At 32.7% G+C, this 288,358-nt stretch overlaps 5 protein-coding genes across 7 annotated transcripts; 3 read left to right on the top strand and 2 right to left on the bottom strand.

Annotated features, from left to right (window-relative positions):
• Nucleotides 1–78,536: 78,536 nt before the first annotated feature.
• On the bottom strand, nt 78,537–220,599 carry LOC127719564 (F-box/WD repeat-containing protein 7-like). Of its 2 annotated transcripts, none has more exons than XM_052225783.1 (12): nt 220,464–220,599; nt 215,240–215,517; nt 213,725–213,924; nt 212,437–212,575; nt 211,809–211,930; nt 209,868–209,957; nt 201,981–202,067; nt 193,365–193,453; nt 190,632–190,851; nt 175,838–175,960; nt 174,397–174,550; nt 78,537–79,511 (listed from the first exon to the last, which is right to left on the bottom strand). In XM_052225783.1, exons 1-12 carry the CDS (start codon nt 220,578–220,580, stop codon nt 79,316–79,318), a joined length of 1,815 nt encoding a protein of 604 aa, XP_052081743.1. In that variant the 5' UTR covers nt 220,581–220,599; the 3' UTR covers nt 78,537–79,315. The 2 variants fall into 2 exon arrangements, with proteins under 2 accessions (XP_052081743.1, XP_052081745.1); XM_052225785.1 differs by lacking the exon at nt 78,537–79,511 and adding an exon at nt 132,112–132,478.
• LOC127719568 (uncharacterized) lies at nt 136,486–138,211 on the top strand. Its single transcript, XM_052225790.1, has one exon. The coding sequence runs from the start codon at nt 136,686–136,688 to the stop codon at nt 137,925–137,927; it is 1,242 nt and encodes a 413-aa protein (XP_052081750.1). The 5' UTR covers nt 136,486–136,685; the 3' UTR covers nt 137,928–138,211.
• Nucleotides 143,093–145,168, top strand: LOC127719567 (uncharacterized). Its single transcript, XM_052225789.1, has one exon. The coding sequence runs from the start codon at nt 143,757–143,759 to the stop codon at nt 144,996–144,998; it is 1,242 nt and encodes a 413-aa protein (XP_052081749.1). The 5' UTR covers nt 143,093–143,756; the 3' UTR covers nt 144,999–145,168.
• Nucleotides 220,600–220,671: 72 nt separating the features above from the next.
• LOC127719558 (uncharacterized) lies at nt 220,672–263,593 on the top strand. Of its 2 annotated transcripts, XM_052225775.1 has the most exons (17): nt 220,672–220,819; nt 228,531–228,651; nt 229,310–229,388; nt 230,063–230,113; nt 230,620–230,715; nt 231,880–231,959; nt 237,669–237,739; nt 238,064–238,192; nt 241,293–242,600; nt 243,917–244,062; nt 245,150–245,206; nt 247,832–247,934; nt 257,460–257,582; nt 258,799–258,911; nt 259,737–259,868; nt 262,220–262,390; nt 263,424–263,593. In XM_052225775.1, the coding sequence occupies exons 1-17, from the start codon at nt 220,786–220,788 to the stop codon at nt 263,571–263,573; spliced, it is 2,964 nt and encodes a 987-aa protein (XP_052081735.1). In that variant the 5' UTR covers nt 220,672–220,785; the 3' UTR covers nt 263,574–263,593. The 2 variants fall into 2 exon arrangements, with proteins under 2 accessions (XP_052081735.1, XP_052081736.1); XM_052225776.1 differs by lacking the exon at nt 245,150–245,206 and having other exon boundaries at nt 220,678–220,819.
• Nucleotides 263,594–274,734: 11,141 nt separating this feature from the next.
• LOC127720958 (complement C1q-like protein 2) lies at nt 274,735–279,824 on the bottom strand. Its single transcript, XM_052227685.1, has 2 exons — nt 279,466–279,824; nt 274,735–275,177 (listed from the first exon to the last, which is right to left on the bottom strand). The coding sequence occupies exons 1-2, from the start codon at nt 279,815–279,817 to the stop codon at nt 274,783–274,785; spliced, it is 747 nt and encodes a 248-aa protein (XP_052083645.1). The 5' UTR covers nt 279,818–279,824; the 3' UTR covers nt 274,735–274,782.
• Between the last annotated feature and the right edge of the window lie 8,534 nt (nt 279,825–288,358).

Here is a 288,358-nt window from a genome sequence, read left to right as displayed (position 1 = left end):
TAGAGAAAATTAGAAATAGTTCCTATTATTGTGTCAAATATTGATTTTATATATTGTACTAGCCATGGTCAACTCCACTGCAATTTGAACGGAAAGGTCGATTCTGTTTTTTTGTTTTTTTGTGTGTATATTATGCTAGTCTAGACCTCTACGTGAATGCTAGACTGAAAAAATGTCTTTATTTGATTTGTTTGGCTTACATTTATTTTTATTAACATACAGTGACCGCGTCAAAATTTCAATAAGACAAAAAATAAAAATAACACTTGATAAATTTGGCGAAACGCTTTTCTAGATTTACCTTCATGAGAATCGCCAAACATCTGAAAGCCAAGGATGTATAAATAAGTTAAAATCATTAAGGGCTATGTATGTGACCAAAAGCCACCTACAAGGTATAACCAAATCCACCTAAGGTTAACTTTGGCCCTTAGATTGTGAGTAATTTCTTAGTTTATCAACATATAATTTTATTTAGAAAATTATGTTATAAATCATGTCAGTACCGGAATACTGACTACTGATCTGATGATACCATCGGGGGACTAACAGTCCACCAGCAGCTGTATCGACCCAGTGTTAGCCAAGACAACTGACAATTTTTAAATTTCGTGCGTCTTGTGACCTTAATCCATTTAATTTTCACATTTAACACTATATCAACACCTTCATATAAACACTTAATTAACATATTAAAATGTTTATCATTTACGCTAGTGTTAATATTTATCAAGGATGTTCGCACCTCTTGTTTTTGATTTTTTGCTACGTAGATATTCGGAATTCTATGGTTTTATCCATGTAGTGCCATTAAAAATTTTGCCCGCTAACCCCTTTTTTCTTTTCATAATTTTTTTACATATAGTTGAAAAAGCCATATTTGAAAATCTTATAAAATCCTTGTTAGTTTTTCATTGTTTTTGAAAGAAAAAAGGTGCCAATTTTAAAAGTATCTAGAGAGAATCATTTCCCGCCCAATTTTCAATGACTTATATCTCGAAAACAAGCACACGGACCCTTCATTTTTTTTTCTGCTGTTTTAGTTCCATCGTTTATATACTATCAATTTATAACAGTTTTTTAAAAAGCTTGTTATTTTGAAACAGAGTAGCAAACATCCTTAACATGTTAAATATGATAATTCTATTATCGCATTACACCTGGTTCTTCCTAGCTGGAAACACTCAATTCGCACTTTACATGTTTATCCCGATAAATGTCTTATATCTGTGACATTTATTACCTGACAACGAAACTGGTGTTAAAGAACGACCATATCACAAAAGGTCCGTCAGCTGTACTTGTACATAAAAAGACCTATCTTTTTCCTCGTTTTGAACTTAATCAGTTGAATTTTTGCATCCTCCTTTGACAAGAGCAAACATGGCGGTGTTCCATCGATATGTTTCCTTTTATGAAATTAAGGAATTTTTCTCATATATTTTCCGGAATATGCAAGAAATATTTGTCACTGGACATCAATCAGGCTAACACAAATCAATTAAATTTGTCTCATGTTCATCTACCTTATACTTTTAAATCATGATATATAATACTAGTTTCACAGCGAAAATCAGACATTGCTACTGAGAAAATAAGACATTCAAATTTAGATGAAATTTTATTAAAACATTAAATTATTTTATTAACATTTATTTCTGGATATGTTGACACAAAATTCGGTTGCTAGATTTTAAATTTGTAAGTCTCTAACAACCAACAGCTGTAGAATTGCAAAGTTTTGAGCATGAATTGTTAACTAGTCCGGATCAAATACACATAATAAACCACCAGTCTAAGAAATGAAGAAATCAAAATCACCAATTGAATACGAGCACAAAATCTTCTCTCTTGATTAAAAAAAAACACTGAATAAGGGTTCTTCTTAGCAGGTCTCCAAATGCATCCCCGTAGCAAAATTAACGATCGCGCTTTCTGAAAGTAATATGCACACATGATAAAATTTCCCTGTCTCAATATCGAATATATAGATAAATTAGTTAAACCTCGTCTGTTTTAACACATCTTTACAAATGCATATTCGCAAATTACTATTAGTGTAAATCGTTATGTGGCTCTAGTTATGTTCCAAATGTCAGTGCAATATATTACTAGGAGTTTGTGCTACTTTTTGTTTAAAATCTTTTCATGAATTAAATCCACTACAGGTGCCTAACTAATGTTCCTGGTTCATCATTCAAGATATTTATATTAGTATAACTAACCGAGGGTCTTATAATATAAGAACTGATATTTTCAACAGACGCCACAACAATAGTTTTAACAAGACAATATGGACAAGTGTTGGATCGTAAAAAAGATAACATTCGCCCTACGGACTCAATGTATCTTTTTAACGAACCAATGCTTATTCACTATAATATCTCCTTTAGGAATACTGAGCAGAACAAATTCTTATCAAGGCGTATCGGAAAAGGGAATGACTTGGCAATAGGCACTTTCATATGTACCAAGGCATAGCAGAACCCGGAATGACTGGACAATGCGGACTCGTACACGAGCCAATGCGTAGCATAACAGGGAATGACTGGGCAATGCGGACTCTTACATGAACCAATGCGTAGCATAACAGGGGATGACTGGGCATTGCGGACTCTTACATGAACCAATGCGTAGCATAACAGGGGATGACTGGGCAATGCGGACTCGTACACGAGCCAATGCGTAGTAGAACAAGGAATAACTGGGAAATGGGAACTGTTACATGTTCCAAGACTTAGCAGAACAGTAAGTGACTGGCCAATACTATTAGATAACTCTTACATGAACCAAAGCGTATCAGAGCAAGGAATTATAACTAGACAATATACGAACTATTACATATAGCATGACTCATCGAAACAGGGAATGACTGCATGGGCAATACAAACCTTTACAATGTACAAAGCCGTGGCATAACAGGGAATGACTGCATGGGTAATACAAACTTTACAATTTACAAAGCCGTGGAAAAACAGGGAATGACCGAGCAAGTAATACGAACTTATATCAAAAAAGGTAGTAATATCATTTGCTTTGGAAAAGGCGAGGATATTCTGTTCGGAAGGGTCGTGAATATTCTGTTTGAAAGGAGGGGTACATTTGTCGATACTATATATTGTCCATTACCGAGGGCATCATCCGCACTGTATCAGGCATTGACAGTTATTGATATGACGTACATAATTACTATAAATGTTCAGCCATTAATTTTCAAAAACTATAAGGCGTTAACTTATATACGGCTATTCTTCTTTAGTTCTCATAAAAATCATGGGAATACTACCAAAATCAATCTGCAAATGAAAAATTCTGAATGGCCTGAAAATTTAACATTGTTATTAATAACTAATTGTTTTATGACGCGATTAGAATAAATGTTTGCTCATATATTTTAATTATTTAAGTAATCCGAATCATGTTCCTGTGATTTCTCAATGATCCTTCCTACAATTTAAATTATTAATATTTTTAACCAATATCCGGTTTATTGTTTTATGTAAACTATAATTGATTCCTAATTGATTCTTCTAGGCTCCAATTACATGGACAAATATTTCGACTTCAGAAATACTTCAAGGTGGCGTTTCTTTTAAGTATGATAACAAATGTATGCCAGAAAAAACTAAAACGAATATTTTTTCCAATAAACAATTTATCTGATTCAAGGTCATTTAAAGCATGTAAACATAACCCTGTTTGTTAGTCCAAGGTTATACCCATTGAGTGTAAACACAAATGACGTAGGATTAGTCTATTATGGAATGGCTATTATTCGAAATTACCGTCAAGTGGTTATCGTCTTTCGATTTAATTTTGCAGTTGTTCAAAACAATTAGATACCTTTTTAGTAGATAAAATTATATTTAAAAGTTTATTTTGGTTTAAAATCCATTAAAAATAAATAATCATACATGCATTCACAAATTGGAGATAAAGGTGTCATAAATATGTTCAATTATTTATATTAAAAAAAATAGATGTGTCTAAGAAGATATTTTTTTTCATCATCTTGGATTGTAAAATAGCAAAACCAAATCGGTCTACAACTTTGTAAATTTTACCTTTCAACAGGCTCAGACAAAAGGCCACCGACGGCCCCTCAAAGTGTTGTTGCAATGGTTCTTAACGTGCAGAAGACCAAAGTAACCATATTTCTAGTCCCACTTCACCATTGGGTGCATTTTATATTTACTAGAAAAAAACACGCGCGAGCGCGGCTTGAAGACTACTTGAAATGTTTATGTAGATACACAGCTTGGGTTCGTGTTTCTCAAACTGTTTTTATGCACTGATGCATTATGTTGATAGTTTTTATCAGTTTGTCGGTTCTTCTTCCATAGGAGTTTGAATGTCCAATTAGTAGCTTCTGTCTCGGTGTTACACAGATGCCCCTAGAACGGAGGAAATAACTTACAGAAGAAGAAGACAACCTAGAACACAGATGATTAAAACATTTCTCAGTGGTGCTAGTTTGTAGTATTTTTTTTTCGAAAGGTGCAAGTCAAGTTCTGTCTCTGAATGATACGGGTGCGTGCTCCAAGAACGAAGGAAATAACTCAGAGAAGAAGAAGACAATCTAGAACTCTCTGATGATTTAAAACATTTCTTCAGTGGTGCGAGTTTGTTTTTTGTTTTTTTTTTGAGTGGTGCGAGTTCTGTCTCTGTGTGACACGGGTGCTCCGAGAAAGGAGGAATGCACTAAGAGAAGATGAAATAAATCTAATGATTTAACACATTTCTTGGAGTTTGTTCTATTTTTTTTTTGAGTGGTCCGAGTCTGATAAAAATAGTTAGAGTGTTTGAGTAGTGCGAGTTGGCTGTGGGCCGAGTTGTCGGACAGTACGTCGTCTGAGCATGCGCGAAAACGTATAAGACACGGATCGATAACGGTATCCGAATTTGAATATTTTCTCAAAAATTGACATTTTCTGTGGAAAAAAGATTGTTTCAAAGACAAATTTAGGAAGTAAAAAACACTACATTTATACTTCATATTACAAATATAAACGACTTTGTATGGTTTCAGAGGAGTTGCGGCTCAATGAAATCGGTCTCTTCCTTTAGGAGTATAAAGAACAGGTAATGCAATTTATCAAGGTAGGTTGGTAGACATATATTAGTGGGATATCTTTACTCAAACAGCACATAGAATGATAGAGACGCGGACCTCATGTCTTTCGTGACTAAAACACGTGTATCAATCTAACTGTAGTGAACATTTTGTCAAACTAAATATACTTTGTAAAGTTTTGTCGAATTATTGACATGGAGATACGCAGCTGTATATCTCTCCCAAAGCAGAGAATTAAGAAAGTTAAGGCTCCAAGTAGGCTTTCATGCTTACACGACTGTAACTTGTAAGTGTGATGCTTGGTTCAGTATACAGAATTATTTCAATATAGAAGAACGTCAGTTTAGTTTTTCTTTATGCAACAATGTTTGTACTTAATTGAAGAGTGATTTTTTTATTTTTAAAGTTAATTCCTTGAACTCTTAAGACTGGGAAAACTGGTTAACCAAATAGAAGTTTTTGAAGTTTGGCGCGTTCTCCATTAGGAATCTGTTTTGAGTATACGAGTTCACAACAACTAAACAACGTGCTGGCAAATAGCAATAATGAAAACAGATACATTCCTGTGTCAATTTCAAGAGAAGTGGTGTGGGGTGCTAGAGTTATTTTCATGTCACATGTTTACTTGTGCTGTTCAAAAGACAGCCGATAAGTTGTGTTTTTAAAGAGGCAACAAAGAACACGAATGAAAATAATTATATGCAGAAAAAAGGTTTGTTGTTTTATGAATATGCAATTATAAATGTTATCGCTTATGTAAACAGTACATGTATGCGCATGGCTATTTGTACATGATTGGTATGTATTTGCTTGTCTAATGTCCAGTGTCAAATGTTTCATGACTATTCAATACAACTTCATCCAGAAAGCACATTTCTTCCGTTTTTAGCGAAGTTTCAACCTCAATATTAAAAGTCTTTTATATCGAAATAATTATCACCGATTGACAACTTTACTATCGATGTTACAAACAAACTTTTAGACTCTCAAATTTTCGAGTATATTGTCAATTAACAATTCGACAGCTCTCAGTTTTGAAAGTTTTCGATCTTTAAGTTCGTGTATAGTGTAGATGAATGGAAATAATAATGCTGGCAAATAATAGTCATTGTTTATGGTAAAATGGCACTTTTTTTCAGTTTGGACAGTTTCCGAGACTAAATCACGTGAACATTATCCTTTACACTGAGAGACTGCACTGCTGATGACTGATCTTTACATTTCCTTTTTAGTAGAATTTGTTCCCATATAGAACACACCTTGTATTAGTTAACCAAAATTTGCAAGGTTCTCGATTGCTTTATATGCATATGGTCATGGTATATCTTTAATACCAGATGCGTGGTATGTTATTATCTGTTTCTGTAATATACTTATAAGAAAGAGTAGTGCAAATACCACGTCAACAACGATTCTATGAAGTAGATTTTCTATTACGACAGTAATTAACCTTTGTCGGACTATTGGGGCGTGGGACTAATGGGGTGTCGGACCAGTGGGGTGTCGGACCAATGGGGTGTCGGACTAATGGGGTGTCGGAATATCGGGGCGACTCCCGTGCTTAATACACGAAATAAATGATGACGATATAAATAAAGGGCTATTTTATAATTATATCCAACCTTGTAGTGGGTGGGACAAACATTTTAAAACTGTTGCTACGGTAAAATATTTGCATTACTGTAGCAACCGTTAAAAAGTTGAAACAACAATTTTACAACTGACAAAACTCTTCAAATGGTGTAGCAAACATTTTAAGACTGGTCAACATTTTAAAAGTTGACACAAATAATTTTAAACTGTTCCAACTATTGAAAGGTTGGGACAATCATAATACAACTGCTACAACTTTTATAGAAAGACTGTGACAACGATTTGATTGTTGCAACGCCATACATCACTGCAACAGTCCTTAAATGACTGTGGGTAGCAATTTTTGTTTCTTATAACCGTTAAAGGTGTTGAGACAGACATAAACTAACTGTTACAACAAAATAAGTCAAATGCCACAACCCTTACAGTTATTTTCACAAAAAATAAGATGTATGATTGGCAATGAGACAACTATAGGTCACCGTACGGCCTTCAACAATGTGCAAAGCCCACGCCGCATAATCAGCTATAAAAGGCCCCGAAATGGCAAATGTAAAACAATTCAAACGAGGAAACTAATGGCCTAATTTATGTACGTACAAAATAATGAACAAATATGTTACACAGCAATAAACGACAACCAATGAATAACAGGCTTCTGACTTGGGACATGCATATGCAGAATGTGGCGGGGTTAAACTAGTTTGTTGGCGCCAAACCTTCCCCATAAACTGGGACAGTGGTGTAACGGCACATCATAAGAACAAACTATGCAAAACAATAAACGAAAAACAAACATGAGAAACAGCAAAAAAAAAAAAAAAACAACCACTCAATTACAGGCTCCTGACTTAGGACAAGGCACCTATAGAATGTGTTGGGGTTAAACTAGTTTGAAGGCGCCAAGCTCCCTCTAACCTGGTACAGTACAACATAAGAACAAACTAAAAATCAGTTGAAAAAAGGCTTAACTCATCAGATATATACAAATAGAAATACATCTAACAAAAACACAGAGTTGACGTGGCAGGGTACTTATACATCCCCACAACAAAAATACACTAAGCACAGATCTGGTCAGTTTATTTGGCAGACATTATCAGTCCTCTAGAGACGAAGACAGTCAGATATGACTATTACTGGTATAGACAGTCGCATTTTCGTGACGTATATATACGTAGAGCAGGATCTTATTACCCTTTCGGGGCACATGAGATCAACCCGTTTTTTGGTAGGGTTCGTGTTGCTAAGTCTTTATAGTTTGCTATGTTGTGGTTCGTAGGCTGTTGTAATCTTTTAGTCATTTTTTATTCTTTGCCATGGCGTTGTCAGTTTGTCTTCGACTTGTGAGTTTGAATATCGCTTTGGTAACTTTCTCGTCTCTTCTATAACAAATCAATGACCACTTACATAATATAAGTCAAACACTGAGAGGTGATTTTCTCGGGAAGAAGACAAAACCCAGTACCTTACCAACAACGGTGATAACCTTGAATGTTAGACAATCGATGAGAAAAAATGAAAAGATTGATCGCAAGGCTCCATAACGTAATGGGATCGGGAAAATGAAATATGGAAGTCATGTAATTATGTGTGTGTTGTTACATAATTCACTAAGAATGAAGTCTGCATGGAGTCAAGGCTGTAATCCAAGGTTTGGGAACAAGTGTATAGTAATTACAGTTAATTACATCAGTAAGTACATGTATGACGCACGGTACGTACGTACAGGAATTTACTATTGTATGGATAACTGCCAGGGATAATGTATTTATCAAAGTTCACAATAAGTATGTTCGCAGATAACCAAAGTGCAGTATAATAATTAACTTATTTTGTATAAACAAAAATTATGGTTATTAAGTTTGATGCCATCAATCAATGTGTAATTGTAATTTGCTTTCTTAAAGTACATTCTCAGAGAATGTTGAACCAACAAATTATCATTGATGCTTTAAAAAACTTGTAATGAACAATTTTTCAAAGTATGTTAAATCTAACAGCATATATCTATCATATAACGTGATGTTCTTTTTTCTTTTTCTTTTAAGTTTAATATGTTATTTCATTTTATTTTGTTTATGTAATTAATTTTTATTTATCCATTTATTTATTTTATTATTATTTATTTGTTGTTCCTGTTTCTTTGGGGATAACTATTTACACAATTCAATTATAAAAGACACTAAGATTCCAACTCCCTCAAAGTTGACCTTTAACAAATTAGGTTATTGTTCGTCAGGCTTGTAACTTGAATTTGAGCGTTCTTGATGAAGGTAAATTCAGTAACGTACTTTAAGTCAAGAGCCTGTAATTCAGTTGTTGTCGTTTGTTGCTGTGTATCATATTTGTTTTTAGTTCATTGTTTTGTACATAAATCAGGCCGTTAGTTTTCTCGTTTGAATTGTTTTACATAAAGTCATTTCGAGGCCTTTTAAAGCTGACTATGCGGTATGGGTTTTACTAACTGTTGAAGGCCTTACGGTGGCCTAAAGTTGTTAATTTCTTTGTCATTTGGTCTCTTGTTGAGAGTTGTCTCATTGGCAATCATACCACATCTTCTTATTTTTATGAAAATAACTGTAAGGGTTGTGTCTAACAGTTAATTTATGTCTGTCTCATAAATTTTATGTCAATATTTTTATATTCTAATGCACCTAAATTATAAAGTGGTATTTTCATCATCAAACAGTACATTCACATCGAAAATTGTGTCATCGTTTGTTTGTGGCTAGACAAATACTGTGTTATCAAGCTTCAAGGTGAAAAACTGTTATAACGGTCATAGCAAGATATGCGAAAGAAATTATTTTAATCATTGTCTAATATGCGAAAGAACATTTTTTTTAATTTTAATCAGAGACAGATATGCGAAAGAACTTATTTTGTTCCACGTCGGATATGCGAAAGAATATATTTTAATCAATCAGTTAGTATGTCTGATATGAGAAAGAACTCATGTTAATCAGAGTCAGATATGCGAAAAACACGTTATTTTGATCAATGTACAATATGCGAAAGCACTTTTATTTTGGTCCAAGTCGGATATGAGAAAGAACTTATTTTGATCGAAGTCGGATATGCGAAAGAACATATATTATTCAATCATTATGTCGGATATGCGAAAGAACACATGTTAATCAGAGTCAGATATACGAAAATCACTACAATATGCGGAATAACTTATTTTGGTCCAAGTCGGATATGAGAAAGAACTTATTTTGATCGAAAGTCGGATATGTGAAAGAACTTATTTGAATCAAAGTTACAAACGGAAAAGAACTTATTTAAATTAATGTCAGAAATGTGCGAAAGAACTTATTTTAATCAAAGAGAGATTTGCTAAAGAACTTTGTCAAGTCAATGTCAGATATGCTAAAGCAAATTCAGATTGGCAAAGAATTTATTTTAATCAAAGAGAGATTTGCGAAAGAACTTTTTTTAAATCTATGTTAGATGTGCGAAAATCAATTTAGGTATTCGAACGGAACGTCAAATATGCTTAACCTAAGTCAGATATGCATGCGAACAAGTCAGATATGCGAAAACAAAGTCATATATGCGAAACAACTTGTTTTAATCAATGACAGATATGTAAAAGAACTTATTTTAATCAAAGTTTGATATGCAAATGAACTTAGATAGATATAAGAAGATGTGGTATGAGTGCCAATGAGACAACTCTCCATCAAAGTTACAATTTGTAAAAGTAAACCATTTTAGGTCAAAGTACGGCCTTCAACACGGAGCCTTGGCTCACACCGTACAGCAAGCTATAAAGGGCCCCCAAAATGACTAGTGTAAAACCATTCAAATAGGAAAACTAACGGTCTAATCTATACAATAAACGAGAAAAAAGAAATGTTTTAATCAATGTCGGATATGCGAATGGACTTGTTTTAATCAATGTCGGATATGCGAATGAACTTGTTTTAATCAATGTAGGATATACGAATGAACTTGTTTTAATCAATGTCGGATATGCTTTCTTATTTTGCCTCCCTAAAGTTACGCCTACGATATGAATAAAAGAATATGAACATATCCGTCAATGAGACAGCAACCCAAATTAAATCAAGTACAGTCCCTTTAAAGTTTTATTGAACTCTACATTTCTACGCTAACTTCTCTTTTCCTACTTTTGGTTTTCAATTTCAATGAAAGTTAATTAGGAAAGAACTATGAAGTTAATAAACTTTCTGTGTAACCAGATTTTGCACAAAGTTCAAGAAAGTATCATATTTTTTCTTAAATTCGCAAACAGATTTTTCTCTTTGTATTCTTTCGGTCATTATTAGTTTTGGCATTTGTATTTAGTTGAAAATGTACATTTGCAGAATGTATAGTTTTCGATTTTACACATACGGGCACATTACATACTGTGGCGGGGTGAAACATATTTTCTGGTGCCAAACCTTCCCCTTACCTGGGCCAGTGGTGCAACAGCACAACATGCCTTTACGTAAATTCATTAAAAAAAGAGACTTATAGTTGAATTACCTTAAATTCGGTTGATCATATTAATATGTTAAATGGAATCCGATTTGATCCTGTTGTTGTTGTTTACAAACGCACACTATTATTCTTTTTAATTCTAATTGAAATAATTAGGAATAAATTTAAATCGGATATTTACGACTAATAAATGTCAGTATTAAAATCTCAAACTTTTGTTTTGTCTATTTTTCGATAATTTTAACGACACGTGTATCATAGAAAAGATGACATTAATAACTTTATTTGTCAATTTTGCAGCTAAGAGAACAAAAATATATTGTTGCCTTTCGGTCTGGTGGTTCCAACTGTTTACGAGGAAATATTGTGAAATGATGTATAGCAACATAAAAGGTATGAACTGTAAAGAATAGTCTCTGTCCTTGATTTTTTCCTTCTCAACAGATAAACAAATCTGATTTTATAATGATCAATTCAACATGTTACATGACGATGTGGATGCCGTCTGAATCCTGAACTAATATATTAAGTACAAGCGTACTGGGTTATTTCCAACTTGGTGTTTAATGAATTGAAACTGTATATTGTGTTTTTATCCTTCTCAATTCTGAAATAAGGTCAAATTTCTCAAAGACACCCTTCTAAATGATTGAAAGCTTACGATGATATATATAATGTTTATTTATAAATCAGATATATCCCATTGGTTTAACGCCCCCTGAGGATTTATTTTAAATACAGATTTTTACCATAGAAAATAGCCATTATACGTATGGTTTGTTAATGTTATCTTTATTTAAATATTTATTTGATAAATTTAAAATAAACTGAAAATAGATTAATATGAACATTACAAAGACTTTATAAAGAAAACATTCTTTATAAGGCTCTTCAACTTCCTGTTTGATTTGGACATCCAACTGTTTTGATACGAGCGCCATTGATGAGTCCTATATATAGATAAAACGCGCGTCTGGCGTACCAACTTATAAGCCTGGTACTTTGATGAGTTCATATACAATTGAAGTTTCTTCAGTAATCCGGTTTGTTTACTTCATTGGTGGATTGGGATGTGATATTTTCCTTTCTGCACACCAAAAACAGAGGCTGATACTGAATTTACAGGAACGATATCACACTCAAACAAAATGTCACATGTATGGATAGCTAATTTTTCCTTTCCTTATTAAGAATAGAAAATGAAAGGATATGGAGTAAATGTACATGGGACAAAATCGCACACAATACATAGAAAACATAGAAAATTATCAATGAACAGGGCTTTTATTCCTGTTCTTCATCTTGACACTTGATGTAGGGTCTTCAACAATGAACGAAACATTCATACCCTACAGCAAGGTCAAGACGGCCCCTAGCGTCGACTTTATCGGTACTATTGATAAAAATAAACCACAGAACACCATTTACCGCTTCAAAATTGCAAACATGAGAACGTCGACGTCATGGTTGTGTTGTAAATTACACTTTTAATTCCGCTGAAAGGATATATTTCAATTTTTAGAGATAATTTTCGTTTTTGATGAAGTAAAATTCACAAAAATGGTTTCATTTAAATATATAAAAAAAATGTTAGTTGTATCTATCACACGACAGGTTTTGTACTGTGTATAACAAAAAAGTGTAATACATAAAAAGAATGATGATAACACAAATTACAAAAATATTGAACATAACAATAGACCATCACAACAACTAACACTACGAAAAACATCAACTACAAAGATTTTGACGCGTCAGAAACAGGACGAGTGCATTTGTGGAGCTGGAACTACTTCGCCTTTGGACTGTTGTCGCCATGATGATTTCTATCTTTTGTTATTTTTTTACAGTAGACGTACAATGTAGATGCTGCAACTCCCTCAGGAGTATATCGATATGACCTTGGTAGGCGGTTTTTGGATGTACTGTTCAGGCGCCTGTTTTTTATATTCTGTTTAATATGGTCCTTTGTTTTGGTTTTTATTTTTGTTCTTTTTTGTGTGGTCTATGACGTTTAATATCTTTAGTTTTCAAAACATGAGGTCTCGAGTGAAGGTTATTTCAGAGTGTCGTGTTGTGTTCACGGAAATTGTAGTATATATACCTTTTATCTATAAGGTATGATCTGGGTTAATTACAACTCTTAATACATGCAGTAGTATGAATGTGGCCTTTTATTGTCGTTGAAGGTCGTGTTATTTGATCTTTTTATCTATAAGCTAAGCTCTGGGTAATATACAATTCGTTAACCTAGTATAAATGTGGCCTTTGATTGTCATTGAAGATTTGACCTCAGAATGTCCTGTGTTGTTGGATTCCTGTCCTACTGATATTCTTCTTGACAGATATTTGTGGGTAGAATAAAGAATATCGACCAAAAAAAGAATAGGGAAAAATGCACCAAAAAAATAAATTGTAGCGCTCGGAGTAAAGAGAACCATTTCAGCACCACAGGCCCTCATACATGTACATGTATTCAAATAATTATCGAATATCCACGTGTATACGTATAACGAAGTAACGCAGTATTGGTCCTACCACTTCATGTCAACAATTGAATCGATATTGTGATAGCAGGATTGGTCTGTAAAAACAATTCTTCGAAAACCAGCCTACAGTCAACGATCTGCACTTCAGAATGCATAAAAACAAATTACATTGTTGTTTTTAGCAACAAGTACGTCTGACCTTCACTGACCTTCACGCTTGTACGGAATCATTAACTTGTTTTCATCAATAATTATCCAATATTTGGTCGGAATGTGTGGGAGGATTTAACATGTTTGTAAAAGTCATATTTTGTAAGCCTGTAATGTATCGTTTATTAGATATCGTATGACAAATTGACTTTATATCTGAAAATATATTCAGAAAAGTACAACATATGTATTTTTAAGTTGTTGTCAATAAATGTGGGAGCATATTGCATCAATCTATGTCATTCACACTTGTGACGGCTGTAAATAAGTTTATAGAAATTTATATGAATGTACCTATATTTAATCGAATAAAAGCTTCTCATTTGGTATTATATAAGATAATATTACATTTATTTCCAATAGAGGACCCGTGACGGGCTAAATCAGTACAACGTACAATTTTCATAGAACCAATTTAGCTCAAATCTGAAAACCAGCATGACTTTATGATAAAACATATATATATTGCTTATAATATGTGAACAACGACGGACGTATTTGGGATTGCCATCAATATTTTTTTTGTTTATCATAAACTTAACAAAAATGAATTACTTTCCTTGTGTTATAAAACAAAACAACTTGAATTTGAAATACAGTAGTATTTTTTTATTGTTGACAACGGGTTCAGTTCATAAATCAACCAATCAGAATGAAATAGAAGTATGATATATATTATTAGTTTGTTTATAAGTGACACATCAAAACTTTTTAAACTCTTTTGAACTTGGGCTTTCCTCAAGGGTATACACGTTTACCAATTCATACTAATATATATATATATATATATATATATATATATATATATATATATATATATATATATATATATATATATAAGTGCCTATAAATAGCAGCACATGACATACAAATCTATGGGAGTGTGGATTAATCAGTACAGAGATTAATTCAATTACACAAATAAAATTATAGATTGCCTAACAATGTAATTTTAACACACTATTTAGTATGTAAATATAAGAATGTTTAAAATATTTACAAAATGATGAAAATAAACGCAATATTTCGCTAGACTAACTAGCTTTATCAAGTGTGCATCTATCCAGGTGAAATCGGATGTAGATGATAAGAAACTTTTGCAGCTCAATGTATATGTTGCATTTGAATTTAGCTGCCTTGAAAATAATACATAATTTGGATGAAGTTCAAGATTTTTACAAAATTGGTAGTTGAAGTTAGCAACGTCCATTGGCCAATATTACAGGATAAAAAGGACGATGCTGTGTACTAAATTATTCTTTATCTTCTTTATCTTATTCTAAAAAATTATTCTTTAGAATAAAATAAAGAAGATAAAGAATAATTTAGTACACAGCATCGTCCTTTTTATCCTGTAATATTGGCCAATGGACGTTGCTAACTTCAACTACCAATTTTGTAAAAATCTTGAACTTCATCCAAATTATGTATTATTTTCAAGGCAGCTAAATTCAAATGCAACATATACATTGAGCTGCAAAAGTTTCTTATCATCTACATCCGATTTCACCTGGATAGATGCACGCTTGATAAAGCTAGTTAGTCTAGCGAAATATTGCGTTTATTTTCATCATTTTGTAAATATTTTAAACATTCTTATATTTACATACTAAATAGTGTGTTAAAATTACATTGTTAGGCAATCTCTATATATATATATATATTACCCTTTTTTTATTGTATAGAATTCAAGATTGCTATAGTTTATAATCAGAATAGATTTATCTGATTCATTTTACATCGTGCTCATACTGATGAAGGATATCTGTTATCCGAAATATTTATAGTTACATTTGTTCGTTTATTGTCATTATTTGGTGATGTTGTACCCTTTTAGACTGGTTATATATTATATTTTGTAGTGTACTGTATCATATTTATATGATCCATCGCCCCGTAAGATTTATCGTTGGCTATTATATATATATAAGTTAGAAAATTTGTTATAAAGCCATAGAGTATAATACACAATGAAAACGAGTTGAGTAGAGTACAGTAAGCGTCAAGTTTTTCCAGCAGATTGTTAAAATGCTTTCAATGATAAGAAAATATAAAAAAAAATCTTATACTTAAACATTGAAATGAACTGTAAATTAACTTATTTTCTCGGATGCTTTTTCTTTTAACCGACTTTTTTTTTGTTTTGCGAGAACTTATTTTGTTGTATACATAATATGATGATGAAAAGAAAGACATTCGTGACGATTAATACTGGCTTTATTTTTCTAATGAGAATGTAGAGTAAATAAATCGTTCACAAAATCTCTATTGGTTTACGGAATACATATTTAGGTACACAATATAGTAGGATACGTGATTTAACAAGTAAAACTATGATGTCATTGAATGATTTTGGAAATGAACTGTGAAAGTGCGGTTAAAGGGAAAAAAAGATTACAAATTGACGTAAAAGACCAGGCGTTTACGACAGACCACATTTAAAAATTGTTTATTTAAACTTCAGCTACAAGTATGCGTGGGATACAAAAATGTGGTTAGAAAATAGAATGGTAAGGGCAAAAATTCGATCCATGACATATCAATGATTCTCATGATAAATTTATGTGATGTAGACACGAATTGTTGAATTTCCCCCTTTAAGGTAGTATGGGGTATAAAAACTAAACAACAACATTTTGAAATAAAATATGAGAAGATAGGCTCATTTTTGTTTCACCATTGGATCTCCATGTTTTATTTTTTTTTTTAGAAAAATTGGATCATCGCACTTTTTTCTTGTTATAATGCAAAATCAAGAAAATATTGTGCATTCCTGTATATAGTTGAATTATCTGAGATATCTCCCCATTTTGATTAAAAGTTTGTGTTTGTGAAAAATAAAAATAAAACAATAGTAGTAAAAATATAAAGTGTCAGTATTTCCATCATCTAAATGAAATGTCTTGCAAATGAATTACATTCCTGTTCATACTATGGATATTTCATTTCTTCGGGCCAGATGAGCTTTTCTCATCACTTGGCGTCCGTCGTCCGTCGTCGTCGTCGTCGTCAACTTTTTACATTTTGAACTTCTTCTAGTGAACCACTGAATGGAATGAAACCAAACATGGCATGAATGCTCCTTATGAGGTGCTGACCAAGTGTTGTTACTTTGTAGCCGATCCATCATCCGAGAAGGCCGCCAAGCGGGGGACTTCATTTAACATAGGACCCTGTGGACAATACATACAAATGTCTTCTTTTAGAAAACCACTACATGGCATGAAACCAAACATGGCATGAATGTTCCTTATGAGGTGTTGACCAAGTGTTGTTACTTTAAAGCCAATCCGTCATCCAAGATGGCCGCCAGAGAGGGACTTAGTTTAACATAGGATCCTATGGGAAATACATACAAATGTCTTCCTTTAGAGAACCACTGAAAGGAATGAAATAAAACATGGCATGAATGCTCCTTATGAGGTACTGACCAAGTGTTGTACCTTTGTAGCCGATCCATCATCCCAGATCGTCGCCAGCGGGGGAATTCGTTTAAGATAGGACCCTATGGACAATACATACAAATGTCTTCTTTTAGAGAACCATTGAATGAAACGAAACCAAACATGGCATGAATGTTCCTTATGAGGTGCTGACCAAGTTTTGTTACTTTGTAGCAAATCCATCATCCAAGATGGCCGCCAGAGAGGGACTTAGTTTAACATTGGACCCTATGGGAAATACATACAAATGTCTTCTTTTAGAGAACCACTGAAAGGAATGAAATAAAAAAATGACATAAATGTTCCTTATGAGGTGCTGACCAAGTGTGGTAACTTTGTAGGTGATCCATCATCCAAGATGGCCTTCAGCGGTGAACTTGGTTTAACGTAGGACCCTATGGGAAATACATACAAATGATTTCTTTTAGAGAATTACTGAATGGAATGAAACCAAACATGGCATGAATGTTCCTAATGAGGTGCCGGCCAAGGGTTGTTACCTTGTAGCCAATCAATCAACCAAGATGGCTGCCAACGGGGGACTTAGCTTAACAAAAGACCCTATGGGAAATATATACAAATGTCTTCTTCTAGAAAACCGCTTAATGGATTGAAACCAAACATGGTATGGATGTTCCTTATGAGGTGCTGACCAAGTGTTGTTACTTTGTAGCTGATTTGTCATCCAAGATGGCTGCCAGCAGGGGGAATAAGTTTAACATAGGACACTATGGGAAATACATACACATGTTTTCTTCTAGAGAACCACTGAATAGAATGAAACCAAACATGGCATGAATGTTCAAAATGAAGTGCTGACCAAGTGCTGTTACTTTGTAGCTGAACCATCATCCAAGTTGGCCGCCAGCAGGGGACTTAGTTTAACATAAGACCCTATGGTTAATACATACAAATGCTTCTTCTAGAGGAGCACTGAATGGAATATAACCAAACATGGCATAAATGTTCCTTATGAGGTGCTGATGAAGACCTTAATACATGTATCTTTATAGATTGAGATCTACTGTAAACTGCAAAAATATAAAGAAAAGAAGATCTACACATAAGTCAACATGAGCAAAATTGTCAATTGACATCTTGTTGGAGTAATTTTCCTTATAAAGTAATTTTCCTTATAAAGTAATTTTCTACAATTTCAATGAATTTATTGGTAATTTCTGTAAACTTTACAAAAGTCTCCTGTTTTTGATTAAATTACGGGGCCAATATTAAACCAAATTTGGCCTCAAATTATTAGGGTATCTGATCTGTTATGATTTTTATCTATTTTTACATGATTTCCAAAACCAAAGTAGAATCAGGTGAGCAACACAGGCTCTTGAGAGCCTCTAGTTTAGAAATCCAAATCATCCTTTTATGAAGAAACATGTTTGTATAGAATACAGTCAGGAAGTTCATAATATATAAGACATCAGACATGGGAATGTGATATCATAATTGAATACCAAAGACGTTTTTCCTTAAGTTTTTGTTTCAAATTAGAATATATAAGGTTGTGCTTAGAGGATAATGATCTGTTATTTATTGGTTAATTTATTCAGTTAACTCCCCATTATAGACAAGTATAATGAAGATAGTTTACCTGTTTTGTTCTTATACAGTAAATATGTAATATAAAACCAGTCAATTACCACGGATGATGTCCTTTAATAAATATATTAGCTCCATATTTACAATGGGATATTGAACCGGAATAGATATTATGTAACGGAAATTGCCAAATGAATGGATATTCATTAAACTTTCATCAATTTTTTGGTCAATCTGAAACATTTTATTATGGTAGAAGATTATTAAGGTAAATTGTCCAAATGCATTTTTTTAAGTAACCAGGAAATGATTTCAAAACATGGCCCTATTCATACTCAAAACAGTATCCTTTTCAAGAATTCTCCCAGAAATCATGAAGGGAACTGCATGTATGAAAAAGGAATTGAAACTTGACAGTCAAATAAAGGAAATAAAAAATCTATACTTCTATTTTGGTAAAATTGCATTAAACTAAATGGGGGAAAATAACTGTCCTTCTGTCCCATATCATCAGTTCGTGAGCGTCAACTTCCGTTTATTTGCAAACTTCTGGTAAAAAGAAGGTAAATAAACTGGCTGACACTGTTCTTCATGACAAGAATACAATGCATGGTCCGGAAGGAGAACAGTTAGGAGGAAGGTAAAGTACAGGGTCTTGAAGGATAGCAGTCAGGAGGAGAGTAAAGCATGGATCCTGAGGGAGAACAATCTTGAGAAAGTAAGGTATATCGTCATGAAGGAGAACAGTCTTGAAGAAGGCAAAGTATAGGGTCCTGAAGGAGAAAGGTAAAGTATATAGGATCATGAAAGGGAACAGTCTTGAGAAAGGTAAAGTATAGGATCCTGAATGAGAACAATCTTGTGAAAAGTAAAGTTCAGGATCCTGAAGGAGAACAGTCAAGAACAAGGTAAAGTAATGTGTCCTGAAAGAGAACAGCCAAGAGGAAAGTAGTGTATAGGGTCCTGAAGGAGAAAAGTAAACAAAGGAGGTTAATTACAGGATCCTAAAGGAGCCAGGCGAAGGTAGTCTAACAGTATGGAGGATGATACAGTAAAGGGTCTTGAAAGAGGACAGTTTGGGAGAAAGCAAATAATAGGTTTCCAAAGGAAAACAATCTGGAGGAAGAAAAAGTATAGTTTCCGTAGGAGAATTGTCTATAGGAAGATAAATTATTGGTCATAAAGGAGAACAGTCAGAAGGAAGGAGAAGTATGGGATTAAGAAGACAGTTAGCGGGTAGGTACAAATAGAATCCTGCAGTCGGGGAAGGTAATTTAAAGTACAAGGTACCGAAGGAAAGAAGCCAAGAGAGAAAAAAAGTACAGGAACCTGAAAGATAACAGTATGGAGAAAGGTAAAGTTAAGGGTCCCAAAGGAGAACAGTCAACAGGGAAATGGAATAAAGGGTCCTGAAGGAAACCAGTCGGGATGATAATTAAGTACAGATTCCTGAAGTAGAACAGTCAAGATGCAGGTAAAGTATAGGGTACTGACGGAGAAAAGTCAGGACGAAGGTATAGTATAGGACCTTCACAGAGAGCAGTTAGGAGAAATGTAAAGTACAGGGTGCTGAAGGACAACCGTCAGAAAGAAGGCAAGTACACAGGGCCCCGGAGAAGAGCGACCAGGAGGAAAGTGAGGTATAGGATCATGGAGGAGACTAATTTAGAGGAAGGTAAATTATAGGATTCTAAAGGATAACAGTCTGGAGAGGCTAAAAGTAAAGGATAAAGGAGAACAGTCAGGAGAAAAGTAAAGTAGAGAATCAATAAAGAAAGCGGTCGTGAGAAAATTAATTATTGGTTTTTAATGAGGACATTCTGGTGGAAGGTAAAGTATAGGGTCCTGAAAGAGCAGTCAATATAAATGATAAGTATAGGACCCTTTTGGAGAACAGCCAGTAGGAACGTTAGGTGTGGATCCTGAATGAGAACATTAAAAAGGAAAGTAAGGTACAGGGTCCTAAAAGTAAGGAGTAAAGTATAGGGCCCTGAAAGAGAACAGTTTAGAGGAAGTAAGGTTCAGGGTTCTAAAAGTGAAGAGAAAAGTATATGGTCCTAAAGGAAAAGTATAGGGTTTCACAGTAGAATAGTCTATAGGAAGATGAATTGTAGGATCATAAAAGAGAACAGTCAGAAGAATGTTAAAGAATAGGATCATGAAGGAGGACAGTCAAGATAAAGATACAATATAGAACAGTCGTAAGTAAGGTAAAGTAAAAAGTCATGCAGGAAAATATATAGAAGGAAAAAAAGTATAGGATTCTGATAGAGAAGAGTCGTGGGGAAGATGAATACTGAAGGATAATAGTTGTGAAGAAGGTAAACGATAGGGTGAAGGAGAACAGCAAACAAGTAATTAGGAATTCACAAAAGTCTTAATAAACATGCATCATTGATAACTGTAGCTTGGATTTTCAACTATAAAATTATTATCAGTCAGCACTCACAGTATTTGTTGTCTTCGTATTTCATTTCTTTAAATATCATTGTGTTCATAATATCTCTCTTTTAGAGTTTATTATCGCATATTCAGGACGATTGAATTAAATGAATATTAGGTTTAGGTCAATGAGACAATAACCCAATGATACAAATAAACAAAAGACATCACTAGGGCAACATACTTCACCAAAAACTATATAATTTCAAGCTCTTAATCGTGCCGCGTCTAAACATAAGTTGTAGATGTAAAGTTAAGTAGATTCTAGAATGATCAGCACAAATTTCTCTTTTTTACAATACCAAAAAAAAAAGAAAATCAAAAATAATACACAAAAAAAAAAAATAAAAAATAAAAAAATAATAAAATCAAACAAACATGAATTAAACAACCACTGACGGAAGGCTAAACAATAACCCAAGAGTACTAGTATGTATAAAATACAATGTCATATCCAATGATCCTTCGTAATATGTATATCTGTTGTTGCATTGCTATCATTATAGATCATTATAATTGCTTGAAATCTTCCCTCTCATCTTTATAGAGCAAACTATATGTTTTAAGTTATTTCAACAGTTAATTAATTATGTTATATATTCATTGAGCTTTTCTACACTACTTTTTTGCAAACTTTGACCTTTTGTATATTTTAACATCATAGAAAATCTATTTTAGACTGACATTTAGCTTCTGATTGATTTTCATCTCGACAAAATACATAAAACACCTTCATTAAAATAATACACAAAGGAATTTCGATCGTATTTTTATGTTCGATTGCGTCCAACTACTTTAACATTAGTATGAAATCTTTATATATTTTCCAATATATAAATGTTTATGGCGTATTTTATGTATGACAAAACACAAGGATAAGTTCACAAACGTCAGAACAACAGTGCAACCATGTCAAGGTTAATGTGTTAACTTAGTACAGAATGCTAAATAAACGTTAATAGTCTTGATGTTAATGTAGAAAACTGCAATTCCTTCAAGGGATGCAACCCTTTTATACCCTTGCTGCTGGTTTAAGGTCTACATCTTTGAGACAAAATCTATATCAACATTCACAGTATGCCTGAAAATGCTGGATATCACTAATACGTTAGGCGCGGAAATTCGGTTACTGAAAAGAAAGAATCTCATCGTAAAGAAAAAAGGTCATCTATGTTCTTTGAAGGGCAAACAGGTTATTTCAGGTTATAATCAGAAGTGAAGTGCAATACAACGATAGTTAAAATTAGAATATTTTATTGCCACTTCAAGGACACATATGTTAAATACGTCATATAGCAAAAAGTCATAATAAGAACACAAAAACGAAACATATGACAAACATCAAATAAACAATGAAAATAGAAATAGGCGCAAAATTAAAATGTACTAACAACATTGTTTGTTTGGGAATGGTGAAATGTCCTGGCCACAACATTTAAACTGTGTTCAAGTTAACATTATTCAGATTTAGTGCGCCATTGGTTCTAATTTGATGAAGCTATGTTTAGTTTTACATTTACTAGAAAACACCCGCGACATCGCGGATCCGTGACTTAATGAAAGTACTTAGGAAAATGCGCCTTATTTTAAGCCTGGATTTTTGGTATTCGTATTGTCATCTGATAAAGTCGTGCTGATTATAGAAGACTGAGAAGAAGAAGATGAAGAAGAAGAAGAAGATGTTTTATTTCCATTAAATGGACTCACAAGGAGCATAGTACAATATAATACATTAATAAGACAATAACAAAATGAAACAACAATAGTCTAGACTAAGTATACATACAAAGAAAAGAAAAGGCAGTTTGAACATCATTAACTACACACATATATAAATATATATAAATATAGTTACGTTCAAAAGGGTTTCCCTCCTTCTTAGGTACACCCCAACATGAAATATTCCTAAAATAAATTGGCAATGTATTGGATATTTAATTAACAGCAAAAGCCACCAAGGGACGGTGCTGCATGGCAAGGTGGGAGATAGACTCACATGGTATACATGAATGTAAAAAGAGATAATTTGGTTGTGATATTATGAGCAGATGCACAAACCTGGTATGTCATCCTCGTGCCTGATGCAGAAGGGGTTGATACATATAAGGTGATTATAAGGTGCATAGTTTTCTCTGCTATCAAAATCTTTCTGTTTGAACCCGTCCTGGAAAACCGGAAAATTCGTGTGACAAAGATTGTATTTAGTAGTATTAATCCCTGTACGAAGTTCATGACCTCGTTATTTTAGTATTATAGATTTCGCGGGCAGTACGTCGACTGCGCGACACGGATCGATAAAACGGTCTCCGAATTTGGATATTTTCTTAAAAATTGGCGTTTTCTGTGGAAAAAAGATTGTTTCAAAGACAAATTTAGGAAGTACAAAACACTACATTTATACGTTATATCACAAATATTAACGACTTTGTCTGGTTTCAGAGGAGTTGCGGCTCAATGAAATCGGTCTCTTCCTTTAGTAGTATAGATTTCATCTGCACTATACGATGTATATATGGTGTTGCCACGATGCCACAGAAGCAAGGCTTCGAATCCCGCTGAGGGAAGAACAAAAATTTGCTAATGCAAATTTGAAGATCTAACATTGTTGGACTAAATTTGAGACGAATTATGTATATATTATGGTGTTAGCCCTGTATAACCACGTGTTATCCGATTGAGAATGTCTGTCATAAAGTTTTCACATGTTTAGACGTGTATATAAAAATTATATATATATGAATAAAAATATAGTCTTCAAACCTTAATGTACATTTTGTCAAACTAATGTTATTCTGTTACTTTCTCTTGAAAGATATCTTACATCTCCTATCAGTTATGCTGCATACTAATATAATGCTCTTTGGTTTGTTTAACCTACAACTTTGTCTCGCATAGTCCGCTACATTTTATATCGGACCAATAGAATTGGTGGTTTAAAGCTGTTAAAATGTAAGGTACAAAATCATACATAAAGCGTTTAAGATTTATTAGCTAAATATACATTTCCAATTGTCTCAAACTAAAAATCTGCTTAAAAAAGGTAAGACTGTCGATCAGATGATACATATGTACAGCAAGAATAAAAACCGAGAACTGTTCTTCACAACTGCGCGATACTTTGAAAATATGCATCACACTATTGAAACCGGCTTTCCATCGAAACTGGAATCCAAGCATTTTATAATAAATATACTTCTCTAGTCTTAGACGATTTATCCTTTTCCTGACCTGCTGATTATTTTTATTTAATCAACGTGTTGTTCGTTACATCTCAGTTCTTCATTTGTCAAAATTCGATTATGACGTCAAATTTTCTTGCTTTCCTCTGAATTTCCTATTGTGACGTCATGAAAAAAATTGACCATGCCTGATGTCGTCAAATGAAAAGAACACATCTTTTTGCAGATCATTCGAAAAGAAGGATTAAGAATGTGTGCATATCGTCTGAAAATCATTTGAGAAACAGATTCTACCACCACATCTCATGCTATACGATATTTATCAACTCTCGACAGTTAAATTTTAAATATTTAACTGTCTCGAGTGGGTAAATATCGTATCACACTCGATGCAGTGGTTGAATCTATATGTACAATCCCGGTTATACTTTTAATTAAATATACATGTAAGTACAATCCCGGCTATTCTTTACATGTATGTACAATCCCGGCTATTCTTTACATGTATGTACAATCCCGGCTATTCTTTACATGTATGTACAATCCCGGTTATTCTTTACATGTATGTACAATCCCGGTTATTCTTTACATGTATGTACAATCCCGGTTATTCTTTACATGTATGTACAATCCCGGCTATTCTTTACATGTATGTACAATCCCGGCTATTCTTTACATGTATGTACAATCCCGGTTATTCTTTACATGTATGTACAATCCCGGTTATTCTTTACATATATGTACAATCCCGGTAATTCTTTACATGTATGTACAATCCCGGCTATTCTTTACATGTATGTACAATCCCGGCTATTCTTTACATGTATGTACAATCCCGGCTATTCTTTACATGTATGTACAATCCCGGTTATTCTTTACATGTATGTACACTGATCCCGGTTATTCTTTACATGTATGTACACTGATCCCGGTTATTCTTTACATGTATGTACAATCCCGGTTATTCTTTACATGTATGTACAATCCCGGCTATTCTTTACATGTATGTACAATCCCGGCTATTCTTTACATGTATGTACAATCCCGGTTATTCTTTACATGTATGTACACTGATCCCGGTTATTCTTTACATGTATGTACACTGATCCCGGTTATTCTTTACATGTATGTACAATCCCGGTTATTCTTTACATGTATGTACAATCCCGGTTATTCTTTACATGTATGTACAATCCCGGCTATTCTTTACATGTATGTACAATCCCAATCCCATGTACCCATCCAATACCAGGGGTGAACTCAGGTACTTCGAAAGGGACAAAGACCTATCCAATATCATGGGTGAACTCAGGTACTCCGGAAGGGACAAAGACCCATCCAATACCTTGAGTCAACTCAGGTTCTTCGGAAGGGACAAAGACCCATCTAATACCTTGGGTCAACTCAGGTTCTCAGGAAGGACTCAGGTACTCCGGAAGAGACAAAGACCCATTCAATACCATGGGTGAACTCAGGTACTCCGGAAGGGACAAAGACCGATCATTGGTGAACTCAGGTGCTCATAGAGGGATATTGACCCCATCCAATACCCTGGGTCAACTCAGGTACTCCGGAAGGGACAAAGACCCATCCAATACCTTGGGTAAACTCGGGTGCTCCGGAAGGGACAAAGACCCATCCAATACCATAGGTGAAATCAGGAACTCCGAAAGGGACAAAGACCCCATCCAATACCATGGGTCAACTCAGGTAATCCGGAAGGGACAAAGACCCATCCACTCCATGGGTGAAATCAGGAACTCCTGAAGGGACAAAGATCCATCCAATACCATGGGTGAACACAGGTACTCCGGAAGGGACTACCATTGGAATTTCAATTGTAAAACAACGATTAAGATAAAAGGCAACTGCATTCCAGGCCACTTCGAATGTGTATCCACGTCAGTTTAGAAAGGAATAAATCCAAAATCGGATACAACAATATAAAATATAATAATGGATGAATTTAATTCCAAGATTAGAAAGAAAAAATAATGAAAACATTTTCTACAAAAAAAAAGAAATCAGGATAAACAAGCTAAAACCAAACATAAACACACCAACACAATTCGTTCATATATATAACAATACTTTTACCTATGTGTCATGTAAATGATATTTGATTCGTTTACAGCAAATGAAATAAATTTTCTTACGTAAACGTATATAATATTTCCCCAAAATAAATGACATTGCATAGTTTTCTATATACTAGTGTATTGTATTATGTTATGAATTGTATAAACATGTTTATTTGTCCACAAACATATCAAACCAAACCGGATGTTAATGTCCTTTAGTCCATAAAAAACGGTCACGAAATCTGAAAATAAACAAGTTGATTAAATTGAACAATACAATTATGGTGGTATTAACTACAGTTTTATAAGCCATTGTACATGGTATTTATTTTTGCCAAGGTTATCGCTCAATATAGTCATTAACCTTTGGAATCACAATTAATTGTATGTGAATACACGCAGTATTGGTATAAAAAATAAAAATAAATGATTCATGGAATGGAAAAGTCAGTGCTGCACTGCAGATAATTTTTAAGTATTTACAACGCTGTAAAATAAATATAATATGGGTTCGATCGCTTAAAAAACAACAACATAAAAATACTTATCATGAATAGTGACGAATTATTTTTTATGGACAAAAAGGCTGTATTTACACCTCAAAAAACTACTCTGAGTACAGACTAACATGTGTAGTTGGAAAAATTTTAAGGCCAGCAAAGAGAACAATGGGTAAACTAAATAAAGTATACAAAAAAATGGTCTATAAAAAATTAAGGATCTCCCCTCCCCCCCCCCCCCCCCCCCCCCCCCCCCCCACACACACACACACACACTAAATCCAGACCTTCATAACTGCATTTAATTTTAGATAAACTTTTAATTATTAATTCAACAGATTAAAACATCAAAATAGAATTTTAAAAGACATGAATACGAATGGTTCTTAGCATGATAACAGTATATTCTCCATGCACCATATACCATTTCAAGTTGCCATAACACAAGACACCATACACGAACGAGTAAATGGGAAGTTTGCGCCTTTTATGGGCTCTACGGCGATTCTGAAATTATGTGTGTCTTGTGGACCTACATTATAATTTATAGACTTTTATCAAAAATGATCACATCAAACACATTAAAAACTAAAAAAAAGACAATTTTATAACCACAGTTGAAAGTAAAGATCATTCAACGATTAACGATTTTATTCGCCGAGAAAGAGTGAAAACTGTTGAAATTATTTATATGTTATTCCATTTATGGGAGTATGGGTGGTCGCTTACTCTCTATATGGTTTAAGTTACAGGAGTCTAGCTGGCCGATAACTCTCTATGGTTAAAGTTACAGGAGTCTAGCTGGAGGATAACTCTTTCTATGTTTAAAGTCACTGGGTCTAGCTGGCAGATAATTCTCTGTACAGTTAAATGCTTGGGAGTCTAGATGGCCGAGAACTCTCGGTATGGTTAAAGTCGCGAGAGCCTAGGTAGCCGAAAAATCTCTGTATGTTTTAAGTCAAAAACTCTTCGTATCCGAGAAATCTCTTTATGGTTAAAGTCACGGATGTCTAAGTGGCCGAAAACTCTCTGTATATGGTTAAAGTTACGGAAACCGTGGTAGCCGAGAACTCTGCATGGTTTGGATCACGGGAATCTGTGTGGCTGAGGACTCTCTGTATGAGTCGGAGAATTCGTTATGCTTTAAGTTATGTGACTTCTCAGATCGATCACTCCATCTTTCCTAGCTCCATTTTAGAAGGGAATCGATTCTTGGTCTGGATATTTACAAACGTACCCCGGTGCGTCACTTTCAACAAAACAATATAAATGAAGGAAATATGGAGTTAGTAATGTATCGGTGAGGTTGAAACCCAACAATGCAAAACATAAATCTTAGGAAAACCTTAAACATATGCAAGTGCATTTAATTGCACTAAATCTAGAAACGTTCTAAATGTTATCAACCTTTTATCCATCGAATGGATCCGCGCTTTTATGGATTGACTTTCACCAGGGAAGCTCAAAACAAACAACAAAAAATAATCCGGGGATGGATAAATACTTGAGGAGCTATTTGTCCAAAAGGAAACGAAAAAGGATAACCAAAACCATTTAAGGTATTTTTTTTGCTTGAGGATTTAGAGCTTTAGGTTCTTAATAATTTATATAGATTGATTAATGCTTTAGCAGACGACCAGATGCCCAACTGTAATACGAAACTGGATAAAACTATTTTGCATGACGAAGGGTTCCAGAAAGGACCCACACAATCTATAATTGCTTGCATCCACTTCATTTGAACTCTGGTGGGTAGCTGTCTCATTGGCAATCATACCACATCTCCTTATTTATATATTGACAATGCCATGGCAAAACATTGAAAAACTATCAAAAGACAAACAACAGTATATAAACCACAACAAAGAAAACTTGACTGAGCAATACGAAAATGCCTGAATTTTTTTAAGGCATTTTACAAAATGCCTGCAAGTACAAAACAGATTAAAATGTCCGTAAAAATATTGTTTTTATCGTACTTATATTGAATTTTATGAATTTAAACATTTATTATAACTAAACTATTATAAATTTCAAAGTTCAAAGTTCTTTATTTCCAATGAAGGGCCCCATGGCGGGACATAATGACAACAATTAACAATACATTTTCATTCATAACACATAAACATATTAATATACAAATTTATGAAAACTTATGGTCCTACAGCCTGTCGATATTTTGTACTTATATTTTGGCGATGCACAATTTCATGCTTCTCTCAGAATGTTTATGATGTTTTAACATTAAATTTGTTGGATGTATACTAATTGATACATAATTCTGGGAGAACATGATTTATTTATTAGATGTTATTGGCTTTGAACTAGCTTCCAGTGACTGCAAGTACTCTTAGAGATCGGTACTTTGTGTTTTTTGTCTTTACGTTTTTTGTGTGCATCGTGTCGATCTGATGAGTCAATCCAATTTAAGGTGGTACGTAACACTACAGGGAGATAACTCTGTGAAAATCAGCTGAACGTTTTAATCACTTTCTAGTGTTAAGGAAATATTAAGCTTCTCAATGATCAAAATTAGTGTTTTGTCAAACTGCTATATATCCAATGAAAGTTTTCCGATAAAGTAAATATTTTGTCAAAATTTTATGAAAATTAAACGAGCCAAATTAATTTTAGTCAAGGTGTTTGGTACCACCTTAACTGATTTTTACTGTTTTTCTTCTGTTGAGCTGTAACACCACTGTCCCACTGCTTTAATTGCATAACCCTATTAGAGAGTTGTCCCATTGGCAATCCTACCACATCTCCTTATTGTATATTGTTAACATATTTGTAGTGCTTATTAAGACGGTAATATACTTTTTATTTTGGGATAAGCTTTAAAGTTCCGTTCCTAACAGTCAGTGTATTTGGTTACAGTTTTACAAAAAAAGTTGATATAAGGAAAGGGCATTTTGAAATTCTTTTGGAAGAAGATTTTTTTTTCTAAAACAAAACTATGGCTGTTTTTGCTTATCAAATCGGTCGTCACTATTTTACTATGGTATAGGTATTACTCGATATTTTATAAGTGCAATCTGAGTGTTATTTGAAAATGTCCTCTGTGGAATAAACCAAATTAATCAGTTGCACTAAGCCAAGATTAATCAGTCGCACTATTAACGTATTAATATAAGAACATACAACAACGATAGTTACTTTGGTTCGTTCCTTTAGAATTGTCATCCCAGACAGTTGAACAATTGTCGATTTGAAGGCTAATATCAAAGTGTACTGACCATATTAACCGATATAATCAACTTTATTATTCCCAGGTTATCCTGGTACAATATAAAAACTAGGCTAAATCGATCGTCCTGCTTATATTAATGTTACTATTATGGTGTGATGTCTGTGTCTGCAGAGATTACAAACAGATTTTTTTTTCTGGAATAAAAATCTATATTCTGTAAATCAGACAGACAGGACAATCTGTGATAGGTCACGTACTTTAAAATTGTTATATGTTTTTTATTTTGAAATGTTCATATTGGTGAACTATCCATTCATATGCTCTCATATTTTCATTCAATATTTAATTGGTTACACCCTCCTTCACTAGCTAATACAGAACTCGTCCACTCCATGGCCATTTTTATATATAGTCGGTATGCGACCCTTTTCGGTTCTATTGCGTCCATAGGTTTCATTGCAATTGGCATTTTAGACTCTGACTCTGAGTTTTAATACATTTATAAGTCGAACATCGGTTACTAGACTATAAATTGGTTTACATTTCCTACCGATATAACATGTTACTTTTATTATTCTTCCCTTAGTTTATTTATTTTGTATTTGCATTGTATCATAGGTCAAATTTATTTGTTCATTGTATGTTCATTGGTGTTAATATGTCCTTTGATTGAGTTAAGCTATTTCAGTTGATATTTTATAGTGTTTCTTTCTATGTTGTGATGTTACACTATTGTTTCAGAAAAAGGGTGAAGGTTTGGTACCATTAAAACGTTTAAACCAGCTGCATTTGTTTGCACCTGTCCTAAGTCAGGAATCTGATGTTCAGTAGTTGTCGTTTGTTGATGTGGTTCATAAGTGTTTCTCGTTTTTTATATAGATTAGACCGTTGGTTTTCCCGTTTGAATGGTTTTACACTAGTATTTTTTGTGGCCCTTTATAGCTTACTGTTCGGTGTGAGCCAAGGCTCCGTGTTGGAGACCGTACTTTGACCTATAATGGTTTACTTTTTTAAATTTTGACTTGGATGGAGAGTTGTCTCATTGGCAATAATACCACATCTTCTTATATCTATTTATTTTATTAGTCGATATCTACGAATAACTTGTTTCCCAACTAAGTATATATGAATTAAATGAGATATTGGTTAGTGGTTAAGGCAACAACCCCGACCCCCCAACCCTTACCCCAAAAAAACCCAAACATAATAACAAACGACCATTAGAGGTCAACATACGGTCTTATTAGACAGGTGGTATAACAATATGTCAGGGATTGAATTGAGTTTTGGTAATTAAGAAAATTGGCAAGATGAACCCGGTCCGATGATATCTATAAAGAAATTGTTTGCGAGGTACACGCGAACAGGTGATATTTGCATTGTAAAGAGACTGTAGGCAAGGTACAGTCGATCTGATGATAATTATAAACAGACTGCAGGGGCGGATCTAGCCATTTTAAAAAGGGTGGGGGGGGGGGGGGGGGGGTCCGACTTAGGATAAAGGGGGGTTCCAACCATATGTCCCCACCCAAAAGCATTGTTGGTAAAAAAAAAAGTGGGGGTTCGATTAGACCGCTGGTTTTCCCGTTTGAATGGTTTTAATTTTTACACTTGTAATTTTTGGGGCCCTTTATAGCTTGCTGTTCGGTGTGAGCCAAGGCTCCTCCGTGTTGAAGGCCGTACCTTGACCTATAATGGTTTATTTTTATAAATTGTTACTTGGATGGAGAGTTGTCTCATTGGCACTCATACCACATCTTCCTATATCTATATAATACAGTCGATCTGGTGATTGTTGTAAAGAGACTGTTGACAGGGTACTATCGCTTTGATAATATTTGTAAAGAGACTGTTGTCATGATTCAGTCGATCTGATGATATTTGTAAACAGAATGTTGGCATAATACAGTCGATCTGGTGATACTAGTACATGTAGTTGCAAAGAGACTGTTGGCATGGTACACTCGTTTTAATGATACTCGTAAAGAGACTGCTGGCATGGTTCAGTCGATCTGATGATATATTTGTAAAGAGACTGTTGGCAGTGTTCAGTCGATCTGATGTGTATTAGAAGACTGTTATCAAGGTACCGTCGACCTGATGATATTTGTAAAGAGACTGTTGACAAGGTACCGTCGATCTGATGATATTTGTAAAGAGACTGTTGACAAGGTACCGTCGATCTGATGATATTTGTAAAGAGACTGTTGACAAGGTACCGTCGATCTTATGATATTTGTAAAGAGACTGTTGACAAGGTACCGTCGATCTGATGATATTTGTAAAGAAACTGTTGACAAGGTACCGTCGATCTGATGATATTTGTAAAGAGATCTGATATGTCACACACACAGTCTATTTAGAGACTGTTATCAAGGTACCGTCGACCTGATGATATTTGTAAAGTGACTGTTTAGTAAGGTACACTCACATTTATATATGGTACGTTCTCAGAGCTTCGTAAATATATAATGGCTTCTCGGATGTATCTAAACATGACAGGTCCAAGAATAATTCAGCCACTTGTTATCACTGCGGTTTTTGGTTTTACAAATATAGCATATTTGGTTTTCAACCAGGTGGCATATTTTGTCTATTATATTAAAAAGATACGTGGATTAGAAGAGTTGCTTTATGGAGCTAATATTCTACCATGAGTTCTGGAATCCAGAACAAGGCCAATTATAGATAAACCTGTATTTAGAATTCAATGTTATATAATTGTAAGGTTGTGTAACAACAAAAATATTAACTCAAACAGTTTTCCCCGTATTTCCTAATCCTCACAGATCAAAGAAATAAGTCTTATTTAATTACACTCAACTTTCTTTATTTTTATCAGATCTTGTTTCATTTTCTGATGCATCCCTCCGGTTATTGATTGTATCCCAACACGGAAGTGCAAGAACTCATTTGATTGGATGGTCTATTAATCTACGTCATTATTGACTTTACAAAAGTATAAAAAGTTGAAGGTTAATTAGGACGCATTTCCCAACAGAAATCAATTAGGGGAAAATTTCAAAGATCCAACATTAACAGACAGAGAAAATGTCAGTTTGTTTTACATTGCAGGTTTCGCAAAGAATACCGCTAAGCAAGCTTCAAATTTGTTCTAGCTGAACATTAGATTCAGGTAGAAAAATACTGAAAGTACTGAAAGTGCCAGGTTGTCGGCTATTGGGGTCAGTCAACTGTATTTGCTTTCGTATAATTTCAGTACCGCAACCTTTTCATAACAGAAAAAACGCAATGCCCCGGGGAAACCACCAACCTTTGGTGAGTAACTGCCGACCGATAAATCGAGTACATCGATACGTGTACTGTAAATTCATAAATTATTGTGATGTTTATATAAATGCGAAAAATGGGACAGTATCAAGTTTGCAATAATAAAATCTCGCATTCATGGTTTCAGTAGTGATTTTCTTTCACAAAATTTGTACAATCGCATTAATTAGACCTCGCAATTATGCCAGTGGTCAAGATATCGCAATAATAAATGCACGCTTTTATTTCTGAATTTACAGAACTTATCACACGAGTGCTGGTCCAAATGATCGCTCTGTAACGTTTCTAATTAACATAAGTCTGGCTTTATTTTAATTAATGATATTGCTACCTATGTATTTGTAGATTTTCCCCTAAAATCATTCCCAAATCATTAATATGACAATTAAATTTGTATTTGAAACAACATTCCATAGTACTGAATCCAGACCATGAAGAGTCAATGGTTAGCTGCTATTTATCACTGTCATTTGGATTATATATGTTTAAGACCTCTTAAATGTGATAATTCTAGATCATCAGTAACTATGATATTATATCGGGCATTGATTTGTACCAATTGTTAAATTACCCAAACCAACTTGACCTTGTTTATTCTACTTTCGGCTGGTGTTTTTTTTTAATTGAGAAGCTGGAATGAAAAAGCGAAGGTAAAATTGCATCTTTTACATAATTGTGTTATACAAGGATTGTTTTATTGAGTAATCCCTGTATGAAATTTGTTTTTACGTTACAAAACCTTTAGGAAATGAATTTTCTAATTTTACTTAAAAAAAGTTCGTTTTCCCTTATGCTCTCTTCAAACAAGGACACAGCTTGCCTGACAAGGGACCAGATCACAAAATACAGTTTTAGACGACGGATATGTTCCTACAGTCGAAACCACATCACGCCCTCTTATCTTCGAATAGGGTTTACCGAATTTGACCTATCACCGAGTTTGTACTTACATGAGTAACACGACGGGTGCCACATGTGGAGCAGGATCTACTTACCTTTCCGGAACACCTGAGATCAACACCTGTTTTTGGTTGGGTTTTTGTTACTCGGTCTTTAGTTTTCTTTGTTGTGTTTTATGAACTGTTGTTTGTCTTTTCGTCGTTTTTCGTTTTTTGCCATGTCATTGTCAGTTTGTTTTTGATTCATGAGTTTGAATATCCCTTTGTTATCTTGCGTCTCTCTTTTAGAATTACAGGCGGTTTATGACATCTATCAATTGTAACTTTGAGATGAGTTGTTATTTTAATCAACTGTTTTTTGTATTCTTGTTTGTTTATCTTACTTTAACAAAGAATCCAAGACTCAAACAGATTAATATGAAATATGTAAATCTCTATACATGTTTTTTATTGAACCCTTCAGAAATACATAATAATATTTTTAGTAGATTTTTTCATATTCCTTTGTTCAATTTCTTGTCGTAGGTAAGAATATCAAAAGTCTGGTATACTGTCGACAGTTATGATAACCGTATAATGATCCCGGAATAAACTTGCCTATAAACATTCCTTTAAAAATCCAATACATTTTTATTTGCGATAATCTATATAGTTATGTTTGTCGGTTTTCAGCTATTAATTAATTTCATTTTATCTATTGTTCATTTAATCTTTTGTCATTTCTTCGGTTTTTTATTGGCTCGGGCTTAACACAATACAATACCTATCCATCACTTGTATAAAGTGCATATGCATCTATTTCAGAAAATGTACATTTTAAAATTATCAACTGCAGTAAAACATACCATCAAACATTATATCAATATATATCATTTTAATTCAATTGCACTTTACAAAACTTTCAATTAGATGCATTTTAAAATCCCCGTCTGAGTTGAGTAAAAGACAAGACACATTACGAATTTCTCGTTCATCGATTACAGAGGGTCCGGATGGGGGTCCTCAGTTTCTGTATTCTTTAAATTTTTAGAACATTTTTCTTTATCTTTAAAAATAAAGCTTATTCTGTAACATTCTCTTTTTACCATTATTTTATTCAGCAATTATATTTTTCTTTATTCTGTATATTCTTCATTTCTGTAATCAGTATCGTATTACTTAGGGAGCTACCATTTGATTTTTAAAGGGGGGGGGGGGGTAGGATGAAAAATTTTGTCCTGCATTTTTTTTTAGTTGTAATCTCTGTCCTGCCTTTTTATTTTTCACTCTGTTCGGTCCTGCCTTTTTTTTTAAAGTTTATCCTGACTTTTCTTTACCTAAATTGTCATCCTGACTTTTTTTTTGCAAGTGTCTCAACCTGCCTTTTTTTTACTCAAAACTCCTGTCCTGCCTATTTTTTTCAAATTTCATCCTAGCCCCCCCCCCCCCCCCCCCCCCCATAAAAATCAAATGGTAGCTCCCTTAATTCTTTTATTTTCAACAGTTATTCTTTATACTAATTTTTGAATCCTATTATTCTCTATTCTATAATTTTTTGCAAATTTTTCTCTTTTCTATAATTATTTGCAAATTTTTCTCTATTCGTTATATTTTTGGCCATTATTCTCTATTCTATAAACCTCATCCAGATACTCATTACAATTTGGGCACAGACATAATAGAAACAGTATTGTTTCTGTCTTATAGAACTATCAAGTTTCTTATTTACATGGTCGTTTTTGTCTTCGGGATAACAGTACATACGTTAATAAATGAAACAATTGATTCAGTTTTAAAGTACATCAAATCACTGCCCTCTATTGATTAAAAATAAAAAATGATTTCTAATTACATCCGGGTCCCGCTTAGCATTACTAGTATTAGACTGAAGAGTTGTGAAACTCGAACGTCTTTACAACTTCTTGAAGTCTGAATCCAGAGTACATCGAACGTCATTTCAACAATATGTTACAGTAGTCCAAATCTAGAGCAAGTTTTCTTTATATGGTAATTTTGCAAATGTTTGGCTCTTGAGAGTTTACTTGATTTACTTGGTATGGTAATTTCGTCAACGTTATGCTCTTGAAAGTTTTACTCTACATGGTAATTAAATTATTTAGTCAATGTTTGGCTCTTGAAAGTTTACTTAATATGGTAACTTCGTCAATGTTGGGCTCTTTAAAGATTACTTTGATATTGTCATTTCGCCATTGTTTGGCCCTCCAACATTACAGACTTTATATGGTAATTCCGTCAATGTTTGGCTCTTGAAAGTTTACTTTAATAAAATATGGTAATTTCGTCAATGTTGGACTCTTTAAAGATTACTTGATACTAATTTCGCCATTGTTTGGCCCTCCAACATTACAGACTTTATCTGGTCCTCCAACATTTAGTTCATATGGTCATTTTGCCAGTGTTTGGCCCTCCAGTATTTACTTCATATGGTCATTTTCCCAATGTTTGGCCCTCCGAAATTTTTCTTGATATTGTAATGTTGCAAATGTTTGGCTCTTGGAAGTTTACTTGATATGGCAATTTCGTCAATTTTTTTACCTCAAATATCAATTTAACTTAAAATGACATAGTTCGTCAATATTTGACCGTCGAATATTTATCTAATATGGTATTTCGTCAATATTTGATTCCCTACAAGCTTGTTAATTCTGATTGATACACTAATGCGTCAATGTTCGGTGCTGGTGTACTTAGTTGATATAGTACTCTCTCCTTTTACTCGATCAATTGCTTTCTTTTTTTATGCAAACACCTTCTTTGTTTGAATTTTTATCATCATAACAACTTAAAATGTCAAAAGCAGAAAAAAAGAACAATAATAGAGGATAATGAGTATGAACCGATTGAATTATGGCCAATTTTGTCAGAGGCGTTTAAACTTTAGAAAATGCGAACAGTGACTTATCTGCCCTTTGATTTATTTGTGGCAGCTGATCAGATATACACGAAAGTGAATAACTCGCCAGTGCATAAGTGGAGCTTGGAGCTCAGGAAATCCTAAACCCATCAAATTTGTTAAAGCAGAAAATATATAGACAAAGAAAATAATAATAAACGAGACCATCCTCTCATCTGTTCAGCCATGATAGACACTTTAATGGACGACACATCTGCAATCAATTTGCTTCTGTAGTTTTCAGGAACAATTCCAACATTTTCATTTTACGCCTTTAATCACGCAATAGCATGAATGAGAGAACTTCTTGAGACGTGCGTCAATTCATGATTATATAATATTATCCACGATGTCTAAAATTAACTTCCAAAAGTTATTTTTGATACATCATACACACTCTCTGACTTTCAGATAAAATGTGTTACTATTTATAAAAGAACATTGATCAACTACATGTACTTCAAAGCGACCAGGTGAATAGCTGAATAGGTTGTAATAGATATACTATAAGTTCTATCATACAGAGGTCGCTTTTCGAGAGTATCGGCCTACATTTGGAAGTAAGTTAAGCTAAGTAGTAGGTTATCATTCATCACTTATTAAGCTATTTGGGAATCGATGTTACTATATATTGCCCTCTAAATGCTCGATTTGCTTGTGTCGTTGGGATGCTGTCTTTTCAACCGTTACGTATACCCAACATATTCATTTCATATCTCTTTGTATCCAAAGGCTAATCAATAATGCTGATAGCTGGTCAGTGATCCTGATTGCTGGTCAATGATAGTGAGAGCCGGTCAGTAGTCATGGGAGTTTGTTGTTGATGATGAAAGCCGTTCAGTGGTCCTCGGATTGGTCAATGATGGTGGCAGCTGGTCAGTCATTCTAGGAGCTGGTCGATGATGGTGATAGCCAGTCAGTCATTTTAGGAGCTGGTCAATTAAATGCGACAGCTGTTCGGTGATTATAAGAACTGGTTAGTGATGGTCATCGTTAGTGCGACCTGGTACTTAGTGAATTATTTTATACCGGTAATTGATTGGTTGAATCTAGAATTTCTGTATTGACTTAAATAACAAATTAATTACTTTATTCGATGGCTACAGAAATTTTTCTCAAAACGTCTATTTGAAGAAAAAAAATTTGTAAACGGGTCGTTTTATAATTATTAGCTCAAACCCCTTAAAAGAGAGCATACTCAAATAGAAGGATAAAGAAACAAAAAAATAGACAATGACGCCAGAAAAAAAACTCATTTAGTAAAAGTGTCAGTATTTCTAAAAAGGTTTTCTGACAGGATTCAGAAATTAAAACAGTTTTTTAGTTTACATTAAATTGAATTTTAAAAAATGCAGTTTCACCCTATTACAATTTGCTCCTCCATTGCAGGTTCGCAGTCATAACAGGTATCAGTAAAAAAAAATATACAAGAAGTACGTGTAGTATACAACATGTGCAAACTATCAATACAAGAAATAATTGAGACAAGTGTCCTGGGTTGGGACTGGCACATTAAATGGGGTTGAAGTTAAAAAAGTTTTATTAGATACATTTCTAGTTTTAAATGCGAGTGTATGTGTAGTTTTTTCTGTGAGTACACTTAACCCTCGTCCCTCCTACAAAACATCACAGAGTGATTTTCGCATACTATTTTAGATAGCGATGATTTATGTCTGATATTTCATATTTACCACTAGTCATGTTGGTTCTTAAAATAAACTTATGATAATCCACGTAATATGAGAACCTTTTGACCTTTTCGGTATAATAGCTCGTTTTGATACTTAGTACAATAAGGTCAAGCGGGAAAATAGAGGAACCATTCACGTCATAGACTGTTCTATATATATACTATCTAACCTACATAATAACTTCACTATGACCAGTACTTAACTTCATGTTCATAAAATGATAAAGCTATGACTTGGGAAGTTTTAGTCAGTCAAACACGACCAAAGCAATTAGTTAACTAGAGGCACCAAGAAGTCGTTACGGTCTGGTATAGATAGATGTATAGCAATGACTAAAGATACGTCAGATTAATCAAAAACAGATGAATGGTCTCAAACATGCAAAACCTTTTTATATTGGTTTAAGTCAGGAGCCTGCAATTGAGTGGTTTTCGTTTATTTTTGTTTATCATATTTGTCCAAGGTTATATGTATATATGCCCGCTTATATATTTACCCCGCCACATAATGTGAGTGCTTTTTCGAAGTCAGGAGTCTATATATCATTTTTTTTTCGCTGATTGGTTTGTACATAACCTAGGCCGTTATTTTTCTCGTGAAGGCCTTACGGTGACTTATAATAATTGTTAACTTCTACGTCATTTAATTTTTGGTGGAGAGTTGTCTCATTGGCAATCATACCACATCTTATTTATATATATTATGTCAATTTAGCAATATTAATACGTAACTAGAAACTCGTTGTAGCCCGAAATCGGCCACCTAAATTACCTGGTTGAAAGAAATGTGGTGTAAAAAGCCTCCCAATCATCAATCCTGCAAAAGTTTAAAACATTTCGCCTTGGAAGATTTAAAGACAAAGTTTTTTGAAAATTGGTCAATCGGGATCAAGTATAATCTGGCGGCCATGTTTTTTGTCTGATCAGAACCAATTAAAATCAGTTGAATTTGGGTTTTTAATACATCGTTCCTTCCCGGTTTGGTTATATAACATAAAGGTGTTAAGGTTTCTGGACGACGGACGTCAAGTGGTGGCAATAGCTCACATGGTCATCCAGGCAAGGTAATCTAAAAGGGATACCATATATGACCACAAATATTGGTACAAGGGACCAAATTAACCACTAACCACAATAGATGTGTAAAAAAGACAAACAACAATACCAAGAAAACCAACAGGTAGCCGGACCAAACATGTGTCGGGTTAAACCAGTCCTACGTCTTCATAAACCTGCCCTTTGCCTATCTAGACCATGTGTTCTAAACGTAAATACGATCAAGAACCTGTACAGTCCATGGCCAACTGCCAACAGGATACTACGAATACTAAACTGAACAAGGAAATAAAAAATCGTGCATAATTTGAAAGACAGGGTCAAAATGTCCTAGCTACTACAGGAAGCGAGCAAATAAAAGAGCAACAGCTGGTAGTAAGAAAAAGAAATTGCAATGAACAAGACATTACCAAAAATACAGCATTTTAAAAAATAAAATGTGTGTACTTCGCGCGATGCGACGTCGTCATTTTCTTCTAGAAAGAATGCAGACAAAAATAACCAGCAGGATCCAGTTTGAAAATACGAACGTTAGTTAATGCTTTATATTTCAATAAGTTTTTTTTTTTAACATTTTTTACATTTTAATGTACATGATTTATATAAGGTGAAGAAATGTATGTAACTCTATAAATATAGGAACATTCAATATTTCATTTCAATGTAAAAAAAAATGTTTTTGTTGCAAATCATAATGATTGTATTGTTTTGTGTGTATAAATGTCATGCTTCCCATCAAGGGCCCTTAGTTGGAACAATACATATTCTTATACTTATATAGTATAAGTCAAAAATGACTGTGTTCTAATAGTATGATATATGTACATGATTAATACTATTTTGACGTTTCGTGGTGCATTATATACTCGCTGATATCATCGGAATATGGGCTAAAGGGAAATATAATATACAGACATGAATTATATTTTAAAAGAACATTTTTTTTTACAATTCATACATGAGAATAACTGTCGCACAGCTTATTTTTTATAATGATTTAATTATAGTTGAAACATATATTATGTATAAATCAGTCTAACGTTTGGTAAATGAATAAAAAAGCATTTAGAGAGGTAGCTAATTTGTTTTAGAAAATCATCAATGGAAAAATCTATGTAAAATTTCAGGACTTAGTGAGTATTAAGTAAATCATGTGTTTCGACTTGTGCCACAAGTGTAGTGGCTACTACTTACCTGCCACAAGTGGAGTGGTAACTACTTACCTTTCTACAAGTGGAGTGGTAACTACTTACCTTTCTACAGTTCATCCCGTTTTTTATTACGTTTTGTTTCTCCATGTTTAGTTGTTTGTGTAGTGTTGTGTAGACTGTTGTTTGTCTTTTTGGCCATGATCATGTCTGTTTTTCAACGAATTGGTCTTTGTTGCCGCATGGTACTTCTCTTATTTGTTCTACATATCACCCATAATAGTTAATTTTAAGGACCAACTATCGGTGTTGTACATGACAAACCATTGTATCTCTGCCTATACGTTGTAAGGACCAACTATCGGTGTTGTACATGAGAAACCATTGTATCTCTGCCTATACGTTGTAATGATCAACTATCGGTGTTGTACATGACAAACCATTGTATCTCTACCTATACGTTTAATGGACCAACTATCGGTGTTGTACATGACAAACCATTGTATCTCTGCCTATGCGTTGTAAGGACCAACTATCGGTGCTGTACATGACAAACCATTGTATCTCTACCTATACGTTTTAAGGACCAACTATCGGTGTTGTACATGACAAACCATTGTATCTCTGCCTATACGTTTTAAAGACCAACTATCGGTGCTGTACATGACAAACCATTGTATCTCTACCTATACGTTTAATGGACCAACTATCGGTGTTGTACATGACAAACCATTGTATCTCTGCTTATACGTTTTAAGGACCAACTATCGGTGTTGTACATGACAAACCATTGTATCTCTGCATATACATTTTAAGGACCAACTATCGGTGTTGCACATGACAAACCATTGTATCTCTGCCTATACGTTTTAAGGACCAACTATCGGTGTTGTACATGACAAACCATTGTATCTCTGCCTTTACATTTTAAGGACCAACTATCGGTGTTGCACATGACAAACTATTGTATCTCTGCCTATACGTTTTAAAGACCAACTATCGGTGTTGTACATGACAAACCATTGTATCTCTGCCCTTACATTTTAAGGACCAATTATCAGTGTTGCACATGACAAACCATTGTATCTCTGCCTATACGTTTTAAGGACCAGCTATTGGTGTTGCACATGACAAACCATTGTATCTCTGCCTATACATTTTTAGGACCAACTATCGGTGTTGTACATGACAAATCATTGTATCTCTGCCTATACGTTTTAAGGACCAACTATCGGTGTTGTACACGACAAACCATTCATTTGTATCTCTGCCTATACGTTTTAAGGACCAACTATCGGTGTTGTACATGACAAACCATTGTATCTCTGCCTATACTATGTAAGGACCAACTATCGGTGTTGTACATGACAAACCATTGTATCTCTGCCTATACATTTTAAGGACCAACTATCGGTGTTGTACATGACATACCATTGTATCTCTGCCTATACATTTTAAAGATCAACTATCGGTGTTGTATATGACAAACCATTGTATCTCTGCCTATACGTTTTAAGGACCAACTATCGGTGTTGTACATGACAAACCATTGTATCTCTGCCTATACGAATCAAGTGGAGTTGTGTATTGTGCGATATCTCAAAATCATTTTTACTTACGTTGCACATTTATGATATTTCAATATACGTAACGAATATTCTTAAAATCTTTCGTTACTATGTACCGATTATCAGGTTGGTTGCATATTGGTATTGTAAAATATCAGCTGCGAGTCACAATATGAAGCTTTTTGTCGAGTGAGCGCAGCGAACGAGTTCAAAAAGTCTTCATATTGTGTCGAGCAGCTGATATTTTACAATATCAATATGCAGACAACCTGATTATCGATTTATCGGGCTGTATTTGTGTATTTTGGAAGGTCTTTCTTTGTTTCACCAGCAAACCGGAAGATGACTTGATAAGTTCGGGTCAAACTTATCAACGTCGGTTCAAACATTATGACGTCGCTGATATGTCCGGGTCAAAGTTATTAAGGCTGGGTCAACGTATTTGACGTCACAAAGCCGTGATATGAAATTTTATTTAGAGCTGAGCAGAGTGACATAGATAGTGGGACGACCGATAAGATGAGTTATACGTACATCAAAACATGCTCTTTCCATTTAAGGTTTGTGTAGGCAGGGATACAGTTTGTCTTGTTTCTTTTTTGCAAAAAAATCTAAACTTGGGTACTGAGTCCGTAATTTGAAAATGAACTTAAATTAACCTTTATATCGAAATTCGGAGTATAGAGGATTACGTAATATTCGATCTGGAACTGACGGTACGCGATAGGCTTTTTTATACCGCTTCTTACTTATAGTTGATTTTATTTTTTTTTTTTTTTTTTTTTTGCGTCATCAAATTTTCAGAACCTAGCGGCCAACCAGGTTTAATTTCTTTAAATCCTATCCAGATTTAATTATAATTGTGTGGGAAGTACAGTCGAATGTACCTGTTTTACACGGTGCACGCGTTAACTTACATGTTTTTTGTTAACACTACATGTTGATAATTTCCGTGTTGTCGTATTTGGTGCAACTCTGTGATTATATTCAGGGTCATGTCTACTATTTAAGTGCAAAGAAGTAATGGAACGAACTTCCGAAGTAATACGCTTTGCATTGCCCGAAAATTCTCATCTGGTATAGAGCAAATACAATGAGTATAAATAAACCGGATATTACGATGAATATTATGATTTTACACACGTTTCACTACAATAAATTATGCAACATTTAAAAAATGCAAATAAGGTCAGTCTTAATGTTCAGTTGGAGAGTTAAAGAATTTGATATGACTTTAAAGCGAAAACGGACGTTCTGCTCTAGATAAAAAATTTAGAAAGGCAAATGTATTTATAAAAAGTTTTAGCTTGAGGATAAAAACCAGAATGGTCTCAATAAAGCAGCCAAAATCGATTGAGGTCAACTTTGCCTGAGTGAGTGGTCTAAATAAATAAAGTCAACAGTAGTATACCGGTGTTAAAAAGTCATAAATCGATTGAGAGAAAACAAATCCGGGTTACAAACCAAAACCGAGGGAAACTCATCAACTATTAGAGGAAAAAAGGAACAACAGGAACACCGAAGTGCAACAAAAACAAACGCCAAATCACATAGAAACAACGAACTATTTGATAACAACTGCCATATTCCTGTCTTGGTACGGGACATTTTCAGAAAAATATGGTGGTTGAACCTGGTTTCATGGCATGCCAAACCTCCCGCTTTATGACAATGTTAAAAAATATCGCAAAAACACTACGTGACAGAAGTACAGCACAAACACACGCAAGAACATTCATAAGAGAGAAACGCACAAACAAATAATATAATACTAGTAGTCGACACAACATGCAAACCACAGAACAACAACGAACATATTCCATCAACAAAAAACACTACAGGGACGCGTTTTCGTAACTAACATGCAATCTCGAACTTTATACAATTATTTTCACAATATTCGTCCAAACAATTTTCATGACAATGATGGTATGGAAAGGCAATATTATAATTATTTGGACTACAAACGATAAGACATAACAGATTATCAAACCGAAACCATAACAAAAACATCAAAATAAATCCATAAATGTTGGATGTACAACTTGAAACACCGAGACACGCCGCACATCAATGCAAATTCACATTCAGCATAACAGTCATATTCGGGAATATGACAATGATGGTATTGAAAGGCAATTCTATAATTATTTGGACAACAAACGATACGACATAACACATTGTTCAACCGAAACCATAATAAAAACATCAAAAATAAATACATGAATGTTGGATGCACAAACTACCGAGACACGTCGTATAGCAATGTAAATTCACTCTCGGTATAACAGTCAATTTCGGGAATAGGTCACGTTCGGTACTTAGCAGACAGACGACATAGATGTTAAACCACAATCTAAGACGTGGTAAAAATGTCATTAGTTAGTTTAGACACAGACACATCGTATAGATCAACCAATTCGTGATGGTGTCCATAAAATTTTTGTCATTTTTAATCTTTCCTCCTCATAACTCAGTTGTAGTAGTTTCTGCGTAAGGAGCACACTCCTGTATATGAAGTCAGTATAGTGTGAACATGCACGAGCATAACGTATCAATTGAGATATGTACACGCCATACGACGGAGCAGAGGGTATGTTACTGCAGAGAAATGGGAAATTGATAATTTGGAAGCTGAAATCATCCCGTTCGTCATAGATTTTAGTGGGAAGTCGTCCATCTGTGACAATATTGAGGAAAAGATCAAGGTATGAAGCCGTCCTTCTTGTATCAGTAGTATCCTTAATTTCAAGTTCACTGGGATATATTAGATGCAAGTACTGACTGAAATATGGATTATTCAGTGATAGGACACCATCAATATATCTCAAAGTAAAATTAAAGGAACTTTGCAAGGTGCTTTTTCTTTTTGTCCGTTTTAATAGGTTTAATATGAGTTCTGCTTCATACGAGTACAAAAACAAGTCGGCCAGAAGGGGTGCACAATTAGTACCCATTGGAATACCGACTGTCTGTTGAAATATCAATCCTCCAAACACAACAAATATATTGTCGATTAAAAAGTCTAGCATTTTGATAATATCATCTTCACTGTATTTTCTGATAGAATCAGTGTGGTTCTTCACAAAATAAGAATTATCATAACCCAAAACAAGAAATTTATATCTACGATTCCCATTTTTATAGAAAAAGCTCTGTTAAATGAGATGGTGAAGTCGATCTTTCAATTGAGCATGGGGAATAGTAGTGTAAAGCGTAGAAAAATCAAAGGTCTTAATGTTGCTGCAAAATTGCAGTGATTGTGATCTGAGATTTAGCAGTAGATCTTTAGAATTTTCGAGAATCCACATCTGATTGACTAAACTGGTTGAATATATCTCATCACAATATTTTTGAAGGCCATCTTTTACTGTAGAAAGAATAGTAGTCAACACTTTAGAAAGATGTTTAGTCGAACATCTTGATGATCCAGCTACATGTATGTATCGTTCTTTATACAGAGTTTTATGATGTTTTGGTATCCAGTATAATGACGGTAGATTTTTTTTCGTTTTCTTTGATGTTAATACAAAATGAAAAAAGGACAGATTTGTGATTTTGTAAAATTTCATCCTTTGTAAATAATGTTAAAGAATATGTAGGATTACCAATTGAGCTGTTTATTCAATGCTCTTCTGTGAGGCATTGCAAATAATGGTTTTTACATACGAAGACAATATTATTGGAGGCTTTATCTGCTGGAACAACGACATATTTGTCATGCAAAGAGGATAAAGCATCCACAACCTCCGGGTTCTTGAATGGGTTAGAAACCCTTGTGCACATACTACATCGTAGTTTCTGAATGCGCTTCTGAATGCATGATCAAATAGCTTTGATCCATTCAGACAAAGTGTCCAGTTCTAGTTCGTCTGGTTCGCGCTTTACCCATTTTCTAGCATAGTCCTCAGCCGCTTCCATCAGTAACCTGAAGTTCTTTTTCCAGTTGATGGGCTGGGGAATTCTGTATTTTGGTCCCTTGGCTAAAACAGCCCAAATGTTCTTATGTCAATTTTGCCTAAGGCGATACAGCCCCAATTTTAACACAATAACACAATTCTATCAACTGAAAATCAACCAGTAAATATGTGTGTACAAAGTCATGCTTTTTTCATACTGTTAACAACGTCTTTACACTAAATTATTTGGGTGTGTACTGATTGGTGTTTTAGTCTGGAAAACACGGTTTATTTATTAGTTGGAATGGCTTTGAACTATATATAGTTTTTAGTAACTGCAAAACTCTTAGATCAGAAGCCTGCGTTTTTGTCTTTTTATTGGCCTTTTTTTGTATGCTGAGTGCTGATCTGACGATTCACATCTTGTCCAACTGATTGCAACATTATGTTATTTATGTTGTGCTGTTACACCACTGTTCCGTGTAAGGGATATAGGATTGAGCCTGTCCATAGTTAGAAGCCTGAACATTTTGATCACTTACTGCGTTTTTTAACCGTTTTTTTTTATTTTGAATTCCACATACTTTCACATACAGAGGCACAATATATTTAATTGTATCCTAAAGGGTTGGGCAATGTAGGTAACTTTTCATAGAAGTTTGATTTAATATTTATTTATCAGATTATTATAGTACACAATATTTGCCAAAATCTTTCAAAACAATCCATGTAAAAGAACAGAGTTCCAATGTCCCTTGCGTTGCACACATTTTATTTATCCAAGGGCAATAAATAAAAAATCTCTTTTTTTTTTGTTCTTTTAAAATTTTTATAAATCTTAAGAGAAATGAGGGTTTGTGAGGAAATACAATGCAATTTCCAATTTAATTAATATTTTCAAGGGCATAACTCTTTTACAAGTATTTCAAAGGGGCACAACTCTTTTAAAAATAATCAATCGGAACTGATATTCGAACTTGTCCGAGACATTGCTGATATAAACCTATGGTCATGCATTTGACTTATGTTTTCCTAAACTTCAGAGGACTATCTGAGATATTGTGAAGTATAGCAGAGAACCTAGAAGTTTATGAAAATGATAACTTTGATGAAATAAATAAATGAATTTTTCTTAAAGTGCACAGGAAGCATCAAATATTTTCACTGGGTGGTGAAAAAGAAATTTGTCTGTAGCCCAGAATAGTACTTTTTTATTTATTTGCGCTTGGACTAATAAGTCTGGAATGTTAATTCATCTATTATTTCTACGTAATTATATGGTTAAAATACAGGGCGGACAAAAAGTGCTTGTGCTTGTGTAACAAAATGTCTAAAACAAAGATGCACTTTACTAAAGGATATTGTTCTTCTGAATCATGCTCTTGAAACGTCAGCTTACATTACCTATGTTATATTTATTAGCGTTTTATGTAATACGGTCACACAACAGACTAAATACCTTCTTACTGTTGACGTCACAGACGATCCTAGTTATTTATATAAGCTATAAAAATAGTCGGTACGCTGATCAGAGAGGTACTACAATCACGAGATGTATAACCTTGGTTAACCGCCATAGTTTTTCCAAGGTCACATAAATGTATGTGTACTTTGTTTTGTTGTTCTGCAAGTACTGTAATTGATTTGTCCTAATAAAGATTGGAAAGACAAATATATCATTTCTATTGACAGTGATCATTCCTGATAATTTTAATGTCGGTATTTTTGTGTAACTGTAAAATAATGTCAACTTCTGCTGATTATTACAATACTTCTATTTTCAAGGTTATTTCTACACCGTTTTCTATACTTCTAATGGAAACGAATTTAACACGAATGAATAATAAATAAATATAACATTCATCTTTGTTTGAACATTTAAAATGAAAACAATCAACCAATACGACACCAATGCATAAAAACACGGAGTTTCAAAACATTTAAAATTATAAAAAAATGTTCACGAGCAGCGAGACAATATGGTATGAGATCATTACTAATTACTGGTTTATACAAATACTTTTAATAAACATGTAGTTTTCTGCTTTTCTGCTATTTTTCAAGCATGCCGATGTGAATAATTGCCTGCTAAATCTCTTTTATTCTTTGTCGATCGTCCTTATTTGGAAACAGAGACTTGTATACGTTTGTAGACTGTAATGCACCGGTCATTGAAACTAAGCATGTTTGAAAACCATTATTACTGAGGTTATTATTTTATTTCAATGCCAGTAAACAATTCACACAGCTAACACATGAGATGCAATTTTAAAGAATAATAGATCAGCAGTAGACAGCGACTAAAACTCATAAATGATGCAACCTTGTACATGTACGTGGGCGCCGCCATATTGTTTTTTTCCCAATTGTTTTGAACATGTCATCAGACGCTGATGTGTCTGGAGATTTTGGAAATATGTGAGTGTTTCTAACAATCTAACTCCCTTGTCATACCAGTATTATGACAAAGAGCAAGTTTGCGTCAGAAATGTTGGTTAATGCATACCTCGTTTCAAGGCACCCTTTTTGACATTAGTATAGTACTCATGATAACCCATGGGTGAGAAAAAAAAAAGAAATAAGACACCCGAAAGGGTCGGTCAAACACCGGTTGATGAAAAACAGACAGCACATTGACACTGAGAATCGTGAATTCTTCAAGATAAATAAATAAAATTCAATGATAACAATACAATGTTGATAAATTGAAGGAAAATTAATAATCTTATAGAATCTACCGTTAATTCTAAAAATATTTAAGAATCCACTGTTAGCTTTTAAATACATCCAGTTACATCATACACATATTTCTACTCAAGTTATTGTAAGCTGTATTTGGGTGAGTGAATTTCATATTGTGTTTATATCGGAGTCCATGTGCACTTATTTGAACTACATGTATCCAGATAAAAACAGATTAAACGTAAAACAAGCTTATCAAGTACAAGTATGTACTTAAACGTGGAAATATTTCGGTCATGGTATCTTAAATCATCACACCGGTCATTGCACTACTTGTTTTGTGTGTATACGTTAAAGAAGGTTTGCGGGAATATTTACAAGTGCGTTCAAGAATTTAAGAATTTAATGAATTATTTTGTTGATATAGAATCCAACATACTAGGATTGTAATCAACAACAATTCAAAACATTTACATATCAAACAGACAAATCTTGGAGATTACTAATATATTGTAATACTATGAAAGACCACGGCTTCATGATCACCAATGACTACGATTATTAAACAGACAAGGACAATAGTCAAACCGATCACGCTTCTATATGAATTTAAATGCCAACGAGACAGCAACCCAGAGTAACTTTAACAAGATTGCTATACGCCGTATCGAAATATCACCCACGCTGTATAAACAAGGAATTAAATTGAATGTCACAATGTGTAAATGTGGTACGATACTCAAAATACGGTGAAAGCCCCGTTACTCCCATAAAATGGTCAAACCAAAATTAAAGGCGGTATAGTATGTTCATTTGCACATGATGGCAAACAATCTTACCAAGTACGGGAGCTTTTTGTCAAATGATCTCAGAGGTTTTGCGTTCACAAGGTTATACTATTACAATACTCCCAAAAATAGTAAAAATCCAATAACTCGTGTAAAAATGGTATGATAAAACTGATGATATAAAATATTCAGCCAAATATGAGAGGTTTCTGCAGATAGTTCTCAAAGGAATTGCGTTCACAAGGTGCTACATAGCAATACTCCAACAAACAGACAAAATCCCATGATTCCTGTAAAAATAATCAAATCAAAAAGGCGGTATAATATGTTCAACCACACATGATAACAAACAATATTACCAAGTATGAGGATTTGGATGGGGGTCCTTCATTTCTGTATTCTTTAATTTTCTATGCTATTTTTCTCTATTCTTTATACTTTTTGACCATAATTCTCTATTCTTTATATTTTAGCTCCTCATTATTCTCTATTCTTTATTTTTTTGGTCCGTTTTTCTCTATTCTTTATATTTTTTCCCTATTATTCTCTATTCTGTAAACCCCCATCTACACCCTCAAGTAAAAAAAAAGTATAAAAGTTTTCAGAGGAGTTGCGTTGACAAGGTGTTCTGTACAATACTCCATAAATAGTCAAAGTCCCATAACTCTGGATCCTGTAAAATGGTCTGATCGAAATGACGGTATAAAATGATAAACTACATCTGATGGCAAGTATGAAAGAGCTTTCCAAAAAACGGAGGAGTTATGTTATAAGGTATCATGGTTACTAAACTAAAAGAAATATTCTCAATGCCATAGCTCCCGTAAACATTGTCAAATCAAACTGACGATATATATAGCATTGTCAAGAGAAGATGACGACAAATAATCCTACCAAGTATGAAAAATATAAATGGCAAACGGTCTTTGAGTAGTGATGTGTTTCGGACAAACGGACGGACAGAGACCATTCTCATACCCTCCGCGTCGGGATTGGTTGATTGATCGATTTATTGTTAGTGTTTTAACGCCACTTTCAGCACTATTTGATATATCGTGGCGGCCAGTTTTTATAAGAGGAGGAAGCCGGAATGCCCAAAGACAACTACCGACCTTCGGCAATTGTGAATATTACTATAACTGAAATAGACGTAAGAAGAAATTTGAATATGTTTACTAATATCGTAAACAATAAAGATTTGTGAAATCTCGAGGTTTTAATTGATTCTAATACTTTTTGGTTTTTTTTATATAAGGGTCCAAAATAGAGGACAGGTCTACCGTACGGCCTCATTTGAACTTTTGTAATTGTGAAAGGTCCCAGTGTTGCGAGTGGTTTGAACGTATGTATGTAGCTAATTCGGTGCTAGGCTTTAATTTGTATATCCATCGTGATATGTCTGATGTAATTTTTCTTTTATTTTTGTTCGAAACGTCTATTTTAGGCTTTATCTGTCTAAGCTAGGTTTTTGAATACTTTTCTCTTTTTTTGCCTCGAAGAAACCTTCAAATGTCTATGTTTGGAAGCTTTTGATAGTTTGCTGTCAGATGAATTGAAAGATACTTCTCATATTCTTTAATCTCAACCTTTCATACCCATATAACTACATAACTTTATGTTCTGGCACACTTAACCAAAACGATCTATCATATTTGTAGGTTTCTATGCAGATCATTGGTAGGACATTGTTAGCCCCGGATTCTAGAGCGGGCAGTTGGTAGTAGTCAAATTGGGTTCCGTTGGTAGTTTGTAGTCTTTTTCTAATAAAAGAAAAAGGAAAGTTTTAAAATAAATGAATATTGGCGTTGTTTACCTTATTGACTCATACCCACATCTTATATAATTAAACATATATATAGGTGAAAATCAGAAACTAGTTATTCGCTCCTAACTCCACTGTCTTTCACGTCTATAATAGGAGTCAAAATGACATTGATGTATATTCCTGCATGTAATATGCTTTCATTCATTGTAAAACGAAATAAATGAATATTATTATAACAAAATATATAATGATAAATGTCAAAAAAAAGAAGTAAAAATAAACCGCGTATTTAATTATTTTACCGATTTTTATATGTTCGACATTGAAAAAGAGATATAATTGTCAAAGAAAACAACAATTCAGACATAAATATAACTAGTAAACAACATTCATACCATATTTTCTTCTACATTTCACCGAATATTAGATTCATTTCATTGGATTATTTTAGGGTTAAACGCATTAAATAAAAACAAAAACCATGTGCGCGCAGCTGTGAAATGTCCTTGAACAAAGTTATATTTACACTCATTCATGATAGACATAAATTAACTTAATTCACAGTCGATTGACGCAAGAAGAAGTTTGAGATATCTGATCAAATCATGCGTTTATGTTTTGAGCAGGTTAAAGGTGGTAAAATTGTCAAAATATTGATCATTAGGTGGTAAAAGGACGTCTTGTCTTGTATCTACGCAATGGTGTAAATAATTTAAAATAAAAGAAAAAAAAATAACTATTACATGTTACTCTGCAAAAAACGTCTTTTGACTTGGAAGCTTCGTGTATTTTATAACTTACAGAATCTGTTTTTCGATACCTCTAGTGAATTATCAGTCCCCGAGGGTATCATTCGTCCAGTAGCCAGTCTAAGGTTATAACTCCCTCAGGCAAGGTTGACCTTAAACAATGTTTCCTGTTCTGTTTAGATCCTTTTGATTTTCATTCTTTCAAAAGGTTTTACCATTTGACTTTCCAGCCTTTTGGTATGATCCAGAAACAAGCGTGTTGTGCGCATTGGAACCATTTCCGCTTCATGGTTTCTTTTCAGTTTTTTTTCAAATGACGTAAATATTATCGTTTGTCTGTTTGTCTGTTTTCGTTTTTTTCATTTTTTTTTGGTTCTTTTTAGGTAACGGTAACGGTAATGTGTCATAAAGATTAATATTAACCAACCGTTCATTCAGGTCTTACTGCTAGTACTTAAACTGAGTAGTTAATTAGGGATTCCCTTTTTTCACTCTTCACATTCAAATATGATCTAGTGTCCCCAAATGAGCAGAACCGATTCAAAGATCTCTTGAAATCTGATATATCGTTTTACTGGTAACATAAAAAAGAGGAATCAGTCAGACTTTATACTAAGTGTTTGTTTATGTATATAAACGTTCTTTCAGAGAAGTTAGGGAGCTACCATTTGATTTTCAACAATTTTAACGCTTCAGAATTGAATTAAATTTGACTAACAGAATATTTTCAGGTGATGTTTTGTTTATTATTGAAGAAATCACAAATGTCCGTTGCCATGGGGGAAATGTGATCTTTGAAAGTCATTATTGGCCCATAGAAATGTCGCAATTTTGTAACACATTGCAGGGTAGACCAACCAAATTAACGCATTTCTCGTATCACACTCCGTTCAGTGATAAGAGAAATGTCCCTTCATATGGGAAGTAGATGATAACAAGCCACACACATATGAGTATAAATAAATATTCTTATTTTCATAGACTGGACTGAATTCTGGCTCGATTCTCGACAACCTAGCGACAAGGTACAAAGGTTTAGTTAGGATTCCTGGCTAGGACGTTTTCTATCCACATACTGAGGCTACTCGCTATAGATAAAAGCACGTACTGAGGCTACTCGCTATAGATAAAGGCACGTACTGAGGCTACTCGCTATAGATAAAGGCTTTACGTACACAAAACAAACATTTGTATCATTGGCAATCATACCACATCTCTTTATTTTTATGGTGAGGGAAATATACCAAACTTAGGAAAACCCACATCCAATTAAGAGAAAAAAAAACCGAAGCTAGAAAAAAAAAAAAGACTGGTCAAGACAGAATAAAATGCCCAGGTTGGTTACACATATACTTCACAAGCTATTACAATGTTGTACGTACGTTAAAAATCCGGCTTAAATGGTTTAGTACACAGTAGTTATCATACTAATTTGCTATCACCCTGAGTATGCATATATCAAATAGTTGTCACTGGACGTTAAGCAACACACAATCTATCAACCAATCCACCAATCAGTCAATAGTTTCTATACATTTTACGAGTTAACTATTCAACCTGTTTAAGCAATGGTTCACTCAATTTCAATGTCATGAACTAAGGAATGCTCTTATATGAACCTCACCAAAGCCTAACTAAAGAATGTGGAGGCCTTCAGATATCCATTCTAACTCTATTGAACCAAACCTCGTGGCGGCCTTTAGATATCACATCTTGTTATTGACACATATAATAATCTCCTATTGTACTTATTAATATTTAATCTGAAACCAATCCTGAATAATTTTATTAAGGATTTGTAACATAAACAGTGTTAAAAGTTCAATAAATATCGGGTTAATAATATCGGACCTTGAACTCTTTTTTTTTCAACGATAAGTTTTATAGGACATATATCTAAATGATCAACACGCAACATCAACTTGATTATTTTATATAAATATGGTTTTTGATTTTCTCTCTCTCTCTCTCACAACAGAGCGATCCTGAAAAATAATTTGCAGGTCAACATACGAATATCAATCAAAATATATCAGGGGCGGATACAGCCATTTATAAAGGGTGGGGGTGGGGTGGGGGTCCTAACCCAGGATAAGAGAGGGGGTTCCAACCCCCGGACCCCCCTTGGATCCGCCACTGCATATGTAAGGGTCTGGATTTGGTTTACAAATTATAGAATAATGTGCAAAACTGAAGGTTTTAAAAAAAGGTTAAAAAAAATAAAGAATAAAGAAAATTAGGCAAAAAAAAAAAAAAGAGAATTGCGAAAAATAGGCAAAATAAATAAAGAATAGAGAATAATGGGATGCTGAAATATAAAGAATTGAGAATAATGGGATGCTGAAATATAAAGAATTGAGAATAATGGGGTGCTGAAATATAAAGAATTGAGAATAATGGGATGCTGAAACATAAAGAATTGAGAATAATGGGGTGCTGAAATATAAAGAATTGAGAATAATGGGGTGCTGAAATATAAAGAATTGAGAATAATGGGATGCTGAAATATAAAGAATTGAGAATAATGGGGTGCTGAAATATAAAGAATTGAGAATAATGGGATGCTGAAACATAAAGAATTGAGAATAATGGGGTGCTGAAATATAAAGAATTGAGAATAATGGGGTGCTGAAATATAAAGAATTGAGAATAATGGGATGCTGAAATATAAAGAATTGAGAATAATGGGGTGCTGAAATATAAAGAATAGAGAATAATGGGATGCTAAAATATAAAGAATTGAGAATAATGGGATGCTGAAATATAAAGAATAGAGAATAATGGGGTGCTGAAAAATAAAGAATTGAGAATAATGGGCAAATCAAATAAAGAATTGAGAATAATGGGCAAATCAAATAAAGAATTGAGAAAAAGGATATAAAAATGAAAGAAGAAAAAAGTTATGAATCCCCCAACCCGACCATCATATGTATTGCTGTAAAATAAAATTTCATAATTGTGGTGCGTCCGAAGCTCTGTCTTCAGCAGAAACGCTCAAACAACAAAACTCGATGGCAAGGATGTATTAAAACCTGAGCACGTGGAGAGCTTGTGTGACTAAAAATTAGATAATCATAAATCAAAAAGAAAAAAGAAAAGGGACCGATACATAGAATAGCCAAATTCTTCTAATATAATAAATAAGGAGATGAGGTTTGATTGCCAATGAGACAACTATCATCCTTTCAAATAAAGTGGATGTAAGCAATTATAGGCAACCATACTGCTATCAACATTGAGAAAAACCCCTGCCTTATAGTCGGCTATAAAAGGCCCCGACATGAAAAATATGAAACAATTCAATTGAGAAAACTAACGGCCTAATTCATAACAAAACAATTTTCGAAAAATAAATATGACAACATGAACCAACGACAACCACTGAACTACATGCTCGGGGTTAAACATGTTTGTGAGCGCTCAACCCTCCCCTAACCTGGGACAGTGGTGTAACAGCACAACATAAGACCAAACTATAGAAAATCAGTTGAAAAAGGCCTAACTCATCAGATCGATACAAAGCAGAAAAAACATCAAACATAAACACAGACCGGACGTGGCAGGGTATTTATCCATCCCTCATCCCTAACAACAAAAAGGACACTAAGTACAGATTTGCGAGTACTTGCAGTTACTGACAGCTAGTTCAAAGCCAATAACAACTGAATAAAAAAATCGTGTATCTAAGACTAAAATATTAATCAGTACACATCCAACATCCAATGGATTTAGGATAAACATGTCATTAACAGTCAGAGAAAAACATGACCTTGTGCAATGCCAAAATAAAGATATCGACAGACTATAGTACCGTTAAAGTGCATATAAGTATAACAAAACTATTAAGTACTGTAACTGATAACAAAATCAATATTTATACCAATTAGAACAATATTCAAACATCTAAGTACAGTGTTGAATTGGTAACCTTTTAGAATAAGTGTATTTATAGGATTGATAAGTTTACCCGGTGTGTCAATTTTTCCCGAGTGGGTTGGGACCTATGATTTTTATAATATAGATTGCCCTGGGTCTAAACAAAATGCGAATAAATATAACACAAAATATTAAAGAACTGCCATCAACAACACAAATAATAAAAAAGGATTAAAAAAATGATATTACTACCGTAAACATATACAACATATTATTCCACTGTTTAAACATATTGATAGTTTAATCAATATTTGATTGGTTGAGACTATCCCACGTGTCATTGAACAAATCTTCATATTCCATTCTGAGGATCATATTCCCCTCTGAAATGTCGGGATGACTTCGTGCGACGTTACGCGCGGTTAATGTACATAACGTTTTGAACTTCTTATTCTTCTTAAAATAGCGATAGCAACAATCATTATCATGTTCAAATTTATTTCAGACGATAAAACAAAAAGACTTATAATTAAATTTTGATCCTTACTGTTTATCAATGGGTATGTCGTGTTTAGTTTGACTTACAAAAACAAGCGGATAAGAAAAAAAAACGTATGCAAAATAATATTTAATGTATTGATAGTAAACAAAGCATAGGCAGTGGAATAAAACATTCATTTCTCTTTGCCTCGGGAGATATGAAGATTTGCTCACCCTCGAAAAATCATATTTCCCTTGGGCAGAGCCCTCGTGAAATATGAATATTCTTGGGTGAACAAATCTTCATATCTCCCTCCGGCACGGGAAATAAATGTATATTATTAATATTATTTTTAGTTAATTATTTGAAGTATCCTTCGATTCAAGTCAGATATGAGGTAGTTTTGGATTGACCAAATCTGTGTTGGAATTATGTTTGTGTATTGTATGTGTGGTTTTGTAAAGTAGCGTGTTTCCATATGCTTATTCTGTTGTCCAATCCAATTTAATCTATTTGAATAAAATATTATCCAAACAAGGAAGTTCGTGCGGATTTTCATTGGTATACTTGGATAACAGATATGAATGCTGTTGTTACTTCTTTTTTTTTGTCTTTTTTTTTTACCTTACTAGATATGGAGGAGAACCTTTATCAAACTTCCTAAATATATTTTAGTTTTTTGAAAAATACAAGATTCACGGTTAGCTTTTTTTTTTTTTTTTTTATTAAAGCTTAAAAGAACATAACAAGGACAACAATTCATGTTTCATGGTCAGGATATTAAGTCCTGGAAACCAACGGTCATTGGCCTGTTTTCATTGAGTTTGTTGGAAACATGAAATTGATGCTAATTGCGACGTCATAAAAAGAACGGTTACGTAATAGTTAAATCTAAAAAAGAAATGGCACATTTACTATCATGGCTTGTCATTGTTTTAACATAACTATGATGCAATGTGATAATAGACATTACATAGTCATTTTAAATTTTATATCAACATTGGGGCTTTATCGAACCTGAGACTACTGTTACACAGTCTCAATTCGAACCTATTCTTTTCTAAAGACAAACATATACTTTATATGAACAAGTCTCAATCGAAAAAAACGTTCAAACCTATGATTGCGTTGGATAAAAACCGCAATTTTTATACGTGTGCATGCAAAACGAATTTCTTGGTAGAGTGGTCTAAATACAGCACAAACAACATATGAATATATATATATATATATATGTGTGTGTGCTTTATTTGGCCTTTCTGGGTTTTTTTGTGTGTCTAGCGTCACTGACTAGTCTTTAGTAGGTGTTATACCACCAAATCATAATACGTCACATCCGGTTTCATACGAACAAGTGTCGAAAAAATATTCCCTTGAATTTGAGTTGTAGGAAATTAACCCTGCATATTATTACAGAAAAAACATTTCTGAGTCATAAACATACAGCTTGGGTGTGTCAAAGTACCATTCTTTTTTTATTTGGTGTTTCTATAAAATATTTTGGACACTTGAGGTGACATGGTTACTATAGACTGGTACCCGACCGTTATTGACAAGCTTGACATAGTTACTAAAGCTTGCAAACAGGAAAAAAAAAAGGGGGAAAATTTGATTGGTTTACTTCCAGTTATGGTTATGATCTTATATGCAATGAAATGTTATGTGAAATTTTCACTGTAGTACTGGACAGGAGAAAACTTTACTCATGCCAAGTATATCTTTATTTGAATCAAAGATAAATTCTGCACAATTTTTTGAAAAATGTAAATTTAACAAAGACTAAAAGGGAAAAACAACGGTGGTATTATTCCGGTATATTCTTAATGGTGGTATTATTCCTGTATCTACGAAACGCGCGTCTGGCTTACAAACTTTGAAGTCTGGTATCTATGATGAGTTTATATATACATTTGTTGCACATACATGTCAGGTGGTACGTGATGTAACAAATAAATTTAGAATTTGTCTATTTTGAATTTGGCGACAGATATTTGAAACATTTGTTTGTGATATAGAAAAAAAGCCATATAAAGAACATTACTTAAAATATTTTCATATTGTGGTAATATATAAATATGCAATGTATGACTGGTATTTTTACGGTTTATAAATATAATAATGCATTTGTAGTGCAAATAATTTATATATTAAGGTAAATTTTCTATAAAAATCAATATAAGTTATTTTCATTCTTATACTTGAAACGATTATTTCACTGATATATATTGTCTCGACTATTCGCTATATATTGCCGAAAACAAACACATATCATAAATAGTCAGATATGATTCAAACAGAACTAAAATCAGCATAGTTTCAAACCAGATTTTATAAACGAATCTTGAATTTAAGTATAAATTTCGAATTTGTCTATTTTAAATTTGGCGACAGATATTTGAAACATTTGTTTGTGGTATAAAAAAAAGCCATATAAAGAACATTGCTTAAAATATTTTCATATTGTGGTAATATATAAATATGCAATGTATGACTGGTATTTGTACAGTTTATAAATATAATAATGCATTTGTAGTGCAAATAATTTATATATTAAGGTAAATTTTCTATAAAAATCAATATAAGTTATTTTCATTCTTATACTTAAAACGATTATTTCACTGATATATATTGTCTCGACTATTCGCTATATATTGCCGAAAACAAACACATATCATAAATAGTCAGATATGACTAAAACAGAACAAAAATCAGCATAGTTTCAAACCAGATTTTATAAACGAATCTTGAATTTAAGTATAAATTTCGAATTTGTCTATTTTAAATTTGGCGACAGATATTTGAAACATTTGTTTGTGATATAAAAAAAAGCCATATAAAGAACATTGCTTAAAATATTTTCATATTGTGGTAATATATAAATATGCAATGTATGACTGGTATTTGTACAGTTTATAAATATAATAATGCATTTGTAGTGCAAATAATTTATCTATTAAGGTAAATTTTCTATAAAAATCAATAGAAGTTATTTTCATCCTTATACTTAAAACGATTATTTCACTGATATATATTGTCTCGACTATTCGCTATATATTGCAGAAAACAAACATATATCATAAATAGTCAGATATGACTAAAACAGAACAAAAATCAGCATAGTTTCAAAACAGATTTTATAAACGAATCTTATATTTAATTTGTTTTGTGTCGGCATCAGCATAGTATTTGTCATTTTTCAAAATGAATATATTATTGCCACTTTTTATATGAAATATTTGCCATGTTTCTGAGTGTAAATAGTATTTGCCACGTTCCTGAATATAGACAGTAATTTCTGAAATGTAGACAGTATTTTTCAAGTTGTATTTTTACACGTTTCTGAATTCATATATAGTATTTGTCAAGATTCTATAAATACAGAGACAGAAATTTGCCGATTTCTGAATTCAGACAGTCTTCCCCACATGTCTGAATTATATATACAGAATTTGGACATGATCTGATTAATTGTAGACAGTATTTGTCAAGTTTATGAATGTATAGAATATTTGTTATGTTTCTGAATGGAAATAGTATAGGTAATCCTGTCTCTGGTTGTAAATAGTATTTTACACGTTTCTGAATGTACACAATAATTGTTACGTTTCTAAATGTAGACAACTATTGTCACGTTTCTGAAAGAAGATAGTATTTGTCAAGTGTCTGAGTGTAGACAGTAGTTGTCGGGTTTCTAAATGTAGACAGACGCTGTCAAGTTTCTGAATGTAAAGAGTATAGTTGTCACGACTTAAAGGAACAGAATAGCCACAACTATATAAGGTCAACTTTGCCTGAGGGAACTCTCGAGTTGGAACCTAAGTTTCTTAACAAAAATATTTTACGAAACATTTAAGAAATTTATGTAATAAAACTGATCTGAATCATCAGTCGGTGAATAATAGTCCAATTGAAAAGGAATCAAAATAGTTCTACAAAATAAATATAACATTTAAAATTTAGTGCGTATACCTTCATCAGGAATGCCCAAAACCTGAAGTTTAAAAAATAGTTTCTTAACTTAACTTAACAACGAAAACTTAAAGAAAATGTTTCTTATAAAGCATGTCATTGACAAAGCACTAACTACTGCAGATAAGGTGCTGTATCACAACTATATTCAACGGTGGCGGCCATGCATATATTAGAGACCGAAGAGGATCATATAGATTTCACCACTGCAACAAGTGTGTTACGATATTTCTCCACTCGAGACAGTTAAATTTTAATATTCAAAGCGCGAGGCTTGCCGAGAAAATTTGACGTCATAATTAAATTTCGACCAATCATTTGCCGAGGACAGATATTTCACTAGTGAGGAGAAATGGTTGATTGATTGTTGGTTGCTTAACGTCCCGTGGCAAATATTTCATGCATATTCAGGACAATATTTTTCTCACACCGATCAAGAAAAGTGAAAGTAGCACAAAAATTAGAGAAATTGAATTCCGTAACTTTTAATGTAGATCATATAATACAGAATGAAAACAGAATGAAAACAATTATATGTTTCTTACATTAATGTAGGTGCATAAACTTTCAACATATGTGTAAGTTGGGTACCCTTACTTTAAAACATTTCAAATAGTCGCGATCAATGTTCAAATCAGATTTTTAAATACATATTTATAGATTTTGACCTTCCATAGATACTAAATTGATGACGGTATAATCCGACACATTGAAACAGAGTACTACAATTGGATTATTTCTCCACATTTGGCCATCATATGCTACCTAACTGCCTGAAAATGCTAAAGTTTTTTTTTCTTCAATTTAATGGTTACGATTTGTTGGCGGAAACATTGTATACCTGTAGCACCAGTTTGAAAATAATCATCTGTAATTACTAGGTTCGATTTGGCCACCAAGGAATACCTTATAAGCTTATTGCAATCAACATATAAGCTTGTGGTTAACAATGCCCAAGTTCAAAGACAGACAAGATAATATATCAGACATAAGAACGATTAATCAAGAAAGGGGAAACACCAGATTCGACAACAAACAAAAACAATTCTATATGCGTATTGATCAAGACAACAAAGAAAAACAATTTTATACGTATTGATCACGGCAGATTTCTAGGATAATCCCTTTCTTTTAATATTGTCATTAAAACCATCTCCCTGTAAGAATAAATAATTTCGCTTGTCAATCCAAGTCCAAGATATAATCACATGGGAAATAAACATACATCTGTAAGTGCAGCAAAGTCATCGACTGTTTGAACAACAGTATGGACACAACAACACACATACATTATTTCACTCATAAATATAATTGACATATATAACCATTCGAAATATGAATTAAAGTCAATGAGAAAAAAATTCTAATTAGGTTCTGACACATGTGCATAAACACTACCCCAATTCAAAATTCTATAAAGTTACCTTCCAATTTGCCTATTTCAAAATCGTTACCATCATCGACCAATCAATATCAAAGATGTAATCACATGGGAAATAAACATACATATGAAAGTGCAGCAAAGTCGTCGACTATTTGAACAACATTATGGACACAACCACAAACAGAAATTATTTCACTCAGAAATATAATTCACATAAACTTTTCGAAATATGAATTAAAGTCAATGAGATTTTTTTTTTTATTTTATAATAGTTTGTAATGCAACACGAATAATCAATTCCTAATTTTATGTATCCGTTTAACATAAAAATGCAGTATTAAAAATACTTAGAATGTTGAATATAACTGAAATTTCACAAATTAGATGCACATATAGTATGAACCATAATTAAACGCTATCTATAAGATTTCCCAACGACATTTGGAGGCACGGAGGTAACCGAAGACATGCACACCCTGATCATGATTATGGCTATCAATTGGTCTATGATGGTAATGATTTTGAAATTGGCCAATTGGAAGAAAACTTTATAGAATTTTGAATTGGGGTAGTGTATTTGTATTATTGATATGCAGAAGACCTTATAACCAGTACTTATAACTTCCGCAAGTCAGACGAGTTTCTTCCTTAGTACATATGTACTTAGTTACATTTTCATTAATATTGGATGTTCAAGTTTTATATCCGACGGAATCCTTATTTCAAATGATTAAATGTGTTTTTTTGTAATATAAATTTCTATTATGGCAGAAAATAGAAAAAAATCATGATCGATACAACGATATTGTTTGTATGAAATAGTTGTTAGGCAGCATCTGAACGTCAATACTCCATTCCCAAGTAACTAATGAAATTACCAGAGATAAAAAAAAACTAATTCCGACCGGTTATTTTGACATCAATGATGTAAAAGTACGAGAGACTCGAAACAACCTTGAATAATATCGTTCAATGATCGATGTTCTTGTACTTGGATCGTGAATAATTACGTCTTATTTGCACTGGCTATTTTACTGTTAACCAATAGCTTCTTGGCAACGATCGTGAAACATCATAGTTAAGATGAGCTATAAAATATAAAATAGTAATATTGAATAAAACATTCTAGAAATATGGTGATGTTATTAAGTTTATGGTTATTTTTAATCAAAAAAATAAATGATGCTTTCAAAATTATTTATAAAGATAAATATATAAAAATAAGATGTGGTATGATTGCCAATGAGACAAAGTCTCCACCAGAGACCAAATGACATAGAAGTTAACAACCATAGGTCACTGTACGGCTTTTAACAATGAGCAAAACCAACATCGCATAGTCAGCTATAAAAGGCCCCCGAAATGACAAAAGTTTAACAATTCAAACGAGAAAACTAACGGCCTGATTTATGTACACAAGAGTGCACACGCTGAAATGTCTTGCCTTCTTTACTAATCATTGATATTATGTTGATAGTCCTAAATATAAAGCTTTATTACAACTGCCACATAAACTTAACATTAACCAAGTAAACTAAACATTGACCAATGAACCATGAAAATGAGGTCAAGGTCAGATAAACCATGCAAGGCAGGCATGTACAGCTAACAAATCTTCCATACAACAAATATAGTTGACCTATTGCTTATAGTTTAAGAAAAACAGACCAAAACACAAAAACTTAACACTGAGCAATGAACCTTGAAAATGAGGTCAAGGTCAAATAAAACCTGCGTGACTGACATATAGATCATAAAATATTTCCATACACCAAATATAGTTGAACTATTGCATATATAGTATTAGAAAGAAAGACCAAAACTCAAAAACTTAACTTTGACCACTGAACCATGAAAATGAGATCAAGGTCAGATGACACCTGCCAGCTAGACATGTACACCTTACAATCATTCCATACACCAAATATAGTAGACCTATTGCATACAGTATAAGAAAAACAGACCAAAACACAAAAACTTAACTATAACCACTGAACCATGAAAATGAGGTCAAGGTCAGATGACACCTGCCAGTTGGACATGTACACCTTACAATCATTCCATACACCAAATATAGTAGACCTATTGCATACAGTATAAGAAAAACAGACCAAAACACAAAAACTTAACTATAACCACTGAACCATGAAAATGAGGTCAAGGTCAGATGACACCTGCCAGTTGGACATGTACACCTTACAGTCCTTCCATACACCGAATATACTAGACCTATTGCTTATAGGATCTGAGATATGGACTTGACCACGAAAACTTAAACTTGTTCACTGATCCATGAAATGAGGTCGAGGTCAAGTGAAAACTGTCTGACGGGCATGAGGACCTTGCAAGGTACGCACATACCAAATATAGTTATCCTATTACTTATAATAAGAGAGAATTTAACATTACAAAAAATCTTAACTTTTTTTTCAAGTAGTCACTGAACCATGAAAATGAGGTCAAGGACATTGGACATGTGACTGACGGAAACTTCGTAACATGAGGCATCCATATACAAAGTATGAAGCATCCAGATCTCCTACCTTCTAAAATATAAAGCTTTTAAGAAGTTAGCATGGGAGCGTTGAACTAGTGTGTAAAGCAAAGAGGACTGTGTTTGATACAAGACGAACTCGAGTCAATGATAAGTGGAATAGTTTACCAATCTAATTACAATATATATCTCTGATTTCGTTATACTCTAATGACGCAAGTTACGATTGATCTATATTTCAATTAGATTGAATAGTGCATTTTCCATCCTTTTATCGTCCTGAATATGCATGCAATAATTGTCACTGGATGTTTATCGAACAACAACCAATCTATCCAAATCTATCATTGTACTAACATGAGCAACGCGACGGGTGCCACATGTGGAGCAAGATCGCTTACTGTTCCGGAGCACATGAGATCACCCGCGGGTTTTGGTGGGGTTCGTGTTGCTCAGTCTTTGGTTTTCTTTGTTGTGTTTTGTGTACTGTTGTTTGTCTGTTTGTCTTTTTCTTTTTTAACCATGGCGTTGTCAGTTTATATTCGACTTATGAGTTTGAATGTCCCTTTGGTATCTTTCGCTTCTCCTTTAGTCCCTTGTAACTTGTAAACTGTAAGAGTTGAACATAATTTTAATGAATATGGCAGAGTTGCCTCTTAATCTGAATTACAAGCAGAAATTTTCACAAAGAATAAAAAAGAAAAATTAAAATCGACCATAATCAGTCTTTAAGAAGAAAAAACTTGTTGTTCCCTTTTTCCTCGAAAACTGAAAGAGATATAAAACATCTGTGTTCACAACGTCAACATTTTTGTCAAGAGGAACTCAATGCAAAGACCAATGAAATCTGAAAGAAAATGAAACCATTCTTTATAAGAGGTAAAAGTGCGTTTTTATGCCCCTCTTTCCCCTTCTAGCTGATAATAAAACCATATGGACTACCACAAATCTGACACAACAAGCATGAAGAAATTTTCATTCATAGTTTCATCAAAAGAAGGTGGCTATGGACGTACGACGACGACACGTGCACACATTATTACCACTTTAAATTCGCACAAAACACCACGAAAAGACGAATTGAATCCTAGTTTCTCCCAGAAATTGTCCGAAGGAAACCTTCGCCCATGCACCATCGGTAACCGACAACTCCGAATTTAAGTCAAAAGAAGAAGTCTGCGTGATGTTCCAATAGCTATTAAAGATCTCATTAGTCTGTCTATATCATAATTTTTTTCCCAATATTCGATCCATATAAAACATGAAATATAAAAAAGTACACATTTTTATACTTGCAATCCATTATACTATAGACGGAATTTGTGTTAAAAAAAATGTAACAAGATATTTTCAGACGAAGATAAACTAAGACAATAAATGAGATTTCGTGTTTCCGAAAAAAAAATATAATTAACAGTCTGTTCAGAAATATATAATGGTGCCTAGTCTGTGAGAAATAACAACAGTTGACATAAAAAAAATGTCTGTCTATAATTTTACTCTCCATGCATCTGAGGTAAAGGTAAAATAAAACCTATGAATCAAAATAACATATACAAAAAGTATAGGTATATCAGAAAAATACCAATAACAAATGACGTCGATTTTCGTTAAAATAATTGATCACGTTAGTAGTAATTTCGAAGGGATGACTTTTTCAACATTGTAAACAAGACAACTTAACTCCGTAGCTTACTCGAGAGTAGCATTCTGTTATCTAGCAGCGCAACCTCCTGGCTATTTTATTAACCTTGTGATGTATAGCCAATTTAGAGCTACATCTAATGTTACCACATATTAAGCATAAACACTTAATAAAAGGAAAACGGAAATGTTTTTTTTGTTGTTGTCGTAAAATGTAAATCGAACCTCACCGTCTATATCCGGTTGAATATCAGGGTATGAAACAGACTTATCTCTCTCTGGGTTTCCTTACTTCAAGATAATGCGATCAACAAACTGAATTATCCAATGAAAAGTCTATAGAATCTGCTAGGTATGTGGACCGGCAAGAAATAGGAGGGGAAATTCTGATTGCCACTAGAAAAACGAGTAAATTAGATATAAGGGCAGCAATTTCGCCCTGCAACACGCCACCATCGGATAAATCAAAGAGAAGGTGTAAACGTTCAGTAACGTGCCAACTATGAAGCCCTCAACCTTCACGAAGCATCGGAATCAAGTTCCCTTACGAATGCAAGAAATCGACAAGTCCAATAATTGGCTTAACCCCATAATGATAAACCTTAAATCAAAACCGTTATCGAAATGAGTTTTAACTTGAATGATAAATAAGACCGAAATATAAAAAGCAATCAGGGGCGGATCCAGCCATTTCCCAGCCCCCTGGATCCGCCACTGGCAATTAAGTATGAAATATAGGACAGGCTTACCTACTTATTGTGGGAGGCTTATAGACTACATTAGATGTATTTATGAAACTAAGTTGTATGTTAAACGGGACTTGATACATGTATCAGACATTAAACTTAAAATACGTTGATGAAGGGTACAATTTTGTTAAATTTCCCAACTATAATTGATGAATGCTGCTATACTTAAGATATGCATCTTACAATTATTTATATGGTTATAAGTCCATTTTATATCTGAGACGTAAATATGAGGCAATAGTAGGTAACCGTTGTTCATATCTCGTAAATCGTTTTTGAATGTTGCCCTAATCTGGTAATAATACATCAGGATAACAAGTATATCTTTTTATGAATCATTTCATCAAGGGAATTTACACACTAACAAACAATATGTACTTAATATCTCAGGTCGCTTTTCCGTCATCCTAAATTTATAAAAAGGACATCTTATTTATAACCTGACCTTTCTTCAAACAGAAACAAAACGGATTTTCTGGCCTACCATGAGGATCTGGATGGGGGTCTTTCATTTCTGTATTCTTTAATTGTTAAGCCCATTTTTCTCTAATCTTTATATTTTCTTCCCATTATTCTGTATTCTTTATTTTAGCACCCAGTAATTCTTTTAATTTCCACATTTTTGTCCACCCTTATTTTGCACTATTTGCCCATTACTGTCTATTCTGTAAACCCATTCAGACCCTCTGTCAGGTTTCAATTCAAGTTTAGGTGATTCAAATGTTAAAGCTAATTACCAGTTACTGTTATTCACATGAATATGTCTGAATATATAAGTCCGACTAGTATAAATGGAATCATGATGCAAAGTGATCGAACATTGATCTAATCTGCTTCTTGGTTGTCTAGCACTTTGTTCATGGACCGTAGCTTTAATACAAGCGAGTTCCACTTCAACATTAGTCTGTATTTAATCTAGGCCAATGTAAAAGATGCCGATCTACTTTACATACGAATCAGGGTCAATAGTCGACATTTATAGCTTGTAGACAATGAGCACATCAAAATGCAAATCAAGGTCATCATGATTAGACATGATTTCTGTACTTATTATTGTCCCCTCGAGTCAAATATACAAGTTATTTCATTAAATGTGATAGCTTAATTCGTTAAATTGAAAGGTGGATCGCATGACCCAACCTACATACATCCTCAAAGTGATAAGAACCTGATTATTTAATGACATTTACCTTTTTACAACAAGGAAACAATCGCCTCTACTTTGGTCAACTAATTCGTATTGGCGACTATCAAACTCTCACACCGATGGAAAGAGTGGAGCCTTTATGCATTAATGCATTAATGACTGTCACAGCAAAAGAACATTTTCTTGGCCGTTGAGATCAAATGAGTTGAGAATGGTACATCCTATACAAACTAGATGAGTCTGGCGTACAAAAATGTAAGCCTGGTATATATGAGTTTATTCACAGCAAAATATAAGCACCACAGTGATAAAACGTGTCCCTTATTTGGTATGATAAGATAAGATAAGATAAGATATTTTATTTCCAATTATGGGCCCCAAAGGGCATAAACATTACAACATCAATAATTTTTCATAATACAATACAAACAATGAGATAAAAAAAAAAGAAGTTAAACGAGAACTATTTAAGTTCTTAAAGAATACGTAGATAAAGAATCTTTAGTATGTTTTTTTTTTTTAATACTAATGCATTTTATTGCAAGTGTGGTTGATATAGATAACAAACAAGCAGCCCAAAAAGAAAAAAAGAAAAATAGATATCCATATATGTATAGTACACAAAAAGTTGGATCAATTAATCATATAATAATTAGCCAAAAAGAAAGTAGAAATAGTATGTAATAATGTATATGTATAATCAATTCTCCGTTGATCAACGTTGTAACGTTTGCAAGAACTCTATAGGGTTCAGCTTTCCTTGGATATGCATCATGAAGAATAGTTTTAAATAATATTTTAATCATTGAAATACTCCAGATCTGTACTACAACTGTATTCGAAAAGGGGTTTAAAACTGAAGTAACTTTAATGCTTTGGCTGATGGTACTAAAATGTCAAAATGTGGGGCCCAGTGAAGATGACATAAAAATCAAAATAAAATTTGAAAAATACCATAACGAAAAATTAGACAGCGTTTATGGATTAAAAAATTAAGTTAAACAGATCATTTAACTTTTCTCGTCAAAGAATGGACCAAAGAATCAAAATATCGCCCTACATCGAACATAATTTAAAAACGAACGAGTGTCGCTAAGTAAAACAAAAAAAGCTCTTTCATTCTATTATAAAAATTGGGGAAACAGACGAAATGCGATAACAATCACTTGATTTTTGTTTCAATAAATGCACAATTATCGCAGATTTTAGCATTGTACATTTCTTAAATAATTTCGAAATCAATAAAAGGGTTGATAATACGTCCCGTTATAAGATAAGAAATTCAAGTATTATTCAAAAACTCCGAAAGTATTTCGTGTTGGTACCGGCCGACAAAGCAGCCAACAATGTGGTATAGTGATATGACGTAAATACGTTTATTATATACTTAGTAGAAAAAACAAGTAAATTGTATGTGTAATACAATCGATGGCATCCATGTTGTATCAGCCAACCGTAACGATATCGATATAAGTCACGGTTGCAAAGGCTTTATCAAACCCCTAATCTGTATGACGTCACATAATCGATATCAGTAACGGTTATAAGGGCTTTATCAAACCCCTATATATGTTTTACGTCATGTCACGTGAAAAAAACATATAAATTAGTTGTACTTGAGGTACATGTATATAATAAAGTGTATATGTTCCACTACTAAACTGTCTATTATACTTACTAGTACACTTGGTACAATCAAAAACCTGGTAATAAATTGTTCAAACAACCATTGAAAATAGTGGAATTAATTACTTTTGGAGTGTCAAAAATTCGTTGTAAGTACTTGATAAATTACATGCCTATATTGGTGATTTCGAATCTGTTCAAAGTTTTGATTTTTCTACCCTATATACCACTTTGCCTCATAATCTCATTAAGAAAAAATTCACACATCTAATTAAATGGGCATTTAAAAAGTCAGAATGCGAATATATATGTTCAAACTCTTTTATGTCATTTTTAAGTAACAACAAACAAAAGAACTATGTCAATTGGACCTGCTTTGATACGATAACTGCACTTGAATTTTTACTAGAAAACATTTTTGTTCGCTACGGAGATTCCGTATGTCGTCAAGTTATCGGAATTCCAATGGAGACTAACTGTGCACCACTTATTGCGGACCTGTTTCTGTATTGTTATGAGTTACAATTTATGACTAAAATCAGCAAAGACCCATCGAAACAACATCTGATACAAAAATTTAATAACACTTTTAGATATTTTGATATATTGGCTCTCAATACAGTATGTACACTAAAGAGATCTATCCTGCTGAACTGACTTTAAATAAAGCTAATACTGACAATGAACACGGCCCTTTCCTAGATCTTGATATCTATATCTTTAACGGGAAGCTTAATACCAAAATTTACGATAAAAGAGATGATTTTTCATTTCCTATTGTTAATTATCCATATTTAGATGGTGACGTTCCCTTGTCACCATCTTATGGTGTTTATATATCTCAACTTGTTCGATTCGCTCGTGTATGTAACAATGTATTTGATTTTAACGAAAGAAATCTCTGTATTTCTGAAAAATTATTACACCAGGGTTTTCGATATCACAAACTAGTCAAAACATTTACTAAATTTTATCATCGATACAAGGACATCATTCGTAAATATAAATCAACATGCAGACATCTTATACGTTCAGGTATTTCACATCCAATCTTTTATGGTAATATTCTATACAAAGCACAAAAATGTCGCCATTCACCTCAAAAGCTAGCCAAACCTTTAGACTTACTCAGAAGGGATATAGTTACGATGCTGTTGCCAGGTCATTAAAAATGGCATATTTTGGAATAAATATGATTCACTCATAGGGTCTTTGCTTCGGAAATGAACACATTTATTCTAAAACCAGTTGTTGGCATGATACGGGTTATGTTCTTCTCATATATTGTATGATGGTATGATACTAAACCCCCAACGGGAGGGATTGTGCTTGATTTTCATATGATGAAGACATAATCTTTCAATCAGTTTAATTGAGGTCTGGAGCTGGCATGTCAGTAACTGGTAGTAGTCCATTATTAATTTATGTATCATTGTCATTTTGCTTAGTTTCTTCTGTTACCTATTCTGACATCGAACTCAGACTTCTTTTAAACTGAGTTTTACTGTGCGTATAGCTGTGTGTTTGTTTATTCTACATTGGCTAGAGGTATTAAGGGGGGGGGGGGGGTGTTGAGATCTCAAAAAACATGTTTAACCCCGCCGCATTTTTGCGCCTGTCCCAAGTCAGGAGCCTCTGGCCTTTGTTAGTCTTGTATGTTTTTTTAATTTTAGTTCTATTAAATGTTTCTGAGTTTAGTGTGACGTCTATTTCCACTGAACTAGTACACAATTTTGTTTAAGGGCCAGCTGAAGCCCGCCTCCGGGCGCAGGATTTTCTCGCTATGTTGAAGACCCATTTGTGGCCTTGGGCTGTTTTCTGCTCTTTGGTCGGGTTGTTGTCTCTTTGACACATTCCTCATTTCCATTCTCAATTTTAATTTTATGATATGGCTTTTTCAATATCACACTCTGTATCAACCCTCAACCAATATAATCCCTCGAGCAGAGCTCTTGAGATTATATTGGTGTCTCGGATTGATACAGGTGTGATATTGAAAAAGCCATGTGATATTATCTATGAACTATACGGAAGTTCTATTAAGAATGAAATTATAAATTCTGCTACATTTAAGGCCTTGCGCTGGACGTAAAGTAAAAACAGACAATCATAGCATTACCACATATTAAGACCTCTTTGAATGTTTGAAGGTTCCTTCTTCTTATTGATCACGGGTGTCATTCGGTTTATCGAGAGAAATGATCGTGAAAGAATACTTAACGGTGGTCAAGTATTGCGATTGGATCGTGAAAGCTCTTGTATAGGATCGTGAATTCAATCTTATCGAGAAGACATATACAAGGTCAATTATTAATCTAATTTAATTAATTACACGGACAAATTTACAACAAAATAAAACTGTCTGTCAAAATGGTTCAACATTATGATGAGTATGTGAGAAAATCCAGGTTTAAAAGTACATCGTGTTTACAAAACTACAAAAGGCAGATTGCTCCTCGACATTTCAATGAATTTAAAAATGTAAACAAACATGATTTTTTTCATAATTCGAATGACTAAACTACTTTTCTACAAAGAAAGGTCATTTTATTTGAATGAATCAAATGGTTCTCAAAGTTAGTTACAGAAAATTTGTAAAAAAAGAAATATTTACACAAAATTGATATTTCGGATCATGAAAGATCACGTACCGCTTTTTGAAGATCGTGAAAGATCTGATGCTACGAAGACGTTCAAATCATTCTTCAATTATATGATTATTTATATTTGTTATTGGTATAGAAAATACTAGATTTGCATGACTAACCCGGGTCTCTTTTATTGGTGAATAGGGCTATAGTCGTGCAATGCCATTTGATCCAATTATCTTATAATATACCACAAAGACTAGGTGAATTATAGCAATTTTAGTCTATTTGTCCGACCATCATAAGTTTTATTTTCTTATACAAATTTAATAATTTTCATTTCTCATTTTATGCCCATTTTAGTAAAGTACGTTGAATGAAAATTTACCCACTAAGTTGGGTACAATGATGTATAGCTATTGTGGAATGACTTAACAAACAATTAATTAGAAATAACGTTATCTTTGTACCTTTTTAGTTTGTGTCGGCGCAGCCACGAAATAACAATTTTGTCATACTATCTATGCACGAACGACACTCCACATAACTGAAAGAAACAACCCTTAAAAAAATTGCGTACCCATGCATATATTTCGAAGGCGGATTTATTTAAAGATAGATATATACCTTTACTTTTCGACAATTTACGCTCGTGGAGGTCATTCTATTTTGGAAATCAACTTATCTAGACACGTTTTTAGTTATTTTTTTAACTTTCGAGGTAAAGTGTGGAATTTAAAAAAAATAAAAAAAATGAAAGCTTTAATGTTGGTTCTTATCAAAAAAGTTACACGCTTCCGTCAGCTGCAAGTATATCAATTAGTAAAAGAAAAATTGTTTTCTGATTATTAAGTCTGGTCACGCCTTATCTTTCGCGATCAAAATAATGCGTTGCCTAATCTTTCACGATCAAGTTTGATGAAAAATCAACAAAATTCAAGGTTTTCATAAACAAGTGAACGGTTTCAAGGGAGGAGCATACTTTTATTTTACTGTTCTATCGGACACACCAAAGATTAAGTTTCAAATACATGTATATCATGGTATATTGGAATGTGACCATTATAGGTACAAAAAGCGTGTTTTTTTTAATGAATCCCATAGACATGTATTGCGCCTTTTGTGTTTCCTCATAAAGTACTGCATATTTTCTTTATCTTATTACACTGTATTGTTGAGAAAGTTGAATCATTTTGACAGACATATTTGTTTTTTTCGGATTTGTTCCGCGTTTTGAAAATTCAGCGATATTTTTACAGATTTTCAAGAAGAATTTACATTTAATTACATTCACGATCCGATATCAGATCTTTCACGATCCAATCGCAATGCTTGACCACCGTTATGTATTCTTCCACGATCATTTCTCTCGATAAACCGAATGACACCCGTGTTGTTTATACTACACAATACAACGGCTAATAAAATTCATTGAAGGGCAAATTACAAGTGGCAAGTTGGTGGTAGATGATTATAATGGTGTTTTACAAAGTCTGCAAATCATTTTCACATCTGTAGTTTTATTATCATGCTTTAATTCTGAGTTTTGTTCTGGAATTTTTTTTTTTTTAAATCTGAAGAGCTGCCAAAATACAGACTTCGATTGGCTACCTAGAATCACAATACAGTAATGCATAAAATGGTTGACCAACACGATATGTTTGCGTCTTCACTCACTAGCGACATGGTTTCTCGGTCTTTTATGTTCAGATGCCTGAGAAGTTGTCTGATTTGTTAATTTATCGAGTGTATCCTATGCTGTAGGTGTCAGACCACCAATTCCCCAACCCCAATTTAGAACATATGTAAAAGTAGCCCTTACCCGACAAAAAATAGTGCTTTTGATGTCATTGTTTACTTAAACTTACAGAAATGAATATTTTGGTGAAAGAGAAATATACTTTGAGCCAAAGTTAATTTGTCCATGAGTTTGCATTGCAAATTTAGGATTAATGCGCTTCATAGTATACTTATTAAAGATTTCCAGAAAACCAGGGTCATTTTTAGTAGTAGTTGCCTTCCGAACGGTCGTTGAAAGTTGGTATGTAGAAAGGATATACATGTACCTGGTTTCTAGGAAGTTAAACTGAAGGTAAAATAATCTGAAAGCTGTAAAAATTGAAAAATTTGGTTGAATAGATAAGTATTTTGAATTGGTGGTCTTACACCTATATTGTGACATTTCGAATGAGTATTGATTCGCATGATGTGTGATGCATGCATAATAAGAGCATTTTTACCTATCAATGCACCCGGCCACGCTCCTTTTTGAAAATATGCAATTCCCTCAGTGTTTTTTCCCTCAACTTTTGTATTCTGAATGGAGTTGAGATTTTAACCTGAATAAATAACGGTTACTTCTCAACCTTTACATTTTAAACTTTAACACATATTGACAGAATAAGACCAACAACTTCACCAAATTGTCACTGGGTAAATAAAAAAAAGGGTCATTTGGACTTCGACTATCCAGCAGTAAAACCATTGACAAAAAGGGCGTCTGTTTGGCTATTTGGGATCTATAAAGAAGTAGCTGTGACCGGCTTGAATGGGAATATTAAATCTGGTGCTTCGTGTAGGGATGGCGCCTCCCTCTCTGTCCGTTAAAGAATATTTGAAGTAACACTTTGGTGGTCAGTAGGTAGCTAGACGCTAAATTACTACCCCTATCCAACACATGCTTTTACGAAGTGTCGGTCCTTCATTTCGATCTTTGAAAAACCTACGTATTTGTCATTTGAATTTATTGTTAATTTGTTCTTGTGCTGAATATGTATGACATATTTCCCCCTGGATCTTTAGCAAGCAATCACTCAATCAATCAATCAAATGCAAATATTGTGGAAAAGAAAGAGAAAATGATATTTAAAAAAAAACTACTCTGATCCCAACAAAAAGGTTCACGAACTGACATGAACATATTTGTTTGTTGTATTGACAACCTATAAATTATGTTTGTGTTGATCATGCTTTTCAACTGAGAATCAGCATTCCTACGGGAATCTAATGTAAAAATAAGATGTTTCCCCAGGACAGGACAGAATGTCCTTATTTTCTTGTCGTAGCCACATTCCTGTCATCATTTTCTCCTTCCACTTATTACAACTTAATATTTAATGTCAATTGAAAACTAGACGCTTTGAGAAGAGACAAGGCTTTCATTTTACCATTGTGAACTATCCCGATTTTGTCTAGCAGCATCCCAGCATTACCTACATATGGACTACATGCCTCCAAATTCATACGATATTTCACAGCTTGCTACTCATCAGGACTTCCTTTACGAAGGGTTGCTGCTTACAGAGAAGTTGCTGAACAGGAATTCTTCATAGTTATGTCGGTGAGTTCTGTAAAAGTGTTTTGGACGCCACCACACCTTATTGCCGTTTGGTAAAGACAACGGTGTGACAAAAGACCATAGATATGTTCCACTTGTAGCCACAATCCTGTCTTCATTTTCTTGTCATAGCCACACACCTGTCTCATTTTCTTGTCGTAGCTCAATACTGTCCTTATTTTCTTATCGTAGCCACTACCCAGTCCTCGTTTTTATGCCCCACCTACGATAGTAGAGGGGCATTATGTTTTTCGGTCTGTGCGTCCGTTCGTCCGTCTGTCCTGCTTCAGGTTAAAGTTTTTGGTCAAGGTAGTTTTTGATGAAGTTGGAAGTCCAATTAACTTCAAACTTAGCAAACATGTTCCCTATGATATGATCTTTCTAATTCTAATGCCAAATTAGAGTTTTGACCCCTAATTTCACGGTCCACTGAACATAGAAAATGATAGTGCGAGTGGGGCATCCATGTACTATGGACACATTCTTGTTTGTCGTATTTTCATTCCTGCAATAATTTTTTCCTTCCAAAACACGACAACTTATCATTGGATTTTTACTTATCAACATGACGTGTGCAACGAGAGTAGCTTGAACTGTTTAATCTATTGATGTACATAGAGTTCACCCTGGTTTTGTTGGGGTTTATGTTGCTTTATGTTATTATAGTTTTCAGAGATGGTTTCTTTTTTATATTGTATTTTCTATAAAGTCGGAACTCTTTCGTTCGGTCAAAGCGCTGACAATTCTTTATCATAACGTTGTATTTCCGTTTTAGACTTTTATACTTGTTCTTGTATTGGGTATCTTGAGTTATTTTAGGGTTAAAGATTTGACATGTCTGACCTGTGTTTTGTTATGCCCACGCCGTAGTCGACGGGGGCATTAAGTGTTACCCTTGACCGTCCGTCCTTCCGTCTGTCCCATTTTCGTTTGTTTGAAGCTTGAGCGGGGGCATTTGCGTCCTCAGACACATTCTTCTTTTATTATAATTTGGAAATGCCTTAGCGATAGACAAGAGACATTAGCTAACACACCATTACATGATACCTTATCAATACTATGACTTATACTCTCTGGCGTACACACATCGTTGCATGATACCTTATTAATACTATGACTTACTCTCTGGCGTACAAAAGTATAAGCCTTTCTTTGATGAGTCTGTAACAATACAATTTAAGTTTAATGACAGGTGACACTGGTGGAACTGGAAAAGCTTCACCGTCCCAGGGCACCATCAGTTCAAATGGTTCATGTTCGTATATGTATTTTTGATTGATCTAATTAAACTTGGTTTGAACTCATCATTTTGCTCTCCACATTTAACACGGATATACAGGACAATAAAATATCAATTCAATATGATGTACACTGTATTAACCCCACATGTTTTATGCTTGCTTACTATGTAACGTAAACAATCAAAACATGTCAATCCAGCTGGACAATTTTCACGCTAACAAGTCATTGGCCTTAATCCTAAATATCGCATGCTTGACGTAGAAACAGTTGAAACACATTTTTAATGTTGTTGATTTGATCGGGCCAGGAAAAACAAAAACACTTGATTTTGAGGCAAGCATGGTACCATAAGGTCAAAGAATGGGTTATTTCCATAACACTGGTTGATTGATTGATGTTTCCTTTACGCCACCTCAGCATCTTTCAATAACATTATACATGTAAGTTCTAATGTTGCTCAGTCTTGTTTTCTATGTAGTGTTCAGTTAAATGTTATACGTTATGTCGTTGTTTTCTGTTAATTGCCTTGATATTGTTACTTTTTCCTATTACTTACGATCCTTTTTCTAAATGTTTCAAAAAGATTGCCAGAAAAATCTGAAACTTTTCATTCCAACAACACAGAAATGATACCTTAAGATATCTAGAGGTCGACACAAGGGCAAAGAACAGGTGCCCCAATGGCCGAGTGGTCTAAGTAGTAGTGATCACTCAGCACTGAGATTGTGAGTTCGAACTCAGCTCGTGGCATATTGAATTCAACTACCATATTAATTGACAAGGACCGTCAGTTTTGCATCTGAAGGTTGGTGCGTCTCTGCTTCCACCACAAATACAAGTTGACCACCATGATAAAGCCAAGGTAATTTAAAGGGGCCTTAGCATCAAAAATAGAGAATCTGATAACTAGACATGTATAGCTAATTACTTAATATTTACCGAACTAGATATATCGATAAATATATAAAATCTGTCAATTTGGTGATGTCTTAGGGTTAGACAAGCACACACATGATATTATATGATGTTAATGGTATTACTTATAAACCTATTTTAACAAGAGTAACTCAGTGGATCTCACTAACAAAGCAGGAACTGCTAACCCTTCCGCAGCACCTGAGTTCACCTTTGGTTTTGGTGGTGTTCGTGTTCAATCTTTATTTTTCTGGCTATTGTTTTATGGACTCTTTGTTTGTCTTTTCGTCGTTCTTCTTTTTTGCCACTGAGCTGTCTGTTTTAATTTGACTTATGGTAAAATAGTATAACAAAAAAACGAACTCCAAGGTAATTTAAAAAGGGGGAAGTTCATAAAAACTGACAAAATCAAACGTAATCAATAAATGGAACGAGGGAAAAACAACTGATTGCCTCTTGGTATCTTCTTTATATATATACAATTACTTGATAATTACCTTAACTGGTTATATCTACATACATGAACTGAGAATTTACCTAATCTGCTTTGTAATGTATATACCTAGATATATAATTACTTGATATTTACGTTAATTGGTTACTTCTGCATACATTACCTGAGAATATACCTTAACTGCCGCTTGTAATGTACATACCTAGATATATAATTGCTTGATATTTACGTTAAGTGGATATCTAGATATATAACTCCTTCGTATTTCCTTTCGAAAAAAACTTACCAAAGATAGTGACGCTCGAATAAAAAAGACCAATTCAAGAAATTGTAGAGCATTTAAAAGGATCCAAAATTCCGTAAGATTTTGCCAAATACAGCTGAGGTGATCTATTCTCGGGGTCGAAAATCCTTAGTATTTAGAACATTTCAAAGTTTTGTAAATAGTTAATTCATAAATACGATCATAACAAGATATCTAGATATATATTTCATTGGTATTAACTAATAAAAAATAACTCAAAACAAAAGACGATGTGACTGAATGAATTGAGTAGATTTTTTATATTTCTTTTCCTCGTTGATCCATACAATTTTATAGTTATATTAATTTATGTAGAGCAATAGTCCCATTTGCATAGTTCTTAGATTGGTCATTCTAACAAACCTTGTTGAAACTGGTTGTGTTTTTCTTTGAAAGACAATTTCAATATATTTAAACAAACTGTTGGTTTGTAATAATGTAGTATGTCTATCGTCCGCAAATCCCAGTTGTTATATTATATTACAATAACTAAGCCAACCCTGAGATGAATCACGTGACTGACTTGGGTGGTCATGACGCCCATCTTCTTCCGCTTCCGAATCAGTAGTTTCCACATCTGATTCTACATCGGAATCTTGATAATGTCTCTGTGCTAACTTAGGTACATAACGAGTAGATACCAAGTTTTCTTCATTTATATCTTTCCTGAAAAAAAAATTATATATGAATTAATTGTAAAGAAAATCATTTAAGACGAGTTTGGCAAAGAGCCCAGAGTTTGGTTCCACCACTGGTAACTGTTCGAATAGCACTCTTGTTTTGTGTCACAATATACTACTCGACTAGATTCGGTGGTATTCCTGTGTGTGTATATGCATATAAAAGTTGACTATGAATAAAATGAAATGCTTAGCAAACGGTAATTAGACATCAACCCAACGACAAAAAAAAACCCAAAAGACATCTTGGGGTCAACATACGGTTATAGTCTTAAAACACAAAACAATTGATTCCTTGTTGATAAGTTTACGTACAGTGGCAGATATTTCAAACATATCCAGGGAGATAACAAATTAGACAAATGATTTAGGCAGATTTTGCCAAGTGGTTGAAATGGGATATAATGCGAGAAATTTTATCTACCAATGGAAAAGGTATAAACTAAAAGATGGGGTGGAAATTTTTGTCACCTAGTTAAGGGTCCCTACAAGAGTAATCGCAAAGATCCTTTTAATTGCATAGAGTGTACCAATCTCCAAACACCAGGTATCAAACTGCCAGGTTCTAATCGTGCAAGCTTTTTGGTAAATATCCCCTACAACATAACAAAAGCCCCCACAGCAGATGTCTTTCTATCGTATGTGGAAATCCTCGTGGCTATATTACAATAATCCAGTGTACCTTTAGTGTCTTTCATTCTGAACAAATCACTAACTGTTTTATGACACCCCACCCCCAATTAAATTTTTAATACCCGGGGATGACAAAAAGTAATATTTAATTATGCGCAGCAATACAGTGATTATTATATATCTTCTAAGTAATATGTCGTGTGCATATACGTTTGAAGATGGAAGAATGAAACTTACCGATACTAGTAGAGCTGTTTGGTCTATTGTAATTCTCTTCAGGGGATTAAAGAGTTGTGAAATTTCATTAGAAAACAAGAAAAACAATGTAAACAGTTGATTAAAGATTTAATTCCAATGTATCTCTCAGATCAAACACATGCGTATTAGCAGAAGTCCATTACTAGAGACTTCTGGTATTAGATATAGTATATGGGTATAGCTACTTTATAACATGATATCAGGATTATTATAAAATGAAATCAATTAATTTATAAAGCAAGATACACGAAGGATATACAATTACATTGAGTGGTCTGTACTTCGGTACTGGCATCAAAATACGGATATTGTTTTATTAAAATTTGCTGTTTCACATTTTTTAAAAATTATTTAAAATCAAGGAATATATCTCCATCGTGCAAATCTCTGATTTCTTGCCGGCTTTGACTTTACTTTATGTCCTTTTTGGTTTATAAGCTCTTAATTTTTTTTAATACATTTTGGTTTTTCAGACATTTTGGCACCGAACAACATTGAAGAAACCTTAATCATCTGGTGAAGTAAAATTGATATCTATACTACTAAAATAGCGAGGTCCAATTTGTTAGCCGGGATGACGTAAACACGACGATTGTCGAATCAAAGAATTCAACTTTATATGTAACTGATGTACGGTGTTGATTAAAAATTACACCATTCAAGGCCCTTTTGTTTTCCACATAATTAATATTACCAATAATTAACAAGTTCTGTGTCGAATGCGATACCGATTCCAATAGTACCTGTTACCTGTTACCTAATATGTAGCTATAGGTTCCGCCTCTGTCAGGCGCACCACTGATCAGTGTATTTGGGTTTGCTATATGCACGGGTCATCATAAATCGCACCCGAACTTCGTCATTATACTTGGATCGACACTACTAAATTCAATCATTGACAAACAAAATATATCTACAAGTAGTTTCCGGCTGTAGTAAGAAAACCAAGACGGATTTAAACAGAAAAATTTTGACAGCAGAGAAAACTGTGCACCTTACAATCAGTACGACTTTATCAAATGACAATATGAATACTAAAAATCCAGGCTGAAAAAAGGTGTAGGTACTTTAATCCAGCCTAGGGCCCGCGATGTCGCGGATGTGTTCTAGTGTTAAATTAATATTATTGGTGACATAATGGTGTAATTCTTTTATAGAAATGTATATTTACGTGTAATATATTTTACACCAAAATATCACTAACATTAGAGGATAATTTATTAAATCAGAGTGCTTTTTTTAAAAAAGAAAAATTGATATACTCGGGGCTTACTTACATCTCACTAACAATAGTATTTACATAGAAGTGCTATCATGTATCAGCATCATCTAAAAGTTCAGATTATGGCAATTAAACCAGAAAAGCCAAGATAGCACAGCGATTCAAAATTGCCATACAAAAGCAGTGACAAGGTATCAATTTGATGACAGAAAAATAGATGCAATTAAGATTGCATATAAAATTCGTAACTACAAAACATCTTTTGAAAGTGTTACTGCATTTGGATAATGACACTATTTCATGTTTTATCAAAACTAATTGCTCTTTAAGAACAAGAGAAAAGATCAAATATTTATTTATTACTTCTATGCAAATCAGATGAAGTCGACTCATATCTTCGTGGCTGACGCCACTCAGATAGAAGACTACATCTAATACTTACACTACGATGGGATTTAAATTTAACCGGATATTCTACATTTATCATGCTTTACCATGAAATAAGGTCAAATTGTTGAAAGAACTAACTCCTTAATTATTGAAATCTACAGTTTTGCATCAACCATAATATTTTGGTGCCATTTAGATACGTGGGCTAACACCCTCATAGATGTATCTAATCATGACTTATCAAAGTTGTAGGATTTGGCACCATACAAAAGATTGACTTTTGGTTTGTTTCTGTATAAGCATTTATGACTAAACAATAAGATTATTATTAACTCATTCTGTGTTAAATTGATCATCTACCCTTGGTCACTGAGGTAGCCTTGGATAGATAAGAGAATCACATTGTATTCAGTAATAAAATAATAATGTCTGACATAAATAGAAAAGTAGGACAAATTGTAATCAATCAGTTCAAACTGATACAAGGAATTCATTTGCTATTCAAGATTAATGACCTCTGTCAGTCGATAAAAATCTTTATTGGTTATGAGGGACATATTGTTGAGGATTTAATATGTGTCAAACAAAATGGCAAAAAAAAAAAATAAGAGAAGCAAAACCGTTCCAGAGTGATCTCAGAGAAGATATAAAATATATTTATTAACCTTGTCAAGAAGAAAAACAAATATATAATTAATTATTTAGAAAACAGAAAGGTTAATAAAACTAGGTAATATTGAGTATTAGCTTAAACGATTTTTTTCTATATTTTTATGGATATAAATAACTTTAATGTAACCTTGGTTTTTATTGAGGAGCTTTAGAGCTAAGAGTCTTACAGAGAACCCGGCTTGGATCAAATCTCCTTCATAGAGAGGACCAGAGGGGTGTTCTTTGTCATGCACAGTTCGTGTTATAGTCAATACCTGTATTGGAACTTCAATGATATGTGAATGAAAGGAGATGAGGGGTAAAGGTCAATGAGACAGCAATCAAACAACACAACTAACCAAGAGACATTGGTCCATACCACAGGTCAAGCGCTAAATCATCCCAGCCCAAGTCTATATATTTCAAGTTTTATCATTAAAGGCTGCGATTTCAAAAGTGGTCAAGCTTTTAACTGTCGTTTTTTAAGCCAATAATACAATTCCCAATTCATTTATTCTAAGTTGGATAAAATAGCCTTTCAGCGCTACGTCATTACTCTTTATATATTATTATAAGGATTATAAAACTTATCCTTCTCCATGTGAAATTTGGAAATGATTGTTACATCTCAGACCATTCCTGTTTTACGTTTGCTTTGTGATAGTTATTCTTTCAAAGCTCTGATAAAGATGCAAGAGAGCATTGTAAATTAGTAAGTTCATTCTTCTGTTAGATTGGTCAGATGACCAACGCCTCAACCAATGGGTATACTGTTTACATATTATTTTTAAAAACTGTCACGTTTGCAACTTGTTTAACGGGATGCCACATTTTTATTATCTCCCAGAATAATTGAACAATATTTAAAAGTTACAAAAGGTTAATGGTCATTTAAATTTTGACTAAATCGTGTTACTTCGAGCACAGACATAGTCAAAATTAAAAATTTATTGTTCTAAAATCCCAAATCTGGATTTTCTCCAAAACAACAAACAAAATAACTTAAGGTATACATAGGTACAGAGAAGACATGTATAAACTGCACCTTTTTAAAAAAATTGTCTAATGAGGTAGCAGATTTTTTTTTTATTTAATCCGATGTCTACATTACGAGAGAAAAAAATGATAATATGAACAATATAATAAACGAATACTCAGACTAGTACTGTTAAAACCAACTTATTTTCGCGAATACTTATTTTGCGTTTAACCCTTTCGAGTTGACTTGGCGGCGATTTATTCTCACGCTTTTATAATGTTCTTGATGTGTTTATATAATAGAAGACCCTAATTAATATTATGTTCGCGATATTGTCTTACTCGCAAAAGTCTATCCTGGTATCCTGGAGGTTTGATCAGGATATCAGGCTAGCGAAAGTCGCGAAACTGACAAATTGCTCGCAAAAATTACTTGATTAACTGAATATATATAGTGAAACCATAGATATATCTACGGTGAAACAAAGTAAGGAAATGTACATTTTATTTTGGGCTATCCCTAATACCCTTTATGCAAAATTGATCAGACATCATAATCATTATTTCGAAATTTACGATGGCTGTTTTTCAAGGTCTGACAGATTGGAAAATATAGGATATCTGACTTACTACTAACTCTTATTAAAGTCCACAGATCTATAAATTCTCCTGTTTGTGTTTTAGTTATATCTGAGACTACTTTTACACGTGTTATAGTAGTCTCAGGTTATATATACCATGTATACAGATCTAAGAAAACATAAAACAAAACTAACAGAGAGTATATAACAGTTATGACACAGTCCACTTCCTGGTTACGCTAAGCACGTAGACCAACCAATAAAAGCAAGCTTAAGTCAACAATATCACTAAATACTTCAAGTAAATGAATGCTCCGTCATGTAAGCCTATTATCACGATTATTACATGTGGATGAATTTACATCACGTCTCAGTGGCAAATATTAACATTAGAAATTCTTAATCTTAAACCTGTTTTCGTAAATATTCATCTGTTCTAATTTATAATTAAACCTTTTTTTCGTATTAGTTACATGTGGATATTCTTTATATATATTAAATATATATATATATAGACTCAGCTAGGTCACACTTTCCTTAAATTAACATCAAAATCTCGTAACAGGCATTTAATAATATTCTTTTCAATAAGAAAATCTCTTAGGTACAATAATTCATATGTTTGATTTTAAATTTCTTGAAAAATATATTGTTTTTCAAAAGGGAAATGCCAAGAATATATCATCTCTGAGATTACTATAACACACAATCAGTACATTTCAAAAATTTCAAAATGTAGTGAAAAAAAATTATTTCAAAAGAGAATCAACAAAAAAATATAAAGTTTGTTTTCGTTGAAAATTAGGGATTGAAATTAAGCAACATTGAATTTCAAAAACAATTAATTCTTATTATATTTTTTTTGGATTTTTTTTATATTAAAGAAAAATTTATGTCCCCTCCCAACAAAAGATAAATTCTCTGTGTCTTATATTATTGGAAGCATTATAGCCAAAACAACTTTTTAATTCTTGTTCTAACAAAAGCTCAATAAAGAAATTATGTTTTGTGACTAGCTTTACTGGCAGGTAATTGTCAGTTACTAAATTGTCTTTATAACACCAACAGAATAAAGGGCGGTATACACACAATTAAAGCTTTGTATTGTAAGACTTTAGTCATAATACAAAATCTTACCTTGTGTACATGCTTAATACAGTGTACTACAAGTTTTTTTTATAATCTTATGATTGTATTAGGGATAGAGCAATGTTCTATCCATAATAAAAATCTTAGCTGACCTTTTATCTTCATCCAATCAAGTTGTTCCATTCTAGGGTCAACTGAATATAAGTATGTTTATACTACATTAATGCATTTGGTTCTTGCTAAAATTGTGGACTTCACATAATAATAATACTTTATTCCGTAAGCAAACACAGCTCATGGAATTAAACAGATACACAAATTATACAGTGAGAAATTTATATATTACTGAAAAATTATTAATCCAGGGTGTTCGATATCATAAACTAGTCAAAACATTTACTAAATTTTATCATCGGTATAAGGACATCATTCGTAAATATAACTCAACATGCAGACATCTTATACGTTCGGGTATTTCACATCCAATCTTTTATGGTAATATTCTTTACAAAGCACAAAAATGTCAGTATTCACCTCATATGCTAACAAAACCTTTAAACAGACTTATTAAGAAGGGATATAGTTACAATACTGTTGTCTGGTCATTAAAATTTGCATATTTTGGCTTTAATATTGATTCATTTATAGGGTCTTTGCATCAGAATTAAACATATTTATTCTAAAACCAGTTGTTGGCATGACACGGGTTATGTTCTTCTCATATATTATATGACGGTATCATACTAAACCCCTAACAGGAGGGATTGTGCCTGATATTCATATGATGAAGACATAATCTTTCAATCAGTTTAATTGAGGTCTGGAGCTGGCATGTCAGTAACTGCTAGTAGTCTGTTGTTATTTATGTATTATTGTCATTTTGTTTATTTTCTTTTGTTTCCTATTCTGACATCGGACTTGGACTTCTCATAAACTGAGTTTTACTGTGCGTACTGTTGTACATTTGTTTTTTCTACATTGGCTAGAGGTATAGGGGGAGGGTTGAGATCTCAAAAAACATGTTTAACCCCGCCGCATTTTTGCGCCTGTCCCAAGTCAGGAGCCTCTGGCCTTTGTTAGTCTTGTATCATTTTTAATTTTAGTTTCTTGTGTATAATTTGGAGTTTAGTATGACGTCCATTATCACTGAACTAGTATACATATTTGATTAGGGGCCAGCTGTAGGACGCCTCCGTGGTGCGGGAGTTTCTTGCTGCATTGAAGACCCATTGGTGGCCTTCGGCTGTTGTCTGCTCTATGGTCGGGTTGTTGTCTCTTTGACACATTCCCCATTTCCATTCTCCATTTTACATATACATATACAGCATTAATGTCATAAACGATTTTTAGCATGTAGCGGCGTTTGGCATACAATTTACATTGGTATTAACGGTACATAACAAACAATCAAGTGTTACGAATTTTCTCTGCCTCATAAAGGTCTTTACCCAGATTATTTAACTCCTTAATATTTCTTACAGATAATAACTGAACTAGTTTGAAACATAAGAGATGTTGAAAAACTTATTATATTTTTTAAAAGATAATTTAAATTCTACTTTGATCTTCCTTCCAAAACCATCCAGTATTGCATGATGAACCGAGTATTTTATTACTCTATTTGTTCTTGGACCAACTATTCCCAGGTTTGATTAAAGTTCTTGTCAAATATTTCCTTTTAAGTTTCTGTTTTTCATTAACTTTATTACGGAAAATAGCAAAGTAGTAGACACGTTAAAATGACTGCATCTTCCATTTATTACACTAATAGATAGGAAAAAGTATGAGCAATAAGTGTACACCAATTAATAGGAAAAAGTATGAGCAATAAGTGTACACCAATTGATAGGAAAAGTATGAGCAATAAGAGTACACCAATTGATAGGAAAAAGTATGAGCAATAAGTGTACACCAATTGATTGGGAAAATTTGAGCAAAAAGTGTACAACAATTGATAGGAAAAAGTATGATAAATAAGTGTACACCAATTGATAGGAAAAGTATGAGCAATAAGTGTTCATCAATTGATAGGGAAAATTTGAGCAAAAAGTGTACAACAATTGATAGGAAAAAGTATGAGAAATAAGTGTACACCAATTGATAGGAACAGTATGAGCAATAAGTGTAAACCAATTGATAGGAAAAAGTATGAACAATAAGTGTACACCAATTGATAGGGAAAATTTGAGCAATAAGTGTACAACAATTGATAGGAAAAAGTATGACCAACAAGAGTACATCAATTGATAGGAAAGTATGAGCAATAAGTGTGCACCAATTTATAGGGGAAAATTTGAGCAAAAAGTGTACAACAACTGATAGGAAAAAGTATGAGCAATAAGTGTACACCAATTGATAGGAAAAAGTATGAGCAATAAGTGTACACCAATTGATAGGGAAAAGTATGAGCAATAAGTGTACACCAATTGATTGGAAAAGCATGAACAATATTATTATTTGTTTTCAATCTGATAAGAACAATCTTTCCATGTGTACAAGAGCAACCCATGATACAAAAATCTTATAAGACAAATCTCATCATGTGTACAAGCCTTAATAGTGAGTGAATTCTACAGAATTACTTCAATTAAAATTTTGTTTTTGTTAAGAATGTCCTTCTTATACATTATTGGATAATTACTCAAATTTTGCATAAATCTTTCAAAAAGCCTTATGAGCAAAGGCATTTACAAGTTGGTCACATGTTTGGAAGTAGGCTAAAATGCTGTAAAAGTTAAAGATTGAAGATAAATGTCAAAGTTGCTCTACCTGTTACTGGGTTAGATGTCAGCATGATTTCTACAAATATAAAAATACATCTTGACACCTAACTAATTCCTGCTATTCAATGACGTACTATGTTTCTTGTCATATCTATATATGTATGTTTATTTTTCTGTTTGTCACAGCAAACATGTATTAGTCCATAAATATTTATTAACAATACCATGCTGTCAGATACCCAAAATTGGATGTTACGAAGAAGAAAACACAAACTCGCTTTTACATCTTCTGAATTATAATGCTTTATAATAAGTAGTTCCTCAATATAGGCAGGGTTACGTCTCACTAAGGATTTTTGAAGGCAAGTCCAGGGACTCATCATTTAGTTTTGCTATTAGCAATCATCTATGTCCTGTATAATAAACAGCGATATCCATTTAGGGCAAAAAAAATTACTAGCGCTGATTAAGTTTACTTTTTGGAAGAGAGCCAGCAAATATTAACATTTATCATTGCAATTCCACTTTTGGTTTAAATTATTCAAAATGCTATTTAGGTATTTTGAGAGAGCATATTTGTTGAACATCAAAATTAAATTCACTTATAGGATTTTTAACATTTTCACACAAATTCATAACATCAAAAATGTTATTCAGTGTTATAATACATTATGTGTTAGTTACAGAAAAGAAAACTCTGGACCTATGTGCATCTTCAACACCAACATTGTAGACTAGAATATAATTCGGGACTAAAATCTCTTTTTGGTTGATCCTGTTGTCACTCAGCTGATCATTTTTACAGTTTACAGTTTTTTCTAACTTCTTTAATTTTTGCCCTGACAATTTTGGCCATGTTGCCATATTTGTAGATCTTGTCCTGCTGATCATTTGTGCTTTTAAGATATCCATCTACCTTTCATAGTTTTCAAGATAATAAGCAACAAATTGCTTCGCCGAGCACAGCTGTATACGACCGCAGAGGTCCAACCCTGAACAGTTGGGGCAAAGATGGACGCGATATTTGCGCTTGATACACTATACAGGTCTGAATTTGGATTGTAATTAAATATTTGACACATAAAAGGTTTCTGACACAGAATAACTGTAGTCAAAGAACTTAGAATTGGTTATATGATTTGAATTTATATTCAATTTTTTGCTTTTGTGCAATACACTTTGCCGTTGCGAATTGACCCCCCCCCCCCTTCCCCACAAAAAAAAAAATTAAAAAATTTACCCCCCTTTTTTTTTGCTTTTGTGCAATACACTATGTCCTTCTTATACATTCATGGATAATTACTAAAATTTTGCATAAATCTTTCAAAAAAGCCTTATTAGTTTAGGCGTTTATAAGTTGGTCACATGTTTGGAAGTAGGCTAAAGTGCTGTAAAAGTTAAAGATTGAAGATACATGTCAAAGTTGCTCTAGCAGTTACTGGGTTAGATGTCAGCATGATTTCTACAAATATAAAAATACATCTTGAAACACCTAACCAATTCCTGCTACTCAATGACGTACTACCCGGTATGTTTTTTGTTTTTATTTTTCCTATTAGCAATCCTCTATGTCCTGTATAATAAAAAGTGATATCCATTTAGGGCAAAAAAAATTACTAGCGTTGATTAACAGTTTACTTTTTGGAAGAGAGCAAGCAATTATTAACATTTATCATTGCAATTCCACTTTTGGTTTAAATTATTCAAAATGCTATTAAGGTATTTGTTGAACATCAAAAGCAGACAATCACAATACATATAATGCATGAGAGTCTGGATAAGGGGGTCCTTCAATTCTATATTTTCTAATTTTTAAAGACTTTTTTCTTTATTCTTTATAAATATTTACCCATTATTCTCTGTTATTTATATTTTAGCACCCCATCTCTCATAATTCTCTGTTCTTTATTTTTTTTGCCTTTTTTTCTATTATTTTATTATCTTTTTGTCCCATGTTTCTGTAGTATTAGCCCATTATACTCTATTCTGTAACCCAATCCAGACCCTCCTCATACATGGGTAACATCTTGATACATGTCATGTTAGATAAAGGAAAGGTAGCTAACATAATTCAAAAGGCAAGTATTCTGTGAATATCTTATCTGTTACAATTTGTAAACAAACATTGATACAACATAGCAGATTTTTTTTTATTTCAAAATTAAATTCACTTATAGGATTTTTAACATTTTCACACAAATTCATAACATCAAAAATGTTATTCAGTGTTATAATACAATATGTGTTAGTTACAGAAAAGAAAACTCTGGACCTAAGTGCATCTTCAACACCAACATTGTAGACTAGAATATAATTTGGGACTAAAATCTCTTTTTGGTTGATCCTGTTGACTCAGCTGATCATTTTTACAGTTTACAGTTTTTTTCTAACTTCTTTAATTTTAGCCCTGACAATTTTGGCCATGTTGCCATATTTGTAGATCTTGTCCTGCTGATCATTTGTGCTTTTAAGATATCCATCTACCTTTCATAGTTTTCAAGATAATAAGCAACAAATTGCTTCGCCAAGCACAGCTGTATACGACCACAGAGGTCCAACTCTGAACAGTTGGGACAAAGATGGACGCGATATTCGCGCTTGATACACTATACAGGTCTGAATTTGGATTGTAATTAAGTATTTGACACATAAAAGGTTTCTGACACAGAATAACTGTAGTCAAAGAACTTAGAATTGGTTATATGATTTGAATTTATATTCGATTTTTTGCTTTTGTGCAATACACCTTGGTGTTGCGAATTGACCCCCCCCCCCCCGGCCCCCCACAAAAAAAAATAAAAAATTTACCCCTTTTCCCTTTTTTTTTGCTTTTGTGAAATACACTATGCTGTTGCATATTAACCCCCCCCCCACACTTTTTTTTTGCCAAAAAAATAACATTTGAAGAACTTTTCTTTTCAATTTCTGAAATCTGAAATGAGAAAAATAACTCCCACCCCCCAATTTCTTTTTACCCTCCCCCCTTTTTTCCCCCCAAAAAATAAAAAATTCTTTCCCTCAAGATATGGTCATAATCTCAATTCAAATTTCCAATGGAGTTTGCAACCATAAATACCCATTTAAATTTACCATAGAGCTAACTTAATCTATTTTATAATAGAATTTAAAATATGGTGTCAAATTTTTCATATGGATTTTTTTGTAAAAAAAAAAAAGATGCAACATTTGTAGATAATTTTACTGGTCTTCCTTTATAAATATGCATTTCTTTAAACATAATTTAAAAGCAGTGTAAGGGAGGTAATCAAAACATTGTATTTGGATTACCTCCCTTACACTGCTTTTAAATTGTCTTAATGGTTCATTAACCATTACTTTATACATAATTTTAAAGCAGTGTAAGGGAGGTAATTCAAATGATGTATTTGAATTACCTCCCTTACACTGCTTTAAATTATGTTTTGTACTAAAGTATTTGTCCATTAACCAGGACACCCTTGTTTTTCCCCCTAATTCCTAAACGGTTTGAGCCATAACCCCCACCCCCCCCCCCCCCCCCCCGAAAGCAAATCCTAACCATCCCTTTGTGGTATGGAAACTTGTGGTATAATTTCAGAGAGATCCATACACCGTTCCACAAGTTATTGTCTGACTAGAATAATGCTTATTTTTTGGCCCCTAATTCCTTAACTGTTGGTACCATAACCCCCAAAATCAATCCCAACCTTCCTTTTGTGGTATTGAACCTTATGGTAAAATTTCATAGAGATCCATTCACTTAAACTAAAGTTATTGTGTGAAAACCAATGTGTCTTAGACAACAAAGACGAATGCAAAAATTTTTTGTTGTATAAAAACACATATGGTTAAAGTTGTCATTTAAGGGCACCAATTTCAATCAAGAGTTTACCTTCATTTTCAGCAATATTGACTTATTTGTAGATTTTGTCTTGCTGACCATTTTTGTTATCTGAAGTTTCTCTCCATCTATTAAGTTTGAAAATAATAGACAAAAAAAAGAAGAATGTGTCTGCCCGTGCTAAACCTTTGCAATTTTCCAAATTAAAAAGTGGCATAACTATAGAATGGTAAATGAGTCACAACCCTGAAATTCAAACTCTCTCTACAAGTTTTGGTTCTTAGCATTGAGTATGAGTTTTATAAAGTTTGGATGCTGCAAACTTAAGTAAGAGTGAAGAAACGACTGCCGGAAGGACGGTCAAGGGTAACACTTGATGACCCCCTTTTTTATAGGAGGGGGCATAAAAATGAATTCCGGATCACCATGATAATTAATAAGACAAGTGACATTTTATAGATCACAATGTGTCTTTTCTAAAAAGGGTAAACTTGATCATCTACAACCAATATTAAAGGACTAACCTTTTCTAACAAGGGAAAACTTAATCATCTACAACAAATATTTAAGAACTAACCTTTTCTAACAAGGGAAAACTTAATCATCTACAACAAATATTTAAGAACTAACCTTTTCTAACAAGGGAAAACTTAATCATCTACAACAAATATTTAAGAACTAATCTTTTCTCAGGTAAAGGTCAATAAATAACAGGCTACAAATAATTAAGACAGTAGTTACTAATTTAGTTCTAAGGTATTAAAAATAAATTCTAATTTAATATTTTTATGAAGAAAACACTGCGTCACTCACAGCTTTACATCAAAAATTATAAACTGAATGTTAAACTTATAAACTTTATTAACTTGTATAGCAACAGGTGGTGTTATATGTCCGTTGTTTAATTCAAAGTTCTGTTTTAAAAATATCAAGATTTAAATATATCTGAACTTATTGAGAATTATCTGTTACAGAAGCAAAACTTTGGTCAGTTTCATATTCTCACAGTTATGAAAGGATATTGAAGAAAATTATGTATCATTAAACATTCACATATCTTTTTAGTTTAATAAGTGCATCAGTATGTATAAGATATAGAGAGAAAAAGTCAATTGTCTATCCTAACTTTTAAAGAAGAAATTAATAATCTCCAAGCCTCAGTCTGACAAAGTTGATTCTATTCAAGTCTAGATTGGCTTTATTTACTTTTCAATCGTTACTCTGAATGTGTAATACCACCAAATCATAGTACGTCACATCCGGTTGAATACAAAAAAGGGTCGAAAAAAAAAATATTCCCTTGAATTTGACAGTTGTAGATAATTAATCCTACATTTCATTGCAGTAAAAAATTTCTGTGTCATTATAAAACATATATCTTGGGTATTTCAAAGCACCATTATTTTTGTATTTGGGGTTTCTATAGAATATTTTGGAAACTTGAGGTTACATGGTTACTAAAGCTTGTACACAGGTAAAAAAGAAGTGAAAATTTGATTGGTTAACTTCCAGTGATGGTTATTTTCTTATAAGCAAAAAAATGTGATGTGAAATTTTGTCTATAGTACTGGACAGGATAAAACTTTACTCATGCCAAGTATTTCTTTATTTGAAACAAAGATAAATTCTGCACAATTTTTTTGAAAAGTGCAAATTTAACAAAGACTAATAGGGGAAAATCAATGGTGGTATTACACCTGAACAAGAGCACTCTAAACAAATGTTGCAAAATATTCAAATACATGTATTTGAAACTTGGTAAGATAACAGTTTAAAGTATGATTGAAGTGGATAAACTTGTTACATATAATTTGTGATAACTATCAAGTAGAACTTTTACTTATCACCTTCAAAAAAGACGTAACATTTTTGAATGAATAAAAGAAGATGTTAAATATAAGACGAGAGAGTATTGTTACCCTATAACACACAAAAAAATAAAAAGGGCATTGTTGTATAGTCTATCTATATAATAGATATAAATGTAACAATTTTACTGCAGTGACAGATCAGATTGATGTCTCTTCAGTTATACTAGGTGAGAAACTATTTGAAAATCTAAAACTAAATACAAACTTTGAATGCTTGTAACTATCTGAACAGTTCAACGTTGTCTACAGAGAAAATCGTGTTTTTATATATCTGTTGGTGTTGTTCACAGAGAACGTATCATTTGTAATATCTGTTGGTGTTGTTCACAGAGAATGTATCGTTCGCATATATCTGTTAGTGTTCATGGTTCACAGAGAACAGAGAACGTATCGTTTGTATATATTTGCTGGTGTTGTTCATATTGTAAATATATTGCTTGTATTACCGGCAAGTGTAATAAATGTTTACAGAAAAACAAGCATGTTTCTATATATCTGCTTGTATTGTTTACAGAGAAATTATCACTTATAAATTTGCAGTTGTTGTAAAAAATATCTATTAAAGATTTAAACATGCTTGGTCAATTGTGCAAAGTTCTACCTACAATTATGAACAAAGGGTGATAACTCATCTCAAAATATTGATTTATAAATGATTCTTTGCTTGAAACAATTGAATTTATAATACACAATGAATCCAATTGTAATCCTCTCTGTTCTCACAAACAGTTTCAATAAAGAAGAATACTTTAAAGTTTGCTTTTTTCTGCGAGTATAAATATAGCTACATTTTAGGAAAACACTGGAACTTTATAAGTACACAAGCACAAAACATTTGAACACTAAATATTTGAACCGGTTCTTGCATAGATTATTTTCTAGGAAGACAGATTAAACAATATTTTTCAAATACCTAAGTTTTACAATTTAAAGCAAGGCAGACATGAAATGACCTTGATTGAGATATATGTATACACAATTTCTAGATATAAATTAATTAATCTAAATTTTTTGTCCCATAATCACAATTATATTCAATGCATGCTGAAGGAGATTTGTCTCTCATTTGCAATCATACCACATCTTCTTATTTTCATATAACAGCTTGAAAACATGTTGTAGGCAGAAATTAAAATCTTTACAGGATGGTCAAGTAGCACCACACCAATTAAAAATTAACAGATTAACACATTTATAATATTAATAGTTCGCTGTTCTACAAATTAACAAATTATAATTGACCTTCAACTTTCCTACAACTAGCCAGAGGATTGTTTAGGTCAAGCGACCAAATCCATGTGTGTTATCAATAATTAGATACAGCTAGTAATTTCATCTTAAAGGATGGGTACTTGCTATATGTAACTGTGAAAACTTAGTATATTAATGTTGATTGTAATATCAGTAGAACAGTGATCTTTGAGGTCACTAGAACAGCGATCTTTGAGGTAACTAGAACATGCAGTGACATTTGGAAAATGTCAAGTTTAACTTATTATGATAGACAGATGATTAAGTTCATTTAAGGCTGAAATATCAGCCTTATGTTACCAGTGGATAAAGCATTAAATGGCTGAAGTATTTTCTAAATGCATACTGGAAGAAAACTCCACTGCCACTGAAAATAATTCCCACTGAAATCTTCTGCAGTAAATTGTGTGTGCACTGGCCTAAAAACAGTTATTTCACAGTGCATTTCTTTTAGACAATAAACGAAATTAAAAAAATGCCTCCTGAAGAATTTTTACAGTATAGTGTACTACGTCTACTTTTTGGACAAATTATATCAAAATTATAGAAAACTTCATCACCTCTATTGAGTGTGTCCTGCCACAGATCTTCATTGAGTGTTTAATACCTCTGCCACTAAAATAGTTCCCTGATCTTCTAAAAGAAAATGAGAGTGCACAATTAACGCTCCTGAAAATAGTTCAAAGATCTTCTGCAATAAATTGAGTGTGGATTGCAAATGAAGTTTCCAGGTCTTCTAAAGTCAATAAGTTGAAATTATTATAACCTTTTTAATTTCAATAATCCCAACAGAAAATTTCAATAGTGATTAGGTATATGTTAAATGATATAGTGTGTGTAAACGAGTAAGAATACTGGTAAAATCTATTTTAAAATGCCTCACTATTAACTTTACCGAACCAATAACCTTGGCCAAATGGTATTACATACTTCTTAGAGCAGCTTTCTCTGCTTTGCAGTTTATTATCACCTGAGTCCTTAAATGGCTGTTAATTATATAATAGGTACTTTTGAAATTTACAATGGCCGAATGAAATATTTTCTACAGACAGTCAGCTCACATGAGCTTTGATTTAAACTAACCTTTGCATTTTTATGTTACATAATGCCTCATTAAGTCATTTTAAGAAAAGGAATTTTTTAAGTTCACATGCACTCTAGATTAACGTAAATAGTTGTCCTTGTACATTAAATTAGTTTATGGGAAAGCAGATTAGATAATGATTTAATGACTTAGTAAGCTCTGCAAAGAAGCAGGCAAACTAGACACAATAAAAACTATAAAATGCATCGAAAACAGACATCTCCTTTATATTTTTATATCTACTTGCTATTTATTGATCTCATTTTAGTATTTGAAGGTCTTTAACAAATATTTGAAATTCTGATTGCAATAATTGAGTACATCCTTTCTAGATTTACAATAATTAATTTAAATTTTTGCCTGTTGATCAATAATATTAGGCAGCAATAAATAGAGAAGAAATATATGGCTTTTTTAATATCACACCCATTATTATCAACCCTAGACACCAATTCTGCTCCACTCAGGGGTTATATTCATTGAGGGTTGATTATACATTGTATGATATTGAAAAAGCCATACCATATATACACTTTATTATACTACCTAAAATAAATATGTTCATGTGACACAAAGAAATACAGATTATAGGGCCTTGCAAGCATGACTGATATGGATATCATCACTGAGGCCCCTCATAGGGGTATCCAAGTAATAACATAATCACAATTTTTTTGCCAATGTAATCACATAATCACGAATTATTTTATTAAACAAGATAATCAAATAATCAAAAATACAGTCTTAGATTATCAAATAATAATGAAATATTTGGTCTGGTAATCAAATAATCACTATAAAAACAGCCAAGTAATCACATAATCAAAAACCCCACGAGGAGGCTCATCACTGTTGGCTGATAAAGAAAGATTGCCATTGGTTGTATTAGACATAAAACTGTTACAATTTAAGATCAGGCAGACAAATAAATAAGGAAATATTCTGTGTAGGAAGGGTGCAAACTGCAAAAGACATTGTTTCTTTTTGGGATCAGTGACAGTCTTGACCCTACATTTTTCAAAGCTTGAACTTATAATTTACATATTTAACAATAAGCTGTTGCATCGGACATTCTTCTTCTGATGTCAAATTTTCATGGGAAAGTATTGCGAGCTGTTCTGAGTAAAAGTGATCACGTGTTCTGAGTAATAGTGATCACGCGTATGACACCAATCTAAAGATCATTAACACATTTATATAGGGACAGTTTGCTGTCCTTTAATAATGATTATATATGTCAAACTATGAGGCCATAAATCTTTCTATCACAACCAATATATGGTTATCACTTATAGCTAGGTATTCCTAACTGTGAAAGCTTGATCAAATGTCAGTGGAGCAGTTTTAACTGTATAGCTGTGAATATCAATTTGAGTTGAATGTTATATGTACTTGTCCTGGTGTTAATTCATAATTACAGCTTGATGAAAGGTTCTTTAGATATCAATCTGTGTGGTAGATACTAGTACTCATGAGATTTTAATGTCATTTAATAGTCTTAGGTCGTCAAACACCTCCACAGTAGGTGAATATCCATCTGTGTGAGATCCTCATGAGTAGTGAAGGTCATCAAACACCTCCACAGTAGGTGAATATCCATCTGTGCAGATCCTCATGAGTAGTGAAGTTTATCAAACACCTCCACAGTAGGTGAATATCCATCTGTGCAGATCCTCATGAGTAGTGAAGGTCATCAAACACCTCCACAGTAGGTGAATATCCATCTGTGTGAGATCCTCATGAGTAGTGAAGGTCATCAAACACCTCCATAGCAGTTGAATATCCATCTGTGCAGATCTTTATGAGTAGTGAAGGTCATCAAACACCTCCATAGCAGTTGAATATCCATCTGTGCAGATCCTCATGAGTATTGAAGGTCATCAAACACCTCCATAGCAGTTGAATATCCATCTGTGCAGATCCTTATGAGTAGTGAAGGTCATCAAACACCTTCATAGCAGTTGAATATCCATCTATGTGAGATCCTCATGAGTAGTGAAGGTCGTCAAACACCTCCACAGCAGTTGAATATCCATCTGTGCAGATCCTCATGAGTAGTGAAGGTCATCAAACACCTCCATAGCAGTTGAATATCCATTTGTGTGAGATCCTCATGAGTAGCCAAGGTCATCAAACACCTCCATAGCAGTTGAATATCCACCTATGTGAGATCCTCATGAGTAGTGAAGGTCATCAAACACCTCCATAGCAGTTGAATATCCATCTGTGCAGATCCTCATGAGTAGTGAAGGTCATCAAACACCTCCATAGCAGTTGAATATCCATCTGTGTGAGATCCTCATGAGTAGTGAAGGTCTTCAAACACCTCTATAGCAGTTGAATATCCATGTGTGTGAGATCCTCATGAGTAGTGAAGGTCATCAAACACCTCCATAGCAGTTGAATATCCATCTATGTGAGATCCTCATGAGTAGTGAAGGTCATCAAACACCTCCATAGCAGTTGAATATCCATCTGTGCAGATCCTCATGAGTAGTGAAGGTCATCAAACACCTCCATAGCAGTTGAATATCCATCTGTGTCAGATCCTCATGAGTAGTGAAGGTCATCAAACACCTCCATAGCAGTTGAATATCCATGTTTGTGAGATCCTCATGAGTAGTGAAGGTCATCAAACACCTCCATAGCAGTTGAATATCCATGTGTGTGAGATCCTCATGAGTAGCCAAGGTCATCAAATACTTTAGTAGTCAAGGTTATATTTGTAAAGATAAAATATATTTTGGTACATTGTTGGTTTTTGCTCTTTTCTTATTAATTGAGTTGTAACATGTTTTTTCATCAGTAGAAAAGATGGATTGATGGATAAGTAAGTGAATTGGTGTTAAGCTTCCAGTGGCAAATATTACATGCATACCAGGATGAGAATATGATAAAGTGGTATGAATATGAACCCTGTTTGTTATACTAGACCAACACACTGAGCCTTTAGATTTTTAATGCAATGTTCACATAGGGTCCAGGAGAGACATTGTCATCATACCTGGAATTCTCCAAATAACAAAAAAACAATTAATCAACTATCTGCACTCTATGTATAAATAATTATACAAATGGCATAGGCAATTAACTTTCCTTGTTCTTTTAACTGTGCCATAATCTAGATTACACATAGCTAAGATCAGTGCATTAACTTCAACCTCTGAGATACATGTATAACTGCACAGTTCAAATGTACTCTTATGCCTTACAATTACAGCAGAGTTGGTCAAATAACAACTTTGTGCAACTTCAACATGTTTGGACATAAGAAATGAAATAAAGGTTGTAAAAATGCTAGGGACGGGAGAATTTAAAAAAAAAGGCACCTTACTGAAACTGGGAATTCATTATGGTATTTTTTTTACAATGTTATTAAGATTTTGTAAATATAGTTTAGGGGACTTAATTTAATGGGATAATATTTTAAGCATAAAATTGAGAATGGAAATGGGGAATGTGTCAAAGAGACAACAACCCGACCATAGAACAGACAACAGCAGAAGGTCACCAACAGGTCTTCAATGCAGCGAGAAATTCCTGCACCCGGAGGCGTCCTTCAGCTGGCCCCTAAACAAATATATATACTAGTTCAGTGATAATGAACGCCATACTAAACTCCAAATTGTACACAAGAAACTAAAATTAAAAATAATACAAGACTAACAAAGTCTAGAGGCTCCTGACTTGGGACAGGCTCAAAAATGCGGCGGGGTTAAACATGTTTATGAGATCTCAACCCTCCCCTTAGTAAAACAGGACAAATAAATAAATCAATAGATTTTGTTAAGTTGTGGCATGTCTTCTGTTTTGTCACCAAATACAGTTGAAAAATTGTGTGTGTGTTTGGGTGGGAGAGGGGAGGGGAGGGGAGGGGAGGAGAAAATCCAAAAAGTTAATGTGAATTGATGACATTCACATACATTTCTAAACCGTTATTGACCAATCAAATCAATATATGTTAGTTATACTGCAGATGGGTAACCGGTTAACCCAACTCCTGAGTTAAGTCCCAACCTTGTTCATGTCAAGTTGGGTCACAATAGGCTGTGCAGTACAACAATCATATACAGACTTGGCTGTTCAATAACTATTACCCAATACCTGGGCAAGTCATTTATTATAGCATGAACTTTTCAACCAAACATCTTCCTTAAATTGTATTGAAGTATGTGGGATAAAATTAAATCTAAAATAACATTCATCTGTCTGTTTCTAAAAGCTTCTGTCAAAGCAATTGATGTTTTAAAGAATAATAAAATATTGATATATTTATCAAAATATACTGAGTATTTTGTTTCTGTCATATGATATGGTAAATGTCTAACTATTGTCTTTTGATGAAAAGGTCATAAGAGATTAAATGAGATACTTAAATTTTCAAAGGGTTAATTTGGGGCCCCCTAATAGAGCACTTGTAAGACAAAATCAACAAGAGGCTGTTAGAGTAACAGCAAACCGGATTTTTTAACATTTATTTGTGTCCTGGCATTTTTCAATATCATAAGGACCATAACTCCTGAACGGTAAAAGTGACAATCATCAATATTGAACTTGACATCTGTTTTGTCATCAGTAACAACATATTAAAATTTGATTTTTTTTTTGGTTGAACGGTTCATGAGTTAAAGCACGGACATGTCTGGAAAGACCTTTCTTCAGTCTTTCAAGAACCATAACTCCTGAACGGTGAAAGTAAAAATCGTCAATATTGAACTTGACATCCATTTTGTCATCAGTAACAACATATTAAAATTTGAAAACAGCTTTGGTTGAACGGTTCATGAGTTAATAAAGCACAGACATGTCTGGAAAGACCATTCTTTAGTCTTTCAAGAACCATAACTCCTGAATGGTGAAAGTGAAAATCGTCAATGTTGAACTTGACATCCATTTTGTCATCAGTAACAACATATCAAAATTTGAAAAGCTTTGGTTGAACGGCTCATGAGTATGCACGGACACTGTTTGGCAGCTGCCCGTATGCCCGCCCGCTGCCGTACATCCCCAAATCAATAAATGATTTTTCCTTCGGAAATCTGGTTAAAAATTAACAATAAACATTACTACCACTGTTTTCAACTTCATACTTTATTTGGCCTTTTAAAACTTTTTGTTTTTGATTCAAACATCACTGAGGAGTCTTTTCTGTAGACGAAATGGGTGTTTCAGGCATACAAAATTTCAATCCTTATCTATGATGAGTTTATTTAATTGAGACTTAATTAGGTTCACTTATGCATGAATTTAATCTGCTATACAATGCACAGTATAGCACTAGAAGTTCAATTTAATTTATCCAAATGATCGAATCTTATGTCTGGATGAAACTGGGATCTTCCTTTATATAAAGACATCAAGAATAAAAAATAATCTGTTAACACAGAGATTAAAGTCTTACCTTTTTGTTATTTTGATAGTAAAATGCAAATGTTGAAATTAAAATAGCAATACTTTGCAAAATATTCAATGAACCATGACTGAACGAAGCTACAGGGCCAAACAATCTCCATGAAATGAGATGTTCCAATGCTAATACATATGCATACCAAATATCATTGACCAGTACCCTCTAGGGGTTCCAATAAACTGTCCCTATCACAAACTTAATACATGTAAACTAAACTAAAGTTTCAAAGTCAATAGACCTTGACTGAGGAATCAGGGACAAACAATCTCAATGGAAATTTAGAGATGTGTTAATGCTAATACAACTGCATACCAAATATCATTGACCAGTACCCTCTAGGGGTTCCAATAAACTGTCATAATCACAAACTTAATAAGTGTAAACTAAACAAAAGTTTAAAGTCAATAGACCTTGACTAAGGAATCTGGGACAAACAATCTCAATGGAAATTTAGAGATGTATTAATGCTAATACAACTGCATACCAATTATCATTGACCTACCAATAGTGATTTCTCATAAACTGACCTAATCACAAACTAATACATTGTTGCCGCTGCTGGAATCAGCATACCTATTTCCCGCTTTTTGACTTCGTCAAGGCAAGACAAAAATTGAAATAATTCATTGCTGTGAAGTCAACTAGTATGGGCCAAACAGTGAAGTATCTGTGAAAATAAGTTGTTATACTATTAGTAATTGGTAATGTCAGTTATACTCTTTTAGGTCTGTATATCTTTAGGTTTCAACTAAATAAAAATTATAACTGAAATCTGTTTTTCCTGTTTTTACAATCATACAAAAAGGATGAGGATTTTTTACCATAAAAATTTGTAATTCTTAATCATTTGATTGTGGTTGATTAATTAAATCAATTTCTGGGGAGCTATCTTACCAAAAGGACCTTAAAAAATATCCAAATCCACCTAAGGTAAATTTTGCCTTGGGAGTTAGAACCTTCAACTTTCAAACTATTCAGTCACTCACTCACAGTATATTACTGTAATGCTCACCCAACAGAATTTTATGGAATTCAATCCCAACTACACACCTCTATGTATGTGTCACATAAGTCAGGAATCTTGTCAGTGATTGAATTATCATTACTTATGATGTTGTCCTTTAAGGAATTTCAGTGTTGATCTTTGTTCATATTGAGCTGTTGTACCACTGTCCCAGGTTAGGGAGAGGATTCAGAGAGCTCACAAACATGTTTAACACTGCCTAAAAAAATTCTTTTTGTGTCTGTTCCAAGTCAGGTGCTTGTAGTTCAGTGGTTGTCGTTGGTAACCTACACTAAGCTATAACTCATTTGTTTTTCATTTGTTGTATAATAAGCGAAAATCAGGCAATTTGTTTTCTGGTTTGAATTGTTTTTAACCTTTTCACCTGCCAGGGCCTTTTAAAGCTTACTTATACAGAATGGATTTTGCTCATTGTTGAAGGCTGTACTGTGTTCTATAGTTCCATATCTGCTTATTTTTATCTTTTAATATTTTCAAAACATGGGAAAAATAGATTTTGACATACTGTATCATATACTTGTTTTTTGTTTAACGACAACAGCAACAATACTTTATTTTTTAGAGGGTTACACAGTTAGCTATTAAACTAATCATTGAAAAAGCACAATGCAAACAGTGATATACATGACATACATTAGTATAAAAGTCAAGTATAATGATCAATGTTCAATGTTCAATACAACTGCATAAATTGTTATGAAACAATAATCACGATAAAAATATTAATTTGTATTTGAAAGAATTAACATTTGTAATATTTCGTAATGATATTGGCAAATTGTTCCACAAAGATGGTCCAGAATACATAAAAGGATTTTTGAAACAATTCGATTTTTGGTTTACTGGGAGTATGAAATTTCCTTGAATAGTATTTCTCAAGGGGTATGGATTTTTTTAGAATGTATGAGTCTGAATTTTGGTGTTTTTGAGTTGTTTGTCAATAGCATTCAATGTCAGATGATTTCCAAACAGATCAAAACAAGAAAAAATTTGTATAAAAGGTGAATTTTCATAAAGTGCAAGAAAACATCACACTAAAGGGTTTGCAAAATTTCAAATTTTGGTTCATTTAAGTTATTCCATTGACAACCATACTACATATCGTACTTTAAGGTTTTGTATTTTAAGTTCCAAAATAAATGCACTACTTGTTTTGCTATGATGTACTGTTACATGTCCTGAAAATAGTACATTCAACTTCCTTATATTCAAATTCCCGGACTAATAGTCAACCAATGAAATTCAGTTACAGCATATATGTCGAGACGTGACATTAGTATTACATCCCCTGCATTCTATTCTCATTATTGTAGACATTCATTTATACAGTTTCTTGCTGTTAAGGTGCAACTTTCAATAATGTCTTCCAATTCAATTAATTTTTTTCCCCATTTTTTGTCTGTCTTGCAGACTCATGTCTTAAATTTTGTCATTTTTAGACCAAACCAATGTTAAATCTAATCTTGACTTCAAGATGCATTATTGTCAAATATCATCTGCAATTTTATTGAGTTTAAAAGAATTTGATTATATAATCGAACAGACTGCAATGTTAGCAATTGAGCTATATCTGGTATATTTATGAGGTGCGTCTTTAAAAAAGTTAAACTATGAATAAAATTGATATAAGGCGAATCAGAAAACTTCCCTCATAACCATGAAATGACAATTAAATTGCACCATTAATTTTAACCATTGGAGCTGAAGGCAAGTGAATTCCTTGTAATTATTGGTTAAACTTAAATAATTAAAAAAAAAAAAGAGTTTTTGTTGATAGGATTAAAAGAAATATTTGTTTGGATTGCTGTATGGTCTTTCAAACAAAATTTAAATCTGATATTCAACTTTGGGAGTTATTTTTTCAAAACCTTTAAAAACAATTGTAATCAATAAACAAATAAGTGATTTTTTATTTTGTTTTTGTCATGTCCTGGCCTTAAATAGCTGATTATAGGTATAGGGTTTGCTCATTGTTGAAGGCTGTGCGGTGACCTAAAGTTGCTTAAATTCCATGTCATTTGGACTCTATTGGATAGTTCTCTTTTTGGCATTCATACCACACCACCATATTTTATACATGTATGTTATGCTAGGGTTAAAATCAAAAAGTCTATACATAAAACATCATCCATTGGAAAATATAAATAGCAGCCAATGTGGGGGGGGGGGGGGGGGGGGGGGGGTTTCAGAAGACAAAATTAAGGCACAATATAACTGTACAGCTAAAAAAAAACCAATTTAATGTACTGTTTTTAAAAATACTTTCAATTAATTAAGCAAAGAAAGTACCTGTGTTTCTGCTAACATGCTGAGAATTTCTCTAGTTTCTTCTGACTGGTTTAAACATTTTGGGAAATACTTTGTCTTAAAATAATATTGCTTGTTTAAAAATGACAAAAATTTTTTTTAGGAAAGGCACTAAAAATTAGCATACCAGTAGGTTATCAGAAACACAAGTTTTTTTTTGTAGGCCTTAGTTGACAGTTGAGACTTTTTGACTATCTTACTGTATTAACTCTTAACTTATTACACAAAATCAAAACAGAAGTTTACTGGACTGTCCACTGAAAAATATAAATTATGCAAAATTGAACAATATTTTCTTTTTAAATTTAATTAAAAGCAAACTTGTTTCCCTCCCAATAACATACAGGACAAGATATAGAATAATTATTGCTGTTTGTATTTGTATCACTAACTTTCAATTAAAACCAATCATTTTTTCACCATGGCCTTAATTCTGAAACAATTTTTCTTAATAGAAATTTTAAATAAAACAATTTCTTTACAAAAAAACAAAATATTAGCACCCGCAAAAGATACATGGTCAGTCCCTTAAATGGAAAGCTATAGCAATATAATAATGAAGGATACAATTTAAGATTACAGCTCATGATGCCACAATTAGACCGAGACTGCTGAGACTGACAGCCTTTTTAGAAATTCTTATGGCTGTCAGGGACGTCAGAGCAAACATAAGTCCTAAAAAGGCCAACTGTCAGAGCAATCTCGGACTAGATGCCACAAAACCAAGTCACTCATTGTGTTTTTATTAGTTGGGTTAAAAAAATAACTGACAGAGACAACAGACAATGTCATTAATTCAAACATACCTTTGGGATTTTAAGGGAGAAAAATAAATTAACACAGCTATTGAACTGAGTAAGGAGTACTACCCATAAAGTACTTAAATTATTAAATGATTGAAATCAACTGATAATTGGTTTATATCATACATATTTTATTTACCACCGAACATAGAAATATTGATCTTGTATGATATGTACTCTTATAGTGACGAATATCAGACAGATAATCTAACAGGAAACAGCAATTCTGTGAACAGTTATTAGTTCCAATGTACTTTATAGTATTATGTACTTCTCAACATATATCATCAAGTTATTCCTAACATTGGTTTATTTCAGAAAAGAAAATTGATATTAGTTTAAAATAACTTAGGTCCCTACATTCAACTAAAATCTGAACATGCCTTAAAGGTAATCAATATACATGTCTGCATATTCTATAAATTTTAAAAGGTATCACTTAGAAATAATTGCATTGTAACAGAAAACAGCTATTATAAACAAACTAAGAATGACTGCAACATACAGAAAACAGCCATCACAAACATAGAAATGACTGCAACATATAGAAAACAGCCATCACAAACATAGAAATGATTGCAACATATAGAAAACAGCCATCACAAACATAGAAATGACTGCAACATACAGAAAACAGCCATCACAAACATAGAAATGACTGCAACATACAGAAAACAGCCATCACAAACATAGAAATGATTGCAACAAATAGAAAACAGCCATCACAAACATAGAAATGATTGCAACATACAGAAAACAGCCATCACAAACATAGAAATGATTGCAACATACAGAAAACAGCCATCACAAACATAGAAATGATTGCAACATACAGAAAACAGCCATCACAAACATAGAAATGACTGCAACATATAGAAAACAGCCATCACAAACATAGAAATGATTGCAACATACAGAAAACAGCCATCACAAACATAGAAATGACTGCAACATACAGAAAACAGCCATCACAAACATAGAAATGATTGCAACATATAGAAAACAGCCATCACAAACATAGAAATGACTGCAACATACAGAAAACAGCCATCACAAACATAGAAATGATTGCAACATACAGAAAACAGCCATCACAAACATAGAAATGACTGCAACATATAGAAAACAGCCATCACAAACATAGAAATGACTGCAACATATAGAAAACAGCCATCACAAACATAGAAATGATTGCAACATACAGAAAACAGCCATCACAAACATAGAAATGACTGCAACATACAGAAAACAGCCATCACAAACATAGAAATGACTGCAACATACAGAAAACAGCCATCACAAACATAGAAATGATTGCAACATATAGAAAACAGCCATCACAAACATAGAAATGATTGCAACATACAGAAAACAGCCATCACAAACATAGAAATGATTGCAACATACAGAAAACAGCCATCACAAACATAGAAATGATTGCAACATATAGAAAACAGCCATCACAAACATAGAAATGATTGCAACATACAGAAAACAGCCATCACAAACATAGAAATGATTGCAACATACAGAAAACAGCCATCACAAACATAGAAATGACTTCAACATACAGAAAACAGCCATCACAAACATAGAAATGATTGCAACATACAGAAAACAGCCATCACAAACATAGAAATGATTGCAACATACAGAAAACAGCCATCACAAACATAGAAATGACTGCAACATACAGAAAACAGCCATCACAAACATAGAAATGATTGCAACATATAGAAAACAGCCATCACAAACATAGAAATGATTGCAACATACAGAAAACAGCCATCACAAACATAGAAATGATTGCAACATACAGAAAACAGCCATCACAAACATAGAAATGATTGCAACATATAGAAAACAGCCATCACAAACATAGAAATGATTGCAACATACAGAAAACAGCCATCACAAACATAGAAATGATTGCAACATACAGAAAACAGCCATCACAAACATAGAAATGACTTCAACATACAGAAAACAGCCATCACAAACTTTAAAATGATAGCAACATCCAGAAAACAGCTATCAAAACTTTAAAATAATTGCAACATACAGAAAACAGCTATAACAAACTAAGAATGACTGCAACATACAGAAAACAGCTATCACAAAAAGAGAAATGATTGCAATGTACAGAAAACAGCTATCACAAACTGAGAAATTATTGCAACATACAGAAAACAGCTATTAAAACTTAGAAATGATTGCACATACAGAAAACAGCAATAAAAACTGAGAAATGATTGCAACATACAGAAAACTACCATCACAAACTTAAAAATTATTGCAACATAAAAACAACAGCTATCACAAACTTAGAAATGATTGCATCCTAACAGAAAAAAGCTATAACAAACTAAGAATGACTGCAACATACAGAAAACAGCTATCACAAAAATAGAAATCACAAAAATAGAAATGATTGCAACATACAGAAAACAGCTATCACAAACTGAGAAATGATTGCAACATAAAGAAAACAGCTATCACAAAAATAGAAATCACAAAAATAGAAATGACTGCAACATACAGAAAACAGCTATCACAAAAATAGAAATCACAAACTTAGAAATGATTGCAACATACAGAAAACTACCATCACAAACTTAAAAAATTATTGCAACATAAAAACAACAGCTATCACAAACTTAGAAATAATTGCATCCTAACAGAAAAAAGCTATAACAAACTAAGAATGACTGCAACATACAGAAAACAGCTATCACAAAAAGAGAAATGATTGCAATGTACAGAAAACAGCTATCACAAAAAGAGAAATGATTGCAATGTACAGAAAACAGCTATCACAAACTTAGAAATGATTGCAACATACAGAAAACAGCTATCACAAACTTAGAAATGATTGCATTATACAGAAAACAACCATTAAAACTGAGAAATGATTGCAACATACAGAAAACAGCTATCACAAACATAGAAATTATTACAACATACAGAAAACAGTTATCAAAACTTAGAAATGATTGCAACATACAGAAAACAGCAATAAAAAGTGAGAAATGATTGCAACATACAGAAAACTGCCATCACAAACATAGAAATTATTGCAACATACAAAAAAAAAGCTATCACAAACTTAGAAATGATTGCATCGTCACAGAAAACAGCTATAACAAACTAAGAATGACTGCAACATACAGAAAACAGCTATCACAAAAATAGAAATCACAAAAATAGAAATGATTGCAACATACAGAAAACAGCTATCACAAACTTAGAAATGATTGCAACATAAAGAAAACAGCTATCACAAAAATAGAAATGACTCCAACATACAGAAAACAGCTATCACAAAAATAGAAATCACAAAAATAGAAATGATTGCAACATACAGAAAACAGCTATCACAAACTTAGAAATGATTGCAACATACAGAAAACTGCTATCACTAACTTAGAAATTATTGCATTGTAACAGAAAACAGCTATAACAAACTAAGAATGACTGCAATATACAGAAAACAGCTATCACAAACTTAGAAATGATTGCAACATACAGAAAACAGGTGTCACAAACTTAAAAATGATTGCATCATTTAAAAATAAATGTGGATAATGTCCACATGTGGACACAGATGATGCCCCCGCTTGCATATCATATAGTTATAAAGGGACATAACTGAAGAACAGTAAAAGTGACGCTACCCAAATTTGAACTTGATCTGAGTTTTGTGGTAATAAGCATTGTGTGTAAGTCACAGAACATTTGGTTGAGGCCAACTTAAGTAGAGAAACTAAAAATTCAGCAATTTTTCAATTTATAAACAAGCATAACTCTAGAACGGTTGTGTATAAGTTTTATAACATTTGGATGAGACAAACTACAGTTAGAGAATGGAAACAAAAAATTCAGCAATTTTTATGTTTATAAAGGGACATAAAACAAGAATGGTAAAAGTGTCGCCATCAAATTTAGTACTTAATCTGTATTACGTAGTAAAAAGCATTGTGTATAAGTTTCATAACATTTGGTTGAGGCAAACTAAAGTTCAAAAACGGAAACAAAAAATTTGTACTTGATCTCAGTTTTGTGGTAATGAATATTGTGTATAGGTTTCGTAATGTTTGGTTGGGGCAACTTAAGTTACAGAATGGAAACTAAAAATTTTGCAATCTCTCGATTTATAAAGGGGCATAACACAATAATGGTTAAAGTGACACTACCTAAATTCAACTTGATCTGTGTTTTATCAGTGGAAGTCAAACTCAAACATTGCATTTTATAAAGCATTGATTATAGTTGATTCAACTATAATTATGGACAAAGGAAGATAACTCCAATTTTAAAAATTACTTGATATTTAGAAGAAAATAAAAATTTTGCAATTTTCCCATTTATAAAGGGGCATAACTCTAGAACGGTTAAAGTGACGCCACCAAAATTCAAACTTGATCTCTGTTTTGTGGTAATAAGCATTGTATATAAGTTTCCTAACATTTGGTTGAGGCAAACTTTAGTTAGAGAACGGAACCTAAAAATTTTGCAATTTTTCCATTTATAAAGGGGCATAACTCAAGAACGGTTGAAGTGACGCCACCAAAATTCAAACCTGATCTGTGTTTTTTGGTAATAAGCATTGTGTATAAGTTTCATAACATGTGGTTGAGGCAAACTTAAGTTAGAGAACAGAAACTAAAAATTTTGCAATTATTCCATTTATAAAGGGCATAACTCTAGAATGGTTAAAGTGAAACCACCAAAATTCAAACTGGATCTGTGTTTTGTAGTAATAAGCATTGTGTATAAGTTTCATAACATTGGGTTGAGGCAAACTCCAGATAGAGAACGGAAACCAATTTTGGGATGTAGTTTGTACGTACGTACATACAGACAGACAAGGGTAAAACTTCATGCCCCCACCACTACGGCGGGGGCATAAAAACAGGCATCATACAAAATACAGCTATCACAAACTTAGAAATGATTGTAACAAACAGAAAATAACTATCAAAAATTTTGCCCTAAACCCAAGATTTAAGGACTTCACTCTTATCATGAAAATAAACTGATTTAAACTGTCTTAAACCTTATCAACAGACCCCACCACCTACCCCTCAAAGAAAAAGAAAAAAAGAAGAAAAATGGAAAGACAGAGTTGACATTTAACGGTGTTATGTCATCTAATTTAGTTTAGTTGTTTGATTTTTAGAGGCTGAATTATGGTATACAATATTGGAAACACCCATTACTATAAATTTACAAATGAATACCCTTAAAATCATTAACTCCAAGGTCGGAAGGTAGTATATCAAGGCAATGTGATATTTTATCCATTTGTTCAAATTCAATTACCTTGAAAAATGCATGCAATTTACAGTGTACTTAAAACACTTTGATGATTAATTGCTAAAAATTGACATTAATTGTAACATTCAATGCATTTGTACTATTAAATGAAATAAAAATCTTTATATAGACATTTATTAAAAGCCAATTTATTGGTTTGAGATCCATCAAGGGCTACTGTTCAATGGATCAGCAATCAATGATTGAATTTCCCATCTGTCAATGATATCAATGTTATTTTTTCCTGTACTTATTCAACTGCACTGCATTTAACCACACAACAGGATAATTCTGTCTAAATACAGCATTGACCTTGTTTCAATGGAGCACTTCAGACAAAAGTACATCAAATAAAATTGTTGTAGATCATGAGGGTACAGTAACATTTCATGTAGGGCATTACCCAAGAGAAAATGAAAACGGGATCTATCGGGATCCCAGTCAAATCCCGGTAAAATTAGCGGGATAAGCCGGGATGGGCCTCAGAAGTCGGGATTCCATTCGGGATAAATATCTGAAACTGGGATCCCATTCGGGATATATGTCTGAAACTGGAATCCCATTGGGATATCTGTCTCAAGCTGGGATCCAATCCCAGTTGAAGCAAGATAAATATACGAAACTGGGATCCCATTGGGATAACTGTCTGAAACCGGGATCCCATCTTACTTTAAACAGGGAAACATAAACCAGAATTTTGTGTGGAATTTTAAAAAAATTATCCTGGAAATGTAAAATATATCCTGGTTATAGATTTCTGTGAAAAACCTAAATTTTGTAAATTTTCCTTTTTAAATCAATATATTTTGAATGACCCCACTTAAAACTGGTGCTTTGAAAAATTGGATGCCCTTTTTTAAATGCCTCTCCCCCACTTATTGCTTCTAAAAATAAAAGTTGTCCTCTTTCAATGAAAATTTGAATTATTATTTGAATGCACTTGATAGATCAATTAATGGAAGTAAAGATGAAAAAAATAATTTTCAAAATATTTATATTTGAAGTGTTTTCAGGTTAAAAATAATTAAAAGTAATATTCTGATATGCATTTGCATTCAATTTGTTTTATTTTATTTTTTTTAGAAAAAAAAACAATAGATTTAAGGAATATATTGTGAAAAGGTGATAAAAAAGGGGAAGTAACTGAAACATTTTTGAAATACACAAATTATTTATGACATAAAGCAAAGGTTATTTGTGTTAATTAACAATGTGTTTGACACCAAAGCTGTCAGGTGAAGCCCTGCACTTAATGGGTCACTTAATTTGACAGTTTACACAGCTAGCTGAACTTCTGTTGATGGAAGAATTACAAATTTTAGTTTGACAGTATTTCAAAGTCAGAAAAATGCCGAGATTTTCGCGATAAAAACGAAAGGGCGCCCGAGAAACGCCAACGGCTGTTTTGCCAGACAAGCTGGATCGTTTCTGATTTTCTACCTGTTGTCCGGCATTTAAATAACATAGAAAAATTATCAGATCAATGATAGGCCAACGATCGACATCGTAAAACCTTGGTTCTCAACTTATGTAAACAAGTCATGACCACGTGGTTTTTAGTAATTGTACTGAACAGTCCGACCCTAGAAAATACCGTCCTAGATAATGCGGCCACTAGTTCATCCGCATGCACCCTGTGCCGATTAAATTAAAGGTTTTTTTTTCTTATTTTTAAAAATTGGCCAGTAATAAATACTTTTATACGACACCCTTGATTTATTTTTATAATACCGTTACGGGGACGGATCAACTTCTGGCCGATATAATATGGGGCGAGATTGTCACCTCGACGTTAGAGTACTCAATAAAAACGTCATCAAAATGTGATTACGCTGTAGCAAAATAGAAGATTCCATGTGATGGTGAAGATGTTTTCAGATAAGTGCATTAAAAATTTAATTTAACATGTGTATATAATGAGATTATAAAATATAATTTATTGAGGAACTATGATTTTTTTATGGTTTTTTTTTTAGCAAATCAACATCAGAAAATATGAAAGCATAAACCTGGGAACATGCAGATATATCTAATATATATATGTTCCTGCATAAACTGAAAAATATATTTATTTTTAACAACATTGAATAATCTTGTTGTCACATAACAGGCATAACTGGTAGATATGTAAAAATTTAATTGAATTGTGTGAATGGTTATTTGGTGAAAATAATAAGTCGCTAGTTTTTTATCTTCAGGGGATAAAAAAAGAGGGAGGGTAATTAATTTGATTCCAACTGGCTTCCAATGTATACTGTATAAACATGCAATAATATTTTTATTGAATTTATTGCTTCAAAATGTCTAGAACAATTGATTCTTTGTGGATTTTTTTGATACTTTTAGGGGATTAAATGATTAAATGGAGCTGCCAATTTTGAAAGTAAACGGATTGCATGCAGATTCCAGTTACCTTTACTCAGCAATACTAGTTGGAAGTACAGAGACAGCAAATTTAATTACAGAAAGGAGGAGAACTTCACATGTATCCTTTATATCTGACACACATTTTTAATATTATAATATTTGAAACTGAACAGCGAGCATCATTAAGCCATGGTGAAAACTGCGTATCTAAATACAATACACCTTATCGCTATTCCCGGCTGACCCGAGAATCTGTCCCGCTTGAACTATTGACGTCATACAACAATCACTTTTCCATTGTGGCGTCAGATATTTTGTATTGTGACGTCAAAATTTTACGGGAACCTGTGTGGTGGCCAGTAATGGCGGACAAATAGCGATAAGGTGTATTAAGACAATGAAATGCTTGAAGGTGTTAGTGAACATGGGGAGGAGGGGTGGGGTGAGTACCATATTTAATTAATGGGTAATTTAACAATATAAGCAGCCATTAAAAATGGCAAACAAGTTTGCTAGTAGTACTAGTATCTATAATTTTGATGGAAGTTTAAGGATCTGACATTAAATACAAGTACATTTTTTTTGAATGGGAACTTGATAGCCATTGAAATAAGATATTAAACATGGCCAATACAATGTAATTCATGCCGCAATGTTTATATATACGTGACAGATTTGATACAACAAGGGCAATATTCATCTACCTTATAATGAGTAATAAATGTGTATATTCCCTCAGAAAATGCAAAATCGTAGCATTTCGGGAATCCCGCCAAAAGTCCGGGATTCCCAATGTAAATCCCAGTGGAAATATACTGGGATCCCAGTATATTTCCACTGGGATAAAATTTCGGGAATCCTGCCAAAAGTCCGGGATTCCCGATGTAAATCCCAGTGGAAATATACTGGAATCCCAGTATATTTCCACTGGGATAAAATTTCGGGATTCCCGCTAAAAGAGCGGGATCCCAATCAGAATCCCAGTATATTCCAATCAAAATCCCACAATATCCCAGTGGGATCCCAGTATATTTCAACCGGGATTTACATCGGAATTCCCGGACTTTTGGCGGGATTCCCGAAATTTTATCCCGGTGGAATTAGGTGGGATCCCACTTGGAATCCCATCAAAATTCCAGCTGGGATTTCAGTGGGATTCCAGATTTATTTTCTCTTGGGTAGCCTTAGGTTTCGTAACCGAGATACCACTACTTTTTATTTTAACAAAAATGTAAGATATTAATGAAATTCTGATTAATATCAATCTGTCAATTAACATATTCAAAGTTTGTACATTTAATACCTTAAAAATCAGTTATTTTCAACAAAACCCTTAGTCAACAACATCACATACTTTCAAGGATTTTTTTTTACATATAACAAATTAAATTATTTAAAACCATTGAACTAAATGAACTGTTAATTTATTCAAAAGATTTTTTTACAAGATAGCTTACCTATGTGTCCTTGTGTAATTGGAATAAAATATTTTGTGGTTATTAAATTTGTGCAATTAATAAGGCTTTAATGAACACCTACAAGGTCATATTTCAGACTAGAAGGTTATTGAAAATATTTATTGAGTTCAATGTATTTTATTTTTGTACCATCTTTTAAGAATTACGGTCAATTTAAATAATGCATAAAAAATAAGAATAATAAGGTGTACTTGACCTGAGGATCTGTGAGGTAAGCTCACGACAGGCAAAACTTACAGCTACAAAAGATAGATATATGATTCCTTACAAGACTCTTAGTCTATTTCCTGTGACAGTGTCAATTTGTATTCTTTTTGTGTCCCATCCAATTCATTTTCAAATTAATTCATTTTATGTTCATTGCCTTGATTCTTTTTGTGATACTGAGCAACACAATACTCTATCAAGCAAAGATAAAATGAAACCAATTTTAGAAATAAAAAGGGGGAAACGGTAAACCTTTGGAGAACAAGTGATTAACCTTATCAGTTTGTAGAACAAGGGGGTTATTGGGTTAATTAAATCATTTGCTTAACACAGAGTGCCAATTTATATTTCAATCATAAATGATGTTTAAATGATATGATGGGACTACTCATTTACATAAATGATGTTTAACTGACATGATGGGACTACTCATTTACATAAATGATGTTTAACTGATATGATGGGACTACTCATTTACATAAATGATGTTTAACTGATGGACTAACTCATTTACATAAATGATGTTGAACTGATTTGATTGAACTACTCATTTACTGTTCAAGTAGGAAATTTTAAAAGAAATATTTTCTCTGATTTGTTCTTTATCATGCTTATTTCCTGATAAATAAAAAAAATCAGGGAAAATATCCCTTGCAAAATTTAATATTTTAGGAAAATCTGAATGAGGGAAAAGACAACCGTGAATAAAACCTTGATAATAGGTTTTGGTCCTATAAATTGTGAAATTTTAAACTCATTTTACAGTACCAAATGTACTTCGATCTTCTGCTGTTAATTATCTGATCTAGTTTTTAATTATTGATGTGGTAAAGTGTGAAAGTTATTGAAACAAAAATTCTATTGTAGTGAAGCATAAAAAAACAATGTAATATTTTTTCTTGTGAAATTGTATTGGTGCAAATTGCATCATGCATTACCAGTACAATTAAATACCCTACATTATACAAATGTTCTACATGTACTTATATAATTGTCATCATGTACTTCTCCTTGAGCGGGCAATTATGTCCTAATAAATATATTTATTCAAAAGATTTTTTACAAGATAGCTTACCTATGTGTCCTTGTGTAATTGGAATAAAATATTTTGTGGTTATTAAATTTGTGCAATTAATAAGGCTTTAATGAACACCTACAAGGTCATATTTCAGACTAGAAGGTTATTGAAAATATTTATTGAGTTCAATGTATTTTATTTTTGTACCATCTTTTAAGAATTATGGTCAATTTAAATAATGCATAAAAAATAAGAATAATAAGAAGGTGTTCTTGACCTGAGGATCTGTGAGGTAAGCTCACGACAGGCAAAACTTACAGCTACAAAAGATAGATATATGATTCCTTACAAGACTCTATATTTCCTGTGACAGTGTCAATTTGTATTCTTTTTGTGTCCCATCCAATTCATTTTCAAATTAATTCATTTTATGTTCATTGCCTTGATTCTTTTTGTGATACTGAGCACAATACTCTATCAAGCAAAGATAAAATGAGACCAATTTTAGAAATAAAAAGGGGGAAACGGTAAACCTTTGGAGAACAAGTGATTAACCTTATCAGTTTGTAGAACAAGGGGGTTATTGGGTTAATTAAATCATTTGCTTAACACAGAGTGCCAATTTATATTTCAATCATAAATGATGTTTAACTGATATGATGGGACTACTCATTTACATAAATAATGTTTAACTGATATGATGGGACTACTCATTTACATAAATGATGTTTAACTGATATGATGGGACTACTCATTTACATAAATGATGTTTAACTGATATGATCATGGACTGACTCATTTACATAAATGATGTTGAACTGATTTGATTGAACTACTCATTTACTGTTCAAGTAGGAAATTTTAAAAGAGATATTTTCTCTGATTTGTTCTTTATCATGCTTATTTCCTGATAAATAAAAAAAATCAGGGAAAATATCCCTTGCAAAATTTAATATTTTAGGAAAATCTGAATGAGGGAAAAGACAACCGTGAATAAAACCTTGATAATAGGTTTTGGTCCTATAAATTGTGAAATTTTAAACTCATTTTACAGTACCAAATGTACTTCGATCTTCTGCTGTTAATTATCTGATCTAGTTTTTAATTATTGATGTGGTAAAGTGTGAAAGTTATTGAAACAAAAATTCTATTGTACTGAAGCATAAAAAAACAATGTAATATTTTTTCTTGTGAAATTGTATTGGTGCAAATTGCATCATGCATTACCAGTACAATTAAATACGCCTACATTATACAAATGTTCTACATGTACTTATATAATTGTCATCATGTACTTCTCCTTGAGCGGGCAATGTCCTAATAAATTTTACACAGTAATTAATCCATCTTAATATTGTGAGAATCACCTACTGAAAACATCAACTTTACTCATTTATAGAAATAACTTGTTCAGTAGGACAAAGCTTAACGTCTCTGTACTTAAGAATTATATTTTTTATAGTATTGATTCCAGCTGTTATATAAACATACAATAGCTCATGTATTGACACGCTGTTACAAGCTGGAATATATATATACAAATACATAAATAAAATTTAAAGTCAGAAATGCATACAGCTTTATTAAAAAAATTAGTCTGGGTTTTGCTCATTGTTGATGGTCGTACAGCGACCTTAGTAATTGTTTACACCTTCCTCCTTTGATCTCTGGTGTCTAATTGTCAATCATACCACATCTTCTTATTTTTATATCTATATGTTTTATACAGAAAATGTACCGATGAAAAATCATATACTAAACAATAGAAATGTATTAAAAGAGACCGAATGTATATATGTTCTTTGAAGTGTGTAATACTAACTTTGCATGATGCCATAATGGTTGCAGACAGATCATGGTTATAATGACGAAGAGAGAGAGTCTGGTGGGGAATATATCGTATTTTCTGAAAAGTTGGTTAATTTATTTTGAGAAAACTAAGTCAGATGTGTTTTTATTAAAATAAATTGAAACAATTCCTGTCATATTGTGTGAACACAAAAATTAAACAATTTTGGAATAACAAATTAAACTACTGTGTGATTTTGGAATAAAGAAATTGGAAAATTAAGAAAATTAGATGGAGAAGAACAAAATGTTGTTGAAATTAGGTCTTTCCACTTTTCCGTGGAAAGACCTATTGGTTTTGTTCTGATTATTATTTTTTTTTTTTTTCTTCCGCCAAATTTTTGTTTCATAAGATGTCGTTTAGTTTTTTTGTATATAATATCATACAGTCTATACACTTTTGAAACTGACCCTGTTTAACTGAACACTTTTCTGTGTAAGAGTTATCTCCCTGAACTCTGTTTTTCTTGTTATGAGATCTCCTTCGCAACCGTAAAAGAAAGCGACAAATTTATTTTTCCAAAATGCTCATTTTATCCTCAGGATGTTACGCTTTATTTTGACCGAAGCTATCCGGAGACTCCATATGAGAGTTATTCCCCCTTATGCATTTGATTTAAGTGCTATGCATTTCTAACTGGTAAACCATAAGTGATAGAGACCTGAGGTCTATTGATTTGAGGTCCTTGATCCAAAAAAAAAAGAAAATTAGGTCAAGGTCATATTCTAAATTTAGATTTTGGCTTAATTTCACTTCTTTTCAAAAACCATATAAGATATCGACAACATATTTTTACTAAATTGATAGTTGCGACATGTCATAACACATACATTTTGGTTGAAAAGGTACGCTAACATTAAATTGGAGTTTTCTCCCCTCTTAGATTTAAAATTATGCGTATGGTGATATAACTCATTCACCATATATAATAAAGACCTAGTGTCTTATGATTTTAGGTCCTTGATTTATGACCTTCAAATTGAGCTCAAGGTCATTGGTAAATTTGACATTCTAGATTTTGACCTTTGCTTTTACTTCATATGTATACATGATAAAGCCATGGGACTTTATGCATTAGGTTGCAAGCCATATGACCTTGGAAAAGCCAACCGGAAGTGACCTTGTGTAAACTGGAAGTAGCTATTTTTTGTACTTGTGTAATGTACAAGTATATAGAACCATATATTTTTGGAATCAGTGTCAGGTAAACTATACATTTTTCAAAGCCGAAGTAACAAACTATCTTCCTTATTTAAAAAAAATATGTCTAGAAACCATATATTTTATAAACCGGCGTACAATAAGCTATCATTTGACGCTGGAAATAACATTTTAAACCGAATTTTAATATTTTTGTATCAAAATAGATCTTTTCGGGTGGAAAGACCTTCAATTGTTTTCTGAACAATTGGTTTTTAATTTTTATAGTTTTTGTTTTGGTGAGCAGGTGATATTCATCATTTACTTGTAATATTAGAATTTCCCCCTGGAATTCATCACCTTTTATTACCTCTGTTACAGTACATTATATAAACAAAAAGTCTCATGCTTATTTGAGATGTTGGGTTGCTGTCTCCTTGATGAGATGATTCTGTTTTATCCTTTTATTTTCTGAAAGTGGCAAGAGAGGTGGCCACAGAAGAGGTTATATAATTAAGGTGAAGAAAAATCTTAACCAATTAAATGCTTCAAATAAGATTTAATTTTACCTCTAAATATGTGCATTTGTGCAGATTTAGTTCTGTATATAATTAAGGTGAAGGGACTAGAATATTATTATTTACAAAATTTCAAAATATAGTTAAATTCTACACACCAGACTAAATTATTTCTTCAATTAAAAAGATATTTGAAATTTTATATTTTTTCATTTGTCTAAAATATATCTTATATATTATCAGATGCAGGTGTTTTATGGCGACTGTAATATGTATGACAGCTCCTAATTTGTTAACACATTTTGGACAAGTTTTAAAAACTACAACAGAAAATCTGTCAAATTTATGGAAACACTTACTCCATAAATAACTGTATTAAGGATGGATATTCAATGAGATCAGGGAGTTTTGTATTTTGGATTGATATCCCCTCCAAGGATGATCAAGGATTTCTGTACTGGGGTTGAATTTATCCCCTTCTAGTTTGATCAGGGATTTCTGTACAAGGGTTGAATATCCCTTCCAAGGAGGATCAGGGATTTCTGTATAAGGGTTGAATATCCCTTCCAAGGAGGATCAGGGATTTCTGTATAAGGGTTGAATATCCCTTCCAAGGAGGATCAGGGATTTCTGTATAAGGGTTGAATATCCCTTCCAAGGAGGATCAGGGATTTCTGTATAAGGGTTGGATATCTTCCCAAGGAGAATCAGGGATTTCTGTATAAGGGTTGGATATCCCTTCCAAGGAGGATCAGGGATTTCTGTATAAGGGTTTGATATCCCCTCCAAGGAGGATAAGGGATTTCTGTATGAGGGTTGAATATCCCTTCCAAGGAGGATCAGGGATTTCTGTATAAAGGTTGGATATCCCTTCTGAGGAGGATCAGGGATTTCTGTATAAGGGTTGGATATCCCTTCCAAGGAGGATCGGGGATTTCTGCATAAGGGTTGGATATCCCTTCCAAGGAGGATCAAGGATTTTTGTATAAGGGTTGGATATATATCCCTTCCAAGGAGGATCAGGGATTTCTGTATAAGGGTTTGATATCCCTTCCAAGGAGGATCAGGGATTACTGTTTAAGGGTTGGATATCCCTTCCAAGGAGGATCAGGGATTTCTGTATAAGGGTTGGATATCTCTCCAAGGAGAATCAGAGATTTCTGTATAAGGGTTGGATATCCCCTCCAAGGAGGATCAGGGATTTCTGTTTAAGGGTTGGATATCCATTCCAAGGGGGATCAGGGATTTCTGTATAAGGGTTGGATATCCCTTCCAAGGAGGATCAGGGATTTCTGTATAAGGGTTGAATATCTCCCCAAGGAGAATCAGAGATTTTTGCATAAGGGTTGGATATCCCCTCCAAGGAGGATCAGGGATTTCTGTTTAAGGATTGGATATCCCTTCCAGGGGGGATCAGGGATTTCTATATAAGGGTTGGATATCCCTTCCAAGGAGGATCAGGGATTTCTGTATAAGAGTTGGATATCCCTTCCAAGGAGGATCAGGGATTTCTGTATAAGGATTGGATATCCCCTCTGAGGAGGATCAGGGATTTCTGAATTTGGGTTTGATAATTCCTTTTGATAATGACCAAGGATTTCTGTATAAGGGTTTGATATCCCCTCCAAGGATGATCATGGATTTCAGTACCAGTATTTGGGTTGGATATAAGCCCCTCCAAGGATGATAAGGGATTTTTGTTTCTGGATGGATATCCCCTCCAGTAATGATCATACATTAAAGACAGACTTATCTTCTCATAAAAAGAAAATTTCCAATTAAAAAATAAGACTTTTATTTCTTAGTGATTCAACTCCCTCCCGAGACCATGCCTTCAGTGTTAGGTCATGTTTCCACTGACCCTCTACAAGTAAATATCTCAAAACCACCCTTAGAATCTTATATTCAGTTTTAATATCAAATGTAAAATCCTCAGCATATAATGTTCAAATTTCATATAAAAATACATTTCGGCATTACCTTAAAAGTGTTTCCTTTTAAAAATGTGTGACATAAAATATTTTATCAAAGAATATAAAATGTCAGAATCATTTATATATTTAGTATATGAATAATCGAGATCCATTACAGTAACTTTTTAACAAAGACAGCATCATTCTATTAATATCTACTGTAAAACTCACACACAGTATTCTCCAATCAGTGTGGTTTTGTCTGCATGCAACAAATAATGAAAACATTAAAGAACATGGTAAAAAATTTAAAAATATCTGAAAGTCAGTCTAAAATACATTTAATTATACAAATTATTCAACTTGAGAAGACTATATAAGAAAGGATCTTAACGGAATAGGGTAAAATATTTGTTACTGGTTTCCTGTTTTTTGATAAATTAAAGGGAGCAGGCAAACCAGATATTTGGTATGAACCAGCTATTAACATGTCACAATAGAAAGCACCTATTGGGGGGAAATCAATCTTCCTTTGCCACTTTTATAAATATTTGCCTGATATTCCATTTTCTGTTTTTTTAGTTCTGAGTTTGAACAGAATAGTTTTAAAAAATTGCACTCTTTCTTCAGCACTGAGGCTTTAATCACTATTATAATTACTCCTTCACTTTTCCCCCAATGGCAACAAAAAATACGTATTTCTGTCTAACATTTACAATTATATCCAAATCTTCAATTAAATTTCAAATATAAGAATTCATCTAGATAGATCAGAGAAAAATACCAAAGTCTCCAGGATAATTTGTTTTTCCATGACAAAAACCACTTACATCATGTACATATATATATCTGTAAACAGGAATGAGAATTTAACTGCCATGTTAAAACAATGCTAAAACATATCATCAATAAAATATCATTTCAAAACCCTCCAAATCCCAAATGCTGTGATAAAAGTGCATCAATAAAAGGTTATTTCTGTAGAATGAACTTTTCTCACTAATAATATGACGCACTTCAACTGGTTTAAATTGAGCTTAACAAAATGTATCATAAAATATTAAAAATGAAATTTTGGATAAAATTCAAACTAAATATTGTTGATATTATTACAAGGATTTTAATGTGCTGTGAGCTGATAAATTACATTCAATGAATCATTCACTAAACATATGTACAAGCAATTCAGGAACAATTAGAACTACAACAAATTCTGAAAAAATCTTAACAAGATACCAGAAATGTTGGATCAAACTCATACCTGCCAACATTTTAAAATCTCAATGGGGGATTTAAAGCACAAGAAGAACTTATACTCCTCTTTTATTGTCATAACTGTTTTTAATCTACTACTATATTGTTTAAATGAGTATGTATATGCTTAAATGCCCTTTTAACTCATTTGAATGCCTGTTTTGAGGTGCTCAGTTCATATTAAAAAGAATTTCAAAATTCAGGTCAACACCTCTCATGGGGGATATCCCCCATAATTCGGGATATTTGGCAGGTCTGCAAACTGCCATTTCTTTTCCTCGTACTTGTTGTAGTGATGATTTGTTAGTCAACCTTAATTTTGAAGGGAAAAGAATCGTACCCCTCAAGTTTTGCCTAAAGAGGTATTTCATAAAACTATTTTTAAAAGGTCAGTTTGACTGTTTATTAAATCATGAACATTGTGGTTATTTAATATTTGGATCTGACTTGTCTCTCAAGACGGTTCTCAACTAAAATTCGTGAAACAAACAAATGCTTCATAACTTTCCTATCTTTTAAGATGAACATAAAACAATTCAGCACTCTAAAATTGTTTTTAACCTCAGAAAAACCTTTCCCCCTGTAAAGTGATCAGTGACTGTACAGAACTTGAATAAAATGTGCTACCAGTATCGATAGCTTATCAGGCTGTCTTGCACGAAAAGACACCTCCAGCATCATGTGTTAATAATAATGGGATGTCATTAGGGGACGTCAATATTCATGTCCTTTAAGTGTCCCATCAAACCCCTATTATTTCATGTTCATTTTATATCATCCATTAAATATTCACCTGCTTCAACAATTAGAGTATGCTTGTGTTGGTGGGGGTAAAACACCAACAATCAATAACTTTCCTTCGGGTTTAAATAACTATCAGAAATAATCTCAATTATAAAGCCTCAAGTATCATTCAGGAATAATTTGTAAGAAAATTTTAAGACCTGCCAGAAGCACAAAATAAAACATGTTTTTTAACATAAGTTGAAGGTTTTTTTGAAGCTATTTCTGTTTTTGGTAGGGTTCTTGGCAGTCTGCAGTCAATCATCAGTCTGCTAAGCATAGCCTTTGGACTGTTGTTTGTTTCTTTTTCATTTTTTTGTTATTTGACCTTGGTGTATTCTGTGTCCTTCAACATGTTAATTTTTGATTGGTCCTTGCTATCTTCCTTCTTTTTTATACAAGGAAAAACCAAATAGTAAACAGCCTTCAGCGTAAGGAAGTGTTGCAACTTTACCCTTATAGAAGATGTTAATCAAAATCATTCTAAAAATTTCACAATATAATCTGACTGAGTCTAAATGCAGCAGTGCACTTTTACCAACACAGGATTCTTTCAAAAAGATGCAAACACTTTTAACCCAAACTATCTGATTTTTTTTTCCAAGAGTAGAGATTGAAAAACGTATTTGCAAAATTCTTTTTTTTTTACCAAAAGTATATATATGAGTGATAACATAACATCATTATAAATAATAAGCTGCTGAAATCCAGTTCATACCTGCATGGATTTCGGTTAAAAACTAGCCTATATTTTACCGAACGTGGGATTTTTTTTACTAATGACAATTCATTTTTTGCTATCCTATTTTATTTTTAACCTTTACTGGTATACTTAACCAAGTAATTTGGGGTTATCAGAGTTTATATGGAAAATTTTAATTGATATTAAAGGAATAACAGCATTGTGGTTGACTAAGACTTGTTGACTAAGACTTGTTGACTAAGACTTGTTGACTAAGACTTGTTGATTAAGACTTGTTGCTGTCAATTGGTGATTTGATGGAGGCAAAGGTAGTTTTATATGCGACACATAGTAAAGTCAGTAAAAATGATATTTGAGACCGTCAAATCCCCAATTGACAGCAGCAACTCTTCAGCTACAGTACTGTTTTTTCCTATGTTAATCCAATTCCAAAATTAAATAATAAATTAAAGAACCTTTGTGAGCACGCTCACATAACCCACCCCCACCACTACATTGCTACTGGGAAAAAAAAATCTCACCAGATTCTTTATAGTTCAAAGACTCATAATTACTACAAAAGTCAACTGATAAAAATTTCTTATGGATATGCACATCTACGTTATGTCCTTATTTTAAACTATTTAAGTTTCAAGAAATTCTGTTGTGTTACAGGTTTCAGAGGAGTTGCAATGACAAACTGTTGCAGTAGTATATTAAGGCCAAATGCTAAGTTCAAAGAGGCATAACTCCTAAAAAAAAATGGAATCATAATTTCCTGTCGCTTAGCACATCTACATCATATGTCCTTATTATCAACAAAGTTTCATGAAATTCTTTTGTGTGGTTTCAGAGGAGTTGTGATGACAAACTGTTGCAGTAGCATATTTAGGTCAAAGTTCAAAGTTCAAATGGGCATAACTCCTTGAAAAAAATCAAAGCACCAAAGGCGCTATAGGCAGTTAATTAAAAAAATCAAAGGTAAACTTGGCAGAAGTTAAGATGAATATAGTGGAAGAATGGATGAAAATATTTTTCTCTAATTCTTCGTCAATTTATCCCTTTCTGCACCCATTGTATAAAAAAATTTTAATCAACGTGTGGTTCATTAGATCTCAGTTCTTCATTGGTTAAAATCCGATTATGACGTCGAATTTACTTGCTTTCCTCTGAATTTCCTATTGTGACGGCATGAAAAAAGGCGACCATGCCTGATGACGTCACATAGAAAGAACACATCTTTTTACAGATCATTCGAAAAGACAGAATAAGTTTGCCTGCATATTGTTTGAAAATCATTAGAGAAACAGATTCCACCACCAAATCTCGTGTAATACGATATTTATCCACTCTCGACAGTTAAATTTTATAAATATTTAAAACGCTCGGCGAGCCTCGCGTTTTAAATTTGAAAATTTAACTGTCTCGAGTGGATAAATATCGTATCACACTCGATGCAGTGGTAGAATCTATATATCTCAGCTATTTCTCAAGTGTCAAATAATGTTTGTACCGTAATGTTCCTGCTATCCAATCCTACCACTTTCAAAAGTTATTTCCAATTTATTTTTTAAAGATTTAATGTCTGAGATTATGCACATACACTGTCCCATGTTAGGGGAGAGTTTTGTGCCAGCTAACATGTTTAACCCGCCACATTCTGTATGTACCTGTCCATAGTGAGGACCCAGTAATTTGGTGATTGTTGATTGTTGGTGTATATCATATTTATTTTTCATAATTGTTTTGTACATAAATCAGGCTGCTTTAGTTTTATTGTTTTACATTTGTCATTTCGTGGTCGTTTATATCTTACTATGCAGTATAGGTTTTGCTAATTGTTGCAGGCTGCATGGAGGAATATTCTTTTCAGAATAATAATTTCAATTATGGTGTCCAACAGTGGTGTATGGTTTAATTCCACTATGTACTAGAGTTTGAATATGCCATATTAGCGCTTTTAGTTGGATCAGCTGGTGCCACTATGCACAATTATCAAATCATACCTGAAACTATCTGAAATGGTGTAATTTTCTTGTATACTAGTATTACAAGAAATGCTGATGTTGTTATAATGGCCTAGCAATGATGCAACATATATTTTTGAAGGCTGTACGGTTGCCTGTAATTGCTTACATCCACTTCATTTGAATTTTGGTGGATAGTTGTCTCATTGGCAATCATACCACATCTCCTTATTTTTAAAATAATTACACATGTCTAATCTATAATAAGCTATTAACACAACGTAATGTTTTGCCTATTTGTTATTTTGATAATGCAAATGTTACACTTAAAATAGTAATACTTTAACATGTAAGTGATATTCAAAGTCAATGAACCATGACTGAAGGTACAAGGCTAAACAATCTCTATGGAAATGAAAGGTGCCAATGCTTGTTCAACTGCAAACCAAATACCATTGACTTTTCATAAGTCGTTCCCTTTAAACAAACCTTAACACAAATTCAATTTCTAAGTCAATGAACCATAATGAGGGGGTGGGGTTATATAATATCCATGGAAATGAAACTTTTGAATACCAATACGTTCGCAAATAGCTTTGACTTAAGATTACTGGTAATTTTAAACTGACATAATCATAATAATCACAAACTCATTCATGTAAACTAAGTAAAAGTTTCAAAGTCAATAGATCATGCATATGACTGAGGGGTGAGGACCAAATATCCTCTATGGAAATGAGACGTACTAATGCTTCTACACCTACATGCCAATTATCATTGACCTACTATTGGTTTCCCTAATACTAACCTACCGGTAATCGAAAACTAATAAATGAAATTTCAAAGTAACATAAGTTTCCAAGTAAAAAGAGCATGATTGAGGGGGCGGGGCCAAATAATCTCAATGGAAATTAGAAATGAAAAAGTTTATACAACTGCACACCAAATATCATTGACCTACCACTAGTGGTTCCCCCTAAACTGACCTAATCACAAACATATACATGTAAACTATGCAAAGTTTCAAAGTCAATAGACCATGACTAAGGGGGTTGGGCCAAATATTCTCTATGGTAATGAGATGTGCCTATGCTAACACAACTACTTACAAAATGTCATTGACCTACCATAAACCAGACCTTATCACAAAATCACAAACTAATACATTGTTGATTCCGCCAAAACAGCATGCCTATATATATATATATATGTAGGACTCAAATCTATGGCGGGTTCCAAATCTATGGCAGATTCCTAATCTATGGCAAATGTGACGTAACAAACGTCAAACAAATCAAATCCATGGCAGATTTTTGTTTTCTCCAAATCTATGGCAGATCTTTAATTACGTCACAATAGAATAACGCAATATTACATCGTCGCCGCCGCAAACGTTGGCGGAACTCATAGATTTGAACACGATTCCAGATGAAGGTATTTCCCTCGACACAAATTTGCGGATGGTTTAAAGGAAGATATGACCTATAATTATTCGGAAGAGGGATAAAATGTGCTGTACCGGCCGAAACCCGCGATGAACAAGGACACCGCTTTTTTCAGTACCGGATATTTTAGAAAAGGAGTTATAGTAAATATTTTACTGTCTACAGCTGGCAAAGTTTATAAAGTGAAAGATAAAATTACCGGATACCAATTTGATTTAAATCGTCATCAAATAAAAATGATATTAACGATGAAGTAAATATTATTTGAAAATTCAAACTGTTCATTTTTATTTATCATTTTTGTTTTATTAAAAAAACTATCCCTTTTTTTTGTTTATAAGGGACTTACTAGTTGGTTTAATGAATGGGTTAAATAGGTAACATGCACAGATTAAAAAAATGTTTATTTTTACGGTGCACATCATTTCAATCTTGAAGTCTGTATTCATCATTTACGAATTTGATTGGTTGCCAACACGATTTGGTTGACCATTATGAAATGTTTATTTCACAAATATTTATATACATGCTCCCGTCGTACATGTCCAAATGATTAAGACAAGTCATTGGTCGTATATCTACTGCATTGTTTTCCATTTGCACAAAATTTGCCATAGATTTGAAAACAACAAAAAAACCGCCATAGATTAGGAAATTACAAAACTTGCCATAGATTAGGATTGTAAAACAATCTGCCATAGATTTGGGATGGCATGGCGTCATATTTACCATAGATTAGGAATCTGCCATAGATTTGGAACCCACCATAGATTTGAGTCCTACATATATATGTCTCACTTTTTGACTCTGTCAAGGCAAGACAAAAATTGCAACAAATTTAATACAAATATTTATTTTTTTTTTTTTAATATTCTTCATTTCTTAGATATATCAATGCTGCGTTCACACATAATTCGAATTCGATTCACATTATTAACTGATTTGAATTAGTTTAATACGCATTCGAAACGTTTAATGTCCAAAAGTAAATTCTACTTGGAATTGCAATACACGTCAAAATCGCTTTACTGTGAATGCAGGGGTTAAAATTAACATTTGGTACTGGACAGTCCAGGACCTTTGACACTCCAAACTGAAAGGTCCACAACCTAAATTCCAGGTCCTGCTTTTACTTGAAATAGTTCATAACTCAGTAAGATACTTTAATGTGCTTTTGGTGTTAAGTTAGCTTGTTTCATTGTCAGTGTCACTGTCGTTTAACATGTTTAATAATAAATGTAATTGTCTTGTATATTAATTTATGAATTCAAATAATCTTTTTTTTTTGTATTAGGAAGGCTGAGGGAGGCTGAGGGTATCACTGTGGGTGGGTGTGTTGTCTCAACAATTGATTATTTATTACTAATTATACCATTATATTAAACAGTTCAAATTCAAAACTGTTTAAGTGTATCATATCTAGCTGCACTATATATTATATTAGCTAGTTCCTCTGTGAAAATAAAGTAAGAAACTTCCAGATTTTTATAGGCCCTTCAAAATTGAGAAGAAATTACCTCATGGAATTGTAGTAATATGTTTAAACAATAAAAACATCTACATGTAATATCAATATTTATTAATGATAAAGAAAATACTGTCACATTTTATTGGTTTTTGACATGAAAATTTGTGAACTAAAAATAATTTTGAGTTTCTGTATAAAATATTTCCTGCTTTTTCTTTCTTTTCAATATATCTTTGGTTTTCAATTCTAGAGTTTATATTTCATCATGATAGATGTATTTTGTCTCATGCCTCGAATTATTATATTTTTATTGTATTTGATCGGCAAACCCGGAATTACCCTTATCCGCCACCGGAATTAGATCCGGTATTATAATTGTCTCCATTTCCGGTTTATGGCATCCATTGTTTTTCAATGTTGTTTTTGTCAGTCAGATACGATTTACTCGGATTTACACATAACATGTTGGCGATTTTCGGTATAAAGCTAGCGGTTGAACAAAATGATTATTATCAGAAATCACCAAATTTAAAACGTCCTTGATTTACGTTTTGTCGACGAAGTTAAAATTACCGCCAACTGAGACTTCAACTCCGTGTCATATTAGTCACAGCCGTTATACAATATTCCTGCGCTTTGTGCCATTTGGCAACTGTAAACGACTTGTAATTAGAGATTTTCGGCGATGAAATAATTCATGCAATTGTTCTTTGACATCTTGGCCAAAAGCACAGGGGATAATAAACTACATAAGGATTTCTATTGAGCACTACTTCCTATGTGCAACTTCAAAACTTTTGGGTGGTTCGACGATCATTTAAGGTTTTTCTGGTCATATTTTTTGTATTCCAGAATTAAAAGTATGAAAAAAGTGTTCAATTAGTTATAAATAACATAATAGCCAGCCAGATAATAACAATGGCACATATTTTAGCATTTGTTGGGTAGAACACAAATCTAGGGTGCTCGCATAAAGCAGCTTAACTGCTTAAAAATGAATCATAGTTTCCAGTTAATAATGCACATTTACTTAGTATATCATTATTACCCCGGTATGTACAAAGTTTCATGAAATTCTGTTGTGTCGTTTCAGAGGAGTTTGGATGACAAGAACAGGACTGACTAACGGGTCTAAAACATTATATCCTATAATGATTAGAGATTAGGACTATAAGATAATGGCTGAGATTTAGAGGTCTATCTGTGTTTTAAGTCAGTTTAGGATAATGGGTGAGGTTTAGAGAAGGTCTAGTTTAAAGATGGTCTATAAGATAATGGCTGAGATTAGGAAGACTATATGTGATTTAAGTCAGGTTAAGATAATGGGTGAGGTATAGAGAAGGTCTAGTTTAGAGAAGGTCTATATGTGATTTAAGTCAGATTAAGATACTGGTTGAGGTTTAGAGAAGGTCTATATGTGATTTAAGTCAGGTTAAGATAATGAAGTTTAAAGAAGGTCTATATGTGATCTAAGTCAGGTTAAGATGATGGCTGAGGTTTAGAGAAGGTCTATATGTTATTTAAGTCAGATTAAGATAATGGCTGAGGTTTATAGAAGGTCTACATGTGATGGTCTACATGTGATTTAAGTCAGGTTAAGAATATGGCTGAGGTTTTGAGAAGGTCTTTATGTGATCTCAGGTAAAGACTGCAAAAGAGAGGCGAAAGATACCAAAGGTGACATTCAAACTCACAAGTCAAAAATAAACTGACAACGCCATGGCTAAAAAAGAAAAAGACCAACAGACAAACAATAGTACACAAAACACAACATAGAAAACTAAAGACTAAAAAACACGAACCCCACCAAAAACTTGGGGTGATCTCAGGTGCTCCGGAAGGGTAAGCAGATCCTGCTCCACATGTGATATTCGTCGTGTTGCTTATGTTAGTACAAACACGGTAATGGGTCTAATTTGGTAAGTCACATTAGGGGAAAAGGGGTCGGGATTATAGTTACGACTTTTGGAACATATCCAATATTTTATATAAAATATTTGTGTAAAGTACATGGAATGCAAGGTTTATAACAAATCACAATCAAATTAGGTTTTAACTAGTTCATCAGATAAGTGATATAGAATTACAAATATCCAATTTCACTCCAAGGTGACCTGTCATAAAATGTTCTTTTTATGTCATTCAGAAATTTAAATAACCAGACCAATGATTAATTGGAGCACCTGTTCAAGTCTAACAGTTATATAACTGGGTTAATTGCATTCTTTCCCTTGAAGATTCATTATTATTTTCTTGTATGTTAAACATAGATACTTTGTCATCAATAAAATAAAAAATCCCCAAGATATAGAACAAAAAAATTGTAGTTGTGGTCTTGCAATGCAAACCCCTCATTTAATACCCAAACTTGAAGTATCGGCAGTCATCAACAATGAACAAAACTCTTCTGTTGTTGACAGAGAAAAGCAAAATTTCAATATACATTGCATTTTCCTCAAAAATTATCTATTTCTATTTCATTTGGTATTCTTACATTTAAATCTTCAAATCAATCAAATGTATTACAAATATAAATATTTATCATTTGTATAAAAACATTACAAAGATTTGTCACTTTTCACTTGTATAAGTAGGTAGATATTTTGTCTTTTATGTATCCCAGTACAGGTATAACCTTTGTCACTTTTCACTTGTACTAGTATGTGGATATTTTGTCTTTTATGTATCCCAGTACAGGTATAACCTTTGTCACTTTTCACTTGTATTAGTATGTGGATATTTTGTCTTTTATGTATCCCAGTACAGGAATAACCTTTGATCATCAACCACATTTTATTTGCAACTTTAATATGAGAAAATTTTGCTTATAGCAATTATAAGACAAATGAGGTTACCAAATGTCCTGTTAATTTTCAAAATATAAATGACTTTGTAAGAGTCACTAACCCTGTCAAGTGTAGGTGGATAAAGAGGACTGTAATTGAATACTTTTGCTCCCTGTTACGAGGGTGGTAAAGGGGGGGTGCTTGCACGGAAAAAACGTGAAATAAGACATAATTTCACGTTGAACGTGAAATAATTTCTGTCATGAACGTTGCACGAAAAATAAAGACTGTTAATTGTGAACCTTTTGTGACTGAGTCACTGTCTTCTTGTATATATAAACTCTCTGTTTTACTTGTTATTCCCGATTTAGGATACACATTTATGATGTAAATGGTTTACGGCTTTTAAAAAAGTATTTCTTGACGATCCCTGCCAAGTATTTGAATTTTATTTGAAAAATACCGAGCACGCAAAATAAGCATTTGAAAATCACGATGCACGTAAAATTAAATAAGCAGAACACGTTGAACGAGGTACCTGTCTTGCACGACTGAACGTTAAATAAAAAAGTAAAAACACGTTGAACGTGAAATAAAAAACGGCGATCACGTTGCACGAAAATAACCCTTTACCACCCTCTGTTACCTGATTTTCATTTCAATTCCCCTGAAAAATACAAGTAAGCTCTCATTGATGATATATTAATAATGTTCTGAAACATGACAGGTATCACTGATGGAGCAGAAATTGCACATCCTTCTGGATCACCAGAATTCACCATGGTTTTGGGTGAGATTCAATTAGTTCAATATGAAGTTTCTGTGAAGTGTGTTTTGGACTGTTGTCTTTTGATTGTTTTTCTTTTTGGCCCATTCATACTAGTGTCTATTATTGATTGTCCCCATAGGTACCTATTCATTCTTTTTCCCTCCTGCTATATTGTTACCATTCCGTGTGCACCCAAACTTTTTTTATCAATCCAAAAGAAAATATGACCCCCCTCCCCCCAGTGTATAAATCATGCTACAGTTCCAGTCTTACTACCACCTTTCTTTTTACATCTGAAAGAATGGAAGGCCGACAGCGATTTAATTAATCTCAAATACAGGAGGGTAAAAATGCCCTTTATTGTCAAGCATCAAACATCTGTTTTTTTCTACTGTTAGCATCAAATGAGCCTTAATTTTTTATTGTCATTCGTCAAATCTCTTTTTGAAGCTAAGTTTAGCGTCAAATGAAGTAAAATGTTTATCGTTAATGTTGTTTTAACAAATATTTTACCGTCATTATTCATGTGGGGTACCCCATTCCTACTCTCATACAGTGGACTGAGTATCATCAGCTTTTGCCATTTTCTAAAACCTAATGGCCTGATAATGCCTGAAGTGTTGGCCATTTTTTATCAGTGGAGGAAGCAGGAATATCTGGAGAGAACTATGACCTTCGTACAAAATTGTTACCCATCATTGAAATAATTCAACATCCTGGAAAACTAGTTGAATGAAAAATAAATTGCTTCACCGAGCGCAGCTGGATACAACCGCAGAGGTCCAACCCTGAACAGTTGCGGCAAAAATGGACACAATATTTGCGCTTGATACAGGTCTGAATTTGGATTGTAATTAAATATTTGACACATAATAGGCTTCTGACACAGAATAACTGTAGTCAAAGAACTTAGAATTGGTTATATGATTTGAATTTTATATTCAATTTTTTGCTTTTGTGCAATACACTTTGCTGTTGCGAATTGACCAACCCTCCCCCCCAAAAAAAAAATTCTTTCCCTCAAGATATGGTCATAATCTCAATTTGCAACCATAATTACCTATTTAAATACATCATAAAAGTCTTAAAATAGAAAATGACATACATTATCATGGCTAAGATTAATATTCCTTAATAGTAACTTCTGAAAAAATAAATTGACAGCTAATCATCTCAAGACAATACAACATTTTTTTATACATAATTTAAAAGCAGTGTAAGGGAGGTAATCAAAATGTTGTATTTGGATTACCTCCCTTACACTGCTTTTAAATTGTCTAAAGTAATTGTCCATTAACCATGAAACCCTTGTTTTCCCAATATTTTGCCCCATATTCCTAAACGGTTTGAGCCATAACCCCCCAAAGCAAATCCTAACCATCCCTTTGTGGTATGGAAACTTGTGGTATAATTTCAGAGAGATCCATACACCATTCCACAAGTTATTGTCTGGAAACTAGAAAAATGCTTATTTGGGCCCCCTTTTGGCCCCTTATTCCTAAACTGTTAGGACCATAACCCCCAAAATCAATCCCAACCTTTTTGTGGTTATAAACCTTGTGTTTAAATTTCATAGATTTCTATCTAATTATACTAAAGTTATTGTCCGAAAACCAACTGTCTTCAGACGACGTGATACCAATATACGACCATAAAATTTTTTGCGGTCGTATAATAATTGTGTAGTTAGAGATGCATTTCCCTCATGCATAGCTCTGATTCATTGTCAAGGTTTTGCTTAAGTTTTGGTCCTTTTTGGATTTACCGGTTTTAGGTATTGGACTTTCAAAATATTTTGGCCTAGAGCATCAATTGAAAGACATTAATTTTCAAAATGAGCATCTGGTGCAGTAAAATTAGTACCAATAATGTTATTAAATTACTATCCATAGCAAAAAAAATACTGCCATAAAAAGAAATATTGTGGTAAAAGGGAAGTAACTCTAATATTTTTCAGACAGCTTTTTGATCACCTGCTGTAAATGAGTTTTCAGCTTAGCTAGTTCATGTTGCTGATCTTTTATTTTCTGTGTTGTGTATTGTATACTTGTCTTTTTTTTCTCTTAATATTTCTTTTGCCCAAGGTGTTTTCTCCCTTTTGTTCAGAATCAACTCCTTAACATAATAAAATTGATTGCCCCCTTTACTTTCCTCCTACTGTTTTTTATAACTTAAATGATTTTTTTTATAGACACAATTATCTTCAGGACCTGCATCTCATATCAAAAGAATAAAAATACTTCAATATTTAAGCCTCATCATATTTTTACCTAGTTTTCCATTAAATCAGCATTTGATAATATCAAGTTTAAAAAAAGCCTCTGGGCCAGGTGAGCTAAAAAGTCAGGTGGACATTTAGGTAACCACATATCTTTTTATATTCACACTTATTACCTTTCATTAATATTATTCTCTTGATAAATATTTCAATTCAACTTAAATAAATGGATAATGTGTCTATGGGCCACAGATGCCCCCGGTTGTAAATATGCATGAGTCAACTTCCACATACAGATGCAGGATTCACATGGTTAAGACCGCTTTGTGATTATAAGCATTGTGTATTAATTTCATAACATTTGGTTGAGGCAAACTAAAGTTAGAGAACAGAAACAGCAGATTTAGCAATTTTTCCATTTATAAAGAGGCATAACTCAAGAATGTAAAAATGACGCCACCCAATTTCAAACTTTATCTGTGTTTTGTGGTAATAAGCATTGTGTATAAGTTTCATAACACTTGGTTGAGGCAAACTAAAGTTAAAGAATGGAAACGAAAAATTCAGCAATTTTTAGGTTTATAAAGGGGCAGAACTCATGAACGGTAAAAGTGACGCCACCCAATTTCGAATTTCATCTGTGTCTTGTGGTAATAAGCATTGTGTATAAGTTTTAAAATACTTGGTTGAGACAAACTTAAGTTAAAGAATGGAAACCAAATTTTGGGGGACGTATGCGACAGACAGACAGACAAGGGTAACACTTAATTCCTCCTCTCCTACAGTGGGGGCATAAAAAAAATAAATGAGGAATGTGTTCATGGGACACAGATGATGCCCCCGCTTGCATATAACATTATAGAGGGACATAACTCAAGAAAGGTAAAAGTGATTCTATCCAAATTCGTTCTTGATTTGATTTTTTTTGGTAATAAGCATTGTGTATGAGTTTCATAACATTTGCTTGAGGCAATCTTAAGTTCGAGAACGGAAACCAAAAATTCAGCAATTTTTTATTTGTAAAGAGGCATAACTCTAGAACGGTAAAAGTGACGCCACCAAATTTCCAACTTGATCTGTGTTTTGTGGTAATTAGCATTTTGTATAAGATTCATAACATTTGGTTGAGGCAAACTTAAGTTAGAGAACGGACACGAAAAATTCAGCAAATTTTCCATATGTAAAGGGCATTATAACTCTAGACAGGTAAAAGTGATGCCACCAAAATTCAAACTGGATCTGTGTTTTGTGGTAATTAGCATTGTGTATAAGTTTCCTAACATTTGGTTGAGGCAAACTAAAGTTAGAGAACGGAAACCAATTTTGAGACTTATGGACGTAAAAATGATAGCATGCAAATAGTCATAGAAATATTAAATGCAAAACAAAATATTTCTAAAGGTCCATTATCATTAATTTGATTCCTACAGCTATAATTCAGAGCTCTAATTATCTGATCATGGCCGAGTTTTCCCTTTAAAATACAGCTTCTTTCTCATACAATCAAGGACTAGAACAGTTTACCAACATTAGACTCTTAAAAATATAGGATGCAGAGGCATTCAAGAATAGTCTCTAAAAATCATTCAAGTACTAAATCAGTGATCCATTATGGTGCTCATTTAAATAACACATTTATGAGCACAGAAAATTTTAAAATGAACTTGTTTCTAGCGTGATTATTACTTTTTTAATTATGATGTGTCTAATTAATTCAGACCCTGAAAAGTTTGCAATTTTACTAAAGATGTAGATGTAAAAAAGGTAAAATTCAAATAGCTACGGAAACTATCATAAATAGTGAAGTAGAAAAGGAAATATGAAGTCAGATGGTGATGAGAGGCAAACAGACAAGGAAGTATCAAAGTCAGACATATTATTTTTGAAATGGTAATAGCAAGTTCTTTACAAAAAGGACAAATTCCAGTAGGATGTGAGCTGTGCAAAGGTCAAAATAAGATCCAATTCAAATGTCTGGACTGTAACCTTTTAATGTGCAGTGGGTGCAGGGACAGAGTTCACTTAAGGATTGCTAAAGATCATCAGATAACTGATATAAAGGATATAGGAAAACATGTTATTTTCAGTGAAATTATGTGTGAAACTCATAAAGGACAATCATGCTGCCTTTTCTGTGAAACCTGCAAAACATTTATCTGTGTAAAATGTGTAGCCAAAGTTCATAATGGACATGAGTTAATAGAAGAAGAAGACTACAATAAAGGCAAAGTAGAAATGAAGCCAAAACAGCAAAGTAAGATTAAGTTTGAAATATTCAAAGAATATACAACAGATCTTACCTCTGTTCACTTTATAGCAGTATGTTCTGATGGTTCTATGTGGATGGGGGATAGTGTCAGATCAAAGTTACAACATGTCAAACTTAGGGAGGATAGAACTGAAGTAATAACAAGTTTAAATACTAAGATTTATGATATGACAAAAACTCATTCAAATAACATTCTTGTAACAACAGGTGAGACTAAACTAAAACTAATCAACCCCATGACAGGACAGATAACAGATTCCAGGTATGATGTAAAACCATTGTATCCAAGAGCTATCCATGTGACCAGTGATCACAGAGTCATCATAGGAGCCTGGACTAGAGGTAAGATAGTCCCTGTTACAGGAAGACGTGTAGTTGTAGTAATGGATCAGGAAGGAAAACAACTAAAGGAATATGAACATGACAATCATAAAGAACGATTAATTACCTACCCTAGATACATAACCAGTATTAGTAATGGTAACATCTGTGTGGTGGATTGGTTAGACAATACTATAAGAGGTAGAGTGGTAGTGTTATCACCAGGAGGAGACATACTAGGGACTTATACTGGTCACCCTGATGTCAACACAGAGGATGATCCATTTACACCTGTAGGAATACTAACAACACCATCAGATAATATTGTTGTTACAGATATGAGCAATCATTTATTGCATATACTGACTGACCAAGGACAAATTATTACCTTCTACAACCTCCGTGACATAGGAATCTTATTTCCATATTCCCTTGCTCTGTCTACATCAGGAACTATCTTCATAGGATGTGTTATTGCTGCAGGAAGTCCAGACACTACAAAGGCTAAACTTTATGAGTTGGACTATTCTGGGTTCTAATGACTTCCCTTGCTCTGTCTACATTGGGAACTATCTACATCGGATGTGTTAGTGAGAAAGGAAGTCCAGACACTACAAAGGCTAAACTTTATGAGTTGGAATATTCTGGAATCTAGTGAAACTAAGGAAACAATAACCAGAATAATAAAGAAATTATTTGTTAACAGTTTCACTTGCTAAGTCATAAACTTCTGATTTTTAATCATAAATTCAACTTTTCCTAAGATAATAGACTTTCATTGCAGGATTGGTTTTTTGTATAAACATTAAATATGATTTATTTTCATGCTTTTTTTATAACAGATTTAAAGAAAAAAAGGAAATATGTAAAAAATCTTTTAACAGTCATCAAAGGGAAATTCTACCATCCATCAACCTGATTAAAATACAGACTGATTGATTGATTGTTGTTTAACGCCACTTTCAGCACTATTGTGCAATTTCGTGATGGTCAATTTATATTTGTGGAGGAAGCCAGAGTACCCGGAGAGAACCACAACCTTCGGTAGGAAAACTGACAATCCTAGTTAATTAAGATTGAAGTTAAGCACACCTGCCAAGTTCGAGATTCGAACTCACAACCTCAGTGTTGACTGGTTAGTGATACAGTAGTTTAACTACTTAGACCACTTAACCACAAGATTAAAATACAGATCCTTAGTGTCCACGTTTTGCTTACATGGATCTGAATACACTCCATTCTACTTTCTATTTCATATAAATAAGAAGATGTGGCATGAGTGCAAATGAGTCAACTCTCCATCCAAGTCACAATGTATAACTAGATGTGTCAAAACGACACAAATGGCCCCGTCTCAAAAAGTTGAAAAATCTGCAATTTCAACAACACATGTGGACACAAACATGCATGGATAGTATCCAGCTCTCAAGACCAATACTAGTTTGATGAAAAATTTCCTTGATCAATGAGTAGTTAAATTTCAAACTATCAGCAAACAGGAAGTGGATGTACTGAAGATGTGTTGAAACGACATGAAAATCAGCATATTGGAACGAAACATAAATTTGATCTGTAACTCATCATGGTAGACTCACATATAAAAAATCAGCGCAAAATCTGAAGGCGTATAGAAACTAGAGGCTCTAAAGAGCCTGTGTCGCTCACCTTGGTCTATGTGCATATTAAACAAAGGACACTCTCCAACATTGTAGACGAGAATAGACTTCATGACAAAAATCTCTATTTTGTTGATCTTGTATTACTGATCTTTTAGTCTGTTTAGTCTCTCTCTCTATATCTTTTTTAGTTTTTGCTAGTACAAAAGAGGGTTAAAAAAATCCTCATTTAAGGTCAATCACTCCTATGAAGAGTGACAGTCTACTAACTATATCGGCAAAATTTGACTTTCTAATAGATCTTGCCTTGCTGATCATTTTTGTGATTTAAAGTGTTTATTTATCTATTACAATTTAAATCATATAAGACATTAACGGAAAAAAAATGTTTCTCTCTAAATATCATAGTTTTCATGATAATAGGCAAAAATGAAAAAAATGGTAAAATTTGTCATTTATGGGCAATAACTCCTATAAGAATTTGTCTAACAGTTTTGACGTGTATGGACAATTGGTAGAGCTCATTATTCTGAACATTTTTGCTCCTTTCAGATTTTCTCTATTTATAACAGTTCAAAAAATAATAGACAAAACTTGCATTTTACCACTATATATAATGTTCTATTTTTAGCCATGTCGACCATCTTGGTTGGTAGACGGGGTTATCAGACAAATTTTTTAAACTAGATACCCTAATATTGATTGTGGCCAAGTTTGGTTAAATTTGTCTTAGTAGTTTCAGAGGAGAAGATTTTGTAAAAGATTACAAAAATTTACAAAAAATTGTTAAAAAATGACTATAAAAAGCAATAACTCCTCATGGGGTCAATTGACCATTTTGGTCATGTTGACTTATTTGTAGATCTTACTTTGCTGAACATTATTGCTGTTTACAGTTTATCTCTATCTATAATAATATTCAAGATAATAACCAAAACTGCAAAATTTCCTTAAAATTACAAATTCAGGAGCAGCAACCCAACTACTGGTTGTCTGATTTGTCTGAAAATTTTCAGGCATAGATATTAACCTGAAGCACAATTTACCTCTTGTCAGATTTGCTCTAAATGCTTTAGTTTATGAGATATAAGCCCAAATCTGCATTTTACTCCTATGTTCTATTTTTAGCCATGGCGGCCATGTTGGTTGGCAGGCGGGGTCATCAGAAATTTTTTTAAACTAGATACCCTAATGATGATTGTGGCCAAGTTTGGTTAAATTTGTCTCAGTAGTTTCAGAGGAGAAGATTTTTGTAAAAGATTACAAAAATTTACAAAAAATTGTTAAAAAATGACTATAAAGGGCAATAACTCCTTAAGGGGTCAATTGACCATTTTAGTCATGTTGACTTATTTGTAGATCTTATTTTGCTGTACATTATTGCTGTTTACAGTTTATCTCTATCTATAATAATATTGAAGATAATAACCAATAAAATGCTCCGCAGGGCGCAGCTTGATACGACCGCAGAGGTCGAACCCTGAACAGTTGGGGCAAGTATGGACACAACATTCAAGCTTGATACAGCTCTGAATTTGGATTGTGATTAAATATTTGACACAGCATAGGTTTCTGACACAGAATGAATGTGGTCTAAGAACTTAAAAATTTTAAATTGGACATTCACCTATTATGGTCCAATATCCAAAATCTAAATACATGGTTAGATTCAGCATATCAAAGAACCCCAAGAATTCAATTTTTGATGAAATCAAACAAAGTTTAATTTTGGACCCTATAATTATGACCTCAATGTGGACAAAGTTGATAACGGGGCCCAAAAATCAAAAATCTAAATACATGGTTAGATTCAGCATATCAAAGAACCCCATATATTCAATTTTTGTTGAAATCAAACAAAGTTTAATTTTGGACCCCGATTTGGACCAACTTGAAAACTGGGCCCATAATCAAAAATCTAAATACATGTTTAGATTCAGCATATCAAAGAACCCTAAAAATTCAATTTTTGTTAAAATCAAACTAAGTTTAATTTTGGACCCTTTGGACTTTAATGTAGACCAATTTGAAAACGGAACCAAAAATTAAGAATCTAAATACACGGTTAGATTCGGCATATCAAAGAACCCCAATAATTCAATTTTTTGATGAAATCAAACAAAGTTAAATTTTGGACCCTTTGGACCTCAATGTGGACCAATTTAAAAACGGGGCCCAAAATCCAAAAACTAAATACACGGTTAGATTCAGCATATTTAAGAACCCCAAGAATTCAAGAATAAAACCCCATTGAAATTGATCAAGAAATAAGCAATTTATACGAAGTATCTTCTTTTGCACAATACTGTGCAATTGAATATTTCTTGCTATTGTGCAATACTGTACAATTGACAATTTCTTGCTATTGCGCAATATTGTGCTATTTGATATTTCTTGCTATTGCGCAATACTGTGCAATTGAAGATTTCTTGCTATTGCGCAATACTGTGCAATTGAAGATTTCTTGCTATTGTGCAATACTGTGCAATTGAAAATTTCTTGCTATTGCACAATACTTATTATATAATAATTTACACATCCTGTTTGGTGTGTATCTCCTACCATATCATTATTATTTGCTTTTAAATATTAATCAGAAATAACCAACTTAAAATGGAAAATTTTAAAAGAAAAAAAAAGGAAAAAAAGAAAAAAAAAGAAAAAAAAAAATCCCCCCCCCCAAATTTTTTGAACCCCCTTATGATTCATCACCCCGAAACTCAATACCAGCCTTCCCTTTGTGGTATGGTACCTTGCAGTACAATTTCAGAGAGATCCATACTCTTGAACACAAGTTATTGTATGGAAACTAGAAAAATGCTTATTTTTGGCCCCTTTTTGGCCCCCAATTCCTAAACGTTTCGGGCAATTACCCCCAAACTCAATTCCAGCTTTCCCTTTGTGATATGGAACCTTGTAGTACAATTTCAGAAATATCCAAACACTTACACACAAGTTATTGTCATGAAACTAGAAAAATGCTTGTTTTTTGCCCCTTTTTTGGCCCCTAATTCCTAAAATTTTGAGGCAATTACCCCCAAAATCAATTACAGCCTTCCCTTTGTGATATGGAACCTTGTGGTACAATGTCAGAGAGATCCATACACTTACACACAAGTTATTGTCTGGAAGTTACAAAAATGCTTATTTTTGGCCCCTTTTTGGCCCCTAATTCCTTAACTGTTGGTACCATAACCCCCAAAATCAATCCCAACCTTCCTTTCGTGGTATTGAACCTTATGGTAAAATTTCATGGAGATCATTCACTTAAACTAAAGTTAGAGTGCGAAAACCAATGTGTCTTCGGACGACACCGACGCCAACGTCATACCAATATACGACCAAAAAATTTTTAATTTTTGCGGTCGTATAAAAACTGCAAAATTTTCTTAAACTTAACAATTCATGGGCCGCAACCCAACAATGGGTTGTCTGATTTGTCTGAAACTTTCAGGGCAGATAGATCTTGACCTGATGAACAATTTTACCCCGTCAGATTTGCTCTAAATGCTTTGGTTTCAGAGATATAAGCCAAAATCTACATTTTACCTCTTTGTTCTATTTTTAGCCATGGTGGCCATCTTGGTTGGCGGGCCAGGTTGTCGTACACATTTTTAAAACTAAATACCTCAATGATGATTGTGGCCATGTTTGGTTAACTTTGGCCCAGTAGTTTCAGAGAAGAAGATTTATGTAAAAGTTAATGGACGATGGACGCCAAGTGATGAGAAAAGCTCACTTGGTCCTTTGGGCCAGGTGAGCAAAAAAAAGTCTGCATAACTGTGATTTTCAACAATTTATCAAAGTCCGTATAATGGTTTGTTGCCGAATGACAGAATGACGGATCTGAATATACTCCATTCTACTTTCTATTTTAACTTGGATCTGAATACGCTGAAAAAATTGCCCCCCCCCCCCTTTTCAAAAAAAAAAATTTCTTTCCCTCAAGATATGGTCATAATCCCAATTCAAATAACTAATGGAGTTTGCAACCATAATTACCCATTTAAATCCATCATAAAAGTCTTAAATAGATAAATTAAAAGCAGTGAAAGGGAGGTAATCCAACATTGTACAACATTGTACAATTTTGTTTTTGGATTACCTCCCTTACACTGCTTTTAAATTGTCCATTAACCAGGAAACCCTTGTTTTTTCCCCTTTTTTGCCCCTAATTCCTAAAGGGTTTGAGCCATAATCCCCCAAAGCCAATCATAACCATCCCTTTGTGGTATGTAAACTTGTGGTATAATTTCAGAGAGATTCATACACTTAAACACAAGTTATTGTCTGGAAGTTACAAAAATGCTTATTTTTGGCCCCTTTTTAGCCACTTTTCCTTAACTGTTGGTACCATAACCCCCAAAATCAATCCCAACCTTCCTTTTGTGGTATTTAACCTTATGGTAAAATTTTATAGAGATCCATTCACTTAAACTAAAGTTATTGTGCGAAAAAACCAATGTGTCTTCGGACGACGACATCAACGTCATACCAATATACGACCACAATTTTTGCGGTCGTATAAAAAGGAAAATTCAAATAGCAAGTTCTTTACAAAAAGGACAAATTCCAGTAGGATGTGAGCTGTGCAAAGGTCAAAATAAGATCCAATTCAAATGCATTGATTGTGAACTCTTAATGTGCTGTGATTTTATAAATAGTGAAGTAGAAAAGGAAGTATGAAGTCAGACGGTGATGAGAGGCAAACAGACAAGGAAGTATCAAAGTCAGACATCTTAAAATTTTTTAATGGCCTTTGCAAGTTCTTTACAAAAAGGACAAATTCCAGTAGGATGTGAGATATGCAAAGGTCAAAATAAGATTGAATTCAAATGCATTGATTGTGAACTCTTAATGTGCTGTGAATGTATGGACAGAGTTCACTTAAAGACTGCTAAAGATCATCAGATAACAGATATAAAGAATATAGGAAAACATGTCACTTTCAGTGAAATTAAGTGTGAAAACCATACAGGACAGGCATGCTGCCTTTTCTGTCAAACCTGCAAAACATTTATCTGTGTAAAGTGTGTAGCCAAAGTTCATAATGGACATGAGTTAATAGAAGAAGAAGACTACAATAAAGGCAAAGTAGAAATGAAGCCAAAACAACAAAGTAAGATTAAGTTTGAAATATTCAAAGAATATACAACAGATCTTACTCATATTCACCATTTAGCAGTATGTTTTGATGGTTCTATGTGGATGGGGGATAGTGTCAGATCAAAGTTACAACATGTCAAACTTAGAGATAATAGAACTGAAGTAATAACAAGTTTAAATACTAAAATATATGGAATAGCAAAAACTCATTCAAATAACATTCTTGTTACAACAGATGAGACTAAACTAAAACTAATCAACACCATGACAGGACAGATAACCGATTCCAGGTATGATGGAACACCATTGGATCCAACCTGTATCCATGTGACCAGTGATCACAAAGTCATCATAGGAGCCTATTCTGGAGGAAAGCCATACTCTGCCACAGGAAGACGTGTAGTGGTGGTAATGAATCAGGAAGGAAAACAGCTAAAAGAATATGAACATGACAAACATAACAAACGTTCATTTAGTTTGCCTGCACATATAACCAGTACCAGTAATGGTAACATCTGTGTGGTGGATCATTCAAATAACAATGGCATCGGTAGAGTGGTAGTGATATCACCAGGAGGAGACATACTAGGGACTTACACTGGTCACCCTGATGTCAACACAGGGGAGAAACCCTTTAAACCTATAGAAATAATAACAACACCGTCAGATAATATTGTTGTTACAGATGTGAGCAATCATTTATTGCATATACTGACTGACCAAGGACAAAATATTACCTACTACAATCTCCGTGACATGGGAATCTTAGGTCCATACTCCCTTGCTCTGTCTACAACAGGAACTATCTATATAGGATGTGTAAATAAAGCAGGAAGTCCAGACACTACAAAGGCTAAACTTTATGAGTTGGAATATTCTGGAATCTAGTGAAACTAAGGAAACAATAACCAGAATAATAAAGAAATTATTTGTTAACAGTTTCACTAGCTAAGTCATAAACTTCTGATTTTTAATCATAAATTCAACTTTTCCTAAGATAATAGACTTTCATTGCAGGATTGGTTTTTTGTTTTAACATTAAATTTGATTTATTTTCATGCTTTTTTATAACAGATTTAAAGAAAAAAAGGAAATATGTAAAAAATGTTTTAACAGTCATCAAAATTCTACCATCCATCAATCCGATTAAAATACAGATTGATTGTTGTTTAACTCCACTTTCATCACTATTGTGCTATTTCGTGACGGTCAATTTATATTTGTGGAGGAAGCCGGAGTACCTGGAAAGAACCATGACCTTCGGTAGGAAAACTGACAATCCTAGTTAAATAAGATTGAAATTGAACACACCTGCCAAGTGCGAGATTCGAACTCACAACCTCAGTATTGACTGGCTAGTGATAAAGTAGTTTGACTACTTAGACCACTTGGCAACCAGATTAAAATACAGATCCACGCTTTGCTTACATGGACCTGAATACACTTCATTCTATTTTCTATTTTAACATGGATCTGAATAAGCTCCATTCTACTTTCTATTTTAACATGGATCTGAATACACTCCATTCTACTTTCTATTTTAACATGGATCTGAATAAGCTCTTCTACTTTCTATTTTAACATGGATCTTTCTATTTTAACATGGATCTGAATAAGCTCCATTCTACTTTAACATGGATCTGAATACGCTCCATTCTACTTTCTATTTTAACATGGATCTGAATACACTCCATTCTACTTTCTATTTTAACATGGATCTGAATAAGCTCCATTCTACTTTCTATTTTAACATGGATCTGAATACACTCCACTCTACTTTCTATTTTAACATGGATCTGAATAAGCTCCATTCTACTTTCTATTTTAACATGGATCTTTCTATTTTAACATGGATCTGAATAAGCTCCATTCTACTTTCTATTTTAACATGGATCTGAATACGCTCCATTCTACTTTCTATTTTAACATGGATCTGAATACGCTCCATTCTACTTTCTATTTTAACATGGATCTGAATACACTCCATTCTACTTTCTATTTTAACATGGATCTGAATACACTCCATTCTACTTTCTATTCTAACATGGATCTGACTACGCTCCATTCTTCTTTCTATTTTAACAAACCTTTGGGATCCTTGGGTTTTGTCATAATGATAATCAAATTTATCAGAACAGAAAGTAGGAGTGTTGTCAGATCCTTGTAATCGAAGCTGTAATCAGATTGACCAATCCATGTAACCTCATTCTGTATGAGCCTGTCCCAAGTCAGGAGCCTATAATTCAGTGTTTGTCGTTTGTTGCTGTCTCCCAACATGTTTTCTGTTGATTGTTTTGTCATAAATCTGGTCGTTTGAATTGTTTCATATTTTGTCATGTCACTCAGGCTTGGTCTTTTAAAGCTAAACAAGTCAGTTTGTGTTTTGCTAATTATTGAAGGCAGAAGGGTGACCTATAGATTTACATCATTTGGAGTCTGCTCAGGATAGTTGTTTCATTGGCAATCATACCACATCTCCTTATTTTTATATAGATTACAAAGAATCTAGTGGATAGTTGTCTCATGGGCAATCATACTACATCTCCTTATTTATATATAGATTACAAAGAATCTGCAGGATAGTTGTCTCATGGGCAATCATACCACATCTCCTTATTTTTATATAGATTACAAAGAATCTGCAGGATAGTTGTCTCATGGGCAATCATACCACATTTCCTTATTTTTATATATATTTCAAAGAATCTGGTGGCTAGTTGTCTCATGGGCAATCACACCACATCTCCTTATTTATATATAGATTACATTGAATCTGGTGGCTAGTTGTCTCATGGGCAATCATACCACATCTCCTTATTTATATATAGATTACAAAGAATCTGGTGAATAGTTGTCTCATGGGAAATCATGCCACATCTCAGGAAGATATGTCACCTTATCACAACACAATATTTCAGTTGTATATAATTTATATCTCATGAAGAAATGCCAGGTTCTTACCTTAAATAAACTTTGAGTAAGCATTCACTTACCTTTTAAATTAACATTCACAGTGAAGACCATATGAGGAAATAATGTATCTTCAATGCCATTGAATTTTCTTGTTTTACAATTCTTAGGCCAAAGAGTAACACTTATAGAATTTTTAATGAGTTATATCATAACTTTAAGTCATGCAAATGGTTCCACTTACATCTTATGGGAATATTGTCAGCTTTTGAGCAGTTGACACAGGTAAACATTTATCACAGCAAGATCTTAGCTATATATAGATGTCTAAATATCTCAGCTTACTGCTTTTAATGATGAAAATTTATGTTGAACCTTTAAGATCAAGTCTAACTACAAGTACCACATAAACTTATCATTATCAATGGTCAATGAAAATAAGGTTAAGTTAAGATGAACCTGTCAGACCTTTTAGACCAGGTGATCTAATGAGGTGTAGGACAACAGATGTATGCCAGATGGACACTTCAGAACAGAAGGCATCTGTATACAAGATAAGTCTACTGTCAAAAATATACCAGTGTTACATTGTTTACACCATCCATCGTTTATTTACAGCCTCATGTCTCACATTTTGCTACTTTGGTTCAAGGCGAATCAATACATTAAAATGTATTCTTTTTTAGTCTTACTTGTCAATTGTTTTTACAAAATAGATAATGTTTAGGTAAAGAAACCTACTTATGGTCAAATTATGGTGAATTTTAATAGGAAGTTAAAATGTACAAATTAAAATTTAAAGATTTAAATCTCATAGGGTTATTAAAATGACCCACTAAACAGCTGACTAATTGTCTGGAATTTTTTTTACTTTTTTGGGAAATTTAATTAGTCTGGAAATTTTTTACTTTTTTGGGAAATTTAAGAACTGGATGACTCTGTATTCAGCAACTATCCAGTAATTTGAAACCTATGAAAGTTTTATAAATGAATCATATCTGAATAGAATCAGGACCAGGACCGAATCACAAGCACAGAACATTCTTTCGCAGGACAACCTTACCCATCGTTTTTATATATGAATCATATCTGCCTTATAATGGACAATGAGAGAAAAATTTAACCTCAACATTTAAAAATAAAAGTTTCCAACTAAGGGTCTTAACCCACAGAAATAATCAACAAAGCTACTGGACATTCAGTGATTGTCAGTAGGTCACTAAATAAATAACCTTTCTATAGTTATATTTTTCTCCATATATCATCTCTGTATTAGGTCACTAGAACTTTTCAGATCACTGAAAATAATCAATGGAGTTCCAGCGGAAACTGAATAAATCTCCTTCAGAACCATCATGTGGTTATCAATTATATAATATTTCTATAGTAATATATTTCTCCATAAATCATATCTTTATTAGGTCATGTGAACTCCCCAGACCACTCAAAATGGTAGACAAAGTCAACAGTTGTCTATTTCTAATCTGATATATATATCATTTTTCATTTTAGAGCTATATTTAGAAACATTTTGCTGTATAAATCAATTTCACCAAAGTAAATTAGGAGAGCTTTCCAATAAAATCCAGAATAACTTATCAATAGTTCCTGTGCTTATAATCCAACACTCAATGCCCTGTCAAAATAATTAAATAGGCCAAATTGTTTTTACAAGTTACAATTTGAATTCATCTCTTACTTTACGTAACAAAGGAAATAAAACCTTTCCCAAGAATCAGTACCTGTTCAATTGAATATTTAATTTATTGCAACATGAATTGTCCCATTGAATAAACATGATAAATACAATGTTATCTTTGGAGTTCTGATTCAACTGTTGAAGGCTGTACAGAGACCTATAGTTGTTAACATCTGCATCATTTGGTCTCTGGTGTAAGTTTTCTCATTGGCAATCAAACCACATCTCCTTATTTTATATTGATATAATGTATTTGTTATATGGACCATTTAAAATGAAATTTTCTTCAGCTTTTTCCCCCATTTTTTTTTTAACAAAAGTTTCATTTTTCTGTACTGACCAAATAAAATCAAAATTTGTTCTTCAGTGGTTTATTATTGACATTAATTTGTAATAATTATCTCTGCCCTTACATTATGTGAGTCATTTTTTTAGTATCAGTACATGTATTTTCATCATTAGTTTATTTTTTTGTACAGCCTAATTAACCATTAAATGATTAATTTTTCAAGGAGAAATTTAAAGGGGCACTATAGCTACGAGATATAAAAAAATTATAAAATATGATTTTTTTTGTTCAATCATTAATGAAAGAGGAATAGTGAAATAATAATTCGCTTTTATCAGCCAGTATTGTCTAATTTTGTCAAAATAAGCAAATAAATATTGATGATGAATTATTCACTTGCAAGTGAATGATTCGACCTCATTGAATCCGTATTCATGTGAACTTCAATTTAACCCCTTAGATAGAGTTGGATAACGCATGAAGTGTGTGCATGTTTGATTATTTAAAGGAAAAGAATGTCAACATTGAAAGTAAACAAAGGTAATTCATTTAATTGACTGATTCGATCCTCAAAAAAATCATTCTTATACAGGTAAAAATGATGATTAACATATATTTTTAATCTATAAATGAAATTAAATAGACCTAGAATAATCCAACTGCCCGAGTTGCGCTATCTATTTATATCTTTATTTATGTTTATATCCCTTATATGGGCATCAGTGGTTTTCGGGAGGTCAACTCAACAGTTAATCAGATGGCGTCTAGACTAAAATACACACAAAACGAAGCTACATATTATCAACCCTATGCCCTGTAAATTGTTTATTTTAGATTTTTTATAATTTAGATAAGTGTTTTACATTGTTATAACAAATATGAGAATTTGAGTCAAATCGGTGAACATGAATTTGACAGCTAGTGCCCCTTTAAACTTCTCATTGAATGAAATCCAATGAGAACAATACCTATTTATTCAATTGGACGTTTCAATTCGACAAGTTTAAATACACAAATAAACATGTACTGATTCTGTGGAAAATGAGTTTTATTTCCTTTGCAATTAAACACATCAACTGTTAAAATGAGTCTGTTTCTAATAAAGATTGTTGCTGTAGAGCAATTATGATGTTGCAAAAATTATGCTTTTCATCATCCACAAGGTCGATATCTCTCAAATTAGAATATAGTGTTTGTACTTATTGAGCTTGCATTCTTAAATTAAGGATTATTATCATTATTTCTTGTGTAGCATACTCATTTTGAGAACAAGAAGTTATTGGTCAATCCCAAGTCAGGTCAAATGTTGCTCTTCCATGTAGCATCAAGCATTTAGGAGTAAGAGCAAAGATTGGTTGGTTCTGAGTCAGAATGTGTCTGGGAAAGGTGACACCTACTGAATGTTGCCTAAATATGAACTAACATATTAAAAATCAGACTGATCATGTTGGCCTAGAACATAGCAGGGTTGGTAAGCATATCACATGTATATTAACATTGTTCTCATCCTAATATGTATGTAACATATGCAACTTGACATTCAACTCTAATGATTGACTTCCTGTTTTACAAGAAGTTTTTAAACATCAAACGCCTAGTAGTATATCAAGCACAATAGTATAAAAAGATTGATTTGGACAGGAAATCTTCTATCATGATGTCATTATAATATGAACAGTTCAATGTATATTAAAAATAAAATTAAACTGATTCAAATTCAACTAAGCATTTGTTTGTTACTAATTCATGAAAATCTTAATCCTGGAAATCTATTTGTGTTTTGGGTTCCTATCTCATTGATGTATACCATACGTCTCCTTTTATTTGAACAGGAAATAATTAATTTACAAATTACAGCAATTTCACAAGGACCCCAAATATAGAACACACTGCTGATAACAAAGGTATTCAGATAAACACAAAAATAAACTGAGATATGTCCCACCTGTGTGTTAATATATAATTTCAATTACTACAATGTAAATGTTGAAATATTAATTTGGGCAACTACTGTATCACTAGCCTCTCAACACTGAGGTTGTGAGTTGGAACAATTTTAATTGACTTGAGGATTGCCAGTTTTCCTGCAGAAGGTCCATGGTTCTCCCAGGGCACTTGGGAGAACAATTGGGCCATTGGGAAATAGCCAATAGTGCCTAAAAGTGGTGTTTAATACCAACAATCAATCAATCAATCATTGGATCTTTTAAATAGCTAAACTTTGACAAAGTTTCAAAGTCAATGGACAATGATGGGGTAGGGAAAAAAAATCTCCCCGAAAATGAGACTTGCCTATGCTAATACAACTGCCGAACCAAATACCATTCACTTACTATTCATGAGTGGTTTCCCTTAAAACATAGACCATCACAAACTTTAACAATTATTTGATACAGCTGACACATGAAAAAGCACATCTAAGACTTGGAGCTTCCTCTGTGACTTTATCAAGATAAGACATAACAAGAATGTGTCCATAGTACACGGATGCCCCACTCGCACTATCATCTTCTATGTTCAGTGGACCGTGAAATTGGGGTCAAAACTCTAATTTGGCAGTAAAATTAGAAAGATAATATCATACGGAACATGTGTACTAAGTTTCAAGTTGATTGGACTTCAACTTCATCAAAAACTACCTTGACCAAAAACTTTAACCTGAAGCGGGACAGATGGACGAACGAACTGACGAACCAACAGACGAACAAACGAATGGATGCATTGACCGAAAAACATAATACTCCTCTACTATCATAGGTGGGGCATAAAAATGACATAGCTTTGATGTTCAATAAATTTAATGTGTGAAATAATACTCTGTCAAATTATGGGTTCATTAAACTTTTGTCATCTATATAGAGATTAATACATGAAAATAATCATGTGTGGATAGCATGTCTCTTCTTTTTTCTGGGTTACTGAATATATATAATACATGTATTCTCTAAAACAGGATTTTATAATTAATATATATGACTGTCATCAATCAGTACTAAAAATAAGTAGGTTAGTAAGTAGATGTCAATACTGATGAATTTTGCACTCAGATATATTATACAATATATAAAGATGTCTTATAGGTACATCAAATTGAAACATTGACCTTTTATTACCAAAATAAAACTGGGTGCATTTAGGTAAAGGTTCTCAAACTGTTTCGGAAGGAAATAAAAAAGAACCATAAGATACCAAAAGAATTACTATTCATAAGTTAAAGATATAAATTATTTTAATGAAACAAACATCTGAAAATGTCAACAAAACTCATTATGTTTACTCTTCTTGAAAATAAAAACCCAAAATGGACAACAACAAAAATCATTTAACCTAGACTACACATATACTGGTATACTGGTATAGTGAATGGATGATATACTGGTATAGTGAATGGATGAAATGTTACTTATGTTAACTAAATATATTTTACTTATGTCATCTAAACATAAACATACTTCGTTAAAGCTTCCAATGTATTTTATTATCTATTATCCATTGCCCCTTGAAATCTTCTCCCCCTTTTTTCTAATATCAAAATTCAAAATTGCATGCTATTATAATGCTCAAGGATTTTGTTTATACATTATTATTTTCTATAAAGAATAAAAAATTGTATAACTTCTTAATATTGAACAATGTACTTCCAATTCTTAAATATTTTCGAATCTTGCAAAATTTTATAACCTTGAATAGAGGTATAACAAATTGCATAATATGTGTGTAATATGTCTGAAAATGTCTAATATGTGACACATTAGCCTAAAATAGATATTTTAACTATTATAATGTTAATGCATGTAAAAAACTTGTGCATGATTTTAATCATAGTGTAAGTCTGACCTCATATCTTAGAAATGACCTTCAAAGTGATCTTGGATTGCAATAGGACAGTAATGGTTCAATTTCATATCTACCAAATTTATTTTTCGGTATAATCTCAAGGTCAATCAATGCAAAAAGTAGAAATTATTTGTCTGTAAATTTTTAAAAGTGACTAGTAAATTTGTAGATATATATATGATTACTACAAACACAGTGAGTGTAAAGTAGGGAAATTTAGTGACTAATTTCACAATAAAAATAGAATCATGAAATAATTCCCTCTCATTATATGTAACATTTGATCTTTTAAAGAAAGCAACAGACTTATGAGACAAAATAAGAAAAGTACAATAAAACTGTGCCACCTTATTTGGCCAAAAAACATGAATTTCAACTGCACAAAAATAATCCAATTTGTGGTACGTTTTTTTTTTATTATTCTTTGTCATTGTATTCTTTCTTTGTCCTGAAGTTGTTGATGGGTTGTAGTAGATAAAAGTGTTCAGTATTTCCTGTCATTTTTTTTTAATAAACATTATGCTAAAATGTACACACCAACTTCCCTAATCCAAATCTGACTTGTAAATTAAGCCTTTTAACATTGTTATATGCATCAAAACAGAGAAAGTGAAAAGGATAATTTAGAAAGGAAAAGTGCCTTTATTCCAAAAGATTGTTTCTTTCCAGTAACATTTTTCACAGATGCCATCACAAGTCTGTCCTCTTCTCCTGAAATTGGTACTTACATGAGCAACACAACAGGTGCTACATGTGGAGCAGGATCTGCTTACCCTTTCAGAGCACCTGGATTCACCCCCAGTTTTTGGTGCAGTTCATGTTGCTCAGTTACTAGTTTTCTATGATGTGTTTTGTAAATTGTTGTTTGTCTTTTCATTGTTTTTTTTCGTTTTTTGCCATGGCCTTGTGAGTTTGTCTTCAACTTATGAGTTTGAATATGTGTTTGGATAATCATCTGCCTCTTTTAGAGCTTGACACATATAGTATAGACACCTGCCTAATGTTGACAACTGTATGTTGCCCTTTAGATGACTTTGGGAATTTTTGTTGTTGGGTTATTGTTTCAGTGGTTTAACTCCACAGCTCTATGCCTATCCTATTTATTACCGAGTTAATTAGATCCCTAGAAATATTGGCATGATACAATTAATTTTTTTTTTAATTCAATATTCTTTTTTAACTTTGGGATGTTATTTTAGCTTTGACAACACACTTGACTTTATATAATCTCATTAGAAAAGCCTGTAAGAAATGAGAAAACTCAGGAATCTTCTTGCTAATTTTATTTACAGCACAACATTTGGCCAAAATATTATGTTTGAAGTTTGAAGCAGACTGATTACCAAAAATAAAAAACACAAATGTCAATAAAAATATCCTTCAGGGTTATAAGGCTGCATGTGGTCAATATTTACTCCTCAGCAAGTTTGCATCAGAAGTCATAAATTTGCCAATTTATTAATTAAGATATTGTCATATCATGGCTGTGTAACTTAAAGGAAAAAGAAATATCAAACAAACAGCGATGTTTTATTTAAATACAAAAATATTTCATTCAGCAAATTGGAATTTTTTTTTAATACAAATTATCTTATGGCAAAAAAAGTAAAATAACAAAAATACTGAGCTCAAAGGAAAATTCAAATCGGAAAGTTCCTTATCAAATGGCAAAATCAAAAGCTCAAACACTTCAAACAATTGGAAAACAACTGTCATATTCCTGACTTGGTACAGGCAATTTTCCTTGTGTAGAAGATGGTGGATTAAACCTGGTTTTATAGCTAGATAAACCTCTCACTTGTATGACAGTCACATAGAATTCCATTATATTGACAACAATGTGTGAGCAAAACAAACAGACATAATAGGTAAAAATCTTAAATGTCAAAAATTGAGGTACAGCAGTCAACATTGTGTTTATCATCTTAATCACTAACAGAGGCAGATTCAGGCGGGGGTGTGGCGAGTGTGCGACCCCCTAAAATTTGCAAAAGCATGGGTTGTCCTCAGCATAATAAAGTATTATAATTTTGATAATTTTACCTCAAAAAAAAGTTTGCGCGCCCCCTAACCTAAAATCCTCATTTAGCCCCTGACTAAAACAACAAAAAAATTGTCCAAATTCTAAATATTAAGTCAATCAAGTCCACAAAAGGTCAAAGGATTAAAAAATTATGTATGATAACAGAAGTTCAATGATTCTTCAGATTAGATAACAAATAGATTTGTATGGTATTGAGAATTCTTATTCATGTATTAAAAAATCTTTAAAGCCTAAGACACAAATAAAAAAAAAGTCGGTGACTAGACCACAATATGCAAGGCTAGCAAAAGTAATTATATGACCCAGTGCCTTGAGACAAATCGTGAAAACACAATATCATCTTTATATAACATATCACCTGATGCTCCTACGTCTTATGAATTATTCATCAGATCAAAGTTACGGACATTAAAACATGTATCAAGTACAAGGTTATAATATCCATTAACGTTACTATATGGATAATAATCATACAGAAAATAACTTTGAGAAATCATTTCTGCATACCGATTATTGTTTAATATCTGTTGAGTCGAAATATGTAAATGATAAAAAATTACAGAAAAATATGTTAATTTCTGGAAAGAAATCAATGATAAATAAATTGTCACACTTATTTTGTAATAAACTGAGTTTGAAAAAGTTAGTATGTCCTTTAAATATGACTAATGAACCATTTAACAACGACATTGAATTATTCATACTTTTCCTTCCCCCAAATGCTGACATATGTTCAAACTTTATCTTTCTAAAATGAAATCAACACTCAGGGGGGGGGGCACTTTAATACTGAATTGATAGGGGGTGTCGCTGGGGTTCTGTTGGTTCCGTTTTCATATAATTTAGATTTTAAAAATGTATACCTTTTCATATATTGCGTCGGTAAAAATGTAATCTTTTTCCCATATTGGTTGGGTTTTGTGTGTGCAGGTGTGGTGGAAAAGTGGAATACCAAAGTGTCAAAAGAGGAAAAATTTGAGGATAAAAACACAGCCCCGAACACCAAGAAAGTTACAGGGCTTAAAATTCATATAGTAAGTAATGGGAACTTTATTGACCTTATCATATATTTCTGATAGTTTTCCCCACCTATTCGTGTATTTTCAAGCTGGAAAGTGTGACCTATTCCAGCAGCACGTCCTATCACCTTGTATATAGGAAGTAGTAGCCCCCCCACCCCCCCGAGAATCAACATTACCTCAATTATTATCCTGTAAATTTATATAAATTTCACATGAATTGGTAAATTCAGACAAACAACACCTTCATACAGAATCATAATTTGGATTTCATTGCTGTTGCCAAAATCAAACTGCATGACTTACAGTATGCTTGTAACTAGCTTGCAGCATGCATGCTGCACTTTTTGCAAGCAAACTACATGCATGCAAGACAAAAAATTATAATGCTCATCACAAACTTGTGGCAAGCATGCTGCTTAATAAAACTTTAACTTTTTGATTACAAGATGCTTGTGGCAAGCTAGTAGATGATTATGTAATTTTCAGCATGCATGCTCAAGCAAACTACAAGCAATTACATAAAAATAAGACAATGTGATATGATTGCCGATGAGACAACTCTCCACAAGAGACCAAATGACACAGAAATTAACAACTATAGGTTACCGTTTGGCCTTCAACAATGAGCAAAACCCATACCGCATACAAGCAAGTCAATGATTGCAGGACAGTAGAACAGTGATTACACAACATATGTCGAATGATAAAACTTTAAGTGATGTCATTTATGATGTCATCACTGTTTTAGCAGCCATGTTTGATCATGTTTGGGAAGGATTATAGTTAAGGCAGAAAAAGGGTCTATTAAGGGGTACTTTGAGGGGCCAAAAGAAGGGAGGTGTTTACTTTAGAAACCTATCAGATTTTTTTTTTATTTCAAACGATTATAACTTGAGAACAGTTAGTTAGACACATGGGGTCTTCAGTAATGATCATAGGATGATATGGAATACTTCAAGGTTAAAAGGTTAATGGTCACTTGACCTTTGACCTCAAAACTTTATTTTTTAACTTACACTAGATAAGAAAAAAAAATATTTGAAGAATCTAAAGAATTAAAAAAACATGATAAAACAAATCAAATGAAATATAGGGTTAGTATCCTAAGCCAAATTCTTAGGGTCATCCCGCCCCCTGCCATTTGGAATGTTTTAATATCTTGTAAATGGTCTAGGTCCCCACCCCTAAACCATATATATATATTCCTGTTTGTCATGTCAAAATGATTTAAATGAAATATGGGGTGAGTCCCCAGGGTTAATTATTTTATTATAAAGGGACATTCAAATACACAAGTAAAAAATAAACTGACAACGCCATGGCAAAAATAAAAGAAAAAGTCCAAAAAGACAAACAACAGTACACACAACACAACATAGAAAACTAAAGACAGAGCAACACAAATTCCACCCAAAACCAGGGTTGATATTAGGTGATCCGGATGGGTAAGCAGATCCTGCTCCACATATTTAAACAATAGTGCATTTGCTTAAAACATCTCACTTGCTTTACTTATTATAATTGATTTTGTGTCAAAAGTATTTAGGATTAAAATTTTACTACAAATATCACAAAAACTTCCTTATTAAAAGACTTCATAATGCTATGCTACTAAAATAATGTTATACTACTAAATATTCATATACAGATAGCTCAGTGTTTTTGCACTTTGTGCACCCAAGTCAACATCAACAACAATTTGAGCTCAGACCCAGTACATTATACAGAGAAGTCGAGGACATGATGCTCCCGATAATGACTAAATTCTTGTCAGGTTTAGGTCAGAATAAATTAAAAAACATCTGTTAGTGTCACCTGGTATGTGTAGAACAATAAGGACAAATACATCGCTGTCACATCCAATTTTTCAAGTCTAACATCCATGGTCAAACTAATGACACTCGCATGATTCATGGATAATATGGTAATGACCTAATGACTTTAATAACTATCATACTATTATAATTAATGAATAATTTGGTAATTATCACTTTGACAAGAGGGTTTTACTAAACAAGCATTATATGCTATGCTAGTGCAAACATACAACAAAGACATCCTTTGGTATATTAACTATAGAATCTGACAAAGTGTATTCTATTTTGTTTTGTTTTGTAAATTTGTTTTAAAATCGTTGTGCCACTTTTCTTTAGGCCAAGATGTTAATTGTAATCGTCTTTATTTGACTAATTGATTTTGATTGGCTGAGCTCTCAGTATCTTCTCCCCCTTTTTCATATCGCAATATGTCTGTGTGTCTTGTTTTATGCATTTCACTTTCACAAAACCTGGACAACAGAACTTCTGCGTTTATGTTGTTTCTCGACTAAATTATATAGCTTCACAGATCTAATTGCAAGATGATTGATTATATTGGACTATTTGATGAATATTATTTTCATTCCTTTACCATAAAATGGATGAATAGATTGGTTGGCTTTTTAACTTCCAGTGGCAAATTAATTACACGTTCAGGAAGAGAACATGCTAGCTAGTGCAATATGAATATGAACACTACTTTGTACGAAATGTTGATAAATTGTTCATGAGTGGTCATGAATGATTCATGAATGATTCTTGAACATAATTCATGAACCGTTCATAAATTATTCATGAACAGTTAATGAACAATACATGAACTACAAATGGACAAGAATGTTCATGAACTAGTGACTTACTCAGATCTGGATTTTTAACATGCTAGTTGACAGGTACAAGTCCACAGGAAGATATGTGACCCTACTAGGACACATTATTCTCACTCCGAGCAGACCAGTCTTTGTTTTTCTCCTTTAAATGCCACTTGCTAAGCAGAGAAGCAGCAAATACCAATTTTACAGTCTTTGGGTTGCCGGGCCCCCAGTTCCAACCCACCACCTCCTGCATCAGAGGCTAGCATGCTACCATGAGACCACCGAGAGGTTTACCGTAAAATGTGAATATTATCAATCAATCAACTTTAAAATACTCTCCAAGTGTCAATTACTTTTTGATTTTTTAACCTGGTATTGTCATAGTGTCTAAGATATCTTTCAGTTGTTTTTGTTGTTGGCTTTCTATATCATTGACCCCCATTTCTCTTTTTATTCTTACAAAGTAGGAAAGCCTGTTAAAAGGTTGCATGCAGAAAATTAACATGATTATCAGCCATAAGGCACCGACCATTTATGTTCTGTGAAAGGTTGGGGTGAGAGCATGGTTTTATCGTGGGAGATTGGAGTGAGAGTATGGGTTTTTTCTTGGGAAATTTTGATCATCTTCAATAAAACACAAACCTTTATTTCAATAACATAGAGGAAAAGATTATTTTTGTAACAGAAAATAACTTTTTTTTTCACTTCTGGGTCCCTTCCGAAAACAACTATTTATTTTGCTTCAAATCTGACACAAATTATTTAAACAATAGTGCATTTGCTTGAAACGTCTTACTTGCTTTACTTATTATAATTGATTTTGTGTCAAAAGTATTTAGGATTAAGGTTTTACTACAAATATCACATAAGCTTAACACTATCAGTGATCCATATCAATGAGTTCAAGGTCAGATGAACCCTGCCAGACAGACATGTGTATCTTACAATAATTCCAGACACCAGACATAGCTGATCTACTGCTTTAAGTATCCAAGAAACAAACCTGTCCACACAAACTAATATTGACCAATGAACCATGAAATTAGGTCAAGGTCAGATGAACCTTTCCAGACAAATATGTTCACCTTACAATCATTCTATACACCAAATATAGTTAACCTATTGCTTATAGCATCTGTAAAACTGACTAAACCAATAAAACTTAACATTGACCAATGAACAATTACAATGTGGTCATGGTGAGATGAACCTACCAGACAGACATGTACACTCAACAATCATTTCATACATCAAATATAGTTGAACTATTGCTAATAGTGTTTCTGAAAAGGACCAATCTAGGAATCTTAACAATGACCAATGAACCATGAAAATGAGGTCAAGGTCAGATGATACCTGCCTGACAGACATGTACACCTTACAATTATTCCATTAATTAAATATAGTTGACCTATTGCCTATAGTATCTGAGAAAAAGACCATAGCACAAAACTTAACATTGAACAATGAACTATGAACATTAGTTGAGGTCAGGTGAACACTGTCTGACTGACTCATTGTTAAGGTCACTGCACAGGAAAAGCTGTTGGCAAATTAGAGTACTGGAAGACAGTAATTCAATTGCAGTACATTTCTGAAGATTTCATTTTAAGTCAACTTTTGCGGCATGACCATATATATTTTCTTGACTGTTATACAACACTGACATTTCAGTAACAGGAATTGCTACCCATTTTTTTTCTAGTTTGTGTAGCAAATGTGTAGTTTTCACGAAATAAAACATGGAACAACATTGGTACCCTATGGAAAATGCATTAATTACCAATAATTGCACTCTTGTAACCATGGTAAAAGAGAACATCAAAGATCAGCCGCTCATACCAAATTTAAATTTTCAAATGACAAAAACATTAATATTTAACAATTGTTTAGGTTCCTGACTAAGGGCAGGCAGCATTATGCTAATTTTTACTCTGACATTGTTATGCATATCAAATTTTATCAGACAACAAAAGGAAAGATTTGTCTTGGTGGTAAATCATAAACAGTAAATTTCATTAGAATTCACATCATTATTTTCCCTTAGGTAATGTCTACTTCCTCATACTAAAATCAATTTGTAATAAGATTTGCACATCTGTTTACATTTAAGATTGTCTAATACTTTTCTATTTTTATCCTGACAATCAAAGTTATTTGCTACCTTGTCACCATTCCATGTAAGTTATTCACCTATCTATGTACATCTCTATAAGTAATGAGACAGACTTCAATTAATGAAAGAGACATGGGCAATCCTTAACATAATCTTGTAGATATCTATTGTTAGTAATGACCAGATTTTCTTTTGTTGAATTCAAACAAGAGTGCGCACAGACTGAAATGTCTGGCCTCAGCTTTACTGTTGAGAGTCTTTAAGATTCATGAAGGTCTACACAAGAATGTAACAGCTCGATGCCTGCACAAGGACATTGACACAGACAGTGTTACTTAATCCATTTATAAATCTAACTTTTCTGCACTAGTCATCGATGGCATGGTGGTAACGAACTTCCATGCAGGGACCAAAGCTCATAAACTTGGCAAACATAGGTCTATCACCCACCTTGCCATGCAGCACCTTTCCTTGGTGGCCTCTGCAGTAAAGTTATACATTCAAATGAATTAATTGCCACACTATATTAACAGTTTTATTTTTTTTTTAGTTTGGTTGCACCTTAGATGGAGTATTATAATCATAAACTTTTCTATATATAATGCACTAGAACACACTCGGGTCCGTGACTGAATTAAAGAACCTTAATTCGCCTTATTTTTAGCCTGTATTTTTAGTATTCATATTGTCATTTGATAAAATCATGCTGATTATAAGGTGCACAGTTTTCTCTGCTTTCAAAATCTTTCTGTTTGAACCCGTCCTGAATTTCTCATTACAATATAGTAGTGGTACTCCAGATAGTGGAGGGAACAATAAAGAAGAACTACAACCGGAAACTACATGTGACATATACTATTGGTATCGGTATCTGATTTGACCTGGAACTTGTTAATTATTGGTAATATTAATTATGTGGAAAACACAAAAAGGTGAGGAATGGTGTAATTTTTAATCAACACCAATGTTCTATATTAGTTATATCTAAAGTTGAAATCTTTGATTCGTTGTTTTTGATTCATGCCGGCTAACAAATTGGACCTCCTTATTTTAGTAGTATAGATATGTAAGAGAATATAGATTGCACCTATTTGAGAAAAAAGAGCTGGAAATGATGTGATTTTTTTTAGAGAAAGTTCAGTGATTGAAAATTGTTTAAAGGTGTTCTAGCGTGTTGAATTTGTATTTGTCAGATATTTTCAGATATTTTTTTATCAAAATTTTATTTCAAAAAAATTTATTACTAAAGAATACAAAATAAAGATGAGTGAATGGAAATAAGCATCCTTCTTCATACAACAGAATGTCAAACCAAATTTTACTGACTTTCTGATATATGAATTACACTACTATTTCAGGTTAGGGTGAAGGTTGGCGCCTGTTAAAACGTTTAAACTGGCTGCTTTTGTTTGCATCTGTCCTAAGTCAGAAACCTGTTGTTCAGTGGTTGTAGTTTGTTGATGTGGTTCTTAAGTGTTTCTTGTTTCTTTTTTTTTATATAGATAAGACCGTTGGTTTTCCTGTTTGAATTGTTTTACACTAGTCATTTTGGGGCCCATTATAGCTTGCTGTTAGGTGTGAGCCAAGGATCCGTGTTGAAGGCTGTACTTTGACCTATAATTGTTTACTTTTTACACATTGTGACTTGGATGGAGAGTTGTCTCATTGGCACTCATACCACATCTTCTTATTTCTATATATAAAGTTTTTGTGTAGTTATCAATTAATAAACAACAAATGACGTCCTTGCAATTTTCTTGCACTTGAAAATGATTTTCACTGTCACAACTCAATATTTTTTCTTAAGCTGAAAATATTATCCCACTCCTTAAATCTCTATGGGCATGTTGTATATCCATATGTCAGAAAGGGGCTTTCCATTTTCCCCAAAGTAACATATATTTCTTTTTTAGTCATGTTTCATGTCTACATGTTTTCTTCCTTGACCATAATTTATCTAAATATATGATTCCCCTGAGGGACTTTCTGGCCTTATCCTATATATGTAATATATTCTAGTGCAGATTTATTATAGAGAATACTAAGATCAAAGTTCTGTCATAAATTCACAAAATATAATTATATAAAAAGATATTCAAAGAGAAACAACTCCTCATAGAATGTTTCACTTAATAGTATCAATAAAAAAATAGGTGAACCTGAGGCTGGTAATAATATATCAAAGAAGTAAGGTAATCCGAAGGTTTTAAAAATACTAACGAATCAAACTAAAGGCTCTAAAGAGCCTGTGTCGCTAACCTGCATCTTCAAAAATGGCCACTTTTTAGTAAAAATCATCATTAAAGGGGAATAACTCTACAAAGAGTTAACTGATAATTTCAATCATGTTGTTCAATAGGCAAAAAAATGCAAAAAAAAAGTTAAAAATTATCATTAAAGGGCAATAATTCCAATAACGAGTTGACTGAAGAATTTTGCCATTTGGCTTGTTTGTGGATCTTGTCTTGCTGATCATAAGTGCTTTGTAAAGTTTCTATCTATCTATTACAGTTTTCACGATAATAGGCAAAACTGGGGAAAATCGTCATTAAAAGGCAATTCTTCAGTAAGGAGTCAACTAACAATTTTGGTCATGTTGACTTATTTGTAGATCTTAATTGTCTTGCTGATACAGTTTTCAAGATAGTAGGCAAAAAATTTTAAAAATTGTAAAATTCATCATATAAGGGCAATAACTCCTATAAGAAGTTGTCTTGACAGCTTTGAAATAAATGAACACAAACAATTGGTAAAAATTGTCATTATAGGGCAATAACTGTAATAAATAATCGACTGAAGATTTTGGCCATGTTGACTTATTTGTAGATCTTATCTTGCTTATCATTTTTGATATTTAAAGTTTCTGTTTATCTATTATAATTTTCAAGATAGTAGGCAAAAATTTAAAAAAATGGTAAAATTCATCATATAAGGGCAATAACTCGTATAAGAAGTTGTCTGTCAGCTTTGACATAAATGAACAATAGGTAGAGCTCAAAATTCTGAACATTTTTGCACCTATCAGATTTTCTCCATTTATAGAATTTTTCAAAATAATAGGCAAAACTTGAATTTTACCCCTATGTTCTAATTTTAGCCATGTCGGCCATCTTGGTAGGCAGGCGCGGTCATTGGACACATTTTTTAAACTAGATACCCCAATGATGATGGTGGCCAAGTTGGGTAACTTTGGCCCAATAGTTTTAGAGGAAAGGATTTTTTGTAAAAGTTAACGACAACTACGGACCACAGACACCAAGTGATGAGAAAAGCACATTTGGCCTTTCATAAAAAGTAAGGTGAACCTAATGTGGTAAAATGCTAACCAATCAAAGAAGTTAGGTGAACCTAATGTGGTAAAAGTATTAACCAATCAAAGTAGTTAGGTGAACCTGAGTTGGTAAAAATACTAACTAATCAAAGAATTTAGGTGAACCTGCTGTGGTAAAAATACTAACCAATCAAAGTAGTTAGGTGAACCTAATGTGGTAAAAATACTAACCAATCAAAGACTAAGGTAAACCTGAGGTGGTAAAAATACTAACTAATCAAAGAAGTTTATAAGTGAACCTGAGGTGGTAAAAATACTAACCAATCAAAATAGTTAGGTGAACCTAATGTGGTAAAAATACTAACCAATAAAAGTAGTTAGCTATAGGTGAACCTGAGGTGGTAAAAATACTAACTAATCAAAGAAGTTAGGTGAACCTGATGTGGTAAAAATACTATAAATCAAAGATGTAGGTGAACCTGAGGTTGTCAAAATACTAACCAATCAAAATAGTTAGGTGAGCCTAATGTGGTAAAAATACTAACCAATCAAAGCAGTTAGGTGAACCTGATGTGGTATAAATTCTAACCAATCAAAGTAGTTAGGTGAACCTGAGGTGGTAAAAATACTAACCAATCAAAGAAGTTAGGTGAACCTGAGGTGGTAAAAATACTAACCAATCAAAATAGTTAGGTGAACCTAATGTGGTAAAAATACTAACCAATAAAAGTAGTTAGGTGAACCTGATGTGGTAAAAATACTAACCAATCAAAGTAGTTAGGTGAACCTGAGGTGGTAAAAATACTAACCAATCAAAGAAGTTAGGTGAACCTGAGGTGGTAAAAATACTAACCAATCAAAATAGTTAGGTGAACCTAATGTGGTAAAAATACTAACCAATAAAAGTAGTTAGGTGAACCTGATGTGGTAAAAATACTAACCAATCAAAGTAGTTAGGTGAACCTGATGTGGTAAAAATACTAACCAATCAAAGTTGTTAGATGAACCTGAGGTGGTAAAAATACTTACCAATCAAAATAGTTAGGTGAACCTAATGTGGTAAAAATACTAACCAATCAAAAATATAGGTGAACCTGAGGTGGTAAAAATACTATCAAATCAAAGATGTAGGTGAACCTGAGGTGGTAAAAATACTAATCAATCAAAAACATAGGCGAACCTGAGGTGGTAAAAATACTATCAAATCAAAGATGTAGGTGAACCAGAAGTGGTAAAAAACAAAGACGTATATGAACTTAAATTGGTAAAAATACTAATGACTCAAAACAAGTAGGTGTGGGTATCAAAAATACTAATGAATCAAAGAAAGTAGGTGTGGGTGGTAGAAATACTTATGAATCAAAGAAAGTAGTAGGTGTGGCAGGTAAAAATACTAATGAATCAAAGAAAGTAGGTGTGGGTGGTAAAAATACTAATGAATCAAAGAAAGTAAGTGTTGGAGGTAAAAATACTAATGAATCAAAGAACGTAGTAGGTGTGGGGAGTAAAAATACTAATACGTTGTTATTTATGTATTATTGTCATTTTGTTTATTTTCTTTTGTATCCTATTCTGACATCGGACTCAGACTTCTCTTAAACTGAGTTTTACTGTGCGTACTGTTGTACCTTTGTTTTTGTTTGTGAGGTATAGGGGGAGGGTTGAGATCTCAAAAAACATGTCAGACATTAGTTATGTTTTATGGTTTGAACACATTATAATCCTGTCTATGATTGATTTTTGTATCTGTTGCCAGAGATGATGTCAGACATTAGTTGTGTTTTATGGTTTGAACACATTATAATCCTGTCTATAATTGAGTTGTGTATCTGTTGCCAGAGATGATGTCCGACAATTGTTGTGTTTTATGGTTTGAACACATTATAATCCTGTCTATAATTGAGTTTTGTATCATTTGCCAGAGATGATGTCAGACAATAGTTGTGTTGTATGGTTTGAACACACTATAATCCTGCCTATAATTGACTTTTGTATCTGTTGCCTGAGATGATGTCAGACAAATTAATGACTTAATCCTCTCTTACATATCAGACCTTATTATTTCTACGATCGGCCATGTAATGTTTCCAATGTGAAACAAAGGATTAAATCTTTCCAGGAAGTGAGACAAATATATTGCTGCAACACATTTCCCTAATTGCCGATTACTGTCTTCAGTCTGTCTTGTCACGTAATCAGCGTAACAAAGTTTTAAATCTGAATATCAGACATTTTAACCATATTTGTTTGTAGGCTTAATCCATCTGATCATTAAATAATGGAGTTACATTGCATAAAAATCCCCTAAAATGGATGGAAACCTTACATCTATCATGGAACTATAATTATTTGTCAAACTGTGATTAAGTTAATCAATAACAAAAGACATAAAATTATCCTGCTTCTTTTTAAGGATTTTGAAATAATAACAGTATCATGAACTCAATGACTTAAAATTTCAAATTAAAAACAGGTTTTTAAATATATTTGGCTATAAATAAAATAGTGGATAGTGTCCATATGTGGACACAGATGATGCCCCCTCTTGCATATCATCTAGTTATAAAGGGACATAACTGAAGAACAGTAAAAGTGATGCTACCCAAATCTGAACTTGATCTGAGTTTTGTGGTAATAAGCATTGTGTGTAAGTCTCATAACATTTGGTTGAGGCTAACTTAAGTAGAGAACGGAAACTAAAAATTCAGCAATTTTTCTATTTGTAAACACGCATAACTCTAAAACGGTTGTGTATAAGTTTTATAACATTTGGTTGAGACAAACTAACGTTAGAGAATGGAAACGAAAAATTCAGCAATTTTAAAATTTAAAAAAATTAAAGGGGCATACCCTAGAGTGGTAATCAAAAGCTTGTAAGCACTGAATGGTAAATCTTGCTTTAATTTATCAGTAGGAAGTAAAATTGAATATTGCATTGTATAAAGCATTGGTTGTAGTTGATTCAACTACCATTATGCACAAATAAAGATAGCTCCAATTTTCAAAGAAGACTTTGAAATATTTTTAGGTATGAAGGGTAAAAATTGCTTTAATTTATCAGTGGAAGGCAAAATTAAACATTGCATTGTATAAAGCATTGATTGTAGTTGATTCAACTATAATCATGTACAAAGGAAGATGACTCCAATTTTAAAAATTACTTGATATTAAGAAAAGAAAATGAAAAATTTAGCAATTTTTCCATTTGTAAAGGGCATAACTCTAGAACAGTAAAAGTGACAGCACCAAAATTCAAACTTGATTTGTATATTGTGATAATAATCATTGTGTATAAGTCTCATAACATTTGGTTGAGGCAAACTTAAGTTAGAGAACGGAAACGAAAAATTTAGCAATTTTAATTTTTCCATTTGTAAAGGGGCATAACTCTAGAACGGTAAAAGTAACGCCACCAAAATTCAAACTTGATCTGTATTTAGTGGTAATAAGCATTGTGTATAAGTTTCATAACATTTGGTTGAGGCAAACTAAATTTAGAGAACAGAAACCAACTTTGGGACGTACGTACGGATGGACGTACGTACAGAAGGACAAGAGTAAAACTTAATGCCCCCTCTGCTATGGCGGGGGCATAAAAAATTTGTTAGTGTGAAAATGAAAGAACACTGTTTTTGCACCTATATTCTTTGTAAATATATCATTCAGAAAGTAAAACATTGTCTTTTGACTACTGGTTAATTCAAAATTGATATGATTATATCAAATATTAAAATTTTTCATCTGTCATAAATTAACCTAATATGGCAAGTCCTAAGTAGGTCACTACTTAATCATAATTCTATAAATGTTGCAAAATTAGGCAAAAGAAATATAATTAGCTTTCATGTTTTTAATTTGGCTCACTGTATCACCTTTTTTTATTATTTAATGACATGCTCAAAATTTATTTGTGCCATGGACACTCCAATATAATTCAAAATGCACAAGTTAAAGCAAAATAAAAAAGGGAACCCTCCCTACAGGTGAGAATCCAGCCATTTTGAAACAAGAGGCTCTCAAGAGCCTGAATCGCTCACCTCCATTTCAGAGGAGTAGATTTTTAAATGTTAGCAAACTTGATGAACAAATTGTGTAAAATTGTCTTTAAAGGGCAATAACTCCTTAAGGGGTCAATTGACAATTTTGGTCATATTAACTTTTTTGTAGATCTTACTTTGCTGAACATTATTGCAGCTTACAGTTTATATATATCTATAATAATATTCAAAATAATAACAAAAAACTGCAAAATTTTGTTAAAACTACCAATTCGGTGGCAGCAACCCAACAATAGGTTGTTCGATTCGTCTGAAAATTTCAGGGCCGATAGATCTTGACCTATTAAACAATTTTACCCCCATGTCACATTTGCTCTAAAAGATTTAGTTTTTGAGATACAAGCTAAAAACTGCATTTGACCCTTATGTTCTATTTTTAGCCATGGCGGCCATGTTTGTCGATGGATACAAACTTCGGATAAAATTTATAAACAAGATACCCTAAGAAACATTTATTTAAAGTTTGAAGGTAATTGGCCCAGTAGTTTCAGAGGAGAAGATTTTTAAATGTTAGCAAACTTGATGAACAAATTGTGTAAAATTGTCTTTAAAGGGCAATAACTCCTTAAGGGGTCAATTGACAATTATGGTCATATTAACTTTTTTGTAGATCTTACTTTGCTGAACATTATTGCTGCTTACAGTTTATATATATCTATTATAATATTCAAAATAATAACAAAAAACTGCAAAATTTTGTTAAAACTACCAATTCGGTGGCAGCAACCCAACAATGGGTTGATCGATTCGTCTGAAAATTTCAGGGCCGATAGATCTTGACCTATTAAACAATTTTACCATGTCACATTTGCTCTAAAAGATTTAGTTATTGAGATATAAGCCAAAAACTGCATTTGACCCTTATGTTCTATTTTTAGCCATGGCGGCCATGTTTGTCATTGGATCAAAACTTCGGATACAATTTATAAACTAGATACCCTAAGGAACATTTAGTTAAAGTTTGAAGGTATTTGGCCCAGTAGTTTCAGAGGAGAAGATTTTTGAAATAGTTTACGATGACGACAATGACAGACAACGACGACAGATGATGGACGACGACGGACGCCAAATGATGGCATAAGCTCACATAGGGCCCTTTGGGCCCCGGTGAGCAAAAAAGGGGAAAAAGGGTTAGGGGGAGGTTTCCAACCCCTGAACACCATGAAACGTTAACAAAATTTAGAAAAAAAACCAAAAAAAATTGAAAAAAAAAGGGGGAAGGGGTTCCAACCCCTAGACACCCCCTCTGGATCTTCAAATGCCCTGTCAGATGAACAATTTTCAAAATTTATCTGAAGAGCTTATATCTTTGTTGTATTGCCCTTTGTTGAATAAATACAAAATGAAATACATGCACAATTACCAAAAATACTAAAAATCATATCAAACTGCAACCATTGCAGAATTGTCCAAGAATCATACCAACATGTTGTTTATTAAGTTAGCGTGACATCTTAAGTACACCAGTTGAACTTGATATTTTCCCATCCAATTAAATTGTGTAATATGTGATAATTTTTTCCATAGTTTATATCAAATATAAGCAATCTCCTTAATCTCTAGTCATTTTACTGAGGGGGTGGACAGGGGTAAGGAACATGGGAGTCAGAGGGTGGGAACCGAGGGGAAGAGGTGGAGTAAAAATTGGGATATTCTGGGGAATTAATTTTGACTGATGTTCGTCTTGGAGTAAGGAGGGAGGCAAGTGGGAGTAGAAGGGACATGAAAGTGGGTATCAGGGACCCCCTGTCCACCCCTCTTTAATTCTGTTTATCGTTTTTGTTTCCTATAGAAATAGAACTTTATGATGAACTGTGTTTACTTGTTTCAATATTTCTGAAATTGTTTTAACAATAGACCCTTGAAATACTTTATTATAATATATTACTGTAATAATAAATTGCTTCGCTGAGCGCAGCTGGATACGACCGCAGAGGTCCAACCCTGAACAGTTGGGTCAAAAATGGACACAATATTCACGCTTGATACAGGTCTGGATTTGGATTGTAATTAAATATTTGACACATAAAAGGTTTCTGAGACAGAATAACTGTAGTCAAAAAACTGAGAATAGGTTATATGATTTGAATTTATATTCAATTTTTTGCTTTTGCTTTTGTGCAATTCACTATGCTGTTGCGAATTGACCCTCCCCCCCAAAAAAAAATGTGTTACCCCCCCCCCCCCCCTTTTTATTTGAAAATTTTTTTTTTAAATTTCTGAAATCTAAAATTATAAAAAAATGTCCCCCCCCCTCACAATTTCTTTTTTACCCTCCCCCCCAACTTTTTCCAAAAAAAAAATTCTTTCCCTCAAGATATGGTCATAATCTCAATTCAAATTTCCAATGGAGTTTGCAACCATAATTACCCATTTAAATACATCATAAAAGTCTTAAAATAGAAAATGACATACATAATCATGGATAAAATTAATATTCCTTAATCAGGACCCCTTTTTGGCCCCTAATTCCTAAACTGTTAGGACTATAACCCTAAAAATCCATCCCAACCTTCCTTTTGTGGTTATAAACCTTGTGTTTAAATTTCATAGAATTCTATTTCCATTTACTAAAGTTATTGTCCGGAAACCAAATGTCTTCGGACGACGACGACGTGATACCAATATATGACAGCAAAATTTTTTGCGGTCGTATAAAAATCCGTTAAATATGAAAATTAACATTTGGAAAAAAAATAATTTGTTGTTATAAAGAAAACTGCCAAAGAATTTGATAGTTTCTTTAATTGATACATTTTAAAGCAAATTTCAAACTGAACTACAAAATTTCAATATATCTAGGTCTGTCTAAAATACCAGTTAGAAATTTTACCATGCAGTTAAAACTGGTTATATAATATATTCAAATTTATTCAATTTTATGTGCCATTTGTTACTTTTAAATGATAGTACAAAATAAAAGTACAGTTACGTGTTTAGTTTTTTTACACTGAGTTTCGTATCAAGTCATTGCTCTATAACAAGGACAAGGATAAGGTAAATCATGTATGTCAAAAATAAATCTAACTAATACAATGTCATTAAGTAAATGTAGAAAAACTGATATAGAAAATACTTGTTGTCTGAGGGTGTTGAAGGGGTCCAGGTGTACACAATTGGAAAGCACAAAACAAAAATAAAGTAAGACTCCTCTTGTAACCAGAAAATATTGAACCATAGACGTATTTTCACTTGTATGCAAATCTGTTCACCATTACTTAAAATCACACAAGTTTCCGTAAAATTTGACGTCATACCTGGTAGTTAAAAAGTGATTGTTGCTTGACATCAGAAGGTTATTCAGAGACAGATCTAAGGTCATTCTGAGACAAAATCCAGCTAAATGCCAAAAGTATAATTACTTTTATTAGCAAATAAATGAAGTGGACTTAGGGTGGGGGAACATGTTGCCAGGACCCCCCTTGGGATGGAACTACATTTATGGTTAATGTCGACTTTTTTCCTGTTCCACTACAAATGTTGGCTTGTTTGGGACCCCCTCTTTTCAAAATCCTGGATCCCCATCTCAATAAGTTATATTTCTTTTAAATTTTTAAAATCTATTTATTGAAATCTTTAATCAATATGAAGAAAAAAATTTTATATAAATTAACCTATTTATCTTATATTGATTGAAAAAATGACAAAAAATAAATTCAGAATGTGTCTATGGGTCACAGATACCCCTGCTTGTAAATATGCATGAGTCAACTTCAACATACAGATGCAGGATTCACATAGTTAAGACTGTTCTGTGATTATAAGCATTGTGTATAAGTTTCATAACATTTGATTTAACTAAAGTTAGAGGACGGAAACGAAAAATTCAGCATTTTTTATGTTTATAAAGGGGCATAACTCATGAACGGTATAAGTGACGCCACCCAATTTCAAACTTGATCTGTGTTTTGTGGTAATAAGCATTGCGTATAAGTTTTATAACATTTGGTTGAGGTAAACTAAAGTTAGAGAGTGGAAACCAATTTTGGGGACGTATGCGACTGACAGGACGGACGGACAAGGGTAACACTTAATGCCCCTCCACTTCGGCGGGGGCATAAAAACCAGACAAGATGGCAAGGCCTTTTATAACTTACTGTTTATTTTTTATATATGGAATTTACCAAAGGCTGTACAGTGCCCTTAAGTTGTATACATTATTGTCCCTTGGTATCTGGTTGAAAGTTGTCTCATTTGCAATCATACCACATCTCCTTATATTCTATATGAACAGAAGAAAATAAGGGATATTTGTTAATGAGAAAGTAACCCAACAATATAACAAATAATAATCTTATCTTTTGCAAGCTAACAAGGTGGGTGAGTAATACCTGGTAGAGTTTAAATATAAGGAGATGAGGTATGATTGCCAATGAGACAACTTATAATCAACCAAAGTTCAAATAAGGTGGATGTAAGCAATTATAGGCAACCGTACGGCCTTCAGAGTTTGAGTGTCTGTTTCTCAGCAAAATAAAACCTACTTAAAAAGTAGAAAAAGAATAGAGACAACAATTTACAGTCATTAGAAACCAAGGAAGATCACAAAATGAAGAGTTAAAGCCATAAAGTTATATAAAAGGACAATTAAAAATAGCTGATAAAAAACTTCATAGAGGTAGGAGAAATGGACTAGTGACAAATAAAAGTAACAAATAAGTTACAATCACAAAACTAAAACTAAAACTAAAACAGAAAACAGGAATTTATTTCTTGGACGGATGAAAAAAAACAAACTAAACGCCCCACTTCCCAGACATTAACATATAAAACTGTTCTTTTCATTATATAATCTCCTTATTCCTAAATATATGACACTGTGATATAAATAGACACAAGTTTCAATTTATATTCAATTCAAGTGCAGATCCCACTGATTTTTAATATCCCAAGCTTAATCTGTGTGAATTGCCATCTTCTATGAAGGCCCATTAAAATCAATCGTCTCTTTCATATAAATAATGTAATCTGGTAAAAAAGTGAAAAACTCATTTACAAAAATCAACTTTCAAGTACAAAAAATAAAAGTCGATAAAAATTTGCACTTTTGTGCTGAATACATGAATACATAGGGAATTAAGTCTGGAAAGGTGACGTCAAATATTTTCTATTTAAGGAAGTACAAGTTTCATGTTAACTATGCATGGTTGCATGGCTCTTTAAATGTCTGACTGGTAACAGCTTGGATGTTCTTAAAATCAATAAAACACTGCCAAACAATTGTAATATTTGAGTAAGGTCTTGATATTGCTTGAATCTGCAACATGAGTTAACTACATATGAAATTGTTGTCCATTTCTTGTATTTAATGCTATTACTTTGATTAATTTAAAGAGTAGTTTTCTCTGAATGTCACTAGTAAACTTCAAAGATACATAAACTTAAAATTTTTAATCAGACTATGAATTAAAGTATCTTATTATTAGAAATATGTAGTAAATAAATTACTCGTAATGCGGTTGAGGCAAATAATTTCAACTGTAGAATATCATATTCACCAAGGCTGCAGGCTGAGAACAATATCAAATTGTTTTTTATTTTGCTCATAAACTTAGAATAAGCTTTGATCATGATGTGATCTATTTGATTCTGTGATAAGTACTGCAACATTGTGTTCCCTGCATGAGCATTATTTTGAGTGAGGTGGACATTATAAAATTATTGCCTTCACATGAGGTGAATATCCCAATTGTTAATCCCAGACGTCTTCACGAGGCATTCTGTTACTATACTAATACTACATAATTGAAATTTTGTTCTCATTTTGGCTTATAAACTTTCTGACTTCAAAAGGTAAGCTTCTATCTTTTCAACCTTTCTAACCAGACATTTATTATTAGGTTTTGCTTCAGAATTGTACTTGATAATAATAGAGAATATAGTTTAGACAAATAAGAAGAATATATATATATATGTGTGAGGTAAATTACAATGTTTCACCAGAAGACATTACAGTAGACCTTCAGCCAAACAGAAAAGAGGGCAGCTGGGGATAGCTGGAATCCTATAAAAATGAAGTATTTTACTTATATACATCCCTTCACTGCAAATCATTTGCATTGAGCACACAACATTTAAGTTGGGAAGCAAGAAATAGCGTTCCTACATTTTGTCGTCATTATCCTTATCAACATTTAGGTTCGGTCTTCTGTTATAGTTTATTTATACACAGGGTTCCATTAAGAACATCTATTCTAAATTTATTGGACTAAATTGTTTTACTTTGCTCCAGTTCTTGCAAACAGGTAGAAATGCACTGTTAAATGAAGCCTCAAAAGTCGGTTTATGAGCCTCATTCATAGAGACTGGATGGTATATGGGTACCAGTCCTGATCATAAACCAGCAGAGTAAGCATGATAAAAAGCTTACTTCAAAATAATCAACAAACAGATGAAATTTTGTCCTACCTTTGGTCTGTGTTTGAAATCCAGACTTTGAGCTGTGTCCCTGCTGTGATTACAATGTCTTTGTTCCCTGACTCAGCATATGACAGTGACAATATTCTACCAGTATCTTCATCATCCAGTGTGGTCATGTAAGTCTCTTCTGGTAAATATCTCACTGGCAATAAGGATTATAGGTTATGGTTCAACATGCTATTATAGGATTTATATATAAACGCATTTTTAAAGGAATTTATTGGTGTATAAACTCGACCAATTCACTCACAAACAAATAATTCGGACTTTTATGATATGTTTGTGAGTGACTTGGTCCAGTTTATACACCAATAAATTCCTTTAAAAAGGCGTTTAAACCTTATAATTCTTTAAAATTGGAGATAAGGAATATATTTTTCCACACTCGTAACCTTTATCACACGTAAATTGTATATTTGTGTCCTTGAATAGGCCTGGCGTATGAATATATTTGTTGGTTAACGCAAAAATATGTACTCCATGAAATTTGCTATCTGATAAAAAATAAACTACAAAAACTCTTATTATCATTCCAACGAATGATTTTGTGTTTATTATTTAATTTAACGATTAACATGCAGTGAAAATAATTTTGTTAATGTCAGTGTTATTATCGCCGCCATCTTGTTTACGAAAAGAAGTACGGTCAACGTTGTCTATCGAAAAATAAACAACATCAAGATCAACTACCGGAAGTCCTCTCGACCAATCATATCAATGTATTCCCTTATATGCAAATCATTTAAGAATTATTAGTAGCTATTGTACTTTTAATTCAAAATCTCAAGAAATTTACAGGAATCACAGAAATGTCAATTTTTGTCTGACAAACTTCTTATTCATGTAGAAAAATAACATTCCAGACAAAATTTGACATTTGTAAAATCTTATAACTCTTTAAAGAGGGGCGGAAGGACCTTTTTCAGGATGTTGGGATTGGGCCTTTATGTTTGCGGGAATTCAGGATTAGGCATTTATTTTCGCATGGTCAGGTTTTACATCTTTTGGGACTTGGGAATTAATGATTTATTTTACGGGATCCGGGAATCAATGCTTTATTTTTTCGAGAATTCGGGATGACACCCCTCCTACTGCCCCTCTAAGAAGTTTGACATTTTCCAAATCTCAAAACTGAGTACAAAAACTTTGCAAATCCACCAAAGTAAACTTCCAGTTGCTGAATGAAAAAGAAAGATTCTCTGATTTTCTAAAGATAAATATTGTAAAATTCTTTAATATAATTCACAAATCCAAAAATTTATTGACAACTTTTTAAAACAATTCATAACTTCAAATATTGCACAAAAACCTGGCCATAGTTAAAAACAGTTTAGTTGGCCACCATATGAATGTCAGTAGAACCCTAATAATGTATAAAGCATTGAAAATTATAATGATCATATTCATATTTTTATTTCAAATACTATACCATTTACATATCCTGCTCCATTATCTAAACTGTATGCAGACGACACCATAATATTACCATGGCAACTCAGACTGTCTGTGATACCAAAGTCTTCACTGTGGTTGATTAGTTTATGGACCAGTCCTTAAAAGGAAAAAAAAGAAAAGGGTAAAATCTGAAAGATACAAACGCTGCTTTGTTAAGGTCTTAATTGAAAAATAACTAATGACCATGACAACAGACATACTAACACTATATAAGACTGAAAATGAGCTTAATATAAACCAGCAAAAAAGAAAAATAATATGTCTGGGACAAGCTTTACAGACAATAAATACTCTATGACATATAGACTGTTTTAATTAGAATTCCTTCATGCTTTTTGTCTACATGTGATTGGAGATTTTGTCTCAAATCTCAGTGTCCTCTAGGTTCTCAAGGTTATATAAAAGCTACCAATGATTGTATTTATCTTTGTTTTTGTCAATTTGGGAATATGATGGATTATTGATTATTGCTTGCTTAAAGTCCAGTGGTAATTAATTCCTTTCTTATGCAGTAGGAGAAACTATTAACAATCTTGTCCATGCAAGGTTGGACAACTGGGATGAAGATGAAAATTTGAACTACCACTGGAAAACAATGGGATATTGGTTAGTCTCTGGCAGCAGGTCATATTTAGAAATATGAAAAATAAGATAATTGCACATGCTATATTTAGAATGTATCAGATTTCCGGCGTAAACATTCTTATGAATGGTGGTTGAAACATTGAAAAAAGCTATCCCCTCTAAATTTGGGGTACCAACTTTCAAACCAATTTTCTTGGCAGCTCTGAAATCCTATTTAATAAAACTATATTGGAATATAATCGGATTTCTGATGAAAACATTCTCACAGGTTGCAAAATTCTTTTCGAATTGGAAAAAAAACCATGTTGTATAAATTGGAATTGGGAGTTCCCACTATCAAATCTTATGTCAAGACAGTTCTGAAATCCTAGGGGTTTTATGTATTGCTTTATTTTATAACTTTTATATATGAAACTACATTGTGATAGTTTAAGATTTCTGGCCAAAAAAATACATAAGGTTAGAAAATTTTCGTCAAAATCTGTTCAAAATACTATAGCTTTTTTAAATTGGAAAGGAGTACCCACTTTCTAAGCTGTTGTCTCAACAGTTCTGAAATCCTAGGGGTTCTAGGTAGTCTTTAATTTATAGCTATTATAAAATTCTGCATTGTGATGAGATCCAACTTCTTGCTAAAATATTTGTCAGAACCTTTGATATATGCCTGCCTGGTGGCTTCTGTAAATTGAACTTATGAACCCATTGTCTATTAGATTTTTAAGGATCAGATTTGTGATAAAAAAGCATTCCAAAGGCCTGAAAAAAGTTTCAACCTAATCTTTGATATATGCAATGTATATTATCTAAATTCATGAAATTGAAAGTCAGACATTGTAAAATATACTGCTTTGTTTAAGAATGTACAAATTCAAAATTACTCCTACCAAACAGAAAATGATTACATGTAGGTTTAGGGGGAGGGTTGAGTGCTCACAAATATGTTTAATTCTCCCACATTATTTATGTGCCTGTCCCAAGTCAGGCTCCTGTAATTCAGTGGTTGTCGTTGGTTTATGTCTGTAATATTTGTTTTTCATAATACTTGTATGAATTAGGCTGTCAGTTTTCTTGTTTGAATTGCTTCACATTTTTCATGACCAATTGTAAGATAGTTTTATTCTAGGAGAATTGCGGGATGAGAACTGCTGGATAGCTTGACCCTAGTTTTTCTGGACTAATTAGGCAGTAATTAAATCAATTTTAATATAAAAGGTCAAGTGTGTCAACTGTTGGTGAATGTGCAATCTGTTTATATTTAACAAATGTGTTTTTCTTAAGTGTTACTATGTGTACTGAAGGAAAACAGAATTTATTGAAAGGAAAGAAACAGCATGTCGGATATCCATTCTGATTTTTAATGCATAAAGGTAAGGCTTAAATAATCACAGATCTACATTGATCTTGTTATAAAATAAAAAATATGCAATCAGTTCCAAGCCATTGAGGGTAGACCAAATCTGAAACACAATCAATTCTAAAGACATTGAGGATAGACCAAATCTAAAACACAATCAATTCTAAAGCTACAGAGGGTAGATCAAATCTGAAACACAATCAATTCTAAAGCTTATATATATATGGAGGGTAGATCAAATCTGAAACATAATCAATTCTAAAGCCATTGAGGATAGATCAAATCTGAATCTTTTAATGTCAAGGTAGCTGTTAGTGACACAACACACCAACACACAAACTCTCAGAAATCTTCACATGCATTTATTATTGTGATAAATTTACCGATTTCATTAACTGTTGCAAAAAAAAATAATGCTTGGAAAATTTGAAATGCAAGTTTATATTTTGGCTTAACCTATATTGTCACATGACGGTTGCATTTGTTTGCAATAATAATATAATCACTTATATTTCTGAATTCACAATATTCAATACAACAAACAAGTCATAACAAACTTTAGCTTCTAATTACAGCGACAAAATAGAACCTCGATGAGCTGGATTATAGTTCCATCTCTAGTGTGTTTTATTTCTGTTGTGATATAAAATAATCTAAAGTTAGTTTAGTACAGTAGACAACAGATTATAAGTAATAGATCAAGTTAAAATATTTTGTTACAATATATTCAAAGTACATTATTTCACTTTTGACAATAATTTTGTAAGGAACATAATATGTTTAATACTACAATATTCTATACTGGGAATTATAGATTGATTCAACTAAGAGAAAAAAACCAACTTAATCTTATAGGATTTAATTCATGTTTAATTTGTACTTATTAAACCTATTTATAATATGGTGGAATCTAAGGACTTTCTAATTAATTTTGGGTCATTTGCATTTTAATTTTAACATTAAACTTACATTATAAACTAAGACAACAACAATACTTATATAAAACCTGTCAAAACCTGAGGGTGTAATTTGCATATGAATTTTGCCTGAAATTTTTGGGAAACAGATTGACTAACTTTTCGTTTACCACATGTGCTTGTACTGAAAGATTGATTGATTGATTGGTGTTTAACACCACTTTTAGCCATGTGCTTGTGCTATTTCGTGGTGGTCAGTTATTATTGGTGGAGGAAGCTGCAGTGCCCATAGAAAACCACAGACCTTTGATAGGAAACCTGACAATCCTAGTCAATTAAGATTAGAGTTGAAGCACATGCCACGTGCCTGATTTGAACTTACAACCTCAGTGTTGACAGGCTAGTGATACAGTAGTTGGACTACTTAGACCACTCGGCAACCAAAACCCCTTGTACTGAAAGAAATGCAGAATTATATCATTTTCCCAATCATCAAACTTTTACAAATGTTTTTATAAATGGTAATTTTCAAACAAATCATTTCTAGTTATACTTGATACCTGAATAAGCCTCACTGGTTTTACTTCAGAAAAAAGAGAAACAAGAAGAGGTTTATTTTCATGGAGTTTATTCAAATATATTTAGACACCACACAGCGCAAGTTAAGGTGAACAAACATGGTAAGCAGATACTATCAATTGATTCTGAAAGATTTTTTTTTTTTTTTACACCAAATCATTTAACAAATGTTATGGCAAAGTTTATTAACTAATAGGAACACATGGACAACAAAAAAACAAAAAAAAACAAATAAACATTGCTCTATCATCTCACTTATTTCACATGTGCTCCATTATTCTGTGTTGATTGTTTTTTAAGGTCACAATTGGCAGATATTTTTGTCAATTGTATCTTATGGATTCATAATTAAGGTGGTTACCCCAACACCTTGACTAATATTAATTTGGCTCGTTTAATTTTCATAAAATTTTGACAAAATGTTTACTTTGACCCTTTGACAAAAATATAAAAATTTCAAAAAATTTGAACCAACCACTTTATCAGAAAAATTTCATTGGTTATATAGCAGTTTGACAAACACTAATTTTGATCATTGAGAAGCTTAATATTTCCTAAACAATACAACGTGATTAAAACGTTTAGCTGATTTTTAAAGAGTAATCTCCCTGTAGTGTTAGGTACCACCTTAATATAAAAAAAAAAACATAAACTGAGGACTTAGGTTAATATATATGCAAGCATTGGTTCAATAATTTACTTAACATTATAATAACTAGAAACTCATTTCATGTGAATTTAAAATAACATTGATGATCAACATTTTACTTTGTTTGAAGAAGTCTGATTATAAAGCCAGCCCCCACTATCTACTTGTGTTTAAAGGAAATGCAAGTGGAAAGTGGGGGCTGGCTTTAGTCAAACTGTGTTAAGAGGTTAACTGTCGCCCAAAATGCAATATGACAATTGGCAATAAATGGCATTCCCAACCTCATCAAATGAAACAAAAATGTATATAGAGGTGAAATATTATTTGGTTTCAATAATAACATAAGTAACTCAACCATAAAATAAAGGTCATTGTGACCATATTGTAGTAAAGCTCTGCACTCCTCTTGTAGTCAATACGGTACAACTCAGTTCTGTATCTTAAGGTCATTTGACTTACTTACTTTTTATGCTTGAATAAATTTGTGCTCATTCCTGGGAAAGCCAATAAATAATCTCACGGAAATGATTGATTGTTGGTGTTTTAACACCAATCTCACGGAAATGATTGATTGTTGGTGTTTTAACACCAATCTCAAGGAAATGATTGATTGTTGGTGTTTTAACACCAATCTCAAGGAAATGATTGATTGTTGGTGTTTTAACACCAATCTGACGGAAATGATTGATTGTTGGTGTTTTAACACCAATCTCAAGGAAATGATTGATTGTTGGTGTTTTAACACCAATCTCAAGGAAATGATTGATTGTTGGTGTTTTAACACCAATCTGACGGAAATGATTGATTGTTGGTGTTTTAACACCAATCTGACGGAAATGATTGATTGTTGGTGTTTTAACACCAATCTCACGGAAATGATTGATTGTTGGTGTTTTAACACCAATCTCAAGGAAATGATTGATTGTTGGTGTTTTAACACCAATCTCACGGAAATGATTGATTGTTGGTGTTTTAACACCACTTTCAGTACTATTGGCTATGTGAGGTGGTCAGTTTTTATTTGTGGTTGAAGGAGTGCACCGTGCAGAGAACGTTTGATCTTCGATCTTAGGCAGGAAAATTGACAATCCTAGTCAAGTAAGATTGGAGTCCAACACACCTGCCACGTGCGGGGTTCAAACTCACAACCTCAGTGTTGATAGGCTAATGATACAGTATATGAACTACTTAGACCACTTGGCCACCGAGGTCCCCCTCAAGGAAATGTACACATTTTCCACAAAAGGCATTAGACATATATATATATGCAAAAATACACAACTTAATTAAACTCTCTCAAGTAACTAAATTGAAGTTAAACTGAGTCAGTACAATATAGTTGTATCATAATGGTGTAAAACTATCGATATAATTCACACTGGGTTTCAAAGGAAGACAATCTTTTGGTTATTTGTGTTGTTGGGTTGCTGTCTCATTGATGTGTACCCCTTATATATAGAATAACCATACATTGTCTCCAAATATACATTTTATTTATACAAGGCTTAGAAACAGGTAGAGAGCGAAGCTTTGCCGAGCATTTCTATCCTGTTTTGAGCCGAGTACAAATAAAATTTATATTTAGAGACAATGTATGGTTATTCTTTATATACTGCAACTTCTACAACTGTTCCAAAATATTTTTTAGAGTAAAAACAATCAGTTTTTAATTTGGAGAGAACGATGTAAAAATTCCGCGAACCTGTACTTTTAATGACGTCATAAATAAAACTCATTGTTAAAATGAAACTCATTGTCAACGTGATAACAAGGCAATATACGGTCAGTGACTGTATATCATAAATGATTATACGGTCAATGCAATTTGACTGCACAAATAGCACAGTTGCAGTATATAATCTATTAATCTCAATTCTACATGAGATTACCCAAAGACACATATCTCTATAACACTCTAAATGCTGTACAATTCTACATGAGATTACCCAAAGACACATATTTCTATAACACTCTCAATACTGTACAATTCTACATGAGATTACCCAGACACATATTTCTATAACACTGACTCAATGCTGTACAATTCTACTTGAGATTACCCAAAGACACATATTTCTATAACACTGACTCAATGCTGTACAATTCTACTTGAGTTTACCAAAAGACACATATTTCTATAACACTGACTCAATGCTGTACAATTCTACTTGAGATTACCCGAAGACACATGTTTCTATAACACTGACTCAATGCTGTACAATTCTACTTGAGATTACCCAAAGAAACATATTTCTATAACACTGACTCAATGCTGTACAATTCTACTTGAGATTACCCAAAGACACATATTTCTATAACACTGACTCAATGCTGTACAATTCTACTTGAGATTACCCAAAGACACATATTTCTATAACACTGACTCAATGCTGTACAATTCTACTTGAGATTACCCAAAGACACATGTTTCTATAACACTGACTCAATGCTGTACAATTCTACTTGAGATTACCCAAAGACACATATTTCTATAACACTCTCAATGCTGTACAATTCTCCATGAGATTACCCAAAAACACATATTTGTATAACACTCTCAATGCTGTACAATTCTACATGGGATCACCCAAAGACACATATTTCTATAACACTCTCAATGCTGTACAATTCTCCATGAGATTACACAAAGACACATATTTCTATAACACTCTCAATGCTGTACAATTCTCCATGAGATTACACAAAGACACATATTTCTATAACACTGACTCAATGCTGTACAATTCTCCATGAGATTACCCAAAGACACATATTTCTATAACACTCTCAAGGCTGTACAATTCTACATGAGATTACCCAAAGACACATATTTCTATAACACTCTCAATGCTGTACAATTCTCCATGAGATTACCCAAAGACACATATTTTTATAACACAATGCTGTACAATTCTCCATGAGATTACCCAAAGACACATATTTCTATAACACTCTCAATGCTGTACAATACTCCATGAGATTACCCAAAGACACATATTTCTATAACACTGACTCAATGCTGTACAATTCTCCATGAGATTACCCAAAGACACATATTTCTATAACACTCTCAATGCTGTACAATTCTCCATGAGATTACCCAAAGACACATATTTCTATAACACAATGCTGTACTCATGCACATATATCATACTGTGAATTCTAACATTTTCTTAGACTGAGAAAAAATTGCATTTTCGGGGTTATATGATTTTGTGGTTTTGCCAAAGTCTGCATATAAGAGTATAGAAAATTTGTACTTCCTTGACCATTTGAAATCAAAGTTTACCTTCAACCATGATATCCATGAAAATTGGAATCCCACAAATAATAATGAATCCACAGTAAGATATATAATACCTTAAAAAAAATCAAGATTTTTTATCTTGCAAATTTAGTTATATTGTTGGCCATGAGAAGTAGACATTTAAAGCTAAAAAAAAAAAATTGGTCCTTTATGAGAATGTTTTAAACAATGAATTATCTGAATCTGGAATAATTTTGAATTCTGGAAAATTGATAAGAAATGTATAATGAAAACTGAGTGCATGACTAACCCTATTTACTTGGGTTAGTTTTCATCATACATTTCTTATCAATTTTCCAGAATTAAAAATTATTCCAGATTCAAACAATTCCTTGTTTTAACCTAGATCATAAAATAACCCACTAAATGCTTTGAAAACCAGAACCTTAGAACCTAATTGAATGTATCTATAATTAGAACCAGTTGTTTAAGCAGGTTATATGTATTGATTATGATACATCTGTTCATATGTAGGTGAAAAACCCACTGACAATCTTCTTAATTCAAATATTATATAAGAAAATGTGTAAGTATAGCTGGGAATGTCAAAACCGCAAAAAGAGAAAAAGGGATTGATAACCTTCTAACTGGTTTAGGAGGAGTTGCAGATAAAACGATGAACCCCTTCATAAATAAATAAAGGTCAATCTTTTGTTATGAAAAACCTTAAAAGTCATAGAAATAAAAAAAAATTATGATATGCACAATGGCATTAAATTGTTATTGAAAACTTCAGTATCAGGTTTGAAGTTCAATGGACACAAAATTCAATCTGGCAGTCATTGCATGCTAACATATTTTGTAATAGAAAACAAGCAAACAAAATTGTTTGTATCTAAAAATAAAGTGGAGTTCAACAATAACATTATGTTGTTATGATTTTATAAAATATTCCTGTTAAAATTTAGAAGAATAATGAATGGTTGAAGGTGAACAAGGATCAAAATAAACCAATCCTTCACTGCAGGATGTATAACAATTACAACAAGGCCTTCAACAAATAATGTCCACAAATAATTACTTAATGAATTTTAGGAGATTTTGTGTCATGTACCTACTTTAACGGAAGATACACTGAAAAGTATGTCACATTAAAACTGTATACCTTCTATGTTAACAAGAGCATTCTTTTACATTTTATTTAATGCATTAAAGGGGTGGTTTCAAGGTGGGGTGGATTTGCCATCCCCCCTTATTTTGCCTAAACATCACTAAGAAATAAAAGTAACAAATAATGCTGACATGGAAGCTAAAACAGAGTTTCAGTATTCGACTTATAAAGTTTTTGATTACACTCTTTACCAATAGTTAATATCTTAACTGTTTCTAATCCTATCCAGTTAATTTGGACTTTTAATTTCTGAAATTGCATTCAAGTATAATTTGTTTTTATGTTCTAAATTCAAAGAGTATATATAACCTTGTAGACACATTTGTCCTTCACAAATTAAACCTTGTTTAAAGTAATATAATATCCTTATTAAAATTTCATTGAAAGACATGATCTTGACACAAGAATGTCAAGGGGTGTATTCTTCTATTTCTCATAGAATTCAATACCAAATACAATATCCGTTTCAAAATTCAAGGCCTTTATGTAAATTTCTTACAAATTTTTTAAAAAAATTTTATAAAGAAAAATTCCTCAGTACTTATTTTTCCTATACGTTATAAGTACATGAACTAGTAATTCTCTCTTCCTAATATAAAGTTCCTTTAATGGGACATTTAAAATCTTTTATAACTAAATACTGAATTGACAAGAACACTTTAAACCCTTCAAGGTTAAAAATATTCAAACATGACATAGATTTTATGAAATGACATATAAAAATATTCTTATTTAAACGACATTTATTTTAAGGTTTGTACATCATAAATAGATTTCTTAGACATACAAATATTTTAAACATTCTTTTTGAGTGTATATATGAGTAATAAATCATTCAAGCATGAAGGACAAAATCCAAATTTACTTGAAATGGGTCTAGTACGCCTAAACTGAGGAAATATAATTCTAAAAACATTCTTTGCAAAAATAAAATTTGTAAATTTGACTTGATAAATTAAATTCATGTTTAAAATTTCATAACATTCTTTAATAAAACAAAGCATTCAATTAGATTTTGCAGATTAATATGCCCTAAAATAATAAATAAATTACCCCCCCCCCCCCCCCCATTTTATTCTGAACTTTGAATCTGATCTTGCTTAATGATCAAATCTGTGCAAGGGGATAATATTATTGCAATGTCATCTTAATCACAAAATACATGAAGTAAGGGATAATAAACCCCCTGCAAACATTTCTGACTTCACACTCAGAGCCTTTATTTTTAAGGAGCTATAACACTGCAACTAACTAATGAAAGGTAGTAGTACAAATATACCTTAGTTGGGAATAATACAGTATTCATTGACACAACACTAAGTCAATAGTAAAGTCATTGTTTCTGCTAATTCAATTTTTATGCTGAATAATACTGATCAAGGCAACATGGAGTTGAGTACTCACAAAACTAGTATAACTTATTTGATTTTGTGTCAACTTCTCAATGGGGGAATGTCATAAGTTTCTATAATCATATCTACTATGATTTTCAATGAATTCCATTTTAATCCCTTTGGAATGCCTGTTTTTAGGTATTTAGTTTAAATAATGGAGGATTTCCACCTTGCACAGGGAAAATCCTTCATAAATCCACAATTGGCAGGTGAGGCTTTCTTGTGATCATACATTGAAACTGTGATCACTTAGAACCATAATTGGTTTTACTGAGTTTTTCATTTTGATAGTCACCAAAAATATAAAAATTTAAATTAAATGTATCAAATGCATATTAATCATATTTAAAATAATAATAAAATGCTTCGCTGGGGCGCAGCTTGATACGACCGCAGAGGTCGAACCCTGAACAGTTGGGGCAAGTATGGACACAACATTCAAGCTTGATACAGCTCTGAATTTGGATGGTTATTAAATATTTGACACAGCATGGGTTTCTGACACAGAAAGAATGTGGTCTAAGAACTTGAATTTTTTTAATTTACCTATTATGGTCCAATGTCAAAAATCAAAATACATGGTTAGATTCAGCATATCAAAGAACCCCATATATTCAATTTTTGTTAAAATCAAACAAAAAGTTTAATTTTGGACCCCAACTTGGACAAACTTGAAAACTGGGCCCATAATCAAAAATCTAAACATATGTTTAGATTCAGCATATCAAAGAACCCCAAGAAATCAATTTTTGCTAAAATCAAACTAAGTTTAATTTTGGACCCTTTAGACCTTAATGTAGACCAATTTAAAAAACAGGACTTAAAATTAAAAATCTAAATACACGGTTAGATTTGGAATATCAAAGAACCCCAATAATTCAATTTTTGATGAAATCAAACAAAGTTTAATTTTGGACCCTTTTGACCTCAATATGAACCAATTTGATAGCGGGGCCCACAAATAAAAAATCTAAATTCATGGTTAGATTCAGCATATCAAAGAACCCCATATATTCAATTTTTGTTGAAATCAAAAAAATTTTAATTTTGGACCCCAACTTGGACCAACTTGAAAACTGGGCCCATAATCAAAAATCTAAACACATGTTTAGATTCAGCATATCAAAGAACCCCAAGAATTCAATTTTTGTTAAAATCAAACTAAGTTTAATTTTGGACCCTTTGGACCTCAATGAAGACCAACTTAAAAAACGGGACCCAAATTAAACATCTAAAAACACGGTTAGATTTGGCATATCAAAGAACCCCAATAATTCAATTTTTGATGAAATCAAACAAAGTTTAATTTTGGACCCTTTTGACCTCAATATGAACAAATTTGATAGCGGGGCCTACAAATAAAAAATCTAAATACATGGTTAGATTCAGCATATCAAAGAACCTCATATATTCAATTTTTGTTGAAATCAAACAAAGTTTAATTTTGGACCCCAATTTGGACCAACTTGAAAACTGGGCCCATAATCAAAAATCTAAATACATGTTTAGATTCAGCATATCAAAGAACCCCATATATTCAATTTTTGTTGAAATCAAACAAAGTTTAAATACTGGACCCTATCTTGGACCAACTTGAAAACTGGGCCCATAATCAAAAATCTAAACACATGTTTAGATTCAGCATATCAAAGAACCCCAAGAATTCAATTTTTGTTAAAATCAAACTAAGTTTAATTTTGGACCCTTTGGACCTTAATGTAGACCAATTTAAAAAACAGGACCCAAAATTAAAAATCTAAATACACGGTTAGATTTGGAATATCAAAGAGCCCCAATAATTCAATTTTAGATGAAATCAAACAAAGTTTAATTTTGGACCCTTTTGACCTCAATATGAACCAATTTGATAACGGGGTCCACAAATAAAAAATCTAAATACATGGTTAGATTCAGCATATCAAAGAACCCCATATATTCAATTTTTGTTGAAATCAAACAAAGTTTAATTTTGGACCCCAATTTGGACCAACTTGAAAACTGGGCCAAAAAAAAAAAATCTAAATACATGTTTAGATTCAGCATATCAAAGAACCTCATATATTCAATTTTTGCTAAAATCAAACAAAGTTTAATTTTGGACCCTTTGGACCTTAATGTAGACTATTTTGAAAACTGGACCCAAAATTAAAAATCTAAATACACTGTTAGATTCGGCATAACAAATAAATAAATGTGATCAAAGATTTTACAAATCTAATGCGCCATACTGTGCAATTAAAGATTACTTCTTGAAATTTTTCAATATTTGAAATTTGAAAAAAAAATAATATTTGAAGAATAATTCTTTTTAATTTCTGAAATCTGAAATGAGAAAAAATTGACCCCCCACAATTTCTTTTTACCCCCCCCCCCCCTTTTTTCCCCCAAAAAATTCTTTCCCTCAAGATATGGTCATAATTTCAATTCAAATTTCCAATGGAGTTGGCAACCATAATTACCCATTTAATTTTATCATAGTGCTAACTTAATCTATTTTATAATAGAATTAAAAATATAGTGTCAAATCTTTCATATAGATTTTTTTGTAAAATAAAATGATGCAACATTTGCAGATATTTTTACTGGTCTTCCTTTATAAATATGCATTTCTTTAAACATAATTTAAAAGCAGTGTAAGGGAAGTAACCAAAACGTTGTATTTGGATTACCTCCCTTACACTGTTTTAAATTATCTTTATTGTTCATTAACCATTACTTTATACATAATTTAAAAGCAGTGTAAGGGAGATAATTTCAATGATGTATTTGATTTATCTCCCTTACACTGCTTTAAATTATGTTTTGTACTAAAGTATTTGTCCATTAACCAGGACAACCTTGTTTTTCCCCCTTTTTTGCCCCTAATTCCTAAACGGTTTGAGCCATAACCCCCCAAAGCAAATCCTAACCATCCCTTTGTGGTATGGAAACTTGTAGTATAATTTCAGAGAGATCCATACACTGTTCAACAGTTATAGTCTGGAAACTAGAAAATGCTTATTTTTGGCCCCTTTTTGGCCCCTAATTCCTTAACTGTTGGTACCATAACCCCCAAAATCAATCCCAACCTTCCTTTTGTGGTATTTAACCTTATGGTAAAATTTCAAAAAGATCCATTCACTTAAACTAAAGTTAGAGTGCGAAAACCAATGTGTATTCGGACGACGACGACGACGACGCCGGACGACGACGACGACGACGCCAACGTCATACCAATATACGACCACAAAAATTTTTTTGCGGTCGTATAAAAACTACCTATCGTTTAAAACTTAATTGCATTAATTTTATCAAAAGTGTTTATCAATAAATCTCTCTATTATTGAAAACAATCTCATTTTTTCTGGCTGACCTTCATTTTTTTACAAGTACAGTCAGGTTATATGTTTACTGGCGTAAAACAACATATATTTTAAAACAGATGACTTGCATACATAAAAAATCAGTTAACCTTATCACACCTCAGCTGTCACACCTGATAGACTTTTTATGAAAGTCAATACCCACGTAAAATATTCTATATATGATTGATACATTTTTTTTTATCATTTATCATAAAGGATTAGATATTGATACAAAAATAGATTGCTGATGAAATTTAACAACAGTTAGAGCCATAAATTGTGTTCTTTTTTCAGAAGTGTGTTCAATCATAGGCAAAACAAGAACCTACAATGAACTTATCTACAAGTTCATAGTACCATAAATCTCCCATTTTACTGTTGTTTGAATGAATTTAATTTCTGATTTGTCTCTCTGTGTCCAAATATAACATGACTTAGATTTATTAAGAAGAAGTGCTGACCCAGTTACCAATTATAACGAAAAGATGTCAATTATGGTAAAAATGAAAAAAAACATGAATTATGGTAAAAATATCACCATGAAACTCAAAATAAATTTTTATAACTTGAAATATGAAACTGTGTCATGTGTGCGTTGCATATTTAATTATGTACAAAACTGCTTGTTAAACCATCATCTTGTATTGTATTTCTTGTATATATTCCAATATAAAACAATACAATTTAGAGAGAAAAGAAAAAAAAACAACAGAAAATCTTAACAAATATATATCTAAATATAAATTTTTCAATTTAATAGTTTTTAGATAAATTAAGGGTCATAACTTTAGAATTGTAAGTGTGTCCACAGTGAAAATGAACCTATACCTGAATATCATGGTTGCTAGCAATTTTGCGAAATTATAAAGTCCTACGTACTTCAATATAGTATACTTAAGTTACCATTTGTCCATTTTCAACATTTTGAGATAATTCATGGGTTATAAAATATGGAACTGTAATTGTGACAAATTTAAAAACTAAACACAACCTTTATTTCATCATACATATGAAAGCTGTTACATTAAAAGATTCCAATTCAAAAGAAACTAAATTATAGTACATAAATTGTTAATTTCAAATGTAAAGATGGAAAGAAAGACAAGACAGGTAAATGGATGGTCAAAGCAGCCATAATTAATGTAACATTATGATCAACATTATGGTCTTCACGAAAAACGTTTTGACTTACAAGCCCAAAAATCAGTGTCATAAAATTTCTTTCAATTTATATGGCTTGTGAGGCCTCTTTTCAGGAAAATTTTAAGGCCTGACAACATTTTTACTGGCCTGCAATCAATTTCACAAAATAACTTACGAGAAAAAATAATTTTAAGTCATGGATATTTCAGTATGTTACGATCAATTTTTGTCATAAGATTTTTTGTGAAAAGAGCCCCTGAGCTGTAGGTTTTATTGTAAATGGTAAATACTGCCACAGAACCATCTAATTTTTTTATAAAAGTGGTTTCGGTTGATTTCTAAAATTTCCAAACCTTACTACTGAAACTATTGCGAAAATGTTTACCTTTTCTCCAGTCCAGCACTTTTACATTTGTTCCATCATCCCCATAATATATCAAACCATCTCTAACATCAAAACCACGAATATATCTCTGTGTTAAATGTCCATTGTTTTCTGATCTTATATTTTCAGACACAAAATAACAAATGATTTTATCCTCCTGAAGTTTATGTACAGAAATAACTCCTTCAGCAGAACAACTAAATATAGTACCATTGATAACCTGAAATATAACAGCAAAACAACTGATAACAAACTGCTCTTAAGATATAACAAAAACTTTACACACATCATTTATGCATATGTACATAGACATAAGTAGTATTTGGAACTAAAATTCAGTGGATATAGATTTAGTGGGTAATGGGATTTTAGTATGGCAGATGTCTTAGTATATTTTAGTGCATCACTCACCTAATGTTTTTGCCAAACATAAACTGATACAATGCGACAAGATTATTTGGATGAAGATAGATCTTGACATTTTGAGCATATTTGCCACTGTCATATTTTCTCTATCTATCATCGTTTGCAAGATACAAGACATCTAATGCCTTTTACTCTTATGTTCTACTTTTAGCCATAGTGGCCAAAAAAAAAATAATCATAATCTTTAAATTACATTAGCTAAGGATCATTCACCCCAAGTTTTGTTCGAATTGTTTCCATCGTTATAAAATAGAACGTCTTTGAAAAAATATATGACAAGACATGAAAACTGGTCAAAAATCATGGTTTAAGACACTTTAAGGAGTCATCCAAATGTTTTTCTTCACTTTTGTAGATCTTGCATTTCTAATAGTTTTTGCTGTTTACAGAAAATAAGTCAAAAACTGTCATTAACAGTCAATAACTCCATGGTGTCAGTCATATTTGCATTTTTGTGGATTATGTATTGATAATCATGTTTGAAATTTTAAGTTTCTACCTGTATAGTATTTTGAGATAAAAGGTAAAACATGAAAATTAGCCCAAAATTTTCATTTAAGGGCAATTACTATGTATGTTGTTTTAAAGAAGTCATTTGATAATTTTTGTAAAATAGGAAGGAGGTAGATCTTGACAATGTGAGCATTTGTGCCCTAAGGTTCAGTAGTATCAGAGGAGAACATCTTTAAAAAGTATACGACTGACATAAAAATTAGTCAAAAATCATAGTTTATGGCTGTAACTCCTTTCCTTTTGTAGACAGAATGCCTGTCTGGTGTACAAAATTTTAAGCTTGGTATCTATGATAAGTTTATTTACAACCACTGGGTCGATGCCACTGCTGGTGGAGGTTTCCTCCCTGAGGGTATCACCAGCCCAGTAGTTTTATAATATGTCTTCAATGCAAAATTCTGCATCATATTAAAATCTGGTGTGATCAAAAAGACCCAGCTTGGCTGGCAAATAAACTACTTAAGGATAAGAACTTGATTCAATACTATCAATTCAATAAAGAACAAAAACACAAAGATACAAGTGCAACAATATCTATATGCAGTATCTATACTTTAAATGATTTTGAATATAGGTCACACTCCTTTTTGAAAAAAAAATGTTTTTTTTATTCAACATATAAAGCCTTTAACAAGGGTCCGGAAACGGTCATATATGCCAGTCATGTCCTAAGATGAAACTATTTGTCCTAAACGAGAAATTGGGATTTAGGACAAATTTTATTTTTTTAAAGAAGTAATTTCGGTCATTTCATTGACTCAATGTTTGAAATCAGATTCCTTAATCGCCATTTTGCACTGTCTTACAACAAGTGTAAGTTGTAATCACTTGTTTTTGTTTATAATCCCTTTCCTGTAATAAAACTGCCACTCCAGTAGTTTGATAATCCTGAGGGCCCTCCTAATATCTATATCAATGCCTCCGGGAAACATTGGCTAATGATCGCTAATCACTTTTTACCTGTGGTTTTAATATTCACACCTGACAGCAATCACAAGCTCAGAATAATATCTTAACAAAAATTGAAATTCCCTGACAAGTGTATTCTTTATTTAATTACTTTTCAGCAAAGACAATCATCAAATCTGATTTAAAAATTAAACCTAAATTTACGGTGAAAAAAGTATTTTTTTCATGTGCTTTATTTACTATATAATACGCATGCGTGAAATTGTCTTCAGCAAATTTAATATTTAATCGTAAAATGCAAATGTAATGCCAAATTAAATGAGTGCAACTATTGTCTGTTACATTCAAACACTTTTAAAGGTAATAAAATAAAAAAAAGCCGGTGATTTCCTGTCAATTTGATAAACAAAACAAATCCCGGAAATGAATCCGGAATTATTCGTACTTTAACTTTATCGCAAACTTCCGGTTTTAACTTTTGTCAAATCGAAAGAAACGTAAGCAATGTCTGAGAGATTTACCATTTTGAGTCATTAAAATCATTTCAATTTTAAACTATTGCCTTTCCTTAACTGTTCTTCATGGTAATGATAAGACATTTACTTAGTAAATGCGATGAAACAGCAATACAAGTTCGTTGATGCTATGAATCTAGTTAAGTTGACATCGACAATTTGGAAAGGGGCACCAACTTTTCAATCATCTCAAAATGACCGAAATTGTGTGGAAAAATTTCCGGATCCTTGGCCTTTAAGTTAAGTTCTTACAGGTAAAAAGTTATTATTTCAAGCATGGGCTGTTTAACATTGAGTAAAAATTGAAATTGACAAATCTAGCTTCTACAAATACAGTCAATGGGAGATAATCCATAAAAATATTGACTACCTTTAGACCAGTAACAGATTCCTCGTAAGGGTGTACACTATGTAACTTTTCCCCTGATGCTGTATCCCAAATCTCCAATTTTCCTCCGTCTGAAATAAATAAATGTTAGAGAGTAAATAAACAATCCATCAATAAATGATGGTAAATACAAAAATTTTAAACTTTTGTAGTAATGAAAAACAACAATTACAGCTGAAACTATACAGTGTCTCAAGCAGACAGCAAATTCTAACATACTGTAAACCAACTTATAATCATGAGCTATTTATTTTCTAGATTTTCAAGAGTAGAAAAATACCACCAATATAAATGGTCACTTATACAATAAACGCTCTTATATGAATTAACCAAGTTTAAACAACAAAGTTGAAAATAAATTGTCCTGAAACGGGCAAATGAAAAAAGTGGAAATAAAAAGTAAAATAACAAAATAAGTTGGTTTACAGGATCTATCAGATTATTAGATAATCATTGTGATTTCTCATTGAAGTAAACTGTACTTGACCACAGATTTTTAAACTAAACCATATGTGATATATATAAAACACCATACAAATATTTAGAGTATATTCTATGTAAGAAATTTTCCAAAACATTTATCTGAAGGATGACCACTTTGGTGCTCCTTATAAACAAAACAAATTCTTAATTTCTAAAAAAGTTAAGACCTTCATCACTTCCTTTTTATCTGAGAAAAGATAGATAAAAGACACCAAAATGAAAATTTTCCTCTCAACTTTATTGTAGTAGCATATTCTGAATCTAAAATCCTATCACACAAATAAATTTCAGCTTTTGGTGTTGGACAAACAGTAGATAGACCTGATCTGTGTTGGGACAAACAAGAGACAGACAGGAACTTTGTTGGGACAAAGTAAAGCCAGACACCTCCAGTGCAGACAGAATAATATGATGAACTTACATTCCATTACCTATTAATAAGTCATAAGCAAAAACCCTCTGCCAACCCTACATATAGTGACCAGAAACAGGTACTGACCCAGCCATCGTCCGTCTTTCTGTTAAACCCGACCAAAAAAATCTGTCTCAGGTTCAGTTGAAATGAAATCTTCTGTCCTATATTGGTCCGAACTTAATAATTCTGTCCAAATTTTTCTGATCACAATGTAAATGTACGCAAATTTGTTATTTCATGACTTCTTGTTTGGAAAACTTATGCATATCAACTTTAGTTCAACAGTCAAGGTTGTCACACAAAGAATAAAACTTGAATTATTTTGAATGATTTCCCATTTCATGCAGTTTGCTGTTACTTGAGTTACATTAAGAAATTACTGAGACAGACGACAGACAAAATGTCAGTCATGTCCCTGTATTATCACAAAACCACAATGTCATAAAACCTCCATGTCGTACATATACTTCCGAATGCAAATAATATGACAAAATTTTCGCCGGTAACATGTGGACAGAAAAAAACATTCCAGGCTTTCGCAGATCTTTACATGCTATTTATATGTTATACATGTACAAATTATTGCTATAATTTCACATAGTTATCTTTTCTTCAGATATGATCATATAAAAATAAGATGTGGTGTGATTGCCAATTGAGACAACTCTCCAACAGAGACCAAATGACGAAGAAGTTAACAACTATAGGTCATCATAAGGCCCTCAACAATGAGCAAAACTCATACTGCATATAAAGTAAGCTATAAAAGCCCTGAAATGACAAATGTAAAACAATTCAAATGAAAAAACTAACAGTCTGATATATGTACAAAACAATAAACGAAACACAAATAAGATTTACAGCAACAAACGACTAGTATTACCGGTAATTTGATTTTACATTTTTATTCTAATTAAGTACCAAATTGGGCTCTTAATTTAATATTGACTCCTATGTAAAAAAGGGAGATTCAAATAAGTACTTAAATCATTATAAATAAATTCAAGTAGAAAAGAAAATATAAAATTAAATTCATGCAGACATCTTAAAATTTGGAAATGACGTTTGCAAAATCAATCCAAAAATGTCAAATTCCAGTTGGATGTCAGTTATGTGAAGGTGGAAATAAGATTCATTGGAAATGTATAGAGTTTGACGTATTGATGTGTGACAGGTGTAAGGACAATGTCCATCTGTGGATTGCTAAGGATCATAGAATATATGACATAAAAGATAAATGAAAACAGGAAGGCTCAAAGGACACAATCACATTCAGTGATGTCAAGTGTGAAAAACACTCTAAACAGGCTTGTTGTCTTTACTGTAATACTTGTAATAAAGTTCATTATGGCCATGATTTATTGACGAAGAAGACCATACATAATAAAGGTAATGTAGAATTGATGCCAAAACAAGAGTAAGATAAAGTTTGAAATATCCAAAGAATATACAACAGCCCTTACTAATATTGAGTATATAGCAGTATGTTCTGATGGTTCTATGTGGATGGGGGATAGTACCAGATCATGGGGATGGTACCAGATCATGGGAGATGGTACCAGATCATGGGGGATGGTACCAGATCATGGGGGATGGTACCAGATCATGGGAGATGGTACCAGATCATGGGGGATAGTACCAGATCATGGGGGATGGTACAAGATCATGGGGGATAGTACCAGATCATGGGGGATAGTACCAGATCAAAGCTACAACATGTCAAACTTAGGGAGGATAAAACTGAAGTTGTAACAAGTTTAAACACTAAGATTTATGGAATGGCAAAAACTCATTTAAACAAGCATTCTGAGAGTATTGCATGGTAATACATAGTCCCCTACCGGTTAAAAATTCATTGTACTGGAACAAAATGCTAACTTGATCTATAACTTGTCATGGTGTAAACTATATAACAAATATCAAGTCAATATCTTCAAGCATGACAAAAAAAGTGTGGAAAACTGATTATTTAAATTTAGTCCAAGGACCATAACTCTGCACAAAATCATCAGACTGGAACAAAATTCCAACTTGATCTGTTACTTGTCATGGTAAAACAATACACCAAATATCAAATCAATATCTTCAAGCATGAAGAAAAAAAGTGTGGAAAACTGATTTGCCGGACTGACGGATGGACAGACAGACAGACGGATGGAGTGCAAACCTAAAGTCCCCTTCGACTGCGCCAATAGGGGACTAATAACATTCTTGTTACAACAGGTGAGACTAGACTAAAATTAATCAATACCATGACAGATTCCAGATGACAGATTCCAGGTATGATGTAAAACCCAGATCAAAGTTACAACATATCAAACTTGGGGAGAATAGAACTGAAGTTATATTAAGTCTAAGCACTAAGATTTATAATATGGAAAGTGTGAAAACACTTAAATGTAGATATGAAAAAGGAGATTCAGATAGCTGCTAAATTTTTATTAAAAAGTCAAGTAGAAAAGGAAGTATGAAGGAAATGATTTTTTGATGTGAATGAACTGATTTTGTGTCATGGATGGATACCCCATATTCTTGGTTTTTCTATTATAAAATCAGATAATGAGAGAAAGCAGACGAGGAAGTATAAAAGTCAGCAATCTTTATATTTTGCAATGGCATTCGCAAGTTCAACACAAACAAGTCAAATTCCAGTAGGATGTCAGTTATGTGACAGTAAAAATAAGATCCATTGGAAATGTATCCAATGCAACCTTTTAATGTGTGACAGGTGTAAGGACAATGTCCATCTTAGGATCACGAAGGATCATAAAATACTGGACATAAAAAAAAATAGGAAAACAGGAAGTGTCAAATGAAACATTCACATTTAGTGATGTAAAGTGTGAAAAACACTCTGAACAGGCTTGTTGTCTTTACTGTAATACTTGTAATAAACTTATCTGTCCAAAGTGTATCATCACTAAAGTTCATAATGGACACGAGTTAATAGAAGAAGAAGACTACAATAAAGGCAAAGTAGAAATGAAGCCAAAACAACAGAGTAAGATTAAGTTTGAAATATCCAAAGAATATACAACAGATCTTACATACATTCAGTATATAGCCGTATGTTCTGATGGTATAATCTGGATGGCAGATGGTGTCAGATCAAAGTTACATCATGTCAAACTCAGGGAGAATATGACTGAAGTTATAACAAGTTTAAACACTAAGATTTATGGAATGGCAAAAACTCATTTAAATAACATTCTTGTTACAACAGGTGAGACTAAACTAAAACTAATCAACACCATGACAGGTCAGATACTGTAAATTCAGAAATTATTGCGAGGTTTTTATTAATGCGAATAATGCGACTGGGTGACTATCGCAATAATAAGAACTCGCATTCTGATGTCTGTTACATATATCTGTATGCAGATTTTCATGATATCGCAATTATTAATCTCGCATTTTTGTCCATTCTTGAAAAATCGCAATAATAAATGCACGCAATAATTTCTGAATTTACAGTAACAGATTCCAGGTATGATGTAAAACCATTATATCCAATTAGTATCCATGTAACCAGTGATCAGAAAGTCATGATAGGTGCCATGTCTCCAGGAGAGTTATTCCCTGCCACAGGAAGACGTGTAGTGGTTGTAATGGATCAGGAAGGAAAACGACTAGAGGAATATGAATATGACAATCATAAGAAGCATTTATTAACTTTGCCTAAATTTTTAACTGGTACCAAACATAACAAACGTTTATTCACTTACCCTAGATGTATAACCAGTACCAGTAATGGTTATGTCTGTGTGGTGGATTGGTTAGATGGTGATGGCAGAGGTCTAGTGGTGGTGTTAGCACCAGGAGGCGACATTCAAGGGATTTATACTGGTCACGCTGATGTTAACACAGGCGAGAAACCATTTAAACCCGTAGGAATATTAGCAACACCATCAGATAATATTGTTGTTCCTGATATGAGCAATCATTTATTGCATATACTGACTGACCAAGGACAAAGTATTACCTACTTCAACCTCTATGACATGGGAATCTTATTTTCATACTCCCTTGCTCTGTCTACATCAGGAAATATCTTCATTGGATGTGCTAGTGCAAAAGGAAGTCCAGACACTACAAAGGCCAAACTATATAAGTTGAACTATTCTGGATTCTAATGATCTTGTTCTGTCTCCATCAGGAACTATCTTTATAGGACGTGTTAAATTGGGGTTATTCTAATAGTCTTGATACTATTGATTGAAGAATTAGATTCAAAGTTATTAATAAGTTTAACAATGGAATATTTTGGAACCAATAATTAGAATAATATAACATTTTTAGGTGAAAAGTAGTAAATTTCTATTCTAAACATATATTATAATTTTACCAAGACAATCACAATCACTACAGAGTTCAATACCTTAATTGTTTTTTTGTATTATCATTATGAAACATTAAATTATTTTTTCATGGCTAAAACTAATTCATGACAATCAAACATCCCCAAAGCATCAAGTTCCAACTGAGTCTTTAAAATGTTCTTAACTTTTTAAAACTGGTACAGACTGTAGCCTCTTTGTTAACAGTATCCATATTATACAGTGTAGAAATTTCCCTTTGAAAGATGCCAATATTGTTTCAATAAATTTAATGTGCTTTCAATAAACTTGTTTTGAGTTTAACTTGAATAATTAAATACATGTGTTGAAAGGTCAACAAGACAGCATTTCAATGCTTTGGGCATGATAACTTGGTCATTTATTGGTTCAAATTAGAAATAAAGTAACAAGAAAGAGAACTTTTAAAATATACCATTTAAATGTCTTATCTTAAAGTATTTATCATGTTGAAAGAGAGGCGTAAGATACCAAAGGGATATTCAAACTCATAAGTCAATGACAAACTGACCAACCCCATGGCAAAAATAAACAAAAGACCAACAACAGAATACAAAACAAAACATAGAAAATGAAGTATAATAAAGCAGATGAGGGGTATGTACTTCAATAGGACAGTAATCCAACAACAAAATTAACCAAATGTTTATATGCAATACTGAACAACGCGATTAAATTTATACTGAAAGTGAATATAATGTTTAACTTTCTGAAGTATATTCAAAAAAGGATTGAAAAAATACTGTACTCCAAGGTAAATTCATAAAGGGGAAGTCCATAAAATCTGACAAAATCAAACGCTAGATGTTTGATATCAACCAACAGAACAAATGGGAAACAACTGTCATATTCCTGACTTGGTACAGGCAATTCTGAAGAAGATGGTGGGTTAAACCTGGTTTTATGGATAGCTAAACCTCACACTTGTATAACAGTTGTTTATAGTATAAAGAATACTTCCCACTGGCTGGTAAATCTTACATGTATCAGGCAAACTAATTAATTAACCTGGCAAAACAAGTTACTGTATTTAGTATGAAATGACTGTGTGACTTGTTTTGTACTTAAGGTTATAGTGCTGGTTGTGCTAAGATGGTAACAGTGACATGAGTGAATAAACATATTATCCAGGAATTCACAATGAAAATTAAAACAAGAGTGCACACGCTGAAATGTCTCGCCTTCTTTACTAATCATTGATATTATGTAGATAGTCCTAAATATAAAGCTTTATTACAACTGTCACATAAACTTAACATTAACCAAGTAAACTAAACATTGACCAATGAACCATGAAAATGAGGTCAAGGTCAGATGAACCATGCTAGGCAGGCATGTACAGCTAACAATTCTTCCATACAACAAATATAGTTGACCTATTGCTTACAGTTTAAGAAAAACAGACCAAAACACAAAAACTTAACACTGAGCAATGAACCTTGAAAATGAGGTCAAGATCAAATAAAACCTGAGTGACTGACATATAGATCATAAAATATTTCCATACACCAAATATAGTTGAACTATTGCATATAGTATTAGAAAAAAAGACCAAAACTCAAAAACTTAACTTTGGCCACTGAACCATGAAAATGAGGTCAAGGTCAGATGACACCTGCCAGCTAGACATGTACACCTTACAATCATTCCATACACCAAATATAGTAGACCTATTGCATACAGTATAAGAAAAACAGACCAAAATACAAAAACTTAACTATAACCACTGAACCATGAAAATGAGGTCAAGGTCAGATGACACCTGCCAGTTGGACATGTACACCTTACAGTCCTTCCATACACAAAATATACTAGACCCATTGCTTATAGTATCTGAGATATGGACTTGACCACCAAAACTTAACCTTGTTCACTGATCCATGAAATGAAGTCGAGGTCAATTGAAAACTGTCTGACTGGCATGAGGACCTTGCAAGGTACGCACATACCAAATATAGTTATCCTTTTACTTATAATAAGAGAGAATTTATCATTACAAAATATCTAACTTTTTTTTCAAGTAGTCACTGAACCATGAAAATGAGGTCAAGGACATTGGATATGTGACTGACGGAAACTTCGTAACATGAGGCATCCAGATCTTCCACCTTCTAAAATATAAAGCTTTTAAGAAGTTAACTAAAGCCGCTGCAGCCGCTGGATCACTATCCCTATGTCGAGCTTTCTGCGACAAAATTCGCAGGCTCGACAAAAACCTTAAAAACAGATAGATTCATAATAGAGATTGTTGATGGACATACACTGAGGGTACACAGATTATATAGGAATCAGACGGCTTAATGAAAAATATCTTAAAAACGGAAAAATCTATAACAGAGATCCAGGAATTTACCCTTGAAATTTCAAAGATTGTAAATACAGGTTGGTTTGCAGGGGTTAATTTGAAATGCAACGAGAGGAGTTTCCAATTCAGAAAACAACTTGCTTCAAATCAAGACATATTTTGAAATTCATTTGCTGTCTTTTCAACATGAGCATTGAGTATTTTACACACATTTTGAATTATTTTTTAGTCAGAGCTCTGAGTGGAGGCAAAGGTAGAGTGTTAAGACATTTTCGAATAATTTTAATGTAAAAAAATATTACAGTGACACAGTGTTGTCCTCTATAAAAGTCAAACAATTAATCAAGTGTTAGACTAATACAGGCCAAAGAAAATATGTTTAGCACAGAAATGTATTGATCACTGTTTCCACTCTTTAGTAAGAAATATATCCCCAAAACAGCTTTATATCCTCATCTGAATTGTGTCACATTTTTTCATAGAGGGCCATTTTAAAGCTGACTATGCAGTATGGGTTTTGTGAATTATGGAAGGCCTTACAGTGGCAAATAGTTGTTTACACACTTGTCCTTTGGTCACTGGTGGCTAGTTGTCTCATTGGCCACATCTCCTTGTTTTATGTTGATGCACAGCATCATGAAACCACCACATTCAGGAGAATTTCTACTTTGTTTTACAACAGACATGATTACTCTAACCAAGTGTAATTTTGTGTAGTCACTGAAAATGAAGAATAACCAATGATTTTGGATTATCCTGTGTAATTTCTGCCGACAAAAAAACTTCCTTTTCTCAATATTTTGTACTCTACTTATTCCCTCTTCAAACATTGCATCCTGTAATAGCATTAAGTCTTTTATTGGTTTTTACACTCATAAAAAGGATCATATGGTCCGGGGGGGGGGGTAATTACCCATTTGATTTATTCCCACTCACATAGACCCCTCTCATAGACAATATTGTTTGTTTCAGCACCACATTTTATGCAAAATGTCCATTGTTAATTTCATCTCTTAAAAATAACTTATTCTATAATATACCTGATCCAGTTATTATGGCTTGTGCCACTGGGTGATATATCACCTTGGTAACAGGGTTAAATGTATACACAGACCGCAAAGCTTCTCCTGAAATAAAAAAAATCAGATGAGTTACATGTAGAATAAGGAGGGTTTCATATTTTGGTAAAAATTATATATTAAACTTTTAAAATCGAAATATTAAATTTTCAACTGACTATATGATTATAGGTAGTGAATTTTTAAATAAGTTTATAAAACAGGTGACATATTTTCTACCAATACTTATAAGCATTTTCACATAGTTAAAGCTTGTGAATGATTTTTTTTTTAAATTACACACACTTAAAAAAAAAGTTATCCTCATTTCTACATCAATGTAGTATCTACTAAAAGGAAATAGATTTTGATCATTCCAGTCAAAAAGAGTAGAGTAGTCATAAACAATGGTCACAAGGCTTATCTGAATATTGATCCTACTTTAACTTTATTGACCCTTAGATGACCAGATAAAAGTTCATGATGTGTCCAGTCTTTACTGTGAGATGAAAATATACATTAAATTATTATCTTTGTTTTGTTTGTTTGCACAGGAATTAAATACACAAAAAAATAAAACAGATATATATATTCTTTACTACATAATATTGTGATGTTATAAAATGCTGCAATATAACGGGTAATAATATTAGCTTCATAATTCTTTTACAATTAAAAAACCTTTGTGAGCATGCACACATACCCCACGCCCCTACATTGTCACTGGGCGAACAAAATCTCAATAGATTCCTAAGTTCAAAGACTCATAACTCCTACAAAAATCAACTTATAAAAATTTCTTGTGGATTATGCACATGTACATATTATGTCCTTATTATCTACAAAGTTTCATGAAATTCTGTTGTGTGGTTTCAGAGGAGTTGCATTGACAAACTGTTGCAGTAGTATGTTTAGGCCAAAATTCTTAGTTAAAATGGGCATTATGCCTAGAATTAAAATTGAATTACTTCCTGTCGCTATGCACATCTACATAGTGTGTAGTATCTACAAAGTTTCATGAAATTCCGTTGTGTGGTTTCAGAGGAGTTGCATTGACAAACTGTTGCAGTAGTATGTTTAGGCCAAAATTCTTAGTTCAAATGGGCATAACGCCTAGAATTAAAATTAAATTACTTCCTGTCGCTATGCACATCTACATAGTGTGTAGTATCTACAAAGTTTCATGAAATTCCGTTGTGTGGTTTCAGAGGAGTTGCATTGACAAACTGTTGCAGTAGTATGTTTAGGCCAAAATTCTTAGTTCAAATGGGCATAACGCCTAGAATTAAAATTGAATTACTTCCTGTCGCTATGCACATCTACATAGTGTGTAGTATCTACAAAGTTTCATGAAATTCCGTTGTGTGGTTTCAGAGGAGTTGCATTGACAAACTGTTGCAGTAGTATGTTTAGGCCAAAATTCTTAGTTCAAATGGGCATAACGCCTAGAATTAAAATTGAATTACTTCCTGTCGCTATGCACATCTACATAGTGTGTAGTATCTACAAAGTTTCATGAAATTCCGTTGTGTGGTTTCAGAGGAGTTGCGATGTCAAGAACAGGACTGACGGACTGACGGATGGGTAAAAAACATTATACCCTACGGAACTTTGTATAATTACAATGACACAAAGACATGTACAGAATCCTTGATACTATGAAAAAAGGTTTTGTTAATTAATAGAAAAAACATGTGCTCCTTTGGTGACTTGGGAGTTATAACATTTAAGACCTCTTGATATTCAAAAACAAAGTGTACTATGTTTTTATCAACAAATAAATGTTGTAAAGTAGTTACAGATTAGTGATGTTCTGATTATGGATAATATTTGAAATTTTTATTGATGACCAAATTTTTTTTTTTTAAATCGAGATTATAATCTTCAATGATTGATCATGAATAAAAGTTAAAAAAATATCTATAAAATGCTATTTTGAAAACATCCTGGTTATGGCAAGGAAATTATTTTATTTTGGTAGACATATTTCACCACTTAGATGGCACCTTCAAGACGGTATAAAGATAGGAACAAACATTGAAGTAATGGAAAGACTTTTCCTCATCGTTGATGACCATAACTGTGATATTTCAGGATGCTTAATAAACTTAACTTTCAATTAAAACTTCATTCTTTCCTGGACATTTACCTATTATGGTCCAATATCCAAAATCTAAATACATGGTTAGAATCAGCATATCAAAGAACCCCAAGAATTCAATTTTTTATGAAATCAAACAAAAAAAGTTTAATTTAGGACCCTTTGAACCTCAATGTGGACCAATTTGATAATGGAGCCCAAAATCCAAAATTTAAATACACGGTTAGATTCAGCTTTTCAAAGAACCCCATATATTCAATTTTTGTTGAAATCAAACAAAGTTTAATTTTAAACCCCTATTTGGACAAACTTGAAAACTGGGCCTAAAAATCCAAATTTAAATACAGATTTAGATTCAGCATTTCAAAGAACCCCATATATATTCAATTTAAGTTGAAATCAAACACAGTTTAATTTTGGACCCCAATTTGGACCAACTTGAAAACTGGGCCTAAATCAAAAATTTAAATACATGTTTATTAATAGACAATATAAGCTTAATATAATTTTTAAAGCAGTTCGCTTCATCAAAAACAAAAATATATATAGCATTCAGAAAATTACTTTATACAGAATAACAACCAAACCTGCCACAAAATTCTTCACACAGTTTACCAAATAAAAGAAAACAAGAATGTGTCCATAGTACATGGATGATCCACTTGCACTATCATTTTCTATGTTCAATGGTCCGTGAAATTGAGGTAAAAACTCTAATTTGGCATTAAAATTAGAAAGATCATATCATAGAGAACATGTGTACTTAATTTCAAGTTGATTGGACTTCAACTTCATCAAAAACTACCTTGACCAAAAACTTTAACATGAAGCGGGACAGACGGACGAAAGGACGCACAGACCGAAAAACATAATGCCCCTAAGTGGGGCATAAAAATAATTTCAAAAATATCATTTATCATTAATACAATGTCTTTTAAAAATCTATAAAACTTATCTGTAATTATTTTCAAAATATCTAATAACATGAATAATGAAGAGTAAATTTCAAACTATATTTATATTGTACTACAGAGCTTATCATCAACAACACTTACATGACTTAGGAAACACAAAATTTTCAAATAAATCTGTCACTCCAATTATAATTGTGTTATTTAAGGAATGACTGTAATATTTTTTCTGTCTATGAAGAAATAACATAAAAAATGTGGTGCACACTGAATAACCCGCGTAGCGTGTTATTTTAAAGTGTGCACCACATTTTTTATGTTATTTCGAATAGACAGAAAAAATATTACAGTCATTTCTTATAATTTAATTCTAAATTCCATTTTAAACCGGAGTAGACCATGAAAAAACGTTGATGATGTCACGGTCACATGACAGAATTATGTCTATGAGCTGATAAAAAAAACAGCGTCAGCCAATCAGAAGACACGTTACATCCGAAATTAAATTATTGATAATTACCACATGTTTTGTTATCTTGATAATAGGTGAAAATTATTGAATGAATAAATTAATAGTAAATACATTGTACTAATCCACACGTACAAATGTGTATATTTAGTTTATTGTAATAAAATGCTCCCTTGGGCGCAGCTTGATTTGACCGCAGAGGTCGAGCCCTGAACAGTTGGGGCAAATATGGACACAACATTCAAGCTTAATACAGCTCTGAATTTGGATTGTGATTAAATATTTAACACAGCATAGGTTTCTGACACAGAATGAATGTGGTCTAAGAACTTAAAAAAAATTAATTTACCTATTCAAACCATATCATTATTATTTGATTATATATATAAATCAGAAATAACCAATTTAAAATGGAAAATTTTAAAGAAAAAAAAGGGAAAAAAAATCCCCCCCCCCCAAATTTTGTGAACCCCTTTATGATTCATCAACCCCAAACTCAATCCCAGCCTTCCCTTTGTGATATGGTACCTTGCAGTACAATTTCAGAGAGATCCATACACAAGTTATTGTCTGGAAACTAGAAAAATGCTTGTTTTTTTGCCCCTTTTTGGCCCCAAATTCCTAAACATTTAGGGCAATTACCCCCAAACTCTAACCCAGCTTTTCCTTTGTGATATGGAACCTTGTTGTACAATTTCATAAAGATCCATACACTTACACACAAGTTATTGTCCTGAAACTAGAAAAATGCTTGTTTTTTTGCCCCTTTTTGGCCCCTAATTCCTAAAATTTTGAGGCAATTACCCCCAAAATCAATCCCAGCCTTCCCTTTGTGGTATAGTACCTTGCAGTACAATTTCAGAGAGATCCATACACTTGAACACAAGTTATTGTCTGGAAACTAGAAAAATGCTTATTTTTGGCCCCCTTTTGGCCCCTTATTCCTAAACGTTTTGGGCAATTACCCCCAAACTCAATTCCAGCTTTCCCTTTGTGATATGAAACCTTGTAGTACAATTTCAGAAAGATCCATAAAATTACACACAAGTTATTGTCCTGAAACTAGAAAAATGCTTGTTTTTTTTGCCCCTAATTCCTAAAATTTTGAGGCAATTACCCCCAAAATCAATCCCAGCCTTCCCTTTGTGGTATAGTACCTTGCAGTACAATTTCAGAGAGATCCATACACTTGAACACAAGTTATTGTCTGGAAACTAGAAAAATGCTTATTTTTGGCCCCTTATTCCTAAACGTTTTGGGCAATTACCCCCAAACTTAATTCCAGCTTTCCCTTTGTGATATGAAACCTTGTAGTACAATTTCGTATTAGATTCAGCATATATCAAAGAACACCAATAATTAAATATTTTGAAGAAATCAAAAATAAAGGCATTAGTATATCGATGTTCAATAGTCATAAATCGATTAAGAGAAAACAAATCTGGGTTACAAACTAAAACCGAGGGAAACACATCAACTATAAGAGGAAAATAAAGGAACAACAGAAACACTGAACTGCAACAAATACAAACGCCAACATACATAGAAATGGACTATTTGATAACAACTGCCATATTCTTGACATGGTACAGGACATTTTAAGACAAGAGTGCACACGCTGAAATGTCTCGCCTTCTTTACTAATCATTGATATTATGTTGATAGTCCTAAATATAAAGCTTTATTACAACTGTCACATAAACTTAACATTAACCAAGTAAAGTAAACATTGACCAATGAACCATGAAAATGAGGTCAAGGTCAGATGAACCATGCTAGGCAGGCATGTACAGCTAACAATTCTTCCATACAACAAATATAGTTGACCTATTGCTTATAGTTTAAGAAAAACAGACGAAAACACAAAAACTTAACACTGAGCAATGAACCTTCAAAATGAGGTCAAGGTCAAATAAAACCTGCGTGACTGACATATAGATCATAAAATATTTCCATACACCAAATATAGTTGAACTATTGCATATAGTATTAGAAAAAAAGACCAAAACTCAAAAACTTAACTTTGACCACTGAACCATGAAAATGAGGTCAAGGTAAGATGACACCTGCCAGCTAGACATGTACACCTTACAATCATTCCATACACCAAATATAGCTGACCTATTGCATGCAGTATTAGAAAGAAAGACCAAAACTCAAAAACTTAACTTTGACCACTGAACCATGAAAATGAGGTCAAGGTCAGATGACACCTGCCAGCTAGACATGTACACCTTACAATCATTCCATACACCAAATATAGTAGACCTATTGCATACAGTATAAGAAAAACAGACCAAAACACAAAAACTTAACTATAACCACTGAACCATGAAAATGAGGTCAAGGTCAGATGACACCTGCCAGTTGGACATGTACACCTTGCAGTCCTTCCATACACCGAATATACTACACCTATTGCTTATAGTATCTGAGATATGGACTTGACCACGAAAACTTAACCTTGTTGACTGATCCATGAAATGAGGTCGAGGTCAAGTGAAAACTGTCTGACGGGCATGAGGACCTTGCAAGGTAAGCACATACCAAATATAGTTATCCTATTACTTATAATAAGAGAGAATTTAACATTACAAAAAATCTGAACTTTTTTTTCAAGTAGTCACTGAACCATGAAAATGAGGTCAAGGACATTGGACATGTGACTGACGGAAACTTCGTAACATGAGGCATCCATATACAAAGTATGAAGCATCCAGGTCTTCCATCTTCTAAAATATAAAGCTTTTAAGAAGTTAGCTAACGCCGCCGCCGCCGTAGCTGCCGCCGCCGCCGCCGGATCGCTATCCCTATGTCGAGCTTTCTGCGACAAAAGTCGCAGGCTCGACAAAAAAATGGTGGGTTGAACCTGGTTTTAAGGCTAGCGAAGCCTCAACAAAGTTTAATTTTGGACCCTTTGAATCTTAATATGGATCAATTCAAATACAGACCCAAAATCCAAATAATAAATACACAATTAGATTCAGCATATTAAAGAACCCCAAGAATTCAAGACTTTTAATTAAACTCCATTGAGATTGCTAAAGAAATAAGCAATTTATACAAAGTATTACAAAAGAATTATTTTTGGCCCCTTTTAACTAAACCCTTACAGTCATAACCCCTAAAATCAATCCCAAACTTTATTTTATGGTATAACACCTTGTGGCACAATTAAATAGCAATAAATAGACTTATACTCAAGTTATAGTCCAGAAACAAGAAAATCCTAGTTTTTTTGCCCCTTTTCATCCCTTAATCATTAAACAATTTGGACCATGACCCCCAAAATCAATCCCAACTTTCCTTTTGAAATATGGAACCTTGTGATAAAAATTTCATACAGATCCATACTCTTATCGTTAGACACAAGTTATTGTCCTGAAACATGAAAAATGCTTGTTTTTGACCCCTTTTTTGCCCCTAACTACTAAACAGTTACAACAATAAACCCCCAAAATAAATCCCAACCTTCCTATTGTGGTAAAGAACCTTGTGCTAAAATTTAATAGAGATCCATGCACTTATACTCAAGTTATTGTCTGTGAACCAGAAAAATAAACGTTTTTTTTGTTAGCCCCTTTTTTGCCCCTAATTCCTAAACAGCTACTATAATAACCCCCAACCTTTCTATTGTTGTATAGAAACTTGTGCTAAAATTTAATAGAGATCAATACACTTATACTCAAGTTATTGCCTGCAAACCAGAAAAATAATTGTTTTTGGCCCCTTTTCGACCCCTAATTATTAAACGGTTTGGGCCATGACCCCACGAAAATCAATCCCAACTTTATTCTACAGAATAACATAATACGAACGAAAAATGTTTTGCGGTGTATAAAAACAAAAAGCCTCCAAGAATTAGTAAGTAAACAGTACAATAGGTGACACATGCTTCTTGTAAAAATGATGTATAACTGAATTTTTTTTTTTCATGATTAATGAATTTCTCTTGTAAGGGAGATAATCCAGTGTTTTTATCTTCTTTTAATGCAATTTTTTAAAGTTTAGCTCTTTGTTTTCAGAAACAAGCCTCTCCTTCTCGAATTTGAAGTGATGCTATTGTGAGTATATATTTGACAAATATATGCCAGCATCTCCCTTCTGAATGGTCAGGTGACAAATTTTCATACCATTAACGTTTATTTAAAGTCCATTATACTGAAGAGTTACACAGAGTTTAATGGACAAGAAACACAAGTCAAATCTAAATATTCTATATAAAGATATAACAAAAAACTGAAATATAAATATAAAATTTTATCAAGAGATCCCTTGTTCCCCATCAGTACCACTTATGGAATACAATTTTTTTTGCTTTCTGCAATTTAGAAATGGAGAAACTAGAAACATTAGTAATCATTCCATATTTTTAACAACTATGATACCTGATTTTCCTGTCGACCATATTTTAAAACTGCAGTCATAAGATCCACTGATAAATAATCTCTCTGTATTATCTGTTCCTAGCGATTTACCTGTATTTAGAATAAGAAAATAATAACAGAGATCTTAATTCTATTACTTTAATATAGGGATGTCAACTCGATGAAACATTACTCATCGAGTACTAGTTGGTTTTATCGAGCGATACTCGAGTACTCGCTCGGGAATATATCTTCAACACGGAAACACAAAATTACGTATTTTACATTATGTGGTTTGTTGTTCAACGGACGAAAAACCAACTACATAAGTATCTTGGACAAGGAATTACACACCATAAGTAATAGCTCATTACCTACAAGTACTAATGAAGTAAAAAACAACAATCTAATCAATATAAACTAATGAACACCTATCTGAAAATTATAACAAGGAAAACCATATCAAACAATTATAGTATTTGGTAATCGTTAAGAAAACACATTCAATGTTCACAAAGGCGCAAGGATTAGAAGTTTAACTATTCATTGAGGGTCATAAAGGGATGCAACAAATTTATTATATTTGAAAACATTTTCTTTTCAACTATTATTGAGGACAGTCGGTTTTGCAACTTTGTAACTAACAGTCTTGCAGACGAAAATATTTGCTCTGGCGGTACTGATAAGTGTTAGCCTAGGTATAGCCCACATATTTTCAGAGGCATTTTAAATGACAATTTAGCACAATCATTCAAAACAAAATGTATTTTATTTACTAATATGATTAATCAGTGATGCATATCTAATTTTCCAAAAGAGGTTCAACATTATATAAAAAAGCTAAGCAGCAATATTCTAACAAGAAACCCATTAGTCGAGTACTGTTTTAATATTCAATACTCAGTAATACTGAGCAATACTCGAATACTCGAGCACTCGTTGACATCCCAACTTTAATATATAAATGTGAATGTGAATTGTGAATCTTTAAGTCTTTGGTTTGATATGGCTGGTATTAAACCCTCGATCTCCTGCATTCAAGTGAGCACTCTATCAATGAGACCACTTAGACAGTAAAATCAGTATTGTGGCTGGTATTAAACCCTCGGTCTCCTGCATTCAAGTGAGCACTCTATCAATGATACCACTAAGACAGTAAAATCAGTATTGTGGCTGGTATTAAACCCTCGATCTCCTGCATTCAAGTGAGCCCTCTATCAATGAGACCTCTAAGACAGTAAAATCAGTATTGTGGCTGGTATTAAACCCTCAATCTCCTGCATTCAAGTGAGCACTCTATCAATGAGACCACTAAGACAGTAAAATCAGTTTTGTGGCTGGTATTAAACCCTCGATCTCCTGCATTCAAGTGAGCCCTCTATCAATGAGACCTCTAAGACAGTAAAACCAGTATTGTGGCTGGTATTAAACCCTCGATCTCCTGCATTCAAGTGAGCCCTCTATCAATGAGACCACTAAGACAGTAAAATCAGTATTGTGGCTGGTATTAAACCCTTGATCTCCTGCATTCAAGTGAGCACTCTATCAATGAGACCACTAAGACAGTAAAATCAGTGTTGTGGCTGGTATTAAACCCTCGATCTCCTGCATTCAAGTGAGCACTCTTTCAATGAGACCACTAAGACAATAAAATCAGTATTTTGGCTGGTATTAAACCCTCGATCTCCTGCATTCAGGGGAGCCCTCTATCAATGAGACCACTAGGACCACTCTATCAATGAGACCACTAAGACAATAAAATCAGTTTTGTGTATGTTTCATCAAATCAGACTTAAACCAATATCTTTACCAATGCAGTTAAAAGTTCAGCACACTGCAATAAATCCTTATTTTTCTTCTCTCTTTTATATGGGACAAGTAGATCTGATATATCTTCAATTAATATTCCTGCAGAAGGTAAACATAACAAGAAATATTGTAAAACTGACTATATATACATACAAACATTAGCAGAATCATCCTTTGAAAGAAGTTGTACACAAGTCACAGCACTGTTGTGGCCTCCATAATTTCTTAACTCAGATAAAGTTTCCAAACACCATAATTTTACTGTGGTGTCTCGACTACAAAAAAAATTTAAATTCTACAGGTCTCAGGTAAAATATGCTTAAAACACAACTGCATCTAAATTGATGACCGTTATGAATAAAAAATAGTTTTATTTCAAGGCTTCCTAAATTTTTTCCAAAACAAATCTTTAACTTCTTTATTTCTCTGTACTTTTTAGTTTTAAATCAATCTTCCAGATGTTTTGAGGAGTACAGAATTGTAACACTTTGTGATCTATTGATTAAAATCTAAAACTATTGTCAGTAGCAAGAATAATTTCTAAATCTTAATGAAGCCACATACTAAATGGTTACTTTTCATCAGTGATCATTTTTTGAGGATACTGGTAATCTGAGTAGAAGTTTTAAGTAAACACAATGTACCGATATTTATTTTTCGTTATCTGTAACTAGGTCACTGTGATGTCTTAAGTAGTATTTTAAATACAAAAGTTTATGACAGAGAACATCCATTAGAGTTGTCAATTCAAATTGGGATACAATATACATGTCTGTTATACCTGGAAGTTACAAGCAAGACTCCATCACTATCAGCATCTGTAACTAGGTCACTATGACCTTCTAATTCTATCACTTCAAACTTGCCAAATCTCCACTTATGTAATGTAGCTTTTAATTTGGAGAACTTTTCTGTTTTTTCTGTAAAAAATAAATACAAAACTTGATAAGCCATTACATCATGTCAGCCAAATTTCTAACCAGTCTGATCATAATACAATTGGACTGTATACCTAATTATTTTTCTGTAGGATCAAATTATAAGGAACACTTGAAGTCCACCAAGATCTAACATTTTAGTTCAGTGATTTATCTCCTTATGGAAATACCTGTAGATGAGCTCTCTTTAGATTTATTCAAAATTTCTCTGCTAAGAGGGTTGTGGATTTTATTCAATTATTCAAGATTTTGAAATGTTTTAAAATTAAGCAATACTAAAAGATTACACTATAAACTGCAGCATGTTAAATGATTATTAGGTTTTATTATATGACTTTAAATTTTCTGTTTTCTCATTGGCTAATAGCATAGGAAATCCTCTTTGATAAAACCTTATATTCACCGCTGAAAAAATCACGAGAGGTTAATATAAGATTTGGAACAGCATCTGTGTACCTAAAAATAGATATTCCAAGGCAACGCCAATGAAGTAGGTTTAAGACGTCATGTAAATTCCTGGGTTTTTTTCCTTTTCTTCTTCTTTTCTGTGTTTTTTATTCTCTTCTTCTCGTTTTCGGTGTAATTTTTTAGAAAACTTTAATGAATATTTCAACTTATGAAAATTGGCAACTGCAAAAGCAGATGATATATTTAGTATAAAAACAGGGAGCAGTTTTAAAAAGTATCTTGAGCAAATACTAGAAAATTGGAGAAGGATAAAAAGTCATATAAGAAAACAATTGTTGACTTTTGATTTCAGTTGATACAATGATTTATCAACCCCAGAGATATGACATTCACCCTCTGCCTTTGGCCTCCATGAATATCATATCTCTAGTTCAACAATTTAAAAAATAAAATTGACAAAATTTCCTTATTGGGATTTGGACTCAAGACAGACATAACAAGATTTATGATAAATTCATACAAGGGCTATTCCAGAAAAAAATGTAATGGAGATTGCTGGACAATATTTTTGTTATACCCAACTACCCATATGATAATTTTTATTTTCATTTTCAGCAGAATTGTATTTGCTTTCCCTATTACCCACAGAATAAAATCATGTGGTGTCCAACCCTCCCATATATTTTTGTCCATAGCCCTAATATTATACAAAAGTTTAATTACCATTTGTGTGCGTTGCTGATATTGACTTAGGCTGCTTGCTTTTCTTCACTGGTGAAGGATTTGTATTTTCCCTTAATTCTTTGCTTGTTGCTTTGGTAACAGGCTGTGATTTATTTTGAGATTTAGTTTTGGTTTCCATATTAACTGGTTTAGTATTAACCATATTGTCTTCAAGAATTTCTCCTGTTACTGCATTAGTACTGAAAATATTTTCAAAGGATTAAAATGTCTTATATCTTGTAATGCTTAAGTTATTCTGTTTTAATTTATTCTAATTTAATTCTGATGTTAGTCATGTTAGTAATTTCATAATAAAATGCATGACAGTATTTCACATGATACTGATCAAAATACTATTTAAAAATAATGGGGTCACTGGCCTTGTTTTCGGGTTATAAGTCTGCTTTAAATTTCCAGGATTGAAGAAATAAATAAAATAAAAAACATATTCTATCTTTCAGGATTGTTACTTGGCTGAACCATTTTGCTGTGTGCATTTAGCATGTTTTGATCACCATAGCAAAATTTGTGGTATTTCTAAAATTCTGATTAATTCAATTCCCACCATAAGAATATTTGGCAAATTTTCAAAGAAAAATTTTATCCTGAATAATCTAACGTTAAGATTTTTATAATTTGACAGGGGAAAAAAAAGAAGAAAATTTTGTTATTTTTTGGAATAAGCTTTTAAATTTTGTAAGTCACCAACCATTTAACATGTTTAAGAAAGATAACTTTTTTTCTATGATTTAATAAAATGAATGGGAATGTGTCCATGGGGCACAGATGATGCCCCCGCTTGCATATCATATAAATTTATAAAGGGACATAACTGAAGAACGGTAAAAGTGATGCTACCCAAATTTGTACTTGGTCTGTGTTTTGTGGTAATAAGTATTATGTATATATTTCATAACATGTGGTTGAGGCAAACTTAAGTTAACGGAAACGAAAAATTCATCAATTTTTCCATTTGTAAAGGGGCATAACTCTAGAACAGTAAAAGTGACACCACCAAAATTCAAACCTGATCTTCTTTTTTTGTGGTAATAAGCATTTTGTATAAGTTATAACATTATAACATTTGGTTGAGGCAAACTAAAATTAGAGAATGGAAACCAACTTTGGGGCGTACGGACGGACAAGGGTAAAACTTAATGCCCCCTCCGCTACAGCGGGGGCATAAAAAACTCACAATGATTAAAGTTACATTATCTTGGGAAATGTAAATTGGTGGAGTGTTTATAGAGTTTTTGTCCAATGTTCCAGGTCAGACTGAGATAAAGATGAAAACAGCATTAAATGTACTGTTTCTTCGTTTATGGATTTTGTCATCTGTGCATAGTGTTTCTGTGTCACCAATTGATACACCATATTCATTTTTTTTTATTGTAGATTTACAATACTTTTTCTTATAGTATCTGATAAACAGACCTAACTTAATATTGACCACAATAAACCATGATCATTAGGTCAAGTTCAGATGAACCCTTAGTGTAATTCATTTCTACTAACTTTTTATTAATGATCATCTCTTCTTCAAGGTCATCTGTGACATCAATTTCAATCAAATCTGTGTTTGTTTCATCTTCAGGTTCAATGATGGTTACTTCCCCTGTTATGATGCTGTCATGGTAACCAGCATCGACAATATAGTCATGGTAACTAGAACTTTCTGTCAGTATACCATCATCTGTCAGTTCAGATCTGGTTGATGAAGTGAAACTCTCTTCTTCCCCATGCTCAGCCAATAATTCTAATAGATTTTCCCGTAAAAGACTTTTCCTCAAAATCTACAATGGAATACAATTATTGATAGAATTTTATTCATTTTCTACGTGGACTTTATTCAGCATGAAAATCTTATTCTCATTTAATCTCACAAGCTTAAAAAGTTTCCTGTTGCGAGTCTGACATGTATTCTATTTTGTTAAGAATTTAAACCTTTTTTTTGCCAATTACATTTAGCACAGATATAACCTTTGAACTTGTTGAACCTTGATCCTACTACAATATGAAACACACTTTTGTTAACATCCTTATATTTTTCAAACTTCATTTTCTACGGAGATTAATAAATTACTTATGTGGAAATAAAATCTGACATCACTTTTTTCATATTGAATAATTTAATGTGTTTCTTGCTCTGGGTCAATCTGAAATCAATATCAGTTAAGATAAATTTTCCAGGGACCTAAGACTAACCAAACTTATAAAATGTAATTTCCATTTTCTAGCACTAGGTGGATAAGGCTGCTATATACTATATGGCCTAGAAAAACCATCAACAAGTAGGAAAATTCCATTTTTTTTTATTCATTATTTTTAAGTTTATTGTGTGCCCATCGAGATTTTGTACACCATATCCTTGCTACTAGTACACAATAAAGAACCTTGCAAACTAATTTTTACAGTTTGCATTGCACCACTGTTCCAGTTTAATTTTTGGGAGAGTAAAGTGCAATTACAACATGTACAAGCATGTTTAACCTTGCTACATTCTGTATGTGCCTGACAGAGTGTCATAAGTCATGCAGGAACCAATGTAATTCAGCAGTTGTTTTTGGTTGCTGTCTGTCATATTTGTTATTAGTGTATTGTTTTAATATAAGGAAGTACACCACTAAATCATGGCCCCATTGCTTTCTCTGTTAAATTCCTCAATTTCAAGCAGGCACAACTCTGTTGTTTTAAGTTCAAATAAATAGACAATCATTGCATGTCAAAGCAACACTTTATGGTGTCTTGCACTGAAAAAATCAACATACCTTTAATGGCATATGAGAAAGAACTGGTTCCCGGAACTTCGGATTTGACAAACAGGCAAAATGTACCCTCTTTTTAAAATTTCATGCAATTTTTTTATTTTTCAAAATTATAAGTCAAAAAGTGTTCTGCAATGATCACCAGTTATTCCGCTTTCATTTGATACCAAAATTACCTAAATATTCTACACATTTTGAAAGTTACACCCATGCGTAGGAACTATTTTGTGTTAAATATGTACTACTTTCTGGTATGTGCTTTCTGACCAGGCCCGAATTAGTGGTGTTAAAATTTTGAAGTCACAAAGCAAATAATCTTCACATTATAATGTCCTAAGGAACATGTTTTCCCCAAATAAACACAGGTAAACCAAGGAACTTCATTCATAAAACAGAAATGGACTTTTTCATATTACCAACTTTTGACTATGGAGTGTATAAATTTTCAACAGGCTACCTACTCTGTGGTAGAAAATACTGGTACTCAGTCAATTAAGAGGAAGTTAAAGAAGTAAAATCAAGCTTACAAGCAGTGCAATTCAGACAAAAAATATAGTTGTTTTATGTTTTCTTTACACAACAAAATCATCGGAAACAGTACAATTGTTTTGCCTAATTTAACTAATTAATTGTATTTAATAGCTTGATTTTACTTCTTTTAGTTGTTCTTTCTTGACCCAGTACCAGAATTTCCAACCACAGAGAAGGTAACCTGTCAAAAATTTACTGAGACAAAAGTCGGTAATATGAAAATAGTCTATTGGAAACTTGTCTATAGAAAAGTTTCCAAATTTCTATTATATCAATGAACTGCTTTTGTTAACATAGGGTCTTTCAGGGGAAAATGCGTCATAGGACATTGTGACGTGAAGATTATTAATTTGCTTTGTGACATCACAAAGCACCAGTTGGTTGATCATATGTTGTTTTCATATTTTGTCATGTCTAGGATTTTTATATATATTTATAGCTAACTATATACCAATCTCGAGTTGATTTTTTAAGAATGAGTTACACAAATTGACAGTTAGATGAAATTTTACTCATCTTATGATCTTTCATCTTATACACGAGGTTAAATAAACAGTGTTATACACTGTGCAAGCTGTACATACTGCATATTAAAGGCAGTTCATTACACATCTATTGTTAAAATGATTTTAAACTGTGAAGTATTGTTAAACAGTTTATTTTAATCAAAGCGTAACAATGTACATTGTACATACGGGTCATAGAAACAAATCTATTTTTAGAACAACGTTTTATTTTCAAATCCCTGTAAAGGAAACATCGGTACGTAAATAAACTAAAACAAAATGTGTTTATAATCTTTATTGAAAGAATACAAAATAAAATAACATGTATGACATTAGACATATAACTTTTATTAGAATAAATCAACATTCAATATGTTGTAAGTGGATTATAGACGTTCATCTTTCTTCAGGGATTTCCATTACTGATCTTGGTTCTATCGATGCTATTTGACTCCATAATTTGGCATTTCGGATATAAGCATACTCCGCTTTATTGCATAATTTTGTCTGACAAATAGGCTATGCAAATAAATGGAATCGACTGTATTCTTAAAATTTACTGATTTAAAAAAAGTAAATATGTTTTTCAACTGATTTTTATAGTTTCTTATGTTGTACTGTTACACCACTGTCAGTCAGGGGTACTACTTGTACAAGTAATTTTTATTTACTTGAAGAAGTTATATTAATATACTTATATAAGTAAATTTGTAGGATACTTATACAAGTGTATTTTATTTACTTGTATAGGTGTATTACCACCATTGATTTCCCCCTATTAGTCTTTGTTAAATTTGCACTTTTCAAAAAAATGTGCAGAATTTATCTTTGTTTCAAATAAAGAAATACTTGACATGATTAAAGTTTTATCCTGTCCAGTACTAAAGAAAAAAATTCACATAACATTTCATTGCATATAAGAAAATAACCATCACTGGAAGTTAACCAATCAAATTTTCCCCTTTTATTAACCTGTGTACAAGCTTTAGTAACCATGTAACCTCAAGTTTCCAAAATATTCTATAGAACCCCCAAATAAAAAAATAATGGTGCTTTTAAATACATAAGATAAATGTCTATGACCCAGAAATGTTTTACTGCAATGAAATGTAGGATTAATTACCTACAACTGTCAAATTCAAGGGAATATTTTTTCCGACCTATATTCGTATGCAACCGGATGTGACGTACTATGATTTGGTGGTATTACACCTTAAGGTAAAAAAAAAATTGGCTTAGTTATGTCCCTTAGACATTCAAATTTTTTTACTTATATAAGTGAAAAAGTCATCCTATCTTCTTTTCTTGAATTCTTAGGACTATTTTGCTCTAATAGAATTTTAAATTGTCTGTCCTTTGCAGATGTCCTAACTAATCATTTAAGTGTAATTTCATGGACAATGGAAATCTCATTTGTCTGTTATCTTCAGAACACTGCTCATTTACAAGCCCCCAATGAGCAATTTTTGAAGGCCTTTTGCAAATACTTAAGATCTTTGCGCAATTAATGAGATGAAACATTGAACTCTAATAAAAAATTATGAGCTAACCTGGGAAAAATCATTAAAGGCATGTTTTTACATCTCAAAACTTGAGAATTTTTGTGGGATTGTAAAAAAAATTTACTTATACCATATTTAACTATTGCGGTCATCACGTGACTTTTACAATTCAGTTGTATATCATTAATGGCCTATTGCTTATCTATGAAAATGAACGGGCTGCATAGATTAAACGATCATAACTTTTTTGTTACATTGTGTATTTTACATCCCAACCCCGTGTTTTACAGTATTTTCATTTTACAATTAAAAATGTCTTAAGTTTCAGTTCAAAAATATGATTTCTTGTTTCTTGCTTCGAATTAAGTTTGAAAATTGAGGTGATATAACCACACAGCGTCCGTTGACTTCTTCGTTATAACTCAATAAAATTGTAATGGGGCCTTAATCTTATATAGTCAATTTTCTCAACTTATTTAATGTTAATAATATCCTCCCAATCCCTAAAAATACTGAGAACACATCTATTTTAATGAAATCAAAAACCAAATCAGCAGGTAACAAAATTTTTGCTTTAAAATTTGATTGAAAAGTTCACATATTTGCGTTCTCTAGCAATATTTTGAAAATGGCGGCCGAAGTCGGAAGTAAACAACGACTCGACATGTATTCATTTAGTTATTAATTAAAAGGTAATACTTGAAATATTTATGAAATTGTGTCTTATTGTTTTTAAGACATTTTAAGATATTTTATATTAACAAAAGAAAACCTCCAATGAACGGTAACAAAGATGAAATATCTATAATTTTAATTTTTTCTAAATCATCACATGGGTAACCAGTACATTTTACACAATCCTTACTTAACCAGTCACATGCAGAGTTATCGAACGTAATTATGACTGGAATAGTTGCATATGAAGTAAATTTTTTAGAAAATTAAGGGGAGTTATTCAAACATTATAATTAACTTAAATAAGTATATTTTTTTTACTTCTTCAAGTAAATAAAGATTACTTGTACAAGTACCCCTGACTGACTGTCCCATGTTAAGGGATGGGGGTTAGAGCGCTCACTAACATGTTTAACCGCGCAACATTCTTTATGTGTCTGTCCCAAGTCAGGTTCATGTCTGTCATATTTGTTTTTCCTCGGACTATTATTTATAGGCACTGGCTACAAAATTGTTTTGTTATAAATTAGGCCGTTAGTTTTCTCAATTGAATTGTTTCATATTTTTCATGTCGGGGCCTTTTATAGCCGACCATACGGTATGGTTTTTTTTCTCATTGTTGAAGGTCGTACGGTTGCCTATAATTGCTTACATCCACATCATTTGAACTTTGTCTTTGGTGGATAGTTGTCTCATTGGCAATCTACTTATTTTTATATTGTATATTGTCAATGTCAGTTGAAAATAAAAAGCTGCCCACTTTATTGAGTTCTTCATCTGTCAAATCTCTATCTAGACTTTCAAGATTCTCAATCTGTCGAATTTTTTTCCTAATTTTACGAATCTCCAACGCGGCACCTGTTCTAGCAGAAGCCATTTTCCAACCGGAAGCGAAGGAGAATCCCACACTCGGAATTTTTCTAGTTTGGTCGACTTCAACAAGCGAATAGTCCAGAGGAACAAAATAACCGGAAATAAATAAACAAGCTGTAGGAACACCCATCACGAGAGGAACGCAGAATAACAAAGCACATTTATGATCTTTTATGTTGATCAGTCTTTGCATGTTATGTTAGAAACTCATGAGTCTTTCAGGGAAAATTTTCAAGAAGCGTGGTAAATTGAGGGAGACTTTAAACTAAAAAATGTAGTATACTGATTAATCTGAATAACCATGATGACCACAAAGAAACACCTATTCCGTATTCTATCATGTCTATAGACTATAACATCTTCATGTACTGGTCACATTCTTGATTCAGTTGAAAATACAAAATATATCGGAGTAGCGATATCATCGTCAATTTTATAATGGAATAAACTGATTCCACAACTTGGCACAAGCATTATATATGACTCCCGTCCTAGGGTACTGACTACTACTGTATAACTAAAAATGCCCCTTAATGGCCTTATAATCCGTCGTAAAATGTTCCTTTTTCGCTACCATTAGCGTCAAATGAGCCTTGATTTTTTCTCGTCATTCCTCAAATCTCATTTTGAATGAAAATTATTTTATTTGCCAAATGGTCCAGTAAATGTAAATTTTTAACATTATTTTAACAAATATTTTATTGTTATTCATCATGTAGGGTACCCTTATTCTACCTTCATTCATTACAAGAAATCTCAGAATTAGCAATGACTTATCATGCTTATTAAGTCCGTACATATGTACTACAAATGTATAAAGTGTGAAACTAAATAGAAACAAATCAAAAAGAAAAGAAACGAAAGAAAAGAAACAATACAAAACGAAAAGATACGAAATCCATGAAAAAAACAAACCAAACGAAATAGGAAACAACGAAACGAAAAGAAATAAAATGAAATAAAAATTAATCAAATATATTATGATAACAATACAAAATATATATATTGCCTCTCTTTGCATTTAAAGTCAGATTAGACTGGAATGTTAATAAATTTTAGAAGCATTTAGATGATAGTGAAGAAGAAGTGTTAAGGTCCAGTAAAAAATATTACATGCATATCGGAATGGAAGCAGGTTATGGTGTAATGAATATGAACCTGTTTTGTACAAGTCAGTCATACTGAGTCGGATTTTATATGTGTTACTGCACAAAGAAACAGTCCACAAGACAACATTTCACCCTTCCAGATCGCATTTTTCCTACTCTTGAGCAGTTATACATGGGTTATTGCTTTTCCTCCTTTATAAATTTTTTGTACAACTGAATCATTGTGAATAGTTGGAAAGCAGAAAATAACAAATTTCAAGTTCTGGTTTAACTATGACATTGCCAGGTATCGATTGATTGATTAATTGATTGATGTTAGCACCACCTTCAGCACTATTGACTATTTAGTGGTGGTCAGTTTTTATTGGTGGAGGAAGCCGGAGTACTCATAGAGAACCATAACATTTGACAGGAAAACTAACAATCCTAGTAGTCAATTAAGATTTGAGTAGAGCACACCTGGCACGTGTGAGGTTAGAACTCACGCCAGGTACAGGTATAGAAATGACAACCTGCAATTGAGGCGAGCACGCCACTACTCAAGCGATAAGAACCATTCTGTTTGATGACAAATTATTATATTCTTAATAGAGCAAGAAGACAAATTGACAACGCTATGGCAAAAAATGAAAGGCAACAAAAAGACAAACAACAGTCTACAAAACACAAAATGAATAACTCGACTGAGCAATACAAACATAATGTGAACCAATGCACTAAAAACAGGGTTAATCTCAAGGATTCTGGAAGGGTAAGCAGATCTTGCTCCACATGTGGCACCGTTCATGTTGCCTATGCAATACAAATTTGGTGATAAGTCTCTGTCGGTGATGTCACTTTCAAAGGACTTGTGGTTATGACAATTGAAACAAATCTGTCTTAATCTGTGCAATAGATATTCCATAACGATCGACCTTAATTAAACAAATCTGTCGTAATCTGTGCAATAGATAATCCATAACGATCGACCTTAATTAAACAAATCTGTCGTAATCTGTGCAATAGATAATCCATAACGATCCACCTTAATTAAATGTATTTCCTTTTCGTTCTCTTATTAAGATTAAGAAGTATGGTGTGTAATAAAAGTGCTTTATTAATTTCTACAAAATTTGGTTCACATCCGCTGTGTAGTTTTAGAGGGGGGTTTGTCAATTAGAATCAAAGAATGCATCTGTCTATCAGGGCATGTGTTTAAGCTGATCTTAAATAAATAAAAATTGTTTGCTAAGGGCCATACTTGAACAATCAGAAATTTTTGTGAGTTAAAGCTGTATTTTCATGGTTTTGGTCCAAGTTTCCAGAGATGAAAATGTGTAAAATTTTCCTGAACAAATGGACGGACAGATGGAAAGTGATGATTATAGCTCAGAATACCTTTTTTTTGCCAGATAAGCTAATCAAATTAGGAAGGGTGTCATTTAACCCTTATGAATGAAATATGAATCAAATTGGTTATATATCATTTCATTTCGTTGATTCCTCTTTCGTTTCGTTGATTCCCTTTTCTTTTCATTTCGTTTTGTTTTGCTTCATTTATTTTTGTTTTGTTTTGTTTCTATTTTGTTTCGTACTGTATAGGCACCCCATACCAAGCCTTTATCAAACTAGAACTTGAATATTGTTGCACTGTCTGGGATCCTTATACAACTGAAACATCAACTTCATAAAGTCCAAAGATGTGCAGCAAGCTATGTAGGGTCGTACTGAATTGCAGCAGTGTCTGTAGAAGTCTGGTGGCCTAAAATTGGTTTATTTGTTTTAATAACAATCATGACAATAAAATATTGTTTAAAATGTGTTTATTATACGTCGTATATTGGTATGACGTTGTCGTCGTCGTCGTCGTTGGCGTCGTCGTCCGAAGACACATTGGTTTTCGCACTCTAACTTTAGTTTAAGTGAATGGATCTCTATGAAATTTTACCATAAGGTTCAATACCACAAAAGGAAGGTTGGGATTGATTTTGGGGGTTATGGTACCAACAGTTAAGGAATTAGGGGCCAAAAATAAGCATTTTTGTAACTTCCAGACATAACTTGTGTGTTAGTGTATGGATCTCTCTGACATTGTACCACAAGGTTCAATATCACACAGGGAATGCTGGTATTGATTTTGGGGGTAATTGCCTCAAAATATTAGGAATTAGGGGCCAAAAAAGGGGCAAAAAACAAGCATTTTTCTAGTTTCATGATAATAACTTGTGTGTAAGTGTATGGATCTTTCTGAAATTATACTACAAGGTTCCATATCACAAAGGGAAAGCTGGAATTGAGTTTGGGGGTAATTGCCCAAAAGGTTTAGGAATTAGGGGCCAAAAATAAGCATTTTTCTAGTTTCCAGACAATAACTTGTGTTCAAGTGTATGGATCTCTCTGAAATTGTACTGCAAGGTACCATACCACAAAGGGAAGGCTGGGATTGAGTTTGGGGGTGATGAATCATAAGGGGGTTCAAAATATTTGGGGGGGGGGATTTTTTTTTTTTTCCTTTTTTTTTTTCTTTTAAAGTTTTCCATTTTAAGTTGGTTATTTCTGTTTTATATTTAAAAGCAAATAATAATGATATGGTAGGAGATACACACCAAACAGGATGTGTAAATTATTATATAATAAGTATTGTGCAATAGCAAGAAATTTTCAATTGCACAGTATTGCACAATAGCAAGAAATCTTCAATTGCACAGTATTGCGCAATAGCAAGAAATCTTCAATTGCACAGTATTGTGCAATAGCAAGAAATATCCAATAGCACAATATTGCGCAATAGCAAGAAATTGTCAATTGTACAGTATTGCGCAATAGCAAGAAATATTCAATTGCACAGTATTGTGCAAAAGAAGATACTTCGTATAAAATGCTTATTTCTTGACCAATTTCAATGGGGTTTTATTCTTGAATTCTTGGGGTTCTTTAATATGCTGATTCTAACCGTGTATTAAGTTTTTTGATTTTGGGCCCCGTTTTTAAATTGGTCCACATTGAGGTCCAAAGGGTCCAAAATTAAACTTTGTTTGATTTCATCAAAAATTGAATTATTGGGGTTCTTTGATATGCCGAATCTAACCGTGTATTTAGATTCTTAATTTTTGGTTCCGTTTTCAAATTGGTCTACATTAAGGTCCAAAGGGTCCAAAATTAAACTTAGTTTGATTTTAACAAAAATTGAATTCTTAGGGTTCTTTGATATGCTGAATCTAAACATGTATTTAGATTTTTGATTATGGGCCCAGTTTTCAAGTTGGTCCAAATCGGGGTCCAAAATTAAACTTTGTTTGATTTCAACAAAAATTGAATATATGGGGTTCTTTGATATGCTGAATCTAACCATGTATTTAGATTTTTGATTTTTGGGCCCCGTTATCAACTTTGTCCACATTGAGGTCAAAAGGGTCCAAAATTAAACTTTGTTTGATTTCATCAAAAATTGAATTCTTGGGGTTCTTTGATATGCTGAATCTAACCATGTATTTTGATTTTTGGGCCCCGTTATCAACTTTGTCCACATTGAGGTCAAAAGGGTCCAAAATTAAACTTTGTTTGATTTCATCAAAAATTGAATTCTTGGGGTTCTTTGATATGCTGAATCTAACCATGTATTTAGATTTTGGATATTGGACCATAATAGGTTTATGTCCAATTTAAAATTTTTAAGTTCTTAGACCACATTCATTCTGTGTCAGAAACCTATGCTGTGTCAAATATTTAATCACAATCCAAATTCAGAGCTGTATCAAGCTTGAATGTTGTGTCCATACTTGCCCCAACTGTTCAGGGTTCGACCTCTGCGGTCGTATCAAGCTGCGCCCTGCGGAGCATTTTATTTTTTATTAATATGGCCTCTAAACAATACTGCTTACTAGTTCAGCATAATGGATGTCACACTAAACTCTGAAACATACAAATGAACCAAAATTAAGAAAACAAAATTGTAAGAATATCAAAGGCTAGAGGATCCTGACTTGGGACAGCCGTAAATATGTGAGATCTAATTTTACTCTGCCTATAACTCTAGTCAAACTCAGTTTAAAAGAAGTCCAAGTCCGATGTTAGAATAGGTAACAGAAGAAACTAAGCAAAATGACAATGATCAACATAAATAAACAAAGGACTACTAGCAATTACTGACATGCCAGCTCCAGTCCTCAATTAAACTTAGCGAAAGATTATGTCTTCATCATATGAAAATCAACCACAGTCCCTCCTGTTAGGAGTTTAGTTTCATGCCCTGTTATAAATACCTTTTTAAAAAAAAACTTTTGAAAGAACCAGATAAGAAATTAATTTTATTATGCATCTTGTGTGAAGATGACAGAGCCTATTAATTGTATTTAATTTGATTGACTTTTTTTATACGCCCGTTTACAGGACGTACATTGTATTTTGGTATACCGTTGTCCGTCCGTCGTCAACATGTCAGACATTAACCCACAAATGCTTTAACCAATTTGCATAAAACTTTGGTGAATTGTGTATATCTATTGGCGTGAGCTCCCATTCGTTTTTTATAAAATTTAGATTTTACGTTTCCGAGTTATGGGGTTTTATTCATTAAAAAAAGGTGGATTTTCCAGTTTTCGGACAATAAGTCAAGAATGCTTTCACCAACTTGCAAGAAATTGTGATGAATTGTTTATATCTATTGACATGAGCTCCATTTTGATTTTTATAAATTTTAGATTTTACGTTTCCGAGTAACAGGGTTTTATACATAAAAAAAGTGGGGATTTTCCAGTTTTCGGACAAAAACTCAAAAATGCTTTCAGCAATTCTTATGAAACTTTGGTGAATTGTTTGTATGTATTGATGTAAGCTCCCTATAGAATTTTATAAATTTTACATTTTACATTTCTGAGTTATGGGGTTTTATTCATTAAAAAAAGGGGTGATTTTCCAGTTTTCGGACTCAAAAATGCTGTCACCAATTCTCATGAAACTTCGGTGAATTGTTTATATCTATTGATGTAAGCTCCCTTTTTATTTTCATAAATTTCTAATATGACATTGAGAATTAATTGAACTTTATTTGTTTATAGTCTGACAACAGATTTACTAAGTATTGCACAACAGCAAGAAATCTGTAATTGAATATAAATTCAATTCATATAACCAATTTCAAGTTCTTTGACTACATTTATTCAGAAACCTATAAAATGTCAAATATTTAATTACAATCCAAATTCAGACCTGAATCAAGCTTGAATATTGTGTCCATTTTTGCCCCAACTGTTCAGGGTTGGACCTCTGCAGGCGTATCTAGCTGCGCTCAGCGAAGCAGTTTATTTTGATAACTTTCCTGCCATAAAACAGAAATTTACCAATCTTTGGCAGAAAATGCACCTGGGGTGAAAAGACCCTGATTGATTTTAAGGTCACAGGGTCAATGTTACAGTCACAGAAGCAATTAATAGAATGCCTGAATGGCAAATATTTTGGTTTTTTGATGAACATATGTATCCAATCATTACCAAAGTGGGTTTCATTATGTGCCTTTGGAAGCTCCTATTGATTTTGAGGGCAATTGGACAAAATCATCCTGGTTTCTTGATATATTTTGAACCAAATGTCTACATTTCACCAAACTTAGCTTAAAATCATAACTAAGTAGACCAAAGATCAAGGTCAAAGTGCCTATGACATGAAAGAATAGACATAAATTTTTGTATTCTTGCAATTTTTTAACCTTAAATAAGATTTTTGCCAATATATATATATATATATATATATATATACAAAAGTCTAAATTGATAACAACGTTCAAACCTATGATTGCTTTGGATAAAAACCACAATTTTTATACGTGTGCATGTAAAACAAATTTCTTGGTAGAGGGGTCTAAATACAGCACAAACAACAATTTCCAAAAGTCCAAAAAAAGTGAAAAAGTCTATTTTAACAAAACGCATTTGACTAACAGGTCGAACAACTGATGATCTTAAACCCTGCTGACTGCCATTGGCGATTGCCAAATAAATTGATCACCAGATCTAACAAAATGGATCTTAATATTAATCAAATGCCAAACAGAAAACAATAAACTTGTGGAAAAGATGGTATGCCACAAACATGAGGTGCAAAAATTTGTACACCTTATCTGGATTTCGACAATTAATGTCTCTTCAGTGATGTTAGGGATCGAAACGGTATTTGGAAGGCCATATAATTTACTTCAATTTGGGATAATGAGCCTTGGGTTGAAAAAGACCCTATAGGATTTTAAAGTCACTAAATAATAGGTCACGGTTGCAGCAGCAGTAAAAAGACTTAAAGTCACTAAGTAATAGGTCAAGGTTGCAGCAGCAGTAAAATGCCTTTAAATTTCAAACAAGGAATTATTTGAATCTGGAATAATTTTGAATTCTGGAAAATTGATGAGAAATATATGATGAAAACTAACCCAACTAAATAGGGTTAGCCATGCGCGCATGGCTAAGGTGGGTTAGTTAGTTCATACTGAAATGATAGTGAAAGTAAAATTAACCTTAGCCATGCACGCATGGCTAACCCTATTTAGTTGGGTTAGTTTTCATCATACATTTCTAATCAATTTTCCAGAAATCAAAATTATTCCAGATTCAAATAATTCCTTGTTTTCAACTCTTTCCCAATGTTTTAAGAAATAATTAGGCTACAAACCTCTACTCCTTCCCAATGTCATAGAGAAATAATTTTACAAATCTACTGCTTCGTTATGTCGTAGAGAAAAAAATCAATGTAACATATTAAAATCACAGACAAGTCACAAGATTAAATATGGTCAGTGACTATAACACAATTTTTTATTCAGCTTATACAATCTTCAAATACCATGTTTGAAGTAAAGATAAGTTTTGACATTTTTTTAGGACCAACAAGAGATGAGATTATACGAGAAACTAAGATAAAAAGAAAGATATCATCAGAGTTATCATCAGCAATAAAATCTCTACAACAAGAGCATTGTAGTACAGGGGAGGCAATCCTTAGGTTAGTAGTAAATGGCTAGAACATAGTACAGGGGAGGCAATCCTTAGGTAAGTAACCAGTCAAAACATAGTACAGGGGAGGCAATCCTAAGGGAAAATGTTTGCTTCCAGTAAATAGTTCATACCCAGTAAATAGTTTTTAAAACTATAAACTGATAGAAAGTCTTTTAGATGGGATAATGTTTGCTTCCAGTACATAGTTCATACCAAGTAAATACTTTTTGAAACAATAAACTGATTAATAGCCTTTTTCATGCAATTTTGTAAAAAAAGTCAATTTATTCGTCTATAATTTTACAAAGAAAATACACACTGCATGAGGTATAATATTGATTTTTTACTGTAGTGTAATAGTTTCAAAAGGTATTTCCTTTGACATAGTAAGAGGTGTTATGTATAAAAGTGAACATTTCAAAATTTTCTACAAAGAGGCTTTAATAAGAAAGAATCTTCTCCCAAAAATGAAGACTTGTTTACTCTTTGTAAAGGAGAATATTTCAAATTATAAAAGTCTTTTATATGAGAATGAAAAAAATGGTTTGGTTATATATTTTACTACATTCATTTACATTCATTCATACTTATCATGCTTATTTACAATAGTTTAGACATATGTTGTCAGTATAATTGAATTTTAATGCTTTTCTCTTACTCCACAGTTCTGACACAGCCAACCATGTGTGTAATATATTGGAAGCTGTATTCTTGCATGGTTTAAAGAATTCAGTTGTAAAAAAGGTCAGTATCAGAAATTTTATTATTTGGTCTTCAGTCTTCTACTGTCTTTATAGACTAACTTTCACTTGCTAATTACAAAATTCACAAAATCCAACTTCCACAAAACAAAATGAACAAATGAGTGATATTGAAGAGTAAGTGGTTATGATTTTCATATCAGTGCAAGCTTGAACATTGTTACAACCATGTATGCAGTTACTTTATGTACATGTAACTTTACTATAACAAATGGTAGACTTTGCCATTTCTACATAACTGATTACACAAAGAATAATGGCATTTTTGTTCTTAATACTGATTTTATCAGCAAAAATATCAAGCAAGCTCACAAGGATTAGCTGGTATTCAAGCTGATAAACAAAATGACATTATTATTTTTATCTGCAATCGGTTATAAATGAAATTACATGAAGAAGTGTATTTCATTGATAAAATGGTGTGAATGGACATGAAAAATTAGACCTTGCTGCATTGTTACAAGACATCCTTACCTGATATTTTCAAGTATCAAGTCTTGTCTGTGATCTTAAATTTCTTAAGAAGTACTTAAGATTTGTGGGTTTCTCAGTCACTATTCATGACAGGATAACTTTATTGAGTTTGTATATTCCGAGCCTATTTTTAACATTGCATATTTATGTGTTTTGGTCAATATCTTGTTTACTTTTTTTCAGCTTGGTAAATATGTTGGTCTACAAAATGGAGAAAATGCCGACCAAAGCATTGTAAGTGAATATTTATTTATGATAATTACATTTTGATTCTATCCTTCAAAATAAAAAAAAGAACCCAGTTATTTGATTGAGATATAGTTATGCCAGTTGGTCTTTTTGCTTAATTATTCTTTCTTTGAAAGATTTCCTAAATGAAAAGGACTCCTTATGTTCTATATCAATGGAATAAAGACTTAAATAAGTGAGCTGTCAAGAATTATGATGTAAAAGTAACGGAGAGACCAGCAAGCCTTTTAATAGTGGACAGTCAGAATAAAAATTCAAATTTTTCAAATGTTTTTCAATAGAAAAAGGGTCATATGATCGATCAATCAGACAATTAAGATAAAAGTGAACATTTGGAACAACATGCTTTCATATCATTTTTATCATCGTATTTGCTGTGAACATTCTACGAAATAGCTGCAGATGGCAGTGCATGTCATCCTTGTGGTATTTTCAGCATTTTCAGTTTTAAAAAATGTGAAAAAAAACTCTAATTCTGTTTATTTTGGTAGAATTTTTGGAGTTTTGCTACAAAGTTTACACATAAAGATACTGCAGCCCAGCTAACAAGACTTGGACAGATTACTACAGAAATAGGATTATGTAGGGTAAGGTACTCCTTTAGTGTACACTACTTTGTTGTTCTGTTGTCAAGTTAACATGAGGTTTGGTAACCTGCAATAAAAAAATTAAAACAACACTTTATAAATTTCATGCATCCAAAGCACTTTACTGGATTTATCTTCATAAGGAATGCTCAAAGCTGAATATTTGAAGCCAAGGATGTATAAGAACTGAAACAGTTGGAGAGCTATATAACCAAATAGGACCTAAAATAATAGCCAAATCCATCCAAGGTTTTTACGATGTTATCCAATTTTCTCACTAAATAAAAAAATAAGATGTGGTAAGATTGTCAATGAGACAAATATCCACCAGAGACCAAATCAGTAGGCCGTTTACAACTACAAGTTACTTTATTGCCCTCTACAATGAGCAAATCTGTGGTGTTTAGTAAGCTATTAAAAGGCTCTTTAAAGTTTTTTTCATGAAAATCAGTTTGAAACTTAAAAGTAAATTGGGTAGTAATTAACAGTTCATTCATTACAAGGATACTTCGTCAATTATTGGTTAGTTGGATATAAACTATAATATATCATTTCACCAATATGAACAAGTGAATGTAAGATATTATGTACAGAATGTAATTTATTATCTTACATTGGTTATGTTTACATACTTTTTAGATGCATTTGTAATTGAATGATATACTGTGAAAGTATAATTATCTGTTGGGTACCAGTAATTGTGGAAATAGCACTTCCCTGCAACCAAAAAAATAGTATTTAACAATATGCATATTTTTCATTCAGTCTGAATGTATTTTTTATCAAAATGACACATTCAAAAATCCAACCAACCAACAATGTTTTCACAAACCATAAATTAGCACCCACAAAGAAAAGTATGGTAATTCCAAAGTATGTCTTAATTTTTTGTATGTTGGTCAGGGCAAGACAATGGTTTAATCTTATCAGTGATAATTTAATGAATTTTACAAAATATAAATATTTGGACAGGAAGTTGAATCCAAACCACTTTGAGCTGGAGTTTATACAAAAATTACAAACTGAATGAGATGTGGACAAACCAATTATTTTGGCTTAAAATATTTTTGCATTCATAAAAGATTGATTTATTGACAGGCATTGACAGATGTGGCATAATGATGGTGTAATATTTGCATTCAAAATAAATTGATTTGTTAACAGGCATGGATACGAGTGGCATTAAATGATGGTATAATAACCAGTTATGTAGATGCCTTGATGGCTGACAAAAAGACTTTAATGTAAGTTTAATTCAAGGTAGAAAAAATTATAAATAAAAAAAAATTTCCAAGTTATAAGAAAAGGAATTAGAAACTCAATTATCAGATTCTTTCGACCAAATTTGTATCCATATCTGTATGCATTTAGGCCAGGCCATGGATGTCAGACCACACTACTAAGACTTAGGGTTGGAGAGAGGCCTTTGATAAAAATCATGACATTGCCACAGTTTTAATGGACCTCTCCAAAGCTTTCAATTGCTTACCTCACGAAATTTTCTTGACAAACCATCCTCTAATGTTCTTCGAATTCAGTGTCCCTTTAAAAAAAAATTTTTTTTTTTCAAATAGAGAACAACAACAAAAAAATTGGCAACAAACTAAGTAGTTTGGCTGATATCTAGAAAGTTGTACCACAGGGTTCTATTCTTGGACCTCTTTTGTTTAACATTTGAATAACAATATTTTTTATTTTATTCCATTAAGCAGAGCTTATTGTGTAACTTTGCAGATGACAACACATTTTTGTCTCGCCTATGTGAGACATAGGTATTACTATCCAACAGAGGTGGCGTAAACTATTTGTAGAAAGCTTTATATTTTAGAAGGTAGAGGACCTGGATACTTAATATCTTGTATGCAGATACTAAATGTTACGAATTTTCTGTCAAACATATGTTCATTGTCCTTGACCTCATTTTCATGGTTCAGCGACTGCTTGAAAAAAAATAATAGAGTTTTTTGTAATGTGAATTTTTCACTTATTATGAGTAATAGGATAACTATATTTGGTATATGAGTTCCTTGCAACATCTACATGTCTGTCACCTGACCTCGACCTCATTTCATGGATCAGTGGTTAAGGTTAGGAGATTAGGTCCGTTTCTCATATACTATAGATAAGCAGTAGGTCAACTATATTTAGTGTATGGAATGATTGTAAGGTGTACATGCATATGTCTGTCTGGCAGGTATCATCTGACCTTGACCTCATTTTCATGGTTCATTGGTCAATGTTAAGTTTTTGTGTTTTGGTCTGTTTTTATACGACCGCAAAAAAATTTTGTGGTCGTATATTGGTATGACGTTGGCGTCGTCGTCGTTGTCGTCGTCGTCGTCCGGCGTCGTCGTTGTCCGGCGTCGTCGTCCGAATACATATTGGTTTTCGCACTCTAACTTTAGTTTAAGTGAATGGATCTTTTTGAAATTTGACCATAAGGTTAAATACCACAAAAGGAAGGTTGGGATTGATTTTGGGGGTTATGGTACCAACAGTTAAGGAATTAGGGGCCAAAAAGGGGCCAAAAATGAGCATTTTCTAGTTTCCAGACAATAACTGTGGAACGGTGTATGGATCTCTCTGAAATTATACTACAAGTTTCCATACCACAAAGGGATGGTTAGGATTTGCTTTGGGGGGTTATGGCTCAAACCGTTTAGGAATTAGGGGCAAAAAAGGGGGAAAAACAAGGTTGTCCTGGTTAATGGACAAATACTTTAGTACAAAACATAATTTAAAGCAGTGTAAGGGAGATAAATCAAATACATCATTGAAATTATCTCCCTTACACTGCTTTTAAATTATGTATAAAGTAATGGTTAATGAACAATAAAGATAATCTAAAACAGTGTAAGGGAGGTAATCCAAATACAACGTTTTGGTTACTTCCCTTACACTGCTTTTAAATTATGTTTAAAGAAATGCATATTTATAAAGGAAGACCAGTAAAAATATCTGCAAATGTTTTCATCTTTTTTTTTTACAAAAAAATCCATATGAAAGATTTGACACTATATTTTTATTAATTCTATTATAAAATAGATTAAGTTAGCACTATGGTAAATTTAAATGGGTAATTATGGTTGCCAACTCCATTGGAAATTTGAATTGAGATTATGACCATATCTTGAGGGAAAGAATTTTTTTGGGGGAAAAAGGGGGGGGGGGGATAAAAAGAAATTGTGGGGGGCCAATTTTTTCTCATTTCAGATTTCAGAAATTAAAAAGAATTATTCTTCAAATATTTTTTTTTTTCAAATTTCAAATATTGAAAAATTTCAAGAAGTAATCTTTAATTGCACAGTATGGCGCATTAGATTTGTAAAATCTTTGATCACATTTATTTATTTGTTATGCCGAATCTAACAGTGTATTTAGATTTTTAATTTTGGGTCCAGTTTTCAAATTGGTCTACATTAATGTCCAAAGGGTCCAAAATTAAACTTTGTTTGATTTTAGCAAAAATTGAATATATGAGGTTCTTTGATATGCTGAATCTAAACATGTATTTAGATTTTTGATTTTTGGCCCAGTTTTCAAGTTGGTCCAAATTGGGGTCCAAAATTAAACTTTGTTTGATTTCAACAAAAATTGAATATATGGGGTTCTTTGATATGCTGAATCTAACCATGTATTTAGATTTTTTATTTGTGGACCCCGTTATCTAATTGGTTCATATTGAGGTCAAAAGGGTCCAAAATTAAACTTTGTTTGATTTCATCTAAAATTGAATTATTGGGGTTCTTTGATATTCCAAATCTAACCGTGTATTTAGGTTTTTAATTTTGGGTCCTGTTTTTTAAATTGGTCTACATTGAGGTCCAAAGGGTCCAAAATTAAACTTAGTTTGATTTTAACAAAAATTGAATTCTTGGGGTTCTTTGATTTGCTGAATCTAAACATGTGTTTAGATTTTTGATTATGGGCCCAGTTTTCAAGTTGGTCCAAGATAGGGTCCAGTATTTAAACTTTGTTTGATTTCAACAAAAATTGAATATATGGGGTTCTTTGATATGCTGAATCTAAACATGTATTTAGATTTTTGATTATGGGCCCAGTTTTCAAGTTGGTCCAAATTGGGGTCCAAAATTAAACTTTGTTTGATTTCAACAAAAATTGAATATATGAGGTTCTTTGATATGCTGAATCTAACCATGTATTTAGATTTTTTATTTGTAGGCCCCGCTATCAAATTGGTTCATATTGAGGTCAAAAGGGTCCAAAATTAAACTTTGTTTGATTTCATCAAAAATTGAATTATTGGGGTTCTTTGATATTCCAAATCTAACCGTGTATTTAGATTTCTAATTTTAAGTCCCTTTTTTTAAATTGGTCTACATTAAGGTCCAAAGGGTCCAAAATTAAACTTAGTTTGATTTTAGCAAAAATTGAATTCTTGGGGTTCTTTGATATGCTGAATCTAAACATCTGTTTAGATATTTGATTATGGGCCCAGTTTTCAAGTTTGTCCAAGTTGGGGTCCAAAATTAAACTTTGTTTGATTTTAACAAAAATCGAATATATGGGGTTCTTTGATATGCTGAATCTAACCATGTATTTTGATTTTGGACATTGGACCATAATAGGTAAATTAAAAAAAATCAAGTTCTTAGACCACATTCTTTCTGTGTCAGAAACCTATGCTGTGTCAAATATTTAATAACAATCCAAATTCAGAGCTGTATCAAGCTTGAATGTTGTGTCCATACTTGCCCCAACTGTTCAGGGTTCGACCTCTGCGGTCGTATCAAGCTGCGCCCCAGCGAAGCATTTTATTCAATTAGCATACGCAATAGGTCAACTATATTTGGTGTATAAAAAAAATTGTAAGGTGTATATATGTCTGTCTGACATGATTAATATGACCTTATCCTCATTGTCATAGATCTTTAAACATGTCAAGTTTCTGTAATGCTTTTAGTAAAACCTTTATCTTTAAGACTTTCAACATAAAATCAATTGTCAGTAAAGCAGGCAAGACATTTCAGCATGTGCACTCTTGTTATTCTGTAGTCCTGATTTTGATGACAAGCTAATATCTACATTAGAAAATGAATCTAAACAAACTAATTGAAATAAATTGAAATGCAAGCTTACTCTTACAAATTCTAGGTGTTGGCTATGTTGGCAAAAAGACCTTAGACCAGCCCTTCAATAAAAATTAAAAATTCTAATTTATCTTGTGAAACTGTGGTAAAATTGTGTGGCATAGACATTGACAAACAGATAAATTTTGATTCACATATTAGTAATTTGTGTAGAAAGTCATCTCAGCAGCTAAGAACATTGAAAAGTTAAGGACCTTTTCTTTCCAAGTAAAATAAACTCACTATATTTCATTCATTTAGATTGAGTAACTTTAATTTTTGCCCTTTGGTTTGGCATTTTTGCACTCAATAAAATACATCAAAATTAAAAAATGGCAAGAGAGAGCACTCCAGTTTGCATTTTTTGTATAATAACTATAAGTCCATGTATTTTAACTTGTGTATAAGGCTATGGTGTCAACTCTTCTGGTCCCAGACAAAGGACTATAGCTTTAGAAATGTTTAAGATTGTAATTGATATTTCGTCTTTATGTTTGAACAGTCTTCTAAAAGTTAAAACTACCAAGTCCTCTTTTAGATACGTACAGTAATATATTAGGTGTTCCCAGGATGAGATCATCTACTTATGGTAAAAAATCGTTTAAATATGCTGCAGCTACACTTTTGAACATTCTCCTGGATCATTTCAGGACAGAATATGTTTTTTTCTCAATTTGAAAACTTGATTCAGTCTTGAAATGGTTTGAAATGTCACTGTTCCACATGCATTTGAATTACAAGTGTTTGCTATTGTACTGTTAGCTCTGCATTTTATTGAATTTGTTTATTTTTATACTGCTTTCTAAATATGTTTATTTATTCAAATTGTTAGCTTATATGAATTGCTTTGCTCTCTAGTGCTTATTTGTAAACTTTTCAATTTTTATCACTGCTGACCTATTGTTTGGTGACACAGAGAGGCCTTTGCCACATGAGCTGCTGATTGTTATCGTCAGACAGTTTTATCTAAAAAAAATTTTATTAGTTTGACAGAAATCTTTTATTTTGGTTGTTGCCTGACTTTATTCAGTTGTATGATTTATATGTGCATGAAGCTTCATTTTTTTTGTATACGTTTTTATATTTGGTAAAAATCTCTCCAGAGCTTATGTTTATATGTTTAATACTATTCCGAATCAAAATAATGTTTTTTTATGTCTATGTCTATCATTTGTAGTATATTTGGTTGTTGAGTGATGAAAAAGATCTATATAATGATTTATATAAATAGAAATATATGTGTATATAACATGGATAATGGGTAAATTTCAATTAAATCGGGAAAAAAATAAACAAGTTTGTATCAATTTTTTTACATTTTCTTTTGTTACATATTTATTTTCTGGTATATGTTGCTGGAAATTATGCAAGCTTTCTGTTTCATATTAATAAAGAAAGTTTTTAGGCCTAGCTTCTTAAAACAATAACATTAAGTGTATCTTAACTAGTGCCTGGTACCAATTTTTCATTTCCAACACTTTTTTTGAATGCTTTTTCACAGAAAAATGTAATATATTGGTGTTTATTTAGAATAAATATTTAGTATTCTTGCTGTTTATACTGTAATGGCCTTTCAACTGCTTTGATTTGAGTGCCTATGATGAGTCTTTGGTAGATTAAACACACATCAGGGGTACCAAATTAATAGCCTGGTATCTTTGATGAGATTTTAGTACAAACACAGTCGTAATAAAAAATTTCAAAAGTTTTTCCGTAGAAAAAAGTGCTTAATTCTATTCATGTAAAGCAGAGTTATAAGATATGATTTAACTGGTTAAAAAAAACCTTTAAATAAAAACTGTTAATGTGCAACTGGTGTAAACAGAAATGTAATTCTATAAAATATGTTATTATTTTTTGTAGGTATTTTTATCATGGACTAGCTTATTTAAATGATTTTGATCAGCAAGAAATTTTTAAATCTCTTTTAAAAGGTAAGAATAATTGAAAGCAAGGGCAGTATTTTACAAGGTTCACATAAGATTTAGACATGCATTTATCTTAATAAAATATACGTATAAACTTGCTCAAGCAAAAGGAGATATAAAGTATATGTTAATGAGACAAAAGCTCAAAAACACAACCAAAAGCCTTCTAGAGGTAAACATACAGTCTCTGTCTATAGAATATCTGAAGCTCTAAATTGCTCTGAGTCTAAAAAATCTTATGTTTAATTGAATATATTCAAATGATATTTTTCAGTCCTTATCATTTAAAAAAGATAACTGACTGATATAAATACATGTTTTTTTTTAAAGGTTTAATGACAATAGAATTTAAATTATCATACAACTCGAGAGTTCTAAATTCCTGGACTAATACTCCATTGATAGTAGCTGGAATCATAGAAATTGATGATACACCATTACCTGTTGTACAGTCATCTGGTAAGTACTGGAACCAGTGTGTTACTGTTACCCTGAACTGATGAAAGGAGTAACAATGTGCTACCTTGTACAGTCATCTGGTAAGTACTGGAACCAGGGTGTTACTATTACCCTAAACTGATGAAAGGAGTAACAATGTGCTACTTTGTACAGTCATCTGGTAAGTACTGGAACCAGGGTGTTACTATTACCCTAAACTGATGAAAGGAGTAACAATGTGCTACCTTGTACAGTCATCTGGTAAGTACTGGAACCAGGGTGTTACTATTACCCTAAACTGATGAAAGGAGTAACAATGTGCTACCTTGTACAGTCATCTGGTAAGTACTGGAACCAGGGTGTTACTATTACCCTAAACTGATGAAAGGAGTAACAATGTGCTACCTTGTACAGTCATCTGGTAAGTACTGGAACCAGGGTGTTACTATTACCCTAAACTGATGAAAGGAGTAACAATGTGCTACCTTGTACAGTCATCTGGTAAGTACTGGAACCAGTGTGTTACTATTACCCTAAACTGATGAAAGGAGTAACAATGTGCTACCTTGTACAGTCATCTGGTAAGTAATAGAACCAGTGTGATACTGTTACCCTGCCCTGACTAAAGGAGTAACAATATACTACCTTGTACAGTAATTTTGTAAGTACTGGAGCTAGTATGTTACAGTTATCTTATCCTGACTAAAAGAGTAACAATATGCTACTATAATAAAAATAAACAATTACCTGTTGATACTGTTAGGGAACCAGTATAGTACTCGTCTGTTACGCTTTAAGTTCACTTAATTCTTTCTAAAAATAGATAGGTCGAAGACATAGTCAGCAATCACTTTTCCTCTGTGGAGTAAGACATTTTCAATTGCAATGTCAAAATGTTACGGAACCTTTATGATGTCCAGTAATGGCAGACAAATAAGGATAAGGTGTATTGTTCATTTGTTCATCCGTCATGCACCAGATTAAAGTTCTTGATTAAGGATGTTCGCTCCTCTAGATCTCTTTCATTAAAAGACTGTTATAAATTGATAGTATACAAATAACAGAACTTAAAAAGTAGAAACAAATTACAGGCCTGTGTCCTTGTTTTTGAGTTATAATCGATTGAAAATCTGGCTGGAGTTGATTCTCTCTAGATTTTTTATACATTTAACATTGGCACATTTTTGTCGAGCCTTCGACTTTAGTCGAAAAAGCGAGACATAGCGATCCTACATTCCGTCGGCGTCGTCGTCATCGTAGTCGTCGGCGGCGTCCACAAATATTCACTCTGTGGTTAAAGTTTTTGAAATTTTAATAACTTTCTTAAACTATCCTGGATTTCTACCAAACTTGGACAGAAGCTTGTTTATGATCATAAGATAGTATCCAGAAATAAATTTTGTAAAAATAAAATTCCATTTTTTCCGTATTTTACTTATAAATGGACTTAGTTTTTCTGCCGGGAAATATTACATTCACTCTGTGGTTAAAGTTTTTAAAATTTTAATAACTTTCTTAAACTATCCTGGGTTTGTACCAAACTTGGACAGAAGCTTGTTTATGATCATAAGATAGTATCCAGAAGTAAATTTTGTAAAAAAATAAATCCATTTTTTTCCTTATTTTACTTTTAAATGGACTTAGATTTTCTGCCAGGAAACAACACATTCACTCTGTGGTTAAAGTTTTTAAAATTTTAATAACTTTCTTAAACTATCCTGAATTTGTACCAAACTTGGACAGAAGCTTGTTTATGATCAAAAGCTAGTATCTAGAAGGAAATTTTGTAAAAAAATAAATCCATTTTTTCCGTATTTTACTTTTAAATGGACTTAGATTTTCTGCCAGGAAACAACACATTCACTCTGTGGTTAAAGTTTTTAAAATTTTAATAACTTTCTTATACTATTTTGGATTTGTACCAAACTTGGACAGAAGCTTGTTTATGATCAAATGCTAATATCTAGAAGGAAATTTTGTTTTCTTCCAGTTAACATTACATTCAGTCTGCAGTTAATTTAGTTATTAAACATTTATTAGATTCATAAACTATCCTGGATTTTTACCAAACTTGGACAGAAGCTTCTTACAATAAAAAGATAGTATCAAGAGGAATATTTTTATTGATTTACTTCCTCATTTTTGTTGAGCCTGCGATTAACAGAAAAAGTAGGCGAGACACTGGGTTCCGCGGAACCCTTACGAATTTTTGTTTCAAAAACTATGAAAAAATTACAAGGATTTTATAAGATTTTCAAAAAAGACATTTTAAACTATATTCAATAAAATTATGAAAAGAAAAGTAAGGGTTAGCAGGAAACATTTTTATTGATACTACATGGATACAACTAGAGAATTCTGATTATCTTACAAAAAGTCAAAAGCAAGAGTAGCAAACATCCATATTATATAGGAAGATCATCATGAAGTTTGGGTAACATCCACTTGAAACTTCCACATACTCATTGAGTTTGGAAATATATGCCAATTCAGCTATAAGGTATTGACCAAGATTTGGCTGATTGATAAACATGAAAATGTGATAGTGTGAGCAGGGTTTGGTGTCTTATGGACACACAGTCTCGTGAACTTCATTGTTCAGTCAGTCTTCAACAATGGACTTTAACATGTTATTCTCACAATACACAGCAAGCTAAGATGGCTTCACAAGTTATAAAAAGTAATCATTTGTATCAGACTAATAAACCAATATACTTACATGTCTCTCAGTACATATATATATTTAAAAAATAAAAAAGCAGACATCAATCATATTACTGTGGATTCATTATTCTTTGTGGGATATCAATTGTTGTGGATTTTGTCGGTATAAATGACCACAAATTTAAATTTTCAATGAAATAAAAATTTTCTCTAGGCGTATATGCAAACTTCAACAAAACCACTAAATCAAATATCCATGAAAATAAATATTTTCCTCAATCCATGATAAAATAAAAATAGGAAATAATTGAATCTACAGTAGTCTTTTGCTTTGTACGGCAATCACAATTATAAGAGAATGGTACATGTAGGTCTTAATAAATTACCTTCCTAAAATATAAATGCACATTAAGTTTTATATGATGCCTACATTAAGATAAAACTATTACTGTTTTAGGGAAGCATCTAGAAGAGAAACCAGTTTCAAGGACCAAGAACTCAGAAGACACCAGTGTAAAAGTCATTCATTCACATCGTAAATCTGGACATGTACATGAACCTAAAACTCCACCTAATACACCGTTCAATGCAGGAAATTTTGCCCAAGGTTTTACAAGACAAGATGTAGAAAATTTAAAAGACTACACACTCAGTTCATCACCTCAAGACACGGAATACTCTAGTTCAAGTCATATTTCTTGTCCAGATCCAGTAAAATACAACTTAAATCCAGCTGTTTATGTGGACCATGATAACAAGGACGATGTTATGTTTACCCTGAATGAAGAAGAAGATCAGACTCAGGATTCATTTATAGCAGATGATATTGAATCTGTAATAAAACGCTCAAGTGAATTAGAACATAGGAGACATAGTCCTGTTAACATTAACAACATTGAATCTGTGATTACACGTTCGGATGAATTAGAACATATGAAGATTAGCCCTGTAAATGTTGATGAATCAAGGAATTTTAATGGTTTTAATGATGACAAGCCTCCTGATAGGGCTACTCTGTCAACATCAAATTCTCCTGTTAATTTAAGTATAGAAAACGATGATGAAATATCTTATAGGGATAGGGCAAATGAACAACCAGAAAGTGTTTTAAAAATTGAACAAAATTATTTTAAAAGTAATGACAGTGATGTTAGCAGTGATTTGGCACACAATCTTGACACGGTTGATGGGTTTTCTGTAGAACATAGCCGTGAAGACCATAATGCTAGAATCTTAGCAGATATACTTGGTGACAAGAGTAATTTAAATCAAGAACCTCAATCTAGTCCTGACCAATCAGATTCGGGCATTGCAGACAGTCCATCTTCCATTTCAGCATCAGCAACAACCAGTCCTGTGTCTGCTGGTGTAAAAATTAAAGGCAAAAAACATAAATTAAAACCAGATTTTTGCGCTACAAAACATGAATCTGCTCCAGAAATGTCACCAGCTGTTGCAAATTCAATTGAAACTTCAAAAATGAAATTTTCAAAACACAGGTATTCCTTGCCAATTATAAAACCTCTCCGTAATAGCCCTCAAAATTCTAGTTCACCATTTAGGACAATAGAAGAAAGTCAAACTTCTACTAGACCTAGATCAGAGAGTGATAAGGCAGATGATATAGGACTAACGTCCCCGTCTAGTGTTGGTAATAGTTTAGGTGCTGCGAGTGGATGGTCTTCGTCATTTCAGTTGGAAGCAGCAGACACCATAGAGCCTTTACCAGAGTCTAGAAATACTAACATTCCAAACAGACCAAAAGGTAGGCAGGGAATATCTATTTTACAATATTTAAATTATCTTTGGTAAAGAATTGGGGTCAGTGAAATGACCAAGGTTATTCAATGACTTACAATCCATCAGCTCTAGTATCCAATAGCGTAATGATTAAATGAGAAACATACAATGATACATGCAGCAAATTGGATAATTGCCAATGAGACTACTTACTAACTGCCAAAGTTCAGAGAACAAGTATGTACAAAACTACAGATTACTGTATGGCCTTCAGACTTCAGCAAACCAATATCATACAGTAAACTGTAAACAGATCACCATTCAGCCTTCAGCCATCAGCAAACCCATACCATATAGTAAACTATGAAAAGCCTCAAGATAACAAAATATCAAACAATTTAGATATTTTAGTGTGTACATTCTTGCTTATTGGTTAATTTCAATTATGACTTCAATTAACTTGCTTTCTTCTGATTTCACAATTGTGACCGCAAAAAAAAACCTGATTACATCACATAAAAAGAACACATCTTTTGCAGATAATTGAAAAAGAAAGATTAAGTTTGCCCTCATATCATAAAAAATCATTAGAGAAACAGATTCAACCAATGTACATGATGTATCCAATAAAATACGATATTTATCCACTGATGACTTTAAATATTTAAAAGGCTCCACAAGCCTGGTGTTCTAAATTTGAAAGTTTTAACTCTTTCTAGTATAAAAAGAAGATGGGGTATGATTGCCAATGAGACAACTCTCCACAATAGACCAAATGACACAGAAATTAAAAACTATAGGTCTTCGTACGTCCTTCAACAATGAGCAAAGCCAATACCGCATAGTCAGCTATAAAAGGCCCTGAAATGACAAATGTAAAACAATTTTAACGAGAAAACTAATGGCCTAATTTATGTACAAAATAATGAACGAAAAACAAATATGAAACACAGCAACAAACGACAACCACTGAATTACAGGTTCTTGACTTGGGACAAGCACATACAGAATGTGGCGGTGCTAAAAAGGTGTCAACCCTCCCCCTAACCTGGGACAGTGGTGTAGCAGGACAACATAAGAACAAACTATACAAATCAGTTGAAAAAGGCTTAACTCACGAATATCATATCACACACCCTGCAATGGTAGAATCTATCTATAAGAAAGTTCTTTCCAGACATAGCTTTATATTTCAGTATAGAACTGAAAACTTCACCAAAGAAATTGTATTAATTGGTTCATAATAATAATCGTCCTGAACATGCATGAAATATTTGCCACTAGATATTAGGCAACCAACAATCAATCAATCATAATAATTATAAAACTTGTCATTGCTAGCTGAAAGTTTTGGTTCTCTGCTGAAGAATTACACACCTTCGAGTTCAGTTACCTCCCCTTCTTTGGAAGATGTCTTACAAGATTTACCAGAGTCATCAGATATGTCACCGCCTCCTCAACATATTAGTAGGATATATGAGTTGGAGGTAAGACAATTGCAATATAGTTCTTTTTGAGTTAATTTGACATTTTTATGCCCCAACCGCTAGGCTAATAGTTCATTAAGGTTTATCCTTGTCTGTCTATACGTCTATACATCCCAAAATTGGTTTCCGTTCTCTAACTTCAGGTTGCCTCGACCAAATATTATGAAACTTATACACAATGCTTATTACCACCAAAAACAGATCAATTTTGAATTTGAGTGGTGTTTCTCTCACTGTTCTCGAGTTATGTCCATTAAAAAATGCAAAATTTGCTGAATTTTCCCTATATTTACAAGCCGGGGCATCTGTGCATGTTCATTTATTTATCTACCTGTTTGTATTTACATGGAAGAGATGCCTACCTGCCAATATGCATTGTTAATAAAAATAGTAAACCATTAAAAACTTAAAGTGTTAAAATACAGATGGATGGATGGAAGATTTAAGACCAGTAAAGCAATCCTTTGTTTTCCCAAGTGAAATTGAAACATCAACTTTATTGAGATTAAAAATGTTGAAAAGTTAGATTAATATATGACATGAATGAACCAGCTTTGTACTAAACAAACATTGACAAACATGGATTTTATACCTGATAATATTACTGAAGAATGATTACTGTGTTATTGCTTTATACAGTGTTTACCTACCCTACCTCAAAAGTAATTTGGAAAATATGCTTAATTTTATATGATGAGTAATGAAAAAAAACTAATTCTAAAATATGCAATAATTTATTATTATTATATCATGTATTTAGTAGATGCATTTTTATTCCATGTGTTCATTATTAGTATAAACCAACTAATTATAGCAAGCCATTTATTTTACTGGCTTGTGCGAGTAGAAAAATAATATAGATATATTGATCTTTGATATTCTCCTGTATAATTGAACCATCAAAGGTAAAAAAATAAGCCAAAAATTATTTGTTTACCAAAATCGTCTAGAACAAGCTTAATGCAAAGATAAGTTAGTTTACAGTATGTCAGGGTTTTCTAAACATGATAAATGATTAAGTTTATATAAGTTTTAAATAGATTTTGCTTTATACAAATTTAATTATATTTTTATTGACACTATTTAGGATGATACAGTATTAATAGAAGGCTATTATGAGATAGCGCCATCTATGTCAGATGTAGTGAGTGACCGCATGCCTTAATCTACTGCTTTCTCTTTACTGTGTTATTAAAAATTAAGCTTTATTTTCTTTTCTTTTCTGAAATTGATATATCTATATTTTAACCTTGTTACCTTAAAAAATTTTGTAATATTAGAAATCAAAGATGCATTATGTATTCTTCACAGATGACTGACTTCACATTTTGTACATTACATGTTGATTCATTGTGATTTGCTGGGTACAATTTTTGCAGTTTTCGTGGATATAGGTAGAACACAAATTTGAATATTCAACAGAGTACACATTTTGTATTGGGTTGTATGCTTATAGCTTCTTTGTCCCAACTACAAAATCAAATATCTACGAAGTAACAATTTTCCTCTATCCACGAAAATTGGTTCCCAAGAAAATAAATGAATCCACAGTATTGGGAATTGCATTGGCTGAACAGTGTTAAAATTGCCTACACTAAGCTATAGTACTTAGGAAGATGATTTTATATTTTAAGATTTATACCCTTCATTTAGGCATTTACTTAAATTTAGGTGGTTCAGTTGTCTTCATATTATTACATTGCTGTCACAACTAAAGAGAGAAAGTGAAATCTTTGACCATGTTGAATAATTTTGAGTAAAATGTTGGATACATATATGTTAATCAAGGTTTTAATGTAGAGATATTTACTGGTTTTTATATTTATTTTAGTGTAGCCTCTTATTCGTATAATGTAAACATAGTGTTAACAGCAGTATAGATTTAAACATATAATCCTCAAAGGGGAGATAACTCAAATATTTATTAAATATTCTACCAGATAGCCAAATAGCTGTCATTGTTGGCAAATTTCTTAACTTAAAATAATGTGCTCTTTAGTTTTGCAGACTTTAATATGTACTGTTAAGATTTTAAGCTGTCTAATTCCTTTTAGCTAAAAAGTGTGGGATAAGGTATCGATACTTTCTGTATCTAACTAACAAATGATAAAATTTTCAATAAAGTATAATGGAATTTAAAAAAAAAAAGTGCTCAAATAAAATACTTAAAGTTTAAATATGTTTTTTGTTGACACTTTTTTCTTTCCAAGATTGCAGTACTTAAAACACAGAAGTAATGTTTGAACTGATTTATAGCTTTGTTTAGGCTTTAGCTTGGTGTTTTGACTTTTACTAACAGTATAATAATCATACTAATATAGTGTGCCTACAATATTCTGTAGCTTTATTAGTCTATACTTATTTGTAGATTGTGGATATATACATTTTAGTGTAGCATTTAGATAATGTTTTAACTTATGCAAAGCATATTCAGCAATGAATGTAATAATTTGTAACTAAAAAAATGTGATGAAATGTAAATTACAGTATTAAAAGTGTCATTGACGAGTTTTTTTTAAACAACTTTGACTACCCAGGGGGGTCTTGCACGGTCGGCCAAAGTGTCATTTAAATTTATGCAAGCTATATATATAGTGACATTGAACCATTTGACTTTTCTATTGTAGTTGTTATCAATTTATTACCGTTCATATTGACACACGAGACAAAAATTATAACTGTTAAATGATTTGTTTTTATTTAATTTTTGGAAAAAATTGCTAAAATAAATACTGGCAAACTTGTTTGAAATACACAATTGGGGAAAATAAGTACAATTACAGTAAATGAATGCATTTTATGTAGAATTTACAGTAGCATTTTGTTTAGTTATTAGTCTAATTATTTTATTTGTTTGAATTATTTAGGAGATAGCTGTATTGTATTTTAAGATTGCCTATGTAAAACATAGGTTTTACTGTCTCAAATTTAGTTTATCTAGCAACTTGTTCATCGAGCTAATTAAACTGATGCGTAGTCCAAGCTTAAAAAAAATAAACTTAACTCCATTTTAATGCAAAATAAACAAAACAGTCCATTTCAATGATTATTTTGATGTAAAAATCTCATAAATTGAAAATTCTGCAAAATGTTTTTCTTGTCTTTGGCACCTTACTTGTCTGGATACTTTTTTGTCTTCTGAACACTTCAGAATTGAAAATAAAATGGACAAAGAGGAGATTTTCATTTGAGAAATGTGACTGAATAATTTATTATTGAAGACATCACATAAAAAAGTTTCAGAATTCAAAATGCGACTTCTCTTATTTGCAGACTGGCAGTAAAAGTATTTTACGCTGGTCACTATCCAAGCAGATCCAATGATAACAAAAATTTGCATTAGAATCACACTTATTATAATTATAATTGACATTGGAATATTTATATTTTTGTAATGGGAAATTTGGAATACGATTTGAAAAGGAAATAAAAAAATATGGTCCACTGAGTTTAATACCATAAAAAGGCTAGATTTTCACAAATATTTATTATTGTGAAATTGTTGTAATAATTGTTAAAGTATCAGTTTGAGTAGGACTTATTCAGTCTCATTGATATGATTAAACACCGTGTAATATATTGACTTGAAAAATTATTAAGATTAGAAATAGTGAGCCTACTATTTTAATTTGGTGTAGATAGAGTTAACAGCTATCTAATGTAGTATAGAATCTCTTAGTGTGTTCACATCCTCCTGTTTATGTAAACATTGTGTGTTTTTTCACTCATTATTTTTTTGTGAATGAATATATTCAATATTTTCATACAGATTGCCCAATCGAAATTGGAGATACTAGGAGAGATAGCCAATGAGAAGGGACTTGATGCTCAGAACTATCAGTGTAAAGGTTGTACCAGACCTGTAGGATTGAGTAAGCATTAGATTTACTATGTGTTCTCTTATTATGCCCCTGCCGTAGCGGTGGGGGCATCAAGTTTTAACCTTGTCCGTCTGTATGTACGTATGTACGTAAGTACGTCCGTCCATCCGTCCATCCGTACGTAACAAAATTGGTTTCCGTTCTCTAACTTGAGTTTGCCTCAACCGAATGTTATGAAACTTATACACAATGCTTATTACCACAAAACACAGATCAAGTTTGAATTTTGGTGGCGTCACTTTAACCGTTCTAGAGTTAAGCCCCTTTATAAATTGAAAAATTGCAAAATTTTTAGTTTCCGTTCTCTAACTTAAGTTTGCCTCAACCAAATGTTATGAAACTTATACACAATACTTATTACCACAAAACACAGATCAAGTTTGAATTTTTGTGGTGTCACCTTAACTGTTCTAGAGTAATGTCCCTTTATAAATGGAAAAATTGCAAAATTTTTATTTTCTTCTAAATATCAAGTAATTTTTAAAATTGGAGTTATCTTCCTTTGTCCATGATTATAGTTGAATCAACTACAATCAATGCTTTATACAATGCAATGTTTAATTTTGACTTCCACTGATAAAACACAGATCAAGTTGAATTTGGGTAAGTGTCACTTTAACCATTATTGAGTTATGCCCCTTTATAATCGAAAGATTGCAAAATTTTAAGTTTCCATTCTGTAACTTAAGTTTGCCCCAACTAAACATTAGGAAACCTATACACAATATTCATTACCACAAAACTAAGATCAAGTACAAATTTTTTGTTTCCGTTTTCTAACTTTAGTTTGCCTTAACCAAATGTTATGAAACTTATACACAATGCTTATTACTACATAATACAGATTAAGTATGAAATTTGGTGGCGACACTTTTACCATTCTTAAGTTATGTCCCTTTATAAACATAAAAATTGCTGAATTTTTCGTTTCCGTTCTCTAACTTTAGTTTGTCTCAACCAAATGTTATAAAACTTATACACAACCGTTCTAGTTTTTGGAAAATGACGCTATCAGCGGCATGTTTCCGATACCATTGACCAGAACTTACGAAAGTCGATTATTGCCTCCGCCTACCGCACTCGGTTTCATATTTACTATTTTACATCAATCTCCAATACAGACAGAGTTGTCGTCCTTTCCTCCAAATTGAGGAGGAAAGGACGACAACTCTGTCTGTATGGGAGATTGATTTTACATACTAACTGGAATCTGCTTGTATTACGCTACACTCTTACAAAGTGTTGTAGTCGGACGGGAACCAGTTTACATACTTTATTTTATTTACCAAAAAGATATCTTGACCTGTCCATATGTTTTTGTTATTAAATTTAAATGGTATTTGGAGCTATCCCTTTGTTATATTTTTCATATTTATTCGAGGTTTCACTTTTATGCACATGTCTTACAATCGTAAACAATCGGTATGTATACATGATAAATAGATCCGTTTTGTTATGGTGTTGGACTTTTTACCCTCCAATGATCAGCAATCGCTAGACAAAATAGTTCTCCTAAATAATGTCAGCCTTTCATGCCATTTCAACTTTACAATCATTAAAAAAGTGAAAATCGGAATCATTTTGATATCCATTGGATAGAAACTGGTCTTTATCCAGATTTACGAAGATTATAAAAATCGGAAATTAGTAATACGGTTATACCCACGCGGTGCGTATGAATCTTTGTTTACAAAACAGGATTTCGGAACGTCTCTAGTTTTTAGATCGTAAGTCACGATAAACTCAAACTGAAAATAAACAGTTGTTTGTAAGACGCAGGTTTACTCACCATAAACAAGCTGAAACGCTCAGTATGGCATATATTTTAGGTTAAAGACGGTCCCATTCATTTAAAAAGCATTTTGAAAGTAGACGATGGGATTATTTCAGGTTTGGGGAACGAGTAAATTATCACAAAGTTCATTTCTTGACGACCTCATAATTTCATCATGTTGATGCCGATGGTACAAATCGATTTTTTCTGTTTACTGTCGCTTCTCATGTTTTGTATTTAAACGGTCGTTTATTTTTAAACCCGAACCAGGCATATGCATTCTGTAATTGTGCAAATCTTCGTTCTTTGGTCAATTGGCTTATGGATAGTTGGATCAATTTCAACTCTTATATTATTATTTTTTTTAAATATATTTGCATTACACATGCAATGGCAGTACCTTTCCAATTACTATTTATGTGTTGTGTCTAAATTAAAGTTGTAACACTTTATAGTGACTGGAAAGGGTAGAAAAATTCATCAGATGAGAAAAGGCTGAAGATACTTCAAACGGCACCGAATCATTAGATATTGCATTTTATAAAAAGAAACTGAGATTTGGATAGTTCCACTTCAAGGTAAAAATGTTTATCTCTTGTGAAATGAAATAAAAAAAAAAATTGTAACACTGTAGTTAATTAATAAAGATACTATTACGTGTATTTCTGTATTGGCCTTATTATTGGTTCTCGGCCAGCAGTCAAACGGCACTGAATCATTAGATATTGCATCTTATAAAAGGAAACTGAGATTTGGATAGTTCCACTTCAAGGTAAAAATGTTTATCTCTTGTGAAATGAAATAAAAAAAATATTGTAACACTGTAGTTAATTAATAAAGATACTTATTACGTGTATTTCTGTATTGGCCTTATTATTGGTCCTCGGCAAGCAGTATTGGCCTTCCGCTTCGCCTCAGACCAATACACCCAAGATATGGACCAATAACAAGGCCAATACAGAAATACTTACGCAATGATATTATAGAATGACAATATGGTTCAATAGCGGGAATCAGCCCCTCAACTACTTTTTACATAAATATTAACTTCTGGCTTCAACGCTTTGTTCATCTTGTCTGGAGATCTTGCTGTAGTTCCAGTTCAGCAAGCATTTTAGAGACGTATCCAGTCCATCCTCTTTTGACTTGTAATCTCTGGTGGTAGATTTTTCCGCTTGACATTGTATCCTTTCAAGCTTGTTTTTTTTTTTTTTTGTTACCGTGTAGGGTACCCATACTATGGCTCCATATTAAATTATAAGATCCATTCCTAAAGATCTAGATCATTGTTCTAATCTGACACAAATTTCAATAACTGGAATGCTACCCAAGTTGAATATATGGTGACCCACGAGAACAGCATTATCACTATTGAAATTGTGTTTAATACCATGATTGTTCAATGTCATTAACTTAAATGGAGACAGACATTTGACCTGAAAGACATGAAAGGTGGTGTGGGAGTGCAAAATCAAAAACTAACTGACTATGATATTTGGTTAAAGAATGAATATCAATTACATGGGTCAATATGGTCAAGGGCAGAGTTGTTATAAAATAACAATGTATGGCAGAGAAGTGGTTTCAAGTTTCATTTAAAGCGACCTGACTGACATGAAATAAAAAATCGAAGGAGTATCCCTATTTGTCTAATCTTCAAGGTGAAATAAAACTAGTAAAACAATATTATACTATTGTCTAAATATACAGAAATATAATTTGCTTCAAGTAACAGAAATAACTAGGTCACTAGTAACTTATTTAATGAGTATGTGGGGTATAAGAGCTTGCTAACAACAGGCTCTTCATAATCATTTAGTTTGAAAAGGATGCTAGTAGTCTATATTCTTGATTTAGAAAAATGTAATTGCAAGAAAAAAATCACATTATTTAGAATACTTTAGATCATTCAGGTAGTCTTTATTTATATGTACAAAAGAACAGCCAGTAGTCATTGGATATTGTAGATCATTCAAATAGTCTTGACCTTTTTATTAGTACAAAAGAACAGCCAGTAGTCATTGGATATTGTAGACCATTCCGGTGGTCTTAACCTATTTATTTATACAAAAAAACAGCCAGCAGTAATTGGATACTGTAGATCATTCAGGTAGTCTTGACCTATTCATTTGTACTGAAAAAACAGACACATATACGAATATCAATTATATGCTTACGAGACATGTTGCAATGTAAAACTCATTACGGTATGTGAAAATCAAGACTTGCATAAAAAATATCACAATATTAGAGACAGTGGCGTCATTTTTCCTCAGAGCTTTCAGCTCTTTGATTACTTATTGTATCCTCTTTCCTGTCATGAAATTTTTGACAGAATCTGGATTCACATGGCGTGTGATACATGTGCAGCAGGAAATCCTTTTTTTGGCCTTTTAAGGCTCATGTTATGCTCCATTTGGTATTCATGTGATTCCTCAGGTTCTTTATAATCTTGCTTGGTATAATCCAAACATAACATCAATAAACTACAGTTGTCTCTTTTTATGCTTATGGAAAAAAATTCTGCAGCATATATTTGCTTTTTTCATCCTTTTAAGCTCACCGTTCCTTCGGAACGGTGAGCTTTAGCCATCACTTGGCGTCCGTCGTCGTCGTTGTCCGTCTGGTGTAAACTATTTCAAACATCTTCTACTCTGATACTACTGAACCAATTCCAACCAAACTTAAGCTGAATGATCCTTAGGGTATCTAGAATAAAGTTTGTGTTTTATATTCTGTTTCATCAAAAAACATGGCCGCCATGGCTAAAAATAGAACATAGGGGTAAAATGCAGTTTTTGGCTTATATCTAAAAAACCAAAGGTGTTAGAACAAATCTGACGGAAATAAAAGTGTTCCTTAGGTGAAGTTCTATCAGCCCTGAAATTTTCAGATGAATCTAATAATCCATTGTTGGGTTGCTGCCACTAAATATGTAATTTTAAGGAAATTTTGCAGTTTTTGGTTATTATCTTGAATAGTATTAATGATAAAGATAAACCGTAAACAGCGAATATGTACAGCAAAGTAAGATCTACAAATAAGTGTATATGCTCAAAATTGTCAATTGACCCCTTAAAGAGTTATTGCCCTTTAAGGACAATTTTACACAATTTGTTTATCATATGTTTTCTAACTTCAAAAAATCTTCTCCTCTGAAACCACTGAACCAATTCCAACCAAACTTAAGCTGAATGATCCTTAGGGTATCTAGAATTAAGTTTGTGTTTTATTTATTGTTTCGTCAAAAAACATGGCCACCATGGCTAAAAATAGAACATAGGGGTAAAATGCAGTTTTTGGCTTATATCTAAAAAACCAAAGGTGTTAGAACAAATCTGACAGGAATAAAAGTGTTCATTAGGTGAAGTTGTATCAGCCCTGAAATTTTCAGATGAATCTAATAATCCAATGTTGGGTTGCTGCCACTAAATATGTAATTTTAAGGAAATTTTGCCGTTTTTGGTTATTATCTTGAATAGTATTAATGATAAAGATAAACCGTAAACAGCGAATATGTACAGCAAAGTAAGATCTACAAATAAGTGTAATGCCCAAAATTGTCAATTGACCCCTTAAAGAGTTATTGCCCTTTAAGGACAATTTTACACAACTTGTTTATCATGTTTTCTAACTTCAAAAAATCTTCTCCTCTGAAACCACTGAACCAATTCCAACCAAACTTAAGCTGAATGATCCTTAGGGTATCCAGAATTAAGTTTGTGTTTTATTTATTGTTTCGTCAAAAAACATGGCCACCATGGCTAAAAATAGAACATAGGGGTAAAACGCAGTTTTTGGCTTATATCTAAAAAACAAAGGTGTTAGAACAAATCTGACAGGAATAAAAGTGTTCATTAGGTGAAGTTGTATCAGCCCTGAAATTTTCAGATGAATCTAATAATCCATTGTTGGGTTGCTGCCACTAAATTGGTAATTTTAAGGTTTTGCGGTCGTATATTGGTATGAAGTTGGCGTCGTCGTCGTTGTTGTCGTCGTCGTCCGGCGTTGTCCTGCGTTGGGATTGATTTTGGGGGTTATGGTACCAACAGTTAAGGAATTAGGGGCCAAAAAGGGGCCAAAAATAAGCATTTTTGTAACTTCCAGACATAACTTGTGTGTTAGTGTATGGATCTCTCTGACATTGTACCACAAGGTTCCATATCACAAAGGGAATGCTGGGATTGATTTTGGGGGTAATTGCCTCAAAATATTAGGAATTAGGGGCCAAAAAAGGGGCAAAAAACAAGCATTTTTCTAGTTTCATGACAATAACTTCTGTGAAAGTGTATGGATCTTTCTGAAATTGTACTACAAGGTTCCATATCACAAAGGGAAAGCTGGAATTGAGTTTTGGGGTAATTGCCCTAAATGTTTAGGCATAAGGGGCTAAAAAGGGGCCAAAAATAAGCATTTTTCTAGTTTCCAGACAATAACTTGTGTTCAAGTGTATGGATCTCTCTGAAATTGTACCACAAGGTTCCATATCACACAGGGAATGCTGGGATTGATTTTGGGGGTAATTGCCTCAAAATTGTAGGAATTAGGGGCAAAAAAAGGGGCAAAAAACAAGCATTTTTCTAGTTTCATGACAATAACTTGTGTGTAAGTGTTTGGACATTTCTGAAATTGTACTACAAGGTTCCATATCACAAAGGGAAAGCTGGAATTAAGTTTGGGGGTAATTGCCCGAAACGTTTAGGAATTGGGGGCCAAAAAGGGGCCAAAAAACACATTTTTCTAGTTTCCAGACAATAACTTGTGTTCAAGTGTATGGATCTCTCTGAAATTGTACTGCAAGGTACCATACCACAAAGGGAAGGCTGGGATCGAGTTTGGGGGTGATGAATCATAAGGGGGTTCAAAAAATTGGGGGGGGGGGATTTTTTTTTTTTTTCCTTATTTTCCTTTTTTTTTTCTGTTTTTCCTTATTTTTTTCTTTTAAAATTTTCCATTTTAAGTTGGTTATTTCTGATTTATATATAAAAGCAAATAATAATGATATGGTAGGAGATACACACCAAACAGGATGTGTAAATTATCATATAATAAGTATTGTGCAATAGCAAGAAATTTTCAATTGCACAGTATTGCACAATAGCAAGAAGTCTTCAATTGCACAGTATTGCGCAATAGCAAGAAATCTTCAATTGCACAGTATTGCACAATAGCAAGAAATATCAAATAGCACAATATTGCGCAATAGCAAGAAATTGTCAATTGTGCAGTATTGCGCAATAGCAAGAAATATTCAATTGCACAGTATTGTGCAAAAGAAGATACTTCGTATAAATTGCTTATTTCTTGACCAATTTCAATGGGGTTTTATTCTTGAATTCTTGGGGTTCTTTAATATGCTGAATCTAACCGTGTATTAAGTTTTTGGATTTTAGGCCCCGTTTTTAAATTGGTCCACATTTGAGGTCCAAAGGGTCCAAAATAAAACTTTGTTTGATTTCATCAAAAATTAAATTATTGGGGTTCTTTGATATGCTAAATCTAACCGTGTATTTAGATTCTTAATTTTTGGTTCCGTTTTCAAATTGGTCTACATTAAGGTCCAAAGGGTCCAAAATTAAACTTAGTTTGATTTTAACAAAAATTGAATTCTTAGGATTCTTTGATATGCTAAATCTAAACATGTATTTAGATTTTTGATTATGGGCCCAGTTTTCAAGTTGGTCCAAATCGGGGTCCAAAATTAAACTTTGTTTGATTTCAACAAAAATTGAATATATGGGGTTCTTTGATATGCTGAATCTAACCATGTATTTAGATTTTTGATTTTTGGGCCCCGTTATCAACTTTGTCCACATTGAGGTCAAAAGGGTCCAAAATTAAACTTTGTTTGATTTCATCAAAAATTGAATTCTTGGGGTTCTTTGATATGCTGAATCTAACCATGTATTTAGATTTTGGATATTGGACCATATAAGGTGAATGTCCAATTTAAAATTTTTAAGTTCTTAGACCACATTCATTCTGTGTCAGAAACCTATGCTCTGTCAAATATTTAATCACAATCCAAATTCAGAGCTGTATCAAGCTTGAATGTTGTGTCCATACTTGCCCCAACTGTTCAGGGTTCGACCTCTGCGGTCGATTCAAGCTGCGCCCTACGGAGCATTTTATTGGTTATTATCTTGAATAGTATTAATGATAAAGATAAACTGTAAACAGCAAATATGTTCAGCAAAGTAAGATCTACAAATAAGTGTATATGACCAAATTTGTCAATTGACCCCTTAAGGAGTATTGCCCTTTCAGGACAATTTTACACAATTTGTTTATCATGTTTTCTAACTTTAAAAAATCTTCTCCTCTGAAACTACTGAACCAATTCCAACCAAACTTAAGCTGAATGATCCTTAGGGTATCTAGAATTTTTTTTGTGTTTTATTCATTGTTTCGTCAAAAAACATGGCTGCCATGGCTAAAATTAGAACATAGGGGTAAAATGCAGTTTTTTGCTAATTTATCTCAAACACTTAAGCAATTAGAGCAAATCTGATGAGAGGTAAAAATGTTCATTAGGCCCAGTTCTATCAGCCATGAAATTTTCAGATGAATCTAACAGTCCATTGTTGGGTTGCTGCCACTAAATTGGTAATTTTAAGGAATTTTGCAGTTTTTGGTTATTATCTTGAATATTATTAATGATAAAGATAAACTGTGAACAGCAAACATGTTCAGCAAAGTAAGATCTACAAATAAGTTAATATGACCAAAATTGTCAAATGTGTCCTTAAGGAGTTATTGCCCTTTAAAGACAATTTTTCACAATTTGTTCATCTAGTTTGCTTACTTTAAAAAATCTTCTCCTTTGAAACTGCTGAATCAATTTCAGCCAAACTTGGGCTGAATGAGTTTCAGAGTATCTAGTATAAATTTTGTATTTTATTTTCTTGTACGTCAAGAAACATAGCCACTATGGCTAAAATGGAACATAGGGGTAAAATGTATTTCTTTGCTTTTGAAGAAAATATGACAGATACAAAGAACATCTCAATGGAATTTTTAAGTCATTCATTAAAATATATTAAAAAGCAAAAATAATCATTGATGAAAGATTTAAGCAAAAAATTACAGGTGAGCAATTTAGGCTCTTGAGAGCCTCTTGTTTTGTTTAGTCTTTCTGTCCCTCTGTTGGTGCAAAACAAGTATTTTTTACATGAAATCTTGAGTTTATTTACTTAATAAAAATGAAACTTTTACCAAAAGAAGATACAGTGGAGAGGTAGGATCTTTTTGATATTTGGTTTAATAATTCAAAGCTGAAGATCATTGCTACTCAATACAAAAATCTTTGAAACAAATGCTTTTTTTTTTTGGATGAATTTTATTCTTTCCTTTGCTTAATTATAGGTAACTTATATTGTTGATAGATGGGGGTAATGAAAAGATGCCTTTTAATTTTGTGGTCAATATGTCAAATTTCAGGGTTACCAAACATAGAATTTTTTTGATAAAGATTGATTCCTTAATAATAACTCAAATTTCTTTTGTTGTTTTAAAATTAAAATTTTATGGATGGAAGATACAGTAAAAAAGAGGAACCCTATTAAATTTTAGTGCAGAGTTCAAGGTTAAGGTGACTTTCATGTAGTCAGTGCTAAATACAACATTGTGTGATAAAAAAAAGTCTGTTATAATAGTAAAGATTCTGTTATTCCTCTTCAAAATGCAAAAATACATTTAAGGCATGTTCATAAAAAATAATGAAAAGTATATAATAATTTCAGTATATGGTAAACCCAGAGTTTGTACATTTGATGCAGGGTACTATTGTTTTGAATGCCATGAGAATGATGAGTATTACATTCCAGCCATGCTGATTCACAACTGGGACTTCAGAAAACACCCAGGTAATTAGCCCCTCTCATATTTCATCCATGGTGGTCCACCTGGGACTTCAGAAAACACCAAGGTAATTAGCCCCTCTTATTTTCCAGCCATGCTGATTCACAACTGGGACTTCAGAAAATACCCAGATAATTAGCCCCCATTACATTCCAGCCATGCTGATTCACAACTGGGACTTCAGAAAACAACTAGGTAATTAGCCCCTCTTATATTTCATCCATTGTGGTCCACAACTGGGACTTCAGAAAACATCCAGGTAATTAGCCCCTCTTATATTCCATCCATTGTGGTCCACAACTGGGACTTCAGAAAACATCCAGGTAATTAGCCCCTCTTATATTCCATCCATGGTGGTCCACAACTGGGACTGTAGAATACATCCAGATAATTAGCCCCTCTTATATTCCATCCATGGTGATCCACAACTGGGACTTCAGAAAACACCCAGGTAATTAGCCCCTATTATATTCCATTCATGGTGGTTCACAACTGGGACTTCAGAAAACATCCAGGTAATTAGCCCCTCTTATATTCCATCCATTGTGGTCCACAACTGGGACTGTAGAATACATCCAGATAATTAGCACCTCTTATATTCCATCTATGGTGGTCCACAATTGGGACTTCAGAAAACATCCATTAATTAGCCCCTATTATATTCTAATCATGGTGGTCCACAATTGGGACCTCAGAAAACATCCAGATAATTAGCCCCCATTATATTCCATCCATGGTGGTCCACAATTGGGACTTCAGAAAACATCAATTTATATAAAAAGTTTCTAATATTCTATCCATGCTGACAGGGCTGTCCCATATAACATACATGTGACCCAGGGTAGGCACTTGAAATGTCAACTATGGATGAGTGTCAAGTACAGTAAAATAAGTGAAATTTTAAATTTGTCTCTAAAGGTGGTTTATTAAAAGTGCCTTTCCTGGGTATCAACTTAGCAGATGAAATAGATAAAGTTACTTTCCTTTTACTTACTCACAAGCAAAAAAATGAAATTACTATTTAAAAATGAAAATATTCATTAGATCATGAAAATTTATGTAAATGTACTATTTCATATTGCTGTGTGTTGTTATCTATTAAGTTTTTACTATTGGGTAGAAATAGTTAAGTTGGGATGAGGTGCTATTTACACCTAGTTAATTAACCAATGTGATTGCAAGATTCTTGCTTCATAAGAAATAACTTATTTTTATTTTCAGTTGCTAAATGTAATTTCAAATTTCTCCAGGATGCTGAGGATCAAACAAAAATAGACATTTCTAAAGTCAATCCTAAACTTTATGAACATGTGAAGGAAATGGAAGATCTCAGGGTAAGCACCTATCTAATACAAGGGTTTAGAAATATTTATTCCATGATTTCTATAATTTATTGAGGATTTGAAAGTCAGGGCATTCTTTTCCAACAACTGTCAAGTTTCATGACATAAAGGAACCTGTGGCATCACTTTTACAGCCTGAACAACATGAAATTTTATATCTGGTTGTAAAAATGTAAAAGAATGATTTGTGGCATGCAACATTGTAAAATGGAAATGATTCTAATGACCTTAAAAATTTGCTAATTTGTCAAGAATCACCAATGCTGTTTTTAATTTAGAGAAAGAAACTATAATTTTCAAGTAGATTTAAAATTTCAAATAGATCCAAATTAAAGCAGGGATTTCTTCTACCAAATGACAGTTAATTAGTGTACATGTATTTTAAAATTTGTACTTGTAGAAGTGTTTTGATATGACTGATAATAATTTGTTTTACTCTTTTGGTATGAAATTATTTATCTTGTACTTGTTAAAAAGGGGTGGCCCTTGCATGCATGTCTATGGGTGGATAAAACACAATGTTTGACTTGTTTAAGTGTGTGTACTATAAGATTAGAATGTGTTCTTGAATAATAGAAGATTTGAAGTCAACGAGACAGCAACCTAACAACCTCAAAAGATAGTAGATCAACACAAACAATAGACAGGTGTCTTTACTTTATGGCAAACTGTAAATTGCCGACTCGAAGCCTTTCAAGGCTATGAGTAAATTTAACTCTATGTGTATCAATATTCATATTGAGTTAGTAGATTATCAAATTCATTTCTTTACCATATTCAGTTATTTCATTATGAATAACTTGTTTTATTTTGTAGGTTCTAAGAACCCAGTTATATTATTTAAAAACATATTTGTTTACATGTAAACAATCTATAGCAGATGAATTCAGACAGACGCTATGGCCAAGAGAGTATATGTATGAGAATATTCATTTGTATTCACTCAGCGTAAGTACGGTTTTTCATAAAAACAATTTATCACCGGACATTTAACAAACAAAAATCAATCTTTGAAAACGTCAAAATGATGAAATTGTCAAAGATTTAATCAAAATACAAAACCGTAAAAACTCAAAACAATAAAAGCTAAAGATAGCTTCTCAACATTTTGTTTAAGCAGTCATATTATATCAGGAGAAAACTTTGTTTTTTCTTAAATTTACTAGTTGTAAGCCTGAAATGAAGCTCACTATCTGAACAAAAGTTAAAAGACTTGTATGTTAATTTTCTGAATAGGGTCTAAAAATTGACATCCATAAATTAAGAAAGGAGAAATTTTATTCTTAATTAATCCAATTGCAGATAAAGTTTATTGATAATTAGTTTATGATTGGGGGATACAATGAAGTCAGAGACATGTTTGTCTCCCTTAAGACACACATGTTCTTTATACAACGGAAATTGACAACACAATTCAATGACATTAATATCAGAGTATTTTGCTGATAAATAAATCTTGTTTTGTTTCTCTGTTCTTTCATTCTTCCATCTGGGATATTTTTATGTATTATACTGGTATTTTACATATTATAAGTAATTTAAAATATTTACTTACCTTAATATTCTGATACTTTATTTGTGTTTGTGTGTGTGTGTGTGTGTATGTCCCTTTAAATTTAATATATATGGGATTTATTGTTTAAAAATCTCCCACAAAAACAACCTCTGAGTTATTGATTGATTGATGACTTCTTACCACCTAGAAGCAAATATACAGGAACAACATTATATGTTAGTTAAAGATGATATACCTCCATTTGAACTAAACTGATACACCGAGTGACATGTACTACCCCCAAGAAACAAACTTTGGAAGACAAGTGACCGTACCATTATTCTGTCTCTTGAGTCAACCTGTCTAATCCCTAATCCCTAAATGCTTTCTAGGCTCTTAATGGAGAAACAGCAAATACCAATTTGAAAGTCATACAGTACAGTATATAAACGAACAAAATATAGCATTATTCATGCATGTTTTAATTCTAATATTATTATACTGCACTAACTAACATAAAAACTGATAAGAAAAATTTCATACAATTTAAAATGGCTTTTTCAAAGTAGAAAAGTATATGGTATAACCAATTAACCAATCAAATTAAGGATGCTTCAGAGATAGGAATCATTATACCTTATGCATCATATCTGGCCTCTTTCAAACAAATGTTACTTCCTTTTGGATCTTAGTTGAAGAAATGTTTTTCATGGATGACTTCTATGCCATATATTAAAAAACCTAAAAAAATTCTGTGCTGTTAATTTCCTGTATGGTATTGTAACATCCCTGCTGCAAAGGAAAAGGGGGATATTAGATTACCTCTGTCTGTCTGTTTGTCTGAAACAGATTTCTATCATACTTATCTCAGCAACTGCTAGTCGTAGCTTATTTATAAAATGATTTCATTTCCTTCAGTTTTCTACTTCCTGTTTGTCAAAAAATCTTTACAATATCATGCACATATGTACTAATTTTTTGTCTTATTTTAATCCACACTACAAGTCAAAGCTTCATGATATATGGTGCCAAGCTTATTCTGTTAATTCCATACTATCTGAAACCTTAGTAGTTGTTTGATAAGTCAGAACTAACTCAATGTACAACTTCTTAAAATTGAGAATGGAAATGGGGAATGTGTCAAAGAGACAACAACCCGACCATAGAGCAGACAACAGCCGAAGGCCACCAATTGGTCTTCAATACAGCGAGAAACTCCCGCACCCGGAGGCGTCCTTCAGCTGGCCCCTAAACAAATATGTATACTAGTTCAGTAATAATGGACGTCATACTAAACTCCAAATTATACACAAGAAACTAAAACTAAAAATGATACAAGACTAACAAAGGCCAGAGGCTCCTGACTTGGGACAGGCGCAAAAATGCGACGGGGTTAAACATGTTTTTTGAGTTCTCAACCCTCCCCCTATACCTCTAGCCAATGTAGAAAAAACAAACGTACAACAGTACGCACAGTAAAACTCAGTTTAAGAGAAGTCCGAGTCCGATGTCAGAATAGGAAACAAAAGAAAATAAACAAAATGACAATTATACATAAATAACAACAGACTACTAGCAGTTACTGACATGCCAGCTCCAGACCTCAATTAAACTGATTGAAAGATTATGTCTTCATCATATGAATATCAGGCACAATCCCTCCTGTTAGGGGTTTAGTATTATACCGTCATAAAATATATGAGAAGAACATAACCCGTGTCATGCATTTTATAGCAGAAGAGTATTAAAAATTCATCATTTTACCTATTTATTCAAGATCTATTTCCATGAATATTTATTACAGGATTTTCTTCAAGTGCCTTCAGGAACTCTGCTGAACAGTCTAAAGAAAGTTATAAAGTTTGCTATAAAGCATGTGTACGAGTGTCGTCTCTGTAGCCAGAAAGGTTATATATGCGAACTGTGTAATCAGACAAAAGTTATCTACCCTTTTGAAGTAGAATCTACCATCAGGGTAAGATCTGAAATTTATTGAACAATATATTTGATTATTGAATATTAATTTCAATGTATGTTATTTATACTTTTTCGAATATACAGAAATGTTGTGTGAATCTCAAGGAGACAAAACAATTTACTAGAAATGGACATTTGAAGGTTTACTTTAGCATATGTCTTCATTTTAGAATTGCTATTAGTTTTGGCAAGTACAAACAAATTCTACAAATATTGACCAAAAAGAAATGGTGATAAAAAAAATTCATCAAAGATACCAGGCTTATAGTTTTGTATGTCAGACACACGTTTCATCTTCAAAAGATTCATCAATGAAGCCTGCATAAAAAATCGTTAAAAGGTCAAATAAAGTACAAAGTTGTACATCATTGAGGGCCAAAAATTCTAAAAGGTTTTGCCAAATAAGGGCCTTGTACAATAATTACTGCAATTTTAACCTTTTATTTAAGATTTCAATTTTTGTCTGTCTCTAATTTGAGGTATTGCAAAATAAGAAATGCATAGTTTGCAATCAATGACGTCACAATAAATGTAGTCGTGTAATAGGCACTTTTGATAGTTTTTATGAAAAATACATATATTTTGAGCAAATTTCAGATTGCGTTGGCACTCCCAAATATAGGGCAAATGCAAGTACAAACTGAATAATTTATCACAATGTATGGACAACATTAATGCAAATAATTTTGTGGTACTTGCAATAGTAGTTGTAATTTATTTTAAGGTTGGCCTACTTAAAACTTGATTTTACTTTCGCAAATGTTTCTTTACTTAGCTCCGCTAATTGTTGCTAGGTAAACTCAATTTATTTTCAACAGTATAAACTATGTTTTTACATAGGCCAAGTTTAAAATAAGAAACAGTTATCTGCCGAATATACTTTTTTTAATGCCACCACAACATGTGCACAAGGAAATCATGATCATACATTAAGTGATATTTAATTGCCTCATTTCTGATCTTGTACCCGGTATGCAATAATCATTGGAAGGTCAGCATTTGTTATAGTGAGATTTATTTTTATATTTCAGTGTAAACAGTGTAAATCAGTCTTCCATAAAACTTGTAAAACAGAAGGTAAACAGTGTCCAAAGTGCCTCAGGAAACAACAGCGACGGTCCCAGATGGGCAGTGAACCAGAAACACCTGACAGCCAAGACTATGCCTATGTTCCTCAGTAACTGGCAATGGAAATTAGGATAAGCATTCAAAAAATTTCATTATTGTCTCACATACAAATACAAGCTTGTTGTACACAGGTGATTCAATACTATATTTGTCTTTGTATTATAAGTTATAATGGTTTTCAAGTCTATGCCATTGTTGTGTGGAACTTATTAAGACTAGGAGGTGTTCAGATATTTAACTTCGAGGTACATTTTAAATTTCTATGATGCCTAATCTTTCCCTCTGTGTTGCGGGTCAAATAGTCTGCTATTGCCTGGTACAAGCTAGATGCTTTTAATTTTTATTTGCCAAACTGTATGTAGAATTTTATTCAAATTGTACTTAAATTATATTTGTACTACTGATAATTTATTTTTATTGATACTCTGTGCTTTCAAAAAGAGGATGTTTGACAGTATGAGTGAAAACAATTTATAATGTAAAGTTATATTGTAGTGCTTGGTGCTTTGGAAACTTTTAAATAAATGTCATGTTAAGATTTTATACAGTCATTGATGGAGATATCTTTTTTTTTTAATATTAAACCACATTCCCATAAGACAGATCTTTGTTTTCTTTAGATTAAAAATATAAAAATTCTTATTTTAAATAGTACAAGCATGTTTATCAAAGGATTGTTACAACTGCTTTCTAAACATTTTACAGAAGAACATTTGCCGAAGTATTTATCAGTAGCTGATTTAAGTTTTATTTTGCCCCCCCCCCCCCCTTTTTTTAATGCTACATTTGATTACTGTAAATTCATAAATTATTGCGATTTTTGGTGAATGGACAAAAATGCAAGATTATTTATTGCGATTTCAGGAAAATCTGCATATGTAAAGATATATGTATCAGATATCAGAATGCAAGCTCTTATTATTGCTTTATACACCCAATTCCAATATTCTCTATTATAAAAAACATTACAATAATTTCGGAAATTTACAGTATTTATATAACAGCTGTTATAAGAAGAACTAGTAAAGAAGAACTAGTAAATAATTTGATGTTGCCCTAATAGCTATCAATGTAAGATTTTAAATTGGCTACATTATTTATATCTATATTTGTTTTAGAGTCGGTGAATTCATTTTATACAAGGTGATAAATTTGAGATACAGTTTTTTATCATTGAAGTTTGTTTATATAATTGCTCTTCTTTGTAAATAAAGATGTATTTTTTACTTATATTTATATATGAGAAGACTTTGTGATGAACCACAATAAAATATTTTATGGTTTAGTTTAGACGTTTTATTACTATAACAGTCTGTTTGAAAAAACCTCTGGCCAATGAAAAAGGTAGACTATAACAACAGGGAGGGGGTTGTTAAAAATTGAAAACCGTATAAAAATATCATACAACGTTAACACCAGCAATGGAGAATTATTTGTGATTTGTTTAGTTAAAGGGGAACTACAAGTGGTAGGTCATTGATATTTGGTGTGCAGTTGTATAAGCATTGGCACATTACATTTCTATGGAAAATATTTAGACCTGCCTCCTGATCTTGGTCTTATGACTTAGTTAATATGTTTGTGATTAGGTCAGTTTAAGGATAATCACGAGTAGTAGTTCAATCACTTTTGATGAGAATTGGCCAATCTAATTGCAATGGAGAATATTTGGCCCTGCCCCTTCAGTAATTGTTTATTGAATTTGAAACTTTTGCTTAGCCTACATATTCAAGTTTGTGATTAAGTCAGGTTAAGGGGACTCACTAGTGGTAGGTCAGTGATATTTGGTGAGCAGTTGTATAAGGATTGGTACCTCTCATTTCCATTGATTTGTTTTTGGTCCTACCTCTACTTTCACGATCTTTTGAATTTAAAACTTTTGCATAATTTGTGATAGCTCAGCTTAAGGGGAACCACTAATGTTGTGTCACACTTTTTTTCTTCATGCTTGATTTGATATTTGGTGTATTGTTTAATCATGACAAGTTACAGATCAAATTTGAATTTTGTTCCGTCTGATAATTTTGTGCAGAGTTATGGTCCTTGGACTTTGAAAATTAACTTAAATAATCAGTTTTTCGCACTTTTTTTCGTCATGCTTCAAGATATTGACTTGATAATTGGTATATAGTTTACACCATGACAAGTTATAGATTAAGATAGCATTTTGTTCCAGTAAAAAAAGTAATGAATTTTTGACTGGTAGGGGACTATTTATTGCCATGCAATACTCTCAGAATGCTTGTTGATTTTAAAATTTTTGCATGGTTTACATCTTAAGTTTGTGAGGTCTAAAGTTTAAAGGGAAACACTTATGATAGGTCAAACCGTCAAAGGTATTTGATAGGCAGTTGTATCTGAGAATACTATAACATATAGTAGTCTCATGTTGTATTGACTGAATGTTATGCGTAGTTTACATGTTACAGTATTATAATTTAGATTTAAACATTTGCTTTATACAATCAAAATTAAGTAAAGCCGAGACATATCTCTGTGTCAGTATTTTTTTTCTACAAAAATTGGAATCAAAGAAATAAATTCCTTTAGTGAATTCATGAAAAATCTTACTTTGTGAAGAACCACATTGATTCCAATAACAAATACACCGAAGATGATATGATGAATAGCTAGACTTTTTGATATACAGCATATTTGTTGAGTAATGAGTATTGATATTTCTTCAGACAGTTGATAATCCAATTGATACTAATTGTGCACCCCTACTGGCCGATTTGCATTTGTTTTTGTACTCATACAGAGCCTTTTCAAAGACAAAAAGGCATAGATCTTTTATTTGAATTACCAGTGCCTTTTTGAAGTCATGTCACCAAAAAGCCCACATTCCAGCGAGTGCTTGCATCTCATATATCTCAGTAAAATTCAGATTATGGTAAGTACCGAAACTAGTTGGCTTTTCTTGACATTTTCCTCGATATTGACACAGCTGGACGACTTCACACTAGAATATCTGACCAATGTGATGATTTTAATTTTTCAATTGTCAACTTCCCATTTCTAAGTAGTAACATGCCCTCTGTTCCATCGTATGGTGTATACTAGTACATATCTTATTTAATACGTTACAGTCCTGCATGTTCACACTATTTAATAACAAGGATGTGGTCTCGAAACAAAACAAGTTCTGACTGAGAAATGAAGATAAAATTGAGAATGGAAATGGGGAATGTGTCAAAGAGACAACAACCCGACCATAGAGCAGACAACAGCCGAAGGCCACCAATTGGTCTTCAATGCAGCGAGAAACTCCCGCACCCGGAGGCGTCCTTCAGCTGGCCCCTAAACAAATATGTATACTAGTTCAGTGATAATGGACGTCATACTAAACTCAAAATTATACACAAGAAACTAAAATTGAAAAAGATACAAGACTAACAAAGGCCAGAGGCTCCTGACTTGGGACAGGCGCAAAAATGCGGCGGGGTTAAACATGTTTTTTTGAGATCTCAACCCTCCCCCTATACCTCTAGCCAATGTAGAAAAAACAAACGCACAACAGTACGTACAGTAAAACTCAGTATAAGAGAAGTCCGAGTCCGATGTCAGAATAGGAAACAAAAGAAAATAAACAAAATGACAATAATACATAGATAACAACAGACTACTAGCAGTTACTGACATGCCAGCTCCAGACCTCAATTAAACTGATTGAAAGATTATGTCTTCATCATTTGAATATCAGGCACAATCCCTCCTGTTAGGGGTTTAGTATTATACCATCATAAAATATATGAGAAGAACATAACCCGTGTCATGCCAACAACTTGTTTTTAGAATAAATATGTTTAATTCCGATGCAAAGACCCTATAAGTGAATCAATATTAAAGCCAAAATATGCAATCTTTAATGACCTGACAACAGTATCGTAACTATATCCCTTCTTAATAAGTCTGTTTAAAGGTTTTGTTAGCTTTTGAGGTGAATACTGACATTTTTGTGCTTTGTAAAGAATATTACCATAAAAGATTGGATGTGAAATACCCGAACGTATAAGATGTCTACATGTTGAGTTATATTTACGAATGATGTCCTTATACCGATGATAAAATTTAGTAAATGTTTTGACTAGTTTATGATATCGAAAACCGTGGTGTAATAATTTTTCAGTAATACATAAATTTCTCTCGCTACAATCTAATACTTTGTTACATACACAGCGAATCGTACAAGTTGAGATATATAAACACCATAAGATGGTGACAAGGGAACGTCACCATCTAAAAATGGATAATTAACGATAGGAAATGAAAAATCATCTCTTTTATCATAAATTTTTGTATTAAGCTTCCCGGTAATGATATAGATATCAAGATCGAGGAAAGGACAGTGGTCATTGTTAGCATTAGCTTTATTTAAAGTAAGTTCAACAGGATAAATTTCTTTAGTATACATACTGAAGTCGTCATTATTGAGAGCCAATATATCATTCAAATATCTAAAAGTATTGTTAAATTTTTGTATCAGATGTTGTTCGATGGGTCTTTGCTGATTTTAGTCATAAATTGTAACTCATAACAATACAAAAACAGGTCCGCAATAAGTGGTGCACAGTTAGTCCCCATTGGAATTCCGATAACTTGACGATATACGGAATCTCCAAAGCGAACAAAAATGTTATCAAGTAAAAATTCAAGAGCAGATATAGTATCAAAGCATGTCCAATTGACATAGTTCTTTTGTTTGTTGCTACTAAAAAATGACCTAAAAGAGTTTGAACATATGTATTCGCATTCCGACTTTTTAAATGCCCATTTAATTAGGTGTGTGAATTTTTTCTTAATAAAAATATGAGGCAAAGTGGTATATAGGGTAGAAAAATCAAAACTTTGAACAGATTCAAAATCACCAATATATGCATGCAATTTATCAAGTACTTCCAACGAGTTTTTGACACTCCAAAAGTAGTTAATTCCACTATTTTCAAAGGCCTTATTTGAACAATTTATTATCAGGTTTTTTATTGTACCAAGTGTACTAGTAAGTAGAATAGACAATTTAGTAGTGAAACAATGACTTGAAGACGAAATAAATCTATATTTGTAAGGTGATTTGTGTAGCTTCGGAAGCCAATACATAGTTGGGACTTTCATTGTATTTGGTTCTGCTTGTAAAGAAGTAGCTAATAGTTTATGTTTGTTACAGATATCGTTTTCTGTAAATGAAGTCAGTTGGAATGTTGGTGAATTCGTGATTTCCTTTTGCAGAACCTCAATGTAAAATTTACGTCAAACTATAATGATATTATTAGCAGCTTTATCAGCCTTGACAAAAAACAAATTCCTTGGCTAGTTCTTTTAGTTTATGTTTGATACGAGAAATAGGATTTTTATGGTTGTTGTTAAGAGTAAAATGTTCTTTAAAATGTTGTATACGTATATCAACTATCTTCATAACTGAATTAAAAAAAGAGTCCAAAGATTTTTTGTCAGCTTTTTTCCGTTTTATCCATTTCAAACAGTAATCACGAAGTGAGTCGTTGATGATATTACGACACTCATTCCAATTAATAATTGACGGGGGACGATATTTAGGTCCTTTACTGAGGAATGATTTTAACTCTCGGTCGCGAACGATGTTAAGGTCTCCTATTATAACATGGGAAATGGGGCCATAAGTGTATTCGGAATTACTACAATTACATGACGGGGATGTATTTTCACTGATATTAACATCTTTACAGACTTGGCTATAATTAAACACAAATTGTCGGGTATATTTCTTGTAAATATAACAAATAAGAGGGAGTTCAGTATTATCAAAATATCCAGGAATTTGTATAAGCTACTGCAAGCGACACTTCCCTTACAGGAATCGTGCAACGAACCATCAAACACCTGTTGAACGTCATATTTTAATTTACATATTACTAAGTTTCTGTTTTCATTTTAATTAAAGAGATGCCTTATCCTCCGACCCTTCCGGATCACAAGAGACTCCCCCCGTTTATAGATGGGTTCGTGTTGCTCAGTCTGATTTTTCTATTTTGTGTTTTGTAGACTGTAGTAGTTTTACGTTTTCTGCCATCTCGTTGTCAATTTGACTTGAGAGTATTTTCCGCCTCTTTTTTTAACTGGCTTTATTTTCTCTAAGCACATCTTCAGTTTTACAACTGTATAAAACGTTTTCTCACATATCAATTCAACAGTTTAGGAGGAGTGAGGGAGGATGTATTACCATATAATGAATCTTGGGAAAAGTAGTATTAGTCATCTTGGTGTAATCAGGGGTGTAAAGAATTTTATACCGGGTAAAATTGAAAAAATGCTAATAAAAAATTTCCAGTGCCCATGGACAGAAGGAGAAAAGTTTAGTTTAAATCGAGAAACTCGTGTCTGGCGTATCAAATCATAACCCTGGTATCCTTAGTAAATTTTCAGAAAAACGGATATAGTGATTCCTATATATCACCAACACTTTGTTAAAAGAGGATACTTTAACGACGGTTTCAAGGGAATTAATAATCATGCGATACATTCAGTTTTTGTTTGTTACCATGATTTGTCTCTTCTTAATCTCATTTACCAGATTTGAATATCGATAAACTACTGTCGCCTTTATTTATTACTGAAAGATACATTGAACATGCTATATATGTATCCATATCAAGTAAACTATTAAGTTCTGAAATAATGACCCATAAAGTTGATATATAACACACATGCATTAAATATATTGATTTGATATAAAGCAGTAAAAAAAACCTAAGATGACTTTGAAAAAAAGTATACATATATTTGAAAATAGAAATACTCCCAAAAGCAACCTCTTACAGTAAATTTTGGGAGATCAGCTTGTTTTATCTACTAAATTTTAAAAGAAACGAGTCTGTCCGTCTAAACGTAATGCAATAGTGATTATCAAGTTTTTTTTGGTTCACTACCATACCTGAGAATATGATTTGAAATTATGCACCGAACCCTTCCTGTTTTAATATCCATCAATGATTTCATTTACTTTGATTATCATCAGAAGTACACTTTTCCTCCGAATTTCATGAGCTGAAAGGAGTGATTTTAAAAAGGAAAATACTCTAGTAATGTTTAAATGTAATAATACTTAAAAGGCGTTCTACGTTTCAATCCTGTTTTGTATAATTATTTATTATTTTAGATTGTTCTTTGACATCGTCTCTCTAAAAAAAATAGCAATTGTGTTTTGAACACAAATTTTCATTTTGGCAAAAAATCACTTATCTCAAGTTATGATGGTTATCTTGAAATGTCTGACAGGAGTTGGTATGAAGAAAAATCTTGCAAATGAGATCAGAAAAAAATGTCCAATTATCTAAACAATTGGCTGGATTTCAGCACCGACGATGCTTTGATTTTAAAATAAAGTCGTGCATTGACTGTGTGGATTTGTATGGTAGATGATGCATGCATACATATATGCACTTTACCGGAACTACTATCTGTCGATACCTGTATTTTGGCATTGCACAAGGTCATGTTTTTCTCTGACTGTTAATGACGTCTCTACACTAAATCCATTTGATGTTGGATATGTACTGATTGATATTTCAGTCTTATATACATGAATTTATTTATTAGTTGCTATTGGCTTTGAGCTAGCTGCCAGTAACTGCGAGTACTCTCAGATCTGTACTTAGTGTCCTTTTTGTTGTCAGGGATCAGGGATGGAGAAATACCCTGCCACGTCCGCTCTGTGTTTATGATTTTGTTTTTCTGCTTTGTATCGATCTCATGAGTTAAGCCTTTTTCAACCGATTTTTATAGTTTATTCTTTAGTCGTGCTATTACACCACTGTCCTAGATTAGGGGGAGGGTTGAGCGCTCACAAACATGTTTAACCCCGCCACATTCTATATTTGCCTGTCCCAAGTCAGGAGCGTATAGTTCAGTGATTGTCGTTGATTCATGTCTGTCATATTTGGTTTTCGTAAATTGTTTTGTATAAATTAGGCCGTTAGTTTTTTCAATTGAATTTTTTCATATTTTTCATGTCGGGGCCTTTTATAGTCGACTATACGGTATGGGTTTTTCTCATTGTTGAAGGCCATACGGTTGCCTATAATTGCTAACATCCACTTTATTTGAACTTTGGTGGAAAGTTGTCTCATTGGCAATCATACCTCATCTCCTTTTTTTTTATATAAAGCAGGAGACGCTTTCCCTATCGTCACACCCAGTTTCGATCCGTTGTGAGTTCTTGCGATTGTCTCAATTTGTGTTTGTTATCTTGATCTGTCTCTTCTTAACCGATTGATGGGATTGAAAAATTGGTCAACTGCTTTCGCCTTAACACATTTGCACCGACAACGAAAGCAATGCTTGATTTAAACCTATAAGAAGTCATTTGAGCCTCCAGCACTAACAATATCATAAGTTTATAAAATAATGATTGTTCGTTTCTTTATTATATGTACTAAGTAACGCTCGTAATAAATCATGAGGAAACGGATTACCATCCTCGTACGGTCCCTTGAACTGATACATTTCTTATTAACTAATTGGTATTACTTTTAAATTTACGAATAGTTTCCTTCCTCTTTGTTCAAAAGACATGTCAAATTCACATCAATCATATTTGTTTAAGATTTTATAGATATAAGAAGATGTGGTATGAGTGCCAATGAGACAACTCTCCATCCAAGTCAAAATTTATAAAAGTAAACCATTATAGGTCAAAGTACGGTCTTCAACACGGAGCCTTGGCTCACACCGAACAGCAAAGCTAAAAAGGGCCCCAAAAATTACTAGTGTAAAACCATTCAAACGGGAAAACCAACGGTCTAATCTTTATAAAAAACGAGAAACGATAAACACTTATGAACCACATCAAATAGGACAGGTGCAAACAAATGCAGCGGGTTTTAACGTTTTAATGGTACCAAACCTTCACCCTTTTTCTGAAACAATAGTGTAACATCACAACATAGAAAGACACACTATAAAATATCAACTGAAAAAGCTTTACTCAATCAAAGGACATATTAACACCAGCGAACATACACTGAACAAATAAATTTGACCTATGATACAATGTAAATACAAAATAAATAAACTAAGGGAAGAATAATAAAAGTAACATGTTATACCGCTATGAAATGTTAAACAATTAAAGAAAAACAATATGCTCGAACAAAAATATCAGCCATTTGCAATTACTTTAAACAGAGACTAAAATCAACTAAAACACATCCCTGGGATTTAGTATTTTAACGTCATGGACAGTCAAAGAAGACATGACTTGTGCAATGCCAAAACATAAATGTATCGACAGGCAGTAGGATAGTTAGGAGTTTAACCTCTTTATAGATCAAAATGAACGTGGGTGTGTCTTTATACATCCCGTTTGAAAAGAATACAACTTTAGTTATGTTTTAAGTTGCTGATGACAAAATCGATACTAGTGCCAATGTAAACTATATTCAAAGATCTAATTACAACATTGTTAAGATAACCTTTACTAATAAGTTTGTTTAAAGGTTCGATGAGTTTACACGGATCACATAGTGATTTCCGCGCTTTAAGTACAATATTACCGTAAAATTTAGGATGTGAAATACCGTTTTTAATCAGTTTTCTACAGGTACAGCCAAATTTACTAATCAAATCTTTGTATCTATGAAAGAATTTAGTAAATGTTTTACGTAATTTATGGTAACGAAATCCCTGACTTAATAATTTACCAGTGATGCATTGATTACGTTCGTTAAAATCTATGACATCAATACACACACGGGCATAACGAACAAGTTGGGATATATAAACACCGTATGATGGAGCCAAAGGAACACCGCCGTCTAAAAAAGGAAAATTAACAATAGGGAATGAAAAGTCGTCTCTTTTGTCGTAAATTTTCGTATATTTGTATATAAATGATAAATTAACAAAAGAATTAGGTTTCCTTGTACAATATAGCTAAACAGATATTGTTTCCACCAAACAGTTATTGATATATAAACATAAATTACACACATTGTAAGACAAATTTAAAAGAAATATTCATATAAACATATATCTGAAAAATGCATGTACCAAGTCATGAATATGACAGTTTTTTACAATTCGTATCGTTGGTTGATAACGTCTAACGTTTGATTTTGTCAGTTTTTATGGACTTCACCCTTTTTGAATTTACCTTTACATTTGCTGATATTCTTTTTATTATAATTTTCCTTTTGCTTTCTTTTCCCTAAGTGTTTCTATTTAGAATATTTACATATGTTGAGAAAATAACAATCGAGTGAAATAAAAATGAGATACTCTGTAAAAGATAGGCGAAAAATACCAAAGGGATATCCAAACTCATAAGTCGAAAACAAACTGACAACGCCATGGCAAAAAAACAAAAAACGACGATAAGACAAATAAGAGTACACAAAACACAACACAGAAAACTATAGACTGAGCAACACGAACCTATAAACTTATAAAATAAATATGCTAAGTTTTTCTAAATACTATTTTATTGCGAGAGGTAATGAAGTTGATGTCCCCGATGCTCAACCATTCTATCGTGACAAGGAAATTTGTATCGTTTGTTGTACCAATAGTTGTATTTGCAACTGTCACAATTAATTGTGAAAAACTCATAAGATTATGGTAGAATAATAGTTACAAATATGGTAAGGTCCCAAATTTAGGCCGAAATGTAAGGTTGTATTATAATATACACATCTACTTAACTTATTCATTTCTGTAATTTTGAATTGCAAAGTTTCATTGCATTTTTCTATTCATTTTTCTATATTTAATACAATTACTGATTATTTGTTTTGTCTAGAATACTTCAATATCAACAATTGGAGTGTACAAACGATATAATGCATTATAAAAAGATTTGAAAGAAAATATGAATTGAAGCTTTGTTAAACCTTGACCAGTCAATGCACTTGTATACTTTTATTGTCAAAAATAATATAAGCAATTTTTATTTTTTTCTAATGCTATTTGATACATTATATTTTCCTCGTCGCAAATTGTTATAGTTCAGTTGTATTAATCCTGTATTGATAAAGCAAAGAAAGTGTTTATTGTGGATGAGTGATTAACTTCTTATAAGACATTATTTGTCTTTTGAAATCTATTTGGTATTATAGAATTTGTAAATTAATTAATGTTGTTATAACTTCAAATATAAAGCAATAGTTTCCCGTAAATTATAATAAGATTTTTTTTATCATAAGTATGTATTTGCTATTTTAACAAACATATACAATGTATAAACAACATTTCTTTATTACAATAATATTCACCTATTGACATACATGCACTTCAGTTAATAAGATATCCAGAGAAGAAGGAAAAATTCTTATACACAGTTTCTGTACCACTACCTGACCAGTGACGACATCTCACGACATCGCCCGTCATTAATTTTACCACTGCTTGCATTGATCCAGATCCATGTGCTCTCCCACGCGCAATAACGACGCTGTTTTTAATCATTTCTAAGTGTGCTCTGCTTGAACCCTCCGGTATGAATGATGCCATGAAGAAGTAAAGTCCATTGTCAGTAGCAGTGAACATTCCAGTGTGATTGTTGTACCCATTACCAATGTTTGTAATGACTCGTTCGAAGTTCAGTGTTTGTGTGGAGCTTAAAGTAATTGTGTTGGACAGCTCAGCATGAAATCCAATGTCTGTTGGTGCCACTGCTTCCTTGTTATCTATACAAAGAAAAGCAAACCCACGTAACATTTACATCAATTGTATATTTTTACATATCGACCGCCCGTAACTTGAATTTGAAAATGAAAGGGATGTAATTCCTTTAGTTATATCTGCTTACCCTTCCGGAGCACCTGAAATCATTCACCGGTGTTTGATGGGGTTTGTGTTACTCAGTCTTTCGATTTCTATGTTGTGTTTTGTATACTGTTGGTTTTTTCTTATGGTCGTTTTTTGTTTTCTCCCGTAGTATTGTCAAGTCGTTTTTGACTTATGAGGTTGAATATCACTTTGCTATCTTCCGCCTCTCTTTTATATACTATGATTCTGCAATTTTTAAAAATTAACGGAAAAAGTATCCATCAAATATGTCATTTTATCAATACATGTATATGTTAAAAAAACTTTTTTTTGTTTTGATCTTTTAGATTGCTGAAAGCAGTATTATTGTTGATTGTAGAAAAAAATGATGTTCAGTTCTGTTCGGTCACTTGTATACAATGTATGTATACCAGTATACTAAATGAATGAGACCAGACAAATGTTTTTGGGTTAGCCTAACTGTTTAATCAATGACTGCTTATATTATAAAACAATGGATAGATTTTGACAAATTTTATTAATGTAAACTCGAAATTGGTTTTATCAAAAGAAATTAAGAAAATAAAATAATTATCTATAGTTTACACTTCATATATTTCTTCAATGTAATGTAAGTTATGTATTATATCTTGTATTTTTAATATGTCAATGCAATATCATTTTATCTTTTTCGTATATAATTACCTTTCCTATCAACTTGTACAAAACGCAAGAACTTTTTGTATAAAAACAAGTGTGGACACAGATCAGTGTGGATAGTAGACAGTGTTTTCTGACAAAAAAGTGTTCTATGGGTTTTTTTCCCATAGTGTTCTATGTTAAGCTGTGTTCCATAATGACAGCCATCATTAATATCAGACCACAACCAAACACTAAAAAATTGTAGTGTCTGTTATTCAATATTTGGCTTTTATGTTCAAGATTATCACGGAGGAAACAATTTTTATACATGTTATATGGATTACCAAATGAATCTGTTTAGATATGTTCCACTATTTTGCTTTTGGATAATAAAGAAAAACTCAAAACTAGTAGAGGAACACATAAGCTGCATTTCTGCATTATATGTGATTTAAATATGCTTGTTGTCTCTTTGACGCATTCCCCGTTTCCATTATCTATTCTATAGTTGGCTGAACTGACGCTCTTTACATGAATGAGGCAGTGGCCGTTTCTGCTACTATAATGTCCCAATCGCTACGCTCGAATAGGACAAAAGTGTTGGCCACTACACTTACCAGCAGTTGATCGCTGATCCCTTCTTGCAACAAATGGTGCTGTAAACAGGATACCCGGTGCACAGTTTGAGTTAAATTTTGTTGTATTTTTATTTCTTGGTTTTCTTAATGATCTCATTCGATTTCAACGGGAATCTAGTGTACTTTTGATAGTGTTGTTATATTAGGTGTTCTTCAGCTACATTCACAGGTTAGGGTATGGGTAAGCTGGAACATAGAGTTTTACCGTCTGTTCTTAAGTTTTGCTATTACACTACAGTCTCAGGTTAGGGTAGGGTTGAGGTCTAACATAGTTATACAGTCTTTTCTTTAGTATTGCTGTTACATTACAGTTTCAGATTAGGGGAGGGTTCTGTATTGACACACATGTTAATGGTTGCCAATTGTATCGACGTCCCCAATTTTGAATTTACCTTGGAGTTCGTTATTTTTGTTAATAATTTTTCCACGTCATGTACTTGTCTGTCCATGTCCGGATCCTCTCGTTGGTAGCTGTCTGCCATATTTGTCTTTCTTTTAAATTGTTTGACTGTTCTATTGACATATAAAGGAGATGTGGTATGATTGCCAATGTTCATTGCTGTAAATTAACTGTTTATGAAATGTCGAATTGTTCGAAGCACTAAAGTTCTTTTAACTCCAGCCACAGATTGACTTCGTCGTTTTTTGCATAGCTTTTTTTTGGTTTTTAATGCAAGTGAGAGGCTTAGCTAGCTTTAAAACCAGGTTTAGTCCACCATTTTCTACATAAGAAAATGCATGTACCAAGTCAGGAATATGACAGTTATTTTCCATTCCTTTGATGTGTTTGAGCTTTTGATTTTGCCAATTGTTAAGGGACTTTCTGTTTTGAATTTTCCTTGGAGTTCGGTATTTTTGTTTTTTTACTTTTTTCTCAACTTCGTTTTTGATATGTCCTTCAAAAACCAATCTTGATTCGATGGTTGTTTTGTCGATCAAACGCGCGTCAGTATTTACAAAGTATAAGGTATCAGCTTAAACTAGTTTTTAAAATCAGTCAAGTAATCAAGACTTTTGTGTTGACATGAAAAAAATCATTGATATATGCATTTGCTGTAAATCTACTGTTAATGAAATGTTGAATTATTCGAATGATTCGGTGTTTCTACCATAAACCATAGATTACTCAGTCTTATAAAGCACTCGTCATCGGAATTTACGGTTTCCAGTGATCTTCGACTATTCTTATTAGATTTGGTCTTTAAGCTGTTTTGTTTGATCGCCACCGAAGAGTCTTATGTTAACGAAACGTGCGTCTGGCGTACCAATATATAAGCCTAGTAACTTTGATGAGTGTTTAGCAGAAGTCAGATCGTGTAAATTGTTTTATATTTTGTCATAACGGCACTTTGTTGCGTACTATATGGCGTGACTCATTGTTGGTGGATAGTTGTCTCATTGGCAACCAAAACCATGTCATTATTTTCATCATCTTGGAATAGATGACGTTAACACACATTCAACTGGTTTTGTTAGAATCGCATATGGTGGAAGGTACATGGTACAACTTGAACCACGTGGATTGATAAACATTTTCACTTTTTTCTGTAACAATTTCGTAATTGGAATATACCATCTGCAATTGGATTATACATATTTTGTGGATGACTTTTCTTAATTTTGTACTACCAGTGGTCGTAGAGTTATAAAAAAAATGATGAAGTTTTCAAATCAATAACGTCTTAACGGGAGGAAGTGACACTAACATTTTATTTCCATTGATTGATCATTTTTCTTTTTTTTAATTCATTCATTTTAAGTATGTTCTTTTATCCAGACGTTTAACCTTAGTAACCTAAGTCTAAAAGGGGGATATTTATGGATAAACAGTAACTATTCTCCTTTTTAGGCCCCACATTTCAAAGCAGGTGCTATATAGTCATGGGGGAGTCTGTCCGTCTTTTTCCGTCTGTTCATTAGTTCTTTTGTCCCACTTTTATAGTCGTTACTGCTCCTGAACCGAGTGACAGACCTTTAAGTTTCGTGCTACATTTTTCGTTATTTACATTCATCAGGAACGCTCAAACCTAAACAAATAAATGTTAAAAATAAGAATAAAGAAATTTATATTTTCATAATTTTTTTTAATAAAAGCTTAACTAGATTTAACTCCGTCAGAAAAACTCAAACTTAACATTTGAAAGTCAAAGATGAGTAAATACACTGAAACGTTAGGAGTTATCTGACCAAAAAGGACAGAATAACTAATTTCATCTCAGGTCAACTTTGCCTAAGGGAATTAACACATAAGTTTCTTAATGATTTCATGAACGGTGAATTTCAAATAGGTGTTCATTATAAATTATGCCAGTACCGAAGTACTGCCTCCAGAACTGATGATACCTTCGGGGGCTTACAGTACACCAGGAGCGGATCGAGCCAGTGCTAGTACATGAAATAAACACATTATAGATCCTGTGCGTTTGAATAGCTTTTCTGGATTTACCTTCATTAGGAACGCTACCGCTCAAACTTAACAATTTGAAAGCCAGGGATGCATAAATACGCTGAAAGGTTAGAAGCAATAAATGATCAAAAAAGACCCAAACAGATTAATATAATTCATCTAAAGTCAACTTTGCCTGAGGGAGTTGAAACCTAAGTTTCTTAATGATTTCTTAATTTATGAACGGAGAATCGTAAACAAAGATATTTTATAAATCAAGCCAGTATCGAAGTACTGACTACTGAGCTGATGATACCCTCGGGGACTAACAGTCTACCAGACGCAGGATCGACTTAGTGCTAATAAATGAAATACACACTAATTTACCCATATAGCTCCTAACGTTTCAGCATATTTACGCATCCCTGTTTTTCAAATGTGTAAGTTTAATTATGAATTTTGTAGTTATTCAAGAGTGTTGAATAATGTACTTGACTGCCACACTTACTTACGGGCTGACAACTTCACATTCATCGTTACCTGATATTATCTTTGATTCATTGACCAATCTCGCTTCTAACATTTTCAGTTTCTCTTCCATATGACTATCCATCCTTTTGATAACATCAGCAAGTTTTTCCTGTGTTAAATTTGATACAAGAACCTTCACTGCAGTTTCAATTCCTTTCTTTATTTCGTCATCGATGTATATTTTCAACCGCGAAGAAAACTTTGAAAAATCCAGATTGGCTACTAACGGTGCATTCATGTTATCCAGTAACGGAAAATGTACACTGTCACACAGTTTATCATCACAACTTTGTCCCATTCCTCTACTCGATACAAAGAAAATCATGTAATATACCATGATAATTAATTTTCTGTCTGCCATGTTTGCATTTATTAGAAGTTTTCTAATCGATTCTCTGTCTGAAAACCTATCCGACAGTTGTCACAGAACAAAGAATCAAAAGTCTGTGAGCATGTTGTTTATGCTTTTAAATAATGTAAAAAAAAAACCAACACTTACACATAGAAAATAGATTTGAAAACTCTTATTTGAACTGATATCAAACTGTTTATATATACTAATCAGCGTTTAAATATATCAAAATTTGAAATCGATTTGGTTATTCAAACATTTCGGAGTAAAGGGTGAGCAAATACCGGCTTTGAAACCCCTAGCCATTGATGAATCCAAAGGGAGAGGTTACGTGATCGAGCCCCCTAGTAAACTTCACTATGTTTTGGTATTTTATGGATCAACTCGTAAAAAAACCGTTATATTTATCACCTGAATTCAATCACGTTATTCCCAAACTTTTCGGGGAGGTTTGAGTGCTAACCAAAATGATTATTGATGCAGTGCCCTAAGGAACAGTTCTGTTAAAATTCGAATTGACCCTCAAAACATGATACCCTAAAGGACAATACATCCATATACAATAAACGATGAAAGTATCATGAATGCAAAAGCGATGACTGATTTGTGTCACACGAACGATGAACTCAAGTTTAATGTGAATTTATAATATATTTAAAAAAGCTTGGAAAATGTAAAATGTTTCAACGAGCTTGATTTTCCAATACCTGAGAGTGTTATTGCAGATGCCATAATAAAGATTAAAAAGAACAAATCTCCAGGTTTGGATAAAATCACAAATAACATGATAAAATGTAGTCAGTCAGCTCTCTTAAAATGTTTTAAGAAGCTATTTAATGCCTATATAAGCTCAGGAATATACCCTACAAGCTGGGCAGAGGGTTACATAACACCATTACATAAAGCACATGATATTCATGATCCGAACAACTATCGTGGATTGACAATTACAAGCTCGATAGGCAAACTATTTAATTGTGTTTTAAATTCACGTCTTGACAAATTTTTAATTAAATTTAATATTATAGATGAGTGTCAAATTGGTTTTAAAAAGAAAGCAAGAACTTCTGACCATATGTTTGTTTTGAAAACCATTATTGATAAGTATTGTAGTTCAGGTAATGGAAGACTGTATGCCTGCTTTGTTGATTTTCAAAAAGCATATGACACTGGTATTAAATTGAAACTCTTGGAAATAGGTGTCGGATCTCTATTCTATAACATTGTAAAGAAAATGTATGCATTGAGCAATCATGCATAAAGATAAATAATAACTTAACAGAAAGTTATGGTGTCAAGCGTGGTGTTAAACAAGGCGATAACCATAGTCCTAATCTTTTTAATATTTTTATTAATGATTTACCAAAATACCTGCAGACTATTGATGATACTATAAGCTTGAACAACCGTTCTGTTCATTGTTTAATGTATGCAGACGACATTATTTTACTATCAAGTTCTCCGGAAGGACTTCAAAAGAAACTTGATTTACTTGATCAATATTGTAATGATTGGTGTCTTAATGTAAATACAAAAAAACCAAAAGTATTGATATTCAACAAGGCAGGCTTACATATCCATCATATATTTAAGATTAAAAATGTGTTGCTTGAATGTGTAAATAGATACAAATATCTTGGTATTCACTTCCGTGCATCAGGATCATTTTCCACATGAGGAAATGCCTGTACCAAGTAGGAATATGACAGTTGTTTTCCATTCGTTTGTAGTGTTTGAGCTTTTGATTTTGCCATTTGTTAAAGGACTTTCCGTTTTGAATTTTCCTTGGAGTTCGGTATTTTTGTTACTTTACTTTTTATGTAATTACATTTTTTGTACATCAAATTCAAACATTATGTTAAATCACATTAAACAAAATATAAATAAAAGAAAGCTTACATTTATCAAAACACCTCATTTGTACATGAAGACACACAATTTTATGTTCAACAGGTGTTCAAAATTACTGTTTGATTGTTAGCCTGAGGGATTATGAATATACAAATCAAAGTATCAAACAAAATTTGAGGGAATCGTTAGTTTCATATTATTTATTACAAGTTTCCATGCTTATATTGGGACATTGTGCATGATCTTTTCTCAGACTACCTATGACGTTTTTACATTAAATTAAAATGAACTGTAAATAATGATTGAACTAGCCTTCAGTATTCCGAGTACTCTCGATAGATTTTTTGAATTTTTGGGTTTATATTGTTGTGCTAATTTCCGATGTGATGAGTCAAGCCCTTTCCCACTGATTTTAATTGTTTGGTTATTTTGTATTGACTCAAAACCAGAAACCTGTAATCTAGTGGTTTACTTGTCTTGCGTCATGTTGTATTAGTCATGACGTTGATTTATCTTTTTTGGAATTATTTCATATTTTGTCATACAAGGGCATTTGGTAGTTAAATCTATGATATGGGTTTTACTTATTTTGTAAGGCCTTATGATAACCTGTAACTTTTCACATTTTTGTCCTTTGGTCTATGGATTGTTTTCGTGGCCGGACAGAAGATGTTGTACCCAGGTTTTATTGACAAAAAAAATAAACGAATATGCATTTCAAATCTATTTACAATAGTATGACTGAGAAATAAATTTTAACAGTACTTCCTCCCGTGTTTTTAACGGTAGGAAGAATCCGGTATCATCAATGTAATGAATAAAACTTTACGTTCCTTCATATTTTATATCTCATTTTTTCAAATATTTTGATGTATATCTTTTATCATAATAAAGCTTCACACATTCCTGTCGATTTCTTTGTAAAAGATGCAATAGTTGTCGATACTTTTATTGTTCTTCCTTTATGAATATACCCAAAAAGTAGAGCAGTTCCGATATTGTAATCCATTTGACGTTTTCTCCTGAAAGTTTGATACGCATTAGAGAGGTTCCGAGAAAAAAGACATTTGCACGAAAGACGAGAGATAACTAAGATGGCGGAATTAGATAACGCAACCTTATCGGATCAGCAGGAATTGAACGAAGTATTATCGATGTTGCAGAAAATTTTAGTACTAAATTTTCACGGAGTTATTGCTTTAATATGGAGGAATATCATCTGTCGCTCTATATCATTGGTGAGGTAGACTTGTGCTAATTTAGGCGGTTTTATTTCTCAATTTTGAATTGAACTTTTGATATATTTTAAAACTTCAATTACAAATGTATGCAGAAATAACGATAGTCGCATGCGATACACCTTTTAATTGTGAATGCTTATACCTTGCGCAGATTTTATGGGGTAATTGACTATTGCAATTGTTAACCAAGACAGTATATCATATTGCACGAGTGTGCGATTATAACAATTGCATAATATAGTACCAATTTTTCCAACAGTGATGATACTTTATCCACTTTCTAAAGCACTGTTGCCTAAGGTAATAACGCAATGTACATTTCCGCCATCTTATTCATCTCTCGCTTGCTTGCGTGCAAATATCGTTTTACTCGGAACTTCATTATTCCTTACAGAATTACAGAAAGTATGGAATGTAATATCGGTGAGGATGCACTATTTTTAACTAATCGGCAATGCTCTACTTTTAAGGTGTATATATAAAAGAAAAAAGCAAAGATATCGTCAAATATTGAATTTTCATTTAAAAAACTCTACATGGAATAGTTGATACTATGTGATAAATCATAGTATACGCTATTCACTGCCTCATATGAAAAATTCACCCACAATATCTCACAATGAAAAAGATATTTTGCTAATCAGTATGTAGTTCTACCTAGATAGATTGATAGTTATCATGAAAGTGGCACACGATTAATAAAGATCTTCATAATAAATTATGGATTATTGAAATATACGCGATGAATGAAGAGAGCACAGTATAAAATAAACGCGGAAAGAAAGAACGTTGCACAGAACACATACATGTAGAACGATGAACACTAATGCAGTTGAATGATACGTCGAATAGATAATAAATGAATAAAACGAGAACGTAGAACGAACAATGAAAGACAAATGCAGGAAAAATCAGTTTGACTACACCTTGGCAAAAATTAATAATGTAGAAAAGACAAAAATCCACAGAACACTACATAAAAGTTAAAGACTAAACAACCAGAAATCACTAAAAAAAACTGGAGTGATTTCAGGTGTTCCTGCTTCACTTGTGGCACCCGTCTTGTTGCTCATGGTTATAACACTGATTCGATGATAAGTTGCATTCGAGGTATAAAAGTTGGGGAAAAGAGGACACGATTGCGGATACGCTAATTTGAACAAATCCGTAAACATTTACGACACACAAAAACCATGAAGGTCAAGTAAATCGTGATGACGTTCGTAAAATGTTTTAAGGATGACCTAACATTTACCAATTGGAGCCCAAAAAGTTAGATTTAACACTATATACTCTGATTTTTAATTCTATCAAAACAATGAAAATCAGGACACTGTCATACTGATTGTTGTCGTAGTTTTTATGGGTAAGAGACTTAGTTACCACAACATGTGAACCTAGTCATAACATAAATGAAATCTTCACTTATTTGAAAGTGAATATAATATTTTGCTATTTTTGGTAAGAGAAGCAGAAGGCATATCAAATGAACCAAGCATATCGTTATTCCGTCTATAAATTGCGAAGCTCCTCTATATTTCAAAAATTCTAAATTCACATGCGAAGAAAATCCAGAAGTTTCATTCTATTTAAAAGAAGTATAGAATTTTTTCATTTTTAAAGCTATTAGCATTCTTTATTTCATTTGGAGAAATTTGTTTTCTAAAGCAATTTATGCTATCAGTTTGTCTGAAAGCGGAAACTTTAATTACACCGAGGACGCCATAAAGCGATAACATCATGTACCCACAAGCTTACCTTCCAACAACGTCTTAAAACGGAAAACGCTTTATAGATATAAGTGTGCTTTTGACTTTTGTCAGCTGAATTGTCTTTTGTCTGTAATAGTTTAGAGGTTTTCAAAGCAATATTAATTAGTGCTATTCGCAACTCCCTTGAATTCATCATATCTAATATATACCAAGAAGCCTTAGGAATGTAAGGACTACTGCTTTATTGTATATGTATGAGCATAGAGCACCTTAAACTGTATTTTACTATCATAACTCATACCTCGAGTCTCTTACTGAAGATTGGATCTTATTTCACAATGAGGGGCCTCGGTGGCCGAGTGGTCTAAGTAGTTACTACTGTAATTAGTTATCAAAGGTACAATGATTATAATTTAATACGCCAGACGCACGTTTCGTCTACATAAGACTCATCAGTAACGCTCAGATGAAAATAGTTATTAAGCCAAACAAGTACAAAGTTGAAGAGCATTGAGGACCCAAAATATCTAAAAGTTGTGCCAAATACGGCTAAGGTAATCTATGCCTGGGATAAGAAAATCCTTAGTATTTCGAAAAATTTGTAATCACTAGCCTGTCAACACTGAGGTTGTGAGTTCGAACCCCGCCCGTGCGGGTGCACTCGACTCAAATCTTAATTGACTAGGATTGTCAGTTTTCCTATCGAAGGTCGGTGGTTTTCTCCGGGCACTCCGGCTTCCTCCACCAATAAAAACTGGCCGCCACGAAATAGCCCAAATGTGGCACTTAAAAGTGGCGTTAAAACACCAACAACCAGTCAATCAATATTTCACAATGATAACTTATCCCTCTCATAGAAAAAGTCATGACTGACCTTTTCATACTTAACACATGATAAGAAATGAAGATAAGAATCATTACAATATGAGGTATGTTTATACTTACCTATATGGAAAAAGAGACTACAAGTATTGTCAACTAGTATTTTGATTCCCTGTTTTTTTCTTTTCTGTATGCTGTTATCGTTTGTAAAACGGATTTTAATGATTCTGTTATTACTTTCATTCTATTTATTCATGTGAATATATTACCTAACTATTAAGATGGAGTAAGTACACAATGTTCATGTTGATAGTCGCGTAATATTCAAATTAGACAAAATTGGACTATGATGGCAGTTTTCACTTCAAACAATTGCAGCTTTCAAAAACTATAACAAGGCATTACTATTTACATAATGTTAACAATCATACTGCATTATCTTTTTTTATAATAGCTGATCCAAAAGAAATGCATATCTTTAATTCTACAACCAAAGTTTACGACGGGAATATACATAATGAAACCGCCTAGGTGGTCTTGTTGTAACGTGCTCACCTCGAGCACGGGAGGTTGTGGGTTCGATCCCCGACCGGATTAAACCAGACTTTTAAATTGATATTTGCTGCTTCTCCGTCGAACACGAGATATTAATGAGTAAGAAGTCTGATCGGCTAGGAGTCCTGGTAGGATGATATGTTTTCCTGTCGACTATAACCTTGTGAACTAGCACGTTAAAATCCCGGTTCAGCGTGTCTAGAACAAAACATGGTTTGTATTTATATCGCCTTAATCTTTTTCCGTCTTGAATACGCCTTTATTTACTACTGGGCGTTAAACATACATACATCCATCAACATCATACATAATAAACAATATACCGATATTTTTCTGCGAAAAAGACACGAATTGACCATAGCTTACGTTAATTTCTTAAAACACAAGGGAGGTAATGCTTTACGGGTCCTGTTAACTTACCTGAATTTTAAAATTCCTACTGAGCAGTCTAGAACCTTACAAATAAGCTGGTTATTTGAATGTTTCTAAAAATATAGATTTTTGTTATCGACTTGGTGGTTCTTATATGATATGCGGTTATCTCATTGCCAAACCAACCGTATTTGCTTTTGATTTGGTCCACGTGATTTAATGTTTTATGATATATCTAAGACATTGTTGGGGAATTGTTTTACATTGACAACCCTTTTACTTTTAGAAGCATATTGGTCTTTATTACCGGTCTTTGTATCAAGGTTAGTACCCTATCATCAGGACCTATAGACACTCAAGCTACACCAGAAACGAAACATTTATACAACAATCTCCTAGTACTGACTAGAAATACGCAGACAATCTTATTTGGACACCATCATGATACATTGACGGGAGCAGGAGGAGGTCATGATCCCTATAGAACAACTAATCACAATGGTACAAAAGGATGGACATTTACGGTTTGTAAAAATATTTTTGGAACTATTTTGTCCGTATGAGGTCATCTACAATGTATTACATGTTTTTTTTTTTAAATAAACCATGTGTTCAATATTATCCAGAATTAACTCGCCTTGGTGTGACAGCATTACTCAAGGAAAGACAACACTGCGGCTCCTACATTATCTATAACATAACACAAATGCACTCATCCAATAAGACATTACACCTTACATAACCCCTTATAGATGGTTTTCTGTAATGAGAATGGAGCAACTCCAATTTGTCGCATATACAATAGATGAAAATTATCTATAGGTTCCAAAATAAAATGTATTGGATAAAAACAACAATTTTGAATTTGTGGCTGACAACGTTAAACTACCAGAATCGGTATTATTTATTGACGTCTTTAATAAAACTCAACAGAAACACATTATCACAAACCAAGTGTTATACGGTCATAGACTGTATATCACAACTGATTGAACGGTCAAATGAACTACTGCATTACTAAAAAAAAAAGTCACGTTTTGCTCATTGCAGTCTCATCAAGTCCATATCAAATCTTCTGACGATCTCAGTGACGTAAAATCAGTAACAGGAGAATACCCGGCGGTCATTGGATTCGATATAGGCCATCTCGACAATTTAGACAGAGCAAGATATCTTATCAGACGTGCAGCGGACAGAGGTTTGATTATTACAATATCATGGCACCAATCCAATCCAATATCTGACTCTCCAAGTGCCTACGTGAGCGACGATCATACCGGAGTAGACATCCATCGTGCAATACACCAAATCTTACCTCATGGGAATTCAACGCTTCATTCAAAGTTTACGTGAGCCAGTTTTATAGTTATGTTGTCTGTACACTAAACATCAAGTAAATACAATACTAATATTTCAATTAACATATTCTGTTAGTATACTAGTACACATAAGGAGATGTTGTATGTTTGCCAATGAGACAGCTGTACAAAAATTACAGATCACCGCCCTTCAACAATGAGAAAAACCCATACCGTTTAGTAAACTATACCAATACCTATTATGACAAAATGTCAAACACTGGAACACAGGTTTCTGGCTTTGAACAGCAATGATCTAATCTGGCGGGTTTAACCTATTTGTGAGCATTGCTTTCCATAATAAACTGGAAAGTGCATAGTATAAGAACAAACTGTAAAAATCAGGCAGGGATTTGACTCATAAAAAAGACAAAAAAGACAAAGTACGTACCCAAGAGTACTCGACTATCATGAAAGCTAGTCAAAGCCCATTTTCAATTATCTAAAAATAAACTATGATCCCAGTCCCACACTAGAATGTTAGTAAGTAAATCTCCGACGGATTTAGTGTAAATACGCAATAAGCAGTCCGATAAAAGCATGATCTACTGTAAAGTGTATATCAGTAGTATATGTGTAGAAATTGCTACATAATGAGAAAATATCAAAATAAAATCATACATGTTTACAATCAAATTG

This window comes from Mytilus californianus, unplaced genomic scaffold (assembly GCF_021869535.1).
Source record: "Mytilus californianus isolate M0D057914Y unplaced genomic scaffold, xbMytCali1.0.p SCAF_11, whole genome shotgun sequence".
NCBI lineage: Eukaryota > Metazoa > Mollusca > Bivalvia > Mytilida > Mytilidae > Mytilus > Mytilus californianus.
The sequence above is the reverse complement of the archived record's forward strand: the minus strand, read 5'-3'. Positions and strand labels throughout refer to the sequence as shown.

Excerpts from the sequence above, each read along its gene's own strand:
- LOC127719568 (XM_052225790.1), top strand. The coding sequence starts at position 136,686 with ATGGTAATAGCAAGTTCTTTACAAAAAGGACAAATTCCAGTAGGATGT.
- LOC127719567 (XM_052225789.1), top strand. The coding sequence starts at position 143,757 with ATGGCCTTTGCAAGTTCTTTACAAAAAGGACAAATTCCAGTAGGATGT.
- LOC127719564 (XM_052225783.1), bottom strand. The coding sequence starts at position 220,580 with ATGGCTTCTGCTAGAACAGGTGCCGCGTTGGAGATTCGTAAAATTAGG. Across the intron at positions 190,852-193,364 it reads AATCTGTTACTGGTCTAAAG|GTTATCAATGGTACTATATT; the intron begins GTAGTCAATATT and ends GTTATATTTCAG. Across the intron at positions 174,551-175,837 it reads TGGAGCAGGATATGTAAATG|TGAGATATTTACCAGAAGAG; the intron begins GTATAGTATTTG and ends CCTTATTGCCAG.
- LOC127719558 (XM_052225775.1), top strand. The coding sequence starts at position 220,786 with ATGAGTCTTTCAGGGAAAATTTTCAAGAAGCGTG. Across the intron at positions 229,389-230,062 it reads AGAATTCAGTTGTAAAAAAG|CTTGGTAAATATGTTGGTCT; the intron begins GTCAGTATCAGA and ends ACTTTTTTTCAG. Across the intron at positions 258,912-259,736 it reads AGGAAATGGAAGATCTCAGG|GTTCTAAGAACCCAGTTATA; the intron begins GTAAGCACCTAT and ends TTTATTTTGTAG.
- LOC127720958 (XM_052227685.1), bottom strand. The coding sequence starts at position 279,817 with ATGGCAGACAGAAAATTAATTATCATGGTATATTACATGATTTTCTTT. Across the intron at positions 275,178-279,465 it reads TGAATCAAAGATAATATCAG|ATAACAAGGAAGCAGTGGCA; the intron begins GTAACGATGAAT and ends TTCTTTGTATAG.